The following is a 288,358-nucleotide window of genomic DNA, read 5'->3' as shown; positions in this document are numbered from 1 at the left end:
AACTCAAATAACCACTTGTTGCAACCGAGATCTGCAGAAGAGCATCTCTGAACGCTCGACACATCCAACCTTGAAGGAGACGAGCTACAGCAGCTGAAGACACACCAGTGACTGTCAGCTAAGAACAGGAAACTGAGGCTACAATTCACACTGGCTCACCAAGATTGGACAATTGAAGATTGGAAAAACATTGCTTAGCCTGATGAGTCTCAATTTCTGCTGCGACATTCAGACAGTAGGGTCAGAATTTGGTGTAAACAGCATGACAGCATGGATCCATCCTGCCTTGCATCAACGGTTCAGGCTGCTTGTGATGTAATGGTGTGAGGGTTATTTTCTTGGCACACTTTGGTGCCCTTAATACCAATAATTTAAACACCACAGTCTACCTGAGTATAGTCGCAGACCATGTCCATCCTCTGAGATGGCTACTTCCAGCAGGATAATGCACCATGTCACAAAGCTCAAATCATCTCAAACTGGTTTCTCGAACATGATAATGAGTTCACTAAACTCAAACGGCCTCCAGTCACCAGATCTCAATAGAGCACCTTTGTGATTTGGTGGAATGGGAGATTCACATCATGGACCTGCAGCAGGCCCACACGGAATCTGAGATTCCGTAGAAAACTCAGCGGAATTCCAGTGTCCCTCATTGGAGAATCATACACAATCGTCTGTGTGATTGTGAGGGCTAGTAGGCTGCACTTTTTTTTTTTTTTTTTTGTGAGAGAGTGATATTTTAAAATGTCTAAAAAAAATTTGACAACAGAGGAGTTAAGGAAATGTCACTTGTCTACAAAAAGTACTTATTTATAGCTATTAAAATGTGTTAATTTATTTACTTCAGTAGGTATTTCTTTATTTTGCTCTATTGTTGAATGATATGAAATTGTTTATTTAATGAATTGTCTACAATAAAATTGATAAATCAATATTTTCTCCATCTTTTAGTGGATGTAGCCTGCAATAAGAGAGATCTAAGCTTTGTTTAAAAAACATTAAACGTTGACATTCTATTTATTTGTAATGCTTTCAGCTCCAATATTTTTAGATCTTTTTAACACATTTAAAACCATTCCGCAGAATTTCTCAGATTTTTCAAAAATCCGTGCAGAAATCACAATAAAATTCCACCGATCCCGTGTGGCCCTGATCTGCAGCAACTGTGTGATGCTATTAAGCATGTGCCGATATCAATTTTTCATGTTGCGAATAATTGCTGAAGCTTTTATCCCGGTGTACGACATTATCACAATATTGAAATAAGTTGCAAAAAAAGTGTTGTCATAGCATAACGGCTTTAAGAACTGTTTTTTGTAATATAAATAACTTAATGTTTAAATACAATAATACAATGTACCAAAAATATATACAGCTCTGGAAAAAATTAAGAGACCACTTAACATTGAAAAATGAATGGACCCTTTTTTATCTTAGGTCCATTAAACAAGTTCTTTTGATTTTGATTTTAATGTTATTAAAAAGTAGGCTAACTAAGAAATTATTATTACTTAGAATAATTAATTCTTTATAAGTATTTTTCATTGCCAGTTTGGTAATAATGAATTAACATGTTAACTATGAAGTGTCTCAAAGTTTTACTGAACAATAACAAAAAAAATCAAAACATTTCTAATCATTTTGTAGTCCAGATTAAAACATAAAAATGTTTAAGTTTGACAATAAATAGCCTATTAAGTCTTTAAGTGTTAAGTATTTGGTGCAGTGATGAACAACATTTAGATTACAAAAAACAAATGGCTGTTTTAAAAAATTCACTAGCGAGGTTGCTTTTGTTTGCGGGGTTTCCGGGGTAACCACTGCATTCTCCAGTTCATCAGCGCCCTCTGCTGTCATTGAGCGGTACTTCATAATCACGTCTTCTTCACTTATTCATGTACTCATCTACATCTGAGCGCACGTCCCTTTGACGCAGAATACAGCGGTGTTGCGCATTTAAACGGTTGATGGGCAAAGTATTCTTTTATAATTTTTTTTAATAATTGTTAATAAATTATTATTTACGATATTTTGAAGTGCCCACGATAATATCGTGCATATTCATTATCGTGATTTATTACACTGCTCTGTGAAATACTTGATTCTGATTGGTCAATCGCGCATTCCAGCGGTATGTTATTTCCAGATAACAACCGCTCATCCGGGTAATACGAGTTATCTTGACCGGTACTACTTCTATGCTTAACGCTGGCGCCATCTTGTGGCTTAAACAGCCGTGGGTTACAATGGAAGACTTCAAGGCAGTTTTCCTTTATAAAGTTTTAAATATGGATATTTTTCTTACACAAACCCATCGATTCGAATCAGAAGGCTCTATTAACCCATCGGAGCCGTGTGGAGCACGTTATTTGACGGACAGCTGCCTTTTTTTATGGACTTCAAAAACAGCTAACGTTACAACTACTGCTTGGATTAACGTTAGCCTGGACTTTTTAAATATAACTCAGATTGTATTTGTCTGAAAGAAGAATGTCATATACACCTATAATGACTTGAGGGTAAGTAAATCATATTGGCTTGGTTTTATTTTTGGGTGAACTAACCCTTTCAGCATTCATTTTCAACATTTAGCAGCAATAGATAAAGGCTTACAGCAGTTTTGAACTGTTTTTCTTCGCGGAAGCTTTGCGTAAGAGCTAATAAAATATTTAATCTCAAGACAATATTTTGTGTCTAATTTATTTGAGACTACTATCCGTGTAATAAGCGGGATAATGTACACCCAGCCGGTTGTTATTGCAGAATAAACCCCTTCAGAGTGATGCAACCGATCACTCTGTCGGGGTTTATTCTGTGATAAACATATCGCATTACCGAAAATCGGCATGTCTAGATGCTATCACGTCAATATGAACCAAAATCTCTGAGGAATGTTTCCAATACCTTGATAAATCTTTAACACAAAGAATTAAGGCAGTTCTGAAGTCAAAAATGGTTCAACCTGGTGGCCACTTTATTAGGTACACCTTGCTAGCATCGGGTTTGACAACATTTGACTTTTGCCTTAATTCTTCTACTGTATACTTTGGTGATTTTACATTTGTACTTGGACAAGATTATTCAGAGTAAACAAGCTGAATGGCTGTTCACACAAAAAGCATTTTTGGATTTAAAAAGGCAAAAAAGTTGTAACTTGAGCACTACTTTTTTTTAGAACGGCGAGTCATGAGCAAGAGGCTGCAAAAGAAGCAGGTACAAGAGTCAAAGACGTCCGTGTAGTGTTGTTTACATAGAAAACAATGGAAAAGAAGTGGAGTGGAATAAAAAAACGAGTCATGTGTGAAGTCTTCCATCGACTCAACGTCAGCATTCAAAATGAAACGACTCAAAATCAGCATTCAAAAACCAATAAATACCATCTAGCAAAAACCTGAATGTGAACGGTGAGTCACCATGATGTTGTGGGGTTTATTGCCACGGCATTGCTACACGCTTGCTAATGTGTCCTGATTGTTTTTTAGTTGTTGCAATGTAGTTGCTATGGTGTTTAAAACGGCCTTGCTATTTAAATCTAACCATACAATGCCTACTACCGTTAACATTACCTAAAAATACTTGCAATATTTCGTGAACTCAACTTTCAGCACAAAAGTAAAACAAAAGTAAACAGTAAGTTTAAGTGTATGCATTTTTTTTGGACGATTTGTAACCTTACTCTTATAATGTGGAGAAAATAAACAGTGTAAATTCCACTGTAGTCATCTACGCACAAAGCCCTGGATTGTTTTGACCTTTCTGATGAAAAATCTGTTTTAAATAACTAATGAAAAAAATGTATCTTAAACTAAAAAATGTGGGTTTTTTTATCCTAATGTCAAAAAACAACAACCTTTAAGCTGCTAATATTAAATATTACATCTGAGCTGATGTGTGTGTAAATTTAGTTTAACATATATTATGGACTCAAGGAACCGCTACAAATCAGCTGCTCTATTAACATCAACCAAAGAAAACCCACACAGTTCAGACTCATCATTCAAGACAAACACTTCTTCAACTTGGTGCACTGGTGTAATTTCCGTGCTTTGTATACCAATTTGACTTTAAGTCCATTACATTTGCAACCTCTAATTCCCCGGCTGGGGTCTTTGGAAGCTCACACACAGCGAGTTTCCTGTACTGTAGGGTCGTGATAATAAAAGCAGTGCTCAGATGATACCGAATCTCAGAAACTGATTTCATACACGCAATTTTGCTGAATCAGAGAAATCGCAAACCTCATGCCAGCTTCCTCCTTGTGACTTGATGAGCGTGCAAACAACACGGAACCAACTCGTCGCACAAGCATGAGAACTTCTTTATAATGAGACACAAAAATAAAGAGTGCGGGAAGCAGACAGGCAGTGGGCTTATTCACAGAGACAGGAAACCCTGCCCTGCCTTAGTGACCACTTACTTATACACACACACACGCGCGCGCGCTCACACACACACACACACACACAAAAGTTTTAATGTTTTATGTGTGACAGGTATGGCGGCTAAAACAAAAACTTAAGATGTCAAGGAGGGGACAACATCGCAGGACGAAATGACCATATGCTTCCAAATGAACACATTTATTTAATACAAATCAATGATTACAAGAAATAACAAAAATAAATGTACTTTAATAATGCCTCCCCAATTCATGCATTACTCCATAATAAAGCATATTCCTTCCAAAACTGGCCATTGGAACAATTCACGTTTAAAGAACCAACTTCATCTTTTTGCAAGTTTGCACGCAACTAACCGTGTCAAATTTTAAATGAGTATTGTCACATTCTTGCAAGTGAAAATACCAGAATCAAACCAAATGCAACAGAGCGAGACACGTTTTTCAGAAGTCCCCCCTGTAGGCAATAACTTTATCCCTTAAAACTCATCTTTGATCATCTTCCTGTGTTCATGCCTTAAAATGGCTTGAATGTAACTCTACAACCTTTGATAAATTGTTTTAATGCGGATCAGTGAATATGCACATTAGCCCCGCCTCCATTGACTCATACATGCTCGTCTACAAGTTGAAGAATCAGAATGGTAATGCGTTTTCTGGATTACTTTCTAAAGCGTCGGACACATAAAATAATTCGTATGATTTCCATTTGCTTGATTACTTGTCAAACTGCTGATAATGTGTTGCTAATGTTACACAAACCATGTTCTCGTTTGCCATCTTAGAGTCAGACAGCTGCTTTCTAAAAATCAGCATCCTTAAAGAAACGCTTTGAACAAATCAATCGATATTGAACAGATTTATCTATATCGGAATCGAATCGGAAGCTTGAATAGAAAATATGTGCCAATGCTGTTGGACTACTGTAAGCTACTGTATGGAAGCTTGTTTCCGCCACATCATTAAAAAAAAAGTAATTGCGACATTTGCGACTTTTTACCAGAATTGCCTATGCCTGACGTGGTCATACTCAATTCTAGTCAGAATAGTCTGAAACTGCTCCATTGGGCTGTGATTATGGGGCATGTATCAACCCAACCAGGAAATACATCAATTGGATAGACCAACAACCAATCAGAGCAACGAAGCGACGCATTGTCAAAACGTTTTCTCCGCGGGTTGAAGCGACTATTATGTGATATATAGAAACATGAGTGCGAATTTTAGCAGACAACCTTGCCAAAATAACACACATTTTACCCCCCAAACATATTTCCCTCGGAGAACCCATAGAGAAAACTTGGCAACCCTGTCTGCACGTGCGCTGGAATAAACGATCTTAGCCGGTGTTGTAAAAAAATAAAATAATTTAATGATACACAGAGTACTTACCCAACATGATCATCATTTCTGAGAGAAATTGTGAAGGTGAATGCAGATACAAACAAGCTCTCTGTTTAAGATTTGAACAAATATAATCCAAGCCCCTTTGATGACGTGATGATTACGTTACTGTTGATCATCTGTCCGTCATCGTCTAAAGCCCGCCCTGATGATTTCATTGGTCCGAACAGTTTCTGTTTGGAGATAATTACTCCTCTATGGAGCGAGGCCAGACCGAACAGCCCGACCTAAAAATGTTGTGGGCGGGGCTAAGTTCGGCTGGCATCCAGGCTAGAATTTCCTAGAATGAAGTTGCAATTTTATGTTTTTTTTTCTTACAATTACACAAATATATCACGCAATTCTGACTTTATAACACGCAATTGCAAGTAATAAAGTCAAAATTGTAAGAAATAAACTCAATTCTGAGAAAAAAAGTCAGAATTACAAGATATACTCGCAATTGCGTGTTATAAAGTCAGAACTGTGAGATATAAGCTTGCAATTGTTAGAAATAAAGTCAGAATTGTGAGTTTATATCATGCAATTCTGACTCGCAATAGCAACTTTATATCACGAAGCGCAATTGTGATGTAAACTCATAGTTGAGAAAAGAAGTCGCAATTATCTTTTAAATCGATCTGTTCATTCAAAAGACATTTTCAAAAGCTGAGGTGATTTCTTTGTTTTATTTATTAGTTAGAATAGGTATAACTTAATATTGTAACTAATTGCAAAAGCCAAATAATTTATTAAATAATCGCAGAAAACACACTACTGACTTATAAAGACACTTTTTCTAATATTTGTTGAGTGATTATTTAGTCTACAGCTTTACAATAATGTCTAGCCTAATTGTGTTTTTTTTTTTACATGAAATCTTGATATTAATTGTGATTCTTTCAACAACAAATCATGTAATAAATTCGATTTGATTATTATTATTATTATTATTTTTTTTTTACAATTTAAGAAATCAACATGGAAGGAATGGCTTGCAAACAGCCAGAACAGCAGGATACAAAAAAAGAAGGGGCTCTTCGCTCTTGGGATTGTTTTCCCCTTTGCCGTATGTGTGCGTTCATGTCACATTTCCGGTGACCTAGCTGGCCAGGCTAACATGGTCCAGACATTGTTTATGCCCACCATTTCATGCACTCTCTCACACATTGTGCTCAGAAATGCAGAAATATATATATATATATATATATATATATATATATATATATATATATATATATATATATATATATATATATATATATATATATATATATATATATATATATATATATATCTTTTTACTTTTTTTTGTTTTTATTCACAGACAAGAAATAGTATAAATCATCATGTACTTGGAATATAAACAAACAATTAAAACAAAAACATACATAAAACAAGAGTTGGTCAATAAAATGGTAACGATATAAATAAAACTGTAAAAAAAAAAGAAGAAAAAAAAGAAATAAGGGGGGTGTTGCAATTTACCACTAGGCGCTATATCATATTTACCATGACCATTATTTTCAACTCACCACGTTTGCTATACTGTGGAATCCAGAAAAGCCAAAAATTTTCGCCATTTATCAAAATATATCAATCTTCCCATGCCGACTATAGGAGTTTTTCGAGGGCCGTCACCTGCCCTAAAAACTGCCACTCAAAAAATGGAGGCCTTGCGTAAGATTTCCAGCATTTCACAATCACACTCTAAAAATCAACACTTTTTTTCTCACAATTCTGTTTACATCTCACAATTTTGACTTACTATTTAGGTTGAACTAAAAAATTGCCAGCAGCCATATCACCCTGTAGCCCAAGACAGGTTTCCCACTGAAGCTAAGCAGGGCTGAGCCTGGTCAGTACCTGGATGGGAGACCAACTGGGAAAACTAGGTAGCTGCTGGTAGAGGTGTTAGTGAGGCCAGCAGGGGGCGCTCACCCTGTGGTCTTTGTGGGTCCTAATGCCCCAGTATAGTGATGGGGACACTATACTGTCAATGAGTGCCGTCCTTCGGATGAGACGTTAAACCGAGGTCCTGACTCTCTGTGGTCGTTAAAAATCCCATTCGATAAAGAGTAGGGGTGTAACCCCGGCATCCTGGCCAAATTTGCCCATTGGCCCCTGTCCATCATGGCCTCCTAATCATCCCCATATCCTGATTGGCCTAATCACTCTGTCTCCTCTCCACCAATCGGCTGGTGTGCGGTGGGCGTTCTGGCGCAATATGGCTGCCGTCGCATCATCCAGGTGGGTGCTGCACATTGGTGGTGGTTGAGGAGATTCCCCCCTTCTATATGTAAAGCGATTTGGGTGTCTAGAAAAGCGCTATATAAATGTAATGAATTATTATTATTATTGAACTTGCAGTGTGTTATGTATTTGTCATCCACAAGCAACGATTTTTTTGTGTGTATGTGTTGTTACTAACCATGTATATTTGTGTTATATTTTTGCTCTTTTAACATCTGGGCCAGGGGACTACAGATGAAAAATAGCCTTTTGGCTAATTCTGTCTTTTTTACTCATGTTTGTTCATGTGTTTTTATGAAATTGCATTGTCCCCTTACAAATAAAGTAATCTTAATCTGAATTGCAATTGTGAGTCAGAACTGAGTTGAGTCTTTTTTTACCTCATAACTGGACTTTATAACTTACAATTGCGAGTTTAAAAGTCAGAATTGCGAGTTGTAAACTCGTGAGATCAATGGTGAGATAAAAAGTCGCAATTAACTTTAAAAAAAAAATCTGTGGCAGAAACAAGCTTCCATGCAGCTCTATATCCACTGTGATTCAATTTTTTTTTAACATGACTTAAAGGCAGAGGGTCACAAATATGTATAAACTAGGACAGAGATCATTGGTCTGTGATAACTTTAAAATATAATCATGCACCTATATCCCAAAATACTGGAACTCTGAGCATTGCCATAAGACATGAAAAAGGTTGCCCTCCTCTCTCTGGCATCGCCAACGTTCAGGATTATCCTTAAAACCGTCTCTAAACCACAAAATATTACATTTTCTAATAGAATATAAGTGATGTTTGCCTGTGCAAAAGTCACAGACACAATGCTAGGTTGTTAGTAGGGTGTTCTGAGTAGTTTGCTTGTTGGCCCAAAAAAAATAAAAGTTCCCTAACCCATGTCTCTATGAACACATTCACTACACACATTTTACCAGCACAGTTCAGCACTGCAAGCGGAGAACGGATTCGAGAACAAGTCAAACTGAAACCATTCCTTACCATTAGTACAACCATTTGGTCCAATGGTGGAAAATTGTAATACCTGGGGCCGGATTCACAAAACATTCAGACCCACTTTATATTAGGTGGCCTTAAAGGTCCCATGGCATGGATTGTTTTATTATTTTATAATGTTTCCTGGGGTGTACTTATATTATTAGTGTGGTTTTTACATCAAAAAATGTCATAATTTAGAAATAAAAGGCATTTATTCTATACTGATATAAGCCCTCTGGCTTGAATGCTCTGTTTTAAGGGGCGTGTCTGCTGTGAGACTTCAGTGAAAACACCCACTGTTGTGATTGGCTGACATCTATGCATTTGAAATTTGATTACGTGCGGAGGGGGCGTGGTTTAGTGAGGCATGACCAGCTGCAGCGCTGCCAGTCCAGAGAGAGACGGAGAGCTGGGGAAAGATTGCTGAGAAAGTGTTACTGTACCGAGTTGTTGAGAGCGTGAGTTTATTTTGTTTGTATCTGAGAGCTCTGAATAAACACGAGTGAACTTTGCAAAGTTATTTCTCTCACAAAATGCTTTCACCGCAACTAACAACAAACACGACATCGACATGATACAGTACTACTAATTCCTGTTATGACGTCATATCAGGAAAGGTTTCCTTCCCATCCTCTGCTTCGCCCGCCCAGGGAGAACTCCAGATCGACTCGTCTGGGATGTAATTTTCTCAGAGGCAGAGAAAGACAGCCAGAACTCAGTTCACACTGATCAAAATTTCTAGTCACTTGGGGACAGTATTCAGGCTATAGGGGAACTCATATTAATGTTGAAAAACCTCATAAAATAAAATTGTCATGCCATGGGACCTGTAACCACTATGTACTTACATTTAAAATAATAATTATAATTACATAAAAAATATTTATAATAATAATTACATAAAAAAATTAAAAAAATAATAATAATAATATTGTGTACATACATGTTTTTTCATTACCTGCATGTAAATACATCCATGATTAATTTATGTAGTTACATTTATAATTGTATTTTATTTGATAGGGACAATGATCATTGATCAACAACAGGTTACTTGCTAATAATTACACTGCTGATCCATCCCTTACTCATAACTCTACCCTTAAACTGACCCACACCACCACACCTGACCCTAACTTTACCCTTAAACTGACCCACACCACCACACCTGACCCTAACTTTACCCTTAAACTGATCCACACCACCACACCTGTCCCTAACTTTACCCTTAAACTGACCCACACCACCACACCTGACCCTAACTTTACCCTTAAACTGACCCACACCACCACACCTGACCCTAACTTTACCCTTAAACTGACCCACACCACCACACCTGTCCCTAACTTTACCCTTAAACTTACCCACACCACCACACCTGACCCTAACTTTACCCTTAAACTGACCCACACCACCACACCTGACCCTAACTTTACCCTTAAACTGACCCACACCACCACACCTGACCCTAACTTTACCCTTAAACTTACCCACACCACCACACCTGACCCTAACTTTACCCTTAAACTTACCCACACCACCACACCTGACCCTAACTTTACCCTTAAACTTACCCACACCACCACACCTGACCCTAACTTTACCCTTAAACTTACCCACACCACCACACCTGACCCTAACTTTACCCTTAAACTTACCCACACCACCACACCTGACCATAACTTTACCCTTAAACTAACCCACACCACCACACCTGACCCTAACTTTACCCTTAAACTTACCCACACCACCACACCTGACCCTAACTTTACCCTTAAACTTACCCACACCACCACACCTGACCCTAACTTTACCCTTAAACTTACCCACACCACCACACCTGACCCTAACTTTACCCTTAAACTTACCCACACCACCACACCTGACCATAACTTTACCCTTAAACTAACCCACACCACCACACCTGACCCTAACTTTACCCTTAAACTTACCCACACCACCACACCTGAACCTAACTTTACCCTTAAACTAACCCACACCACCACACCTGACACTAACTTTACCCTTAAACTGACCCACACCACCACACCTGTCCCTAACTTTACCCTTAAACTGACCCACACCACCACACCTGACACTAACTTTACCCTTAAACTTACCTACACCACCACACCTGTCCCTAACTTTACCCTTAATCTAACCCATACCACCACACCTGTCCCTAACTTTACCCTTAAACTGACCCACACCACCACACCTGACCCTAACTTTACCCTTAAACTGACCCACACCACCACACCTGACCTAAACTTTACCCTTAAACTGACCCACACCACCACACCTGACCCTAACTTTACCCTTAAACTGACCCACACCACCACACCTGACCCTAACTTTACCCTTAAACTTACCCACACCACCACACCTGAACCTAACTTTACCCTTAAACTAACCCACACCACCACACCTGACCCTAACTTTACCCTTAAACTGACCCACACCACCACACCTGAGCCTAACTTTACCCTTAAACTGACCCACACCACCACACCTGACCCTAACTTTACTCTTAAACTTACCCACACCATCACACCTGACCCTAACTTTACCCCCTAAACTTACCCACACCACCACACCTGACCCTAACTTTACCCTTAAACTTACTCACACCACCACACCTGACCCTAACTTTACCCTTAAACTTACTCACACCACCACACCTGACCCTAACTTTACCCTTAAACTGACCCACACCACCACACCTGACCCTAACTTTACCCATATCCCACATCAATATCAGCAAACGTGTACAGCAATACAATATGAACATCAATAAGTACATTGTACTTATGTTTTGATGTAAGTACAAAGTACTTAAGGCCACCTAATATAGACCTAACATTCTTAATTCTTAAGACTGCGAGATGCATCCACCACCGCGAAGCCTTTTGACGTAATGAAATAAATGCCAAATACGATTTAAAAAATAAATAAATAAATAATCACATTTATATCAGGCAGCTCAGTAGAACCGTTTTCTTATGTTGCCACGGTTGCGATGACAGTAAAGGGGGTCGCACACCGGACGCGGAGCTCGGCGGCGCGCCGCGCAGCGTCTCAGGTATCGCACACCGGACGCGCACATTTTAAAAGGCTACGTTTATTATACATTTCCCCAAAATATGTTTAGACTTTATTCAAGCTGTTGAACTCAGAATGTAAAACAAATGTGTCTTGTAGCAAAGGTTGAAATCAGTATACCTTAACGATAATATACTTTTAATATAAAGCCTTGAAATGGCTCTCTGTGGCGTGGCAGGATTTAGAACAACTTCCTGAGTCGCCGCGGACAGGCGCCGAATGCCGCCACCGGTGTGCGTACACTCATTGAAAACAATGTGTTCGAATTTTAAAGACGTGGCGCGCCGCCGAGCTCCGCGTCCGGTGTGCGACCCCCTTTACTGTCATCGCAACCGTGGCAACATAAGAAAACGGTTACAGGCTACGTTACTATGGTCACTGTTGCTATGTTCAGACGCGCAGTCACGCATGAAGTGAAGAGACTGACGCCCGTTTCACACATACTCCGTCTGCAGTGCGTGTGCGGTGCATATTTTTTTCCGTACCCATGTTAACGGATGACAGCTTTCAAACTGCACGCGGATGCAGTCCGTCAGTCCGTTCCAGGAGCGTTGCGTCTGCAGCAGTGTACGGATCGTTTTCGTACCGAGTCTATTTTTTGCTTAAAACATGTACTGACGCGAAAATCTAGTCATTTCACCACAGATGCATATCATTTAAAATATACTCTTGTTTGAAAGTCAACGCATGGCTTTTTTTCTCAAGTAAAGCAACAAAACTGGCATTTAGGTAAAAAAAAAAAGGTGCCATAATGGATAGCACTCGTACTTTCTTGGAGGTGAAAAGCAAAGTTATTTTTGCCCTGCAGGATTTCTTTTAAAAGGGTGTAAAAACGAAAGAAAAGACGAGAGTCTTTTTGAATAGATTATTCTAAGTTTCTAATTTAAAATGTTTGTGATTTAAGGCTATAACCTATGTTTAAATGTTTTGCCACTTGTGTGAGCTAAATCTAAAGTATATAAATATGAATAAATGAATTTAATAAAATGTTGTTTAAATGTAGTAGGCTACGTAACCTGACTTCTACTAAAGAGTAAACAAAGAGAATTGGAATTCTGACGAGCCATGTTCAGTAAAAACTTTTGGATTTTAAATAAAAATAATGAATCAATGCTGTGTTTGTGGTATGCAACAGCGGATCAGTTGCGGACTGCAAACGCAGCATATGTGAAAGCACTACAGGGCTTACGGATCCTGCAACGCACACGCAACGCAACACGCACCGCACACGCACTGTAGACGGAGTATGTGTGAAACGGGCGTGAGAGCAGAAAACGGCGCACAAAAACAGAAGGTGAATCCGAAATCGTCCCCTAAACCCTCATTCAATATTCCCTTATTCACTATTCCCTACGTTAGTATTTGAGTCCACTATTACAGTTCACTTGAAGTCGGACAGCAGTTGTGTGTAGCTACATTGGCTGTACACTCGTTATTGCGGTGCAACATGTGATTGAATGAGTGCACTCAAACATGTCCACTGTGGTTTCGGACACCACTGCAAATGGCTGTCCCCTCAAATAATGCCCTTTTTAGAGTATAGGGGCGATCTTGGATTCAGCCATACACATTTTGAAGACACCTCAAAGGTAGGTCTGAGGTAAGGGCGCAGAAAATAAATGAGCCAATTTCTCCCACTGAAGTTCAGACAATGTACGCATTTTTTTTTTTTTTTGAAACTAGGAATTTTTATGCTTCCGTTACATCTCTAAGTTCAACTCAGCTCAGCCTTTTGAAATGTTATCTGAGGTTATTTACATTTTTTTCTGGATCTAAAGGAACAGTTGAAATATAGTATGAACTTTTCTTGCACTTTTTCATTTTTCCAACACTAGCTGTTTGTATTTCTGGAAGATATTGCTAATGATTTTTTACCCGTGCAATTTGAAGCACAGAGAGAGAGGGCAGTGTTGAAGATTATATACATAGGGCCCTATAATTTCCGTGATCACGGAATCGCGGAATTGGCATATTAACGCGGAATCTGCATATAAACGCGGAATCTGGTGTTAACGCAGATTTCCTCGGAATTTTACATATTTTGAATATATGTAAAAAACAATGAAAGTACGGCGAAGTTGGTCTCCACGGCTCTGCTTTCGGCAGCGGAAAAGTTAAGAAACTCGACGCTAACGGCGGTTTCACACTGCACGCGCAGGCGGCGCAGAAGCTTTGCGTATGGAGAGCGGGAGCCGCGTGCTCGTTGTGCTCAGGCAGCATTGGTCGTGCGCGCACCTGAACCGCGGCTCGTGTATTGCACAGACAGACAAATATTGTCCATTCTGTCAGATTTTCCGGTGTTCTGCTCGACCCCTGTCATCTCGTGCTTTGATTTATAATGGGCACATTAGGCAGCAATGCATATCTGCTGCAAATGCGACCGTTTTCCCCTCTGTTCCAAACATGCATTTAACATGCTGTAGCCTGGGTAGTTTACATGATAAGTAAAAAAAAAAAAAAAAAAAAAAACATGATAAGTAACCTTAAAGTTAAAATTAAGCATCTAGTTTTAATAATTTAAAGGGGCCTTTGAAGTTGGGGGAAAAACTTCTGGCAGTGTTGTGTTTTCGTGTATTTTTATTTTTCACAGCTCTGGATATAATGGTGATTGTTAAACACACAGAACAATTCACTAACATGATTTCATGGTTTCATGATTTCATTAATGTATTTTGCCGGAAAGTTTAAAGCTAATAACCATTAATATTTGAAGTACTTGAAGTGCAGTGTTATGCTGCATCATATTTGTCCTAAAAAGTAAATGTGATGTTTGTTACCTCAATAAATTTAAGGTCATTCCTATTTTTTGCTTTATGTTCTATTATATTAACATTAAAAGCACACTCTTTTTTCACCAAAATAACAGTAAAAGGTAAAAAAAAAACTGAATTGCCAAATATTTTAATGGAAAAAAAGGAATCTGCAAAAATTAAAACGGAAAAAACGGAATTTGCAAAAATTCAAACGGAAAAATGGAATTTGGGAAAAAATAAAACGGAATTTGGGAAAAAATAAAACGGATTTTATAGGGCCCTATATACATTTAGTTGGGTAAATTATACATGTGAATGAAGGTAAAATTATGTTATGAGATTTCTGTTTTGTTTTCTTTTTTAACCAGGGGGGTTTGCGTTCATTGATTGTTACTGTCTCAGTTCAGCAGAAAAAGCAGTTTACTTACTAGTAATGTTGAAATTAATGTATTTTCAGTGCAGATTTAGAGATGAAGGCATTTTTTCATTCATCATATTTTTTTCAGACATGGTTAGGCTACTTGTTAAATTTAGATATTTTGTACCTAAGCAACTTAAACAGAACAACCTCAAAATGAGATACATTTTGAGAAGGATTACCTATGTTTGCTTTAACAATATGAAAAGACATGTTTATCTATATGAGAACATATTTAATAGTCCGGACCTCGGCCGGTGAGGAGGGTTCATTTACTGGACCCCATGCAAATCTAGTTGAAGACCCCTGCTGTAGCCTATTAGAGGACTAAAGTAGGGAATAGTGAATGAGGGTTTAGGGGGCGATTTTGGATTCAGCCCTGGAGAACGACAGATGACGTCAAATGCTGAGATTTTCTTCACTAATCAGCGATTTGTAAACCATGCATGAAAAATGAGAAAATCTAGCCAAAATCAAATTTTTAAAAATCTTTTCTCTTTATTCCAATACAAATATGAAATTAAATTATCAGATGATACACGGACTGTGCTCTGTTTGACTTTTCTGACATCCTTTACTCTTCCCTGATGATGACCTCTGGCCTACTTTCTGTAAGATCTGAATTTCTGCGGTTTGAATTTGAGAATATTGAATTTGATGATCTGAATTTCTTCTTTATCTGAAATCTTGAATCTGTATTTTCAAGAACTGAATTTTTCCAGTATACACTCTAAAAAATCCAATTAATAAAATGTTGGAAGAGCAAAAAAATATATGTTGAACTAATTTTCTTACTTGTGCTTAGTTCAGAAGACTAATTATATTAAGTCTGCAGAAATATATTTGAAAAACATTAAATGAATTGATATATTCAAATCCAGTTAACCTTTAGAATTGCAAATGTTGACTGGACTAAAAAACGCAAATCCAGTCAACATTTTATAAAAGTAGGCTATATGGCCAACACAATATTTTACTATGGTAAATAGATTTTTGTTTGTGCTGTTGAAATGGGCTGTTGGAAACATATGATAAAATAGCCTATATCGGAACAATATTTGTGAAATTAGATGTATTTTCGATGTTTTGTTTATGATGGTATCTGCATTATAATGAGAAGATGGATCCTACAACACTTACATATTACATATTTAATATACATATATAATTATTTCATGAACATATGTAGTTAATTGTGGCATTTAATCTGCCTAATTTTAATGAATACGTACAAGAGCTTGTTTGACTACGCGGAGGGATCTGTATTGCTCGTTTGATTTCGCGGAAGCATCTCTGGAGTACTTTGATCCGCGGAGGGATTGAGATCAAAGGACTTCGCGAGGTTCACCAGAGAGGCAGTAGCAGCTATTTTGAGGATGCAGTTCACGCGTCAGGTAAGTGTTAATGATTAAACTGCAGACAAATATGTCGAACATATTAGGCTTGTGTGGATATTTAACGTTAGACGTGAAGTAAGAAGTAAATATATCCAAGGGAAATAGGGATTATTTAGGCCTAAGTGATGTCGAAGTCAAGTTCACTCCTCATCGAATAAATGATTTACGTTACGTTAATGTAACCATGTTTAAGTAATAATACATAATTTTGTTTTAAACTATAATACTATATAATGTAGTTTAGATTTAATCTCAGCTGTTGTGTGCTATTTTTGTGTCACACAAACGTTCTCTCATTAGCTATAGGCCAAGGTGCTGTGGTGATTTTTATACGTGCAAATTTACTGAAACATGTCAAAGTGTAACTTAATGTTGGCCAAATAATGTATGCTATTTAGGGTTACGTGGTTGTGTTGAAAGTGATTTTTTTTTCGCGTTCCAACTTTTGAAAATTGTCCCGTAAATTAAGGGAACAACATAACCTATGATAAAATGGTGCTCATTTCATCGTCCTCACAAGTGGGACGAATTCTAAACTTTAGTTTAGTCACACATGCAAGTAAATTCTTAATATTGATAAGATGTATAAAGGATATATATTTTTATTATTATTAATTTTTCTCTTTCTTTCTCCAACAGGGTGTGACCAAGATATCCATTGATGCTTTGTCGTTACAAAGTTTCTCATCCACGCCAGTCAGTTCTTCTTAAAGGGATATTTAACCCAAAAATGAAAATTATGTCATTTACCCTCATGTTGTTCCAAACCTGTATGAGTTTCTTTGTTCTGCTGAACACAAAATAAAATATTTGGAAGAATGTTTGTAACAAAGCAGATGGAGCAACCATTCACTACCATAGTAGGGGGAAAAATACTATGGTAGTAAATGGTTGCTAATCTGCTTTGTTACAAACATTCTTCCAAATATCTTATTTTGTGTTCAGCAGAACAAAGAAAATTCTACAGGATTTGAACAACATGAGGGCGAATAAATGAGGACAGAATTTTCATTTTTGGTGAACTATCCCTTTACCAGCTGAAACACTGACAAGTAGCAAGAATGCTCCACTGAATCTACTTTGACTGTGTGTGTATTTTCAAAACTAAAGGTGCATTAAAGATATTAAAGAAAAGTGACAAGGGCTTTGGTCATTTTTTTATTATTTAAAGAAATTTGAAATGAATTCTTATGAAAATGTATTGTTTGTATGCCAAATGTTATAAATGCAGATGATACAATGTGCTTTAATTTGTTTTTATCCTCACTATAACATGTTGTAACTAGTTCACCTGCAATTTCTAGTAACAATTAAAACCATTTCAAAATGAAACCCCTAATTAAAACGTTTTAGTTGAATTAATTATAAAAACAGCTTGAGTTAACGTACATTTTAAAGTTGAAGTCAAGTTTGAGCCAACTAAAAATTGTTAATTCAATTAACTTTAAAAATAATTGAGCAAACGTACATTTTAATGTTGAAGTCAAGATTGAGCCAATTAAAAAATATTAATTCAGGTAACAATTTCTAGAACAAAATTGACTGAACGTAAAAAATCTGTGGAACTAGTTACTAAATAATAATTAGTTGAAAGCACTAGAAATGTTTTACAGTATATTAATTCAGAACAAAATATTTGCTGTTTAAAATAAATGTCCATAATAAAATAAAAATCCGAAATGTCCTAAATAAAACAATTTCGCCTAAAAACATTTCAGATGTGTTCAATTTCAAATGTTCTATATTCAACATTTAAAAATTAAATTCAGAACTATGTAAAATGAGACATAATATTCAATTTTGTTAGATTACACTTGTCAATAATTTAGATTTATACAATTCAAATTCAGATCATTTTGTCATAGTTCTAGCTCCATACTTTCTAAATATGGCCATGAGCTGTGCTGAGGAACTTTTTGCTACAAACTGATCATTGTTCAAAAAATGTTGGGAAATTTCACAGGACCAAATGATTACTAATAGGCTTTCTGCAAAAACAAAACAAATTTAAAGAAGAAAAAAAGCATCCACTGACTTTCAAAGCTGCTACAGAAACTACTTTCGAGATGGAAATGTAGTGGAGTAAAAAGTACGATATTTGTCTTTCAAATGTATTAAAGTTAATGTAATATGTTTCCAGAAAAAAATAATACTTAATAAGTAAAGTACAGATACTCAAAAGGTGTACTTTTTTACTTAGATACTGTCCATCTGTACTGTCAACACATGTATTTCCATACAACAGCGAACCTGCTCGCGTGACATCACGTCCCATAAAGCTTTGCAGAGTTATAGACATGGTCACCAAGCACCAAAAAAACAACAAGCTTATTAAGCTGCGTTCATGCCATAACCATAATTACAAGATGGCAACCGGTGATGTTCTACCTGGAGCTGTTCACATCCTCAGACTCGAATTTATGCTTTTCTTTGTCAACTATCAAAACTGAAATTAATCTGCAGCCGTCAGGCAGTACAACTAAAATGTTTATGTTCATTATTACAAGCTTTGGGACAGTGTTATCAAAAGTACCGACCGTGATACCAAATTATGATACTGACATTTTAAAAATGTGACGCTTTGAGCGCTGTTGAGCGTAATCGTAAACACCTCTGACTGGCCATTGTGCTCACGCGTTCATCAAATATGTCTGTGATTGGCTACAACGACCAGCGCTTCACAAACATGGTGTAAAAATACATCAATGACGCTCTTCACAGAGCGCTTGCACAGATACACACAGAGTTAGGGCTGTGCGATATTGAAGAAAAATGCGATACCTTGTTAAATAATGCGATATTCGATACGCGATACGATATTGCAGTTAGATAATTCAATTACATTAAAAAAATTAAAAACTGAAAATGATACCCTTTATGTGTTTTACATTCTTTCTGTGAAAAGAAAGCGTCGCTACAACTTCTGAAAGTGACCAGCAGCATTTTAGCAAAAATGTATGTTGCAAATCTAACAATATAATTTAAACATCAACGTAAACAAACAAAAAATGTAATTGCAAATGTAATGCAGACATGAAACTGAACTGCAGGGATCACGTACTTTCAGCGAGGCGACTTGTGCATGTTTCGGTATGTGTGTGTGTCAGACAGCGCAAGACTGCAAGCTATTGTTTTTCACAAGTTATTGTGTTTAATAACTCTTTTTAACATCAAGCAAGTCACATAAGTAAAAGTCGTGTGCCCAGTCCATTCTCTCGCGATAATTTTGATATATTGCGCAGGCCTACACAGAGTGTTTGAATGTAGGCGTCTATCAGCCTACCGGTCCGCTGGTTGACGCCTGCTTGTGCTTTCAAACGCTCCTGCTCCCGCTTTCAAAACACTTTCAAACACTTCTGTGTTCTTTCAAACAGAGACTGTAAAAAAATATGGACATAGTGTCCGTGATGTTACCCATAGTATTCCAATAAGCCGTTCTGAAGCGTAAAGTAGAGACAACCTGGGCATCACCATCTTGCAAGCGAGTCATCGCATGTCACTCCCAGAAAATTGGCAAAGAGGCGGGATGTGGGCGGAGCTGAGGTGACGCAATGACTATAGACAGCGGATAAATGGCTATCCACCTGTCACTCAAAGTAACCACGCCCTTAATTATGCAGAACTTTAAGGCTTTATATAATGTAAACAAATGATTTATAAAAAAAAATCAGCCCCTCACAGTTGTCATGAAGGTCAAAATTACAACCCAGGCTCATTGGAAATACGTGACTCTGCCTAAATTTTTGCAACACCCGAAATATGTACCTGCACTTTTTGGGTGAAACGTCCACCGGAGGCACTAAGTGGTAATATTTTTTTCTCCGTTCCAGATGCGCAACATGACATCATGACTTCGCGTAAACATACACGTGCCAACCTGATCCCACAGAATGAATATTTATAGCCTCATTTTATATTTTGGAGCAACTAACTCCACTCCTACCCTAAACCGACCAACTCTCAACAATATAAAACACGTAACAGGCAAATGAATGTACAGTCACATGTATTTATTGCAAAAACTGACCAAAAAACTGTATAAAAGTATTAACTCATGTTGCATTCCAAGTCTTCTGAAGTCATACGATATCTTCACGTGAAGAACAGAGTTGATCTTAATGTTTTAGTCGTTGAAATGATGATCGCGCTCCTTTGCGAACAGAACACACATGCACTCGTTCATTCATTTTTCTAATTCAAATGATACACACAAGTTGAATGATGCGATCGTTCACGAGACACACGAGAGCCAATGGCATTTCACAATCGAAGCTGACGTAATGACGCAGTTGGTCACGAGACACACGACAGCCAATGCTGTCAAAGCTGACGTGACGTTTCTTCCGGCGGCAATATTAGAAATTTATTATTAATCTTTGTCAGATGGACTCAATGTTACTGATCGCTTTTGGGGATTTTCTTCACACAAATCAATCGTTTGGCCTCGGAGCACTTGGAATATTTGTACTTTCTGAATAAATTATGCATGCAGTCGTATTTGCCTGTTATCCTGTTTTTTCTAATACACAAATGGGTAGGTTTAGGGAAGGGTTTGAGTTACTCGTTCAATGTGTCTGAATATGTGTGTGTGTCCACAAGGAAAATGGATTTATAAACATACTAAATAGTTTTTTTTGAAAATTTTTTGGTAGGTTTAGGGGTAGGGGCAGTGTAGGGGGGTAGAATGAAACGGCGTCGATAAACACGCTAAAAAGCGATTATGCGTCTTGATAGCACGCCAAAATGGCATACGAATTGGCGTGTCATACATCCGCCATTTCAAGAGATCATTCTGGGAATGGAGAAAAAATATTACCACTTAGCGCCTCCGGTGGACGCTTCACCCAAAAAGTGCAGGTAAACGTACCTGGAGGTACATAATTAGGGTGTTGCAAAAATGTAGGCAGAGTCACATATTTCCAATGAGCCTGGGTTGCAAAATTAGCTGTAAAGGCCAAAACCACAATTTCTCCCAGGCTGTAAACATGTTTTTTTCTGCTGTAAAGTTGGGAATTTTAACATGGGGCTCAATGAGATTCTGCTCCCTTCTGGAGGCCAGTTAAGGAATTGCAGTTTACATTACTTCCGTATTGACTTCAACAGAGATTGTGGGAGGTTGCCGCTTGGTTGATCATTGTAGCCAATCACAGGCACATCCAATGAGCATGTGAGCACAATGGCCAGCCAGAGGTGTTTACGATTACAGCTCAACAGCGCTCAAAGCGTCACATTTTTAGCATTTCAGTATTCAGCATTTGGTATCGCAGTCAGTACTTTTGGGAGGGTGGGATCTATGCTTTCAAAGCTAGCTTTCTTTGAGCCTCTCCAAATGACCTACCCTACCTTTAAAGGTCCCGTTCTTTGCATGATTTCGAAGCTTTGATTATGTTTTCAGTGTGCAATATAACATGAGTTCATGTTTCGCATGTAAAAAAAAACAGTATTTTTTAACACAATTTACTTATCTGTACAGCGCTGTTTTCTCTGTCCTAAAAACGGCCTGATAATTTCCTTGTTCTATGAAGTCCCTCCTTCAGAAATACGTAACGAGTTCTGATTGGGCCAGCGCTTCCCGTGTTGTGATTGGACAGCAGCTTAGCGCACTTTGCCAGGAAAGGTCCCGCCTCTTACCATAACGAGGAGATGCATGCGCTGAATGCACGCTCTTCTCCACGCGGGAGAGCAACAAGACCACGCCCCCTATTTTGCGTGTTCTTGTTGGCGGAGGGTTAGTCAACAAACGGTTCTAGTGACGTCACTCCTGAAGGTGTAGTCCAAACCGGCCGTTCGCTGTAGGCTTTGAAAGGGAACTTCTGTATTGAACTTTGAGCTTTATAATTTTACAGGTATTGTTTATGCTCTAACAGCAACATTTCACACTAACTTTTGAAAGATGGAATTGCGAAGAACGGGACCTTTAATATTTCATATTCAACAAATAAGACATTAACTAAATGTTTGAATTTTCTTAAGATTTTCATGAATTCAGGCCCTGTTCCCTAATCAGATTCCTCTTTCCATGCCAGTTTTATAGTCCACCATGAAATGGTAATTCTGATTACTTAGAATTGAGTTGAGGTTCATAGCACAAACCTCCATAAAATTACGCACCAATTTTTTGAACAAACCCCTGATTCTAAGTGTGACCAATAGTGCTGGGGGGGGGGGGGGGGGGGGGGCTTTAGCACAGAGCACTAATTATACACTTTGTGGCAGGCGTTCCAAAGTGTGCCTTCAAATGAGCAAAAAACACATTTCGACACCTCGATAGCACTCAGTGATGTCTGTGCATCTGCAAGACAAATATTATGTGTCTCCAAACACACAATGACAGCATTCTTGACTCGACTGCAAGCAAGATACAATGAAACCTTGTAATTTTCCCTCCTGTCCTGTTTGCACAAGCCCATTCAATAGTGTTTTTTTCTCTCCCTGACACTAGCATGCACAAAAAAACAGACAGAAAACACACATTAAAGTGGCTGCACAACCTGAGGAGGCTGATCAAAAGGAAGTGCATGTACACACATGCACACACACACTCACAAGTAGCACGTTCCTTTGAGCATTTAAGGCTCCTTTGACCATATCGCGCAGTCACATCTCGACACACTGTTCCCCCAATGCAGGGGTGGGAGTTCAGGGGCCAGCGAGTGTGGGAACGGGGGATTCTTGAGATGAACGCATGATGCAACAGAACTGTTCTGCATGTGCACATGCTGGCATCAGTGCTTCTCTATGCTCTGTCATACATTTCAAAGATTTCTGAAGCGCTCTGAGATGTGTAATTTCGTATTTATATTGAGACGCTCAGAAAACCAAAACTGCACTTATGCATGTTATAAATATCACACCCACCCATGGTCAAAGTTTAACACTCGCCAAAGTCCACACGAGAGAGTACTAATGTAGAAATAACAATTAGTAAATATGACGCAATGCATGTTAATTTTGTTATTTATTTATCTGCTGCTTGACTCAGTCAGGTCTTTTGAAGGAAGCTGACTGAATCCGTTGTCAAAGGGACACAAATATATTTTAAAACATATTTTTTTGATGGCTGTAAAAAATATTTCCAGCAGGTTAATACAGCAGGCCAGGAGTGGTAAACAGTTTTGGACTAAAATATAAAAAGTACTAAATAATCAGCTAATAAAACGCATATTTACATTTTGCATGCAATTTTTTTTTGTCATGTTCACAAGGTAAAGCTAACCTATTTGTTTTGATTATTTCGGTTTAATCTAACCTATTTATATCTCAGATGAACCCATCTGTTAACAAAATAATACAACGTCAAAATAACAAAATCTGTGGTGGGTCCTACTGACTGTGTTAATAGATAATGCACAATTATAAAAAATAAATAAAGAATTATAATATATATTTATACATACATACATACATACATACATACATACATACACACACTAGTGCATTTAAAACAAATATTACTCAAAATAAATGTTCAACAAAAACTCTTATTAGTCATTTTCACCACTGCAAGAACAAAATCGGTGTATAAAAAGTCAAATTTACATTCCCAAATCAAACAACACAACCCAAGAACAGTCGCACACACTCAGCAGATGCTACCTGAACACTTTACGGTTTGTATTCAGCTGCAGGGCTATAACATCTGCCCGACATAAACATCACAAACTGATCCAGATGCCCAGATGATGAAAGCATATGTATGCAAACACATGTTCACGAGCGCACTTCACATGTGTATGCAAATGAGCGTGGCATATTATTATTAAAACACATCATAAACTAAAGTACAGGCAGGGTTTCCGGTCGCTTGTTCTAGATAATGAAAAGCACATCTGGAATAAACTCGTTTCTATACACTTGCCCATTTCACATGTGTATGCAAGTGAGCTCATGCCATATTATTAATAATAAAATACATCATAAACTAAAGTAGGCTAAAAACGGTTTGTATAAACGAGCCATATACAGTATGCAAATGAACTCGTGTTACATTATATATATATATATATATATATATATATATATATATATATATATATATATATATATAATTATTATTAATGTGTATGTTGTGTTACAAAAATTACGTAATAAACGGCCATAATTCGATGCCATTAGGATGCTTGTAAGCGGGTGTGAACGCATGAGCACGTGCAGTTTAATATGGTCAAATTAATATGGTCATAAGTTTTCTTTAATTGCAAATTTGAAATGACGCAAATTCTAAGAATACGTACGTAATTCACATATCTCTCGGCACGCGCTGTGAAACTGCGCGATCCCTTTAAACTTTTTTTTTTCTGCGCCTCGCGTGCAAGTGTCAAGTTTATTATAACTTTGCAATAAACTTTGAGAGGGGAGATAGCAGCCCATAACCTCAACAGCAAATATATGAACCTTTCATAATAATTACTGCGGTGTCATAACTGTCGGAGAGCAGAAACGGGAGACCCCCCCTCTCGAACTCTAACTCTGCGTTATCTGCACTGACCAAGAAACTTCTAGCCAGAAGTGTCGGGATATATATCACGAACAGTTCATAATCTGCAGAAGCCCTTTAAACATCTTAATTTACAACAAGAGAGCGCTTTGATATAGATTAAACATGACTTGCCTGCCAGCCGTGGTGTCCGTTACTTTCTCTGTCATGTTGGATGCGCGCAAGTCCTGCGTAAACTTTCAGGAAGGAAAAAAACTTTCCATGGACACTGCGACAACAAGCGACGAAAATCCTTGATGTGGCGACACACGGAGTTTCCGGCAAAATAAAAGCCCTATTCCGTGCGCTACCGCTAAATTCCAGACAGATCGGAATTGAGATTTTTCCCACTTCCTTCTAGGAAATAACGTCTGGCACGCCACTCAAAGTCGGACATTCGGAGTGTGAACTCGGGGTACATCGATCATCGATTAACACCGACCTCGGGCTCAGTAAGGCGCGTCATTTGACGTCACTCTCAAGCTGTTGGCATGTCCTGCTTCCAAACATAGATGATACAAATAGAAACCACATTAGAGGCGGCTATACCTAATCCATCCGCCATATTGGAACGGTCTGATTATTTTGCTAAACTAACACAAGCTAACACAACATTAAGGCGTTAACAAAAGTAAAAACATTAAAAGTAACATGGTAAAAAATAAGTAATATTGAGTAAATGCACTTATAAAATACCTGTGAAAGCTTATCAAATTTCTTTGGCATCAGTGACTTACTGTGAGTAACGACATGCTGACCTTTGCAAGATGGCGTGCTCGCCGACATGTCTGGAGTAGTTGAATGTGGATCTACGTAATATACATATCTATGTTTCCAATGAGCAGAAACGGAAAAACAAACTTAGACATTAGGCTTATGTAATATGCCTTCGGTTTATGTTGTTTTTACTCAGTTTTTGCCATTGTTGACACAAAAACACCATATGATCTCGTTGTGTGACCGTGGCGACATCATGTGGTAAAAGTGACGTCAGATTGCCTGGAACTCAGTGAGGTCTGAAGTGGGACAATTCATTTGCGATCTTCTCATGTTCAACCCAACCTCGTCTGGAACGCAGCATCAGACATTCATGTAGTTTTTGTAACCTTCTCATACACTTACATACTTACTTTAAATTATTTATAATATTCAAAAACAAGGAAATAATGTATAAAAGTGGTTTAATCTGAGAAACATTCAAGAGGTTCTTGATTGATCAAAATCTTGATATATGCATAGGGATAAGGCCAAGTGTGATAAAACTAATATAAAACAACAATAAAAATACAATAATAATAAAAAATACAATACAGATTTTTTTTTTTTAAATCACACAATTATACAAATCGTATACAGAATTACATGTATATGACGTAAACAGATATGCTATGTATAGTACAGTTCTGTGCATATAAAAACCCGTGAAAATACAGGTAAATATGAACTGTCAAATAGATTAATTACGATTAATTGCATCCTAAGTAAAACCTTGCATTTACATAATGTGTTTGTACTGTATATAATTATTATGTATATATAAACACACACACACACACACACACACACACACACACACACATATATATATATTTGCAAATATTTTTTAAATAGACAAATATAAATATTTGTAATTATATCGTGTATTTATGTATACATATTATACACAGTACACACACATATTATGTAAATGCAAACCTTTATTTTAGATGTGATTATTCGTTTTGACAGCCCTAATACACACACACAAAACAAAATGTTTAAAAAACGTTTTTTTGTTAAATAGCTGTTAGTATGTCACAAACATAGACAGTAAAAGAAATAGCTGTTAGTATGTCACATACGGTGCGATTATATAATGTATAACCTTATTTAATGTGCCACGTTGGGACTTTTATTTTGAAAATAGTCTCTAGCTAAGTGCTTTCTTGTTGCGTCACGATATATATTTTGTAGTTTCCTGTCAAATGTGTGCTGCTGTCCATTGAAAGCGTATTGCTAATGCTAGCTGTGAAAAATATAAAATTTTCACGTTATGAAAAAGTTCCACAGTAATAACAATCCCCTCAAAACTTAATCTTTACTTCCATGTAATTAAAAAGGCCACAAATGGCATATATAAATTTAAAAGTGTTTCATAGTTTATTTTTTATTATGCACATCGCTACAGAAAAAAACACTGAATTTTAATAACCATCCATCAAATAAAAATTAAATGCATCTCCACACACACATTTCTAACTATTGCAATGGCGCGATCAGTGAATGAACTCTTCAGTCTTTATGAAAATGAAAGCAAAGCGGAGCCACCGTGTGGCGATTGTGCGAGTTCACTGGTTGAAGGAAAAAAAAAACCTTTTAATACAAATCTTATATTGATGCTCATCTTTATTTGACATTAAACTTACATTCTCGTTTCCTTCAAATTAAATATTTTACCCAATGTAATTTCAGTGCCTGTTTTGACTCTGGTTATTGCAATGCAGCTTCAGCATCAAGTTAATACACAAGCTGTTATGACTAAAACCAGCATCTGTTGATTCCTATTTTATTGTGGAATCAAACACAGTGTTTAACATGAAATCTTAAGGCACTGCGGTAGGCCAGCTGAGGACCCTATTTAGTGTCCTAACTGCAGGCAACATCTCCAGATATGATTACAGGATTGCACACAATTTGTACCATTAAAAATGCATTACAAAAAAGCATACGTAAATTCGAGAGCTGTCTGTATAATGTATTAAATGTTGGTCACAGTATGATGACTATAATTGGTCAGTTTTAAATAGGCTAGGCAAAGCATTGCCATGCATATTGGCAAGCATGATAATATATAATTAAGTGCAGCAAAGCTTAGCCTAAAAATGAGTAACATTGTGTATTAGAGCTGCTAAGAAAAAAGATCCATTAACCGAAGATTACATGTTAGCTGGCTAGTTAAGATAGATCCATTGTCTCTTTTACATAATTTAAAGAAAGAAATCCTTTTGGCAATTATGTTTTTGGCAGGTTTGATTGTAGATCTCCTAAAATCCAGCATAAAAATCACCCCAAGAAGTTTGCTGTGTAATCACTCCTCAGGTTAGCTGTATTATTCTTGTGTGATACATCTGATCAATATTATTTTGTTACATGATATTGCAAAAAGATTACAAATGACCATAGACCAGCTTTGGCACTGTAATGTTTAACATTCGTGGTGTTTTTGATTCTGTAAACACAGATATTGTACCGCTATTGTTAAAAAAAAAAAATCAAGACTGACATTGTGAAAGATTATTCACAGTGTTATGCAAGTAAGACGTCAATTTAAAAAATATATTTATATATAAAATAAGATAAAAGGAAATGGCACGCCACTTCAACATGAGTTTCTAGGAAAATCCCAACATGAAGTTAAGTACGAGACTTTACAGGATTAGCTCATCTAAAAAAAGAAAATTCCCTCATCATTTACTCATTCTCATGTCTTTCCAAACCCATATCGCTTTCTTGCTTCCATGAATGCAGATGAAGACGTTTGGCAGAACATCCTGAATGCTATTTTTCACAATGTGGACTGGGACTGTCAAACTTTAAACAACACTATAAATGTGGTCTCTATTTTTCACTGTTAATCTCCAGACACATTGACATTTTTGACAAAATATGAGAAGCCATGTTTTACATCACAAAGCCAAACCTTGTGCTCATCTTAAAGTTATCATATAAACTGTTAAGATATTTTTATGATACTTTTATGGTGGTTTTTTGAACCTATTTATATGGAAAAGAGCACCGTAGACTCGTGTTTAAATTAATAATACAACAATATTTAATCATACTGATTTAACCACTTAAGCACTTATGTCATATTGGGTTCACAAATAATTGAAAAGAACAGCATCTAAATGTAATCATAATAATTTAGGTCTTGGTTGACAATGGCAAATAGGAAAAAAGTGTTTTTTCTTTTCCAAGTCTACACATAAAAAAAACCTGTCTGTCGGTCTCTAGTAATCAGTAATCATTATGGTTAGGCGATATACTAATATTGCAATGACTTTTCTGACGATGTGTAATGTCTTTCAGCACTGTGATTATTGCGATGACTTTTAATTGCCAAGTAAAAAGTGTATTCGTTTCTTAAAGACTGCCGTCCTTTTCTCGCAACTTGTAAGTACAGGAATGTTAAGATGATTTTAATAGCATTTCTGAATTGTAAGAATTGCATAAATGTGCATCAGTTCAAACCGTGTTCTAACAAATTCACCGATTTATTCAGATCAACCCCTTAACAGCTGAAGGAAGTGTAATGTTTTTCATGTTTTAGTCAAAATATATTTAGGTAAATGTTGTGGTTTATTTAGTCATATTGGTGCATATAATTTTTATTGGTGCATTTTTTTCCTAGCTTTGGTCGCTTTCTGGATTTAAAAAACAACAACAAACAAACTTGCTTTTTCAGTTTTGGAACATGACATGAGGGTGAGTAAACAATGACAGAATGTTCCTTTAAAATGGGCTTGGTCTTGTTTTATAAAATAAAAAGTGGACACGTGATTTTCCTTCTGATGCACTAGATTATTTCTTAAAGGGTTAGTTCAGCTAAAAAAGAAAATTCTGTCATTCATTTCTCACCCTCATGTCGTCCCAAATCTTTAAGACATCATCTTCAGGACACAAATGATATTTTTGATAAAATCTGAGAGCTTTCTGTCCCTCCATTGACAGCTACACACTTTGACACTTCAAACTGTTCATAAAGAGATAACAAAACTAATCAATATGAATCGGTTTAGTCCAAATTTTCTAAAGAGACTATCACTTTGTATGACAGATTGAATTTAGGCTTTTATTCACATACAAACATTCATCAATGCACACATTAATTGTGTTAAATGGAAGCTCAAACATGTTCACTTGAAATGCAAGAACCAATGAGGTTCATTCTTGTGTTAAGCAGCACGTTTGAGCTTCAGCGAGAACCAATGAGGTTCATTCTTGTGTTAAGCAGCACGTTTGAGCTTCAGCGAGAACCAATGAGGTTCATTCTTGTGTTAAGCAGCACGTTTGAGCTTCAGCGAGAACCAATGAGGTTCATTCTTGTGTTAAGCAGCACGTTTGAGCTTCAGCGAGAACCAATGAGGTTCATTCTTGTGTTAAGCAGCACGTTTGAGCTTCAGCGAGAACCAACGAGGTTTGTTCTTGTGTGTCAAGCAGGTTTAGCTGAGCTTCTGTTTATGTTTGCTTATTAATGTTTATATGTGAATAAAAGCCTAATTTAATCTCTTCATCATATAAACCGATCAAGTCTCTTCAGAAAATTTGGACTGAACTGCCCAGATCATATGGATTACTTTTAAGATCTCTGTGAAAAAGTGTCATTTATATAGCTGTAAATGGAAGGATAGAAATCTCAGATTTACTTTGTGTTGTGAACATCCTATGGGTTTGGAACGACATGATTAAAAAAAAGACAGAATTTTCATTTTCAGATGAACTAACTTTTTAAACCATGATTGTACTAAACAGAATGCGTATGGATGTATATTTTGAGTCTCTTGCCGATGTCCAGCTTCATTCATTGGCTCTGCAGCCATTCTATTCTTAGCTCAGCCACCTCTTTGCCGTACCAGTCATGTAGTTTGGAGAAGCAGCCTGTGCCGGGAGAAACAGGGCTCTCGAGCGACCCGCCATTGGTCTTCCTCCGTGGAGGCACCGGAGGTGGTCGGACGCCTTCTGCCCTCACGCTCCTGTCCCCGTCCCAGGCACAGCCCTCGCTGACACCGTTCGCTACACTGGTGTGTTTGCTCCAAGACACCCCGTTTTCTCTGCTAGACAGCCCCTCCTGCAAAGGCCCCGTTATGGCGGCGTTCTGTAGGGATGGGGTGGAGCTTTGGAGGCCTGCTTCTGCTCCCTGTACAAGTGTCTGGTGTTTCTTCGCCTTGCTCTTCGCTTGCAGCAATCTCGCTCCTTGTACCTCCTCCAGCTGTCTCTCCAGCTCCTTCACAACCAGCCGCATGTAGTCGAAACTGGCTCGTGACAAAGCCTTGACCCACGATTCCATAGCGGCCTGGCTCTCCGCAGCCATCTTGTAAATCCTCGCCTTGACGCAGTCAAATTTGACGGCAAAGGCAAACTCTTCGGATTCAGACTCGCAGAGCTCAACCGTACAGCCTTCCAGGACGATGACGCCAATCGGCTCTCGACTTTCCCTCTCCTCGAAGTAGAACAGCATGTTGCCCTTCAAAATAAACCAACGGCGATGGTACGCCGTGTTCCGTTCCCCTTTTTTAAAGAGGAAGCCTGTCTTGTCTGGAGGAGAGTTGCATGTGGCATAATGCGCCACGCACCTCTCATTCAACTTCATGATGGAGAGGACACCCGTCTTTGAAAAAGAAATTAATAAAAATTAGTTTACAGTTCACAGTTACAGTAAACAGAGATAGACTGATAATATCTAACTCAGCAATATTTAATAATACTGATTAAACCCAATTTTCTACTTGTCATATTGGATCAACAAATAAATCTAAAGAACAGCACCCTAGCATCTAAATATAATCATAATAATGTATGTTTTTATTTACAATGATGAATAGAAAAAGTAATAAAATAAAAAATGTGCTCTGCATATCAGTTATAGGCCAATGTATAATGTTATTCAACATTGATTATTGCGGTGACTTCACTTTTTATTTGGCTATTAGCTTTCTTATAGACTGTGAAATTGGATTTGTTTTGCAATCCAATATTACAAAAAATGCATGAAGAGTTGAGATTAAATTCTGTTGATTAGTTCAAACTGTGTTCCAATGAATCATTTCTAAACTGATTCAACAATTAAATTGGGTCAACATTTAGGGACAGATTTACTAAACATGGGAAAAAACTCCACAAAAGCGCCGCTGGGAGTGGAAATTTCTGCACGTGATCTACTGCTGACATGCAAATTGAAGAACACAGACGAAGCCGGATCATTTCGATAATACAAAACCAACATAACCAATCTAGGCGGTAAATAATGGTGCAAACACCAGTAAATTGACGAGCACAAACCTTTGTAAATCACCTTGCATGATTCATTTAAATATTCTCCTCCCATTAATTTAGCATCTGAAAGGGAAACTCCTACAAATGCATATGCAATAAGGTATCTTTAGTAAATCCTGAAAGTAGTTTCTTAACGGTAATGAGGGTTTGTGCTTTGATTAACAGTGCTTTGATTATTTTTTTAACTCGATTTTTACTGTTTTACTGTTTATCTTAAATCTACTAGGCTATAAAGACTTTGATTTCACAATGATGATTCCTATACAAACATAGATATAAAGAAATATATTAAACATTTTGAAAGAATGAAAACACACTATTGTTCAAAAGTTAGGGGTCTGTTTTTTAATGTTGCAGTAAAAACATTTTTGTAAAATTGTATACTGTTTTTTAATTTTCAGCATCATTACTCTTGTCTTCAGTGTCACATGACATGATCCTTCAGAAATCATTCTAATATGATGATTTGCTTCTAATGAAACATTTCTGATTATCAATGTCAAAAACAGATAGAGAAAGTCCAAAAGAACAGCATTTACTTGAAAAAAAAAACCTTTGTTAACATTCAATGTTTTAACAAATTTAATTAATCCTTGCTGAATACAAATATTAATTTCTTTAAAAAAAATTATACTGACCCCAAACTTTTGAACGGTAATAGACAAAAATTGACCGTTCTTTCAAAGCTCTTCTGCGAAGCCTTCACGTGTGGCCTGCTTCCAACCATCAATCAAAACAGCAGCACATGTAGCACATCTCCATCCCATTTCTGCAATAAAAAATATAGAAACACACACACACACACACACACACACACACACACACACACACACACACACACACACACACACACACACACACACACACACACACACTGAAGTCAACGACTGAGGTGTCATAAATACAGGAACATTACACTTCCATTACACATCTGACCTGGTTTAAAATGAGCAAATTCCTCTTTCTTAAAACAAGTGCCATACATAAATATCTGTGTGGGGGTGACTAAACTATACATTATTCAGACCTAGTGACAAAACCATGTGACAAATAAAGTAGAAAATATACATAATTCTTTCAAATATGACTTTTCCAGCCCTGGAAGTTATCAAATATCCTTGATATTTCCATGTTTTCCATGGATGTCATCTGATACCATCACTTTACCACGGTACTACCACAATACTTGTTATAAGGACAATACAAACATACCTTGGTATAAACTAAAAGTAGTTTGGATATTTACTGTTGTAAATACCAAAGTGCATCCATTAGCATTACCATTTGATATCTGGTGGTTTTATTACATTCTAAGATACATAAAAAAAGGAAACAAAAAGCACCCTGGTAGTATTGTGTTTCATGGTATTATCAACGGTGTTCTTGGAATTTTCTTTTAATATCATGCAAACACCATGATACATGTATTTCAATATCCTGATACACATCAAAATACCATGTTATTACCGCAATTACTGTACCACACAGTAAAAACAAATGGTGTTATTACACAAACAGCTAATAAAGCCAAGTACAAAAGTTTTACTGAGTCTTATACCAATGTGCTTACAAAAATACAACTGTTAAAGATATATACACTACATTACAAGTGAGCATCAAATTGCTGCAAAAATATACTGTAGGATCACATCTGCAACGCACACACATGCATTAACAACGACCAGGAAGGTGTTAGAAAAAGCTAATATAACATTATCAAACTCGTTTACACTCCTAAATTCAGGAAATCATCCATCACCATAAGCACAACATGTGGAAATGAAGTCAACACGACTTAATAATACTTACAGTCTTTGTCATTCGCGACTGAGCTCGAGCAGTTTGCTTGGCATTAAACTATCAAATGCAGCCTTGTAACTAGCGTAAAACTGTTAAAGCCGCGTTACAAAGATAGAGAAACTCATGAAGATAATATTTTCGAACATATACCGATGTTTAACTTGCCTTCTGAGTGTGTTATTGGACGCCAGCGGACAGCTTTCCTCCCTTCATTCTTTCTTTCTTTCCTGACTGGCGATCACGTGACTTTGCAGGAATCTCTCTAGTAACTGCAGCGCTGCACTGCGCGCGTTCGTGAGGACACAATAAACCATAAAGATCATAATGAGTCCCACGCGCTTCTCACATATTTAAACTTAAGTTTAAGCATGGGATACATGATAATATATAAATTCAGATTACATGCATTTCGTCTGATCATAAATCTGCTCTTTTTTGTACTGTGGTTACCAAGCCTGCTGAAAAAACAGCTAAAATCTAAGCTAGTTGACTAGGTTTAGTTGGTCTCACAAGCTAGAGGAGTTTTGACTTTTTTTTTCTGGTGACCAGGCTGGTCTTGGCTGATTAAGCTGCGAGACCATAAAACGGCGAAGCTTGGCCAGGCCGAAAAAACAGCTTACACCAGTTAAGACTATACAACTAGGCTGGTTTTAGCTGTTTTTCTTTTAGCAGGGAATTCAAAGCCGTTTTGCTACATATTCAAAGCAACACGGCATTAACATGATCTATTCTAGGGGGTGACTGGGACACCTTTTTGTCATTGAGATGCTGGAGGTACTGGAGACGTTTTTATAGGTGGTTTTGTGGTAATGCTGGTGTTTTGATATACTATTGTATTTGCAATAATTCAAAACCCATGACTGTGCAAACTGTACAAAGAATATGAGTAGAAGACCTACTGTGGTATATCTTTGCTATGCCAGAACTCAAAGGGTGTCAAACATATTCAATAAGCATAAACTGACAGAAAGTGGAAATAAAAATAAGCATTTTAGTAATTGATATCTGTAGATCTAGAAATATAATGTTATAAGATAAAACAGCCTTGCTTAGATTATTGTAGTCAAAGTAACTCTGTTTTGCCAAGGCAGACATTTGGAGGGTGCTTGGGCACAACGCACACATTAATATATCATCCATTCCTTTGGACTTTAGTGACTGAGTCAGTCAAACATTGATTCAATGTCACATAGAAGAAAAAAAAAAGATAGATATAGTAATGAAGGGGGGGATTCTGAAATCCACTGCCGCTTCAATATACCTGTATATATTCATATCCTAATTGACTTCATAATCAAAACCTTAATTAATATTTATCTTCCTATATTACCTGTATTATTATAATGATTCTATCCAGTTATGATTTTGTTTTAGTTTCTTGTTTTCTAAAGTGTGTATTTGGTCTCTGAGGAGTGACTGAGGGTCTGGCCTAGAGATGTGTGGATTTTGGAGGTATCACACACCCTTAACATGTCAGGAGTGCAGTAACAGGGTTTGCTCACTTAGCCCGGCTTCCAGATATGAAATATGGATTTGTCTTTCATTTAATTTATTATGTTTTATTTCTTTTATATTTCCTTTTACTGAAACACTAAAGACTCAAGATGAATATTGCCTGTACTATTGTGTGTCCCTCTCACTAAAAGAAAGCACATGTTATCAGTATGTTTTGGTAAGAACTGGAGCTTAATCAGCTCCAACCTTGGAGAGACTGTGTATCTGTGTATGTGCGCAATATTCTATGTTACAGATCAGAATGGTGTTCAATGGGCACCCTAAGAGATGAGTGGACTTGTTGTTCTGGGCAAGCTGGCGCCTGCTCCAGATCTGGAAGGTCACCACAGGCCTAATTCTGGGGTGAAAGCATCAACAAGTGACACGTCAGTGGAAACGTGCATCAGATTAACTGACTTGAGTGGAAATTTACCATGACTGTGCATTGTCTCTGAGCCAATCAGAACCATCCACATCGCAGTAATGACGTGGATAAGACCTTGAAAATGGTATAACTGTTGGGACAATTGTATGTACGATAGGGCGAGGCAACGAGACGGTGAGAGAGGGAGCGCGGCCTACGAACTCCTTGTGAGACTTGAAGCTGGCTTCTGCTTTTGAAACTGCAAACTATTCTTAAGTAAATTTTTCTTTTATTTAATTGCAATCCTGACTCTGTCTTCATTTCTTCACTACTGGTCCTGGGTCATAAGCTGTTAACCCCTAACAGTAATGATATAAAATAATACTACTCAGCCATTTAGAAAAATATTCAGAATAAGTAAAAACACTAAACACACATACTGTTACAGCAAAATCGATATTTATTATAGAAAATAAGAAAGAAGATGAAAGAAAAAGGTCTTAGTCCCCAATATATTACTATACATACAGTATCTTCTCTGCTTATGTAATGTACATGAAGGACACATACAGAGAGTTTGAATGAAAGACTGTTATTGAGTACTAAACGGTAAAAGAAGGTCATCTCAACACAAAACACTCACTCGCAGTATCACACATTTACACAGACATGCATTCTTGGTCTCTAAATACGTAGTGAAAATAAAAAACTCATCAGTAATAACAGAAATTGCCTCAGGCTCACTTCAGCAAAGGCTTCTGGGAAACTTTTAGTGGTTGCCCTTCTCAATGAACCGCGTCGACCTCATAGCTTTCCTACCACCAACATTCAACCGAAATCCCAGTGCTATTGGAGGACTCTTTAAACATCCTGCATAGCCAAACCTTTCAGCAGCCAAACAATAAAACGTCTCCTGCAAATTTGACGACAATTTCTGAAATACAGTAAACACAAACTACACAAAAGGAATGCTTTAGAAACAATGACAGAAATATTAGATTTTGATTACATCGTAGCACATCAAATCATTTTTTAGAATGTTTTTAAAGCAACACTCATTCACAAAATTTTACTAAAAGCATTAAATGACATTAAAGGAATGGTATAAAACATTAAAGTAGATTAAAAGAGAAAGAAAAATGTGCTTTGAATATCGTACATACATAATCCCCCATAACCATGTGCCTTTTAGCGAGATCGAAGATATGGATCTTTATAATATTGATATTATTGGTCCTGTACATCATCCTAAACCAGGCTAAATTCGTATAGAAAATGCAATCTCAGAATTGTATGCCAATATCACGGAGCTGTAGTGTTAAGTTGAAATGTAGTTTGTCTGGCTGTGATGCTGCAATAAAGCCAACGTGAAATGGCATTAACAACCCATTTTACTCCCATAATTTGACACTTGCTTGCAGAAAATGAAGGTGAAAAGAACATTTGACAAGAGCATTTTGGCCATATTTAAAACAAAATGCATCTTGTCCTTTTAAGAAACAAGTTATTACATTTTGACAAAATTAAAAGAAACAAACGAGCACTGATGATTCAATAACTATGAGACCAGAAGAGTGTTTGAAGAAGACAAACAGAGTCCATTCTGATTTCATGTTGATTAAAGTGGCCTGTTACAAGTTGGGGGAAAAACAGTGCAAACAATTGCACGTCAGTCCATTGTTGGCTCTATAACCCTCTCCCCTCTCCTCCGAAAGGGTTCTTTAATCTAACTATAACAGTAGTTCTGCTAGACCTAGGCAGAGCAAGTCTCCAACCCAGCTATATCCAAAGAACCTGTAAAAACATTCATATTCAGAGAGCAAAACAACACTTAATATCATAAGACACAGTAACTCCAGTGTGGGGGTAAATAAGGAACAAAAATAGGACAAAAATGAAAAGACAGCAGTGCTTCATGATACACGACCACAGTTTTGACAAATACGACATTCGTCCAGTTGGTTCTTTCTGCCTAGAATACACAGTAGGCTTAAGAGTCACTGTTGTTCTGGGAAAACAACAAACAGAAATAACATTTAAGATGAAGAAAAGAAGGATAATTGTACTCAAAGGAAATATTAACAACAAAAAGTACAAAAAAAATCTCAAGTGTCTATGGATTGGAAAGAAGCTCTTTGAGTCCCAATGGAGATGAATATATGAGCGAGTGAATAATGAATGAATGCCTTTTGTGAAATCTCATCATCTCTAGATGTCTCCTCCATTGGATTTCTGAACCTCTGATGACGCTACATTGTGGCTAAAACGTTACGTTTCTGCTCTACTTCCCTGACTGGCAAGCAGTCAGAGTACTCATGTAACAGTTCTCCTCCAGGTTGTTTCAGTAGAGCAGGAATCGGTCACGAATGGGGCGCAAAAGTTCGCAGGACCTGATACAATCTGTGAAAAGAGGGCCGGTCCGTGATGTCACGACTCCAGCAGCGCATCAACAGCTCGAACAAAGAGGATGGACAGAGTGGAGGGGCGGAGAGAAAGATCTAGGGGGAGAGAGAGAGAGAGTGAGTGAAAAGTAAGAAGGTCAGAAGTCTTTTTAGATGATACCATCAGAGAAATAATGTACTTCACCAGGGCTCCAGACTAACATTTGAGCACAGTCACTAAGTTCTTCAAATGGTGGCACCAGATAGCCTGAATGCCAGCCGAACTTAGCCACGCCCACAAAATATTTAGGTTGGGCAGTTCGGTCTGGCCTCACTCCATAGAGGAGTAATTATCTCAAAACAGAAACTGTTCGGAACAAAGAAATCATCAGGGTGGGCTTTAGACGATGACGGACAGATGATAAACAGTAACGTACTTGCACGTCATCAAAGGGGCTTGGATTATATTTGTTCTAATCCTAAATGGAGAGCTTGTTTGTATCTGCATTCACCTTCACAATTTCTCTCAAAAATGATGATCATGTTGGGTGAGTACTCTGTGTATCATTAAATTCTTTTATTTTTTTTTACAATACCGGCAAAGATTGTTTATTTCAGCGTGCATGCAGATAGGGTTGCCAAGTTTTTACAACAAAACCCGCCAACTACTAGCCCTAAACAATATAGCTTCTCGGGGGGTTCTCCGGGAAAAAAAAGGAGTTTGGGGGGTAACGTGTGTTATTTTGGCAAGGTTGCCTGCTAAAATTCACACTCATGGGTCTATATATCACATAATAGTCGTTTCAACCTACGGACATGGAAAACAATGCGCGGAAAAAAAACGCGGACTTGGCAACACAGTGCAGTTGAGCTCTGTTGACGTCACTTCGTTGCTCTGATTGGTTGTTGGTTTATCCAATTGAGGTCTTTCCTGGTTCGGTTGAACCATGCCCCATAATCACAGCCCAATGGAGCAGTTTCAGACTCATATTCTGACTAGAATTGAGTATGACTAAGTCAGGCATAGGCACGAGCACCTTACTGGGGATGGAGAATCAATGCACATTTGACAGTAAAGCATTGAGATTGAGTTTCCAATTGAGAAACCAATTTTTAAAAGGTAAAATTTTGGATATTCTACTCCTATTAAATGTACCATTATTCTTCTTTAGTGTCATAACGAACTGACCGACTGCTTCAGTAATTATAAAAAGACCACTCTTCTTTTAGCCTGACAAGCCAGACCCACATTAAGATGTTTGGTCTGGAAACTCACCATTTACAGGGCTCAATCCGAGGGGCGGGATAAAGGGTTGTCTTTTAAACTCCCTCTGCACGGCGTGCACACAATTGGATAGCGCTACAAGAACCAGAGCAACGAAGGTGAAGGAGCAGAGCTAGTTGATTAAACTTTCGCCATATCTGGTCGGCAAAACTCTGAACACATCTTCCCTTCTTAAGAATGACTTCAGTGCCGTTCTTTTCTCAGAGAAAAGCTTAACTCCAAGTCTTACAGAGTCACGGCCAAAGCTGATTCGAAAGACCGCCGTTCGCCAGCTTCTGTGTTTACTAGTAGCACGCAAGCGCAACTCGGCCGTCATCATGTTAAGCCCCGCCCATCGACTCTATACACGATGTGATTGGCCTGACCAGAGTTTGGTTTTTACAGCTCAGAAGGGTATTGAGAGTTCATAGACGATACTCGCGGCAGATAAGATTTGCTGCCGCTAGGGTGCGTCTAGATTTCTAGGCTACTCACTTGCTTTCTGTGTAATTCTTTGCAATTTAAAGAAGTTTTTGTTTTTCATGAGACTTTTCTTATTTCATACTTCAGTACAAAAGTGTCAGCCTTTAACCAAAAAAGTATTTCTAGATGATTTTATATTTTATAATAGGGATTTTAAAATATCTAAATATAAATTTAAAACCAAAACATGTGATTAGGGAGTGGAAGTGGCTAATTGGGAAATAAGTTATCCTCCGCTGCCATCTACTGGTTATAGTGGTAATTTCATATCTTATGGAACAAAAGTGTTTGTCACATGTTAGTTTGCGTATAACTTTTAGTTTTACAAATGGGTACATAGATGAAAAAATAAATAAATAAATAAATCAGCCTAATATTTTTTGTCATCACATTAAAAATTACATTTAAACTAGATAATATTTAGAGCTTTCAAAGTGCTGGAAAAGCACTTCATTCTCAAAAGGTTGTACGAACCCTGAAATAAATAGTCTAAAAGGATTTGAATATTTCTGCCACAGTACCATGGCTGCAGTTAGCTTTACTACATTAATCCTTGGTGATTTGTGGACTGAAAATCGTTCTTTAACTTCACCATGGAACAATGTTTCTCTTGGTTTCCACATCAGCGTTGTTCGATCTGATATCTGTGGTTTAAAACAGAGAATTCTGCACTCAATTTGAATGCTTCTCACTAGATCTGGAAGTAGCGATGTTATTATACCTGCGGAATTCAAGCGCTTTCTCACTCGATCTCCCTAACTGTGTCACATGATCAAGACAAATAATGCAATTTTGTTCCACTTTCGTTTTGTTTGCCATTTCTCATATGCAGCAGAAATGGCAGCCCTAATCAGTTACCAGTCTTACCAATGTGACTAAATTTAGTCGCGCCAGCAGGAAAAAAAGCTTGCAAGCAGTCTGGAGCCCTGTTCACGCAACAGTGTGCATTCAATCTCACTGTGGTTTGCAGGAGAAATCAATCACTTCAATTGAGATTCACTCACTTCAAATCACAACCGAAACCAAAGCCAATATGTGTACCTGTCTCCCCTGGTTTCTGAAAAACTCGCCGGTGTTCTCGATGACCTGTTCGTCAGACAGCAGGCTGTAGGGCTGCTCCTTACATAAAGTGAAGATCTCCCACAGAGTTACTCCAAATGCCCACACATCACTAGCTGTGGTGAACTTCCCCTAGAAAACACATGCATCCCATAATGCATCCAATACAAAGAAAGAACGCCACCGCTGACAAATGTCTCCACCCTATAGTTGCCAAAACGCATAGCTTTGGAACAATTCATACACTACCGTTCAAAAGTTTGCGCTCTGTTCATGTTTTTGAAAGAAGTATGCTCTTTACAACTTAGAAGAACGGTTATCCATTTTAATATGTTTTAAAGCTGAATTTCAGCATCATTACTCCAGTCTTCAGTGTCACATGATCCTCATTCAATCATACTAATATGATGATTTGCTGCTTAAGAAACATTTCTTCTTATTATTATTATACTGAAAAAAGTTGTGCTGCTTACATTTTTGTGGAAACAATACCTTTTTTTGGATTCTTTGATGAGTAAAAAAGGTTTGGTATCTTTAGGTTAGATGTTAAAAATGTCAATGTGAATGCTAAGCGAAGCAGGACTAAATGGTTCATTTTGTCTGAATAAAAAAACAAAAAACAAACAAGCGATCCAAACTTCCAAGTGTGAACACCCTTAAAAATGAAAATCTTACTGACCCCAAACTTTTGAACGGTACATGCATGCACCTTTGCTTTTATAAACGGCTTCTCTTTCCCTCACCAGTAGGATGCTCTCCCAGGCCATCCAGCGTATAGGAAGAACAGCACGCCCCTGTATACGATAGTAATCGCTACTGTACAAGTTTCTGCTCATGCCAAAATCAGAGATCTTTATGGTGAGATGGCGGTCCAGGAGGCAGTTCCGTGTGGCTAGATCACGATGCACAAAGTTCAGAGAAGCCAAGTACTTCATCCCAGAAGAGATCTGCACCGACATGTGCAACAAGTCAGCAATGCTGCAAAGAAACAGAAACACAAGAGTCAGAGATGCACAAGAGTTAGAGGCACTAAAACATGACTTTGAATCAGTATCAAATTCAACTGGTACCCCTTCTGAATGTGTGCAAATACAAAAGAGATTTGAAAGCTGTCAGAGTGAGGGACATTAGGGACTTTAAAGGAACACTCCACTATTCACTTTTTTGTCTGAAAATATGCTCATTTTCAGTTGAGTTTTACCGTTTTTGAATCCATTCAGCCGATTTCTGTATCTGCACTTTTAGCATAGCTTAGCACACATCATTGAATCATATTAGTCCATTAGCATCGCTCTCAAAAATGACCAAAGACTTGATTTTTTCAAAGATAATATTTTCCTATTTAAAACATGACTATTCTGTAGTTACAATGGCCCTCATTTATCAAAAGTGCGTACACCAAATTTCCAGCGTACACCTTGCGTACACCCAAACCCACGGTGACTTGAGATTTATCAATATGGACGTTGGCGTACGGCACGCTCAAATCCTACGCCAGCTCAGGAGGTGGTGTACGCACGTTTGAGTTAGTGCGAAAATGCGCAGAAAAACAATTCCTAACACCACAAAACGCACTGACAAGATATGCTATATGACCCACTGTTAAAAACCACAACAACAACATTTAGTGTTTATTTTTGTGCAACATGAACGTCAATGTTTAATTTGTGTGACTTTACCAAAGCGTTTGATCTGTAGGCATATGTATTCCTCCAGTCGCGAGCCTGTGCGCTTTATCTGACGTTTCAGGCCCGCCTGGCCCGGCAGCTGCGCACGGACTGGGACTAAAATAATTCAGACTGACAAAATAATAAAAATGGCCTTCTTCTTTTAAATAATAATAAAATCAATAAAAACGGCATTCTTCTTCTAAATAACAAGCGTCATTAAGAATAATAATCATAATAATAAGAAGAAGAATCTTACAAATTGTCATGTAATTATTAATGTGAATGAATCTTACTCCACAATACATCATCACTATTGTAGACCCCAATACATGTGCCATGATACGAAATTAAATGCTAATTGTTTCAAAACGTGCTGTAAAATAATGCATTGTGATGGTAATTTATCATCCAAACAGCTATTTAAACTGCTGGAGTGCGCGTCTCAACCCCCACACTAACAGTAGCTACTCGTAACTTGGGTCCATATTTTGTTTTTGTGAGCGCCTTTAATCCCACTCTTTAAACTCCCAAATAAAACAATTTCGGGGTTTTTTTCCACTTCCCTGGTGATGGTCTCGATGGGCGCGTCTCAATCATCTCAATAGTTCAGTAGTCAGAGCACTGATCAGGGAGTCAGCTCATTGACTTTTGTCCTAATCAGTGCCCTGACTAGTGAGATGATTGAGCGCGCCCGATCTCCACTTCGGAGAAGTTTCGTTTCTTTGCCGTCTTCTGTTTGTCCATGGCGTAAAATGAGGGCGTGGGAGAGGCGGAGACTTGAATATATAGGGGCGTGTTATTCTAATGACGATCGTTTTCAGCCGTGGGATTTATCAAGGGCAAGAATTGCGTACACCTGAATTGCAGAGGTGCGCACAGTTTCATAAATCCGGCGGTGAGAGGAGTGTAAGCATAATCTTACGCCAACATATACACCCGTTTCTACGCAAGATTGATAAATGAGGGCCATTGTGTACTAAGACCAACGTAAAATTAAAAGTTTAGATTTTTATACCGAAATAGATAGGAACTATTTTCTTATTCCTGCGTAGTAATCATGGAACTCTGAGGTCGTACCATGGGTTCAGTGGCGCAATATTACGCAGCACCTGAAAGTAGTCCTCAGATAGGTAACTTCCAATGCGACTGGCACTAAGTTTGTGTCAAATTATGTAGTGGATATAATGTACAGGTTTCAAAAACATTATAAAAAAAGGATATAATGTTGCAGGGCGAATTCAAATCGCTGGCAGATCAGGCTGGGTTTACCCAGTCTATGTTTTTGGGTGAACTATCCCTTTAAAGTACCTATTTTCAGCAAATTATAATTTTTTTAAATGTTTTTTTTTTTTCATATATAAAACTATATTCATACATATTAAACCGTTTTTTTGTGTGTCTTATACATTTATATTGATGTTTAGTTTTTTGAGTTTTCAAAAAATAACAGATCAAAATGACTTATCTCTATGTTATTATTACGCCTTGAAGACTGAAGAGGTCTTGGCTTCATTTAAACCCTGCAATCTGAAACATTTCCATCATAAACTGAGAGCTGACTTGAAACTTGAAGGTTAAGTTGAAGAATTCAAAGGTTAAGAATGTTAAGCTTGAATCTGACTTGTAGAATAGTGATATAGACCCCTGTCTGGAGATGAAAGGCTGTACGTGTCAGGGCTCTTCATAATGATGGACACACACCTGACAGACGGAATGTTGTTGGCGTGTGTGAGTGTGCTCTCCATCTCTCTCTGGGACAGGAACATGTTGAGGTCTCCGTTCTCCATGTACTCCGTCACCATGCAGAGTGGGTCTGAGCTCACGCACACGCACAGCAGCTGAATGATGTTTGGGTTGTTCAGACGCGACATGATCTTTATCTCCTTCAGGAAGTCATTTCTACACAGACAAAAGTCAGAAGTTATCATGGGATCAGGTGAAAGGCTAAAGACAAGCATCCATCACTAAATATTGATGTGAAAATAATACAGAACAGTGAAAATGACTGATGACTGTGTATTCTGAAATTATGTTAGGCAAACATGTTAGGCACACTTCGCTAGTAACATTTGGAGCCCTTTTGACTTCAGAACTGCCTTAACTCTTTGAGGCTAAGATTCAGCAAGGTGCTGGAAAAATTCCTCAGAGATTTTCATTCATATTGATATGATAGCATCACATAGTTGATGCAGATTTGTCTGCTGCACATCCATGATGCAAATCTCCCGCCACATCACAAAGGTGTTCTATTGGATTGAGATCAGGTGATTGTGGAGGCCGTTTGAGTTTAGTGAACTCATTCTTGTTCAAGAAACCAGTTTGAGATTATTTGAGCTTTGTGACATGGTGCATTATCCTGCTGGAAGTAGCCATCAGAAGATGGACATGGTCTGCAACAATGCTCAGGTAGACTGTGGCGTTTAAATGATGCTCAGGTGCCATTAAGAAAATGTCCCTTACACCATTACATCACAAGCAGCCTGAGCTGTAGATGCAAGGCAGGATGGATCCATGCTTTCATGTTGTTTAAACCAAATTCTGACCCTACTGTCTGAATGTTGCAGCAGAAATTGAGATTTATCAGGCCAGGCAACGTTTTTTCCAACCATTAATTGTCCAATCTTGGTGTAATTGTACCCTCTGTAGTTATGTAGCCACTGTAGTCTTCAGCTGCTGTAGCTCATCTGCTTCAAGGTTGGATGTGTCGAGCGTTCAGAGATGCTCTTCTGCAGATCTTGGTTGCAACAAGTGGTTATTTGAGTTACTGTTGCCTTTCTATCAGCTGGAACCAGTTTGTCCATGCTCCTCTGATCTCAGGCATCAACAAGGCATTTTCCTCCACAGAACTGCCGCTCACTGAATATGTAAACCCTAGAGATGGTTGTGCATGAAAATCCCAGTAGATCAGCAGTTTCTGATATACTCAGACCAGCCCGTCTGGCATAGACAATAATGCCATGTTCGAAGTCACTTAAATACCCGTTCTTCCCCATTCTGACGTTCACTTCAGCAGTTCGTCTTGTCTTTACCATGTCTACATGCTTAAACGCTGCCACACATCACAATTGCATAACTACCTCCAAACTTTTAAGCTGAACTTCACAGAAGTACTTAAGGCAGCCTCACTCCATTATGCAACTTCCCAAATCAAATGTTAGTGTTTTTGTGTGTTTTGTTGGTTTTAAACCTGGCATTGCTGGTGGCATCCGCTCGGAGTTGTTTAACTGCTACCAGCACCGGCCTGCCATCCTGCTCCGGTAACGGTGCACCCTCTCCCAGAAACTCTGCCAAACCCTCGGCCTCACACAAATGTACCTGAAAACAGCAGATGAGCAGATAAGAATATGAACACATGTGAACCATCATACTTAAACAGCGTGAGAACGAAAACACACTTGCATGGGCTCCACTAACCACACAAATACTATAAGGTTCCATTGTACTATCATGCTATACTTTGATTGATTTAGTGCAAAATGTTAATAAAACATACTATAACCACAGTAACAGGATATACACTACCATTCAGTTTGGGGTTCAATATGTTTTTCTAATACTTCAAATTAGCTAGGATGCATTAAATCGATCAAAAGTGACATTAAACATTTGTTACAAAAGATTTCACGAGTTTGTGTGCCCATTTAATCTCAGTGAAAGTGGTAAACAGATTTGGCTTGATGTCTGCTATAGAGGGGCTCGGAGAGGATATTCTACCCGAGCTCCGATTGCCCCCCTATTACAGGCAAAATTGAATGAATAAAATAATGAATGAATGAGTTATTTATATAGCACTTTCATATGTACTACTGTACACCCAAAGTGCTTTACACTCGTGTCAGGGATCTCTCCTCAGCCACCACCAGTGTGGTGAACAAAATTGTACAAAAGGAGGAGCAGGGGAGGAGGAGGGATGCTTCAGAAACTAAAAAGGCAAAGTGGTAAGCTGCTGGTTTTATACCTTGGTATTAATTGAAAGATTAGATGGGCGTACTCCTCCCGAAATGACGTTTATTAACTTCACTAATCAAAGAATCCTGAAAAAAATGTATCAGTTTCCACAAGAATATGAAGCCGCACCACTGAAGCAAATCATCCATTTAGATTACATTTTAAAATATACTAAAATAGAAAACAGCTATTTTAAATTGTAATAATATTTCACAATATTACAGTTTTTTGCTGTATTTTTTTAATGGCAGTATTGTGTATATCATATCACAATGGTATTATTATGGTGTCACCATAGTACAAGAAAGATGGTTAAATGAGCCAAAAAAGGTATTAGTAACACTACTGCAAAATAAATCCTTGGCTCTCACTCTAAATTTCCAAAGTTTTTCTTAATAAAGCCACACATAAGAGTCATGTATGGTCACTGATAACAGGGTTTTCTGGGAAACACGCAAAACATTAGGCATTGCAGCACTGTTTATATAAAACAAAGTGTAAACAAAGTGCAAAAAGATCCCAACTAACTCAGAATAAAAGACGAGTCTATGAAACAAAAGCTATAAAACCTCCTGCTGTGGTTTATCAAGACTCACCTCACCAAACTGGCCTTCTCCCAGTTTCTCTCTGAACAGCAGTCTCTCTCGAGGGAACTCGGCCACCGAGATGTCCTTGCGCGTCAGTGAATCTACGGTGAGGGCCGGAACAGCGTACATGTTGCTGCCAGTGACGCCCTGCAGGCTAATGATGTCCGTTTCAGCGTAGTGCGGGACGCTGCTCTGAAAGCACTGGTGTGGGGTGCACAGGGTAACGTCGGGTTCGGCATATCCTCCGCTACAGGCTATAGAGAGACAGAGACGTTAATATGTCAGTAATTGTCATTTATCATCAACCCATTGTTTTCTGTTTTTATTTGAATGGTAACACTTTACAATAAGGTCTCATTAGTTAATGCATTAAGTAACGTTAACAATGATCAGTACATTTTTTACAGTATCTTTGTTAAAGTTAGTTAAAAATACAAATGTGCATTGTTTGCTCATGTTAGTTCAAATCCATTTAAGTCCCCATAAAATCAAAATCATAAGCAAGGGTGCTCTAAAACATAACATTTGCATTTAGAAGATATAAGAATTCAAAATATAGAGTCTCACTTCTGCCAATATGGATCAATGATTTTGATAACATCACTCTGCACTTCAGCTTCTCATGAGATTTTCTGTCCAATCAAATGCTCTTTAAAATATAAAGCGTCCCTCCCCCTACACAGTGTTGCCACAGTTACTTTGAAAAAGTAATTGATTACTGATTACTCCTTTAAAAAGTAACTTAGTTACTTTACAGATTACTTTATTTTAAAAGTAACTAAGTAAGATTACACGTTACTTTATTAGTTACATTCAGCAGTTGCCAACAATACCCCTGCCGCCTCAACATAGAAAGGATAACCATTTTTGCCAACACTCACTTTATTGGAAGTGCATTTTTAACAGAACGTCAACAATGTATCTCCTGACATTTTAAGTTGAAATTAAAAAATATTTCCTGAAAAAATACTATCCCCAAAACGCAAGAAGAAAGCAAAAACAAAGATATATATATATATATATCATTTTTTACTAAGGAAAATTTGGATAAATTACTTTAATCTGATAACTGGTTTGAAAACTCATTACTGGAAAAAAGTAGTCAGATTAGAGTAACACGTTACTGGCATCACTGAATATTTATTGGACCCATCTACATTTTAAAGTGATATGGAGGATATCTCTATGGAGGTTAGAGATTAGGAGGAAACTGTTGCTATGCTGAGCTCAACGTCTTTGGTTGAGCTGTGATATAAACTAAATGCTATTGGCTATTTTAAAAAAAGTCTTCCTGGTTCAGTGGAAATTACGTCAACACTGAATTAAAATGCCCCTTTGTGCTTTTACAGATTTCATGTAGTGTCCTCTGCAAAGTTTCAAAAAATAAAAGTGCATGAAAAATTGAGTTATTGTACCCTTAAAGAAAGAACTGATTCTGAACTGCCTGAAACAAGTCATCAGCAATTACAGTCTTACTTGCTGCAGAAATCTATGTAGGTTTGTAATAAGTTCACATAATTCAAGCATCGGTTTTTCATTGGCTGTCTGCTAAAAACGTCTACTTTGACCCGCTCTCAAACACTGTAGTTGTAGCTGAGGCCTGGAAGAGTTTGGTTTGTGTTGTCGACATGTCGAGAAGATGCTATTTCCTGAGATTCGTTTTCTGACACATACTATAAGCGGTAGATCAGTCACAACAGACTGGGTCATCTGACCAATCAGAGCAGGGTGTGCTCTCGGAAAGGAGGGGTTTAGAGTGACTAAATTCTTTATCGAACTGTTTCAGCCACTGTGAGAAAAGAGGTGATGCTGCAATGTATATTATTCAATTTGATCTTGAATACATGTAAACCTATTGCTGGAGACCTCTAATTACAATTAAAATTGCACTACCTTTAATAAATGGGATTAATATTAACAAATGGAACCTTATTGTAAAGTGTAAACATTTTGGTAAATCCTTCATTTCATGCAGCTCTTTATTTATGTCACTCTATTTATTTTATTGATCATTGATTTGCAATATTTCAAATGCTGACAATCATGTTACTAAAGCCTTGTTGACGCTGAGTAAGAGAAAGAGGAAGAGCCAGAAAAAGGAAGAGAGGAAGAGACAGAAAAAGCAGAAGATGAGAAAAGAGGAAAATGTCAACTTCAGTCATTTTATTTCAGCCAAAACTTTGAGGTGACTGGGTGCAAGAAACTGCAGGGGGTCAAAAAAGGAACAAAGAAAAATCTAGCATCAATTCTTACCCTTGCAATGTCCGTCAGTCTGGTAACAAGGTCAGATGGAGTTCATAGACTGCGAGCAAAGGCTAAAGAACGCTAGACTAGAGGAGGAAGAAAGGGAAAAGTGCATCGGAAGGCAGCATGCAAAATGTTGAGGAAACGTGTCAATGAAACCTAGTTCATTTTGAATGGGTAAAAGATAGAACTGAGAGAAAGAACAAGAGGTTAGTTTCATGGAGAGGTATATTCAATACTGGAAGTCTTCACAGTAGCTCTGGTCCAAAACCTAGATGGCTACCGAGCTAGGCCTTATTATTAGGATTCAAAGTTGAGCTCCTGACATGAAGGCTGCTCCATTTGGCAACAAAAATATGCTTATAATTTTGTAATTTTGCATACATCCTAAACAATCTCAGACTGCACTGCAAAATTAACATTAACATCCAGTGATGCGAATGAGTCGTTTTCCTCACAGGTACCATTCAAAAGTTTGAAATAAGATTTGTTTTTTTAGTTTTTTTAAAAAGAAAATTTATATTTTGATTTAGCAAGGATGTATACAATTAATCAAAAGTAACCAAAAAAAAGTTACAAAAGATTACAATTTCAAATACTGTTCTTTTGTACTTTCTATTCACGAAAGAGTGATGAAAAAATATATCATGTTTTTAACAAAAAATATAAAACAATATATTTTCAACGTTGATAGTAAAGACGAAATGTTTCTTGGGCAGCAAATATTCGAATGATTTCTGAAGGATCATGTGACACTGAAGTAAGCATCGCAGGAATAAATTACATTTTGAAATAGAGTCAAATAGAAAAAAGTTATTTTAAACTAATAATATTTCTGCTTTCAAATAGATGCAGCTTTGGTGAGGACAGGAGACTTCTTTGAAAATCATTAAAAAAAATTATGACCTCAACATACTTTTTCATATTCTTATAACCATTGGCTTAAGGCAATAGTTTAATAATGTGCCTTAATGATATAATTTACATAAATCATTACATAATTCTCAGTGATTTAAACGATCAGTAGCCCATTTACAGATGAAAAATCGGGTTTGAGACAGAGCTAGTGTGTGTGTTTGTATGTAATGGATGGTACCAGAAGCCTCTGCGCTTTGAGACAGCTCTGGAAGTTTGTTCCTGAGCGCAGCGGGATCCTGATACTGGGGGTCCAGAAGGAAGATCCTCTCGTAAGGGGGGTCGATGGAGACGCGTGGGGGGACTGGAGGAGTCTGCAGGATTATAGTGTCACTGCTGGAGGACAAACGCACCGTCACCTCCTCCTCCAAAATACGCCTCGGAGCCTAAGAGAGAAATAGAGAGACTTTCTGTGTTACATGTTTTCCAAAAATAAAGCCACTCTGGGTCAAAAACTCTAGATAATTATTTCATTGTACAAGTCACATTTTTTATTACATGCAGAAATATTGTAGAATACTATAATCTGTCACTATAATTCAATACAAACAAGCACGCACACACACACACGCGCAAACACACACACATCTGGTTCACTATTTTTGTGGGGACTCTCCATAGGCGTAATGGATTTTATACCATACACACCGTATTTTCTATCCCCACACACTGCCCCTGCCCCTAAATCTATCCACCATAGGAAACATTCTGCATTTTTAATATTTTGATTTATAAGCATTTTGAAAAGTGGGGACCGCTGGCTGGTCCCCACAATGTAGGTGATCTCAGGATTTACTATAATATAAACAAGGGCACACATACACACACACACACACACACACACACACACACACACACACACACACACACACACACACACACACACACACACACACACACACACACACACACACACACACACACACACACACACACACCTTCTCAAGGACTTTGCACACATATTGGCACCACAGAATCAGGAAGATGATCACCACCAGCAGGAGAATAATAGTCACCAAACAGCCAATCAGAATCGATGTACTGCCCTCTTCAGGAGAGCCCGTCTTTGATGGTGTTGTCCGGTCCTCTGTCAAACACAGACGGTTTATTAAAGTTCAAGTGAAGTGTGTAGAACGCAAGTTAGTACAGTAGTTCTAGTTAGGTGTATTCATTTGAAGTCAACAGGAAATGGTGTACACAACCTATTTTACTTCCAAAATGTGACACATTTCCTCCATTTGTATTCGTTGGAACTGACTGCATCACGGAAAAAAATGGTTTCTATATGATTTGGTAGGACAAACATTTCATTTTCTATGAAATAACATGTATTAGGAAAGCAAATACTCAAATTTGATAAAGCCTTACCAGTTTTTTGTGTAGTTTCTGATACTTTGCTGTTGACTTCGTATGAAGGAGGGGTCAACACTGGAGGGCTCTGGGTAGGAAGCACATTAGTTGCTGCAATGGAAAATAATAAAACACAGGAAATCACTCAACCTCAAATTACACCCACTCTAAAATACATTTATCACTCTAAATGTGAATAAGCAATTGATCTCACTTGACTTCAAGACTTTGAGGGACGCATGCATTTCCAATAAGATGCTTTTGAAAGAAATGAATACTTTTATACATGAGGATGCATTAAAGTTACCAGTAAAGACAGCACAAATGTTTGCAACATTGATAATAAGAATAAATCATTCCTGAACAGCAAATCAGCATATCAGAATGATTTCTGAAGGATCATGTGACACTGAAGACTCCAGCTTTGATCACAGGGATAAATTACATTTTAAAATATATTAAAATAGAAAACAGATCTGAAATAATTTGTAATAATATTTCATAGAATTACTATTTTTACTGTATTTTTGATTAAATAAATGCAGCCTTGGTGAGCATAAAAGACATAAAAATATCTCCCTGACCCCAAATTTTTGAACGATAGTGTAAGAGGAAATTAAGAAATTGGGAATGATGATATGAAAAGCATTTCACAGTTCTGGCTGTATTTAATGAGGAAATACTGGGAATACCAGTGGGAGGGAGAAGTGAGCTGTTCTTATTCCATACCAGACTGAAATGAGATCTCGCTGAACATCATCCAAGTGTCAGCAAAGTAGAAGCGACAGCGCAGAGCCGTGGCCGATCTGTGCTTTAACGGGACGGTCACGTAACGAGCGCTTGGGTTCCGGTCGTCTAGAACGGTGTGAAACTCCACCGGCTCTGCTTCCCACTCAGAAATGAGATGCAATTTAAACACACAGGACACGGATGCGAAGATCTTCACACCCCGAGAGAACATGTTATTACTGTGAACCTGTTAAAAAGAGGATAAATAAGTATTATTAACATTTGAAGACTTTCTGTGTTCACTATAAATTGAGCTTCATTGTACTATAATCTGGACTATTTAAAGTTAACATGAATGACATGTAGAACTCATTTTTCTTTCATAAAGTGATACGTTTCAAGTGAAATGTGGACATTATGTTCAGTTTCCAGTCCCTTGTGGGCACCCAGTACTGTCTTTTTATTTTATTTGCTTAGAAATGAATGCTTTTAAGCAAGGATGCACTAAATTTATAATATATTTATGTTACAAAATTTCTCTCTTTCAAATAAATGCTGTTCTTTTAGACTTTCTATTCACCAAACAATCCTCATCTTTTTTTTATAATGCATAAAAATGTATAAATGCAGCATAAGAGACTTCTTTCAAAAACCTAAAATGAAAATGGATGGTTGTTTATACAAGTAAATCTTAAGTAAATACGATCAAATCTGATTTCATGCTGACTAAGCAACTAAAACAAAGTGACCAGGCTTCAGTAAACATATGATTTTTAGTATAAATTAAAATCATTACTTCAAGATTAAGCACCTAAACCACACGGTCTCAGGCACTGACATGATTATATACAGACACAAACAATGGCAAACAATCCAGCTCCAACATGTTATTATGTGTTATTATGTGAATGGCATATAATTAGTGCTACATTAAAGTTGTCATTCAATAAACACTTCAAAGTGCATCAAATTCAAATTATACAGATAACAGATGTAACCCAGATCACATGCACATGGTTAAATGAACATTTTGGGTTTGGTACAAGTTCTATCAACAGTGTTTCTGGCTGAATGTCAATTACAATATAAAATAATTATGGTCATAAATGAATAACATTGTCTCCATAGAATTTCAAGAGTATCACCACTAGATTTGTTAAATATTACACACTACTATTCAAAAGTTTGCGGTCAAGTAGTATTAAACATTTTTTTTTAAATTAACCCTCATCCTTATTTCCCTTCATACTTATGGTCTTCGGGGTCCATTTGGGGATGTATAAAAATATATATATTTTAATTCAAAATATATATCATTTTTTGTATTTACTTCTTAACTGTATATTTATGCTCTGTTTTGTTTACACACACACACACACACACACACACACACACACACACACACACACACACACACACACACACACACACACACACACACACACACACAGGAATAAATTACATTTTAAAATACATTCTAATAAAAAAATGGTTATTTTAAATTGTACTAATATTTCACAACATAACGATTTTTACTTGGTTGTTGATCAAATAAATTAAGCGTTCTTTCAATAACATTTTAAGACATTTTACCGTCTTTTAGACCATCTTTTAACATGAGACTACTGTGAAGAAAGTGCTTGCATCACACATAGAATATTTAACTTAACATTGATGTTTAAGTTAAACACATTTACTTTTGATATACAAGAATACCATAAAAGGACTTTTGCATAATCAGAGTTTCATTCACTTAGAAAAGTGGCTCAATTTAGATTGTATTCGATTGACACTAGTTTTAGTGAAATAATAAAGTGTATTTTACTAAATTATGAATTAAATTATGAATCAACAGTACAAGCTTTACACTCAGCTTTATAACACTGGTCCGGTTTACTTCCTTTAGAGCCTCACTGTAATGACTCTTCCTCCACTCTCACCTTCATAGAGGTGAAGTTTCGTTGTCTGTCAAACTGGAACTCCATCTCTACATATCCAGGGCCCAAGCTGTCGTTCCTCCAGCCAACGTAGTCATATCCGGGCCACAACCGGTACTGCCTTCTCTGTACAAAGTCATCATGACCAATCACACCATCCGTCAGCTGACCCAGCCCCCCAGACAGCTTCCTGTGGGAACAGAGACGGACAGGAAGCACTTAGCTTTGGGCGAGGAGTGATTAGCATTCATTCTAGAACTTAAATACAATCCTGATTGTTCTGCCACAGAATGACCATGAAAACTCCACAATTCCCAAGTTGGCTAGAGTCGGCAATTCAGGAAATGTGAAGAAACAGAAAACCTCCAAACTATGTATATATAGCCAATTTAAAAGGATAGTTCACTCATTGCATTTCTTGTGAAGCCGTGTTAAAACAATATGTATTGTGAAAAGCGCTTTACAAATAAATGCGAATTGAATTGAATCTGCATTTACGCATGTTGTTCCAAACCGGTTTTGACTTTCTTCAAATCATTCAACATTGAAATATTATAATTTTTTTGAATTATTATTATTTAAATGCAATCGACTGATATTAGATATTTGATTATACACATACTACTGATCAAATGTTTGGTGTAAGATTTTTAAAGGGGTGATGAATTGAGAAATCAGCTTTCCCTTGAGATTTCGATATATAAAAGGTCATGGTAATATAAGATTATCTTGAAGCTTGTTTCAGAGCTGAAAACGTCCTTGTTAGTAAAAGAAAAGCTTTCATAGACACCAGGCCCAGAAAACGAGGCTCTCAAATCAATGACGTATTAGAAGGGGGAAACGCTTGAAGCTGTGTGTGTAGCTGCTTCTGTAGCCCCGCCCACCGACTCGTGGAGCAAAACTGATCGCGTTACCGAGCAATAAACACACCGAAGAAAAGAGAAACGTTTGTAAACAAGAGACAGGCCGACAATGGATTCGCTTTTATATTGGAGTAGACAGGAATGGTGCAACCCACTTATATAGTATTGCATTTTATACAGATCGTACTGATTATGTGTATGTGACGTGTCTAACAGAGCATACCTTAGCATGCTGTCACAGGCTGGAGAATCATTTATTTGTTGGTTAATTGCGATTCGGGTTTAGACTCCCAGGGCTCACAAAGCCCAACGTCCCAGGGCTGTGTGTTTTCCAGACGGGCTACCAAAACATAAGCCCGTCGGCAGGCCGGTGAATCTTAAATAGTGAAATAACATTCATTTCTTGATCTCCGTTGTGTTTGAAGAGCGCACGTGCATGTGTGTGTGTGGTTCGTGCTTATATCCACCGATCGGGCGGGCCAAGTAATAAAATCGCGGGTAGATGAGAGTTAAATCATTGCGTTTGTTTGATAAAGACTGAGCCCTGCCAGAGAATTATTCCGGCCACTTTCAAAACAATCCCTCCCTTATGTGAACCGACAGGAGCAGAAGCTCATTAAATATGCAAATCTTATCCAATCCTAACCTTGGGCGTTTACTTCTAAGTTTTCAGAGTGGCACGCCCATCAAAACCCAGTGTTCAGGAGAGACCCTCAAAACTAGTGTAGAAAATAGCCTATTAGTTATGATGTTTTTGAATGTAAAAACCATGCAAACGTCATAAGTTGACCTCAGACAACAGTATATATATATATATATATATATATATATATATATATATATATATATATATATTAGGGATGCACGATATTGGATTTTTGCCGATATCCGATATGCCGATATTTTTCAGCTCATTTTGGCCGATGCCGATACCGATGCCGATATATGTTTATTTTTTCCCTTTGTTTGGAAACAACACCATTTTGAGCAAAAACTCAAGCAAAAAATGAAAAAAAAAATTTCATTCTGGTTTCAGATTTCTGAGGTATCCTTCTTGTTGAAGATAAATAAATGTTAATAAAGTTCTTTTTATGATAAGAGTATATTAAAAGCTCTGAAAATAACAATAATAAAGTCAGTAATTTTTCACCCCAGATGCAGCTGTAACCTAAATATTGTATTTTTGGATTTAACGTTTGTGCACATGAAGTGGGGGTGGCATGACATCCATTGATGCTGTCTTTTAATTCTACAATTATTGTAGAGGTCCTTTGATTATTTTTCATCATCCATTTCGTAAAATTTTATTACAGATTAATACACTGTATATAAAAGTATTTAATTTACAAGTGTCATGCTTGTGATTTATGACATCATTACTGATTTGTTTATTCAGAACAAGAAGTAACTTCAATTTATTTGTGTATTCTACTTTTCATTGTATTAGTGTAACAACAGCGTACCACTACATGTATAAATATATAGCGGTCTAGCGGGAGGGCACTAGGACCTGGAGAAGCTTCTGCTGCTATGGAGGCTGCCGCACGTGCTAGAGAGTGGGACTGGGGAGACGCGATTGGGCTTGTTTTGGGCTAGTTTTGTTGTGAAAACGTGGCAAATCTGCTGCTGACGGTCACGTCCTTCTGTACGTGCATTCAGAAATTCAAGGCAGCATTTAAAAACAGTCAATATAAATCACTGTACATGCAATGTATTTTCTTGTTTTCACTTGAAGAATGACTGCAGTGCTGACATGGTCTCATCTGTAGCACTCCTTGCACACGTGAGTTATTGCAGGCACATATCAACACGTTATCATATCGGCAAGGCATATCGGCATAATGTTTTCATATCGACCGATGCCGATTTTTACATTTTAAGCGTTTATCGGCCGATTCCGATGTCGTGCCGATAATATCGTGCATCCCTAATATATAATATATATATATATATATATATATAAAAAACAGTTCATGACACCTTTAATGTCTTTCAAGAAAGTCTATTCTGCTCACCAAGGCTGCAGTTATTTACAATTCCTTGTATGGACACTTCTGCCGGATAAGCGCGTGCACACGTCAACCAGAGCGAGAGCGCGCCCATCAACAAGCTTCATTCGGGTTACGGGAGCCGTCGGCAGCGCTGTCATTTTATTTTTAGACCAACAACGTCGCTAAAGAAGTCTGTTTCTGGTTTTGAGGTAAAGATAACCTTGTTCAGCTTCCCAAATAACCCAGCGTTAAGGAAACAGTGGGTGCAGTTTGTTTTGCCGGAGCAGCAACGGAGTTGTGCAAGTGTGTTTGTTTGCTCCTGGTCATAAGTCGAATCTGCAGTTGGTGAGTGAAACCGCATCAAATGTCTGTGTTTTGTTGGCAATCAGCGAGTAAGTGCATTCAATGTTTAGGCAATGTTTGCATTCAATGTTCAACACAAACGTTTAGGGAATCAAAAGTTATCCAGAGATAATGCCATGATGTATTGTGTGTGTGGCATAGGGGTGTTTGTGCTCGTGACTCTTTAGCTCCGCCCACTGCACGCCTCCACGAGCTCGGCTGTTTTCTGAAAGAATTGGTACTGAGTATTTGTCTTATGTATATGATAAAACTAAAGGCCCTTCGGAGATATGAAGGATGTAATACTACTCTAAAGGTACTTAAGATTAACATGAGAATTGACTATCAACTAATTTTCAAATGAATTTTTTTATTTATCTACTAATCATAACTAAAATTCTGTAGCCTTTAGATTAGACCTTCACCTGCGTTCCAGTGCCCCGTCGTATGTGGAGTCATTGAGAGGTGTGATGGGATAGCCAGGAGCCATCATGGTCTGGCCCTCTGGAGAGCTGTACGCCGTCAGGCCATCTGCACTCCAGGAGGAAGAGAAACAGAGAGGTCCCATACTTTAATATTGTTTTAGCTCCAGAATGTATTTACTCATTTCTCTTGGCTAACGTTTAATGCACTAGAGCATCTGAGTTCAAATGAAACTAACTTGCGACACTAGGGGGCAAATCTACACAGACCACAGCTGCTCGAATATGACTGCCAAAACGATCTGCTTCAGTCTGTAGCCCATATGTAACCAAGTATGAAACTGAATTAGCACGAGTCGCATGAGATCATGCATAACTCACATGTCAATAAGCCTGTGCTAAATCCGATTGTAATAATTTGTCAACATTTATAAATGTTGCCATTTGGCAGCTTAAAGGTAAATTCTGTCCTCATTTACTCACCCTCATGTCATTCCAAATCCATAAGACTTTCATTCATCTCCGGAATACGAATGAAGATATTTTTAATGAAATCTGAGAGTGTTCTGACCTATTGAAAGTCTATTCACCCCAGTTCAAAACTCAGATCGTAAAATAAAATAAATCCATATGAATGGAGCAGTTTAATACAAGTCTTCTACAGAGATTTATCGCTTTATATGATGAACAGATTTCCTTTATAGTTTTATTCACATATAAACATTGATCCACAAACTAATTCAAACATATCTTGACGATACTTTGATGTTTTGTTCTACGACATAAATTGCACACACCCATACCGATAACATGAATTTTGAGACAGCTATATTTATTTTTTAAAAACGTATGTTTTTAATAAGTAACTAGATAAGAATTTTGGGGTGTGAGTGTGTGCGGTTTATGTAGTAGATCAAAAAGTCAAAGTATCATCAAGTTATGTTTACCACAGGCTTTATTTTACTCATAAATTGAAAAACGTCTGAGCTAACCCTTTAATAGAAGGCACTGCTAAATGAAATGATTTGTAGTCGTTTCTAATAATTGTATAATATTAATTAAGAGTAATTGTCATGACTCACCCTGCCAGGCGCATCCAAACACCTCTACTCTCATACACACAGTGTGTACGGCATCGGTGACAGGAATCAACCGCAAGAACCGAGTGATGATGGGAGGATGGAGGTCTCTCACCACAGAGTCGTAGGTGTTTACATTGCCCATTATAATCTGATGTACAGAATAAATAAGTTAAACAATACCATACAAGATATTGTGGTATATATATTATGAAAAAATGCTGCATTCAAAAACGCATGCTCTGAAGTAAGTGTGCAGTATGAATGAAATTCGGATGTATTACATACGCTATGTTGTCACTGTCATGTGACGTCTGTTGCGTCACTTCACAGTCTTTCATTTACATACCCTTTCCTATGGCCTAATGGGATAGTTAAGTGTCCACTGGATGCACACTATTCATTATGTGGTATCCTTACATGTCAATATGTTTGGCATGGCTGAAACGCCATATTGACCAATCAGCATCCAGAATTGGAACTCGGTTTCTAATACAAAATGTTGCACTACATTAAACCGTGTTCAAACCAGGTCTACCGTGACAAATTTCCAGCAACAAGTAATGTTTCGGTCCACACCAAAACTGCACAACGACACACAACCACAGAAACTATGCAGCCAACATAATTAGGGCTCATCAGAAGCCAGATTCAAATGTGCTTTGCTTTCATGACATCATTTACACCCAAACATAAATGTATATTATAGACTTCCTTTATAGTACCTCCTTATAATAGCATATAAAATACACTCTTGTCTTTCCTACCTCGATGCCAATTCGGTTTCTCCAGGAGATCCAGCGGCGTCCATCGCGACTGTACTCCAGACGGTACTTGCGTGCATACTCGTTGCCGGAGTTGTGTGCATAGCGACCCTGCGTAGCAACCACGGTGAGGAAGATGAGCTGACGAAGGTCAAGCTGAAGATACTGAACATCTGAGGGCTGCAGTTGACCAGCAGGACACCATGCGCCGTCACCCTCCTCATGGTTTAACCTGATGCAAGTTAAAAACAGTCATTATCTTCTTCCAAAATGTGTTTCGTCTGCATGCTCTCAGATGCAAGTTATTTATTACATATGAACATTATAATTTACAGTAGCTTCTCCTACTTTTCTTAAAGGGTAAGTTCACCCAAAAATGAAAATTCAATTCAATTCAATTCAATTCAATAATTTATTGCCATGTCAACAAGTTGATAGGAATTTGTCTTGGTACAACTCTCAGACATAAAAAAAATTCTGTCATTAATTACTTTCCCTAATGTCGTTCAACACCCGTAAGACCTCCGTTCATCTTCAGAACACAAATTGAGATGTTTGTGTTGAACGATGGCTCAGACAGGCCTTCATTGACACCAACATCATTTCCACTCTCAAGACCCATAAAAGGCACTAAAGACGTCGTTACAAAGCCCATCTCACTACAGTGGCTTTACAATCATTTTATGAAGCAATGAGAATAGTTTTTGTGCGCAAAAGAAAAACCTAAATAATGACTTACATAGTAATGAAAGCTTAGAACCGTTATGAATCAGTGTATCGATTCATGACTCGGATCGCCAAAGTCATGTGATTTCAGCGAATCGTGAATCATGAATCGATACGCTGATTGATATCGGTTTGAATCTTTGTTTTGAAATCGGCCCATCACCTTATAAGTTGTCGCTTTATAAAATTATTGTAGAGCCACTGTAGTGATGGGCTTTGTAACGGCGTCTTTAGTGCCTTTTATGGGACTTGAGAGAGGAAATGACGTTGGTGTCAATGAAGGCCTGTCTGAGCCATCGGATTTCAACAAAATATCATAATTTGTGTTCTGAAGATGAGCGGAGGTCTTACGGGTGTTTAACGACATTAGGGTGAGTAATGAATGACAGAATTTTCATTTTTGGGTGAACTAACCCTTGAATGTAGCCTGAGGTGGTCATACTCAATTCTAGTCAGAATATGAGTCTGAAACTGCTCCATTGGGCTGTGATTATGGGGCGTGTTTCAACCGAACCAGGAAAGACCTCAATTGGATAAACCAACAACCAATCAGAACAAAGCAACGCATTGTCAAATGTCAACAGACAGAGCTCAACTGCACTGTGTTGCCAAGTTCGCGTTTTTTTCCGCGGGTAGAAGTGACTATTATGTGATATATAGACCCATGAGTGCGAATATTAGCAGGAAACTTTGCCAAAATAACACACATTTTACCCCTCAAACACCATTTTTTCCCCAGAGAACCCCCTGAGAAGCTATTGTTTAGGGCTAGAAGTTGGCAGGTTTTGTTGTAAAAACTTGGCAATCCTGTCTGCACGCACGCTGGAATAAACGATCTTTGCCGGTGTTGTCAAAAAAAATAATAATTTAATGATACACAGAGTACTTACCCAACATGATCATCATTTCTGAGAGAAATTGTATATGCATTCACCTTCACAAACAAGCTCTCCGTTTAGGATTCGAGTAAATATAATCCAAGCCCCTTTGATGACGTGCATGATTACGTTACTGTTGATCATTTGTCCGTCATCGTCTAAAGCCCGCCCTGATGATGTCATTGGTCCGAACAGTTTCTGTTCGGGGATAATCACTCCTCTATGGAGCGAGGCCAGACCGAACTGCCCAACCTAAACATTTTGTGGGCGGGGCTAAGTTCGGCTGGCATCCAGGCTACCTTTAATGATATTTAGCGCCAGTTTATCAGAATTTTGTTATCTTCAACTCACTGGATGAAAACGCTGCTTTATTTGGATATTTTATTCCCATTTTGCACACAAGTTAAATTCACAACTTTGGATGGAAACATAGCGAGTGGGGGCAATGTACAGTATGCTCATTTACACGCATCCAGATCGCTTTGCTAGATAAGACCCTATTTCTCGTCTGGGATCGCGCACAGCCTCTGAAACGGCACCGATTTGAACCTTCAACCATTGGTTGCCATTGAAGTCCATTATGTGGAGAAAACTCATGGAATGTTTTCCTCAAAAAACGAAGAAAAAAAAATTGACTGAAGAATGACAGACATGAACATCTTGGATGAGATGGGGGTGAGTAAATTATCCGAAAATGTTCATTTTGAAGTGAACTAATCATTTGAATCGCAGCCTGCACAATGTGCCAAACGCACTAAGCCATCTCGATTTTATTTTGAAATATCGTGCAGCCCTATCGACTACACCACTTCTGCACTTCAGTGTAGTCTGTCATATGTACGTTACCTTGAATACTGAGGGCCTGTGGTTTCATACCACTGGCTGGAGGCTGTGATGTCGTCGTTTTTGATCCTCCCGTCCTCCATACCGAGAGGATAACGACAGTGATCTGAAGGACACAATGAGAAAGTGAATGTTTTTGGTCCTGTCTTTACAGATGCATTTGTTTGTGCAGGTGAGCTTGTAACATTACCTGGGTCTATCTGGCCATTGATGTTCTTTAGTAAGATGGCTAGAAGCAGATAAAGCAGCATAGTGAGACCTCAGAGTCTGCCAACAGACCGGACCGCAGACTACATCTCTGAAGAACACGAAGAAACGTCAGTAATGTGACATCTACTCATTTTCCAGTCAATATACATGTCACGAGAAGTGAAAGAGAAAATACTGACTTCGACATGAAAGTAAAAAGTAATAAATAAAATTCCCCTTTTTACAGTCAATAAAAAAAAGTAAACAGACAACCTCTTGTAAACCAAAAAATCTTAAAAATGAAAAACAACATACCCATTCTTTAAATATACAATACCATTCAAAAGTTTGGTATATATATTTCAAAATGTTCCTGTTTTTACTGTATTTTTGATCAAATAAATGCAGGCAAATAATTGGCGAGGCGAGCATGAGACACCAATTTTAAAAGAATGATTGTGTTTTAACTGGTACACAATTTGCACTCGCTGTCTGATGTTGAAGACGACATGTTTAAACTCTGTCAGAGGACCGACTGTAAATGTGATACAAATGACACCCTGATGATCTCATGCAGGGTGCATCTGCACAGTCCTCTGGGTTTTCCAAGTCCTGTGGGAACCCACAGGTCATATTAGCATCACCGCTATGCTAACTATGCAAACTATGCCAGAGCAGATGTGGCCGGGAATGACTAAGAATTCCAGCTCATTCAGGCTGGGTTTCTCAATAATGATGAATAAAAGACGCTCTTTCTCAAAACACACAGTGTCATTGAGACTCTTATTATAAAAACAAGAATTGTTGAGACTGCACATAAAATGTGAACAATGTTTAATTGCAAGCAGTTACTCATGCATGCCATATTGTTGAGCATTTTATGAATAAAAGCTGGCTTGATTAAACTTTTTTTAACCTCCAAGCACTCTCATGTCTGTGGGGGGAAATAATAACAATTTTTATTATGTGCGATAGTCTCAAATTTTCATGTTTTGTCTGCATATCATGTGCATAAAATGGCCATTTTATTCTATCCAGGTTTCCATCCAAAACTTTTGTATAAACCTTATAAATTTTTTTTTTTTACATATTAAAGAATTAATAATAAGTAGCATTAGTAGTCTTAAATTAAAAGGTTAGTTCACCCAACAAATTAAAGTTCTGTCGTTCCAAACCTGTAAGACTTCAGTTCATCTTCAGAACACAAATTAAGATAATTTTATAAAATCTGAGCAGGTTCTGTAGGAATGCAAGCCAAGAAATCTAGATGCACCCTAGCAACAACAAATGTAATTTGCAACCAGGGTCGTCTAGCAACTCTCTGTTGGCTTGCGAGCTTGAAAAACCAAACTCTGGTCAGGCCAATCACATCGTGTGTAGAGTCAGTGGGGGGGATTAATATAATGACGACAGTTGTGACGGGTTTGCATGAAATCCCTGCTACTTCCCTGCTAACAATGAACGCCACTGAAGACATTCTTAAAAAAGGAAGATGTGTTTTGAGTTTTGCCAACTGTATACGGCAAAACTTTAATCTATCAACTAGCTCTGCTGGTGGGAAAACGCATGGGATTTAGCCACAACTTGCTTGTGATTGTTGTCTCAACTGATAGCACTCTAGTTTATTGTAGTGCTATCTTATTGCGTGCACAGGGAATTTAAAAGAAAAACGTTTATCCCGCCTCTCGGATTGAGCCCTGCCAATGGTGTGTTCCCAAACCCAACATCTTGATGTGGGTCTGGCTTGTCAGGCTATAGTGATGCACCAATATGACATTTTTGGCCGATGAAAAGCTGTTAACCGACATTGGCCAATAAATCTAAAACCAAATTTGTATATACTTATCGAGAGCCTGATAATAAAAACAAAAGTCTCACCATTAATGAGATAGTTCACTTTGAAATTAAATTTTGATATGTTTTAGCTTACCTCATGGGCATCTGAGATGTAGGAGTATTTGTTTCCCCAGTAGTTTCAATTTTGATCATTTTAGGTCAAACCGTTCTTGTCTGTGCCTCACATAATGCAGGTCTATGGTCACCACCTCAAAGAGCATACACAGAGAAGTCCAAATTAAACAATCCCCCATCGTAAGTACACACTGATGGCCTAAGGAAAACAAACAGTGTTTGTATCGTTTTTACCTCTTGTACACCACTACGTCCGACTGATCCGAGGGCGCGCGTGCGTGTTTCCTGCGGTGTACAAGAGGTAAAAACGATATAAATACTGTTCGTTTTCTCACACAAACCGCTCGTTTCGTGTCTTAGGCCATCAGTGTGTACTTACGATGGGGGATTGTTTAATTTGGATTTCCCTGTGTTTGCTCTTTGAGGTGGTGACCATAGACCTGCATTGTGAGGCACAGACAAGAACGATTTGACCTAAAATGATCAAAATTGAAACTACTGGGGAAACATATACTCCTACATCTCAGATGCCCATGAGGTAAGCTAAAACATATCAAAATTTAATTTCAAAGTGAACTATCCCTTCAAAAGCCATGTCGAAGGCTTTTTGAAGTGGTAGTTGCATAGCTGTCAATGGAGGGGCCAGAAAACTCTCATATTTCATCAAAAAGATGAACAAAAGTCTTATGGGTTTGGAAAGACGTTTGAATTGGAACCACTTTGAAACATGCTTAACACCAACATGGCAAATCCTAACAATCATCCTAGCACTGAGTGTTTTGCATAGGCCAACACCACTCACACTTGCCTCAGAATCAGGTTTACAGGCATTTATGTTATAATGTTTAAATGAAACATTATAACCAAAGAGACTTGCAAGAACCCAAACATATTACGAAATCCTTGTTCTGCAGCCCAAAGCCTAACAAAACTGTCATCCGAAGCCTGAGCCAGACAGGACCACTCTTCTCCGGAGCCGGGGTCCTAAGGGCCCCTCTGATAGCAGTGAGTATCAGCGCTGGAAAGACTGAGATAAATGTTAGTGTTGTTGTTAGGACAGACAGCGTGCACTTCATGTTTGAAACTGTGTTGACTGCAGTGCGATTACTGTGGAGGGTCTCTCTCTTTTCCCCAAACCTCAGACCACAGGAATGTGTCTGATTTCATGACTGCATCACGCCCCAGCCATTACCCCAGAGACAATTACACACAAACCATCATCAGCCATTACTTACAACTATGACAAGTTCAGTGAGTTTGGACGTTACGAAACAACATCACAGACAGACGATCATGGCTGATTATTTAGATTATTTGTGCTATATAGATTGTGCTGTTAATTATTTAAAGGGGGGGTGAAATGCTGTTTCATGCATACTGAGCTTTTTACACTGTTAAAGACTTGGATTCCCATCCTAAACATAGACAAAGTTTCAAAAACTAATGTTGGACGTTTGATGGAGTATTTCTGTGTTAAAAATACTCCTTCCGGTTTCTCACAAGTTTCGGAGAGTTTTTTTCGAGTATGGGTGGGCTTGACGTTAATAGATCGGAAGGTCCTTGTATGGGCCATACGGGCTCTTCTCCCGGTAGGGTGCGCGCGCGCGTGACTAGAGCGAGAGAGGAAATGCACGCCTGTAAACACTGCTCTCAGGTGCAGATCCAGTCGAACCAGGCGCCGCGCTCCACTTTATTCCTATGGGTGACTTCAACGCTTCAGCACAGCATTCCGGGAAGGCAGCGCTGCATTTGACCCGATTTGAACGCAGAAATGACGGGAAGCTTCACAACATCGCTTCAGTCGCGTTGCAAAGTGGATCTCCACCGTTCACTGCTGTCAGGACTTCACCAAATCATAACAAAGAAGTGTGTTTTTGACGGAGCGGTCCCAGCGATAAGGGTTCGGTCCTGCTTTGGAAGCAGCCGGTGAGTAAAACTGCTTCAAATGTCTGTGCTGTTGGCTATCGTCGCGTGGGTAAACATCTGTAAACGACACGATCGCGTGCTTCGTCATTCAAATGCGCTAACGGACTCTATTGTTGTTCTATGCACACTAGTCTGACCTGCAAAACCGTTTTGCTTGCTACTGCTAAGGTTTAATCACATACAATAGTTCATAAACCGAATCATGTCCTCATAAACTGCGAGTAAAGACACACAAATGTTGACAGGCCACTAAATACAGTCCATACCACAGAGACGGACGTCCTGTGTTGCTGTTTCTCCTGTTCAATTTATTTCAGCCTCCGAATGATTCTGGATCATTATCTGTGATAGCCATGGGTTTCTCCAAGCTTGAGGACGTCACCGCTTTGTTCGCGATTGTCATTCTTTAGCTCCGCCCACACGATACGCCTCCAGGCGCTTGGTTTTTTCCGGAAAAACTCGGTACAGCCCATATTTCTTTTATAAATTTAATAAAACTAAAGACTTTTCGGAGATATGAAGGATGCAATACTACTCTATAGGTACTCAAGATTGACATGAGATTGACTGAAACTGAGTGTTTCACCCCCCCCCCCCTTAATTCTAAGGGGTCAGGTATATAGTGACCCCCATTAAGCATTATCATCTTACATGTTGTATGTAATATACACTGCTGTTTAAAACTTTTTCGGCGAAAGCCACTACTCACACCTACTCACTACTCACACTACTGGAATGTTTTACCAGATGATATAAAGGTGCACATCTACTTGACCTCTAAAACAAAATGAGGAACTTTAAAATAGCATAATAGGGGTACTTGGTTTCGATCATTACAGCCTCTAAACACAATCGTGATGTGTAAAGATTCATGTGTTTATCGTACATGTGTTGATGAGAATACCCCATGAGCCATTACATAATTTGCAAGAACGGAACATATTTTATCCCACTTGTTACAGTGGAAAAACAAACTAAAAAAACATGTACACACATAATCAAACAAAAACTTCTGGAGTGCAAATTAAACATTTTGAGAAAAAAAATTCTGTGATATTTTATTGCTATTGCATGATAGGGGGCTGCAGATATAAAGTACATACTAAAGGAAGAAGAGATAGAGAGATAGAAGGAGGATGGAGGTTGCAGATGGTTTATGTAATGTTTGGCTCATGTAAAAGCCTGTCCAGTACCGGGATTCCAGCCTTCTTGCTCATCTTTCTAAGGGGCCTCATGTGACCGACTGGGAAACACAGCAAAGCAACAAAACATTAACAGCACTAACAGACCCTTAGCTAACAGGGAGAATCTAAAAAACATAATAGAAAAAAAATACATAAAAGACCATCTATTTTCTTTAAATTCAGCATAAATTAAAGGAAGCAAGATGAAACTACCATGATGTGTGAATGGTTTAAAATTTTCATGATATATTAGGGTTACCACAATTACTTTGACCCAAAACTTCAGTAGTCAATACCATTATTATCAGTGAAATTTCACAATTCTCCAAGCCAATTTTAATACCACAGCAAAAATGTATATGCTACTAACACATTCCTTTATTGGGGTTTTTCAGTATAGCTTTATTTAATGCCATGTCAGCATCTGTGGCTATCTCTATGGCAAAAACTGAATTACAAAAATACAAGAGCTACATATAAAAAAAAAAAAAAAAAGTGAAAATCAAGCAAACAGAAAGGATAAAACAATTACTAACTACACGATTTTTTTAGCATAATACAAATTCAAAAATCTTTTCTGGAAAAATCTTAATACACAAGACCTTTATTGAGATTTGTTTGATATTAACTCTATTAAATCGTGTCAATGAATTACCTTGCTTTAATTAGTATCAACTTGAAACAAAAGTAACAGTACTTTTAACACCACAATATGTCAAAATAACCCAATTTTTATAAAAGAAAATGACCCAAAATGCAGCATACGATCCTGCTAACACATTGTTTTTTTCCATGTTGAAACTGCATAATACATGATCCTAAATTTAAGATTTAAGCTTTAAGCTGAAGTTGACTAAGAAACCATTTACTTATCAGGTAACTTTTTCACTTATCATTTACTTATATGATGTAGAAAAACTGAAAAACCATCTCCAATATAATCAGTGAATTATTTCCAACTTTTTTATTTTTCAGTAGGCAATTCGTACAGTAAAATCTGTGAATTAAGCTACATTATCTTGCATTTGCACAGCACCTTTCCTGAAATAGACGTACAGTATCTACAAAGTGCCGCAAACAACGAACAGGCTGTTTCACGAGAGAAAGTCTAACCTATACCCAAATTCCAGACTCTTACAACTAGCATGTACATGCATGCATGCTGACAAACATGTGAACCTCTGCAAGCATGCAAGAACGTGTTTGCCCAACTGAGCTACAATTAACCGAGAGAAACTTGAACTCGTTCTATTCACTCTCATCTACACAACATGTTTGTCACAGATACACATGCATCACTCTCACATTCCTTCATCCTGGTGTTAGGGAACTGTAGTACAGTTCACTCAATGGCCTCTGACAAGTCTTACTGCCAAACATCTCAAATTATGCAACACAATAAACAATGTGCAGAGCAAAACCAAGAAAGAGTCGCTGGCAGCTCACCAGAGAGATAGAGCGAGAGACTGCACAAAACCACAGCCAGAACCGACATCAATGTTGTAAATAATCTCATTCAACAGTCAGTTAGTCAGGTTAGATAGACCTCAAATGTACTTCAAATACACCACACAGGGGGAATAAAACAGGATACTGAAAAACTAAGAGGCACAATGTATCCAAAACCATGCTGTTGTCTTAAGGTCAAACTTACTGTGGCCACACAATTGCAGTTGAAGACAGCAATTGTCCTTAACCTATTCAGGAGTTCATGCTAAGACCTTTATATTTTCAAAGCATGAAAAGAACCCGTAGGAAAGAGGAAAAAACGCAAATAAGATCTCTTGAATATGGCAAGCAAACATAGATTTGAATGTTTAAAAATTACTCCGAATTATCTGAATGCATGAACTGATAAAACATATACTTTAAATTAGAGTTCTCGCAGTTTAACGATTACGTTACTTCCGAAGTCATGCGTCACGCCATTTACATTTTTTTTCATAAGTTGAATATGGGAGCCGGTCTGGCGGAAACATGATATTTTACTTTATTACGTGTTATAATAGATATTTTTCTTACACAAACCTACACAAGGCCTTTATTAACACCCCAGAACCATGTGGAGTACTTTTATAATGGATGGATGCACTTTTTGGGCTTCAAACCTTGGGCTCCCATTCACTGCCATTATAAAGCTTGGATTAGCCAGGACATTTTTTTCATATACAGTGGGAAAGTAAGTATTTGTAAACACCCTGCTCTTTTACAACTTCTCCCATTTAGAAATCATGGGCGGGTCTGAAATGGTCATCGTAGGTGCATGTCCACTGTAAGAGACATATAAAAAAAAAAAAACAGAAATCACAATATATTATTTTTTAACAATTTATTTGTATGATACAGCTGCAAATAAGTATTTGAACACCTGTCTATCAGCTAGAATTCTGACCCTCAAAGACCTGTGAGTCTGCCTTTAAAAAGTCCAACTCCACTCCATTTATTATCCTAAATTAGATGCACCTGTTTGAGGTTGTTAGCTGCATAAAGACACCTGTCCACCCCATACAATCAGTAAGAATCCAACTACTAACATGGCCAAGACCAAAGAGCTGTCCAAGGACACTAGAGACAAAATTGTACACCTCCACAAGGCTGGAAAGGGCTACGGGGAAATTGCCAAGCAGCTTGGTGAAAAAAGGTCCACTGTTGGAGCAATCATTAGAAAATGGAAGAAGCTAAACATGACTGTCAATCTTCCTCGGACTGGGGCTCCATGCAAGATCTCACCTCGTGGGGTCTCAATGATCCTAAGAAAGGTGAGAAATCTGCCCAGAACCACACCACGGGAGGAGCTGGTCAATGACCTGAAAAGAGCTGGGACCACCGTTTCCAAGGTTACTGTTAGTAATACACTAAGAAGTCATGGTTTAAAATCATGCATGGCACGGAAGGTTCCCCTGCTTAAACCAGCACATGTCCAGGCCCGTCTTAAGTTTGCCAATGACCATTTGGATGATCCAGAGGAGTCATGGGAGAAAGTAATGTGGTCAGATGAGACCAAAATATAACTTTTTGGTCATAATTCCACTAAACGTGTTTGGAGAAAGAAGAATGATGAGTGCCATCCAAGAACACCATCCCTATTGTGAAGCATGGAGGTTGGTAGCATCATGCTTTGGGGTGTTTTACTGCACATGGGACAGGGCGACTGTACTGTATTAAGGAGAGGATGACCAGGGCCATGTATTGCGAGATTTTGGGGAACAACCTCCTTCCCTCAGTTAGAGCATTGAAGATGGGTCAATGTATTTCCATGTTTTTGAAAGAAGCCTCTTATGTTCACCATGGCATTTATTTGATCAAAAATACAGTAAGAATTATGAAATATTATCACAATTTCAAATAGCTGTTTTCTAGTAATTACTCTAGTCGTCACATGATCCTCATTCAATCATTGTAGAAGCCTAAATGCAATTAATACATTATTTTATTTTACATAGTTAAATAGTAATTTACCTTATTCATTTATGTGGAGGAAATTGAAAGGGATATTTACATTAGGTTGATGCAGTTAATATTTACAGTAATGCAAGGAGTTAATTGGGTAATTATCTAAAATGTGTGTGTATAATTTAGAGTGCATTTATAATACATTAGTGATATTTGAGGAATATAGGACCGTTTTGGCATTTTTACCTTTAAACGCATGTACCTTTAAGGCTCTCGCGAGAATGGTGAGAAAAGAGGGGGGAAAAAAAGGTTTTTTTTCCGTGATCGGAGTCAGGCAAGGAGAGAGTGGAGCCTCACATTTTTTTTACTTTTTCTCTCTCTCGTTAATTAATCATTTTATTTTTTGTAATGTTCTTGTGATTATGGTTTTGTTGCTAATCGAATAAAAAGATACATTTTCACACAAGTGGTTCTGTGGATTTATTGATGTGGATTTGGACGAAGAGAGTGGACAAAGCGTCAAGCTAGGGCTTCATTCAGTGGAAACCTACAATCATTATAATATGATGATTTGCGGTTTAAGGTTTAAGATATTTCTTATTATTATCAAGGTTGAAAACAGTTGTGCTGCTTAATATTTTTTTGTGGAAACCATAATAAAAAAATGCAGGATGCTTTGATGTAGAGTATTGTCTCTATTAGTGAATAAGGCATCTCTGTGCTTCATTACATCTTTGAGACTTAAATATCACTCAACCGCTCTCATTAAATTCATATTGGCTCTATAAAACAAACACACCCTCTCTTGGATCCCTATTATGACATAACCAAAGCCCTTTCTTGGTCAACCCCAAAATGGCTTCAGAAATCGAATTATTGCTGATAGTATCAAGCGTTAAGGTCTGCAGTAACTTTCAGAGATAAACACTGAGCAAAGAGCCTGATAATGAGACACAGACAGAAACAAGAGATGTGAGCATGAGCAAATTTATGAGAATTTACGCTCAAGGCATTTTTCATTTGTTAGGCAACATCTAACCTCTGCTCTGGCACACAACACTTTCTTGCATCACAGGAGAAAGAAAAACAGTACATGAGGCACTTAATAAAAAGCACAGAGGAAATCGCTGTGATAACAGCTTTCTGAAGATTAAACTCAGAGATGAAAGTTATCGTTAATAAACATCAATAACCTGTCACCTCACATGCAATGAATTTCAATCAAAGAGCTTTCACTTTTTAAAGCCGCAACATATCAATCCATCTCCGATTCTGCAATCCAAAGAGCTGTGCTGTTCTTGTACTTTTATCAAAGTTTATAATACATTCCTGTTAATACACTGGGGCACACTTCGTCACACTTACTCTATAGTGAATATTTCTCATATTTCTTAAAATCAGTTCAATAGCAGGGCATATTTTAAGGTGTTGTCGCAAATGGAACCTGACACTAAACAGCTTGTTTTAGGCTTTTCTGCACAATTTCAACAGTAAAACATTTATAAAAAAGCACAGAGATTTGACTCTCGGTTTAAAGAGTTAGTAATAGAGAGCAACAGTCGGGTTGCGGTAAAAACTGCATTCATTTTCTTCATAAGGAAATACATATTAAACAATAAACTTTAGAGCTCTACTATGAGGTTGTTAATCGATGATATTGACTAGGGAAGCACGATACCGATACCAGAACTCGGGTGTCAGTCCAATACTGTGCTCAAGTACTCGTACTCGTATTTGTAAAACTACCCCGATACAACCTCACCCAATAGCACTTTAACGCACCTTCGGACGCGGAGCTGCGCAGAGAGTTCGCCGTGCACACCGCCAAGTGAAAAGGGGTCTCGCACTTTCAACGTGCACGACTGCGATGACTTTATTTTTTATTTTTGGCGGCGAGTGGGCAATAAACCAAGTTTGAACCTCTCGTCACGCAGATACCTCTCGGTAGTAAGTAGTGTTGAAAGTGAAAGTCTGTTTAGTAAGCATGTGCGAACCGTTTGAAAGAAAACTATGAATAGTCAATTGCCAACCTTAATGCCGCTAAAAATAAATTCATTGCATGCGAATGCTTACATTGCATTTTGATCACTGTATTAAACTTGAACGTTCACTGAAGCAACATCAGCCATTATTATAGACATTCAAATCAACAGCGTTCTCAACAGAGTCAATGGACAAAGGACTAATACGTCAAACCTAACAGCCTATCATAAACAGATTTCCTCAAATAAAAGTTAGTCCACAATGAACCACGGCATTTACTTTTTCATTACCATGGCCACTTGTTGAAACTACTTGCTTGTCCAAGATGAATGCACTTCTCGTGTATGAAAAGTAGCTGCACACATGACAGACGGCAAAATCTCAAAAAGCTTTTCGTTAATTGTTATATTAGTTTGACATAACATGTAAGAAAACAGAAAAGTTTTACTGGTATGTAAGCTTTCACAATCCACCCTCACCTTCGTGGAAATTTATCTGAAGCCGTCGCAAGCGTCAGAGAAAACCAATACATGCAAAGCCCGAGGTAAAATTAAATGATTTTGTTTTGCTGTAGACTGTACACTTTTCAGAATAATATATTAATTTCAAGATATAACATTAACACGACGGTGATTTAAACATAGCCATTGTTAAAAAAATAAATAAAAATTGTATATATATATATATATAGCGATGCAGCAACAATACAGTTAGTCCACGGTTCAATACATACCTCGGTTTTAACCACAGTTTTTCGATTCGTTATCATTTTTGCTATTCTATTCTTAGGCGACAGGAACAGAAGAAATGTTAGAAAATTAGAAATGTTTTTAATGCAATACTCTTTCTTTATTTTACTTTAAAGACTTGCAAACCCTTACTTAAACTTAAAACTACTTCGACTAAAAAGTCCCGGCTGAAACATCCTCCCTCACATCTCCCCCTCCCCCCCTTGACAGAAATTAGAGAGTGAGGGAGAGATGTGAGGGAGGATGTTTCAGGATGGGCTTAGTGGGCTAAGCTAAATGCTATCAGATCATCGCAGCGCGTCAGAGAGATTAAGTGAGACGAGAGAGGTATGTATCAACTCATTTTAGTTAAGGGAATATCATAGTTTAATATGAAAAAGTGGTGAATCCCTTTAAAGGTGCACTATGCAACTTTCCGTCCACTGGAGGGCGCCTATTCAAAACAAATGCGTAGTTTGATGACGCAAAGTGTGAGCGCATCATCTTGGGAGATGTGGTCTTCTCATTACAGCCGGTGGAAAATAGGACTCGGGCAGAAATCAAGTTCATGCATGCGGTTATTAACGTTACTGTAGTGTAAAGCAGAGCAGGACCGAGTGTTGTGGACCTGAGCACAGCTGCTGGAGCGATTGTTAAACAAATACCCGCCTCGTGAATACCGAGACTTTTATTATGACGGGACGGGACACAGTTGCCAGGCGCCTGCACTGATCCGCTCTTCCGGTTATGATTTTGAGGTAATGCAGCTCTGTTTATCATATTAGATACATTTAAGTGTGTTTAAAATGATGTTATGACGTTACTCCGTGTGTTCACTTGTTCACACTACTAAGAGTAAAGCGCTCCTGCCAAATAAAAGCCGAAACCGAGGGTAGCGCAGATATGACGCAATTGACAGACGACTCCCTGAAACGTCCCCGTCCTTAGTTAAAATAGCAATTTTCTCACAATTTACAAATAGTTGGAAACATCTGGGATATTGTAGGTACTCAACTGAACAAAATATATAACACCAGCCTAGTGGTTTTTGTGATATTTTACTGCAAAAATACAACATAGTGAACCTTTAATGGAATAATGGAAATGAATCCGTAACCAGTGCCGCTGAAAAAGGAAGAGGGCGCTAATGCACTCTAAAGAGCAACAATTGAGTTATGGAATTAAAAACTCCATTAAGAAATTGATTTTGAATCATAACTTATAAAGCTTTAAAGATGAACCTATTGTGAGATATACGGTTGTTAATCCATGGTATTTGCTTCAGCTGTCTGTATTTTTATAATAATCACATTTAACAGTGGAATTCCTGGTGAAAACTACATGGTGCTGTAGAGAAAAATTACATAAATTAGAGAAAAAGCAATACACTCCAAAATAGCTCTTTAGCTCCCCTCACTCCAAAGATGCACTGCAAAGGACATAATCGACTCATCTCTAAAAATATATTGTTTTATAGGCTACATATAAATAACATTAGTAAGTGAGTAGTTTAATGTTTCTCCATCATATTCAGTTCATTCATCCATCTATTAGGCCTATTAAAGTAATCCACACGGCTACAAGGGGGTTAATAAAGATATTTTACTTTATAATGTGTTAAATATGGATATTTTCTTACAAAAATCCACCGATTTGCTTCAGAAGACTTTTACTAACCCCCCCAGAGTCGTATGGATTACTTTTATAATGGATGGATGCACTCTTTTGCCCTTCAAATTTTCAAAAAACTTCAAATCAAAGTTTGTAAGTGTTGTGATTAACCTCATAGTTGATTGACTTGGTTAATGGCAAATAACTCAGGACTATATTAAAATCCATTTGGGATAAAATACTTCAGGAATCAGTTCCGCTGAAAAAAGGGGGCGAGAACTGTCGCACTCCATTTAACAGCTCGGACTGATTCAGTCTGATTCGTGACCGAATCGTTCAGAGCTATTTTTTTCACGGTCTAATGGTTCAGACCGGTTTATTTGTGAACTGACTCAGATCCGAATCGGAAAAACGATTCTTTTAAGAATCGGACATCCCTCGTGCAGAATCCATAAACATTTAACAGATCTTTCTAGAGGTAGTCATGTTACCGGCGATCATTTATAAAAGGTAAAAATTAGACATGCGCATTGCGGCCTGGTTTATAAAGCTGATCGTCAAGGAGACAAATGAAACACAAAGCGGCAACTTACAGAAATAAACCCATCAAGACAATACAGTGAAATAACAGCCACAAAACATTTCACCACATAACGTTACCCATCAAACATCAAAAAGGACCATGTGCTGATGTGGATGATATTGTCAATTCAAAACTTTTCACACAATCGACTGTAAATGAAAGAGATGCATGGTCTTTAAAAAAAAGTGTCCAAAGATGACAAAACAACGTTTCAAGTATCTATGAATCAGCTCGAGTTCATCAACAACAACACGTCCATCTGTCTGAACGCAAGAGTGTTTCTCAATCGCAACAAAAGAGTCCCGAAAAAAATCAACAACTTCAGTTTGTCTTCAGAAAGTTTTCTATCTTTCGCTGTAAAATGTCAGATTACCTGTTTTCGGGATCCTGACAATCGTTTCACCGAAGTCACATCCGAAAGTCAGCACGCCATTACAGATGTCGAGGCATTGTGTTCAACAGTTTATGTTCTTCAACACTGTTACAATGCATCGGAAGATCTGCTGCAGGGGAAGAAAAAAAAACGGTTCAATGTGATTTTTACATCACATCCCTCTTCCGGCCACTTGAAGGAGAGCAATGAATGCGACACTGAACAAATGAATGAATACACTAGAACAGAAATATTATATTATATTATATTATATTATATTATATTATATTATATTATATTATATTATATTATATTATATTATATTATATTATATTATATTATATTATATTATATTATATTACTATATTATATTATATTATATTATATTATATTATATTATATTATATTATATTATAGCCTATTATATTATAGCCTATTATATTATATTATATTATATTATGGCCTATTATATTATAGCCTATTATATTATATTATATTATATTATATTATATTATAGCCTATTATATTATAGCCTATTATATTATAGCCTATTATATTATATTATAGCCTATTATATTATATTGTATTATATTATATTATATTATATTATATTATATTATATTATAGCCTATTATATTATAGCCTATTATATTATATTATATTAGCCTATAGTATAAAAATAAGTAACTAAGTAACAGTAACACAGTAAAACACAAGGCAGCTGTATATTATATTATATTATATTATATTATATTATATTATATTATATTATATTATATGAATTATATTGTATTGTATTGTATTATATTATATTATATTATATTATATTATATTATGTTATGTTATGTTATGTTATGTTATGTTATGTTATGTTACATTACATTACATTACATTACATTACATTACATTATATTATATTATATTATGTAGGCTAACTGTCCAAAGCAAGGTTATTAGAGTTAGTAAAACTATAATTCGTTATTTCAATTAACAAAAATAATAAAATTATTTTTCTTAATTGAAATAAAGCTTATAAAAAATATAAATATTAGATAAAAACTTAAATGAAAATGAGAAATTAAAAATATATAAAAAATAACAGTAGCTATAGTAATAAATAATAAAGTTAACCTAAATAGTAATATAAAAACAAAACTAATACAAAGTTTTACTAATGCAAAAATATAAAAAATTAAACAACACCAAAAAAATAAAAAAAATAAAAGCAAATTCAACATAATATAAATTAGCCTATAATTCTCTATACAATATACTTAAATATAATAATAATAATAATAAAAATAATAATAATAATAATAACAATAATAATAATAATAATAATAATAATAATAATAATAATAATAATAATAATAATAATAATAATAACAATAATAATAATAATAACAATAATAATAATAATAATGTTTTATTTATAAAGCACCTTTCCCAAGCCCAATGCCGCTGTACAGGGAGATATTGAATTAAACATGGCATAAACATAGCATAAATGAATTAAACATGCATGTAAATAAAGATCCATACGTAAGACCATACATTATACACAGGCACAGCCTAGATACCTACATACTGTACATACATACACATACATGCATACATACAGACATACAGTCCCGGTGCTCCCTATACATTGTGTAAGGCCAAATGATTTTTTTTTTTACATTCGATTACTTTATTCAATATACATTCCTATTGCCTATTGTATTTGCCCCATTGTTTGTAATTTTGTTGTTTTTTAATTGTATTACTTTTTGAACTCACATTTTTTTGTTGACATTGAAACTGCTCTGAAAGAACAGATCAAATGGGTTGGGGGTCATTGTGGGGTTTTTATTAACACAGACACTACAGCAGTCGAGACATGAAGTTATCAAAGCATGAACTAGAGTTTTATTGTCTTTGTGGCTGAGAGCAGTCATTATAAAGACAAAATTACGAAGGTGGCAAAATGCAGTCTTGGAAATAGTTATATGAGATATCAATGTAAGTGAGGAGTTAAATAACTAATAGAGCTACATCAATTGAAAAACTCAGTTCCGATTTAAAAAAAAAAAAAAAAGGATGGTGGACCAAATACATTAACCTCGGTTTTATCATTATTACATTTCAGAAAGTCAGGTCACCAAAATCTGATCTCAGCAAGTCAAGAGGAAGAGCAGAAACAGAGCAAGCAGATGTGGAAATTTGCAACAGCATAACAATGATAGCAAAAACATGAAAATGTTTAAATATTGAAAAGAAGAGAGGTCCAAGAACGGAGCCTTGAGTGACACACTGAGACTAAGAGAATAAGTGGAATAGACGTATACGTGAGATAAAACGTAAACCATGAAAGAGCACTAACCATAATGCATATAACTAAAAGATGATAAACAATTATGTTATGGGATACAGTGTCAAAAGCTGCTGTTAAATCAAGCATGGTGGGAACAGACGAGAAGAGAAAGTCATTGGTCATTTTTAGTGTAGTGCAGTTTCAGTGCTATGGCCTGATCGAAAACCAGACAGGGATCAAGAAGATTGTCAATCGAAAGATGAGATTGTAGATGAGAATCAACAACTTTTTTGAGCAGTTTAGAAACAAAAGATTTAGAAGACAAAAGACACACACACACACACACACACACACACACACACACACACACACACACACACACACACACACACACACACACACACACACACACACACACACACACACACACACACACACACACACACACACACACACACACACACACACACACACACACACACACACAATTAGGTCACTAACAGAAGATGGGGTGGTGAGAGTAAAGATGACAACATGCTTTATGGGTTGAGATGGAGACCAGTTAGAAGAAACTTTTGATGAAAATGTTTTATGAATAGATTTGAATGTACTCTGAGCATTATGTGAGTATTATATTTATATTATTTATTTATTTAATCAACACAAAAATATTTTATTTTAGATAGTTACTGCAGTTGCTCCTTTGGTCCAACAGGGGACAGCACAGACTCATTTTTTGGTCTCTCTGACAGCGGAGACTCAGCTGTTTCGGCACATTCCTGAAGAGATGTCTCCATTTTTTTGCATTTAGTAAGAAGTGATACAGCAGGGCTTACTGGCAGTTTGAGGAAATATGATGAAAGCACACACTGGGAAGTCACAGGAAGGAGATTCCAACTAATGTCAACAAAACATTGTTTTATTATTAAAACCGTTTTACATTCTATAATGCAGTCTTTTGTTTATATATATATATATATATATATATATATATATATATATATATATATATATATATATATATATATATATATATACTCACATAAAGGATTATTAGGAACACCAGACTAATACTGTGTTTAACCCCCTTTCGCCTTCAGAACTTCCTTAATTCTACATGACATTGATTTAACAAGGTGCTGAAAGCTTTCTTTAGAAATGTTGGCCCATATTGATAGGATAGCATCTTGCAGTTGATGGAGATTTGTGGGATGCACATCCAGGGCATGAAGTTCCCGTTCCACCACATCCCAAAGATGCTCTATTGGGTTGAGATCTGGTGACTGTGGGGGTCATTTAATACCGTGAACTCTTTGTCATGTAAAGAAACCAATTTGAAATGATTCAAACTTTGTGACACGGTGCATTATCCTGCTGGAAGTAGCCATCATAGGATGGATACATGGTGGTCATAAAGGGATGGACATGGTCAGAAACAATGCTCAGGTAGGCCGTGGCATTTAAACGATGCCAATTATCACTAAGGGGCCTAAAGTGTAACAAGAAAACATCCCCCACACCATTACACCACCACCACCAGCCTGCACAGTGATAACAAGGCATGATGGATCCATGTTCTCATTCTGTTTATGCCGAATTCTGACTCTACCATCTGAATGTCTCATCAGAAATCGAGACTCATCAGACCAGGCAACATTTTTCCAACTGTCCATTTTTGGTGAGCTTGTGCAAATTGTAGCCTCTTCTTCCTATTTGTAGTGGAGATGAGTGGTACCCGGTGGGGTCTTCTGCTGTTGTAGCCCATCTGCCTCAAGGTTGTGTGTGTTGTGGCTTCACAAATGCTTTGCTGCATACCTCGGTTGTAACGAGGGGTTATTTCAGTCAAAGTTGCTCTTCTATCAGCTTGAATCAGTCGGCCCATTTTCCTCTGACTTCTAGCATCAAGGCATTTTTGCCCACAGGACTGCTGCATACTGGATGTTTTTCCCTTTTCACACCATTCATTGTAAACCCTGGAAATGGTTGTGTGTGAAAATCCCAGTATCTGAGCAGATTGTGGAATACTCAGACCGGCCCGTCTGGCACCAACAACCATGCCACGCTCAAAATTGCTTAAATCCCCTTTCTTTCAAACTTTGACAATTCAGTTTGGAGTTCAGGAGATTGTCTTGACCAGGACCACACCCCTAAATGCATTGAAGCAACTGCCATATAATTGGTTGATTAGATAATTGAATTAATGAGAAATTGAACAGGTGTTCCTAATAATCTTTTAGGTGAGTATAATTTCCACAAAAATAACAGTTATAATGGTTAAATTTCGAAAGCAGAAAATTATTGTTGACTATGGAATATAAAGTGGATATGGAAAGTATTCAGACCCCCTTAAAGGTTTCACACTTTGTTATATTGCAGCCATTTGCTAAAATTTCTCATTAATGTACACATAGCACCCCATATTGACAGAAAAACACAGAATTGTTGACATTTTTTGCAGATTTATTAAAAAAGAAAAACTGATATCACAAGTATGATATGTCCCTTTGCTGTGACACTCATATATGTAACTCAGGTGCTGTCCATTTCATCTGATCATCCTTGAGATGGTTCTTTTTTTATTGACTTGATTTATTGAGTCCAGCTGTTTTTTTTTAATCATACTGATTGGCCTTGATTAGGAAAGCCACAAACCTATCTATATAAGACCTTACAGCTCACAGTACATGTCAGAGCAAATGAAAATTATGAGGTCAAAGGAACTGCCCGAAGAGCTCAGAGACAGAATTGTGGCAAGACACTTATCTGGCCAAGGTTACAAAAAAATTCTGCTGCACTTAAAAGTTCCTAAGGGCACAATGGCCTCCTTACTCCTTAAATGGAAGACGTTTGGGAAGACCAGAACCCTTCCTAGAGCTGTCCATCTGGCCAAACTGAGCTACTGGGGGAGAAGAACCTTGGTGAGAGAGGTAAAGAGGAACCCGAAGATTACTCTGGATGAGCTCCAGATGTGCAGTCGGGAGATGGGAGAAAGTTGTAGAAAGTCAACTATCACTGCAGCCCTCCACTAGTCGGGGCTTTATGGCAAAGTGGCCCGACGGAAGCCTCTCCTCAGTGCAAGTCACATGAAAGTTTGCTAAAAAACACCTGAAGGACTCCAAGATGGTTAGAAATAAGATTCTCTGGTCTGATGAGACCAAGATAGAACTTTTTGGCATTAATCCTAAGCGGTATGTGTGGAGAAAAATATAACCTGTCCTATAAAGTCCCAACAGTGAAGCATGGTGGTGGCAGCATCATGCTGTGGGGGTGTTTTTCAGCTGCAGGGACAGGACGACTGGTTGCAATCGAGGGAAAGATGAATGCGGCCAAGTAAAGGGATATCCTGGACAAAAACCTTCTCCAGAGAGCTCAAGACTTCATTCTGGGCTGAAGCTTCACCTTGAATGCGGCCATCAGTCTTTCAGATGAGACGTTAAACTGACGCTTATCTATTTTCTAGAAATACCTGATATTAACCTGACTTTTAATGAATTAATTGGTCTTAGAAATAGCTCATATGAAAAGCTAAAACCCTCCCAAATGATGTTTAATGCACTGAAATAAATAATTTTCATAGAAAAAATACTTATCATTTAATCAAGACAGAAAGGTCAAATTTTGGCAAGACAAAAGTTGTCGCCTATACAGAAATTGAACAAATTTACTGCAAATACAAAAATATGTCAGCAAATTAAGTTGTGGTGCTGTGAGATCCAAATGTAATATCTTGTATGACTTCCATGAGCTTGAAGGACTGCATCCATCCTAATAAAAGGATTCATACAATTTATTGATGAAGTCATCAGGAATAGCTAAGAAAGCAGTCTTGCATGCCTCCCAGAGTTCATCAATATTCTTTGGTTTCGTCTTTAATGCGTCCTCTTTCATCCTACCCCACATTTGCTCAATGATGTTCATGTCTGGTGACTGGGCTGGCCAATGCTGGAGCATCTTGATCTTCTTCGCCTTGAGGAACTTTGATGTGGAGATGGAAGTATGCGATGGAGCACCGTCCTGCTGCAGAATTTGGCCTCTTTTAGGGTTGGGAATATAAGAGGTAGCTAAGATTTCTTGGTATTTTAGACTATTGATGTTGCCTTCCACCCTGCAGATCTCTCGCACACCCTCATACTGGATGAAACCCCACACCATAATTTTTCCGCCACCAAACTTCACTGTTTTCTGGGTGAATCTCGGATCCATTATGGCTCCAGTAGGTCTCCTGCAATATTTGCGGCGACTGTGGTGTAATTTAACAGAAGATTCATCTGAAAAATCCACCTTCTGCCACTTTTCCAGCGTCCATCCTTTTAGCAGGCTGTGGGCCTTGGCAAATGCCACACGGTTTTTCAATTGTCTTTTGTTTGGTGCTGGCTTCTGGGCACTGATTCGACCATGGAGGCCATTTCGAGACAGAATCCGACAAACTGTTCTGGTTGACACAGGGACTTCAGGTGACCAGGTCTCGTGGAGCTCTGCTGCAGTGGAAAATGGTCTGGCCTTGGATTTTCGAGCCAACAAACGGTCCTCTCGAGCAGTTGTCTTGCGGGGTCTGCCTGACCTGGGCTTGTCAAAAACGTCTCCAGTCTCTTCAAATCTTTTTTTTATCCTCTCTACTTGACGCTGAGACACATTGAAGGTGTCTGCCACATCAGCAGTGGATCTGGTCTTCAGCCTCTTGATAATCAAAACTTTAGTCTCAGGGTGAATCTTAGGCATGTTTGCAGAGGTCTAGTTGCAGTTGATGTGAAGGTCTAGCGTACTGGGGTTCTTTTTATACACACTTGAGACCTAATCGATCCATTATTAGTCACAGGTGAAGCTCATATGACAAGGTGACAACACTTATGTCTTTGCAAAAATTGACTCAATGGGCTTTACCAAGCTGTGAATATTAGAATACTTTTTGAAAGTTTAGTTTTTCACAGAAACATTATCACAAAAGCTGGTGGGATTAAAATGAGCCATTTCTTGTAAAAAAATCTTGATTAGAAATATATTTCAGCGGCACTTTAGGTCAATTTGTACACAAGCGACAAGACTTTTGTCAGGGTCTGTAAATAATGAGGAAAGGGTCTGAATACTTAGGACCATGCCATATTTCAGTTTTTCTTTTTTTAATAAATCTGTAAAAATGTCAACAATTTTGTGTTTTTCTGTCAATAATGAGAAAAAAAATAACAAATGATTTTAGCAAATGGTTGCAATATAACAGAGTGAAAAATTTAAGGGGTCTGAATACTTTCCATACCCACTGTATGTTTCATATATGTAGGCTATATGAAATATGCTGACCCTGATCTGAATTCTGACTTAGGATGCAGCCTGAATCAGAAATCATTTGTTGGCCAGAGAAGAACTGCGCCCCCTGGGCCAAACTGAGTTTTTTTTTTTCTTCCTTCCATTCTGTTATCTGATGGAGTTCTGGTTCCTTGCACCTCCCCGGTCACCTCTGGCGTGCTCAGTTGAGGGCACTTAATATTCAACAATATTATTGATCTGAATGTACTGGCGATGTTGTATGAGAACTAGACTGAGCTGGACGATGACATCATTTTAATATTTGATGATCTTTAGAACGGATCTGAATTAACACTGACTTCAGCTGAACAACAGCACAAATAAGTCATGTTCCTGTAATTACCGCAAAGCTGCTTTGAAACAATAATGTATAAAGCGCTTTATAAATAAAGGGGACTTTATGTTTCATATGCATAGGCTAGTCAACTAGTCATTATGGCAACAAAAAATATTGAATTGAATATAAATTTCCAGACATACACTGAGTTGTAATGTTTTCACAGCCTGACTGGCAAAATCTATCACACTAAAAACATTACAGCTGACAGGAAGTGCTTTGTCATTCTGATATAGCCTAGGCTATTCTGACCTCTTCATCCTCAGAGCAACCGGTCATGAGTGGCTTGGACCAACACATGTGAAAGTGATGAAGTATTTGGGAAAGGCCTCTATTAAACAACACTTGGATGATGTAACATAATTTCCTTTCTTCCGCTGGCTGCGTGAGGGAGAGTGAAGCAGAGGAAATGAGCACTCGGACGGAGCATGTGATAAATAGCTAGAGGAAATAGCCTACTGAGCTGTTGATCCCGAAGAGAAAGTTTGGAAAACACGTTGCGGTTTGAGCAGGGATTGTCCACTTGTTGATTCACAATTTGAAAAATTATTTGTGAGGTTTCAATTTGAACTTGGAAAGTAAATGTTTATTGACACATATCCAAAAGACATGTTCACACCATTAATGTTCAATAACTATAACAATGACTATCAGTGTCCAGTCCAAACCAGTTTAAACATGTTGTTCTGTTTATTATAATCGCATGCTGCAGTTTTATTGTCTGCTGCTTTAAATGCTCGAGCTCATTAAAGCAATGGATTCTGATTGGTTGTCATTGTTTATACCAATCATCAACTGGATAAATAGTTCTAAAACTGATTTCATTGGTATCGTTTATCTGTGTCGTTATCGTTTTAGTTGTGGTATGGACTTATTTCATGCTATTATATTTATACTGTTATTGTTATAGTTATCGTATAGTAATTCTTGGTGTAAACTGGTCTTTATTTGCACATGAAAAAGACCCATTTGTGGTCATGTTGTAAGACTTTAATAGCTAAACAGGAGAACGATCATAGAACCCAAAACAATTCATGACTAAATGAATACTAATAAAATTATTTGGCAAAATATTATTTAGTTTATTTGTTCATTTGCTTTTTTGTTTACAAAACTGATGTATATAGTACGGGATCAAAGTGGTGTTGATGGGCAAGTCGTTTAATGCCAGAGTAATGGCTGAATAAAAAACTAAAGAATAATCAAGATTAAAGGGATAGTTCACCCAAAAATTAAAATGAGCTCATTTACTCACCCTCAAGCCACCCCAGGTGTATATGAGATTCTTCTTTTTGTCGAATACAATCATAGTTATATTAAAAATGTCCTGGCTCTTCCAAGCTTTATAATGGCAGGGAATTGTTGCTTCGTTTTTGAAGTCCATACTAGTGCATCTATCCATCATATAACTGCTCTACATGGCTCCAGGGGGTTAATAAAGGCCTTCTGAAGCGAAGTGGCACATTTGTGTAAGAAAAATAAGTAAATTATCTAGCTTCTGCCAGATCAGAAAAAAAACGTAACTGGTGTGCAATGTCGTCAGAAAGTAGCATAAGCATTTTGAACTGCGAGAGGCACTAAACTTTTTCCGTAATTTGAATACCTAAGGTGCTTTGCCTCAAAAGGCCTTTATTAACCCCCCGGAGCCATGCGGAGCAGTTATATGATGGATAAATGCACATTTATGGACTTCAAAAATGGAGCAACAATGTGCTGCCATTATAAAGCTTGGAAGAGCCAGAACATTTTTGGGATTTTATTCGTCTGAAAGAAGAATGTCATACACACCTAGGATGACTTGAGGGACATGAAAGGGGAATTTTCATGGGTGAACTATCCCTTTAAGTCTAATTCAAGGCAGAGGTTTGAAAGATAGTGAGAACAATAGAACGCTAATGGCAGAAAGCCTTTTATACCTTTCACCTTTTAATAAAACCTTTTTATTTTGGGTATGTCATTTATGCCCCCACTAAAACGGAGGCTTTAAATGTGATAAATCAAGTCAATAAAAAAAAGAAATCAAGGCAAATTTTTACATTTATATTTTTATAATTACATTTAAATACATACTAATATGTTTACACCCCTTTCATGAAGTTTTACTCCACTGTAAAAATGTTTTGTTGGTTTTTGTTGGTTTAACTTAAAAAAGTAAGTAACCTGGTTGCCTTAAAATTTTGAGTTTATTGAAATTAAAAATTTGAGTTGATACAATGAAGGATATTGGTTTAATAAATAGAAACTCAAAATATTATTGTATCTGAACCACATAATTTTTTTTTTATAAATCGTTCCTATTTGGCATGTTTCACTGCATCATCACAAATAAAACACACACAATTACCCAATATGCTTACAAAATCTTTTAATAATATTTTAATAAAGGTTGTGGAATCTCAAAAAATGTTCATTGTATTAACTCAAAATTTTAATTTCAATTAACTCAAAATTTTAAGGCAACCAGGTAACTTTTTTTCGAAATAATTTTTTACAGTGTAGTAGTCAAACATTCCATGATTATCACAATGCAATAACTTTACTCAGGAATAGTTTCTCTAATAGTTTATATGGATATAATGTATTTTACTGCTATGGGAATGGTTGGTAACAGCACTTGTGCAACAGAGGGTGGAGAGGTGAGATGTCCCGCAGGTGTAAGCATCTCCTTACAGTTCAGTTTACACCATTAACTGGTAAGCCCCTTTCGCTCATGTTCTGAAGAAATGAATATAACATGATCCAATCATCCTATATTTAGCCTGACAGTTTCAGTCCGTCGCCAGACATCTGGAATGCATTGTCACAGTGATCTGCAGTTCCTGGAGTTTGATCTTTACTCTCTTCTAGGTACCAGATTGTTTATTTTAAAGATCAAGATGAGATATGGAAGGTGTGATTATAAAGACTGTGTAAATGTGCAACTCAAGGTAAATGTCTTTTATGAAAAACTAGTTTGAGATAAAATACTTTTTAAAGTCTTTTCTCAAATGATCTTTACCTGCTCATAATAGAAGGCGTAAGAAACATTAATGCACATATCATGTTATTCTACTTTGTGACTTAATATTTAAATGAAAATGACTCATTCTAAAATGCGAAAAGGACTGATGATTATTTATGGTTTTATATATATATTATTTTAAATAATCAGCAAATGCAATTTATACAGTCAGTGACTTGAATAACTATTATAAACATAATGTTTATTAGTAGATTAAAATGTTTATTTTGAATTTGTTATGAGGCCTAAAGTTTACCTAGTTGGTGTAAAGATAATAATAAATATTAATAATAATTACTAAAATAAAAAACTCATTTTTCAAGGTTTAGTGTGATGAATAACATTCCAATGTGTCAATAACGTTACGTACTACAAAGTTAAAGAATTGTAACAATTTAGAAAATCAATTTTTGAAATTTGTGAATCGATGTGAATGGGTGAAAGATTTTCTGGGGAAATCGATTTTTTTTCCAGCCCTGTGTACTATTATCAATAACTATAATTATCTATAACGATTACGAATATTATAAATAATACAGTAAATGATCAAAGTCAACGTAGTGTTACAGGGTCATTGGAAGTCATCTAACATTAAATGTTAGATGACTTCCAATGACCCTGTAACACTACGTTGACTTTGATCATTTACTGTATTATTTATAATATTCGTATATGATGTAAATATACGATGTAATATATATGATGTAAATTTTACATCATACCATTACATCATAAAGGAAATGACATCACAATACAATATAGTTGTATTTTTTAGTTTTATCTTTAGTTGTATTTATCTATATTTGTATGTTTTTGGTTTCATCTGACAAAAGCGACAAATAAAAGTTGTTTTACTCGACAAAGTGATCACAACGACACCATTATGACAGATATTCGACGTAGGTTATATGTCTTGGCTCTGTGTTTTGAGTCCCATGGCAACAGTCCTGACAGGGCCATGAGAATACAGTATCTGATAATCCATGACTGTCATGGGTGTAGGAGGTAAGGAGTTTTCCTCTGTGCCACCCACTCAGATGCCGTTCTCTCTTCTAGATCTCTCTTTCTTACATAGACACACAGCTTCTATGGGTTCAGACATGCCCAGGGAGCTCAGCTGCTGGTTGAAGCTAGCACCTGGAAATATCCCGGTAGGATATACAGGATATGCATCTGCCAAACCAGTTTATTCCAGCTCTGCCTCCAGCCAATGGAGGAAGATGCCATGAGTGTATTCTGTGTAATTAGTGCAAGTCCGGAAACATATATTGGGTGTGGGGGTGGGAGGGGGGGTTTCCATTGTAAATTATTAAAGGATTACAAGGGATTTAACAGGATATATTCAATTCCAAACGGTGGAATTTAATAATGAAAAAAAAAGTTGACTAGTTTGCATCATTGGATTTCTGTAATTCGCTGAATATTTCTATCGTACAGCAGTCAGATATTAAATGTCTAGCTACCTGCATCTTACCACACACTCTTTCACTGTTAAAACTAAAGATTCCCCCCTTCCATGTAAAGCACTTTGAGGACCCAGAAAAGTGGGATCTTTGTCACCCTCGATAGCCGCTTTCACACAGCAATAGGCTACCGGTAAATTACTGTAAAATTACAGAATGACTTTTCCGGTAAATACACAAATATGCTGTTCACACAAACAACACTGTTCTGGCTTTGTACCGGTGAGAGACCATTCACACATCAGCAGCAAAATACCCCAAATATACTATCCTTTCAATTTGACAACATCTTTTTGAGTGACGCGTATGATCAAACAGAACATGTGTGTGCTCTTAAAGACACAAGACGTGCATGAAAGTATACAGCTGTAGAGCTGCAGTCTTGATGAATGGAAAAGAAAGCTGAAGATGCTGAAAGACGTGCCGCAATGGTCAAATATGTTCATTTAGAACAACTATTAAAAACTTTACTGTAAACAGCGCGGAGTTATCACGTCATCTTTATAATGATTGGCCCAAAGCTGCCTTCTTACAATTTCACGAATATACCATCTTCATTCCGCGATCACACAGAGCACATTACCGGTAATTTACTGGTAATGCTACAATCAGGGGCGTAGTTTATTGGGGGGGGGGAGGGGGGGGGTAACCCCCCCCCAATATTCAAGTCCATCAGTTACAACCCCCCCAATATTTCAACATGAAAATCATAGTAGATCAAATGAAAAATATGTATGTAATTTTGTTTCTAATCAAATATGACTGTCAGTCTTCTAGTAACACAGAAACTGGCGAACGGTGGCGGTCTTTCGAATCAGCTTTGACCGCGACTCTGGAAGACTTGGAGTTAAGCTTTCCTCTGAGAAAAGAACAAAGAGCGGCACTGAAGTCATTCTTAAAAAGGGAAGATGTGTTCTGAGTTTAGCCGACCGGATACAGCGAATGTTTAATCAGTCAGCGAGCTCCCCTTCACCGTCGTTGCTCTGGTTGGTTGTGGCGCTATCCTATCACGTGCAGAGGGAGTTTGAAAGACAACCGTTTATCCCGCCCCTCGGACTGAGCTGTCTATGGTGAGTTTCCAGAACAAACATCTTGATGTGGGTCTGGCTTGTCAGGCTAATATTTCCCTCGAATCTGTTAAAAAAACATGTTAAGAGATTATAGACCTCGTAATCATATGAAAATTGTGTTTAAGCACTCATAAAATTCTAACATAGTAGAGATTATAAAAAGAAAGAAATTAGGCTAAGTATTAAACGCCAGTAAGCGGCAGCGATTCACTGTTTAAATGAGTGAGCCACTAAAATCGTTCATTCATCCAATTCGTTCAAAAGTCAGATTGATTTAGGAAGAAAACAAACACCGATGTTAATACTTTTGTCAGTGATAATTACAGACACTATTGAAAAATGAACAAGAAAAACAGACAGCTGTTTTGGTAACTTTTACTGATAGTTATAAGTAGGCTACATTGAAATGGATGAGCTAAATATATGATGTCATGTGTTGTTAGATGTTACACAATATTCATACCTCATTCTCAGTAGGCTATACAAGCTTAATTTTTTTGCATCCCTCTCTGACCAGCAATTATAGTCCGCTGTGTAGCGCTTCTCTTCATTTTTGGCGCTAACGTTTGCTCTCCCATTCAAACCCCACTCCTGTTTATTTGGTGAAAGTGCGACTCGCTGGTTGGGCGTTACCAATCGGTTCAATGGAGGGGGAGTATTTTTGTCTGATTTATTATAACACTAGTTACTAGAAGCACGCAAACGCAACTCGGCCGTCGTCATTATGGCCCCGCCCGCCGACTCTATCCTACCTACACGATGTGATTGGGCCGTCTAGATTCTGAGGAATACAGCTCAGATAGAAATTGAGAGTTGCTAGACCACACTTGCGGGCAAATTAAATTTGCTGCCGCTAGGGTGCGTCTAGATTTCTAGGCTAGGTAAATATACCAGCAGGGTAGAAAAGTCAGCAGAGGGAGAGGAGCAGGTGATCAGGTAAAGAAAAACAGCAGATTTGTAAAGTTAGGATATATATATATATTAGGATATATATATATATATATATATTATATATATATGTGTGTATATATATATATATATATATATATATATATATATATATAGAGAGAGAGAGAGAGAGAGAGAGAGAGAGAGAGAGAGAGAGAGAGAGAGAGAGAGAGAGAAATTATCCAATAACAATACACAAAAAAAGATATATATATAAAAAACACGCAGCACAACAATGTTCAACCCCCCCCCCCCATGTTCAAACCAAATCTACGCCCTTGGCTACAATTAATAGTAACAGATCATGTGTGAAACAGGTCATGTGTGAATAAAACAGTTACCAGTAGGCTAATTTACCAGTAAAGACTGCATGTGTGAAAGGGGCTAATGTAATAATTACAGCCCTGGATCCAGTCCTTCACATGGCAGTTGACAGATAGTTCTGAATGAACCCTAAACATCCATCAAACACAGAACACACAAGCAAACTCCAGTAACATCCTAGAAACCACAGATAACACCCAGAAAATCATGGCATTGTTACATTTTCTTCAGAAAATCTAGTGCTGGCTCTGCCTTGTAGGCCATTTTTTATCCCTTGTCGTTTGCTTATTTTTCTGTTTAAATATCTTTCTGGCCTTTATTGAGATAGGAAGCTGTCAGGAAGTAAAGTGGGGTAAAGAACAGAGGAACTCAAGCCAAAACAATTTTCAAGCCAAAAGTTTTCTTGTTCTCTCACATTCCGAAAAAAAAAACTTCTCATTTCGATAAGATATTTTTCCCCCATCTGTGAAGGAATGTGAGAGAACAAGAAATCTTTTGGCTTGAAAATTGTTTTGCCATGTTTTGTGATAAACATATGTAATATTTCACACCTTTGTGTGTGTATGTGTGTGTATGTGTGTGTGTGAGAGAGAGAGAGAGAGAGAGAGAGAGAGAGAGAGAGAGAGAGAGAGAGAGAGAGAGAGAGAGAGAGAGAGAGAGAGAGAGAGAGAGAGAGAGAGAGAGAGAGAGAGACAGACAGAAGTGAATGAAAGCATGAGAGAAATTCTCACACACACCTTTCACGGATGATTTCTGTCTATTATGGTACACCTGAAACTCAGGTTGTGGTTGTACCTTTAGTCTCAGTGGTTTTACAACACTAAAAGGATAATGACACAAAGAATTATGAAATTGTAGGCAGAGTAAGATGCAAAATCATGATTACATCAGTTTCCTTCCTGTGGGCTCTCCGATCTGATTAAAGCCAAACTTAATAAATGCAATCATGGGACTCGCCCCATTCTTTCTTAAGTTTGTCATGTCATAATTGTCATTCATCCACAATGATTTCACTCATTCAGTTCATAGATTATTCACATTCCATTCACCATGCTTTGTGAACAGATTCTTATCAGTTTCTCCAGTTTTCTAATTCTTTCATTTCTAACAATAGTAACATTCATAATAACTGTGTATTTTATCAGGTTAAAAGGTTATTTGCAGTTGACTCCAAATGCTATTTTTTTTAACCTTTTTAGCACAAAAGGTTCGTTGGAGTTGACTCAACTCCAAGGAACCTTTTATGCTGAAAAGGTTCTATATAGAACCTTTTAGGCATTCCAAATACGTAGCGCCGATAGAACCTTTTCTTCTAAGTGTGTACAGTAACAGTTTGCTGAAAATTCTACATTCCATTAGCATGAAATCATATTCTCACCCTTCTCCTTAAAGGGCCATCTTCTTCAAACCCCAGAGTTATTTCAATAATGCCATACATGCATCTGAAAATACCATTAGTATGCAGGTACAAATTACAAAACCAGATCATGCATTAATAGCACAATTCATATGGCAGCAACTTTAGGAAAAGTAACAGAAATAATAGTCAATCAATTATAAGAAATAATAGTCAATCAAAATTACTCATAATAACCTCACATATAAAAAGTCAAAATTATGGCCTAAAAAGTCGATACTGCAACATAATATCGAAATTATGACTTTAAAGTCATAATTATGAGATTAAAATGGAAATTCTGACATAATTTAACGTTTTAAGTAGCCTAATTATTTTGACATTATGCCATGAATTGACTTTGTCATAATTGTCTCTTACTATGTCCTAAATTTAAAAATTATGACTTAAAAGTCATTATTATGAGATAAAAAGTCAAAATTATAACATAAAAAGTCATAATTATTGGCTAAAATGTTTTATAATTTAAAATTTTAATCTCATAATTATGACCTTAAAATTCAACATTATGTCACAAGTTCTCTTTTTTAGCCCATTATTATGACTTGTGCCATATTTTTGAATTACTGTGAACATTTTTACAACATTTATATCAACAATTGACTGGGATTTAAAAACAACATTATATTCACTAACAGACTATGACCATACTGTTTGAAAAGAATGCTGGCATACTCCCTACAAGACGATCTGAGAGCATTATTCACTGAAATAATAGATTTATGAGTGTGAAGGACATTTATTTGATTAAGTTAACACACCCATTCCTGTGATTATATTCATGAACCATGACTGGCTAAAACGGCTTTATAGCAAAAATAGCAAAAATCAAGCAACAGTAGAGTCCATCATGATGAACTATTTTGACTTAAAATTATACAAAAGTATTATTATAATTGTATAATTGTGCCACACATTTAATAAGATTAAGTCTTAACTGTATTAATTAATGCGCTATTTTTAATAGTAATGTGTCACAATATGTGTGAAACCAATTTGAAATGATTCAAGCTTTGTGACATGGTGCATTATCCTGCTGGAATTAGCCATCAGAGGATGGGTACATGGTAGTCATAAAGGGATGGACATGGTCAGAAACAGTGCTCAGGTAGGCCGTGGCATTTAAACGATGCCCAATTGACACTAAGGGGCCTAAAGTGTGGCAAGAAAACATCCCCCACACCATTACACCACCACCACCAGCCTGCACAGTGATAACAAGGCATGATGGATCCATGTTCTCATTCTGTTTACGCCAAATTCTGACTCTACCATCTGAATGTCTCAACAGAAATCGAGAATCTTCAGACCAGGCAACATTTTTCCAGTCTTCAACTGTCCCATTTTGGTGAGATTGTGCAAATTGTAGCCTCTTTTTCCTGTTTGTAGTGGAGATGAGTGGTACCCGTTGGGGTCTTCTGCTGTTGTAGCCCATCCGCCTCAGTCGGCTCCTCTGACTTCTAGCATCAAGGCATTTTCACCCACAGGACTGCTGCATACTGGATGTTTTTCCCTTTTCACACCATTCTTTGTAAACCCTAGAAATGGATGTGCATGAAAATCCCAGTAACTGAGTATTTGTGTTATTTAACATATTAAAGTATTGCAGGTTTTTGATTCTAAATTTGCATTTCACAGTTTTTATTCATTCTGACGAATACTGAATACGTTTTTGTGCAGGTGAGATGAGTAAATGCCTGCTCACATTACAATAATCATTATGTTTACACAGCCCACACAACGCCTCTGCACTCACGATTTCTCTCAACAATGAGGGCTGTGTTCAACAAACTTCCGTATTCTGTAAAAACAGGCCTCATCGTTTCCGCTTTAGGTCTTTTGTATGTGCTTCCTTAAACATAGAGCCATTTCATAGAGCCTCCTTTAAAGGAGCATGCAAACATGAGTGCAACCAATGTTCATTGCACATGCAGACTGATATCTAAATGCGTTTTATTTTTTCTTCTTCCCACGAAACATTAGATATATAAATCGAATAAAACAGCAACAATAAAAAGAACTAGCTAAGTTAGCTGATTACCTTAAAAGTCCATAGATATCGCCGTCAGTTCATACTGCTGTTAACACGCAAGCGGATGCAATGGGACCTGTTTTCCTGTTTGTACAAGTGATGTCTGGAATAAAACCTATAAAAAAAGAACACATTCTTGCAAACTGTAAATTGAGAAAATGTCACAGCGCCTCAGTGGGTAGCACTGTTGCCTCACAGCAAGTAGGTCCCTGGTTCGAGACTTGGCTCAACTAGGTGTATGTAGTTTGCATGTTTTCCCTGTGTCTGCATGGGTTTCCCCCAGGCGCTCTGGTTTCCTCCACAATCCAAAGGTCAATGGGTGATTCTAAATTGTCTGCAGGTGTGAATGTGTCCGTGTGTGAGCCATATAATAGACATGACATCCCCACCTGTGGCCCAAGCCTGCTGGGTTAGGCGACCCTAATAAGGATAAAGTGGTTTAGATAATGAATGGATGAAGAAGATTTAAAACTGCATTGTAAACTCTTGAAAGAACATGATTTACTTTGCCAGAGTTTGTTTATGCACTCCAAAGTATCTCTGCACTCTCAAGGTAGAGCCGAGGTCTGATCGGACACACAGGAAATTACACTTTTCATCAAAGTTGAAGCCAAACACGTGCTATACTTCAAGAACACCTCTGGCCTTTCTACAGCCTTAGTGTGAGCATTTAGGTGCGTGTCAAGGTACGATCTGGATTTTTGTATTCTTTCTTTGATCAAGCCCTGACAGGCTGAACACACCTTGTCCATGTGAGGAATTCTCCTTTTTCTTTACAGTTTTTTTCTCTCATTCTGTGGCTAAGCGCTCCGGTTTCAGGCCGATAGGCGGGATTCAGTCAGAGCATGTGATGTCACCTGACTCACGGCTCTGGAATGCCAGCTCATAATAGAGAGAGAGAGAGAGCGAGAGAGAGAGAGCGAGAGAGAGAGAGAGAGAGAGAGAGAGAGAGAGAGAGAGAGAGAGAGAGAGAGAGAGAGAGAGAGAGAGAGAGAGAGAGAGAGAGAGAGAGAGAGGCGGCAGGAAAAAAGAGAAGGAAAACCAGGAGGTTTGCGTGCACAGGGAGAGTGTGTGTTTGGTGTGGGGGAGTTCAAACATAAACCATATCGTGTATTTGAATTTGTGCCTGTGGAAAGTAAGCGGTTTATTATGTGGACTGGAGAGGAAGTGTATCGGGGAATCTCCCACAAGGCTTCCTCGTGAGCTGCTGGCCACAACTTCCGACAGGTCACATAAACACAAATATGAATGATGACATATAAGTTCCGATGCAAAAGCCTCTTTGAACCTCTTCGGTCAAAAACAAGATAAAGATACTGAGTCAATGCTCTCCGCATATAGTATAAGTTCATCAAAAACTTTCACTTCAAACCCACTAAATCCCAGCCTCAGCCCATTCAGAAGTACAGGTACTTAGGTAGAAATCTATACGTGGAGGCCTGACAAAATGCTTATTTTAAAGAAAAACAGACAGATTAGAGGTTTTTTTGTCTGAATTCTTAATATGTACAACCCTTATAAAGCATGAGATCTTAAGAAGCAACTTTAAAATAATACAATAATTAAAGTAATATTCCAGACAACGCAGAGCACATGTGCAACCAGTCCTACTCGACCCGCTCTGTGCAGGATTCTAACTGGGGTCTCCGGTGTGGGAGGCTGGAGCTAAAAAGGAGGCTAAAGGCCGCAGCCTCTTGCACACATCTTGAGTCCGGGGGAGTAATGTTTGCATGCACAGCTCCTACTGGCCTACGTACGTTACACTCACCCCCCTAAACCTCACTCCCACCCGGGTCACGGCACCAAATGTAACTGGTCCTATTCAACCCGCCCCGGGAGGGATTCAAACTGGGGTCTCCGCCATGGGAGGCGGGTGCGCTAACAAGGAAGCTAAAGACACTAGCGTCAGTCACTAGCACACCTCTTGAGGCCATTGGAGTGAGGTTTACACACACACAGTTCTGTACTAGCCGTCTGTTACACATGCACTGTGTAATATTTGTTAAAGGGATAGTTAACCCATAATTCACTCACCCTTAAGCCAGGTGTATATTACTTTCTTTTTTTTAGACGAACACAAACAGAGTTATATTAAAAATAAATACCCTGGCTCCTAATGGCAGTGGATGGTAAAAGAGATTTTGAAGGTCATAAAAGCACATCCAGCCATTATTTAAGTATTCCACAAGGCTCCGGGTGAATCAATAAAGGCCTTCTGAAGTGAATTGATGCCTTTTTATAAGAAAAATACCTATCCTAGAATGGAAAAAAGACGGGCAACACTCCTTCACTATTCTAGTGGAGAAAAGTGAAGCACATTTTGCTTGCAGTTTTCAATGTTTGAAAATGGCGCTGACATCTTGGGAGCCGTGCTGATTTGGGACCCGAGTCTGAGCAGTATAGAGGCAGGAAAAAATAACTGGCAGACTTAACTTGTCGGTAATTTGTGATCCGATGCATGACTTAGGCTGTAGCAGTATACTGCCCGAAGCTAGTTATTTTAGGCTATAAAGATTTAAATATACACTGTAAAAAATTATTTAGAAAAAAGTTACCTGGTTACCTTAAAATTTTGAGTTCATTGAAATTAAAATTTTGAGTTAATACAATGAACATTTTTTGAGATTTGACAACCTTTATTAAAAGATTATTGAAAGATTTTGTAAGCATATTGGGTAATTATGTATGTGTTATTTCTGATGACACAGTGAAACATGCCAAATTGTGCTATTTTCATGATTTATGACATTTTTTATGTGGTTCAGATACAAAAATATTTTGAGTTTCTATTTATTAAACTAATTTCCTTCATTGTATCAACTCAAATTTTTAATTTCAATAAACTCAAAATTTTAAGGCAACCAGGTTACTTACTTTTTTAAGTTAAACCAACAAAAACCACCACAATTTTTTTACAGTGTAGATATTTTTCCTTTATTTACCTTTCTTTTATTAATCTTTATTAACCCCCGGAGCAGTATAGAATATATTTACATTGCGTAAATATGCTTTGACCTTCAAAATTTCATTTACCTTTCACTGCCATTATAAAGCTGGAAAGAGCCAGGATATTTTTTAATATAACTCAGATTATGTTTGTGTGAAATAAGAAAGTCATCATGAGGTAAATTTCATTTTTGGGTCAACTATGCCTTTAGTATTGACCGCCAAACTAAATGTCCATTTAACAACCAAACAAATGAATTAGACAGAATCAGAGAACACAGTTTGTAGATTCTCTAAATTGTTTCACTGTAAAAACAATAATAGGGAATTATGGTGAAAATCTATATAATTACATTTAATGTCTATTAATTTAAATGATTTACAGTATAAGTATATGTGCTTTAAATATGTCTGAGAAAACAATCATAAAACATACAGCCATATAAATGATATATGCCATAGCTGTTAAATATTATAAAATGTTATTTTACAATACACATACAGTGTACCACATTTACTATTTATTATTTTAATATTCTTATAGTATTGCAATTTTTGCAGAGAAGATTGTAATAGTCAGGCTGATGAAAAACTGGCAGAATAATGACTATTTATGATATGATAATTTCCCTGATTTATTTACACTTTAATATCCTTCTCTAATTTGCATTGGATTGGAAAAAACTCTGTATTTCCTCTTAAAATCACTCATTGTGTAATCTTTTAGAATGTGCCAGTGCCATGTTTTGTAAAAAAATACTTTCTAAATTGTGACATATTTGGTTGTTTCTTTAAGAAGCAATTTATGCCTGATCTGACCCCTTTACAATCCCAATCAATAGTGTAAGCTAATGAAGTCATATTAAATTATCATTTGATCTTACACACACATCTGAATATGCTCGTGTAATTAGAGTGAAGAACAACACAAGCATTATTGTGATCATTGTAACTTTATTCATTAAATGAACATCATGGTGCCTAATACATTTTCATCTTTATACTTCTCATAAATGATATTATTATGTATTAATGGTGTTAATATTACAATGGTCATCTCTTGAACTTGAACAATAAAAGTAGTTAAGTATTTCTGTTTTAATATTTCAATAAAATCCTCAGTTTTTTATAAAGAGCCATATCAGTATAATTGTTCATGCATTTATACGTGTACTGTACACATGTCATAAATATTTTCCCATATTTCTTTTTTGAGAATTGTACTTTCAGAGGTGGCACAGAGAAATCAATATTTTCTCATTATAGGAGAAGACAATGAAAAAAGGAAAGATTTGCAGATGCAAATGTCAGTTTATTTTCACAAGGCAATAAGACATAAATACGTCAATAACAATTAAAAATGATAAATAACATTAAATAGACATTAAATAAATAGCTACAGCAAATAATTCTTCATGTAACACATAAAATGATCAATGTGAGATTCAAGTATGTCTGCGATCTGCAGCGTTCAGCAACACAAATGGTCATTGAGACACTCTCATTAGTTTAGACATATAACAGGTCTACTTGTGAGGCTACAAGGTTCATCTATACACTTTCAAGTGAAACATTTTCAAGTAAATCTAAACGAGCCATTCAAGTTTCATTCCATTATAAGTTTGTTCATCATCAAGTCCTGTCTCCATCTCTCAGTGGAGTCCAGCGGGACCAGATGACTTCTCCAGGCACCACAGGAGCCTATTTCTCTTCTCCAAGAAGGTTCAAAGTCATTGACTTGTCTTGGTTAGTCCACAGACTTGATTCTGAGTTCATTCAGTTCTCTGAGCCGAATCTATGATACACGGGGTAGAGAAGGGCCACCACATATCCATTCCTTCGGCTCTGCTGGTAGAGAGTGGCAAAGTCCTCCTCCAAGCTTGAGCTCGGGCATGTAGTGTTCAGAAGCCAAGAGCTCTCCTTCTTCTCCTCGCTGCTGGACTGGATGAAGTCCTCAGGAAACTCGCCCATCATCTGTCTGGCTTGCTCCTCAGCAGACTGGAAAGGGAGAACATTGTACGCTGTGGCATCGGTGAAGGTCGTTGCTTCACTCTGCGTTGTCTCAACGGATCCCTCCTCCGTGTAGATCTGCAAGAAAACCACCAGGCACAGGGCGAGCAGCCAGCGTTTGGCTGGGCTCTTCTCGGCCGGTGGCAGATATTTGCGCACTTTGGAGGGATACATGACGCGGGTGTTTCTCTTGCGCGGGCGCGGCGGAGCAGCTCCGCGGTGATGGAACGCCTGCTGCGGCTCCGGGATCCGCTCGAAAGTGAAGATCTCCGGCTCGGTGTTGCGCTGCATCGTTGGTCTGAAATCGAACTGCGACTGCGGCTGGAAGAAAGTGTTTCTCGGTAGTGAGAGGACCAGGCTGTCTGATCTGCTGTACATTGTCAGTTCAGGTCAGTTCCAGGAGCTATGCGTTATTTGCTCTGTCTTTGCTGGTTCTCAAAAGTGACTTCTCTAACTTCAGCGTGAGGTTTTATACTGTATATTTTGCTTTTAAGAGACGCCCATAGAAATGGCCACACCCTTCACTCAAGACGGAAAATACATGGTTTTAACGTCCCACGTTTTACCTTAAGATGAGTTCATCGTATGACAACTGCTTCTCGAGGGAGCCAAAGTAGCCTACATGCCTGACTTCAGGTTTTTCAGTAAAAAAAAACATTATAGCCTATAAAATTATACACTTTTAAATTTCCTTTTTAAGTTTAAAAAAAAAAAAAGGCTATATTTTGTTCCACAAATTAATGTTTTATTTATTTGTCTATTTATTTAAAATATTAATTCTTAAAATAAGTAGACTGTCGACTTCTAATATATTATTGATTTATAAACGTCTGTTAAATGTATGTCGAGGTATTTCATTTGATAATGTCATTTGACACCATACCTCAAATCTAGGCTAGGATATGTGTTATCTAAATGTAAGTGATCCACAAATAATGTCAGTTTTGTTACGTTTTCTCCACGTAAGCGGGAAAATGGTTAGGGTGAATGCAGGTAAAGTGGGCCACCTTTTGTTATACGTGTAATTTAGTCCTAGATGTTTCTTTTCTTTTGGGCTACGTTTTAAGGTCTATAATATTTCAGTTTGAATGAGGTTGAAATAATGCACTCATGACAAATGTATTTTGTCAATTTATCAAAAATCATCCTATATTTTAATTAAAACATGATTTATTAACACATGATCAACAACATATTTAACAAACCCAAGCCTATAGGCTATGAGTAGAATTCATCAGTTCACTCATGTTCAGAAATCAGAATATGAATGAAAATGAACTACATAATAAAAATGCAAAGAACATACAAAAACAAATAGGCTAACACAATCTGAATAAGAGGAACATTTAAAAAGGTTACCATATTGTAAAAGTTTTTTTTTCTTAAACTGTGTCCAATTTGTAAAGTTTAATACACAGTATATTTTGCTCCTCTCATTCTTTCTTCACTCAATGCGTTGCTTATTTTCTGGTCTTTCTTTCCTTTCTTCCATACTTGAATTTCCTGATGGTACACTTATTCATGTTTTCTAAAAAAAAGATTATACCAACTAGAGAATAACCAGTGAATGTCAATTTATTTAATGGATTTGAGTATAAAAACCGAAGGTTAAAGGTCACCCACTTTACCTGAGTCTCACTGGCCCACTTTAACACATTCAGCCAAAATGGGCCAGCAATATTAAAACACCTTACAAGAAAACAAACACATTTTAAACATTTCATCATTCGCCTTCCTCTTCTGGCGAACACTTTTGCTCACTATTAGCTTATTTATTTATTCAGTGAAAATTCAGATCACATTTCTATTTGAACTTTAATAGAAAGTTATTATACTAAACTATAGGTTACTATTAGTATAGGTTGTTTCCTTTTGGGGGAAGAAAGAATATCCTTTCTTGAAGTAATTACCTCTCATTCAGTATAATTATTATAAAATTAGCAGCATGTACCACAGCATTTTAATATATTTTTTAAATACTAGCATTTTCTGAAACACAGACAGAAATAAACAACTGATACGGTACTAATAAGAAATAAGGTTTATATGTAGAATGACTCTTTATATAAACCTTATTAGTACAGTGAGTTGTCAAGTAGAATTAATACCCCCCCCCCCCCTAATAAAACAAAGTACATTTTAAAAGAAAATAGTATTTCAATCTTTGTACTTCAAAATTGCTGGTTTAAAGGGAGAGTTCGCCCTTAAATTTAAATTCAGTCATTGTGTACTCACCATGAAGTTATTTTAAACCTGTATGAGATTCTTTGTTCTGTGGGACACAAAAGAAGATATTTTGAAGAATGTGGCAACCGGACAGTTTCTGGTCCCCATTGACTACCATATAGGCCTATAGTTTTTTTTTTCATACCATGAAAGTCAATGGGGACCGGAAACTGTTTGGTTGCCACATTCGTCCAAAAATCTTCTTTTGTGTTCCACAGAACAAAGAAAGTCATACAGGTTTAAAATAACACGAGGGTGAGTAAATGATGACAAAAGTTTAATTCTTGGGTGAACTAGCCTATATCTTTAGGTCAATGTGTCACTTGCTGTTTCTCTGTAATTAAGGAATTTACTAGCAGTAGGACTATTCTTACAAAAAACGTTTTAATGTAGAATCACGTTAGTGACTTATTCGCCACAGCTTGAAATAGATGCATGCGTTTACAGTAATATGTTTGATGCAATGATGAGTCAATACTTAAGATTTAATAAGATTTTGCCCAGTAGGCTTTTGAATAAATTTTCTCTGCCTAATTTACATTTTTCACTACCGTGTCTCGTTTCCGAAGTACTGATTTCAGCAGTGACACATTGTAATTTCTTGTGCGAGCTTGATCAAAACCCTAATGAAATCTTAAAGGAATAGTTCACCCAAAAATGAAAACTTTGTTATAGTTTACTCACCCTCATGTTTTTCCAAACCTGTGCGTTTCTTTCTTCTCCTTTTCTGACAGTCCATCGACCTTCCCCAAAAAACGATGGAAGTCAGAACTATGAACTATGGAAGCCATCAACTGAAAAAACAAACAAACAAACAAACAAACAAACAAACAAACAAACAAACAAACAAACAAACAAACAAACAAAACAAACAAACAAACAAACAAACAGAAAAGACTTCTTTTGAAACTCATAAAGGTTTGGAACACCAGGGTGAGTAAATGATGACAGAATTTTCATTTTTTTGGGTGAACTATCCGTTTAAGACTTATCTTAGATGAGAAAAGGAACACTGTTAAAAAAAAAAGTTGAGAAAACTTAAAAGCTTAAGGCAACCAGCTGTAGAACATTTTTGAGTTGAGTTTTGGTCAATAGTTGTACAAACTTCGTTTGAGTCATCTCAACTTTTTTCATGTTAAATAGTTGAATAAACTTTAAAAGCTGAATTTGTCATGCAATACATAAGTTAGACTTTTTACAGTGAAGGTTTTGGTCAAACTCTCATTGTTTAGTCTAGAACTTACCTTCCTTTTGGGATCTCAGGAAAACCGAGCTAGTTCAGACAATTTTGAAATTTGAAATTTAAATTAAAAATTTTAGTTAATACGATGAACATTTTTGAGAATTGATAACCATTATTCAAATATTATTAAAAGATTTTGTAAGCATATTGGGTAATTGTGTGTGTTTTATTTGTGATGACGCAGTGAAACATGCCAAATTGCGCTACTTTCAGGATTTATCAAATTTTTTATGTGGTTCAAATACAATAATATTTTGAGTTTCTATTTATTAAACTAATTTCCCTCATTGTATCAACTCAAATTTTTAATTTCAATAAACTCAAAATTTTAAGGCAACCAGGTTACTTACTTTTTAAGTTAAACAAATAATATTTTTTTTTACAGTGATTTGGTTATGGGTCACTTGAGATGCACTACACTGTAAAAAAATATTGTTGGTTTAACTTAAAAAGTAAGTAACCTGTTTGCCTTAAAATTTTGAGTTTATTAAAATAAAAAATTTGAGTTCATACAATGAGGGAAATTAGTTTAATAATTAGAAACTCAAAATATTATTGTATCTGAACCACATAAAATGTTTGATAAATCATGAAAATAACACAATTTGGCATGTTTCACTGCGTCATCAGAAATAAAACACACACAACTACCAAATATGCTTACAAAATCTTTTAATAATAAGTTATTAAAGGTTGTCGATTCACAAAAATGTTCATTGTAATAATAATAATAATAATTTGTTACATTTATATAGCGCTTTTCTAGGTACTCAAAGCGCTTTACATAGAAGGGGGAATCTCCTCAACCACCACCAGTGTGCAGCACCCACCTGGATGATGCGACGGCAGCCATATTGTGCCAGAACGCTCACCACACACCAGCTGATTGGTGGAGAGGAGACCGAGTGATGAAGCCAATCAGGAGAGGGGGATGATTAGGAGGCCGTGAAGGACAGGGGCCAATGGGCAAATTTGGCCAGGATGCCGGGGTTACACCCCTACTCTTTTTCGAAGGACATCCAGGACCTCAGTTTAACGTCTCATCTGAAAGACAGATTGTATTAACTCAAATTTTTAATTTCAAAGAACTCCAAATTTTAAGGCAACCAGGTTACTTATTTTTTAAAAATTTTGTTTTACAGTGTACAACATGGTAGATTGTTAAGACTACAAATGGACTAATTCCCCCTTGTGTCAGATTCTTCATAATATGAATGAGCGCTTTCGTCCAATCAAACGGCATCACCGGCATTTCTCACCCTCTGTGGTTTATGGGTTTTCTCTGTGAGTACGAGCGGTGGAATGTCTGCTGCGGGTGAAGCCTCAGGTCTGGAATCCCTGCCTCAGGCCTGGCATGTTTACTTTAGGAAGGGCTCCATGTGCTTTGCGTCACCTAACTAAAATTAACGCTCAAGCACACACAGGTATGAGAGTGAATTCGCTCGTGGGTGTTAACGTTGAGCGGTATGACTTATGGTTTCAGTGGTGTGGAGCAATGCAGCTTGGTATGTGGTGACACTGACATTGTGCTTGCTCCTTCAAGCCAAACGTTTCTGATCTTAAAGCATGCATTTCGTTATTAAAATAGATTAGAGTTATTTTGTTATCGCTAAACGGGGGGATCAACAGCATTACGGCTGCATCAGTCACTGTGAACTAATGGAGACTTATCTGGAGCTCTGATGGATGACACGGGGCTAAAGGTGCACCGGGGTAAAGGCTCCTTTGATTTTATTCTCCTCTAAACCACTAGATAGCACAAAAACTTGCTGCAGCACTTCCGTAAACTTCCGCTTTACAAGATGCACGTGGAAATTTGACTGATCCTTAGCGCTAATTTGATCTAATATTTGATGGGGTTTTTTAAGTAGCAAATGAGAATTGCTCAAATTATTGAATAGATTTTGAGACAATTGGTCATCTTAATGATTTTCAGTTTCTTTCACGCTAATTAAAAAATATGTTTTTAAATAACAGAAGAATATGTAAATTATACCGCCCCTATAATTTGCTGTTAGGATAAAAAGCACAATAATATGTATAATAATATTATATTTATTGTTACTACTGTAAAGCTATATTAAATTATTATGGTATCTCCTTCAATATCTTTACTTTTTGTTTCTGTATTTTCAAAACATATTTATACATTACCATATTTTAATGACAGCATAGAAAATAATAAAAAGAAAATAGTTCAAACTTTGCCAAAGTGATTTTTTTTAACAAGTATTAACTTTTTGAATAAGTATTAACAGTATTAACATTATTTTAACTTTTGTATAAACTTTTTTTTTTGTTGCCCCATGCTGGTGAGCCTCTTACCCCATATATATATTTATAAGATTTTTTAATAAAACCATTTTTTTTGATGATTTATTTTTCATTTGTTCCTTTGAAGCTGCTGTCCATAACGTTTTCTGTGTTCAAGATTTACAAAATTATATGAGAATTTGCAATATGAATCCTTTTTCCAAACCATGTTTTTGCCTTACCCTGAATCATTGTGGTACACTTATAATAAGTGTTTAAATTGGGATTATTTCAGGACTATTTCAGGCCAGACTATTCAGATATTATTTCAGTCTTATATCTGTTATTTAGAGGTGCCCAAGAAGGAAAAATTGAATTAACCTTGCCATAGTGAAATAATAAGAGTTCAGTACATGGACATCACATACTCTCAAACACCATTGCCTCCTCCTTCATATGTAAATCCAGGGTATTCTCACAAAAATGCGTATAAATAGTACGAGTGTGCAATGTCGTGGAATGTATACGCTAAAACTCATTTTGGCGTGTCTATGGCACGCTGTTTTTCGCGTGCATATGAAACGCATTTTATGGCGTATTATACATACGAACCCCTCACCCCACTACCCTAACCTACCCAAGCGCGTGTCATATATATGCCCCACCACCCTAAACCTACCCAAGCGCGTGTCATATATATGCCCCACTACCCTAAACCTACCCAAGCGCGTGTCATATATATGCCCCACTACCCTAAACCTACCCAAGCGCGTGTCATACGCCATAAAGTGCGTATCATATGCACGCGAAAAACAGCGTATCATATGCACGCCAAAATGAGTTTTGGCGTATACATTCCACGACATTGCACACTCGTACTATTTATACGCATTTATGTGTGATTGGGTTGGTAAATCTCATAAATCAAAAACACCACGGAAAAATAAGTGATTCTCAACATAAACCCAACCGTGATGCAAGCGTTGGAGATCATTTATATGCACGCCCCCAACATTTGCATCTGTCCAAACATGTTCATTTTCAGGAGGAACTGACGAAGCCGAATGGACACATGTAATGTTCCAGGCTGTGCAGGAGACTTTTCTACCCTTCCCACAGATAAAAAATGTCAACAGTCATGGATGAGGTTTATTATAATCAGATATCACAACAATTGAATTCAAGATCGTTCGTTGTTCGGCCCATTTCAAGCAAGCTTCGCTCAGCGTCTTAAACTGAAGAAAGGGGCAATTACAACTGTATTCGTGCAAGCAGTAAGTAGTGATTAATCCACTTATTGACTGTTTAAACAATTTCTGATTAAACTGAAAGTTTATTTGAGAGACAGCATTGTCTAGATAACGCAAGATGCTAGTACAGTAACAACAGGAAACACCAAGTACCATACAAAACTAAATAGTGTGTCTAATGATTTTAATGAGTTAATATTATTTTGTTTTACAAAATACAACTGTAGATACGTTGCTTAGATCGTTCACTCGATCCTTCTAGCAAACGTCACCTTTTCCACCATATAAGTTAAAATGACAGTCATTTGACAAGGCTATTCATTTTGTAAAAATATATATTTATATTTTTGAGATCTTAAGTATGATGTTTTTGCATGCTTGTATTAAGAGTACATCACAGTCACTGCATGGCCTACATTGTGACTAATGTTATATAAACATGCAATATTGTTGACGAAAAAAGACGAGTCATCACTGGTTTTGGTTTGGGAAAGAAGATCGTTCATGCGATTGCCAAATTTCAGTAATTTAAATCCCTCAAACAGAGCTTTTCTGTGAAAAGAACATGTATGCTATCCGGTGTTTTACCTAAACATGTCCAATCTGGCAACCATATGCACTCGAGCTCTCTCTGTCGCGTGGATGATCTGAAAACACAAATAAACAAGTAGGCTGCATTTCAGCAATCTCCATTTGAGATGTTCTGCTTAAAGTGTCATACAGTCGGTCTGTGTTCTGTCAGGAATGTGTTCTGTCAGAACTGCTGTGAGCTGCTGAAATAAGCCAATCAGAGCGGAGCTCAACATTAATTCATGACCCTTCCAAATAAGGCAAAAACAGAACATTACATCCTAGAGACAGTTTATAGGGTTGTAAATGGACCTGTAAAACTGTATCTGGACATTTTTTGCCACATACCCTCTATGTAGATCAAAGAACAATTTAACATATTGTTTCAACTCATTCTAGGGCACCTTTATGTAACAGCTGAGATGTCCTTTAATGCTGATCTAACAGCAGAAGATGCGAGCCGCGGTTTAAATCCCAGTCGCGCAGGTGGTGTGTGTTGTCACACTGCGTTACATGAGCCCCAATTAGAACTATGATATTATATTCTATACTTTTATGAATTCTTTTGAGAAACCACGAGAAAATGATAAAATGGTAAATCATTGAGAGTTAATGTTCAAAAATAATTATTATTCTGTTTTTAACTGCTGTATAGTTGTAGATTTGCGATGTGTTTGTTGTCAAAAAAATAAAAAAGTGTGTATTTTTAATGATAAAAAAATGCCATTTTATTTCAAAAAGTTAATAATTGTATTTTATTGACAAAATATGGTGGTTTGTTTTGGATATTTTTTGTTGTTGATTATATCAGATAACATTTTAAGCTGTCATTTGCTCATGTTTTGCGCCCCTCACATGTTACAATGTACCCCACAATGGGGCATGTTGCCACATTTCACTTCCATTCTTTCGGGGTAAATCAAGAAAAAAAAGTATGCACTGTATTATTGAAACAAAAATGAGCACTTACTGTAATGAATAGCACACTTAGATTTACACTGTAAAATAGAAGCAGCAAATTGATGTATCTACATTTGAGGAATATTCCTCAATCATCATTTCATCACTGCATTAAGTTTTGCCTTCAACAGTAAAATTGATTTGATCATAAAACTAGCATTATCATCTTAATTAGACATATTATTGGGAGACATAGAGTGACAACTGATATATATCTGCATTTCATGTAAATAGTCTGATAACATTACAATATTTGGGCCTCTGAATAAAACTGAGGTGTTTTTTTCCTCCTTGAGTCTGAACTACATATTCTCCTACTGTATATCAGAATCACAAAAGTCCAAATAGCCTATGATACTCAGCAAAAACACGCAAACGTTCATGTCAGGCTTTAAAGGGGTTAATCTGGTCTGAGGATTCTCAGTAACAGAAGGGAAAAGTTCTCATGAGCGTGTTTGAATGAGCTTGTGTTTTTGCAACGGCAACAGATGCAACCTGACAGGCAGAACATTGTGCATCAGAGTTCTTGGGTTGTTAGCGAGATGTGGGTCATTGTTCGCGGATAATTCTCATTATAGTGTTTCATTCATGCCAAGTGTCTACGTGCTGATTATCATGACAGTTGAACGTCATGTATCTGCAGTGCCGCTCATTAAAGAAAGGGGGCGGACTGTTTCACTTTCAGACAGTGCTTGTATTTACAGTAGGGTGAATTCAAGGTGATTGGGACACTTTTTGCCATTTTTGATGACTTGAAAAAGGTGTCCCAATCCCCCTGAATTCACCCTACATCAATGTGACATTTATCCTACAAGTTGTTTATTGATTTGGCAGAGGATTGTTTTGCAAGCAGACTATAAGTACATTGTGCTTATTTTTTGATGTAAGTACATAGTAGTTCAGGCCACCTAATATAGAGTGGGGCCAATTAACCCTAGTTTGTGCTCTGGGGTCTATATGACCCCAAAGCACTTTTCTTTAGTTAAAAAAAATGGTTCCCTTTATCTCAGTGGAATAAAACTTTGTGACTTTTCCTAAGTTATCTATCTGTACATGCACAAAAAAACTGGGCTTGATTCGGTTGTTCTAAAGGCATGTAAAAAAATTTGTCACACTCAGGAGCTTTGGGGTCAATATGACCCCACATTGAAATGAATGGGAAAATCGAAAAAAATTTGTTTTTTATTTTTCATTTCTCAAAAAAAATATATAAATCCAGAATAAATCTGAAAATTTCCATACCACAATGAAGCCCTGGTACTAGAGCACAAATGTAAAGTGGAACGAACATGATCACTTGCACACACACATGCTCACGCACACAAACACACATAAACAAACACACAGGAGTGACTCCAATTGAAAGCATTTTTTTTAGAAATTGACAAATAAAATCAATAATTCCAGAAAAAAATCTGAAAATTTCTACACAGAAATGAAGGCCTGGTACTAGAGCAAAAATGCAATGTAGAAAAGACATGCTCACTCAAACACACACACACACAAACACACACACACACACACACACACATACATACATACTAACAGGAATGACTGCCATAGCCAAATAAAATCAGCCACAAATGCAGAACAAAGATAAAAGGGGTGAGACCTAATGCGCACACACACACACACACACACACACACACACACACACACACACACACACACACACACACACACACACACACACACACACACACACACACACACACGCACGCCCGCGCACATGTGCACGCATACACGCACATGCGTACTGAGGCACCACCCACATGCGCACTGGCGCATCACGCACGTGCGCCTATGCGCACGCGCACATGGGCACGCGCGCGCACACACACAGAGAGAGAGAGACAAAGAGAGAGAGAGAGAGAGAGAGAGAGAGAGAGACAAAGAGAGAGAGAGAGAGAGCATCTATGGAATTTGTCAAATGAAATCAGCAACAAATGTGAGTACCTGAGTGAATCAGTGAGACCTAATGCATACACACACACACACACACACACACACACACACACACACACACACACACACACACACACACACACACACACACACACACACACACACGCAGAGAGAGCAAGGGGGAGATGAAAGGAAACTGACCCGTTCAACTTTGAGAAAGTTTACTCTGAGATCTAAGAGCTGCAACTTTGTTTTGAAAGCAAAGTAATTGTTCCCATAACATATATTCCCATACAAAAGAGGGCCAGAGCATGGACTGATTTTTGTTCATGATACATGTTCATTCACAACATTCTGAACTGCTTTTTTACCATGTGAATTATGTAATAATTTTTGTAGCTAGTTATTGCTTTTATGGTCAGTGTTCAGAATTTGATTATCAAAAAATTATATTGTTATTCAATGTTCATTCTTCACTCCAGGTCATTTATGCATATTGCTGCTGGTTTTTTTATATATATATTATTCAATTAATATCTTCAAAATTCTAAAGTTAATAATTTTTTTCCACATTTGGTTCATTAAAATAAATAATATTCAACTACAATCCGATTCTAAGTCTTGTACTTTAGGTGTTTCTTATGTGGCGATTTATGTGGTATTTTGTTAAAACAGACATTTCAAAACTTATCAAAAACTACCAAAATTCTACTATTTGAAGGAATATTTATTTTTTTATGTCTTGTATAATGTTTATACATGTATAAATTCACAAAATGTATAACAAAAGTTATGATATGAGCAGTTGGCCACATCCAGTAAAATGAATGGATCTCTATTGCCCCCTATGGACAAAACAATTTCTTTCTTAAATTGTAATTCCTTCAAGTTTGTCTTTGACCAACAGATGGCAGAATTGTACAGCTAACACCTATATCAATATCCAGAAACAAATTCATTTTAATTTAGATCATGATTTAAGTATTTTTTTCATAAAAAATTGATATTTCACACGCAAGCTAATGGTATAAATGAGGATTTGTGTGGTAAATAGGTACAAAAGTACTTTGAATATCCAAAAACACAGCATTACTGTATAGATGAGAAGTGAACAAAAAAAATAATATATTATATGTAATATTAAAAATGTATATTTTTTTTACAATCACTCTTTACATTTTGGGGTCATATAGACCCCAAATGCACTGAGTGTAAACAGGAAACTAAGGACATATTAGGGTTAAACTAGTGAAATATCTACTTTTAGCTATTTCAATGACAGCTACAATTCAATGACTTCAAGGCACATGGGGTTTCTCCATGAGCTCAAAAAAAGGATGGGAGTGTGTGATGTTAACGAAAGCTTTTTCTGACATGTCAAACTTACAGTGTTAAAACTGACCCCATGTTACAACCCGCCACTGTCTCCCCTATTAGGATAGGGTGAATTCAGGGTGATTGGGATACTTTTTGCCATTGAGATGACTTGCACTTAAAAAAAAGACTTGTTGAATTTACTTAAAAAATATATGTGAAGTGGTTGCACATATTGAGCATTTTTTTACAAATAAAGATTTAGTTATATGAACAAAAGAAATTCAAGTAAAGCCGACACAATTTCTTTGAGTAAATACAAACCATTTGAATTGGTCACTGTTACATAATATTTATGTGCTGTTTACTTAATAATTTTATGTTAAATGTATAAAAGTTTATTATGTAAGGTGAACACATTTATCAATTTAATTTGATTTTGTAACTTTTAAATAACAACAAGCATATTTTCAGAAATAAAATTCAAAAATAACCGATTGGACAAAATATCCAATGAATTTGCAAATAAGTACCCACAGCCTAAATACACGCACCACTCTTCTGCATAATCGTAACCACAAAATTAAAAACTCCTCAATGTCCAACATAACTGAACATTATACACTAACACAAACCAACAACATCTTCCCCTTTACTGAAAAACATAAAATAACACTTTAATCCATACATTTTCTCTAGCGCAGTCCCTTGCAAAGCATGCTGGGAACTACAGATCCACTGCCCAGTTATGTCAGCACAGATATTTCATGTAGTTTTAACACAAATGAATTAAGTAAACTTCAGTTTTAAATATATAAGGCTGATTGAACGCGAACATGTCTAATTTTGACACAACTTCATTTAATTAAGTAAAGTAAACATCATTTAAATATTTCTTATCTATGAAGGGCCTGAATAATTTTTTTGAGTGTGGGAAAAGTGTCCCAATCAACCTGAATTCAGCCTAAATGACACAAAGATGCAAAATATAGCACACTATGTTTCTAAAACCTTAATTGCATCTATTTATAGTTTGGAATGCATCCTCTTGTGTGGGAACAACAATGCCTGACCTTTCCTAAACAATTCAATCGTCAAAATAGGTGTAAGAGACTGGCACACACAGCGTCATATGGATTAAGGCAATGCGTCTAATGTTTCTGAACAATTCAAGCGGCCTACATATTTCAATGCCATCAGCTCAAGTCTGCAATTCAAGACGAGGGTGGATCAAGCACTTACGTAATTGGCAAACACATTCATTCAGTGGCTTTCGGTGCTTTCAAGGTGCTCATTTTTGTGTTTTGTCTGGGTATCAAACCTGCGATCTTACACTCTCAGAAAAAAAAAGGTACAGTTCTGTCACTGGGACGGTACCTATAAGGTACAAAAGTGAAAAGGTACATCTTTGTACCTTACTCACCCCCAAATGGTACATATTAGTACTTTAAGAGTGCGTATTAGTTCCGTAAAGGTACATATCAGTACTTTAAGAGTGCGTATTAGTTCCGTAAAGGTACATATCAGTACTTTAAGAGTGCGTATTAGTACCATAAAGGTACATATCAGTACTTTAAGAGTGCGTATTAGTTCCGTAAAGGTACATATCAGTACTTTAAGAGTGCGTATTAGTTCCGTAAAGGTACATATCAGTACTTTAAGGGTGCGTATTAGTTCCGTAAAGGTACTTTAAGGGTGCGTATTAGTACCATAAAGGTACATATCAGTACTTTAAGAGTGCGTATTAGTTCCATAAAGGTACATATCAGTACTTTAAGAGTGCGTATTAGTTCCGTAAAGGTACATATCAGTACTTTAAGAGTGCGTATTAGTTCCGTAAAGGTACATATCAGTACTTTAAGGGTGCGTATTAGTACCATAAAGGTACATATCAGTACTTTAAGAGTGCGTATTAGTTCCGTAAAGGTACATATCAGTACTTTAAGAGTGCGTATTAGTTCCGTAAAGGTACATATCAGTACTTTAAGAGTGCGTATTAGTTCCGTAAAGGTACATATCAGTACTTTAAGGGTGCGTATTAGTTCCATAAAGGTACATATCAGTACTTTAAGAGTGCGTATTAGTTCCGTAAAGGTACATATCAGTACTTTAAGAGTGCGTATTAGTTCCATAAAGGTACATATCAGTACTTTAAGAGTGCGTATTAGTTCCGTAAAGGTACATATCAGTACTTTAAGAGTGCGTATTAGTTCCATAAAGGTACATATCAGTACTTTAAGAGTGCGTATTAGTACCATAAAGGTACATATCAGTACTTTAAGAGTGCGTATTAGTTCCATAAAGGTACATATCAGTACTTTAAGAGTGCGTATTAGTACCATAAAGGTACATATCAGTACTTTAAGAGTGCGTATTAGTTCCGTAAAGGTACATATCAGTACTTTAAGAGTGCGTATTAGTACCATAAAGGTACATATCAGTACTTTAAGAGTGCGTATTAGTTCCGTAAAGGTACATATCAGTACTTTAAGAGTGCATATTAGTACCATAAAGGTACATATCAGTACTTTAAGAGTGCGTATTAGTTCCGTAAAGGTACATATCAGTACTTTAAGAGTGCGTATTAGTTCCGTAAAGGTACATATCAGTACTTTAAGGGTGCGTATTAGTTCCATAAAGGTACATATCAGTACTTTAAGAGTGCGTATTAGTTCCGTAAAGGTACATATCAGTACTTTAAGAGTGCGTATTAGTTCCATAAAGGTACATATCAGTACTTTAAGAGTGCGTATTAGTTCCGTAAAGGTACATATCAGTACTTTAAGAGTGCGTATTAGTTCCATAAAGGTACATATCAGTACTTTAAGAGTGCGTATTAGTACCATAAAGGTACATATCAGTACTTTAAGAGTGCGTATTAGTTCCATAAAGGTACATATCAGTACTTTAAGAGTGCGTATTAGTACCATAAAGGTACATATCAGTACTTTAAGAGTGCGTATTAGTTCCGTAAAGGTACATATCAGTACTTTAAGAGTGCGTATTAGTACCATAAAGGTACATATCAGTACTTTAAGAGTGCGTATTAGTTCCGTAAAGGTACATATCAGTACTTTAAGAGTGCATATTAGTACCATAAAGGTACATATCAGTACTTTAAGAGTGCGTATTAGTTCCGTAAAGGTACATATCAGTACTTTAAGAGTGCGTATTAGTTCCGTAAAGGTACATATCAGTACTTTAAGAGTGCGTATTAGTACCATAAAGGTACATATCAGTACTTTAAGAGTGCGTATTAGTTCCGTAGAGGTACATATCAGTACTTTAAGAGTGCGTATTAGTACCATAAAGGTACATATCAGTACTTTAAGAGTGCGTATTAGTTCCGTAAAGGTACATATCAGTACTTTAAGAGTGAGTATTAGTTCCGTAAAGGTACATATCAGTACTTTAAGAGTGCGTATTAGTTCCGTAAAGGTACATATCAGTACTTTAAGAGTGCGTATTAGTTCCGTAAAGGTACATATCAGTACTTTAAGGGTGCGTATTAGTTCCGTAAAGGTACATCAGTACTTTAAGAGTGCGTATTAGTTCCATAAAGGTACATATCAGTACTTTAAGAGTGCATATTAGTACCATAAAGGTACATAGTAGAACCTTAAAGGTACATATTAGTACCTTTTTGGTTTTGTACCTTAGGCTACCGCCCCAGTGACAGAAATGTACCTTTTTTCTGACAGTGTAGTGTCTACCAGTTCATTTGCAGGATCACTTTCATCTGTTTCCGAAAATACTGCCGGTAAATTAATGACTTTAAATCATAAACTATTCTAAAAGTGTATGCTATCGATAAGCTCAGAACTTATGGATGGTTGGCATTGAAAGCCTTATTATCACATTATCACTTTTCTCTGTAAGGAAATGAACAAATATTTCAGGAATTGGACTGTGACATTCTGTAGAAAACAACCATTATATGTCATGGACCAAATGACTAATTGTTGTGAGGCACAAATAAATCAAAGCATTGACAGATCTTCGGTCTGAAATCACTGATGGTGATGGTGGTGGTGATGAGCCGATGTAATACACCATACCTGGTTCATGAGAGAAAGCATGAGATCATTGCAGGTCAGGATCTGTTTCTCTTGGCTATAAGGTACGCTAAAAAAACACACGTACACATTTTAATCGTCATCCTCAGCAGGTGTAACATTTTGTCGTTGTAATTTTTAGACAGGTGTTCTTGGTTCATGGTGTTGTCACAATGATGTAATGCTGACTGATGGGTTTCAGGGAAGGTAATGTGCAATTGAGTTTAAATCAATTGAATTGAATTAAAATTTAATATGTATTATTTACACCACACACACACACACACACACACACACACACACACACACACACACACACACACACACACACACACACACACACACACACACACACACACACACACACACACACACACACACACACACACACACACACACACACACGCACGCACACAATAACTTTAGATAAAAAAGTTAACATATTTAAACATTTGTAATATAAAAATGTAAATATAGTTAGATTTCATGGAGAATTCAGTGAGCTGTGCAGATTCCCACAGTCAGACCGCGGTCTCATCTGAATGACACAGTGACAGTCATCATGAACACAGAAGTCATAATGTATTAGCTCAGATAGGAAGGGCAGGTACATTTAATGAGGATCTTGTCATTAAAATAGATCCCATTCATCACACGGGAACTCAGATTGTGTGTCTTTTTACGGAAGATAGAAAAAGTATGTGTTTGTGTTTGGGGTGTCATTGTGTCATTCTGATGAGATGATGTCTGTATGGCACAACTGTCTGAATCTAGTCATAGTGCTGTCGGGGTAGTGATACTATAATAGCAATGCTAAGGCTGTGTGTGTGTGTGTGTGTGTGTGTGTGAGTGTGTGTGTGTGTGTGTGTGTGTGTGTGTGTGGGGGGGGGGGGGTTAATGGGATGATTTATATAAAAGTGTTTGTAAATAATAAAATGGTGGTAAACTGTCATTATCACCTGCCATTACACATGCCTGCACAATGTGTTCTTCTATTAGACGTTTAGAGTTCATTTTGAACTTTTTTTTGTATGGTTTATGGATGGATGGATGGATGGATGGACAGACGGATGGATGACTAGATAGATAGATCAACAGATGGACGGATAGATAGGTTGATGGATGAACGGATAGATGGATGGATGGATGGAAGGATGGATGAACGGATGGCTGGATGGATGGATGGATGGATGGATGAACGGATGGATGGATGGATGGATGGATGGATGGATGGATGGATGGATGGATGGATGGATGGATGGATGGATGAACAGATGGCTGGATGGATGAACGGATGGATGGATGGATGGATGGATGGATGGATGGATGGATGGATGGATGGACGGATGAACGCATGGATGGATGGACAGACAGAGAGAGATGTATGACAAACAGACTTCCATGGACTAATATTTTCTCCCAGAAAGGTTTTACTTTAAAATTAAATAGGCACTCACAAAGAAAACACTCACTAAGAAATATATAATTTACATATTTATTTGATTAATTATGCATATTGATGGTGGTTATATACAGTATTATACAGTGGTTTTTAAATAGACAAAGGAAGACTCAACACATCCAGACATTTTACATCATCACACAATCAGTTTTCCACCGTTTTTTACCCTTATGAATATCCCCTGGAAACACGTTCAATCGCACACACAGTATTACACATTTTTTGCCGTCAATGACAGAAGCATTCCCAGACACACACACAGCCGAGTCTCAGGTCTGCAGGGTGTTTAGTGTAGTGTGTGTGTGTTTTTTTTCACTCTATGAATCATCACTTTCCCCTGCTGACGTACATGCATATCAGGTTACAGTCGGGGTCTCCAGCGCAACCATTGCATGGCCACGTTTCAGTAAACGCGGGAAATCCAGACCAGACTAGACCAGTTCGTTCAGTCCGGCTGCTCGTTTATGCAGGAGGGCCCCTTCTGTCTCCCCCGTCTCAAGCCAAGTGCGGATGGAAAAGCTCATTCAGCGAATAGACTAATCCCTGCAGCCCACCGTACAGGAAGCACAGCTCAGCATGTGCGTTCGCATTCACATACTGCTGTTGCATTTGGCACCAGTCTCAGAAACAGCTCCTCATTTCCCAGCACAATTCGCATGACTGCTCAATGCCCCGACACTGAGCCACGTCTGCCTCCGAGGTCCCCTGCGTGAAGCGGTTCTCATCGTCCTGGGCCTGCGGTCTGTCTGGGACGCCCTGGGTGTCACACAGGCCTTCCTCCATGTAGATTTGGAGGAAGAGCAGAGCAGAAAGCAGGAACAGCCAACGTCTGGCAGGATCCGTCTCCTCTTTTGGCACGATCTTCCTCAGTCCTGGAGGGTAAAGGACCCGTCGAGCACGAGGCCTCTGAGGTTTTAGGGAGATCGAAGGCGACGTCGATGCCTTTTCTCCATCTCCAAACCTTTCCACGGCAGAACGAGGATGTTGTTTCGAGCACATCTTTGGAGTTTTGTCTCGACTCTTCTCTCAGTGTCCTTTTGCTTTGAGTTTTTTCAACAAACCGGTTGTTTTTCACACTGGTTACTGTCTATTCTTTCTCCTCTGCTTGTTTTGTCTTTTTATACATGTACTTTGAATGGGTGTAACCTGTACACCTGAGATTTATGGGCCCGCCTAGTGTGCGGTTGATTGGTTCCTTGGGTTATTTTTAGAGGTGCACATGTCTGTTTACCCTTACGACCTCCGACAAGGAAAGCCCTCATGCTCCGTGACATGCCTCGCATACTTGCTCACAATTTCTTTGGTTGATTTTATTGCAACACACAATAGACTAATAAAGCATGTTGGTTCACATGCTGATTAATATCACAATATCGCAGCATTTTTGTGGCTTTTCAAATTAGTGTTTTTTCAAGAACGCCTTGGCTTGCTACCCTAAGGGGACAAACACATTCTATACACACCGTCTATGAAAAAGTTAGTCTCTGCTATTTTAAAGATCATGAACTAAGTTGAGTTCTGTGCTGAAACAAAATGTGCAACAGCCAGGTGGGGTCAAGCACAGCATGCTTCATTTCCTTTTTAATTAAATAGTACTTCTTCAAGCAGTGTCCTACAGTGTGGCATGATATAACCTAAATAAATAATGTGTGTGTATACAGATATATGTGGTTTATGAGGACACAAATGTGTATAATGACATGGGTATTACAACATAATACCTTGTAAACCAAATAGCTCAAAAAACAAAACAAAAAGAAATTCAGACTGCTTTGTGTGAGGGGTAGGTTTAAGGGTAGGGGATAGACTACACACTCAAAAAAATAAAATAAAAAAATAAAATAGTACTGTGGCTATCACTGGGGTGGGTAAGGGTATATATATATTTGTACTTCTAAGTAGAGGAAAACAATGGTATAATTGTACCCTAAGGTCCAACTATGTACCTTTAAAGGTACAGTTATACATTTTGTTCCCCAAGGAACAAAATTGCACCGCCACTGTACACTGTATTTTTGTGGCAACCGTTCTTCTAACCCTAGATGCAGATGAAGTGTGTAGCTGATGCCCCTCTTGAAGGAAATCAAAGTTACCTGGTTGCCTTAAAATTTTGAGTTCATTGAAATTAAAATTTTGAGTTAATTCAATGAACATTTTTTGAGATTCAACAACCTTTATTAAAATATTATTAAAATATTTTATAAGCATATTGGGTAATTGTGTGTGTTTTATTTCTGATGATGCAGTGAAACATGCCAAATAGTGCTCTTTTCATGATTTATCACATTTTTTATGTGGTTCAGATACAAAAATATTTTGAGTTTCTAATTATTAAACACATTTCCTTCATTGTATCAACTCAATTTTTTTATTTCAATAAACTTAAAAGTAAGGCAACCAGGTTACTTACTTTTTTAAGTTAAACAACAAAAATCAACATTTTTTTTTACAGTGTGTGTGTTTTATTTCTGATGACGCAGTGAAACATGCCAAATTGCGCTATTTTCATGATTTATCCAAAAATTTTATGTGGTTCAAATACAATAATATAATACTTACTTTTTTTAAGTTAAACCAACACATTTTTTTTTTACACACTGTAAAAAATTATTTAGAAAAAAAGTTACCTGGTTGCCTTAAAATTTTGAGTTCATTGAAATTAAAATTTTGAGTTAATACAATGAAATATTTTTGAGATTCGACAGCCTTTATTAAAAGATTATTAAAAGATTTTGTAAGGATGTTGGATAATAATGTGTGTGTTATTTCTGATGACGCAGTGAAACATGCCAAATTGTGCTATTTTCATGATTTATCATATTTTTATGTGGTTCAGATACAAAAATATTTTGAGTTTCTCTTTATTAAACTAATTTCCTTCATTGTATCAACTCAAATTTTTAATTTCAATAAACTCAAAATTTTAAGGCAACCAGGTTACTTACTTTTTTAAGTTAAACCAACAAAAAACACCACAAATTTTTTACAGTGCAGTGTATCAAAAGGGTGCATCAGTTTCTAGTCTCTTGAGCTCCAGCACATCCCAAAGATTTTCATTGAATTTAAGATCTGAGCAGCCGATTCATGTGTGAAAAATGATTCTTCATGCTCTCTCACAACCATTCTTTAACCATTTGAGCTGATGAATCTTGAGATTTTCCTACAAATGAAAAGCTACGCACTACATAAATAAGGGTTAGAGGAATTGTTGCCAAACATATAACATGCTAGAAACACAATTACTGCAATAATAATCCAATCATTGACTCATCGTAGCATTTGCCTATTTAAATCCAAACACGACTTTTTGTGTGCGTGAGATTTTAATGTTTTTGAAAGATGTTGCTTATTGTCACGATTCACCAGTATGAGTGCCTGTGAGTGCAAACTCCAGACTGTCACTCCATCACAGACTACATTACCCATAATGCTTTGCCCAGGACTCATTAGCACTCACTGTTTACACCTGTCTCTCATCACCTCATTACCTCTACCTATATATTCCGCGGTCACTCAGTCATTCATTGCGAAGTCTTGTTTTATTCACGGTATTTCTGAGCGGTTTCCCTGGTGTCTTGTCTCTCAGTTTCTTTGGAATTCTTGCCTGTGTCCCGGATTACCCTTTTGCCTCTGTCCCTTGTTTTGTTTGCCTGATTGGACTGCCTACCTGTGTATGACCTTTTGCCTTTTCTCTGACTACGATTGTGGATTACCCTTTCAATAAACACTGTAGTTGGATGTCTCAGAGCGGCACGTCACAGAAGACTTCGCCGTGAATGACAGAGATAACCAGGCTTGTATAGGCTGAGGAAAACAGCATAATGAGAAACAGGTGTAAACAGTGAGCGCTAATGAGTCCGGGCAAAGGATTATGGGTAATGTAGATAGAGTGACAGTCTGGGGTTGAGTGCCCTCTCATGGTAGTCATGGGCACTCACACTGGTGAATCGTGACACTTATGTTCACCATGACTGCATTTATTTGATTAAAAGTAAAGTATATTACATTATTATTCCTGTGATCTAAGCTGAATGTGCAGCATCATTACTCCAGTCTTCAGTGTCACATGATCCTTCAGAAATCATTCAGATATGATGATTTGCTGCTCATGAAAGATTTCTGATTATCAGTGTTGAAAACAGTGTGATAATTTGATGAATAGAAAGTTTAAAATAACAGCATTTATCTATCAGAAATCTTTTGCGAAAATTTCATAGTTTTAATGTCACTTGATCAATTTAATTAATTGCTGAATTCATTTTTCTTTTAAAATAAAATCATACTGACCCCAAGCAGTATTGCATAATTCCAATAAATCTATAGTTTTTTTGTTGTAGTTTTTTACCTTTTAGTATTTGAATCCATCTGGTGATGTGAAAGGGATGTCATGAGAAGAAACAGTATCCACATGTGCTACTGTTTCTATTTGTGATAAGTGATAAGAAGACATTTCTCAGAAAATGTTATTCAAGGTCCCAAGTGATAATGTTACCAGGCTCTAAATGGTAGTGAGCAGCCTGAGGCACAACGAAAGCAGACAGAAAATCATGGGCGTTTCTGAGATGTCAGCGGGACACCTGAAGCAGAACGTTCTGTCTCTTCATTCCACACAGAATTATAGATGCCATCAAAGAACTCCTCTTGGATGCTCATTTGTTCTTCTGTTGCTAAGGAACTTTGACAATTAAATCATGTCTTTATGGTTTCTAATATTAAACTCAATTAGAAATAAAAAAACCACTCCTACGCAAAAGCTTGCAGATCGCATTGATGACTTGTGTGGAGTCACAGATTATAGACTCTTTAAACTTTACAACCGTCCTTATAATAATCACTCCCACACATTAAAAACCATCCGAAATGTGCAATTAGTGTTTTCCAGGATGTAGTTTCTGTGTGAGTGATGGGGTCACGTCAGCGTTTAGATGATGCCGTATAGTTGTGAATGATTTCCACTTCGTGACCGGCTGTTTGGGGAGGCGTAGTGTTTATATAGCAGCAGTCGCATCACTCTTAAATGAACTTGCACATAGGTCAAATTAATACAAACTTTAAAGTCGTAAAAACATGTAGGATCTCTCTAGAGATGGATGTACAAAACTACCCAACCTCAAAAATAATATATATTAAACAGTCTACAGTTATGATATGCGTTACAATACTTGGCAGGTTTTATCTGGCCAGATGGATTTTGAACCCACTATGATGTTGGCAGAGGAAGACCTTATCTGACTTTTTCTTCCAAAGTGGGTAAAAAATATTTAGGTCTGGTTATTGTGCAGGCCATGTGAGATGTTCAACTTCCCGTTCATGTTCATCAAACCATTCTGTCACGAGTCTTGCTGTGTGTATTGCTGCATTATTATTCTGGTAGATGACAACCCCTTTAGGATGCAATGTTTGAAACATTAGGTGCACATGGTCCTCCAGAATGGTTCGCTAGTCCTAGTAGTCACAGTAGGGAATGCCATGATATTACAGCCCAAACGTCACTGATCCATCGCCGTGCTTCACTCTGGGCAGCAACAGTTGAGCCTCTTTGGGGATTCTCCATTACCCGTAACCCCCACGGATGTGGGAAAGACAGTGATGGTGGACTCATCAGAGAACAATACATGTTTCACATTCTACACAGTTGTCTCCACAGTCCAAGATTTGCACTGTTGGCACCAATAAAACCGACATTTGCTTTGGCTACAGCATCCAGACCATGAATATTGACTCTGTGGAGCTCCTGACTAACAGTTTTGGTGGAAACAGGAGAGTCGAGGTGCACATTCAATTCGGAAGTGAGTTGGGCAGCTGTGCTTTTATGTTTTATGAATACAGTCAGGGTTAATACCTGGACACCCCTTTCCGACAGCTTCCTCTTGCGTCCACAGTTACCCCTGTTTGATGGGGTTCGTCCTTCGTGGAGGTAAGCCCACATTACCCTGATCCCATAGCTGTCGATACACCACAAAGGCTTGCTGTCCTAGGCACAGAAGAGCCAGCGAGACATGAACTGTGTTTTGTCTTCCATTCTTGTGTTTGAACTGCATATTTTATGTAAAGCTGCGATATTGCTCTCCTAATTCAACCTTCAAACTCTCACTAATGGAACGTAAAATCAGTGAAGATCAGCGCATATATAGCTGTGAAACCCCCAACACTACTTTGCCAGTGTTTCAGATTAAGTGTCCAATGATATGTATAATTTGTAATTTAAAAAGAAAACATATCATATTCAGAATGAACTTCTTAAGCTCAAACTGTGGTATTGGTGTGTCAAGAAGCTGGTCTTATAAACAGACTGTTGTTTATAAACAGAATGAGTTTGGTTCAAGATCAGTCACAAAACATACTACTAGATGTTTACATCGTCTTTGAACAAGTAAGTGGTGCTAGCCCAGGCAAAACCCCACTGGTGGTGTTGTTTGTGGTTGTCAAGACATTGCTTCACAGTTGCTAAGGTGCTCTTAGCAGTTTTTCGTGTGTTGCTATGCGGTTCTGGGTGGTTGCCTCATGGCCCAACTTTAAAGAGCCCATCCCTACTTCTCTATGGCTGCGTTTACATTGCAAGTCTAAATGCAATGATCTGATCTTTTGACCATTTTTAGGCCTGCCCGTTTATATTCACTTTAGACGCAACTGGTATCCGATATCTGTGTTTACATTAATTCCCATCTAAAATGATTGTCGTGATCGCTTTACTAAGCATATGGTAAACCCTCTGGTTTTGAATGGCAATGCTGTTAATATAATTAATGTCAGGTGGCCATGATTATTTGCCCATATGGCAAAAACTGACCGAACGGATATGATGCTATTTAAAGCGATTTAAAGGCCCACTGAAATCAAAATTTAAGTTTTTTAGCTTTCAGTATGACTGTGTTAGCCTTAAAGTTATGAAAAAGCTGAAATGTTCCAAAACAATGACAATATTTGCATTTAGGAGATATAAGCATTCAAAATTTACAGTCTCTCACTTCCGTTAAAACGAACCTCAGATTTTGATGACATCATCGCAGACTTCACCTTCTCATCAAATCTTCTGTCCAATCAAAATGCTCTCTAGAATCTAAAGCCCGCCCCCTACACTGCTGAAGCTGCGGCTGAAATTGGCATAGACAGTAAAAGAAATGGACAGAGCTATCCCATTGACGTCAACGGCGGAATGTGATGTCAGTATAGGAGCACTCACTTCCTGATGGCTGAGCGAACTGCGCAGGCTCAGACTGAGCTTGACGACGTAGATGTGACGTGAGCCTCCTGTCTGACAGCTGTAGGTCTTCTAATAGTTGTGGAAAGTGAAAGCTGAATCACGTTGTTTAAATATTTTCTCCCGTTGCTTTTGGCTCACTATGGACTTCTCCCCATTCTTCTCCCTTGACTTTATCAGACTTTATGTCTCCACGTCCCCCCGACTGTCTCATAGACAGTAAAAGATTGCCTGCGAGCGTCTCCTCAGGTCTATACGGTAATTTCTCAACTGTGCGACAGGGTCGCGTTGGTTATGACGCAATCGTTAGCCTATTTTTACAAAAACAGCTTCTACGGGGCGATAGTGTAAGATACAAGGTAATGGAGCCTTTTATGCATTGTCGTGTTTCTTTAGAAATAAAAAAGGGACAAATGGAGTCTTTAAATGCATCAGATGTAAAGTTATTCACTGTCAAAGTGACTCAAAAATGAATGGGGGTCAATGGGATGCTAACAGCAGGTGATGGCTTGGTTAGCAATGTAAGCCCCTAGGGGTGGAACCAAGCCTGCAGTCTCCCTCTCATTCACTGAAGCTTTCGCGCCTCGATCGCCCCCCGGTGACCGGTCCCAGTATAGCCGCCCCTCTGTGATTTCTAATGGACGCGAGGCAAACTAAATAATAAAATTACACTTCAAAATTTTTCCCCCAAAGTTAGTTTATGTCACTGAAGGCAGTTATCATCACGATGATTTCATTTCAGGTGTTCGTTTTAAAAATAAGTTTAGTTTGAGTTAGTTGTTTGATGCTATAAAAATGGGGGGTGTGACGTCATGATTGACAGCTGAGACTGACGGCTTCTCTGAGTGAAGTTGTCACTGAGGCACTAACGGACTTTTTTCGAAATTTTTGGGAGCAGATTAGAGCTTTAGCTTTAATTTCTACATTTCCATAACTGTTTATTTCACACCAACATAATTAATTGTTCTGCATCTGCGAGAGTGTGGGCGGGCTTTTGATATTGCGACTGTACTTCCTGCTCTACTTCCTGCGCTCTACTGCGCAACTCCGGTCCCGAAATCGCTACTGCGCAGACTCGGTCCCAAGATGTCAGCGCCGTGCAAGGCCGCCTGAAAGCTTCAAATATGGCAAGCGGAAACGGATGATGTCGAGTCGTCCATATTTTTTTACGGTCTATGGGTGGAACGCTTTCCGAGTGCTAGATTACCCCCTTGGAAATTGGTCAGTTGTTAAAACACATTTATTAATTTCGACATGGTGAAAGGCACATAGCACACTATATATGCAATAGGAAACGATTCAGTGTAAATATGCTCCCATTTGAGGCGAATGAAGTCTGTTTTCACGTTAGTTTCACGCACCGCAGCAATGCACACACACACACACACACACACACACACACACACACACACACACACACACACACACACACACACACACACACACACACACACACACACACACACACACACACACACACACACACACACACACACATACACACACACACACACACACACACACACACACACACACACACTGCGACTACAGACACGAAAGCGCAGCGCGGATCATATGCGTGAGGAGTCGGCGCAGACAATAAACATATCGGACCCATTTGAATTCTGTACAGAATGCTGCATTCCTAAGCGATATGGAGGAGATTATGATGATAAACAGTGTTAGAGGAAACTGGCTTTACCAAACAGAAAGGTCCGCTCTAGTCAAACTGTATATTAACGAAACGCTATTGGCTGTTTCAAAAAAGGGGAGGAGCTGCTAACAGCTGAAGCCGTTTCACGGGAAATCACGTCAACACACTGAAAAAGCTACAACTCGATGAGAAATATAATATATTTTATTTATAAAACTCACTGGCAGAGGTTGAAAACCAGCTCCTGAATATTTCTGTGTTAAATTTATTTTCTTTATGAAGTTCCCACCTCAATAAAAAAGCTGTAAGCACACAGGCACATCTGCTTCATAACATTATAAAACATTATAAAAACTATATTTGCGCAAACATCACACTTGCCTTGTGGTGGCTTGGAACACCAAAGAATTGGATAGACATGTTTAGATGTAGGTCGAATGTCCAGATATTGGGAAGGGTTCTGATTTAAAACCACATTTGGAAGTGGCTCAGATCGGATGCGGATCTCAAGCTGTTTTTTGTGTTTATACATTTACAACAAATTCCGGTCAGATGTGAGTCATAAATCAGATTTGTTGTGCCAGCGTACATGCAGCCTATGTGAAATTCAGGTTTCTAAATATGGCTAGGACCCTTTTTTAGTGTCAGTACACTAAAAAATAAAAGCCATAGAACAGGCGTGTCCTGCTCCTGGATGGTCGATGTCCTGCAGAGTTTAGCTCAAACCCCAATTAAACACACCTGAATCAACTAATCAAGGTCTTACTAGAAACCTCAAGGCAGGCTTGTTGAGGCATGTTGGAGCTCAATTCTCCCCAGAACGGAGTTTGGACATAGCCTGGTGCTACCAAACTCTCGTACTCTGGCCACTCTCCATAGACAAGCGTTAACTTCCTTGAAGGTGGATACTCTGCCCAAAGCCACTCTGGATCTGCCATAACTAACATTTGGTCGTGACGTGTGTCACGTGCGCAACACAATGTCATCTCAGCCACTTCCTCTTAAAATTTAAAAGTAAAAATTTTATCTAAGAAAACCAGAGAATATACCGAAATCCCAGACAGAGTACTGAAGGAAAATGAAAATTGAGTGAAAGTATGTTGGAGGACGGAGCCAGGCTAGTTTGGTCTCCCCTGCTATAGAAGAACAATTTTTGGTTACTCAGGCCCTGTTTACACCTGGTATTAAGATGCGTTTTGGTCGATCGGATCACAAGTAGATGCAGGAGATATTCCCATTCACACCTGGTGTTTATATCCATCTCTGTTGTCCTCTTTGAGCCACTTATGTCTTGATTTCTTAGATTTTTTTATTTTGGCGCTATTTTTTTCTCTAAATAGTGTTGATATGGCAACTAAGTTAATAAATGATTAAATAAGTTTCATCATTCTGGCATGTATGGAAAGTGTTAAATCATACGTGTTACAACTGTGCCCAGCGCATCGATTCACTGATTCATAACTGTAATCATAAACATTGTTTTGAAATCGCTTCGCCACTGTAGTGAGATTGTGGGCTTTGTAACGCTGTCTTTAGTGCCTTTATGGGTCTTGAGAGAGGAAACTCTGACATTGGTGTCAATGAAGGCCTTTCTGAGCCATCGGATTTCAACAAAATATCTTCATTTGTGTTCCGAAGATAAACGGAGGTCTTACGGGTGTTGAACGACATTAGGGTAAGTAATTATTGACATAATTTTCATTTTTGGGTGAACTAACCCAATAGGTGTAAAGAACCTTTCAGTGAACAATTCTTAAAATAACCACAAACCAATATTAGTGTGAAGAAAATTTTAAAAATCTAAATAGTTTTTCTGATATAAATAACCCTTTGTGGAATGGAAATGTTGCATGGGTGTTAAAGGTTCTTCATGGAACCACTTAATAACCTTTATTTTTGGCGTATGTGGCACTTTTTTCACCTACTTTATAGTCTGGCAGATGAAAATCAAATCCACCTCACAAATCAATCACTTCTACAGCAATGTTACAAAATAAAAAATCACTGAGAAATTATAATAGTGACGCTTGCCTTAGGAAAACGATAGAGTTCATTCTAAGTGTATGCCAGGAAACTGATTTAATATCCAAACCCGAGGTCAAATTGATGTTAGAAAGCCTGTGATTTATGTCGCTCTGAGTGAAACTATGTCTCCAAATAAAATCAGGAGTTCCATTTCATTTATTTCATTTTATTTTCAGAGGAGGAGTGTGTTTTCGGTTCCTGATTTAATAGGAAGTTTTGTAAGTTCTTATCAGGGTTGCTCCACTAAGTTTCCAGTGATGCAATCCCCTATTTTTTAACAACTTTGTATTTATCAAATCAAATTAATAAAGCTATAAATGTGCAAATCTATTGTAATGCCTAAGAGTAGTGGTGGAGCAATGGAAAGTTCTGGTGCGTTGAAAGATACTGTTGCAGTAAAATTGCTGGCAGCTATACAAAGTTAGTCTTGCGTTGGGCTGAACCACAAAACGGAGGAATGTACTGGCCTTGGTCTCCACATTTTTTCGGAAATTAACTCTTTGTTAACAGTAGCTGCATGCAATGCTGAGATCAGCACATAATCAAACCTTCTTCATGCTTGACCCATTACATTTGAACTTTTTCTTCTTCTCCTTAAGTGACATAAAATAAATGCTTTTTGTGTGTGTGTGTGTGTGTGTGTGTGTGTGTGTGTGTGTGTGTGTGTGTGTGTGTGTGTGTGTGTGTGTGTGTGTGTGCGAACTCTAACTTCACTACATTGCTCTTTTCAGTACTGTATTGCTTGTGTGTGTGAGGAATGGAAATTTGACCCCTCCAGCACTCCAGTGCCCTTTTCCACCCTTGTAACTATTTTAAATTACATTGATTTACCAGAAAGTTCAAAGCACATAATTAAACTGTCTGTTAATGCATCTGTCAAGATTATGCATGTCTCAACAAATGTTACTGATATTATTAAACCTCCCTAGTCCCTATGGCACGTGCTTTATTTGCAATAAGATGATAAAGTGTGCAGTAATAAAAGTAAACAGAATGAGCAGAATTAGAGCAGGATATTATGACAAAAACATGTATACTAGATATACACAGTATACATTAAAAAAATATTTCAATATATTTAAAAAAAAAAAACATGTGAAGAGTTTGCACAAATGAATCGTTCAAAGAGTTATGAATCAATTTATTGGATCAAATTGACTGAACAGACAGAATCATGAATTGTAGATTTTGTTTTAAAGCCCATGTTAGTTTTGAAATATATTTAGTATGTATTTTAACCCCGGGTTAATGCAGTGCCATAGATGGTTAAATACAACAAAATAAAATGATGAATACAAATAAATGATGAAAAGTGTGAATTATGAAATAAATCAGGATTGCTTTAAAATTAATTTATAATTTTAAGTGGAGAAAACTTTTCTAGTGTAACTAGTTCTAACTAGTTCTAACTAACTAACTAACTAACTAACTAACTAACTAACTAACTCACTAACTAACTAACTCACTAACTAACTAACTCACTAACTAACTAACTAACTAACTATTTTGCTACACAAGTAAAATGTATCTTGATTTTTTTTTTAAATTCTGGAAAAGAAGACAAATATACTGAGGAAGAGCATCTCCCCCCCCCCCCCCCCCCCCCCCAATGTGAATATCTAAATACATTTCTTTTTCTATAGTAGAGTCAAAAATACTCATATTTCATTGCCTGTTCACCAAATGGAAGGCATTTCGCATGGAAAGTGTGTGCATGTGTGGTGATCGCGTGACATCCATTTTTCGGCCGTGTCTCGATGTGATTAAAAGTGAATCTTGTTATGTTCAACATTCTCAGACAGAGGGCTGTAGGCAGGTTTGGGGTGTGTAATTGGGGTTTAAAATTATTTGTGGCGGTAACCAGGGTTCTGTCTCGCACACATGTACACACAAGGGTGAAATTAAGATCAACCTGCCAAAAACAACAGAGGAAACAAACCCAAACCACAAGTGAAAACAGCAGCACACCACCAAACACCAATATACATGTTTTTGTGCAAACAGTGCATTTATAGCTCTTATATTTGATATGCACATATGCATATATACACTCACAGTCCACTTTATTATTATACACCTTGCTAATACTGGGTTGGACCCCTTTTTAGTCCATATTGATTTTACTCCCGTATCCGAAAAGGATAACATTGTCATTATCGTTCGGTCAATATGAAAGTGTGATCATTTCCTTAAACAATATAAATGTTGGTTCCCCTTTTTACACACAGCTGCACAATAACTTCATCAATAATGGTCCCAAGGTATGATTGCATAGTCTCGATAGTCTGACCTCTAATCAAAGTAGCTTCATTTATATGACTCTCCTCGTGTTTGCAGTTGAAATATAATGATGCATTTAAAAGGTAATGGCCAAACGTGTCATTACAAAAGTTCAACTGACAGCGGACATTCGTGAGGAGATTTTAAAAAGAGAAATGGAGCATATATAATAATAATAATAATAATAATAATAATAATAATAATAATAATAATTATTATTATTATTATTTTATATATATATATATATATATATATATATATATATATATATATATATATATATATATATATATATATATATATATATATATATATATATATATATATATATATATATATATATGTGTGTGTGTGTGTGTGTGTGTGTGTGTGTGTGTGTGTGTGTGTGTGTGTGTGTTTTGGCAAGATGTATTAGGATTTATTAGGAATGAAATTTATAAAGATTGTGTATAGTATTGGAAGGATTTGGTACTAGGCTTTGTCGATTATGATCAATCTAAAAAAGGTCAATTTTTTGTAATTAATTTGATCTTGTTACTTGCTAAATTCCACATTCATAAATCCGAATATCTAAATACTAAGCCTCTCTTTATTCTTTTTGTGAAAGAACTTGAAAAATACCTATTTTCAATTAAAATTTCTGAGAACAAAAAAGCCATAAAAACATTATCTGTTTGCAAACAATTTCCTTTTTTCAGTGTCATGTAATTCTTATAATTTATCAATATGTTTAATTTATATTATCCCCCCAGTTATTTTTTATTTCTTCTTATTGTTTATCTTTTTTTATCCTGCTATTGTTTCTTTTGTTGTTGTTGTTATAATTTGTGTATTGTTCTGAGAATCAATAAAAAAAATAAAATAAAAAAAAACACTTCTCCCACAAGGTTACTAGTGAAGCACTGATATAGTCGTTTATTTTACTTTTCTGTGTTGTGATTCATCACAATTCATTTTAAAACTCAAGGTAATTTCATTTAAAAAAGGCAACATTTGTGACATAATGTTGATTAGCAACAAAAATACTCTTCATTCATCCCTTAAATGATAAATACTGTAAGGCACACTTAACTATGACAGTAAGTAAATATTGAAATACATAAGACACAATGTGATGAAGTGTGCTTACCTGGTCTCTGTGGAGTTATATCCAACTTTCAACTTGGTGATGCAATGCCGCTACAGCTGCTAATTGCTAAACTTTTAGCAAATACATATAAATTTACCAAAAAGCTGTTTACATGGAACAAACTCCGCCCACAGGAATTACATCAGTAACATGTGACCAGAAGTTCATCCGCTGGGAAAATAGTGCCACCTCATAAGGATTTATACGAAAGCCCCAAAGGCCATGCATGCATAGATTTTTTCCCCCCTTATTTTTCTCGTAATATCAACATAATCTCAACATCAATTTAACATTCTCACAAGAAAAAAGAAAGAAAAAACAAAACTATAAAGTTCATAATTTCTCTAGTCATCAATCAATCAATTAACTATAGCGCTTTTACAATGACGATTGTTTCAAAGCAGCTTCAGTGTTAAACAAAACAATATTTCAACAAAATTTGATTTGGCTGTACAGTCGTTCTGGAGAAAACAGTGATGTTATCAGCTTATCATGGTCATGATTTTAAGGGTCATCAACATTATTTTCTAATTTGATAAATCCCTAACATATTTCTGTTACTTTACTAAGAAAAACTTCACAGAGAGACTTTGAATTAAAAAAGTTTTATTTGTCACTACAGCTAAACATGAATTTTACAGCTGCGTAATCAAGGGGACAAAATAAAGTGATAGTGACTTTGTCGTCATGTAGGTTTTACATTTTACCCTCACTTTTACTTACTAAACTAAAAAAGTAAGTCCTGTCTTCCCAATAAAAGAGCCAATTGTAATACATTTGTAGTGATGGTAAAGATGAATATTCAGCATCATTACTCCAGTCTCCAGTGTCACATGATCCTTCTAAAACCATTGTAAGTAGATTTTTATCAATGTTGAAAACATATTTTTGTGGAAACTTCTTTCAGAATTCTTTGATGAATAGAAAGTAAAAAAAAACAACAACACGTATTGATATAGAAGTCTTTTGTAGCATTATAAATGTCTTTGTTGTCACTTTTGATCACTTCTTTACTGTCCTGAATGGTAATGTATTTGAAATGTAAGTTTGGCTGTAAATGTAAGTCTGTATTTGCGTAACTGAAAGATATCTCTTAAAGCAGGTTAACTTTTCCCACTACTTGTTTGCATCCAGTTTTTGCGTACTGTCTTCCAGCCACTCTGTGATAGGCCAGTTCATCCGCCAGTCTCTCTACATGACTGAGTTCAGGGTAGAACCCTTCCAGGGTCATTTCCTCTAGAAAGCATTGTATGATGTGTTCCCGCTCCAGCAGGGAAAGAGGTATAAGCTCGATTGCTGGCTCCATCCATAGAGGATGGATGAGAGACAGGGCCAGTCGGAGTGGTTTATGGGCTCCGGCGGTGGATGCGTTTTGAAGAATGTGAGCTGTGATCTCCCTTTGCCCCAGACTGCTGAGGAAAATATAAACCACGTTGATAAACTCATTCGTCTGATCTGACTGAAGAAAGTTCTGCAAGGTGTCCAGCAGCAGAGGCGACATTAGTTCTACCTCATCCAGAATGATGAAGGGAATCTGCTCATCTTCTTCGGCTAGAGTCACTACCTCAGTTATACGGCGAGCCAGTGTGGAGGCGCAGTGCTGCGCTGCTTCCTGTTGGGGGCAGCGGTGTTTGGATGAATAATGCACCACTAGCTTGTCGTCTACCACGGATCGGAAGTGCCGTACAAGCAGGCGACCCAGGTGGCTCTTCCCGACACCAGACGCACCGTGCACAGACAGGGCGAGGGGGTGCTGGTGGGCATAAGTGGACAGGTAATCGTTCAGCTGGCCCATCAGCTCCTCTAGAGCCTCCGTCTGGCCAAACAACTCCCTGTGCAACGCCCTCTCCAAACCCTCAAGATCATACTTCACAACATGGTCGTCCAGATTCTCAATGGCGTTGTAGACCTGGGAGAACAGGAACAAATTAAAAAAAGGGAATGGGAAGCCACATTTAACCCCATGCCAGTCACCGTCCTGCTAGCGGGATGCTTGGCACAATTTTTTTATTGCTTTCTTTCATTTAACATATTTTAGTAATCATCATTAGGTATCAGTCGAAAGCTTACAAACTCAAAATTTCACCTGTGAAAACCATTTTGAAATTGGACGTTACTTGACCACGTAAACGCTTTTCTCTAAATTCTGTTACTGGGCTCCTCCCCTAGTGGGCGGTGTCAGGTTTCATATTGCAAAATGTATGTTAACTACTTTATAAACAAAACCTTTTCTAATCTTGACAAAACACATATCGTCGGAAAGGTCTCAAGATTCTATATTTGGTGACTGTTTTGTGATAGAAGTGATACTTGGACAGAAATGTATTCATTTGTTACAAGAGAATGCATGTGTGACACCTGGTAGATATTTTTTTTGTATAGTGCCGACAAAAAAAAAAAAGTTTGTAAACTTACATTTTTGTGATATAATATTTGGAACACAACTTGGTTAGACAAATGGCTTTGATTATATTGTAGTGAATATGACATACATAATTCACCCTTGTTGTTAAATATGGCTCTATATATTGCTGAGTATTAACACAGTACTTTATCCTTAATAACTGTTCAGGGATCGCGGTCCCTTTAAGATGTTCTAATGGGTGTTGACGTATCACTTAGGTTAACACCCTCTGGAGGAAGTGTTGTGTACAGAGCCCCGCACATGACATGCAAGAAAAAAAGGTAAATCGTGCGCATGTTTTACATTTTTTTTTAACGAAATTACGAAACGAAATTTACTATTTCGTTCCCTTGATTTATACATTTATAAAAAATGTAAAATTAGTAAAATGTGCACATGATTTAGCAAATCGAGGGAACGAATTAGTAAAATGTGCGCACGATTTAGCAAATCGAGGGAACGAAATAGTAAAATGTGTGCACGATTTAGCAAATCGAGGGAACGAAATAGTAAAATGTGCACGCGATTTAGCAAATCGAGGGAGCGAATTAGTAAAATGTGCGCACGATTTAGCAAATCGAGGGAACGAAATAGTAAAATGTGTGCACGATTTAGCAAATCGAGGGAACGAAATAGTAAAATGTGCACGCGATTTAGCAAATCGAGGGAACGAATTAGTAAAATGTGCGCGCGATTTAGCAAATCGAGGGAACGAAATAGTAAAATGTGCGCACGATTTAGCAAATCGAAGGGAACGAATTAGTAAAATGTGCGCACGATTTAGCAAATCGAAGGAACAAAATAGTAAAATGTGCGCACGATTTAGCAAATCAAAGGGAACGAATTAGTAAAATGTGTGCACGATTTAGCAAATCGAGGGAACGAATTAGTAAAATGTGTGCATGATTTATCAAATCGAGGGAAGAACTTAGTAAAATGTGCGCACGATTTAGCAAATCGAGGGAAAGAATTAGCAAAATGTGCACGCGATTTAGCAAATCGAGGGAACGAATTAGTAAAATGTGCGCGCGATTTAGCAAATCGAGGGAACGAAATAGTAAAATGTACATGCGATTTAGCAAATCGAGGGAACGAATTAGTAAAATGTGCGCGCGATTTAGCAAATCGAGGGAACGAAATAGTAAAATGTGCGCACGATTTAGCAAATCGAAGGGAACGAATTAGTAAAATGTGCGCACGATTTAGCAAATCGAAGGAACAAAATAGTAAAATGTGCGCACGATTTAGCAAATCAAAGGGAACGAATTAGTAAAATGTGTGCACGATTTAGCAAATCGAGGGAACGAATTAGTAAAATGTGTGCACGATTTAGCAAATCGAGGGAACGAATTAGTAAAATGTGTGCACGATTTAGCAAATCGAGGGAACGAATTAGTAAAATGTGCGCACGATTTAGCAAATCAAGGGAACGAATTAGTAAAATGCGAGCACTATTTAGCAAATCGAGGGAACGTAATAGTAAAATGTGCGCACGATTTAGCAAATCGAGGGAACAAATTAGTAAAATGCGCACACAATTTAGCAAATCGAGGGAACGAAATAGTAAAATGTGCACACGATTTAGCAAATCGAGGGAACGAAATAGTAAAATGTGCGCACGATTTAGCAAATCGAGGGAACGAATTAGTAAAATGTGCACACGATTTAGCAAATCGAGGGAAATAATTAGTAAAATGTGCGCACGATTTAGCAAATCGAGGGAACAAATTAGTAAAATGTGCGCACGATTTAGCAAATCGAGGGAACAAAATAGTAAAATGCGCACACGATTTAGCAAATTGAGGGAACGAAATAGTAAAATGCGCACATGATTTAGCAAATCGAGGGAACAAAATAGTAAAATGCGCACACGATTTAGCAAATTGAGGGAACGAAATAGTAAAATGCGCACACGATTTAGCAAATCGAGGGAACAAAATAGTAAAATGTGCCCACGATTTAGCAAATCGAGGGAACGAAATAGTAAAATGTGCATGCGATTTAGCAAATCGAGGGAACGAATTAGTAAAATGTGCGCGCGATTTAGCAAATCGAGGGAACAAAATAGTAAAATGTGCGCACGATTTAGCAAATCAAGGGAACGAATTAGTCAAATGCGAGCACTATTTAGCAAATCCAAATCGAGGGAACGAAATAGTAAAATGTGCGCACGATTTAGCAAATCAAGGGAACGAATTAGTCAAATGCGAGCACTATTTAGCAAATCGAGGGAACGTAATAGTAAAATGTGCGCACGATTTAGCAAATCGAGGGAACGAATTAGTAAAATGCGCACACGATTTAGCAAATCGAGGGAACGAAATAGTAAAATGTGTGCACGATTTAGCAAATCAAGGGAACGAAATAGTAAAATGTGCGCACGATTTAGCAAATTGAGGGAACGAAATAGTAAAATGTGTGCACGATTTAGCAAATCAAGGGAACGAAATAGTAAAATGTGTGCACGATTTAGCAAATCGAGGGAACGAAATAGTAAAATGTGCACACGATTTAGCAAATTGAGGGAACGAAATAGTAAAATGTGCACACGATTTAGCAAATCGAGGGAACGAAATAGTAAAATGTGCACACGATTTAGCAAATCGAGGGAACGAAATAGTAAAATGTGCGCGCGATTTAGCAAATCAAGGGAACGAATTAGTAAAATGTGCGCGCGATTTAGCAAATCGAGGGAACAAAATAGTAAAATGTGCGCACGATTTAGCAAATCGAGGGAACGAAATAGTAAAATGCACACACGATTTAGCAAATCGAGGGAACGAAATAGTAAAATGTGCACACGATTTAGCAAATCGAGGGAACGAAATAGTAAAATGTGCGCACGATTTAGCAAATCAAGGGAACGAATTAGTAAAATGCAAGCACTATTTAACAAATCGAGGGAACGAAATAGTAAAATGTGCGCAAGATTTAGCAAATCGAGGGAACGAATTAGTAAAATGCGCACACGATTTAGCAAATCGAGGGAACGAAATAGTAAAATGCGCACACGATTTAGCAAATCGTGTATTAAAATAATCTGTACAAGTTTTTCATATTTCCATTTAAGTACGTTCACCAATAATCTGCCAAGTATTTTCTTTAAAACAAGACCAAACTTTATTCCAAAGCATCGTTGATTTACAACCATTTAAGTTTGGATAGTGCATTTTCACACCTATTCTCAAAAGGGGGATTAATAAATCTTTGGCTATTCTTTATTTCAATGGTCAACTATAAGTAAGTTTGCAACTACATGTCAGATATGTAACTCTCATTAGATTTAAATGTGTGCGTGTTTTCCATTCATTGGTTTTTTAATTCTGGCACAAAAGAAATGACACCCAAGGGAAAGAACAGGCAGAATTACCTGTACGAAGACGATCACGCTAAAGAGCACCAGGAAAGGTTTCGCTCGGCTGCGCTCTCTCTTTGGCTTGAACATCAGAGTGTCGTTAGGGAACAGCACGCGGGACTTCCTTCGCTTGGACTTTCTGGTTTGGGGGCTCTTAGGATGCAAACTCCCATCGGAGACAGCTGAGTTAGTGCCATGAGGCAACCTGACTGAATTAGATCTCTTTAGGTACTTTTTCTTAATTCGCATCATGGCTTTCAGCTGTGGGGAGAATATAGATGTGCTTTGCCCAACTTCCTTCTCCTCATCTCCTCTCTCCTTTTCCACTTGAACATCCATTGAAACCCCTTCACAGTCCACCAGCGGTCTGGAATACTGAGAGTAACAAACATAATCAAATATGTGCATTAATTCACTTGGTAAATGCTTTAATCCGAATCTTACACTGCCTTCATTGAGTGTGTTCACACTTGTAGTTCGGTTCGCTTGTTTTGTTTAGTCCAGACCAAAACGTAAAGATAATGAACCTAAAGATACTAAACCGAAAGGCATGAGGAAATGTTCACAACCTGATTGGATGCTTTTATGACATATTTCGAGACAGAACTGAACATCCAAAACAAAGCTGTGTTCTGGGCTAAACGAGTTCACTGTAAGTGCGTAGCTAGATATAGCTACATACAGCTGAAAACTCTTGGAAGAACTTATAAATTGTGTAAAGGAGTCAAAACGGCGCAGGAATCTTTCCATCACAGACAAACGAAGATCTGCTGCAAGGAGATGTGGTTCTGATATCTGAACCCAACTGTGATAGGCAACATCACGACTATGATGAGAAAAAACAGGTATGCTGTCCTTTTTAAGCATCTTGTGGCATCATGTCCTGTTTTGGTTTGTTTTCTTGTCTTTGGTCCGTTCATATTTCATTCAAACCTCTCCAGAGTTTGTTTGGAAGCAGACCAAGAGTATGTAGTATGAGTATTGTATTGATCAACAGTTGATCTAAAGGAAATATAAAAGCATACACACTAAAAAAAGGGTTTAGGATTTACTTTGAAACAATTTTCACTCAGAAATTCAGAAAAATACAGGAATAAAACAAATAAAGCAAATAAAGGAACAGCAAGTAAAACAGAATTACACTTGATATTTTTAAGTAGAAAAACTTAAAGATACTAATAATTTGTTTGATTTACAACTTTATAAAAGTCATCAAATGAGGTGTGTTCAGTGGTGAACGTGATTTCACCGTTTGAAGAACAACATGTTCAACCAATCAGATTTGAGGGACAGTTTATGTCAAGTTTAGGCTTACAACTAGGGTTAGGCGCTTCTACATCAGTGTTAATCACCTATCATTTCCCTTAGGGATAACTTATGGTTAGGGTTAGGTTTAGGGATATGACTACATTTTCGGACAGGAATGTTGTTGCAAGATCAACAAAATATGCTGAATCGGGAACATGTCTTACTTGGCAAATTCACAAAGACCATGTTTCATATACCACTAGCCCATGCAGTTCTGCTACAGGTAGTTAGCGTGACTGGTTTTGAACAGTCTAACATTTCGCTGTGTCTTGACAAAAGCGTGATAATTAGAGGTAATTAAGATTGGGAGGCTGAATTTGGCAGCAATAAATGTGTATGTGTGTGTGTTTGGATGTAAATAGAAAAGCATGAACCTCATGCAAGGAAATTATAAGGTAAGAAAACTGATTCTAAAGAGAATTTGACCCCAAATACACCTAACTTCTTTTTTTAAAGTTTAAATAGCATCTCAAATGGATTTCACATTTTGTGGCTTTTCAAGGTCACTGAGAAAGTTCTCATATTAAATTATGCTCATATTAAAAGCACCTTTCTGATACCTGATTGCTCATGCATAGTTTCTGTGTATTGTCAGAAGATATGAAAAATGTATATTTTTGCATATAACTTTGGAACAGTTTGGACCAAAATCCAGAAATTTGTTTCTTCCGACTTGATTAGGACATTTTAGGCGTCAGGGATTTTGAATTTAGTTGTAAAATGCTATATTTAACAAACACATTTGTGCATCATTAGGAAACTCATTAAGTGTCTTCGGCAGCTCACCCTGAAGTCTCTGGGCTGTGCTACCTTGTGGTCAAGAATTATAATGAAATGTAAAAATAAATGCTAATAATAACTTTTGATTAAGTTTGCCTATTGTAAAATGGTAAATGGACTGCATTTATATAGCGCTTTTATCCAAAGCGCTTTACATTTTTGCCTCACATTCACCCATTCATACACCGACGGCGATGTCAGCCATGTAAGGCACCATCTAGCTCGTCGGGAGCAGCTGGGGTTTGGTGTCTTGCTCATGGACACTTCGACACTTGGTCAGGTGGAACCGGGGATTGAACCACCAACCTTTCGGTTTGTAGACAACCTACATGAACCACTGAGCCACTGCCGCCCCAGAAAATATTGTAATGAAACAGAGAGTGGCTGGACTTTGAAGATTCCTTGGGTTATGCCAAAGACAAAGATACTAATTTTGATCGATCTAACAGTCAAGCCATTTTGCAGAATGCAGCGGCGCGGCTTCTTTGTGGGAAGCGTAAGCACGAGTCTATTACACCAGTTTTGATTTCATTGCACTGGCTCCCAGTCAAATATAGAATTAATTTTATAATGTTATTGTTTGTTTATAAATCTCTTCATAATTAGGCTTGCCTAAGAGTACATATCTGACTTCTACATCCTTATACTCAATCAAGAGCACTTAGATCATCTGATGTTAGGTTATTGCGAGTCCCAAGGGCACGTCTCAAAAACTGAGGCGATCGTGATTTTTCTGTTATTGGCCCTAAGCTGTGGAATAGTCTCCCAAATTATATTCGAGCTGCATTCAACTTTGTCCATTTTTAAGTCTACTCTTAAAACGTATTACTTCGCCCGTGCATTTAATATTCGGTGACTTGCTATGCAATGGTCGTTTATTTTAATGCACTTCATCTATTACATTATGTGTTTGTTGATTGTCTTGTTTTTGTGGTATTGTTGACTGTTCTGTTTTTGTGTGCTCTGTGCAGAACTTTGGTAGACTTCGTTTTTTTAAATGTGCTATATAATTAAACTTTGTATTGTATTGTATTGTATTTTGTCTTTCTTAAAAAACTACTTTTTCAAATTCCTTGACCAAATTCCAACCAATTTTCAGTTACTTCAGCGATTAACATTTGGCTTTGTACCAGTAGAAACCCTGGAGTATTTGATTGTTTGATGACTGAAATTGGCAGCCTGCAGTCCAGATCTCTCACCCATAGAAAACATTTGGAGCATCATAAAGAGGAAGATGCGACAAAGAAGACCTAAGACAGTTGAGTAACAAGAAGCCTTTATTAGACAAGAATGGGACAACATTCCTATTCCTAAACTTGAGCAACTCCTCCGTCCCCAGACATTTGCAGACTGTTATAAAAAGAAGAGGAGATGCCACACAGTGAGATCTTTGAGATGTAGATGCCATAAAATTTAAAATTAATGTATTTTTTCCTTAAAATTCTACATTTTTTCAGTTTAAACATTCGATATGCCATCTATGTTGCCATGTTGTATTGTGAATAAAATATTAATATTTAAAACCTCCACATCATTGCATTCTGTTTTTATTCACAATTTGTACAGTGTCCCAACTTTTTTGGAAACAGGTTTGTATATATATAGACTTGGCAAACCACATGGCAACCAATCAGAGCACCCTAATACAATGAGCTAAAGCTACTCAAAACCTCTTAGCTACTGCACAACCACACCCTGTAAATCACCAACAACACACACACCCGGGTTACAGACAAGGCTTAAGCTAGTCCTGGACTACTAGCACTGATATATCTTAAAATATGTATGTACTATTGTTTTGTCTTAAGCTGCACACCAGTCATTTTTTTCTATGGTAAGTTTATAAAAGTTACTTAAATGTCCTAATTGAACTAATACCTAATCCTAGTTTAGCATAAGCCCTGTCTGTGAAACCGGGCCTTGTCATGGTGGCATCTTTTGCATGAGCAACACCACTCACATTTTGTAATAAAAAGTGTACTTACATAAGAAAGTACAGGGTAATATAAGGTAACTAAATGGGTTAAGGTTAGGTTTAGGTTCACAGTTATTACCTATTGTAATTACTCAGTAGGCTAAATTTAGGTTGGTTTGGACATGTTTTCAAAGTCATCTCAATGGCAGAAAGTGTCCCAATCACCCTGGTTTCCCTCTACATAGTATGTGCATACAGAACAGGCCTGTGAAATAAAGTGCTATGTATATCTAATCACATTTTGTTAAGAAAATGTAATCTAGTTTCTGTTACTCAAGATTCATGCAGGGAATGCCCACATGTGTTTCTCACTAAAGTTTTCGACACAGTGTGTGTATTATCCTGAGCACAATCACATAAGCTCCACATGTACAGGCAGAGGAAGAGAGAGAGGGATGTGTTGTCATACACTATGTGTGTGATGACTTCACCATTTTGCATAAGTGCACACACACACAGCTGTTTTGCATTACAACAAATTCACCAAGAGGAAGTTGATGTATATATATATTATATGATATAATGCCCCCAAAAATTATTAGAATGATTACTTAAAACTATAAAAGTTTGGTGAATAAAAGTTCAACTGAAGTGGAGATTTTGTGGCTCATTGAATAGATAAGATCTGCGCTCAGATGCATGCACGGGTGAATCTGCTATCTATATCTTAAGGCAAGACAAAACAGGCAAAAACATTGTCTTTTCATGTACTTTTAAAGTACCCCTATTATGCTATTTTAAAGTTTCCTCATTTTGTTTTGGAGGTCTTCTAGGTTGACATGCATCTCACTGTAAAATTATTATTGTTTTAAATAAGATACCTGGTTGCCTTAATTTTTTTTAATTCATTGAAATTAAAAAATTGAGTTAATACAATGAACATTTTTGAGAATCAACAACCTTTATTCAAATATTATTAAAACATTTTGTAAGCATATTAGCTAATTGTGTGTGTTTTATTTCTGATGACGCAGTGAAACATGCCAAATAGCGCTATTTTCATGATTTATCAAATTTGTTATGGGGTTCAGATACAATAATATTTTGAGTTTCTATTTATTAAACGAATTTCCTTAATTGTATCAACTCAAATTTTTTATTTCAATAAACTCAAAATTTTAAGGCAACCAGGTTACTTACTTTTTTAAGTTAAACCAACTTTTTTTTTTTACAGTGCAATTGAAAAATCATTTATATTTCATAATATAGGCATATATTGCAGCTTCACCTTTTTCTCACAGTGTCTGCAACAGTTTGATAAAGGATTCCTCTGATTGGTCAGATGATCCAGTCTGTTGTGATTGGTCTACCGCTTACAACATGTGTCAGAAACTAAACGTCCATTACCATATCTGTATTTAAGCTTCAGATCTTCCTCATCACTCATATACTAAGTGATATGAACAGTAACGATGGCGTTGCTTTTACCAGATCAATATGAGCGCACGTCCTCATCCTTTAGAAGTGCTGCAAAGTGGAGTGTCTCAATATGTCGACAACAAGAACCCGACTCTTCCAGTCTTTCAGTTAAAACTACATTGTTTGAGGGCGGGTCAAAGGAGTTGTTGTTAGCTGGCAGCCAATTAAAACGATAAACTGGAATTATGCAAATTTGTTACAAAGTAGATTTAAGCAGGAAGTGAGACTGGAATTACTGACAACTCGTTTCAGGCGGTTCAGAAACCGTTATATCTTTTGAGACTCTATTCATTGTGCACTTTGCGCTTTGCAGAACTTACATTCACAAAAGCGATATTACACACTACATGAAAGGTAATATCTAAATGAAAAAGCATAATAGGGGCACTTTAATGGATTTGGCCTTTTCATATCCGTTTTTACATTTTATCATACTTTTTCTATATCGTCTGTAGATTTAAATTACCATACATATCTTTAAAGGCAATTTTCTCAACATAAAAAATATGGAAGCTTCAGCTTAAATTCTGCCAGGAAGACTTAATCACTTCGTCACTTATTAACCTAATCTCTGTCCAATCACGTCTTCATATTTTCTGTATAAAGGTCGTACTTACACATGTTTGAGTTCGCAGATGCCGATGCGACAATAACCTCCATCCTCCCCACCACCACCAGGATGGTTCCGTCCATACCTCCAAAGGGGGGTCGGATGCGCCCCTGCCTTAATCTTCAGGCAGGAATATGCTGATCCGCTACCCTCGGATTATAAACTATGGACGGGGCCTATGCCAAAACTTTATTATGCTTGCTGGGCTGTCAATAAATGTACCCTTCATTCATCATTCTATCTCCCAAGTCTTTCTGGTAGAAATATATTGTTTTTGATCAGAAATATATTGTTTTTGAATCAGAAATCTCCACTTCAGCAGCACATACATACTCCAAACTTTACAAATTTACTCCTATCAATATTCTGAAGGTTTTTACCAAGGGGTTTGTTAATATAATTTGCCTGATTTAAACATTTTGTTCCTAAAACACTTTGAATGTTTTTTTTCTTCTGGCTGTTGGCAGTGTTTTCTGATATAAGGAGTGATAAATTTATCAGGAAATACTGAAAATTACTTTATCAACCCCCGAAAGGAAATTACAGTGTTACAGCAGCAGAAACTCAAGCGCACACAAACCAATTAAGTCAAATCAAATCTAAAAGTACACTTTTGCAAAATCCGTTGACTCAGAGAAGTTGACAAAATGAAACAAACAATTTGACCCTGGCTTCATTCAAGGTTCAGATTTCTGTTCTGGAAATTTATGCAAATTAGAGCACATTTAATTATACACTGCCTCATTTGTACATGAACGTAACCTTTCAAGAAAAAAAAAAAATGCAATTCTTCATGTAATAAATGGGGAAGTATGGTGATATCCACCCCCCCCCCCCCCATTCAGACATTTTTAAGAGCAATTTGAGTGACCAAATAATCTGAAGCCACTGTAGATACATTTATGAAAACATAACTGTATAATTCCATCTTTTTAAAGGGATGGTTGGAAAATGGTGTTTGTGTGCACACAGCTATGTGAGGGCAGTTATGCAAACCTCACCATGCAAATGGTTGTGTTACAGACGCACTAATGTAAAAAACTGAATATGAAGACAGCAAATTGTCTAGAAATGGAGATTACAAAAACATGTTATGGTTGTCTTTTTTTGTCAACATCAGGGTCAGATGCCTGAGCTTGCCTGATTGTATGGATATGAAATACAAAATGGGCCTTTACCTTGCATGGATGAGTCTGGTATCAACTGCAGCGATGTCACTGTGATAAAGAGAAATGTGTGACAGATAAGTTTCTTGGAAAAAACTAATAAAAAAACACAAAAACAAGAAGATGAGACAGAAAACCGAGACTGTTACCTTCAAAGCTGCATGAGGCGTCTACTTGCTCCCTTGGTGTTGGTTCTTGTCCTCAAAGATGGTGATTTTGACGATGGTGATAATATATAATGTTCCAAACACACATGCACACCTTTCGACTACCTTCTCACTCCTATTTCCATCAAACCATCTCTGTGTTTGAGCTCCACCCTCTCGTTCCACTGTCACTTCACGTCTCTCTTTCTATTTTCCTTTCCTTGTACCACGAACCACAAACAATAGCCGGTGTAATTGAACAACTGATCAAGGAAAAAGTCACAATGCAGTTCATATAGAAAATAGAAACATGCCTCTTGTGCAGTAGAACGTAAATACATATAGCAGACTCCCCAGACCAATGTTCAATCTTAAATCGAGCTTGGTCTGGTAAAAGCAGACAATCGCTTTGCTTCAGAAGGTCTGTATTAACCCCCTGGAGCCGTATGGACTTCCTTTATGATTGATGGTTGTGCTTTTTTGGGCTTCAAAATTTAAGGTTCCATTCACTCCCATTATAAAGCTTGGAAGAGCCAGGATATTCAATATAATTCCTTGTTCTGTTTGGCAGAGAGTGTGTAAATTATGGGATTTTTGGGTGAACCCTTTAAGGCCCCCAAAATAAGTCTTATTTTTTAATTTGAAAAATAATATTCCTAATATATAAGGAATGTTATAGCTGTATTCTTAAACAATGTTAATCACAAAATATAGCTGATACTAATATGCCATTTATGACTTCTAATCAAAATCTCTTATCCATGTAAAGCATGCCATATGAAGTAATAGTCCCTTCAGGCAAAATGTTAACAAAAATTTTGTATATTATATTTGATACTTCAGGCTTTTTTGAGCTAATATAGTGAGAATATAGAGCTCATATTTGAAGAGGGAAAATACCTCAGTTTTATTCAGAGTCCCAAGCTATAGTAAAAACATGTAATTGAGTACAGTTGCTGCTATTTATATGGCCTGATAGCTTGTAATGTAAATAAATGAGATCTTTATTTTCAGTATGCCAGATATATATTGCCAAAAGTATTCCAAATCATTGAATTCAGGTGCGATCCCTTCTATGGCCAAATGTGTATCAAATCAAGCACCTAGACATTCAGATGCTACAAACATTTGTGAAAGAATGGCTCGCTCTCAGGAGCAACCAACAAAATGCAATGCCAGTCAAAAGTAAATGACCCTTTTATAACCCTATAATCTTGAATGAATGTATTTATAGAACAAATACAGTATATTAATTAAGATGGATGACTTTCAATTTTGGGTGGATGGATGGACAGACTAACAAACAAACAAATAAGATGCCACCGTGCTTGAGGAATTACCCATCTCTACACCACTGACGTATTTCTACATTGTTCACAAATGATCTAAATAACATTTACATAACTGATCTGGGTGGAACAGAAAGTGGTATTATATTTGATTATTTGCAGTCTAATTCACTAATTATTCAATTAAGGTAGTTTTGCTGGTGGAGCAACATTCCTCACAAATAAATAATGAACAGTAGACTCTTCAGGTCAAAGTGACGGAAACAGACCACAAATTTAACCTTGAAAGTTCATATTCTTGATATTTCAGCTTTTGCCACAAAGTTCGTCATCTGTGTCTGCTTTTACATAAAAGTGAATGACCAATTGCGTCACAATCTTGAGCGGACAATGAGTTTCTGTTTCCATATAAATATTAAAAAATGCCAGTGGTGCACTTTTGGGATTTGCATATCTGACTTAATTGCAAAACATATATATATTTTGTGTCATACAGTAGGAACAGCACTGTGTGATTTAACCCATAAACAAAATACTTAAATAATTAGACAACAATTAAAACATAACGTATTGATATTAACAATGTATTGATATTAACAATAAGTTAAATTGATATATAATATTAAGCAGATTATTGGTCAAATATAAGTGATATGTTTACTAGAGAGTGTTTCCTGTCCATGCCTTGACATGCCGTTTCGTCAGAGGAAGGGGACTGATGCCGATTACTCATGTGGAGGAGCCATCAGGAGAGCACACTGCACGTGGGAGGAGAGATGGTGAGTAACGCTGCTTGTTTGTAAATGATGATGGCCTTGACCTCTGAGAGACAAGAGCGACTCTTTCATCTGCCTGAAAGAGCGGGGATATTTACAACATGGTGGGAGGAAGCTTGTTTTCTATGCTATTTCCATACACCAAAGAATATGTCTTTGTTTCTGCTGGAGCAGGGACTGTCCACTTTTCCAGAAGATTCAGGGATTTCATTTTTTCTTCAATAGTCTTCAATAAAGTGTTCTAAAACAATTATCGGTAACACTTCACAATAAGGTTCATTAGTTAGCTACATTAATAACATGAACTAAGAATGAACTGCACTTATAAAGCATTTATTTATCTTTGTTAATGCTAGTTTCAACATTTACTAATGTATTATTAAAATCTTAACAGTAATGCACTAGTTAATGCACTGTGTGAACTAACATGAACAAACCATAAACAGCTGTATTTAAATTAACTAATTAAAAAAAAAGATTAATGCTGAACAGAGGTGTTGTTCATAGTTAGTTCATGTTAACTTATGCATGAACTAATGTTAACTAATACAACCTTATTGTAAAGTGTTAGCTAATAACCATACAGTTCTGAGTTAACTGCACCACTCCAAACGTTGACACTAAAGACTGGAGTAATGATGCTGATAAATTTAGCAATGACATCACTGGAATAAATCGTATTTAAAAATAGCCAAACACTAAGCTGAAATTGCAAATATAATATTTCACAATATTACTGTTTTACTTATGATGACATCTGGGCATAAGAGACTTCTATCAAAAACAAACATTTCTGAACCAGGATTTTTTTGTGAATCAGGTGTGTGTATGCATGTGTGTTATCTTAAAGCTTAGGTTAAAGGTCCACTATGTAACTTTTTCCCCTCTAGCATGTAAAAAACTAAACTGTGTGCATTTTGCAGACAAACAATGTTTTGGTTGTGCTTTGGCTGCAGTTTATCTGGCAACCTCGAGTCAGGGGGAGGGGGGGGGGAGAGGGAATATTGATTGCAGTACCAGTTTAGGCCACAATCGTACATACACTTCCTTTAAGAGATTTGATTAGTTTAGATGGAAAGGATCTCAAGCTGACTAGCTGAAGTCGTTACTGTGCTCATTACAATTTTTCTCAATCGATTTGACACATTTCCTAAACTCAGGCCGCTGTTCTCAAAACAGCTAACACAGTAATCTGAACACTTTGTGATTGTCCTACACAGGTAGTTCATTTTCCTTCGTTTCATGCAAAATACAAATCACACGCATCATTTTATCACAACACTGCAAGAATTCCCAATGTTTTCACAGTAGTTCACAGCCAACAAAAACTTTAATATAGCAGAGAAACACACACACACACACACACACACACACACACACACACACACACACACACACACAACAATTGCAGCTCTCTTTTTTGGTTTGACAAAAATTACAATAATTTGTGCACTATTTTTACAAACAAATAAACTGTTATGCATTCAATTCTCAGTTCCACTTGGATTATTCTCAATTAGCCGAATTCTCAATTGGGGCCAAACAACAGAGACGGATCTCACGAAAATGCGTATAAATAGTACGAGTTTGCAATCTCGTGGAATGTATACGCCAAAATGAGTTTTGGCGTGCTTATGGTACGCGTTTTTTTGCGTGCATATGATACGCACTTTATGGCGTATTATACATACGAACCCCCCACCCCACCACCCTAAACCTACCCAAAAGCGTGTCATATGCATGGCATAAAGTGCGTCTCATATGCACGCGAAAAAACGCGTACCATACGCACGCCAAAACTCATTTTGGCGTATACATTCCACGAGATTGCAAACTCGTACTATTTATACGCATGACCATGAGATCGTGTTGAACAACACAGAAATGCTTCTATATTTTTCCTCAATGAATTGTAGTTGTAAAATTTCGGGTAAACATTCTGGTATAATGTCCACTTTCACCATTCAGCACTGGTGCAAGAGTGATTTGAGCCCCTTTTCAGGGTGGTGTTCCTTCAAGCATATTATCCTCTTGGAGACGGAAAGTAAATGATTGCAACACTCACAACCAAGTAATAAATAGCACTTAATAACTTGTTACATTTATAAAGTGCTTTTCTGGGTACTCAAAGCTCTTTACATTTGGAAGGGGGAATCTCCTCAACCACCACCAATGTGCAGCAGCCATATTGTGCCAGAACGCCCACCACACACCGGGTTATGGTGGAGAGGAGACGGAGTGATGAACCAATCTTATATGGGGATTATTAGGAGGCCATGATGGACAGGGGCCAGTGGGCAAATTTGGCCAGGACGCCGGGGTTACACTCCTACTCTTTTTCGAAGGACATCCTGGGATATTTATTGACCACAGACAGTCAGGGCCTTTGTTTAACGTCTCGTGCTTGGTGCTTGTTACAGTACAGTGTCCCCATCACTATACTGGGGTGTTAGGACCCACACAGACCGAGGGTTAGCACCCCTTGTTGACCTCACTAACTCCTCTACCAGGAGCAACCTAGTTTTCCCAGTTTCCCAGGAGGTCTCCCATCCAGTTTCTGACTCAACCCTGCTTAGATTGGAAACCAGTTATGGGCTACAGCGTGATATGGCTGCTGGTCTTCTTCAAGCGATGGAAGAGGCCTGTGGAGAAGTTCAGGCAAAAGGATGGACCCAACATTCATGGCTTTTCCCACATGATGCACAACTCTGGAAAATATATGCTGTGATGTTGATGAAATTCTTTGATTTAAATGAGAGGCAAGATCTATAAAGTTCATCGATTCAATAATTGCAGTACATTTATTTATTATATAGTTTTTTAGGTGAAAACTTATCGTAATAAAACTAAACTCAAAGAACTTCGAAGAACACGATTAAAGAACTTGAAAAACATGCACCTTCATTGATGTATTTGTGTGCTAAATCTCTTATCAAATCAACAACACACTAATAGTTTTGATGTTACTATTTATTTTTGATGAATGCATTAGGATAAACTTCATTATGCAGTGAATACTGAACTGTTTGTGTTGGATAAGTGTGTTTAGTTTGCCATATAAATTGTTTTGAGAGCAACTACATTAATTTGGAGAAATGTGTTAAATTGACTGAGAAAGCTGTAATAGACACGATACTTCCTTGACAATAAATTCCAGCACAGCGCTACGACTGAATGAGCCTTCACAAGAGATAATGATTTACAATGAAGTCTGTTAGAGAGCTACATACTGTATCTTAAAATATGCTACTGCCATTAAAAAGTTGCTTTAATGTCCTAATTTAACTAAGGCCTAATCCTGGCTTAATCTGAGCCCGGTCTGTGAAACCAGGCCTTTATGGTGTGCCACAGATACAAAAAAAACTCATACAGTACAAAAACTCACACACGCAGACTCAGCACGACCTCCACAAAAACAAAGATAAGGAACAGACAAAACACTTGCCAGTTCACATGAAGGATACACATAACCAGCCAACACTAGTTGGGTACTACACACACACACACACACACACACACACACACACACACACACACACACACACACACAATTATTTAGTCAAAATCTCTTTCTAAACCAGTAACAAAAGCACTTAGTTCACATGCTGTACACAATAGGAATAGTAACACAAATATGACTGATATAATCTGGTCTGACCACAATCTTTCTACGTTTAAACATTATCTGACGTACATTAGCATTAGCTTCGACAATACTAAGGCAGAGATGTGTCACATGAGTGCGGCATGCATTATGACATCACTGCTCGCCCAACTGTCTGGAAGAAACTGTGGTGATCAGTCTAACCCAACATTTACCTTAGTACAGCACATTAAAATAAAATCATCTCACAGTACAATCAAACCGTCTCTAGGGCAGAACTGGTAATGTCTGTTGATATCTGATCTAAATCCACACAGCAACCAGCACATCTTATAATCAGTCCAGGTTGTAACATTTATTTTGAAGACCAGATTTGTCTAGTTAGCCGTATTTTTTAACATGAACATATAATTTTTCAAATCAAACATAATGCACTGTTAAAGGCTATTTTTATTTATTTACCAACTTTAACAAAGGTGGCTAATAATAGAAACGCAGTATTGCTCATTGTTAGTTTATGTTAGCTAATGTTAACAAAAGTGACCTTATCAAGTCTTTGTGCTCATGCAGTGTGCTATTTTTAGACATTTTGCATAGCATACCGATGTATTGATTTCAAAATTCTGAAAAAGTCCAGATTGTTTAGTGCAAGTATCACTTTACTTCCGTCTAAACTTCTTCATCATATCCTTTTTGCTGCAGTCACAGAAATTACACAGAATTTTATTTCCCCATTTCTGAGGTTTCGAGAGTTGGACGGCACAGTACACTCACTCATATTATCAGTGGTTTGTTTGGTTTTGTCAACCCTACAAGGCAAGCGAGTTGGGCAGCGTGACGAGCTCTGGTACTTTTCCATTGCGTAGGCCCCTCATCATTACTGGAGTGCGGTGAAACTCGGGTCAGATTGGTGAATGAACTCTGGCGAGAAGTCGCCATCTGGTGGACGTGCGGGGTAGTGGCGGCTCGCTACCAGACTTAAAATAGGGAAGAGCGGGGCATGCTTTTTGACTTGACTTAAAGTGTTTATTTTTTTCACATTGATTTTCCGCATGTCTAGTACAGTTATTTGGTTTTGTTTCATTAAAGGTGCAGTATGATTTTTGCAGTAAAATACCCAAAACGCACAGAGTAACGTCATAACATCAATTTAAACAGACTTAAATGTATCTAATATGATAAACAGAGCTGCATTACCTCAGAGGCATGACCGGAAAAGTGGACATGGCTCCGACTGTGTCTCTTCATAATAAAAGTCCCGTTCCTCACGAGCTGAGTGTTGCGTAACAATCGCTCCAGGCCTTGCTCAGCTCCTCAACACTCGGTCATGCTCTGCTTCATACTATAGTAATATTAATAACCGCATCTATGAACATGGTTTCTGTCTAAGTCATATCCCAATTCTTCCCCACTGGCTGTGAGGTGAAGACCATTATTTAAAATCATTTTAAATAAAATAATGGCATTTTTTTTTATATAATTAAAAATAAACAAATTTTTGAGTTTGACAACAAACACATCACTAAACACTGGGAGTTCAAAACATTCAAAGCAGCATCAAATAACTATATCAACTGTAAAGATATAAGATTAAAATAATATCATAATATCAGATTTGTCTTATTTTAAAATAAACACAAAAAACAGAGATGAAAAATAAACGTAAGTCAGAAATTTAGCTATGGTTAAATAAATGTTCAGTGATATCTCCCAAAGATTTTTAAAATTTTGCTGCAATTTTTTTCTCGAAATAATGTTGATGTAGCAAGTAGCAACTAGTAAATACACAAAGTTTCGTCATGCATGGTGGAAAATTTTAAAGTGATGTTAAAACACATTATTTTGAAGGCCTGATTGTGTTTGTGAGGTGCACTTTAATATGTTCATGCTTCGTTTTTAATTTTTTTTTCATATAATTTACCTTTATTCTACACTGCTCTGTCCCTTCTTGTAAAAACGGTATGGTTTCCGGTTTTTATGAATCCAGTCCCTCAGAAATACGCAATGGGCTCAGATTGGTTAGCTGGCCCAGCTGTGTTCTGATTTGCTAACCGCCTAGTTCACATGTTTGATGATCTGTAAGTTATCACGGGCTGTGGGCGGGGCGGCGCCATTTCAGGGAGTCGGAGCCTGCTGGATTTACACAAGGGGGTAATCTAGCGCTCGGAAAGCGTTCCACCCCTAGGGGCTGCCATTTGCTAACCAAGCCATCACCTGCTGTTAGCATCCCATTGACTCCCATTCATTTTTGAGTCACCTTGACAGTGAATAACTTTACATCTGAGACGTTTAAAGACTCCATTTGTCTATTGTTTATTTCTAAAGAAACACGACAATGCATAAAAGGCTCCATTACCTTGTATCTTACACTATCGCCCCGCAGAAGCTGTTTTTGTAAAAATAGGCTAACGATTGCGTCATAACCAACGCGACTCTGTCGCACAGTTGAGAAATTACCGTATAGACCTGAGGAGACGCTCGCAGGCAATCTTTTACTGTCTATGAGACAGTCGGGGTGACGTGGAGACATAAAGTCTGATAAAGTCAAGGGAGAAGAATGGGGAGAAGCCCATAGTGAGCCAAAAGCAACGGGAGAAAATATTTAAACAACGTGATTCAGCTTTCACTTTCTACAACTACTAGAAGACCTACAGCTGTCCGACAGGAGGCTCACGTCACATCTACGTCCTCAAGCTCAGTCTGAGCCTGCGCAGTACTCTCAGCCATCAGGAAGTGAGTGCCCCTAGGTTGACTTCATTATTTAGCTGTTGACGTCAATGGGGTCGCTGTGTCCATTTCTTTTACTGTCTATGGATTTACAACACAAGATCATCCACTTCACCTTCACGTGACATTTTTTGATTGTGTAATGTAATTTAATTGTATGAAACCTAAAATAAAGTCAGTCACTCACTCACTCACTCACTCACTCACTCACTCACTCAGCCAATGTGGTAAAGCAGATTTAACATTTTCGAATTTGGCAGTTGATCGCTGAATGTTTTAATCGTACGCTTTAATCGTAAAGATGAAATTCTCAAGGTTATTCTCTTATGCATAATTTTTTTAAATTATTTTTATAACTGTTTTAGTTTACCTTTGCTCTTTTCTTTGGTTATCATCATTTTATTATTTTTACTTCTCTTTACATTGTATTCTTTTTCTTATGCATTTTTTATCCCTATTTTAATTCCTTTCTATAAAGCACTTTGAATTGCCATTGTGTATGAAATGTGCTAGTTAAATAAACTTGCCTTGCCTTGCTGCAGGGACCAGCATAGAATGTGATCATATTGTTAATTTTATGTTTTTAGCATTGTAAAACATTACATTTAACTTTACATTTTTTTAAAACATAAAACATTAATTTTATGTTTTAATTTTTTTTTAAAAATGTATTTAGTTATTTTTATGTTTTTAGTATGCTGCATGGACCAGCATAGAATGTGATCATACATGTCAAAGGGTTAACAAACTGGTTTGCAGAGGCAAACAGCATTGTCATTTATTTACTTCCTTGCTAAAAACATAAAATTAACAATACAAACTACTACAGGAAAACACACAAAAGAAAAATACATCATATGGCCCGTAAACAGCTTCTGATTTTAAAGTTGCAACTGCTCCATCTTTCAGGACAAGCTGTTGTGCTAATCCTGCTTTGAACTCGCGACGACTGTGAGCTTTAAAGGGTTAGTTCACCCAAAAATGAAAATGATTTCATTAACTCACCCTCATGTTGTTGGACACCTGTAATAGCTTCGTTCATCTTAGGAACACAAATGAAGATATTTTTGTTGAAAGCTGATGGCTGAGAAAGGCTTCAGAAAGGCCTCCATTGGCATTCAGTACATTCCCACTCACAAGACCCATAAAGGCACTAAACACAACGATACAAAGTCCATCTCACTACAGTGGCTGTACAATAATTTTACAATGCGATGAAAATAGCTATTGTGCACACAAAAATCTAAAAAACGACTTTATCCACCAAGTTATTGACGTGAACTCAACGCATGCGCGAGAATATGATGCAGATCCGCCTTTCAGATTCATGACCCGGAAGAGGAGGAGCGCCGCTACCGCGTGAGTTCACGTCTGAGACCTACACGGAAGACAATAACTTGGCGGATAAAGTAATTATTTCGATTTTTTTTTGCACACAAGGACTATTTTCGTCGCATTAATAATAATAATAATAATAATGTGTTCGATTTATATAGCGCTTTTCAAGGCACTCAAAGCGCGTTGTAAAATTATTGTACAGCCACTGTAGTGAGATGGACTTTGTATCGACGTGTTTAGTGCCTTTATGGGTCTTGTGAGTGGGAATGTACTGAATGCCATTAGAGGCCTTTCTGAAGCCTTTCTCAGCCATCAGCTTAAAATGAAAATATCTTCATTTGTGTTCAGAAGATGAACGAAGGTGTTACGGGTGTCCAACGACATGAGGGTGAGTCATTAATTAAATAATTTTCATTTTTGGGGGAACTAACCCTTTAATTCCTACATAAAATGTGCAGCACAGAGAGCGAGATTTAAATTTTAACCATTGATCCCTAACTCCCCCGTCCCTAGGAAGGCTGAACAAAGTAGACCTACAATCCATTACAGCGTTTCGTCGGCATTGCAAAATGGCTTCCCCCTCCCCTTATTTAATATTCTCGGAGGAGGGGTTTATGTAAATATTGAACCCGCTGATGTCAGCGAGTCTGGAGGAAAAGGCTGTAGTACCTACCGGTCGTTTGCTGTTTTCCTTAGAAATTGATCTCTTTAAAAGCAAATGTCTCTCTTTTTTTTTTTAACTTTGAATGTTGTAACTTTGCAGATGTTGTTTATGCTCAAACAGCAACATTACGCACTAGCTAAAGTTAGAAAAGTGAAATGGTGTTTAACCACCCCTTTAAACCATGGCTTTCATCCAACACCTGGAAAATGTTGCCTTCAGAGGACACCTTTCAAGGTAGGAAAGCATCAAGCCACGTCCAAATCTAATGTTTGCTTCCCTTCCTGCCTCCTTAGATAAACTACCTCCATCGTATTGATTTTTTTAAGGCAGCACAGATTTATCCTTCGCTGCCTTTGATATCCCACAATCCTGTGCTTTCCGTTCTGTGACAGTTAAGCTGGGAAAAATAGATGGTATCCAAAAGTTGTGTTTGAGGGTCAGTTTGTGTGTAAATGTACATTTTTTACAAACGCTTTTCACTTCTGATGTAATTTCTAGTGAGAAATGAATAATGTTGTAATTAAATATTTGTTTAGTTCTCACCAAAGCTCTCTCTATTTTGCTGTAGATCATTAAACAGTTACGCTGCCTTAGAAGTCTGTCCGAAATTAGTTTTGTGATGTGCCTTCATGCATAAAATACTGCCTTACAAGCCAATGTCTGATAAGGCAGCGAGGCAACGAGTCAGCTGCTTAGGTTTTCTGACGCAACCCATGTGTTACTTACAACCAACGCGTTAGGTTGTGCCCCGCGCTCCCCGATTAATTTTTCTACATGACTCTTTTATACATGAAACTTTGCTAATGCAATCGCTAATCGAGACAGTATGAGAGAATGTGACTTTATAGCTGTGCTGGTGTGTGAAATAGAAATAATCAACATTGTAAACATGCATTTGTAATACGACCAATCATGTAGAGTAATAAGACAAGTTGTGTACCAAATGATGAAGGCTACTATACACTGCTTAACATTACACCAGACATAACATTATGCTGAAATGATTGCCTCTTCATCAAGGCACCTGTTTTTTTTTTTTTTACAGGGCTCTGTCACTTCGGTCTAGATTACTCTTGGTTTTGTGACAGAGCCCTGACACTCCTGTATTGTTTGTCTTGTGTCCTGTCTTCAGAGTTGTTTTGTGTTTGGAGTGTGGTGTTCAAATCCCGGCACATCAGTCTAGTCTGGTTTCGGTTTTGTGTCGGGGCTTGGACATTCATGCTCTGAGTGTTTGTCTTTTTGTTGTGAGTGCACGGGATGAGCATTCGCTCGTTCTCGTGCGTCTTGTGTGAGCGTGCAATTCGAGTTCGCTCAGCTGTACACTCTTCTGTATGTGCTTTCATGTTGTCGTGTTTTGTGTGAACATGCAGCTTATGAGTTCTCATTAGCTGCATGTTCATGTCACGTTTGGTGTGAGCACATGGCTGTCATGTTTCTTTGTGCCATGTGCTCTCGGCTATTGTCTAACTCCGCCCACCTTGTTTCCTGATTATTGGTTTATTTGCCTCACCTGTCTTCCCTCCCCTTGTGTTTGCAGTCCCTTGAACGTAGTTCATGTTTCCCTGCTCGTCGTCAAGCCAAGCCAAGTCTTGTTCTTGTTTTTCCCACTCAGGGTAGTTTTTGTTTATCTTGTTTTATTTTATTTAATAAAGCCCATTCCACCTGCAAATTGAGTCTTCGCTCCTTTCCTTTCACCCAACCTTGACAATATTAGGCAGCAAGTGAACATTTTTATGGAAGTAAAATAATGCCAAATGTTTTTGAAACAAAAAAGCTTGTTGAATTCCGTAGCCTGATGGCCAAAACTGAGAGACTCAGGAGGAGTTTCTTCCCACAGGCCATCAGACTCCTGAACGCTGTCACTTAACTACATGTGACTTCACCTCACTCAGTACTAACAAACTCACATACTGATATTGCACTGCACTTTATTCTTGTGTTCATGTAACTACTCATTATAATGCTGTTTGCACATTACACTCCTGCACTTCTGTTATCCACGTATTTATTTTTAATCCAGTCTCCAGTTTACTTTATCTCACTTATTTTATTCCACATCTCTTATTTCATTTACTGGATTTATTCATAATTCTACATATGTATATATATATAGCACCTTTATCCTATTCCTATTTTATCCTATCCCTATTTTATAATTTATTGTGCTTTTTTTGTTAATTGTTATTTGCTGTCCATGGAGCGGACCTGTTTACATTTCACTGCCGGTTGTATTCTGTATAACTGTGTATGTGACAAATAAAACTCTTGAACTTGAACTTGAATTGCACTACTTGGAAAAAATATGCATTGCATTAATCATGCTTGCATTTAAATGAATTTTATTTTGAGGGCTTGCATTTTCATGGGCTCAGTTTCCACTCAGTTTCAGTCGATCTCATGTCAGTCTTTAGTTTTAGTAGAGCCTATTTATAAAAGTAAGATATGCTGAGTCTTTCCGAAAAAAAACTAAACGAGCGGCTGGAGGCGTATCCTGTGGGCAGAGCTAAAGCGCCACAAGTGCGCGCAGCTATTCCGTTGAGAGCGTTTAAAAGCTGTGACTCACACCCAAAATCTGCGGAAACATGTAAAATTACACTCAATCCCACCCTGAAATTCAAGCCCTGTAACACCAACAAAATGAATCCGGAACAAATGAAACGAGTGAGTGAGGGGAGGCAGGTTTGTCTGCAGAGCGAGAAATTAAAACTGCTTAACATTTGAAAATTAGTATTGGAATATTCAGTATCGATATGTTTGAGAAAATCAATATTTTTGACAACACTGTATTGCACTTAGTTTATTATTTCATATGCCTTTTTAAAATACTACAACTAAAAATTGAGATTAATGGGAATAAAAAAGTTATAATATATCATAACATACATTTTAAAATATAACATACATTTTAAAACATATATTATCAAAAAAACATGTTGGACATGCAGTACAATAGTCAGTACCATGGCCCTACCATATGATATTTTGTAAGGTTACCATGCAGAGTGCCTCCTGAAAATCAGAATAAAAAAATAAAAAAACAAGTAACTAAAAGTATCATATGGTATATTGTAAAGTAGGCCACCACAGTATTGGATATGAATAAAAAGACACAAGGTGACAGTGTTTTGTACAGGCCTGCTATCGAAATACCTTGATAGCTTCCCAGTACTTTTTTCACAACCACAGTCCTTCTTAGCTGTCAAATATAGCAGTAGACATCCACGATGAGAGGGACAGGTTGATTTGTATATGCAAACATTCAAAAATATGCTCATCATCTTGCTTGTTTGTAGTTTAATGCTGCCGTTTTGACGCAGCTGCAGTCAGTGCCTGTGGTAATCTAAGTACTTTTTTTATTACTGATGATGAAGATGATCACGATGATGAGAATAACCGTGATTATGGCCACCGAGCTCATGATAAAAGCTTTGCACAGCGGCGTCCGCAGGATGGTGATCAGCACAGACCTCTCTCCGGCTGAGCTGTGCTCCCCCCCATCGCCTGCTGGGTTCCCGACGTCCAGACTTTGGCTGACGGTCTGAGCCGGGGCAGAGCTGGGCACTCTCTTCACCTGCAGTTTGCCTTTGCTTCGGTTAAAACGGATGCTGTAGACGTGCTGCATGGCAGCCGGGAGGTAGGACAGCACCGTGGAGTCATTCGCGAGCTTGGGAAGACCCAAGTCTGGTAACGGGGTGTAGGCACGGCACAGCGGGCACTGGATGGTGTTGGGTTGGGTGGACTTCACGTTCATCCGCGCAAGACACTCCAGGCAGAAGGTGTGCTTGCATTCGAGTACTTTAGGGGTGTTGAAGATGTTGTTGAACTGGCAGAAACAGATGGCGCACTCCAGATCGGGCGGCTCGCCGTCATCCGAGTCGTCTGGTTTGTAGGGGTCACGGAGGTAGTTCGGGTCGGACTCCATGACGGAGGGGAACGTGAGGGAGAGGGAAGTCAAAGGGCATCTTCAACGTCCATGGCGATGTGGCAAGTCTACAACAGTACAACAGATTTTTTAAATTCATTTTTTGTGTGCTATTATTTTTAACCACCACTCATAGGAAATAAATAGATCAATACATGACATGAAATAAAAAAAATATACCCGACTCTGTGAATATTTACTTATGTTCCTTTTATGTTAGTCGATTTTGATAAAAACGCCTGCCAAATGCAAAAATGTAAAATCAAATCAAATAAAACAAAACAATTAAAAAAAACTGGCATTGCACACTATAAATATTGTAGGCTCTTTGACAAATTGCTTTTGTTTTGCTATTGGTAGCTGCTTTTTATAAAAGCCTCTGCAAAATTAAATTAAATTATTTTTTTTCCAAAATAAAACAAAACAATAAAACCTGGCATTGTACATTATGTCTTTCTTTGGATAAAAGTGCCTCCCAAATGCATAAATGTAAAAAAAAGAAATTAAAAAAGATGTAAAAAAACAAAAAAGAAAGAAAGGCATTGTATGATTATTGTTGGCTTTTGACGCATTGCTTATGATCTTTGATTGGTAGTTGCTTTGGATAAAATCATCTGCAAAATGCAAAATATATATATTTGAATATTGTTGGTTCTGTGTTGAATTGCTTATGTTTCTCTATTATAAGTATTCTATTGTTGTGGATAAAAGCATCAGCTAAATGCATACATGTTAAAATAATCAAATTAAATACAATTTGTGAGATTTATGAGCCCATATGGTAATCCTGTGTTTTGTATGCAGGTGTGCCTGATTCCACATCATTTTTTTTAACTAGCCTGGCTAGCAACAAACTGTCGTGCTCAACCAGCTTGAGTAAAAATAACATGCGCTGCTTGACCAAATTTGTTCTCTTGACTTCAGGTTGCTCCAGAAGGATCCTCCGTGTCCCCAATCTAAAACTTTACAGAGAGCGTAGTACAATTGGAAAACAGACTTGTTTGTCATTCTACCCACGCAGTTGACCTGTTCTCAATAACAGATTTGCCTTGGAAATTATTATAGGTTTTCATCAAAGAACGGCTCAAAATATGCAAAGCAGCAGAAGGGTGTCCCATTACTGATGCCCAAAATGCAGATAGAAAGGATTGGGTTACTTCATTAGAGGTCCATTTAGCCTCAAATGATCATAGTTTACATTTATTATGCAGTATAGTCAAATATGATGCTTTTAAATTAGGCATTTGCCTACCATTTCTTTCTTATTCTACAGACATACAAGATTTGAGATGATTGCTGCACAGTGTAAAACATAGAAAGCAGAAATGTTTTTGTCTTAGTTTGATGTGCACATGCTCAAACAGACACGACACATTTTTGAGATATGTTTCCGTCTGCAGGCAACCAGTGGAGACACAGGGCTCACAACTGATCTAAAGTATCCAGATAGAAATGTTTTGCCCATATCCAGATAGAAATGTTTTGCCCATTCTCAAAGTGCCCAAGCAACATCGCTCAGCAGCATTGCTGAAAAAGAGTTGCCCCATGCATCATCAACTTAAGGCCTGGTTTCACAGACAGGGCTTAGACTAAGCCAGGATTAGGCTTTAGTTCAATTAGGACAATTAAGTAGCTTTTATAAACATGCCTTAAAAATAAAAAAATAAAAAGAAAAGATCATTACTGGTGTGCATCTTGAGATAAAACAATGGCACTGACACATTTTAAGATATGCCAGTGCAAGATGCTTTTAGTTAAAACAACTCAAAAATGCATTTTAGTCTGGGACTATAAAGTGATACCCATGAAAAGACCTTCGTTCATCTTCGGAACACAAATTAAGATATTTGATGAAATCTGAGAGCACTCTGACCCCCGATAGACCGCAATGTAATCACCACTTTTAAGGCCCAGAAAGGTATATGACCAGAATACATTTTGTGCAAAAAAAACAAACAAACAAATGTAACGACTTCATCATTCTCCTACACTATTCACATAGTAAACACGGTACAGCGCTTCCAGGTTGTACTCAGAACGCCGGCTCATTATTGGCCGACGCTGTTCACGTGAGCATGATGCTGACACAAGAGCTGGCCAATAACGAGGCAGCGTAGAACCTGGAAACGCTGCACTGTGTTTGCTAAGTGAACATTGTAGGAACAAATTAAGTAATTTTTTTGCACACCAAAAGTATTCTATCGCTTCATAACATTAAGGTTGAAACACTATAGTCACATGGACGATTGTAACAATGCCTTTAAAGCTGCCGTAAGGAGTTAAGAAAACATCAACATAGCCTAAAAACTTGAACAAGCACAGCTCACGGGTCACTCCCCCTTGCTCTCTGCTGCGCTACAGCCCTCCCTCCACAGCTCCTCCCCCATCACAACGGAGCCGGCCGTGAACGCGCAGGGCCACCGATGACGGCGGATAAACAGTTACGGCACATTCACTGGGACGGACGAAACATCAACAATATGATTTACATTGACCATGGCCTGCCCATACTTTGACTACAAAGTTGATCCTCAAAATATTACGTATTTTGCAACACATGTAATGTAACTTTATGACACTGCACTATTTCTATAAATAATAAATAGCTAGTAAAATAATATAACGGTGACTAACATTACAGTATGCAAGTAATTATTCTATCAATATGTAATGCTAAATAAGGTTTGCTAGTACATTATTTCAGCAACATAACAAGCCAGTGAATTATTAGGTTTTAATAGTTGCTTTGCATAGTGCGTGATATTTTATCTGTATGTTTTGCGGCTAGAGTTTTGGCACTCAGTCAATGGGCTCCGACGAGTATTTCACATCCACAGCGGCTTCGAGGAGCTAAAATAATAACTTATCTTAGTTGTGTAGTTCTTAAAAAATGAAACAAATCAAGCAGGGATGCTTACTTGTCAAGCAGAAATCTGGCTAACTCTGCATTGGTTTTTAATCCTTTCAGGACACGTAACGTATAGCTCCCTCCACTGTGGAAAAGCCACTCCGATATTTACCCTTGTTTTATTTCAGGCTTTATCTAATTCTTTCTTTTTGTCTTTATCATCATCGTCATCTGTCTTTTTCCGTTTACCCCTCTTTATTTTATGAGCAGGTGCCACTCGAGGAATTGGCAGTTTAGATTATTTGTCCGCCATAAGCAAAGCTACGGCACACCAGTAATCTTGAATCTGAACACCTGAACGCGCTGTGCATGAGAGCGCACAAGCTTGATTGACACAGCTAAGACACAGACACTCCTCCTGGCTCTGATTGGTTGTTTCTTACCGGGAGCGGTGTATTTCTGCAAATGGCAATAGGACCACTGGGAGGAGCCAGAGGAGCTTAATTTTTGCACAGATTATCTGTCTCATATTCTACTGTCATGACAATGACAGGTTTAACAAATATGTAATTTTTTTTTTTTTTTTTTTTTTACAAAAGTTACCTACTGCAGATTTAATACCTTTCTGGACTTTGAAAAAGTTGCAATGATGTTGCGGTCTATAGATGGCTCAGAAACCATCCGGATTTCATCAGTTAATTCGTAATTTGTATCCCAAAGATGAACGAAGGTCTTATGGGGGTTGAAACAACATGATGGTTAGTAATTAAAGGGACAATATGTAAGATTTTTTGGATTAAAATATCTGAAAACCACTAGAGCAATGTTATATCTTTCGTTGACTTGTGTACTTACATTATCCCAAAATGTTTCCAAGAATGTTTAAAACTAGAGAATTGAGCCATTTTAACCAACATGGACCGTGTCCATGCATCGCCTACCAATGAAATCATATCCTCTTTACCCTCGATTTCCTGTTTTATTTTGTATGGAACCATGGAAACACCAAAGATGTTTTATTATGTGTGTATTATGCATTATGTTATTATGTATTATATTTATTAGATGCATTATGTGTTTTATTAAACAGGTGAGCAACTGTCTGAATACATTCATCAACAGAAAACGAATCATTGTTATATAGCTCAGCAGTTAGTCTTATTGTTTAAATCTTGTTTTCTTGATTTACTTTGAGTACCATGCCTAATATTGATCTAGTTTACTGCAGTGTGCAACAAGTGTCTCATAGTAGCAGCCGAGAGAACACAGAGTAGCATTATAACATAGACCAAACTTTCAACACACTCGAATGTATCTAATATGATAAGACAGCACTGCGTTACCCCACATGAGCGAAAGAAGCCAAAGCGCTTGTATGCGGCAGAAAAAAAATCAAACAGTGAAATCAAGCTATGCCTTTGTATTGAATAAGTGACCTCTAGCGGCTAAAAATGACATATTGTGGCTTTAATGACAGAATTTTTATTTGATCTAAAGCCTGGTTCAAACTTCATATGTTGAACATCTGATTTCAGAACATAAGATGCATAACACATTTGTAGCACAAGTATGATAGCATGATCTCATTTAACCACCACAGACATTGCATTTGAATGGTTAATTAATGAACTACTTGCTTTGAGCCGTATTTTTGGCTTGACATTTATCAAAACCACTCTTATGTGTTAATATCACCAGTTCTACTTGGTATAAAGACAGCAGATATAAAAACACACAGTAACACTTTATGTTGATGGTCCCTTCATTCTGTTAACGATAAGCAACTTTGCAAATACATGTCAACTAACGAGCTTAATATCTGCTAATACATGCTTCCCAAAAGAGACTCCCCTAACTATAAGTAACTTTGCAAGTATGTGTCAACTTATTCAAACCTTACCCCTACCCAACAATGTGATGAGAGTTAGAAGACATGTAGGTGCATATAGAATGTTGGGACCATCAAAATAAAGTAAAACCAAATACAAAAATATATTACATATGTAGAAGCACAATAACTCACTCATCTTCTGTAAATACGTCTCTTCTTTTTGTGCCCTGGAAGTCGAGGCTGCAGTTTGCGTCTTTGTTGCCTTTCAGAGAGAATACGATGCGTTGGTGTTTCTGTCTTTCTCTCTTTGGACATCTACCACAGTTTCCCTGAAATGTTTTACATAGAAAAACAAAAAAACAAAACACCAAGTGTCTCTCTACCACTTTTTTTGCTCAGCTTTCTTTCTTAGTCTCTCTCTCTACCACTGTGTTATAAAGAATGGCAGCATTTGAATACTGGAGCATAAGGCAGGAGGAAATGCAGAGCGTGTAGTCAAATATGGCCGGCAGGCAGATCGGCAGTGTAAACTCTACAACCCTGACCTGAAAGACACAGAAACAAAGAGGGAATAGGGAATACACACCTGATCTAAAGCCTGAAGTGAAGATACCTCCATACTTCACAGAAGAGCCTATTTTTTAAAATAACCTTTAAAAAAGGGGTGACAGTAAAATTATTAATGGTATTTCAAAAGAACATGTTGGCACGTGTTTAAAAGTACAGTGATTGTACCATTAGTATTTTACAAATAATAATTATTATAAAAATGGGTTACACTTTATTTTAAGGCATCATTGCTACAGTGTAATTATATATTTAAGTACTGAGTAATATTAAGAACATGTAGCCTACTTACTATTAGGTTAGGGTAGGATTAGGGTTAGTTAGTTGGTTGGTTGCATGTAATTATGCATAATTTACCGTTATTACTATGGTAAGTACATGTAACAAGGACACTGTCCTGCCAAAAAAAGTCACTGTTTGGATTTAAATAGTGAATGGTTGGATCATTATTGCAGTGATTATTGTAATTCTGGAAACAGTTCTTACCCTAACTGATGGAGTGTGTAGCTTTTCATTTTTTTTAAAGGTGCACTATGTAGGATTTTTGCAGTAAAATATCCAAAAACAAACAGGCCAGTGTAATATATTTTCTTCAGTTGAGTTCTTACAATATCCCAAACGTTTCCAACTATTTGCAAATTGTGCGAAAATTAAATTCTTAACCAAGGAGCCGGGATTTCTGGAGGGAGTCGTCTGTCAGTGGCGCATATCTGTGTTACCCTCGGTTTCCGGTTTTATTCTGCAGAAGCGCTTTACTCTTAGCAGTGTGAACAAGTTTCACAGCAGTCACTGAGCAAATGCACAGAGTAACGTCATAACATCATTTTAAACACACTTAAATGTATCTAATATGATAAACAGAGCTGCGTTACCTCATACTCATGACCGGAAAAGAAGAAATGGTGCGCGACTGTCTCGTCATAATAAAAGTCCCGCTGCTCGTGAGGTGCGTGTTTCCATAATAATCGCTCCAGAGGCCGTGCTCAGCTCCTCAACACTCGGTCCTGCTCTGCTTCACACTACAGTAACGTTAATAACCGTATCCATGAACATGATTTCTGCCCGAGTCCTTTCCCGATTCTTTTCCACCGGCTGTCAGGTGAAGACCATGTCCCAAGATTCTGAGCTCAAACTTGGCATCATCAAACTGCACCTTTGTTTTGAATAGGCGCTCTCTAGCGGTTGGAATAGTTACATAGAGCAGCTTTAAACAACCATGTAGGAAGACACATCATGGCCATATTCCAAGTCAAGATGACAATGTCAAGATTCATCAGCTCAAACGGTTAAAGAATGGATGTGAGGGAGCATGAAGAATCATTTTTCACACATGAATTGGCTCCTCTGAGTCCAGACCTTAAATTCATTGAAAGTCTTTGGGATGTGCTGGAGGAGACTTTACAGAGTGCTGGACTCTTGCATGGCCAATACAAGATCTTGAACAAACATTGATGCACCTCTTTGATGGAAACAAATGTTGTGATGGTATTTCCATCAAGAGGTGATGCTAAATTTTTGGTAGTAGCATTAATAGTGTACAGAATAGAATGAGGAAACATTCAACAGATGTCTCCTGCCTTGCCCTACGACTAAAGCCGATTTTCCATTGTCGGGCCAAACGGTTCTTGAAATGGAAGAACCATTTCCATTCCAAGTGGATCTTGGGAACGTAAGGTTCCAGTTGTGTTTCCACTCGAGCCTGGTATGGCACGATTACAAACCGTTCTCAGCCCGGAATTCTCTGCACGGTTGTCTTTGCTGAACTGTGCTGGTAGAATCGTCACCATACAGGATTGGTCACTTGTCCGTTGCCTGGCTACCTTTCTCTGTAGCTGGCCTAGAGCTCTATTTGAGAAAACACAAATAAATAATAAAATTAAAATAAATATCTGATCATTCTCCATAATGCGGCCGTTATTTACATCTCATATCATCAGTAAACCATTGTGTTACCAAGTTAACGACTGACACTTTTGTATTACATTCCAAAGAGTGGAATGTAATACAATTTTCTAGCCTGGCTCTGCCCTCCTACGTACTTCCGCTCAATTTTCATTTTCCTTCAGTACTACGTCTGGGACTGCTGTGTAGTCTTAGGTTTTCTCCGAACAAATTTTTACCGGTCCAATCAGCGAACAGGGGGAGTGGCTGAGAACGATGACGTTGATGTCGAGCGCTAGTTTGAGATGTAGTTCAGTAATGGCGGCTGAGAAAGATGCAAACTAAACCATTCATTGCATTGTGGCACCGCTGCCGAATTTCCAGAAGTTAAAGCCCCGAGTAATAACAGTCTTTGCTGGGGTTTGTTGGTGGCCCTCCAAGAGGGTAAATTCAAGAAAAGTTTGATTTTCCAGATCGCTTCGTTAGTGATGAAGGAGTTGGCTGAAGCTATTTGGACGGTAACTGTTTCTCGTGGGGTCGGAAGGTATTGCCATCATTTAAGTTACAGGGACTGGTCAGTTATTTTATTGCCGTCCGTCTCACACCACCCGCGTAAAAATCCCCGGCCGAGTTACCTACTGCTTTTGACAAATGCAAGGTCGTGTTGATTTAATAGCTGTCCGAATCCACATCTCTGAGTTTTCAACAATATATCACTTCAAAATTCACTGTTTGTAATCATTTTTGACCACTGCAGAACACCATACGGTTGCTTTGCTGTTATTTGGATGGATTTCTAGACTTGTATTTCCTTAAAATGCTGGCAAGTATTTACAAGAGCAATATATTTCATCACCGCTCAAACTAATTAAAATAGAAACACTTAAACATTTGAATTGGTCCGTTATTTATAGTAGCATTTATTATCATACCAAGCATATGACATTTTATTTACAGCATACAATGATGTTACGGACCACGTGAGCGCCGCGTTCCCGATCACAAAACTCTCCTCTCCACCGTGGCGTGAATAAATCACAATCCGAATGCACGAGTTTTAGGTTTTATCCTATAGTTTTATTACTGAGGTAGCATGCACATGTGCACTTTTATTTTGTCGGATTTGTGTGAAACAGGAAGGGCATATTCCCTCATGATATTTGACACAAAGTGATGAGCTTTGACCCATCTTTGCTTACAAAGACAGAGATGCTCCCTTTACACCCACTCACGATACCCTCATCTATTACCAGTTCACCTATACTTATCATAGGCTGTTTCGAAAGAGTTTAACTTTTAAAGCTTTTCACTTTTATTTTGCATCTGTCCAAACTTTTGTGGAATGTGAAGCAGCCATTAAAAAAAATATATATATATATATATATTTACAAAATACAAGTTGTTTAGTGAAAACATTGGAAATCTTGTCTTTGTCAGTTAAATAAAGTTGAAAGAGAATTAACAAATTGTTACTTTTGTTAATTGTTAATAAATGTACTGCACTTGGGTCAGAAGTTGACTAAACTTAAATTAAAAATAAATAAATAAATAAGTACGGAAACCTGTTGTCTTAAAATTATTCATAACCCATGCGTGATTGAAAAAAAATTAATTATGTGAACTTGACAATTCCACATAACTTACTTTTTAAAATTACGCATGGTTTATTGACTTTTCCTCATATTTTTATGTCAACTGATCATTTTTTACAGTGTAGATAACAGACTAGTATTATATATTTTGAGCTGTTAATAAATACCATTGTACGATCTTGTGATATGGTTCTTATTTCACTCATATTTCATGAACAGCAAAGATCAAGCCACACGTATTATTCCACAGTTTCCATGTCATGTTGTGTCTGTATGCAAACAAAGAGCCAAAAAAGGATTCTCCTCATTGAACTGAAATAATTTATCACGTAACGTGCAAATACATTAACATTTCCTTCAAAATGATATCTCAACACCACAGAATTTACATAATAGTCAAATAAACACATCAGTGTAACCTTCACATCCTTCTGTATCATTAAAACAACATTACACAGTCCACGACTTTCCGCTGTTTGTTCTTATACTCCTAATGTTAGATGGTGGCTGAAAAATGTTTTTGGACACTTGAATGAATGTCACTGTATTAGACAACACACAGTCACAGCCTGTTATTTTACACTACATCAAATGAAATAATAAATAAAATATACCTCAGTTTATAGGTGATACCCCCCAAAAAAGCTCTACACTCTTAAAATTCACTACCAATTTGGGCTTCTTTTCCGTGAACAGTTTTTAAAAGAATCATAGTTTAGTTTAAATACATTTGAAAAATCTAAGGAACCTTGTTCTGATACAAAGAGCCTTTTGTGCATTTGAGAGATTACCTAAATGTCAAAGGTTTTTTATGGAACCATAGATGTCTATGAAGAACCTTTATTTTTAAGAGCAACATTTATTTGATATTTTGGATCTAAGGCAATGACATTCAGGCAGTTTTAAGTGTGAATTAAGTGTAAAAATACTTTGGGGACACTGTGCATTATTAAGAAATGAAAGAAAACATAAAACAAAAACTCTTTGGTTGAAAAAGTTTCGAAAGTTTTTCATTTTTAAACATATTGAATCAACACTGCCGATGTTGGCAAGACAGTATTAGCTGAAAAAAGCGGCAACATTCTTTTTATTTTAAAACTAATAGTAAAGAAAAATACATATTAAAAACAACAACAAAAAACAGATTGCATCACTGATTTTCATTCTTCATTGTCTGGCCACTCTCTGAAAGAATATTGAGATGTTTTTGTATTTAATTCTCTAAATGGTCACATCATCTCATAACCGACTTCAGGAAACTGAATGTTTACATAAATGTGTGTATGCAAACTCTAGCAGCTTCTCTGTGAAAAACAATTCAGTTTCTGCCTCATGCCAAACCCTGAGTCTGTGAATGTGTGTGTGTGTATATGAGAGAGAGCCTGAGATTTTTATATCCTTTTACGCTACATTCTGCATGAGTTTGGCAGTGAACCATTTTGACCCATTAGCCACTACCTAGTGCAAATAAAAGCTCTCCAACAGGGGTGTAAAAGTACAGAGAAATTTTACTCAAGGTCAAGGCTTGTTTTTTTTTTAAGGTAATACACTGCCCGGCCAATACAAGATCTTGAAAACTGATGGACCTCTTGATGGAAATAACTTCACATTTGTTTCCATCAAGAGGTGCATCAATTTTTGGTCAAGATCTTGTAATGAGTCCAGCGCTCTGTAAAGTCTCCTCCAGCACATCCCAAAGACTTTCAATGAATTTCAGGTCTGGACTCAGAGGAGCCAATTCATGTGTGAAAAATTATTCTTCATGCTCCCTCACATCCATTCTTTAACCGTTTGAGCTGATGAATCTTGACATTTTCATATTGGAACATGACCATGATTCATCTTCCTCCATCAAAAAGGGTTAAAGGAACTGTTGTCAGAAATAAAACTAGCTAGAAAAATAATAATTAAGGCTGAGTACACACAGTACTCAGTTAAAACAAACTGTATATTCTGAAACCCATCTCAAGTGATGTTGGCATATCTTATTTTAGTTAATCCCGCCTATAAATAATCCAAACGGACTAGTCAGATGTTGTTGTGGTCAATCACATTTAACAATTAAATGGATTTGGATGTTTCAAATAAACGTTTTTTATATATATATTCAACAAAATGATTTGTTAGCTCAATAAGCCAAAAAAAAAAAAAAATAATAAAAAGGGAAGACTTTCTGAAAATTGGCTTTTGGAAAGATTTAAACCATGATAATGCAAATGTTTGTATTTTGATGCGCTACATTTAAATGATTTTTGCATGTATTCCATTTCAAAAGAAGTCTAAGTACTATAGATATATGTCCTAAAATAATACTTCAAGTAAAATGACTCCAGTACTTTACACCCCTGGCCTCCAATAACATATTCAGCAGCAAAGCAGAAGTTGGGTGGCATTTTATTGCCAGTATTTTTTTTACACAATAACACACATAAACACACACAACAGCACCTATCTTATCTCATGGTTGTATCTGGAAATGGAGAAAAATTCCCCATACAGTAATTCATTCCTGCAGGTAGGGAGTTTTTCAGCCACCTAGTCTCTTTCCTTTAGGGAAGTTTTGTCATGTGCTAATGGTACATGTAGTCATGTGATCATAAACTACATGGGCAAAAACATGCAGACAATGTTGGAATATGAAAGCAGGGATTTGTTCCCATTTAGAAACTGGCAGATTGCACGCTCCTGCTAGTAATATGTGTAGCTGAAATGTCCAAGTTGTTAAGAATAGGGTGTCCACATACTTTTGTCAACGTAGTGTACTTTTTAATGCCCAGGAGTTCCAGTTATTAAAGTTGTTCGTTTTCCAGGTGGTCCAGATGGACGTCAGAAGCGAGCCACTTCAGCGAGGCTGGGCACTGTTCCCTGATCCAGATGCAGGTGGTGCAGTCCTGTGTTAAAACTGGCACACAGGAGACTGCTGGAGTCACACGGAGCCAGAGACACCAAAGGCCCTGAACCGTCCAGCGTTAATGTGTACAAACATGCTGAAGAGAGAATATGGAGGACACAAGAATCAAACCATGTGGATTTAAAGCTAATATGGCAAAAAAAAATTTTTAAACTATTTGTTTCTGAAAGGAATACGTAAACTATGGGCCAGATTTACTAATCAGGGAAATTAGCGAAAGAGTGCAATTCCAAAAAAGCGCAGATGAGAGTGGAAAGTTCTGCGCTTGATCCACTGATGACAAATTAGCGTCCGGTTTAAGAAATGCTTTTTTTGGCTGTAAATAACGGCGCAAATCCTAAAACATTGACTAGCGTAAACCTTAGCAAATCAACTTGCATGATTCATTTAAATCAGGGGTCTTCAACTAAAATTGCTTGGGGTCCAGTAAATAAACCTTCCTCACTGGCCGAGGTCCGGACAATTATATACCTAAAACATGAATTGATGTCTTTTTGCCAGACTAAAGAAATTAGTGTAGATTAAAAAAAAAAAGTGTCTTTATTGAACAAAATATAGTATGTTCTTATATAGATAAACATGCCTTTTCATATTGTAAGAGCAATAGTTAATCCTTTGATAAATGTATCTCATTTTGAGGTTGTTCTGTTTAAGTTGCATACAAAATATCTAATTCAACCAGTAGCCATGTCTGACAAAAAATGATGAATGAAAAAATGCCTTCATCTCTAAATCTGTACTGAAAATACATTAATTTCAACATTACTAGCCACTAAAGTGCTTTTTCTGCTGAACTGATAAACAGTAACAATCAATGAACACAAACTCTCCTGGTTAAAAAACAAAACAGAAATCTCTTATATATATATATAACAGAAATAATTTTATGTTCATTCACATGTATAGTCTCTACCTAACTAAATGTAGGCTATCTTCAGCACAGCTCTCTCTGTGCTTCAAATTGCAATGGTAAAAAATCATTAGAAATATTATCCAGAAACACAAACAGGTAAAAATAAAGTGCCACCAGTGTTGGAAAAATAAAAAAAAGGCAAGAAACATTTTATCTCTTTAGTTCAACTGTTCCTTTAAATCCAGAAAAACGTAAATAACCTGAAATAACGTTTCGAAAGGCTGAGCTGAGAAAGACGGAATGGTGTGCAAACTCACCCGTTAACATGGGAGCCGAAATAAAAACGGACACGCCACGAGCTGCATGATTTATTAAATGTATATTATATTTCCCTCAAATCATCCATGTACATACATACTTATTTCACCCTGTGCTAAGGTACACCCATCGTACAGTTCTTCTGTCAGAAGTCGATTCAAAACTGAGCTCGCGCATATGTGTGCGTCTGGTGTGAGATACCTGAGACGCACGCGGAGCTGAGCTTCGCGTCTGGTGTGTGCGACCCCTTTAACTGTCAACGCAACCGTGGCAGCATAGGAAAAAACGGTTCTACTGAGCTGCCTGATATAAATGTGATTATTTGTTTTATTTTTTAATTTTTTAAATCGCATTTGGCATTTAGTTATTTCATTACGTCAAAAGGCTTCGTGGTCCGGATGGATGCATCTCGCGGTCCGGATCCGGACCGGAGTCCGCCAGTTGGCGACCCCTGATTTAAATACTCGCTTTTGATCAATTTAATGCATCATTTCTGAATTAAAGTATCAATTTCTTTCAAATAAACAAAATAACTAGCTAATGTATTGTAATTATGTACATGTAATTTATTACTTTAAACTATACACAAATCCGGAGAAACACGGAAGTAAAGCAGCGCCGCCATTACTGCGTGCCTTGCTGCTAAGGACTTAGAGCAGCGCGTACACTAAAACACTTCTCAAATGAGGTTAATAGCTGAACAATGACTGGATTCTCTCCTCATGTCATGTTATAATAGCCTACCTTTTTTTCCTTATAAATTATTTTTTTTTTTTTTATGAATGCATAATATTATTATTATTATTTTCTCCTGTTTATATTAAGCTGCTCCCTCAGGTTATATCTTTTCTGTATCCTTTTTCGAGTGAAGTTGATTTTATGCAATGATATTTGTTTGTAAATCCTGATACTTTCAATAATAATACAAAAAATAATTAAATAAATAAACAGCAGCGCGCGGCAGTAATGCACGCTGCGCTGTGAATGATAAAGGATAAAATGAACGTAAAGAAAACCACTAAAAGACAGAAAATAATTCAAACATACGTGCCCATTACAAAGGGACTTAGTCACAATTAGACAAATATGAAACGATCAGTTACGAGAAATATGGCCTTATTAAATCAGCACGTAAACTTGCGTGACCTACCGATGTGCTCATGCATGTGTTCACAAGATGCAAATAAATAGCCACGACCAGTTGTAGCAATAGAATAGCCTACATGTTCCTACAGGTATAAGATTATTTTATTAATCATGGCATGCGATGAGCGTCAGAACCATACAGGGCATGCGTTCCGGATGGATTGGCCAGATACTGCATCCTACCATCACAGATCAGCCGCTGCGTATGAATCAATGGTGTCGTGAGGTTTTCAGGCAGTGAACTCGTACCATGTCAGTAACAATAGAGACAGCTACAAAGTTAAATTAGTGTAATTGTGACTTAAAGTCCCTTTGTAACGGACACGTATGTTTTAATTATTTTCTGTCTTTAAGTGGTTTTCTTTACGTTCATTTGATCCTTTATCATTTACAGCGCGTCGTGCATTACGTTACTGCCGCGCGCTGCTCTAAGTGCAGCATAAGAGAGTCCTCATAACTGTTTGTTATTTCATGTTCTTAAAACGTGTTTGTGTAAAACAATTCTGTGATCACGGAAATCAGGACCTAATATTAGCAATACAGCCCATGATGACAGTGTTCAGTTTTATTGCTGTCTTACATTACATTTGGCAGATGCATTTTTACATTAATACAGCCTGTTGTCAATAAATTACCTTTATCTGTAAGTGTTGGCCACTGCCTGACATCTTCTACCCAATGTTCCCTTTCACCAGACATTTTATTTAATGTGCAGGATCTGTTTTCATTGAAATGTCATTAGAGGACACCGGCAAGTGTCACACCGTCACGCACCTCACAGGCACGCAGTAATGGAGGCAGACAAGATGGCAGCGCCCATAAAGTTCGCGGCGGATGTGTGTATAGGCCCTATTTTAATGATCTGGTCTGAAGCGCATGGCGCAGGTGCACTTTGGGTGTGTCCGAATCCACTTTTGCTAGTTTAATGATGGAAAAACTAGTTTGTTCCCCAGGCTCATGGTCCGAAAAGGTTGTACTTATAGTCTCTTAATGAGTCATGGGTGTGTTTTGGGCGTAAGGCAATAAACCAATCAGAGTCTCATCTCCCATTCCCTTTAAAAGCCAGTTGCTAAAACCAGTAGCAAATTCGATATTTACATGGCAGAATTTGTGAGTGGAAAGACTGAATGCTTTTCTACTGAGAGGAATCCTTTTATTTTTAATATTTAAAATGTTTGTGCGTCCTTGTGTGTGTAATAAGCAAAGTGTACAAATATGCACCCGCCTATAGGCGCATATTACTAACACACCCTTTAAATAACACAAAAAATACAGCATTTTCACTTGCCTCAAAATAGCAACACACAATGCGCCTTAACACACCTGGTTTTCAGACCAGCACTGCCATGGGCGAACAGATGGGCGTGAGTGCATTTGTTATTTAAACAATGTGGCACTGGATGTGAAAATGATAACTGTGTCAGGCTGAAACAAGCAAAAAAACACTTGGCGTATAATAGGGCCCTATATATTTATGTATACTATATCATTTTTGTTTGCATTTCTAAGCTAAGTAATGTGGCATGTATTTACATATTTATATTATTTATTTAAATATACGCCATCCAAAAGAGATGGGTTTCTCCTAGCCTAGAAATCTAGACGCACCCTAGCGGCAGCAAATTGAATCTGCCCGCAAGTGTCGTCTAGCAACTACCTTCTGAGCTGTATTCCCCTAACTCTTGCCGGACCAATCACATTGTGTATAGAGTCAGTGGGCGGGGCCATAATGACGACGACCGAGTTGCGTTTGCGTGCTTCTAGTAAACACAGAAACTGGCGAACGGCGGTCTTTCGAATCAGCTTTGACCGCGATTCTGGAAGACTTGGAGTTAAGCTTTTCTCTGAGAAAAGAACGGCACTGAAGTCATTCTTAAAAAGGGAAGATGTGTTCGGAGTTTTGCTGACTGGATAGGGCGAATGTTTAATCTATCAACAAGCTCTGCTTCACCTTTGTTGCTCTGGTTGGTTGTAGCGCTATCCTATCACGTGCAGAGGGAGTTTGAAAGACAACCGTTTATCCGCCCCTCGGATTGAGCCCTGTCAATGGTGAGTTTCCAGACCAAACATCTTGATGTGGGTCTGGCTTGTCAGGCTAGGTTTCTCCAGCTGAGTAACTTAACAGTTTTTTGACTTGTCTTCCAAAAACATGAAGCTAATCCTCGTGTTTAAAAAAACAGAATACAAGTGCATATGTGTGCCTGTTACCTGCAGTGTTTTGATCCCATATTTTTACGGAGCTGTCATACGATGACGACGCCACAAGGGCAGGACACCCAGGACGGGGAGGCACAAACACGCAGCACGCTGTGCTCTGCAGGTGTCCTCTGTATTCGGCCACCTTACAGCCGGGCTGTCTGAGGTCCCACAGCTATACACAAGCAGAAACACACAAACATATAAATTTATGCACAGCTGTGTCCTGGCAGTATCCGTACACACACTCACCGTGGCCTCGCAACCTTGCCCACTGAAACCGTTGCTGGACGACAGCAGGTGGTAACAGTTGGAGCTAATGTCACAGTGTGTCTGAATGTACTGCTTTGCCGGAAATGTGTTAGTCACCTGCCAGGTACGACTATCCCACACCCTGAGACAGACAATACAATCAAAGCACTAACAAAGTCAAGTTGTCAAGTTCATTTTTGTTATACACATTTTTTCAAAGAAGCTTTACATTAAAATAAAGATAGTCGTATTTAACAGATTAGAGCTGTGCAACAATATATGGTTACACTTTACTTTGACGGTCCACTTTAGGCATCATCAATGTCAACTAACTCTCATACCCTAAGAAGACAGTTAGTGTTAGGATTAGTAGGATAAGCTGACATGTAGTTGCAAAGAGTTACTTATATTCAGTAGAGTGAGCAATCAAGCTGCTGAGATTTGCTATATATTTATATATCATGTTACATGAGCATAGTGAAAAATCATTATAAAGTATTTAATAATCTTATTTATGTTCATTTCAACATTTACTAACACATTAAAATCAAAAGTTGTTTCCATTAATATTGTTTAATGAACATGAACTAGCAATGAACAGTTATATTTTAATAATGAACAAATATTTAAAATACTGTATCCAGTGATTTGCTCATTGTTTGTTCATTTTAGATATTTTAGATTACACAAAGTTGACTAATGGGACCTTATTGTAAATGAACAGATGCATTTTTTAATGAACAGTTACGTGAACTAAGATTAAAAAATGCGGTAACAAAATAATTGCTCATTATTAGTTAATTTTAGTGAATGCACTAATGTTAACTAAAGGGACCTTATGTAATGTAAACTATATCATCACACTGTGTTTATTTTTGTTCCCCAAAAATAAACAATGTGTTTTCATCATCCAATGATATAGTTTACATTTTACGCTGATAAACGATCACGTAGCTTGTCATTTGTTTAGCAATTATTTCCAGAGAAACAGATCTCTGCAAACAATGACTGCACACCAACGTAATGGATCATTTAACATATCACGATCTTCTGACCTGATAGTTTTGTCTTCTGAGGTTTGGACAATAGATGAGCTTCCTGGTACCCAGCACACATGGGTCACCTGAAACAGAGGGCAACAGGATAAGACACATTCATATTCAAAGACTAACAATAAAAATCATGCCCAAGTAAGAAATAATTGACATTGAGTGTTGAATTATTAGACAATTAATGTACATGTGGTAATGTGTTCATGAAGTGGTTTCCTTGTCTCAAGACTTGTTCAGATGTTTTATTGAAAGACATTTGCCTGGTTTTTGTCCTTAAAAAAGCTCTTGTGTAGGAATAATTTCTTACGCATCTCATCCCAAACCTTCACTGCTAATACCAAAATGTCATTTTAGAGCTAGTAACAAAGGCTTGAGCCATTGACATGCAGATTAAAGCAGTTATTAGAGAGAGTTTGATAAATGAATTACCTGCATCTGTGTCTCTCAATAGTGTTCGAAAGTAGCGTCTCTACTAATAGCCAAGCTGTAAGTTTAACTGCTTCAAAAACAGCAACGTTACTACCTCGCTTGTCACTACTGAGAAACATCATTGACGTCACTGTATCTATTTTATTGATTAAGTTGCAGGGCAGCACTGACAACAAGTTTCTGTGCATGTAAATGTTTCCGTCAGTATGTATATGCTGAATGTGTACGTAAGAGAGCGAGAGAGAGAGAGCGGAAGAGAGAGAGCGTACGTTCAAGTGTCCATGACATAACATAATTCTGTTGGGAAAACATGACAAATAGCTTGTTATTTGTAATCTACTGCTGCTTGGTCAGTGTCTGTGGGTTTTGGTTCATTTGCTGTGGAAGTCTGTAAGAAACTTTGCAAATGCTGAAATCATTTGGTGAAGTGATATGGAACTGTACAGTAGTGCAGTCAAAACCTGCCTGGAACTACTTTACCTGTGCGTTAACTGGAAAATAATTTCACACCGTAGAACATTCGTCAACCAATCAGAATCAAATATTCAACAGCCCCATAGTATAAATAATAGCTTGTACAAGCACAAGAATCTTAGAACATAAAAATGTGTCAATTTCTAAAAACTGTCTTTTCTAACCAGGTTACGTGAGATGGTGTTTGTCTGCAGACATTCTCCCGACTCAATGTCCCAGAGGCGCATGGAGTTATCCCGAGAGCCCGTGCACAGCTTTGTGCCATCTAAAAGAAATAAATAAATAAAAAACACATTACAGTATCGTGTTTGAGATTTTGTGCATGTTGCATGTTATCGTTTGAGCGTTTGTTCACCTGGGCTGACCACTACCCCATTAACTACGAGTTCATGGCCACAAAACTCCTGGACGGGTTCTGTATCTCGACCCAAATCCCACATCAGCACCGACTTATCCCGGGATGCACTGAAGATTAATGAACTTCCTTTAAAACAACACAACTAAAGGAAAAAAGAGAGATTTATATTGTACACAAATATACATATATGTGTGTGTGTGTGTGTATATATATATATATATATATATATATATATATATATATATACACACACACACACGCATACACATTACTATTCGTAATGTTTTTGAAAGAAGTTTCTTCTGCTCATCAAACCTGCATTTATTTAATCAAAAATACATTTTTTTTTATATTGTGATATATTATTACAATTTTTAAAAATTGGTTTTCAATTTATTATACTTTAAATTATAATTTATTCTGTGATGCAAAGCTACTTTTTTTTTTTCATAACCTGTGATACTTTTTTTGTGATACTTTGATGACTAAAAACTAAAAAAAAAAAAAAAAAAAAAAAAAAAGAAAAAAAAGAGGAAATTGTTTTAAAAATATAAATCTTTTGTAACAACAATATACACTACTGGTCAGTAATTTGGGGTCATTCATTTTTTTTTCCATTCTTTTTTTTAAATAAATCAATAATTTTATTTAGCAAGGATGTGTTAAATTGATAAAAATTGATAGTAAAGGAGATTTATATTATTTGAAAATATGTTTTTATTTTGAATAAATGCAGTTCTTTTGAACCTTTTATTCATCAAATATATTAGGCAGCAGAACTGTTTCCAACACTCATAATAAATCAGAATATTAGAATGATTTCTGAAGGATCATGATCACTGAAGACTGGAGGAATGATCCTGAAAATTCAGCTTTGCATAATTAAATGATAATTTAAAGTATAATAAATTGAAAACCAAATATTTTAAATAGTAATAATATATCACAATATTAAAAAAAAAATCAGTATTTTTGATCAAATAAATGCTAGCTTGATGAGCAGAAGAAACTTCTTTCAAAAACATTACAAATAGTAATGTGTCCAAACTTTTGGCCTGTATATGTATGTATATATATATATATATATATATATATATATATATATATATATATATATATATATATATATATATATATATATATATATATATATATATATATATATATAATATATATATATATATATATATATATATATATATATATATATAACCAGTTTGCTTGTTCTTTGCTTCATCACTGTGTGCAAAATATATAAAAGGTACACTACGTAACTTTTGTTCAAAATTAACAATCCATCATCAATCCTTGTTCCAAAACTTGTTTTTGTCTTAGCCTTATTCACTATGTTCTTTTAGAAATAGTTTGAATGAAAATTGCATGAAATTGCGTACATACTATACGTCACTATGTCATATCAGTAAATAGAGAAAAGTTAGATGTGTGTCTACGGCTACTTTGATGTGTGACTGGTGTGGATGTTGCATAGGCTAGTTGTCACAACGAGCGAGAACGGTTGACATGGAGCAGCTTAACCTCCAACCTCTGAGGGAATCACTCGTTTTAAAAAAGTGCTGAACAGAGGAGTTTCTTGCAAAATGAGAATGTGACAGAGCTTGTAATAAAACAAGAATCAACATTGGTGTGGCTTTTCTGAGATAGTAATTTATTACTCAACAGGTGAGTAAGGTATTTTAATGAACACATAAACTGCCATATGTAGCTCTCTAACAGAGTTCATTGTAAAGCATTATCTATTGTGAAGGCTCATTTCATTATGGTTGTTGAAGCACTGTGCTGGAATTCATTTTCAAGGAAGTACCGTGTCTATTAATGGGTAAAGCTACATGAACGTCTTCAGCTAGTCAGCTTGAGATCTTTTCCATCTAAACTGTCCGTCTCTAATAAGCCTAGTAATGAGTGTTTTATGAGCAGTAGGATAAACTATTACTCACACAGAGACGAAGCACAACCAAAACTATTTTTATATGCAAAATGCATTCAGTTTTTTTTAACTGCTAGAAGGCCAAAATTTACATAGTGTGTATAAAGTGTAACCTTGTTTATTTTTGTTCCACCAATAAAAATTGTTTCAAAACAAGTCAAAGCAGGATCCGACATTGCTCGTTGAATCTAATTAGAAAGACTTACTGTAGTTTTATTACCTTTGTAATCTCTCTGCTATGGCCCGGGAATGATTTACACAGTTTTCCAGCCTTCCAGTCATAGACAACAACAGCCTGACCACAAAACAACACAAATCACAATAAAATGCATATTTCAATCAAACATTGAACAAGATGTTATTATGACTATTGCCAGTTTATATAAAGCCTTAAATGTGGATATTGTGATTCATATTTGCGCCAAACTGCAAAAGTAGCTAGATTTTCATGCTTGCATGTTGTGTGATGTTTATATGATGTCCATAGTGGCTTATGCATGTTGCTATAGTGGTTGCTAGGTGGCTGCTTCCCAGTTTTAACACACCCCAGGTAAAAATACTTAGGAATGTACCAGCACATCTCTTGTCAATGAGCAGTATGATTTGAAGAATCATTCATGTCTATTTTACAAACAGTGAGGGACGAGTTACATGCCAAATAGAATGTGTACAACTCAACTCATTACTGCATTATAAACATATATACACACATACAATATATTCAAATGTATATATTTTAAAATTTTCAGCATCGCTACTCCAGTCTAACATTATAAAATGTCTTTACTGTCACTTCTGATCAATTTAAAGGAATAGTTCTCCCAAAAATTAAACCCCAAGGGCACGATGTAGGTGTGTTTTTTTCTTCAGTAGAACACAAATGAAGACATTACTTCCGCAGATTAAGGTAAAATACTGGCGCGATCATATATATATATATATATATACAGTCTTGTTCAAAATAATCGCAGTACAATGTGACTAACCAGAATAATCAAGGTTTTTAGTATATTTTTTATTGCTACGTGGCAAACAAGTTACCAGTAGGTTCAATAGATTGTCAGAAAACAAACAAGACCCAGCATTAATGATATGCACGCTCTTAAGGCTGTGCAATTGGGCAATTAGTTGAAAGGGGTGTGTTCAAAAAAATAGCAGTGTCTACCGTTGACTGTACAAACTCAAGACTATTTTGTACAAACATTTTTTCTTCTGGGATTTAGCAATCCTGTGAATCACTAAACTAATATTTAGTTGTATGACCACAGTTTTTTAAAACTGCTTGACATCTGTGTGGCATGGAGTCAACCAACTTGTGGCACCTCTCAGCTGTTATTCCACTCCATGATTCTTTAACAACATTCCACAATTCATTCACATTTCTTGGTTTTGCTTCCGAAACAGCATTTTTGATATCACCCCACAAGTTCTCAATTGGATTAAGGTCTGGAGATTGGGCTGGCCACTCCATAACATTAATTTGGTTGGTTTGGAACCAAGACTTTGCCCGTTTACTAGTGTGTTTTGGGTCATTGTCTTGTTGAAACAACCATTTCAAGGGCATGTCCTCTTCAGCATAGGGCAACATGACCTCTTCAAGTATTTTAACATATGCAAACTGATCCATGATCCCTGGTATGCGATAAATAGGCCCAACACCATAGTAGGAGAAACATGCCCATATCATGATGCTTGCACCTCCATGCTTCACTGTCTTCACTGCGTACTGTGGCTTGAATTCAGAGTTTGGGGGTAGTCTCACAAACTGCCTGTGGCCCTTGGACCCAAAAAGAACAATTTTACTCTCATCAGTCCACAAAATGTTCCTCCATTTCTCTTTAGGCCAGTTGATGTGTTCTTTGGCAAATTGTAACCTCTTCTGCACATGCCTTTTTTTTTAACAGAGGGACTTTGCGGGGGATTCTTGAAAATAGATTAGCTTCACACAGACGTCTTCTAACTGTCACAGTACTTACAGGTAACTCCAGACTGTCTTTGATCATCCTGGAGGTGATCATTGGCTGAGCCTTTGCCATTCTGGTTATTCTTCTATCCATTTTGATGGTTGTCTTCTGTTTTCTTCCACGTCTCTCTGGTTTTGCTCTCCATTTTAAGGCATTGGAGATCATTTTAGCTGAACAGCCTATCATTTTTTGCACCTCTTTATAGGTTTTCCCCTCTCTAATCAACTTTTTAATCAAAGTACGCCGTTCTTCGGAACAATGTCTTGAACGACCCATTTTCCTCAGCTTTCAAATGCATGTTCAACAAGTGTTGGCTTCATCCTTAAATAGGGGCCACCTGATTCACACCTGTTTCTTCACAAAATTGATGACCTCAGTGATTGAATGCCACACTGCTATTTTTTTGAACACACCCCTTTCAACTACTTCAACTAATTGCCCAATTGCACAGCCTTAAGAGCGTGCATATCATGAATGCTGGGTCTCATTTGTTTTCTGAGAATCTACTGAACCTACTGGTAACTTGTTTGCCACGTATCAATAAAAAATATACTAAAAACCTTGATTATTCTGGTTAGTCACATTGTACTGCTATTATTTTGAACAAGACTGTATATATATATGGATCGGTCGAATGAGGATCTATGTAAATGTTTCTATGATCGATTTTGACCTTCTTCGGCTGAAGTAATGGGGCTGGGGAATATTAGATGAGATTCATCTGATATGAGGTAAAAAAAATAAATACTGTTGGGTTTCTTGCAGAAACTGATTGTTTCGTGTCTTAAGACTTCAGTGTGTCGCCACGAGCCACAGGGTATCAATCAATCAATCAATCAGTTTTATTTATATAGCGCTTTTACAATGACGATTGTTTCAAAGCAGCTTCAGTGTTAAACAGGACAATATTTCAACACAATTTGATTTGGCAGTACAGTCATTCTGGAGAAAACAGTGATGTTATCAGCTCATTTCCATTTATCATATAGCGACAATGTTGGCAGATCAGTATTATAGTTTATAGAATTAAATAAGAACTAATTAATTAATTTTATTTGTATATTTAGTTGAATAACTTGGATTATAAATTTAATCACAGTGTCATCAGTGCTCAGTGTCCCCAACTGAGCAAGCCAAGCCAAAGGCGACAGTGGCAAGGAACCAAAACTCCACCAGGGCATGATGGAGAAAAATAAACCTTGGGAGAAACCAGACTCAGTCGGGGTGCCAGTTCTCCTCTGGCCTATCCGGTTGTTAAGGCTGACGTCACACGTCAGCGCTTCCGGGTCCAAACACTCTATCTTATACCACATGAAAAACTACACACGGTGCTAATATACACACACAATGTGGTGTAAGACTACAAAAAAGTTATAATAATAACCTTATTCTCCATACAAAATTACAGATGGCCAGACAGTGATTAATCTTTTATAAATCGTTAAAATATTAATGTATGTGACGCTGTGACCATAGAGACTGTTGTGACTAGGGATGGGTACCGAAAACCGGTATTAAACGGGCCCCGGGGCTGAATTTTGAAAGACCGTTGTATCGATAAGCTTTGACGTTATCGGTTCTGCTGTCGGTACTTTTGAAAATACACGTGACGAGAGAGAGAGAGAGAGAGAGAGAGAGAGAGAGAGAGAGAGAGAGAGAGAGAGAGAGAGAGAGAGAGAGAGAGAGAGAGCTCCGCAAACGACAGCCGAGGACAGAACCAAACATTCAAACATAGCCTGGTTACACTTTAGATCTGTGATAGTCTGCTTTTATTTTAGATTTTGTCTTCCAAAGATTATAATAATAATATTTATGTCTAGCCCAACTTGATTCCCTTTGCAGCAGTAGCCTACGCTGTCATTTCTCCATAAAACTCAAACGTAATGACAGAATCAGCATGATCAGTGATTGTTGTAAAATACAGTCTAGCCACTGTTGGTAAATTGTGGGACGCGTTTAATAATAAAAAGAGCGATTAAATGCACAAAAATGTGCGCAAGAGATTGTTCCCAAGTCGACGCGCGCGCTCCGAAACAGCCGCAACGAGACGAGCAAATTACACTTTCGGTTTCATACTCGCGTCTAAACGATCAAATGTACACAAACATCTATGTCAAAATGACCGGCTTGGAGAGTCTCTTAAACACAACACAGTTTGTGTCTAAAATGGACGTAGTTATTATGGATATAGTCGGGACTCGGGAGAAAGTGTAGTGCATCTGCCTATTATCAGTCGCCTATAGATCTGCACATCTGTCTTAAAGAGGCAGTGGTGTAAATAAACATGCTGATGAATAACTGCGAATTAAACAACCAAATGCAAAGAGAAAATCCCTCACAGCTCTTGCATGAATAACTTCAGCTTTAATAAGCATTAATTTGGCTATTTATGATGAACAGTGTTATTTTACATTTGATTAGTAGAATTCTTCCTGAAATGAAAGCACTGCATGTGTAGGCTGTGTATTTTTGTTAATTGTGTGTGTGTGTGTGTGTGTGTGTGTGTGTGTGTATGTATGTATGTATGTATGTATATATATATATATATATATATATATATATATATATATGTATATATATATATATATATATATATATATATATATATATATATATATATATATATATATATATATAATCTCAAAAAGTACCGATAAGAATACCGTTAAAGTACCGGACCGATAAGCAGTATCGGTAAGAGTAGTAATACCGTTAAAACCTTAACGATACCCATCCCTAGTTGTGACTGTAAGTATTTAAAATGTTTAACTTTTTTAAACGTTTGATGTTTAATATGAATAAACAGCGCTCATAAACGTGAGTCAATGGCATTCTCAAGTGAAACGAGTTGAGGCTTGGACCCAGAAACGGCGTTCCTTACGTCATGACTTAACAAGCGGATTATTAAACAGTGTATAATTATTATTCGGGCAACCTTACAGGTCAGAAATCATATTAGATCGGAATATTCAAACTTTCTGGGTATCACCCAAGAGACGGGTTTATTTAGGATGGTCGATTACACTAGAGTTAGCCTAGAAATCTAGACGCACCCTAGCGGCAGCAAATTTAATCTGCCCGCAAGTGTCGTCTAGGAACTCTCAATACCCTTCTGAGCTGTATTCCCCTCACTCTTGTCGGGCCAATCACATCGTGTATAGAGTCGGTGGGCGGGGCCATAATGACGACGGCCGAGTTGCGTTTGCGTGCTTCTAGTAAACACAGAAACTGGAGAACGGCGGTCTTTCGAATCAGCTTTGACCGCGACTCTGGAAGACTTGGAGTTAAGCCTTTCTCTGAGAAAAGAACAAAGAACGGCACTGAAGTCATTCTTAAAAAGGGAAGATGTGTTCTGAGTTTTGCAGACCGGATACGGTGAATGTTTAATCTGTCAGCAAGCTCTGCTTCACCTTCGTTGCTCTGGTTGGTTGTAGCGCTATCCTATCGCGTGCAGAGGGAATTTGAAAGACAACCGTTTATCCCGCCCCTCGGATTGAGCCCTGTCAATGGTGAGTTTCCAGACCAAACATCTTGATGTGGGTCTGGCTTGTCAGGCTACACTAGAGTATGAATACTTGAAAGATCGGAGTTATTGCACCGGAGACGGGTTTATTAAGGATGACGTGCCGGTGAGACAAATTAATATAGATTCGTATGTCTGTGTGTTTTTTACTCTCATAGTAACTCTCATTGAAATACAATCCATTGACATGCATTATACGAGCTACGGATGGAGTTAAAAATCTTCATTTGTGTTCTACTGAAGAAACAAACACATTTACATCTTGGATGCCCTGAGGGGAAACAGATACAATTTTTTAATTTTGGGTGAACTATCCCTTGTGTCCTCATTTTTTAAAAATAAAATAAAAATCTTTTTGAACCCAACATTTTCAATAGTAGTTATATTTCAATGAAAGATTGATTTGCCACATTCTTTTATTAATTATTTATGTGTGAACAAAGAATGTGGTGACATGAAGCTATAGCACAATGTAGGAAATTGAGACGTCAGGGAAAACAGTAAAACAGTTATGCAGACAGTCTTAATGTCATTATACAAATATATTTGACCACAGACCATGCTTGCTGCCTTTGACCATGCTGCTTTTGATCAATCAGAATCACGTATTCCACAGAGCTGTAATATTCAAGATTTAAAAAGGTGTTCACGTTACTATGAGCAATAAAGCACTGTTAATAATGCTTTACAAAAATACAGAAGTCCATTGAGACCATAACATGTTTACGTAATTTATGCAATGATAGTAACTAAAGAGTTTACAGTAAATTAGTTAGTTAATTAAGGGTTAGTTAATTTACACCACCGTTATTTTAGAATTAATTACATATTATTATAGTACTTATTCATTCATTTTTCAGATCAAATTTTATTTAGTTTTAATAACTGTTAAAATGTCTTATTGTTGTAATTTTGATTTCAGTTTTAGTAATTAAGTACTTACACTTTCAGTTATTAACTTTCTCTAAAAACATACATTTTCATTATCTCAAAGTTTTGTTTTTTAAATTGTCATCTAATATTTATATATTTGATTTGATTTCAGCTAACAATATTGCTTCAGAATAAATTATATTTACAACACATGCACAAAAACTTTTTAAAGTGAATGACTGATTTACTAGTCTGAAGGACAAGCACATGAACATGCTTAATGTTGAGCCCTGGAAACAATAACTTTATATATGGCGCACTGTGTGTTTGTGTTTCATTTTTTTGTATTTAATTTAATTTTGTTTGGGCAAGAATTTCATTATTTTACTCAGAGAAAAATGCGGAATTATGCAACAGGCATTATACAGCACAGTGCCTTCACAGAGTTGACCTATTTCGTGCTATAGCCGATATGCCAATGATTGTAAATGGATTAAAAAAAATTGGCCAGTACATATGGGCAGACGGTAAATCTCTACAATTTGTAAAAGTTTACTTTACAATAAAACTGATTACACGAATGATTCACTTTGTTTTATAATTAACACTACTGTATAATTTAACTTTGAAAAGAATTCGATTCAGTTTTAACTTTATTATCAGTCGGCAACAATAACCAACAGGGCAAAGCAAAGGGTCATTTGTTTTTGCATTTCCTTCGGGCGCTGAAGCAATTACTTCACCTTTGACATCCAATGCCGCAACATCTGTTAAACTCAACCCCCCCCCCCCCCCCCCCCTTCCCATTCAATGCTTCTCCAGCTCACCTGGTCATGCCCCCCTGACACGCACAGGTCAGAGGTCAGGCTGACGACACAGTTGATGGCACCTGTGTGAGCGGGTTCATACTGCACTACCTGGGGCACAAGTGCATTCTCCGCACCCTCTTTGACCCTGTCAAGGGGATAACAACAACAGAGCCTCAGTGACCATAACCTCATCACAAGCATCTGTCAAATCGTTATTGCTCATCATATCTCACTTGTAAAGGTCTGAGCGCCGCCGGAACTTGCTCTGTAGTTTGCCCATGTTTGTATGGGTGCCCGATCACCTGATATCAGGAGGCCTTTCTCATCTCACCACGTTGCAAGCCATCTACAGACTCTTTCGGGATCTGAGAGAATTACAGTCGTTGTTTTTTTTTTACACATTGAAGAAGACATCAGTCCCTGGCAACCTCACAAGGGAGCTATTAGCTGCCAAGAACAGATGCTGATGTTGTCTCTAGCATAAGCTGGTAATCAGTTATGTACTGGGTTCAGTTATGTATGGGCACAGCTTGCTTCTGAGAGCTACAGGAAGACAGGGAGGGCGACCTGAATCCTATTAAGTGCATTAGTTCCTCATCGCATTAGGTAACAAGAAAGATGCAATATGGCAATATTTGACCAAACCAAAATCTCCAGTAGACATCTTCTGCAGTAAACATTCATATGCAATTAACCAGCTAAATAAATGCAGACATTCCCATATAGGTATATAGGCTAAAGCTAGGTGCCAGTGCAAGATGCATTTCCTCTTTGAAGGCAAACCAGCAAGCACTGCATGACATACATGCAACATGTCTGGCTTTTAACCCATGCATCTACTATTGAACTACATTAGACACCGGTAACGTAAAGACTTATTTTAAATTCGGTGAAGTTCGCGACAACAAAACAAAACAAAACTTACTGTCCCAAGCCTTACGACGCTAAGCCGGGTCTGCCAGTCAGTGTGCCAGTGTTATTGTGAACGTCTCGCATGTGTGTGTGATGCAGGAGCTTTCTGAAAGAACGCGAACAAAAGATTTATCGCGCATCTTGATCCGTTTCGGCTCTAAATCTTCCGCGGCTCCTCGCGCACAGCTTCTCCATGGCGTGAGAGACGCTTTCGCTGTTACCAGGCGCACGGAGGAGATCACGTGACGTGTGCACACAGGGGGCGGGGTGACATGGGCTTCAGGTCACATGGATTTTCTGAATCAAATAATTGCAAAAAACTATTATTAATTTATATACAACAAAGCAAACAACAACAACAACAACAACAATAATAATAATAATAATAATAATAATAAAAAGCAGAAATTGAAACTTAACCAAATATACTAATTTGATCAAAACAAAAAACCTACTACATCCATATATATGCACAACTATTAATCTATATACAAAACAAAACAGACAATAAAAAAAACAGAAAACGTAACTAAACAAAAATATACTAAATTAAACTAAACAAAAATATTACATTATAATATTTATCCAAATGAATATTATTATAATTATAATTAATATAATTATAATTATAATTATAATTATTATTATTATTATTATTATTATTATTATTATTAATAATAATAATAATAATAATAATAATAATAATAATAATAATAATAATAATAATTTTCAACAGTGGAAATAGTTACGAAATGCCTTCTACATTCATATATATGCACAAACTATTAATTTATATAAAATAAACAGAAAACGTAATAAAACATCCTAAATTAAACATATTATATTTATAATTATTATAATAAATTATAATATTAATCCAAATTATTATTAATATTAGGCTATTGATTTTCAACAGTAGAAACAGTAACGAAACGCCTACTACATCCATATATACGCACAAACTATTACTTTATATACAACACAACAAACAATACAATAAACAGAAAATGAAACTAAACAAAAAAATACTAAATTAAACGACACAAAAATATAACTGCATTATAATATTAACTCAAATTAATATTAGTATTATTATTATTGATTTGAGAAAAATACAAAACGCCCACTACATGTATGTTGATAATGTCATGTAATGGATTACAATCAACCAATCAGCTGTTAGATTTAAGTAGCCTATACACCATTAGATAATACCAATTTAGGTCAACCAATGCTTCATTTTGTTCAGTCTGTGGTGTAAAAGGTTGCATTAACAATTATAGAAAAGAAAAAAAGAAAAGAAAAAAGAACAAAAATATAAGCAAAACATGCTCAGCTCAAAGTGTCTGAATATTTTTGGTCCAAAATCTATAAAAAATAAATAAATAAAAAATCCTATTTTACTGGCAGTTCAGTGTATGAAGAATATTTGTGTATAATATGTCACAGATTACTTTATTTTGCTATCCTCACTTACATAAATTATTATATCTGGTGTCTGAATAATTTTTTGGTTTGAGTGTATATATGCACAAACTAATAATTTAAATACAACACAAATAATAGGCTACAATAAACAGCAAAAACTAAAACTTAACAAAAATATACTAAATTAAACAACAAAAATATTATTAGTATTATCATTATCATTACTATCATTATATTCAACATGGGGAAGCAGTTACACAACTACAGCCATATGCATTACAATGGGACATAAATATCTTGTAGAAATATCATATAACTATTACATAATTGTTTTAAAAACAAAAACGTTACAGTTTTTCTTTAAAAAAAAAAAAAGTAATCATAAAAGTCAGTGCAAAGCCAATGTTTAGGCACATAATATCTGTAAATGTCATATTAAAATATAAATCTGACTAATTTTTCATCATGATCCATGAATCAATTGAATTAAAATCCATTGTTAGGTGTTCACAGCTTATGACCCAGGACCAGTAGTGAAGAAATGAAGACAGAGTCAGGATTGCAATTAATCAAAAGAAAAATTTACTTAGAATAGTTTGCAGTTTCAAAAGCAGAAGCCAGCTTCAAGTCTCACAAGGAGTTCGTAGGCCGCGCTCCCTCTCTCCCCGTCTCGTTGCCTCCCCCTATCGTTTTGTCCCAACAGTTATACCGTTTTCAAGGTCTATCCACGTCATTCTGATTGGCTCAGATAAAATACAATGTAAGCAACTTTCAGATAGGAGCACAAATCGCCAAACTAGGCAGACAAGTTGTCGCCCCATAACCAGAATTACATCACAGTGACCTCATAGGCCACCGAAAAGCGTCTTCAAGTCTGGTGTTTTCTGCAGAAATGTCCATCTCCAACATTCGGCCTGCACAGATCTGGTACACACACACACAAACTCCAGAGAATACTGGTTTCCTCCAAGGTTGAGAACATCTTAACTTATTATAAACAAAACATTTCTCCAAAGCATGCTGATAACGTGTGCTTTCTCGCAGTGAGAGGAACAGACAATAGTACAGGCAATATTCATCTTGAGTCTTTAGTGTTTCAGTAAAAGGAAATATAAAATGAATAAAAATATAATAAATTAAATGAAAGACAAATCCATATTTCATCTCAGGAAGCCGGGCTAAGTGACCAAACCCTGTTACTGCACTCCTGACATGTTAGGGGTGTGTGATACCTCAACAATCTAAACACACAAGTGTTGCAAGTGTTTAGTGACATCACACATCTCTAGGCCAGACCCTCAGTCACTCCTCAGAGACCAAATACACACTTTAGAAAAGAAGAAACTAAAAGCAAAATCATAACTGGAAAGAATCATTATAATAATATAGGATAAGTTTTGATTTTATATATATATATATATATATATATATATATATATATATATATATATATATATATATATATATATATATATATATATATATATATATATATATATATATATATATATATATATATGTATGTATACGGTATATACATTTATGCTGCTTGATTTGAAGAGGATCTAAACCAGGCCAGTGGTTAGGCATTAGGAGCTTGTAAGATTTGAGTTTGGTGAGGCAACACAACATTTCCATCTGTCACAGGCCTTTTAGATAATCATTTATTGACCGATATAACATAAGCCTATACCATGCAGATTTTATATGAAATGTATGCGTAGTCTTTAAATGCACACTTGATTAAAATGATGACACTGTATGGTCAGAGCCTTCCAAACTGGTTGAGTTTAATGAATCAGAAAGAGGCTTATGGGCTCTGCAGGTCACTTGACTGAAAAAGCAACAATGTGCTCTTTGTGATCAAAGGCCAAACAACACAATGCTTGATATGGTTGAATAAATGTTTCTTCTCACATATAAGAGCCAGCTAGCATGAAATCGTTCATTAGTCACCATTATAAATAACCATCAGAGGGACAGTCCAACTGTAATCTGACATGCAGAGTTCTGAACTTGCACCTCAGGTTGATCCAGTGGTGGTCAACTGAGCTTATGATTGCACTAATGATACACACACACAGACCTACCGCCCCTTCAAAGTTAATCTTTGCAGTGATACCTAGAAGGCACGATGGAATAAACTCCTTCTTTCGCACTCTAAAGTTGATATTAATGAATGAACTTAAAATGAATGAGCCAGAAGAGTCTGCGACTTTAAGAAGAAAGGTAAGCTTTCATTTGAATTTTGATTTTACGGTCCACTAGGGCTCTCGGTGCATTATCCACCGTGCATTATAGGACTGAGTGTGGAAAAGGAATTGACAAAAATATCCCAAAGACGTCCTACAGAGCTTCTCTGCGCTCTAAAGGGAATTTCATCCTGAATCAACTATCAACTCATGCATTTTTCACTATTCATGCTCCGAACAACAGCATGATTGTATTTTTGCTAGTATATCTGTTATGCACCTCATCTAGAGCAGTTCTGTCCTAGGACGAGTTCACATTTAGAGACACTCTGAATCCGTGATTAGGAGACGTCTGGAATATTAAGTGAGATGTTAAAATATTTTGGACGACTTTCAAAAATGGGCAAAGAAAATAGAGAGCTTAAGGAATATCAACCTTTACTTAAAGACTTCAAAGAACCCGTTCAACAAATAAAGGTATGCTTAGAATTATTTTTCATTTTTGAAAGACTTTATTATTATAAAAAATAATTATATTATATTTTTTATATTATAAATTATATTTAAATTAGATTAAAGAATATATAGATTATATTTAAATATTATAAAAATAGTTTTATTATTATTATATTAAGATTATTATTAAAAATACTCAGTACTAGCAGGTTATAGTATTCAGCTCTAGTTATAATGCACAGTGATGGACATTTTTTCCCTCTCTTTGTAGCACTGAGATTTTCTTTAAAATGTAAAGTGCTTAATAAATAAAATGTATTATTATTATTATTATGAAGTTGACTTGCATTTTGGATTCATTTTTTATTTTTAGATTATTGTATATGTGTTGTATTTTTGCATATGCATATATATGGTAACACTTTGCAATGTTCATTTAATGTCTTAATGTTAATTTCCACATTTACCAATTCATATTTGTTAACATTATTTAATGTACCGTGAACTGACATGAACAATTAGATTAATCAATACTTTAACAATGTTAGATGAAACATTAATGCTATTACAAATGAGACCTTATTGTAAAGTGTTCCCATATATATTTTTTTATTTGCAATGCTGCAGTTTTCCTCACTCTAATAGCTATTTTAAATATTACTTATTAAGAGCAAGTTTAGATCAAAATCACTTCTAAAACACACACGCACAGAGACAGAGTATATAATAATAATAAATATAATTTTCCCTTTAATTGATGCTGCTTGCAATTATTGTGGCCTTATTTTAACAACGATAATGTCTTATTATTATTTGATGAGGAGTCTAAACTAGGCCAGTGGTTAGGCATTAGGAGCTTGTAAGATTTGAGTTTGGTGAGGCAACACAACATTTCCATTTATTACAAGCATTTTAGATAATCATTTATCTGTCACGTAAAACTTAAAGAAAACTAAAGTGCGAGGACTCAAGTGCAGAAATTAATGATTTATTTATAAAAAGAAACATAAATACAAAACCCACAAGGGGGCAAAAAACAAACTATAAATAACAGAACACAACTTAAACATACCAGAAAGGAATCACGGAGAAGCCGGGAGATGTAGACATTACAGCGATCCGACAAAGACTGACAAACACAAGGAGCTTATAAAGGGAACAAATCAAGAAAGGAATCAGGGAACACAGGTGGAGCAAATGAAACCAATTGTCAGATAACGGGGGGGGGGGGGGGGGGGGATCAGACATTCTCAACATAAAACCCACATGTGCACACAAGACAGGACAGGCATGTGACATTACCCCCTCCTTAAGGAGCGGCTACCAGACACTTCACTAGGGACTGAAGGGAGGCACAGGAGGGACAGACCAGGGAGGCATGGGAGGGACAGACCAGGGAGGCACGGGAGGGACAGACCAGGGAGGCACAGGAGAGACAGACCAGGGAGGCACGGGAGGGACAGACCAGGGAGGCACAGGAGGGACAGACCAGGGAGGCATGGGAGGGACAGACCAGGAAGGCACGGGAGGGACAGACCAGGGAGGCACGGGAGGGACAGACCAGGGAGGCACGGGAGGGACAGACCAGGGAGGCACGGGAGGGACAGACCAGGGAGGCACGGGAGGGACGGGAGGGACAGACCAGGGAGGCATGGGTGGGACGGACCAGGGAGGCATGGGTGGGACGGACCAGGGAGGCATGGGAGGGACAGACCAGGGAGGCACGGGAGGGACAGGAGGAACGGACCAGGGACGGACCAGGGAGGGACAGGAAGGACGGACCAGGGAGGGACGGGAGGAACAGACCAGGGAGGGACAGACCAGGGCGGGGCGGGTGGGACAGGGGAAACAGACGTGGAAAGAACAGACAAGGGAGGGGTCAACAAGGGAGGAATGGGGAAAACAAAAAGTTCAGGAGGCCATGGTGGCTTGCAGAGCTCAGACGCCCAGGGTGCGGGCAGAGCAGGACGCCTGCGTAGCACATCCGGCACAGAGTCCACCAAAACTGGGACCGGCAAAGAGTCCACTGGAATTGGGACAACCGGAACACGATCCACCGGAACACGGTCCACCGGCACTGGGACTACCGGCACACGATCCACTGGAACTGGGACCACCGGAACACGATCCACCGGAACTGGGACCACCGGTACACGATCCACCGGAACTGGGACCACCGGTACACAATCCACCGGAACTGGGGACCACTGGAACAGGGACCACCGGAACTGGGTCCACCGGAAGTGGGACCACTAGAGCAGGAAACACCGGAACAGAGTTCACCGGAACTAGATCCACCGGAGCATAATCCACTGGTACCGAGTCCACCGGGACATGGTCCACTGGAAGTGGGCCCATCGGAACATAATCCACTGGGACTGAGATAGAAGTAGCCTTCCTTCTCTTCCTCCTCCTAGAGACCACCGGAACTGGGTCCACCGGAACACGGAGCACCAGACTCGGGACCTCTGGGTAGGTGGTGGATGTGGTGCCATTCTTCCTCCTCCCTCTCCCAAAAGGTCTCTTTGGAGGACTGGGGACTTGGCAGTCTGTGGGGAAAATTGGGGCAGGCCCAAGAGGTGGAAGACCACCTCTCCAGGGCACTCCTCCACCATCACGATCATACACATACCACACAAAATGCCAAATCTCCCATCTCCCAGGCGATGATTGGCTCATTAAGGCGGGTGTTAAAAATGTCCTTGAGCTCTGCCTGACTGATGTTGAGCCCCTCCGCTGCAAACTGGAACTGGTAAGCAAACTCCTTTATGCTAGCTCCCTCCTACCGGAGGGAAAGGAGTCTGCTGTGTTGCTCTTCTCCTGATGCAGCGGAAGGGCATGGAGATGGGAATAGGAAGCTGCCCATTCTGTTGAGTCCTCTGAAGGTCGGATCGGGGGGGATTAAACATTCTCAACATAAAACCCACATGTGCACACAAGACGGGACAGGCATGTGACATTATCGACCGATATAAAGCCTATCAACTACCATGCATTTTATGTCAAATATACTGTAGGCCTAGACTTTGAATGCATATGTTTAAAATGATGACACTGAAGGCAAAATCTGAACATGCCTTTTGTGTTAATAACTACAGGTTCCCAGTAAGTCCCTTCTTCTGGCTGTCTGGGCGGCTGGCATTGGTGGAACCTTTCAGTATGGGTACAATATATCTATCATAAATGCACCTACCAAGGTAAGAAATGTGTGAGCTTGTGCATCAAGTCCTTGATTATTGATTATTCTTTTTGTGTTAAGTGTAAAGCAGACTTGTCTATAACCTACAATAAAAAGTTAAGTTGTCAAGTTAAGTCAAAGTCAAAGACAGTAGTGTGTATGTGTGTGTATGAGTTATGATTGTAGTAGCTCATCAGTCACATGAAAACTGTAGTTAGTTAATATATTACGTGAATATGGATTTTGGTCTCTGTCACATTTTTGCTAAAAATCCAAAACCTACATTTGGGCTTTTTCACTTTTTAATTGTTAACCCAGGGCCAAGTTTAACCATGTTTCACAATGTTCACAGATTAGCAATTGATGTTTTGAGACTCTTCTGTGAAACTGTGAAAATATTGTGATTGTCCATGTTACTAATATCCAAGTTAAAGACAGGGTAGAGGGGCGTGTTTTGGTTGTCGATTTTAAATATCAGCAGTATAGTGTTTCTCAGAAATTGCTTAAATGCACCCTTTCCTTTCATGTAAGACAGTATTTATTCCTTTCGCTTGTGTGTTTTCTATCAGTCTATACAGAACTTCATTAATCAGACATGGACAGAGCGCTACAACGCTGAAATCTCCACACAGATGCTCACTCTCCTCTGGTCCACTATAGTGTCCATATTCACTCTTGGTGGACTCGTAGGAGCATCCGTTGGGGGAACTCTGGCCATTAGATTTGGAAGGTGAACAGAAGACAAAAATACTGTAGAATGTGAACCAAATTAAGTTTTTAAGGCTTTGATATTAATTTTCCTATCTTTTTTTCAGGAAAGGGACACTATTGTTTAACAACACCTTTGCTCTGTTGGCTGCTTTCTTCTTGGGCTTGAGTTATCCTACTAGCACTTTTGAGCTTTTAATCATTGGACGCTTCCTGACAGGAGTAAACGCAGGTATCTCAAGGTTTAAAGCACATTTAATTATTCAAGGTTGATCTTTTTATTTTATTTAATCAACATTAATATTATACACTATATAATTAAACATTTTTAAAACTTTTATTAAGCAAGGATTAAGATTATGTTGGTGCCTTTATGATACATTGCATGTGTTTTTCATCATTTACATGTATCTTCTAAATGACTAAACAAGAATAAACAAGAAACTTTTTTAATTAAATAAGTTGCAAAACAATATGAGAATATGTTTGTGATCCTATAACTGACATCTCATTTGAATGTCAGGTATCGCAATATGTGTGCAGCCTCTGTATATTGGAGAGATCGCACCAAGAGCTCTGCGTGGAGCCATGGCCATGGGAACTTCCATCTTCATCACCGGGGGGATCTTAACAGGACAAGTGATTGGTCTCAAGTAAGAAACAAGGGCAATAACACAACAAAAAGAATAACAGGATACAGAACGGTTTAGCATAAGAGGTTGACTGTCTATCACACAATTAGCACTTTAGGGCATAAAGCGATCGTAAAACTAATCTATATGAATTGAGCAGTTTACTCCAAATTTTCTGAAGAAAACACACAGAAATGTATCTTGTTGGTTCTTGCTGAAGCTCAAACATGCTGCGTAACACGAGAATGAACCTCATTGGTTCTTGAGAAGCTCTTACGTGCTGCGTAACATGAGAATGATCCTCATTGGTTCTTGCTGAAGCTCATACATGCTGCGTAACACGAGAATGAACCTCATTGTTTTTTTATTGAAGTTTAAACGTGCTGCGTAACACGAGAATGAACCTCATTGGTTCTTGCTGAAGCTCATACGTGCTGCGTAACACGAGAATGATCCTCATTGGTTCTTGCTGAAGCTCATACGTGCTGCGTAACACGAGAATGATCCTCATTGGTTCTTGCTGAAGCTCATATGTGCTGCGTAACATGAGAATGATCCTCATTGGTTCTTGCTGAAGCTCATACGTGCTGCGTAACACAAGAATGATCCTCATTGGTTCTTGCTGAAGCTCATATGTGCTGCGTAACACGAGAATGATCCTCATTGGTTCTTGCTGAAGCTCATATGTGCTGCGTAACACAAGAATGATCCTCATTGGTTCTTGCTGAAGCTCATATGTGCTGCGTAACACAAGAATGATCCTCATTGGTTCTTGCTGAAGCTCATATGTGCTGCGTAACATGAGAATGATCCTCATTGGTTCTCGCTGAAGCTCAAACGTGCTGCGTAACACGAGAATGAACCTCATTGGTTTTTATTGAAGCTCATATGTGTTGCGTAACACGAGAATGATCCTCATTGGTTTTTATTGAAGCTCATATGTGCTGCGTAACACGAGAATGATCCTCATTGGTTCTTGCTGAAGCTCATACGTGCTGCGTAACACGAGAATGAACCTCATTGGTTTTTTATTGAAGTTTAAACGTGCTGCGTAACACGAGAATGAACCTCATTGGTTCTTGAGGAAGCTCAAACGTGCTGCGTAACACGAGAATGAACCTCATTGGTTTTTTATTGAAGTTTAAACGTGCTGCGTAACACGAGAATGAACCTCATTGGTTCTTGAGGAAGCTCAAACGTGCTGCATAACACGAGAATGATCCTCATTGGTTCTTGCTGAAGCTCATACGTGCTGCGTAACACGAGAATGATCCTCATTGGTTCTTGCTGAAGCTCATACGTGCTGCGTAACACGAGAATGAACCTCATTGGTTTTTTATTGAAGTTTAAACGTGCTGCGTAACACGAGAATGAACCTCATTGGTTCTTGAGGAAGCTCAAACGTGCTGCGTAACACGAGAATGAACCTCATTGGTTCTTGAGGAAGCTCAAACGTGCTGCGTAACACGAGAATGAACCAACAATTTCAAAATAACAAACTTTGAGAACAAACTTTTTAATTTCAAAATAAATAAACTAAACTTAAGTAAACCGCGGGCAGCCCCTCACGGACGACTGCCCACACACACACACACATAACGTGGGCAGCCCCTCACGGACGACTGCCCGCACACACACAACAAAACGGAAACAAAACATAACATAAAATCCAGGCCTGGTCCTCTCTCGTCTTCCACTGTCTTTGCTCCTCCCTTTATACTCCCATCACTCCGCCATGGTAAGACGAGACAGGTGTGTCGTGCACGTGTCTTGCACCGGCACGCTCTCACGGTTCCTCGCCTCGCTGCTTGCCGCACTGCGTAACACGAGAATGAACCTCATTGGTTCTCGCTGAAGCTCAAACGTGCTGCATAACACGAGAATGAACCTCATTGGTTCTTGCTGAAGCTCAAACGTGCTGCGTAACACGAGAATGAACCTCATTGGTTCTTGCTGAAGCTCAAACGTGCTGCGTAACACGAGAATGAACCTCATTGGTTCTTGCTGAAGCTCAAACGTGCTGCGTAACACGAGAATGAACCTCATTGGTTCTCGCTGAAGCTCAAACGTGCTGCGTAACACGAGAATGAACCTCATTGGTTCTCGCTGAAGCTCAAACGTGCTGCGTAACACGAGAATGAACCTCATTGGTTCTCGCTGAAGCTCAAACGTGCTGCGTAACACGAGAATGAACCTCATTGGTTCTCGCTGAAGCTCAAACGTGCTGCATAACACGAGAATGAACCTCATTGGTTCTTGCTGAAGCTCAAACGTGCTGCGTAACACGAGAATGAAGCTCATTGGTTCTCGCACATCAAGCAGACATGCAATCTTTGACTACAACAATCTCTGACTTTATACTGCCACATGCCAAAGTGGATGCAGCATCACATAAAGGCAAATATTGTCATTTACATAAAATACCCCAGGTGTTTTTGTCACCGATTATTAATTTATTCCTCAACTCAAAATGTCTGATATAAAGAGGTTTAACAAGATCAAGTGGCATAAAAATAGCCTTATGTACACTTAAGACTGAAGAAAAATTCAGCTTTTCATATTTAAAACAGTTAAATATTTTAGTTTTTACCTTATTTAAGTAAATACATTTTTTAACCAGAAGTGTAGCATAAAAAAGATTCCTCTTCACTAAATTGACATGAAGTAAAGGTTAAGTGGATTGAATATTTGCTAATGATCTCTCTCTCTCTCTCTCTCTCTCTCTCTCTCTCTCTCTCTCTCTCTCTCTCTCTCTCTCTCTCTCTCTCTCTCTCTCTCTCTCTCTCAGTGAGTTGTTAGGTAAGGAGGAGTACTGGCCCATACTCTTGTCCACCATCTGTATTCCAGCCATAATGCAGCTTCTGATTCTGCCCTGGTTCCCTGAGAGCCCTCGCTACCTGTTCATCGACCGTGGAGATGATGTCGCCAGCACAAAGGGTACGGTTGCACAATATTGTTAAAATAAAGAAGGTGTTAGTGCTAATGGCATGTGGCTGGTTTGGATGTAACCATGAATATACATTTTTTACTTCTTGTCAAAGGTAGTGATAAAGAGCTCAACATATTTGTCCTTAGTTGTCTCTGCTTTCCTCTAAAATAAACATACTTTTTATAGAATCAGCGATTCATGTGATAATTCAGAAATGCTGCCTGGTAAGATTGCATTAAACTGAACTTTTTTTAAACGAATGAATGGATGAAGATATAGTAGATCATCAAAAACCAGGTAAACAAACCACAAAATCAGCATGGAAGATTTCACGCCAGGAAATGACTGGTCAAAAATGTCTGTTTCCTGCATGTTTTTAATCTGTTTTTAATGTCTTGCTAGCAAGCAAGGTCACAAGACACATTTTAACGCATGATTCCATTGAAGTGAAGATAATGTTCTCATCTCAGCCGTGTATTACTAAAACTCAAAACATTTAAAGACTGAAGCGAAAAATCTCATTGACATGATCACTCTTGAGCAGATGTCGTGATGTGAGAACTCTGAACTGCAGGACGATAAATCCGACCAGCTGAGCCGTAACCAACAACAGAAGCGAGGAGAAGAGAATCTCGTGAGTAAAGGAATGTTATGCCCTTTGCCACTTTCTTTCAGCGCTAATGTGGTTCCATGGGCCGGAAAAGTACCATGGAGAGAAGGAGGACATAGAAAGAGAGAGGGACAGCGCGGTCGGCATTAAACCTAAGAAGCCCTGGGAGCTTTTTAAAGACAGAAGTCTTCGCTGGCAGCTACTGACCCTCTTCGTGATTCATACGTCCCAGCAACTCAACGGCATCAATGCGGTGTGTATCTCACACAGACTCCCAGAAACAATAACTTCATTAATGGCTTGAAATATAAAACGATTAGCCTTGACTGCTAAATATGTGCACTATTAAAACAAAAATAACACACTCTTCCTCCAAAATGGCATGTGACCAGCCTGCTGTGGATTAAACCCTGATCTTTTCTTAAAGCAAATGATTATAAAAGAGAGAAAAAATGAAATAGTTTAGATTTCATCTTTGCGGCTGTGACATTTATCTCAGCTCATATAATGGGCATGAAATTGATTTTGCACACATATACACACTTTTTTTGGAATGTCATGTGAGATAGTCAAATCTGAACCATGCACAGTAGGCCCAAAACATTATTTAGACACTTAAGCACTATTAGAGATAGAGAAGAGCACAAATGTACATTTCAGAAACTGTTTTTTTAGGTTTCAGTTGAATTTGTGCATCACGTGAAAAAAGCGAGAATATGGATGCACATGAATTAATAAAGCTGTATTTGCTCCAAATTTGGTTTTCGGTATGGCTGTAGTAAAGGCTGTCCCTAATATCACAGCCTTATGTCCACTTTAACACATCCTCTGTGGCGGCCCTGAAAAAGTGACATGAAATGGGCTGATGGTACAATACACTCAGAAAAAAAGGTGCAGTGCTGTCACACTGGGGCGGTACCGTATGGTACAAAAGTGAAAAAGTACATCTTTTGTACCTTACTCACCCCTAAAGGTACATATCAGTACTTTAAGAGTGCGCATTAGTACCTTTTCAGGTTTGTACTTTAAGATATTGCCCCAGTGACAGCAATGTACCTTTTCTCTGACAGTGTGTTTAACCATTTTTGACCAACACCAGTGTAAAATTTTAAAACTCACCAAAAAAACTTCCAAAGAAGTAGTTCCCAAAATGTTACCCTGTGAGTAAAGTTAGTAAGTCCAATGCAGAGGTGGACAAAGTACACAACTTCATTACTTGAGTAAAAGTAACAGTAGGTCCAATATTACTCCGTTACAAGTTAAAGTTGTAAAAACTGATTTTATTATCGTTGTATAAATGCACATTATGCCACCATAGTTTAAGCCAGTCAGTGATGCTCCATCTGAAATACTAGCATACGACTAACTTAAACTAATTTAAATACTTGTATAAAAGTTTCAAAGTCCTATACAAAGCGCTGTCCCTTTAAGGCTGAATGCACGGATCATATACACTGATACACATCTGATATTCTCCAACTGTTTACCTTCACTTGAGACATAATTAACTTTGTTTATGTGAATACTCGCCAAAATGAACAATCTGACATCCGTTTTCTTACATTTTGCTATAAATTATAAATCCATGTTCAAAAAATGCTGGGAAATCATTGAACATCACATGACCCAAGAGTGATTCCTGAAAAGCGTTCTGCAAAAACCCAAACACCTTTTAAAGAAGAAAAAAATCATCCACTGATTTTTCAAAGCTGCTACCAAAACAACTTTCGACCTCGATAGAAATGTAGAGGAGTAAAAAGTATGATATTTGTCTTTGAAATGTAGTGAAGTTAAAGTCATAATTTGCCAGAAAAAAAATAATACTCAAGTAAAGTAGAGATACTCAAAAAGTGCACTTACTCTAAGTACAGTACTCAAGTAAATGTACTTAGTTACTGTCCACTTCGGGTCCAATGTGATAACTTTCACTAGCTAACTCCAGGTCAAAATGACCCAACCTGAGGGTTAAAACCGTATCAAATTCATGGGATTAACTTGAAAATGAAATTTCCTATTTAAAAATGACTGGATTTTTCCTGTGAAAATGTATTGTCATTGTTTAACGTCACATATATAGAGCTGTGCTATTGTGTCCATGTGACCCCAGTTGATAGAGGTTTCTCTCCCTTCAGATTTATTTCTATGCAGACTACGTGTTCACCCAGGCTGGGATTCCAGCTGAAAAGATTCCGTACGCTACAGTGGGAACCGGAGCTTGTGAGTGCATCACTGCGCTGACGTGTGTAAGTCTGGGATTTGTATACCAGCTCAAAGTCGTTGTTAATCTTAGAAAGCATTATTTGGCATAATATAGTTGGGCATATGCCTGTTGATCCAGAGACATGTCCCACAAATCACATATAGTGCTGATCTGACAAACTGTGCTTTAGCCTTTAGAATGAGTTGAATGAAGATTTTAGAACGTTACACATATGCACAAGATGGTAAAGGTGTTTCTCACACAGGAGTTTGTGTGTGTGTGTGTGTGTGTGTGTGTTTCAGGGTCTTCTGATTGAGTCTTTGGGAAGAAGAGCTCTGATTATCGGTGGATACTCTCTCATGAGCCTGTGTTGTGTCTGTTTCACCATCGCACTGACTTTTCAGGTTAATAGTGACCTGATCATTTATAAGAAATTCTCTGTGCTTATAATTTACTTTCAAATATATTGATGTTTTTCTCAATATATTTATTTTCACAATCAATATTTTTTATTACAGTCTTAAAAATAATGGCTCTAAAGGGGGCTTTTGAAGCAATGATACAGAAGAATTTTTCTTTTGGTGAAAAGTTGTAAAAGACCTAAAGAGCATTTGAATTATCTAACTCTCCGGTTGTACTCTCACCACGACAAGTGGGATTAAGTATGTATATCTATCCATCCATCCATCCATCCATCCATCCATCCATCCATCCATCCATCCATCCATCCATCCATCCTTCCAACCATCCTTCCATCCATCCATCCATCCATCCATCCATCCATCCATCCATCCATCCATCCATCCATCCACCCACCCATCCATCCATCCATCCATCCATCCATCCATCCTAATTTCCCCCAAACTGATTGCTCATCCCATATCCCTTTTAAGGGTACTACCCCAGTGACGAACTGTTATACCCCAATTCTTGCACATTTATTTTGAGAGGTTAAAGACTGCATCCGCCTCGTGAGGTTTACTTGCACAGCTTTTACTGGCCTCCGTTACATACTGACCCGTTTGTGCAGTGCAACCAATGCCAATAAAGAACCTTTATTGTTTTAAAGTGTATCAAATGTCTCAATAAACTATTGAATAAACTGTTTGTCATACAGTATGAGGTTACGTAGTGTTGAAAAATGGCATAAAGTTTGTTATTTGTTTTAAACATTTGAATGCATGATTTAATTGAATGTTTTCAATTGAAGTTTGTAGTTTGAAGTTTGAAATTTGAAGCTTTTTACAATACATATTGTGTAAAGCAATTTTTTGATGTGTGTTTGTTGTTTCCCCCTTTACAGGACTCCAGCCCTTGGGTTCCCTACCTTAGTATGATCTGTGTTTTTGCCTTCATCCTCAGTTTTGGCCTTGGACCAGGTGAATGAGTAAAAATAGAAAGAAAGCAAAGACAGAAAATTACATATGCATAACTCTGTCTACATTACTGACGTATTATGGTGCGTTGACACGCTAGTTTGATCAGTGATATCTGTGCTTTGTGCTGTAGGTGGTGTGACCAACATTTTAACTACAGAGCTGTTTACCCAAACCGATCGGCCTGCTGCATACATGATTAGCGGCTCTATCAATTGGACTTCTTTCTTCTTAATCGGCATGATCTTCCCATTTATTGTGGTATATACAAATGCCTTTTTCATCTGTTTTAGAGAAGTGCATATTTTATCTCCCCTTCTGACACAGGGCTAGATGACTGGGGCAGGTTTACAAAAATATACACGGTGTATTAAATACTAAAAAGCTTTTATAATTCAGAATTTCACAAATTTGTCCAAGATACTTTTTAATAATAGATATTTAAAAAGTGAACTGAAAGGCTGTATCTTTTAACAATGTTACATTTTTCTTTATCCCCCTCAGAATGGCCTAAAACAGTACTGCTTCCTTGTTTTCCTCGTTATCTGTTGCTTGGTGGCCACGTACATCTTCTTTGTGGTCCCAGAGACCAAGAACAAGACATTTCTGGAGATTCAGAATGAGTTTCGCTCTAGAAAGAAGCTCACTGCTGCCAATGGTACCGAGGGCCCTCTACTGTCCACACCAATGTAAAACACACAATACATTTACAATGCACTGTATTTTAATAGACCATTTGTTATAAAGTCAGTGAATTTGCATGCATAAAATGTGACAAAAACGCATGAAAATGTGAGAGCAGCAAATATCTGAAATAAAGATACTTATCTTGAACAAGTAGCCTAATACTGTACTATATAGTATAGGGATTTGTAAGCATGTGATCAGTTATTCACACACAGACTGCAATAAATCATGTGCCTTCAAAATGAATACTGTCTTTTACATCAATGAGAGTCACATGATGAGGGACTTTCAATAGCATTAGTACATATTGGGTGTTTTAAGAAAATTAATATGAAAAAATATTAACTATTTAGAATCAGTGCAGGCTACTTGTATGATACATGTTTATGCAGTTACTTTTATCTCGAATTTTTGTAAAATGGATCCATATTATGGCCTTAAGCAAGAAACATACATCTCATGAAATCACGGAATGGTTCATGCTTGAAATTATTTGAATGCCAACTATAATAGACAATAAAGGAAATGTTTTCACAAGACATAATGCTTTGTATTTTTTCTCCCCACAGTCAGTTATATTTTATTCTCAACATTCTTAAAGTTTGCAGATATTTTACAGACTCTAAAAATCACAATAATTTACTTCATTTTAATGTCAACAAAAATATGTTTTCACAGATGAAAAAACAAATTTTTTTTTAGTCTGGGATGTATTATCCGTAAAAATATTTAACTTTATTTTATTTATAACAATAATAGTCAATATAGTTTAATTAAAAGTCTCGCAGTGTCATTTTACAGACGTATATTGTTCCACGTGGTATCTGTTACTTTTCTCAACGCTGATAAAGATTGACCAAACACTGTCGTTTACAATTACTTTTTAATTGATCTTATTTTATAGAGATTATAGGAGGCTAATGCAATTTTAATAATTAAACGTAATATATTTAAAATAATATATTATTTAGTGTACAAACCATAGACTTTAAAACATAAACAAACGTATCAAATGAGACACCGTTCTCGGTTGTTATGATGCGTTTGTGAGCCACCATCCGCCCCCTGCAGGAAGACACATTTGTATAATTTTCTTTAAGCAGCTTGTGATTGGACCATCGACCAGTAACGTTTGGCAGAGCAGGATTACGTGTTGTTTCTCTCACTACATTACAAGGGGACACAGTACACTTGCAGTTGACTATGGCTGGCAGACAGGCAGTGAAAGCTTATTTAGATCTCATGTCGCAGCCATGCAGGGCTGTGCTAATATTCCTGAAACACAACAAAATCCCACATACGGTGGAACACATTGCGATACGGAAAGGTGAGCAGCACTACTGTGAGGAATCTGTTCAGTGGAGGCTGCGCAATGCATTTGTAAAGTCCAACTGGCTTGAATCCAAGCCTGTGCAAAGGTTATCCTGCCGATTTATATAGTCCTGCATTTATTTCAGAACGTTGTATACATTTAATGTTAACTTAATTCACTGAACTTTATTCTACATTAACCATTCACAACTTTAATGTCATTAACCATGAAAACTGTAGGGCAGCAGAAAACACCTGAGTTCACCAAACTCAACCCCATGCAGAAAGTGCCAGTGCTGGAGGACAATGGATTTGTTCTGACTGAGAGGTAAAGAGAGTGTAGTAAGAAAAAAAATTGCATTTGGAAGTTTAAAATTGAAATTATTATTGCTATTAGTAGCAGTAGTTTGAATTAATGTATTTTATTGTAAATCTACCCTATTATTTATCGTCTTCTGTCGCAGTGACGCCATATTGAAGTATCTGGCGACAACCTATGATGTCCCTGATCACTGGTACCCCAAACTGCCAGAGAAGAGAGCGCGAGTGGATGAATACACAGCCTGGCATCACGCAAACACACGTTTACATGCTGCCACAATCTTCTGGCAGGAGGTAATAAAAAAAGTATACACACAAAGTTATGTCATTAAACTCTAGAGCTGCCACACTCTAGGCAAGGGGTCCCCAGGATCGGTCCTGGAGGGCCGCTGTCCTGCAGAGTTTAGCTCCAACCCAATCAAACACACCTGAAACAGCTAATCAATGTCTTACTAGGTCCTTTAAATGCATTGATTAGCTGTTTCATGTGTGTTTGATTGGGGTTGGAGCTAAACTCTGCAGGACAGCGGCCCTCCAGGGCCGGATTTGGGGACCCCTGCTCTAGACTGATAGGTCTTCAACTCATTCTGCTTGCAATCACATCGTTCTTTATATGGCACAGCTGGTTAGTTCCTGCTGAATCAGTAGCCAATGATCTTGCTGCTCAACTTTCAAATATTTGGTCAGCATTTTCTGTAGCAGTTGCAGTGGCTTTCAGAAACCCTCCACCTTCCCAAGCTCCACCTGTATAGATCTGCTACTCATGTACGCTTTATATATGGCAGTAGCATGTCTTACCTGCTCACAGAAGCGTATCGTGTATGTATTAGAGTGCGGATCGGGCCGCATTTTTCTGTCCGAGCCCGGCCCGTGTCCGACAGAGCAGTAACCGAACCCGACCCGAGCCCGACAGGCATTAAAATATTTATGTCCGAGCCCGACCCGAGCCCGACAGTTAAAATAATTTTTTCCCCCTCATATACTAATGACACCTACGTTTGTTTGTGTGGAAAGCCCGCTTTTATTAAGCAACGCGCATCAGCTCGCGCATGGGGCATCAAACGTTACACAGAGCCCAATCAAATAGCCAACTGAAATTAAATGAACAAAGGTCTGCTAAAAATGGCCCAAGCTAACAGAACAAAACATTAACGTAACACAATTGAAATGCTTATTGAAATGAAAGTCATCTTACCAATTTTATCAAACTGTATGGTTCCTAAACTGCAACATGGGATCTATTTACATAATCTATCCATCAAAGTTTAGGCTAATCGAGGTTTTATGCAGAAAAAGGATTGCATCAACTGTGGATGGCTTCAAGGGTGTCCTGCTGCCAGCAGCGCTGAAGTTGCGCTCACTGGAATGACAAGGATGCCGCGGGCAATATGCACGCATGTGTTGCGCGTTGTTGTCAAGGCGGCATAAACAAATTTCCGCATGCAGGAAGACGGATGTTAGAGTAATATTTTACATTTATTTGAATCACAAAAACAAACCATTGCATCAAGTTAAACAGGCCCATTGGCTACTTACATAATAAGCAGTTTTAAATTTAAAAGGTTCAATGCCTTATCGCACTGATGTGACCGAGCCCGACCCGAACGTCATTTCTAAATATCTGTCCGAACCCGGCCCGACCTGTCGGGTACCGTCGGAACCCATCGGGCTCGGGTCGGGTATCCATCCTCTAGTATGTATTAGCATTATAAAGTCCCTCACTAATTCTGCAGCAGCAATAATCAGATCAATAACGGATCTATTCCACCATGACCAAACATATCAACATTTTCATATCCATTACCATGCAAACACTTAGAGAGTGTTTATGACGACATCATATTCATTGAGAAACTACATTGAATATTTTTTCTTTTAAAAACATTTAACCTAGGGGTGGACGATATGACCAAAATCTTATAATCACGATATTAATCATTTTATTTATTGCTTTAAATAAGGTTTGTATGATATAAACATCTAATATTGAAATTTCTGAAGAAGTAACAAGTCAGTGATAAAACAGGAACAAAGGAAATAACTACAAGCACTAGGAAAAAAGAAAAGAAAAATACTACAACAGAACAAAGCATATTTATCAGACGTGTCACTTTAAGAGTGAATGCACTAATCTAATATACTGATACACATGCGCTTTCTTTCTCAACTATTTACGTTCACTTATGAGGAAACTCGCAAAGACAGGCATTTTGACCTATGAGAGTGTGTATTGACTGTTCAAGCCCAGTAAGGCACTAAGATCAGTACTCTCATGCTGTATGATCAGCATCTTGTATGTGCGCATGTTTCAGGTGTGTGTGCTCAAAAACACTCACTCAGACAGCGTGTGCATGTACCGAAATAAGTCATCTTTCGCTGCTTATTGAATGTATTGAATGTTTTAAAATCAAAGCAAGGCTTAAAAACGCATTCAAACCATAAGCTTTTGAGACGGCACAGAACGGAATGCAATTTCTACCAGTTAGTCGTGCTTATGGTAAATCGCCCACCCCTGATTTAACCTAATTTACCTTTTATCCTTTAAACCATTTCATTCTGGCAGACTTCACAGGTTTTGTATTCCTGTACAGGTTTTAATGCCTCTCATGACAGGACAGCCAACAAATCCGGCGAAGCTCGAAAAGGCGCTATCAGACCTGGACGGCACGCTAGACAAGCTGGAAAACATGTTTCTGAAGAGACAGGCCTACCTATGCGGTGATGACATCTCATTGGCTGACTTGTTAGCAGTTTGTGAGCTCATGCAGGTACAGTAAAAACAGCTGCTAAACATTGTAAATAATGACGTAGCGAATAGTGATCAAGTTACTGCTATTAGTAAACCATCTAATTTTAAGCTTTTAAAGTCAGCATGAAATGTAAGTTGCAATCTTTTTTTCCACATTGTGATATATATCAAAGGGAAACAGCTTCTCGAACAAGGACAAATATAGGGCGGGACTTGGTTTTGTCTATTGGGAATTTATTGGCTTGTTAGATGGTTGTGGTTTACTATTGGTTGATCTCATGTGAGTGGACAGGTTGTCCCTCCCTCACGCCAGTAAACACCTCATCAGAAAGGAGATGCAAGAGGGAGGGGAAAATGTTTTGATTAAAGATTATGAATTAAACAAATGATGTGCACAGAGATTATTTATAATGAACACTGCTACATTCCTTAAAAAAACAAAACAAAACATTAATAGCCAAATTAAATTACTGCTTTAGTTGATTGCTTTCAGAGTCTATTATGTATGAAGAACCACAAGTGTCACTGAAATAGTTATAAAGCATTTAAATAAAGAATTTCCAAATAAGTAATAAAGCATTAATTAATAACTAATTGTACAATAAAGTACAACATAGCCATACTGGGAGTGCAGAATTATTAAGCAAATTAGTATTTTGACCACATCATCCTCGTTATGCATGTTGTCTTACTCCAAGCTGTATAGGCTGGAAAGCCTACTACCAATTAAGCATATTAGGTGATGTGCATCTCTGTAATGAGAAGGGGTGTGGTCTAATGACATCAACATCCTATATCAGGTGTGCATAATTATTAGGCAACTTCCTTTCCTTTGGCAAAATGGGTCAAAAGAAGGACTTGACAGGCTCAGAAAAGTCAAAAATAGTGAGATATATTGCAGAGGGATGCAGCAGTCTTAAAATAGCCAAGCTTCTGAAGCGTGATCATCGAACAATCAAGCGTTTCATTCAAAATAGTCAACAGGGTCGCAAGAAGTGTGTGGAAAAACCAAGGCGCAAAATAACTGCCCGTGAACTGAGAAAAGTCAAGCGTGCAGCTGCCAAGATGCCACTTGCCACCAGTTTGGCCATATTTCAGAGCTGCAACATCACTGGTGTGCCCAAAAGCACAAGGTGTGCAATACTCAGAGACATGGCCAAGGTAAGAAAGGCAGATAGTCGACCACCACTGAACAAGACACACAAGCTGAAACGTCAAGACTGGGCCAAGAAATATCTCAAGACTGATTTTTCTAAGGTTTTATGGACTGATGAAATGAGTGAGTCTTGATGGGCCAGATGGATGGGCCCCGTGGCTGGATTGGTAAAGGGCAGAGAGCTCCAGTCCGACTCAGACGCCAGCAAGGTGGAGGTGGAGTACTGGTTTGGGCTGGTATCATCAAAGATGAGCTTGTGGGGCCTTTTCGGGTTGAGGATGGAGTCAAGCTCAACTCCCAGTCCTACTGCCAGTTTCTGGAAGACACCTTCTTCAAGCAGTGGTACAGGAAGAAGTCTGCATCCTTCAAGAAAAACATGATTTTCATGCAGGACAATGCTCCATCACAGGCGTCCAAGTACTCCACAGCGTGGCTGGCAAGAAAGGGTATAAAAGAAGAAAATCTAATGATATGGCCTCCTTGTTCACCTGATCTGAACCCCATTGAGAACCTGTGGTCCATCATCAAATGTGTGATTTACAAGGAGGGAAAACAGTACACCTCTCTGAACAGTGTCTGGGAGGCTGTGGTTGCTGCTGCACGCAATGTTGATGGTGAACAGATCAAAACACTGACAGAATCCATGGATGGCAGGCTTTTGAGTGTCCTTGCAAAGAAAGGTGGCTATACTGGTCACTGATTTGTTTTTGTTTGGTTTTTGAATGTCAGAAATGTATATTTGTGAATGTTGAGATGTTATATTGGTTTCACTGGTAAAAATAAATAATTGAAATGGGTATAAATTTGTTTTTTGTTAAGTTGCCTAATAATTATGCACAGTAATAGTCACCTGCACACACAGATATCCCCCTAAAATAGCTAAAACTAAAAACTAAAACTTTCAAAAATATTCAGCTTTGATATTAATGAGTTTGTGTTCATTGAGAACATGGTTGTTGTTCAATAATAAAATTAATCCTCAAAAATACAACTTGCCTAATAATTCTGCACTCCCTGTACATATTCAATTTGGTTACAAATTAATGTTTTTATATAAAAAATAAACTAAATTACAATTTGATATTTAAATAGGCTATAAAAAGATAAATATATCAAATATATAAATCTATCAATAATAGTTTGAAAAAACAAACAAAAACAGACTCAATATTTACTATTTCTGAGACACTTGTGGTCCTCCATAGTAATGCAGCATTCATTAAGACGAAAATCAATATTATATATGTAAGAACATGAATACTCGCAAAGAGTGCCTACAATCTTTGATATGATTTGATTGTCTCTTTCAGCCCCTCGGTAGCGGAAGGGACGTTCTGAAGAACAGACCCAAACTGCTGACCTGGAGGAGTCGGGTCCAGTCCGCGCTCTCGGACTCCTTTGATGACGCTCACGCCATTGTCTACCGCTTAAGAGAGAAGTTCACAGCTAAACTGTGAAAAATCAAGTCTCTATTCAAAGCAATTAATTCTATACGATTGATATATTTCACAAACTATTCCGTCTATATGATTAACATATGTGGTTTGAAGTGAGGCATATACTATGTAGCATGGTTTGCTAAATGAATAAATCTAATGGTTTGTGATCATTTAATACAAAATATTATAATCGAAGGAGAAGAAATTGTAAAAACATTTTATTGTTGACAGGAAATGGTTCAAATATGTATTTACAAGAGTGAATAATTGTGAACATCAAGAATTATCTTTGTGCCTTACCTTTCTGTACTGAAAATGCCTAATTAAAACTGTATCAGTTAATAAACTTAAAGTTGCACATCTTATTCACTCATGACAAACTGCAGAAAAGGCACCGTGCTGTAATTACCGTAATGATTCTGAACTTTAAAAGCCTTCATATGCTTGTAGAACTTGTAATTACAATGCGTAAACTCTATATTCTCTGAGAGCTACGGCTTATACCACCTGACCATTGCGTTCGATTCGACGCGGCGCTGTGCAGACTGGTCACTATCATAACAAACATTGGCAGCCCACAGGGGTGTGATCTCTCAGTCCCATCCTCTATACACTGTTCACACATGACTGTGTCCCACAATGACAACATCATCCTAAAGAACGCTAAAACCGTAGTGATAAGACACATCACTACAGGAGAGAGGTGGCCAGTCTTGTAACATGGTGTGAGGACAACAACCTTACCTTCAACACAAACAAGACAAGAGATGATAGTGGATATGAGGAAAAAGAGAACTCATCAGCCACTGCTTATCCGAGAGCTTGAAGTAGAGAGGGTGAGTAGTTTTAAATATCTGGGGGTGCACATCAGTGAGGACCTTACCGTGATGCTCAATACCACAGCTGGTTAAAAAGGGACAACAGCTGTAGGCTGTACTTTCTGAGGAGACCCGAGGAAGTCGACTAAGATCCTCAACTACAGCTACAGCTGTGTTGTGGAGAGTGTCTTGACCAGCTGCATCTCTGTGCGCTATGGAAACACTACTGTGAGGGACCGCAAACGTCTGCGGAGAATTGTGAAAACTTCTGAGAGGGATCAGAACTTCATTACCTTCTCTGCAGGCCATCTACCATTACAGAGTCAACAGGAGAGCTGCCTCCATGCTTAAGGTTGACTGATAGACAACTACTGTGTAAGTGTTTGTAACTTTTCTCATTTTTGATTGTTTGTTCATTTGTTGTTGGATAAGTGTGTCTGTGTGGTGCAGTGGTGTGTATTAGTAGTTTTGGTGTATTCTGGTGGTGTGTGTGGGAGTTAGCATTTGTTAAGTTAGCATTTGTTTGGTCTTTGCCACGTTGGGAGTCAGTTTGTTGGGGGCGTGGCCAGCGAGGTATTAAAAGCCTCGTGTGTTTGTTAGCAGCTGGTTAGAGGTGAAGCATTGATTGACTGATAGACAACTACTGTGTAAGTGTTTGTAACTTTTCTCATTTTTGATTGTTTGTTCATTTGTTGTTGGATAAGTGTGTCTGTGTGGTGCAGTGGTGTGTATTAGTAGTTTTGGTGTATTCTGGTGGTGTGTGTGGGAGTTAGCATTTGTTGAGTTAGCATTTGTTTGGTCTTTGCCACGTTGGGAGTCAGTTTGTTGGGGGCGTTCCCAGCTGCTTTCAATAACGATACTCAAGTGAGTATAAATAGCGTGATAGTCCGCGGCAGCGGAAGCGGCAGTGTGAAGCCCTCCTTGTGTGAAGACCGACGAGTGTAAAGACTTCAACTCTTCCCTGTGCAAGACCGACGAGTGTAAAGACTTCAACTCTTCCCTGTGCAAGACCGAGTGTAAAGACTTCAACTCTTCCCTGTGCAACTCCTCTCGAGCAAGGACCTCGACAAGCCACTTGAGTATCATCTTCCTTTCATTATTTGTGTTCGGCTCTTTTCTAATTCCGATCTGGCCTTTTCTCTGATCTGTATTCACCATGTGCTTCCAAATCTCAACTATAACTACTAGCACTCGTAATTCACGCTCTGTACGCATGAGACGCCGCAATCCTAATAATTTGCGCTATATCCTAACATCCTCTGCTACTTTACTCTCTATTCCAATTGGTCTCTGGAATTGTCAGTCTGCTGTAAACAAAGCAGACTTCATTTCATCTATTGGGACTCATTCTCAGCTCAGCCTCATGGCCCTAACTGAGACCTGGATCAAACCAGAGGACACTGCCACTCCTGCAGCCCTTTCAACCAATTTAACTTTTTCACACACTCCTCGGCCTATTGGGAGGGGTGGGGGTACTGGTTTGCTTATCTCAAATGATTGGAAATTTGATCCATTACCATCTCTACCGGCCAGTTCATTTGAATCGCACTCAATCACTGTTACTCACCCTGTTAAAATCCATGTGGTAGTGGTCTATCGTCCTCCAGGTCACCTCGGTAACTTTGTGGAGGAGTTGGATGTGTTACTTTCTAACTTCCCTGAGGATGGCACTCCACTGATTCTGCTTGGTGACTTCAACATCCATCTTGATAAACACCTAGCTGCAGACTTCAGCACTCTACTGACTTCATTTGACCTTAAGTTAGTATCTACTACGGCTACTCACAGATCAGGTAACCAATTAGACCTTGTATACACACGCAACTGCTCCACGGACAACACTTTAGTTACTCCATTACACACCTCAGACCACTTTCTCATCACTCTTAACCTCATACTGACTCCTGATACAACACGCACTCCTACACAGATCACCTTTCGGCGTAATCTACGCTCCCTCTCTCCCTCTCGCCTATCCACTATGGTATCATCTTCACTCCCTCCACCTGCTCAGTTCTCAGCACTGGACACTAACAGTGCTACCAACACTCTTTGCTCCACTCTAACATCCTCCTTAGACAGTTTTTGCCCCCTCTCATCCAGACCAGCCCGCCCCACCCCATCTGCCCCCTGGCTGTCTGATGTTCTCCGTGAACATCGCTCTGGACTCAGGGCGGCAGAGAGGAAATGGCGGAAATCTAAAAACTATACTGACCTTACCTTGTATCAGTCGCTTCTCTCTTCTTTCTCTACAAATGTCTCCACTGCTAAAACAACATACTACCACAACAAAATCAACAAATGCTCTGACTCTCGCAAACTCTTTAAAACATTCTCCTCTCTCCTTTGTCCTCCTCCTCCCCCTCCTTCATCAACTCTTACAGCTGATGACTTTGCATCATTTTTTACAAACAAAACATCCCTCATCAGCAAACAGTTCTCCTCATCACAAACTGACAAGCACATCTCAACAACTAACACGAACACGCTTCCATCCTTCTCTCCGCTCTCCGAGGCAGATATTTCTAAACTCATCATTTCCAATCACCCTACTACCTGTCCACTTGATCCTATACCCACTCACCTCCTTCAGGCCATTTCTTCTTCAATCACTCCTGCACTCACTCACATTGTCAACACTTCTCTTCATACGGGAACCTTTCCCACAGCATTTAAGCAGGCTCGGGTAACCCCACTGCTTAAGAAACCCTCTCTGAATCCAGCACTTTTAGAAAACTACCGACCGGTATCCCTTCTGCCTTTCATTGCAAAGACCCTTGAGCGAGTTGTGTTCAATCAACTCTCTATGTTTCTTGAAAGGGACAACCTCCTAGACAACAACCAATCCGGCTTCAAAAGCGGCCATTCGACTGAGACTGCCTTGCTCTCGGTAACTGAGGCACTGAGACTGGCAAAAGCAGCTTCCAAATCCTCAGTGCTCATTCTGCTGGATCTGTCTGCTGCTTTTGACACAGTTAACCACCAGATCCTCCTGTCAACACTTAAGAAGACGGGGATCTCAGGAACTGCTCTCCAGTGGTTCAGGTCTTACCTCTCTGGTAGGTCCTACAGGGTGTCATGGAGAGGTGAAGTGTCTAAGTCACATCATCTAGCTACTGGGGTTCCCCAGGGCTCAGTCCTTGGACCACTTCTCTTCTCCATCTACATGTCATCATTAGGTTCCGTCATTCAGAAACATGGCTTTTCCTATCACTGCTATGCTGATGACACTCAACTCTACTTCTCATTTCAACCAGATGATCCTACAGTCAGTGTTCGTATCGCTGCCTGTCTGACAGACATTTCTGACTGGATGAAAGAGCATCATCTTAAACTCAATCTTGCAAAGACAGAATTACTTGTTTTCTCAACCAACCCAGCACTTCATCAAAATTTCTCCATTCAGCTTGGTTCATCGACCATAACTCCATCAAGGACAGCCAGGAACCTTGGAGTTGTGATTGATGACCAGTTAAACTTCACTGACCACATTACTGCAACAGCCCGGTCCTGCAGATTTGCTTTATACAACATTAGAAAGATTAGACCCTTCCTATCAGAACAGGCTGCACAACTCCTGGTTCAAGCTCTTGTTCTCTCCAGACTGGATTATTGTAATGCTCTTCTGGCTGGGCTTCCAGCATGCACTATCAAACCCTTGCAGCTGATCCAGAATGCAGCGGCGAGAGTGGTCTTTAATGAGCCGAAGAAAACGCATGTTACGCCTCTCTTCATCAAACTGCACTGGTTGCCAATGGCTGCTCGCATCAAATTCAAGGCTCTAGTTCTCGCCTACAAAACAACCACTGGTTCTGCACCATTATACCTAAACTCAATTGTTCAGACTTACACACCCTCCAGAAGCTTGCGTTCTGCGAATGAGCGGCGCCTCGTGGTTCCTTCCCAAAGAGGCATGAAATCGCTCTCACTGACATTTTCCTGGACCGTTCCCACCTGGTGGAATGACCTGCCCATCTCAATTCGTGCTGCCGAGTCTGTAGCCATTTTTAAAAAACATCTTAAGACACATCTTTTCCAATTGCACTTTTCCTATTGCACTTGACCAATACAGAATAGCACTTACTGATCATATCTACGTCTCTCATCCGGATTTGTGCCTTCAGGCGGGTATGTTACATAGTTATCATAGCTACCAAAACCCAGTGTTCTGTATTTTGCGTACGTGAGTTTTTGCTGTCGATGGCTATTGCTGCGCGTTTAGCTAGAATGCCATACAAAACCAACCCATTGGGCCACTGAATCCGCATTAACGACAACAGTTGGGGCATCAGCCTTAGTCCTAATGGGTTGTTATCTTAGCTATCCAAATCCAGTGTTCTGTATTTTCCGTACGTGAGTATTTGTTGTAGCTGGCTATAAAAAAAAAAAAAAAAAAAAAAAGAAGAAAAATTTGTGTACTCTGCTAATTAATTGAGATTTCTTACAGCTCTTACAGGTTGTTGGCTTTGTTTGTTTCGTTGCTACTATTGCTCTACCCTTTTTTTGTAAGTCGCTTTGGATAAAAGCGTCTGCTAAATGATTAAATGTAAATGTAAATGTTAAATGTTAAGGAGCACCATCCTTCTACCCTCGGGACGGAGGTGTGTGAAATACAGGACTTCTAGATTAAGGAACTCCTTTTACCCCTCAGCTATCAGATTAGTCTCATCTATTACATAGAATAGTTGGGACTAATTGCTGCATCAATTTAATAATAATAAATAATACATCTTATTTTTTTGCTCTTTACATTTGGAACAAATCTCAAAGTGTTACAGTTAAGATAATTAAAAAATGTGATTTAATATTTAAAAGTCATAAGTTCTCCTAAAAAGCAATGTTTTAAGTCCTTTTTTTCAACAGTCTTAAGAGCTTGAGGTGCCCTCAGATGGTCAGGTAGGGCATTCCAAATCCGAGGAGCAGCAGAACAGAAAGCCTGATTGCCCACATTGCTGTGCTTAGTCTTGGGCAGATGGAGGCGGTTTGAGTTTGTTGAACGAAGTGATCGAGCTGTAGTTGAAGGTGTGAGTAGTTCTTTCAAATTTGCACATCTGTTAAAGTGTTAGTTCACCCAAAAATGAAATTGATGTCATTAATGACTCACCCTAATGTCGTTCCACACTCGTAAGAGCTCCGTTCATCTTCAGAGCACAGTTTAGGATATTTTAGATTTAGTCCGACAGCGTATCTAAGTGTATGCACACTATACTGTCCATGTCCAGAAAGGGAATAAAAACATCATCAAAGTAGTCCATATGTGGCATCAGTTAGTTAATTAGAATCTCTTGAAGCATTAAAAATACATTTGGGTCCAAAAATAAAAACTATGACTTTATTCAGCAGTCTTCTCTTCCACGTTTGTTTTCAAACCTCGAATAAAGATTCAAACGGTCATGAATCAGTGAATCGATCAATCATGAATCAATAAGCTGATTCATGACCATTTGCACAGAATGAATTTCGTTTCCTCACTGCATATGGCAATAAACGCTTTGACTTTTGTTTATGTTTTATAAGCAATTAAGTACTATATCTTATATGCCGATAGTCATATTATTTAAATGGTGCAAATATTAAAACTTGTCTAGTAGGCCATTAGGCAAATAGACCAAATAAGTTTAGAAGATTGGTGGTTACCAATATAAAATTTGTTTGTGAACCTTGCACAGCAAATGAGATGCAATTGAATCTAATCTACATCACTCCAGTCACTGACATTTAAAGGTGCACTATGTAGTATTTTTGCATCCAAAAACCACTAGGCCGGTGTTATATATTTTGTTCAGTTGAGTACCTACAATATCCCAGATGTTTCCAACTATTTGTAAATTGTGAGAAATTTTTTTTTTTCACTAAGGACCGGGACGTTTCAGCATAGCGTTTGAGGAAATCACCTGCCAATTGTGTCATATCTGCGCTACCCTCGGTTTCGTGCAAGATGTGTCTTAAATTCCACCAAATATCAGGATGTCCCAGCTAGTACTAGACAGTTGGCATGTACACCATGTATAAACAGCGAGTGGGAGGGAGTTCTTTTCAGTGGAATTAAGAAGATTTCTATATTTTCTGGGGGTCTGTTTTTTTTATTTATTTCGTAGATGTGATTTCCTGCATTATGGTGCGTTTGAGGCCATTTCCCTTGCCTATACCAATAAAAGAACTCAAACCAGTCAATATCAATAGTCTCATAAAAAAGTCAATATTAATTTAACTGCCATCAACAGTTTCACAGGTAATGATAATGAACAAGTTGCATGTTTATTATGCTCCGTGTCCAGATAAAAAAAAAGTAATGATTAAAAAATGTTTGTAAAACTTTAAGAAACCATTTTTAAAACATCTAGAAACATTACATAGATAGACAGACCAAATATTCCTAACACTTTGTTAAGAGTTACTAGTTGGTTTGTAAACTGTCTATAAACATGATCTGGATGGTTATTATAAAGTTGCAACAGATGACTATAATACCTGTTAAATAGTTAATAAACAGTACCAGTAAAACATGTGGGTTGTTGTCCTGATACTGTACTTCAACATGCAACAGTGTAAAAATTGCCACACAGAATAAAGTAACTGTTCAAGATCCATTAGTAACTTATAAAAATAATGTCATATTTGCATAAATTGTTACTACCCTATATCCTGACACTAGCACATTAAGATAAGCTATGAAAAAAATCATGTTCCTATGCCTCTTTCTGGTTAAATAATGTTTATAATAATAGTTAATATAGCATGCTATATTAACTATTCCAAGTTATTTATGCATAGCATAAAAATAGTTAGTATAGCATGCTAACTTATGCCACTTTCATCAAGACCTATTACAAAGCTATAGCAATTTTATGTCATTAAATACGATAAACAGTTATTCTGGAACAGATCTGCGTCTTCCTTATCCCGTTAAAAAACATATTACAGTATGTAACGTTAACCATATTCCGTCCGTTCGAAAAAAATTGCACTAACTGTTCGTTATAAGCAGCATTTGCCGTCAGGCAGGTAGCTAACATAAACATAATTTTGCTAGCCTACCTGCTGCAAAATTACAAATTTTTTGTACAAATAGATCTTTTATATAGTGTAATTTATCACTTACCACTATCTTGTTTTTTCCTCTTTTTTCTTTTCTGGCTTCCTAAAGCATAATTCCGCTTCATGGTTGAGGAGGTTTTGTATTTTGCCGGCAGCAGAGATCGCGTGGTTGGGTGGCTGCTGTCAGCGACGACTGAGAGGGCCCGCTTGAGGGGGATTCCGATAACAGTGTCATTGCACTTTACTGCATTGACTATCAAAGGGTCTGCTCAAGCAGTTTGTCGTTGCATTTTATTCTTAAAGGGGGGGTGAAACACTTAGTTTCAGTCAATCTCATGTCAATCTTGAGTACCTATAGAGTAGTATTGCATCCTTCATATCGCCGAAAAGTCTTTAGTTTTTCCGGAAAAAAACGAGCGCCTGGAGGCGTATCGTTTGGGCGGAGCTAAAGAATGACGATCGCGAACAAAGCGGTGATGTCCTTAAGCGTGGAGAAACCCATCGCTATCTCAGCTAATACAGATAATGATCCACAATCAAATCTGAGGCTGAAATAAATTGAACAGGAGAAACGGCAACATCAGGATGTCCGTCTCTGTGGTATGTACTGTATTTAGGGGACTTTGTGTGTCTTTACGCGCAGTTTATTAGGACATGATTCGGTTTATGGACTATTGTATGTGACTAGACCTTAGAGGTAGCAAGCAAAACGGTTTTGCACATCAGAGTCAGACTAGTGTAACGTTATACAGAACAACAATGGAGTAACCGTTAGCGTATTTGAATGACGAAGCACGCGATCGTATCGTTTACTGATGTTTACTCATGCGACGGTAGCCAATAGCAGAGACATTTGAAGTTTATTTACTCACCGGCTGCTTCCAAAGCAGGACCGAACTTTATCGCTGGGACCGCTCCGTCAAAAACACACTTCTTTGGTATGATTTGGTGATGTCCTGTGACAGCAGTGACCGTGGAAATCCACTTTGCGACGCGACTGAAGCGATGCCTTGAAGCTTCCCGTCATTTCTGTGTTCAAATCGGTTCAAATGCAGCGCTGCCTTCCCGGAATGCTGTGCTGAAGCGTTGAAGTCGCTCGACGTCACCCATAGGAATGAAGTGGAGCGCGGCGCGCGACATAAGTGTTCACGGACGACTGGATCTGCACCTGAGAGACTGTTTACAGCGTGCATTTCCTCTCTCCCTCTAGTTACGCGCGTGCGCACCCTACCGGGAGAAGAGCCCGTACAGCCCATACAAGGACCTTCCGATCTATTTAACGTCAAGTAGACCCATACTCGAAAAAAACTCTCCGAAACTTGTGAGAAACCGGAAGGAGTATTTTTAACACAGAAATACTCCATCAAACGTCCAACATTAGTTTTTGAAACTTTGTCTATGTTTAGGATGGGAATCCAAGTCTTTAAAGGTGTAAAAAGCTCAGTATGCATGAAACAGCATTTCACCCCCCCTTTAACCTAGCCAGACCAGCTCGGGGCCCCAAGCAATTGCTTGACTTTCACTTTTCGGACGGGTACCCGAATATGGAAGTGAATGAAGCTTTGCGATTTTTTTTTTTTTGTATCTAGGCCTACGTGAAATTCTGCATCCATTGTACGATTTTTTTTTTCCACCTCGGAAGGGCAACGTGAGTCGAGAAGGGCATATGGGCAGTTGCCCAGGCAACCTGAGCAACCCCCTGTCCCTGCTTCAGTCTCATTTTTGGGACGCCAAATTAATAAACTAAATTAATTGTGACAAGTTAAAGCTATACTATGTAACTTTTCCGTCTGCTAGAGGGCGCCTATTTAAAACAAAGGTATTATTTGATGATGCCAGGTTTGAGCTCAGAATCTGCCAGTGGACCCTCACAGCTGGTGGAAAAGAATCGGGATAGGACTCGGGCAGAAATCATGTTCATGGATTCGGTTATTAATATTACTGTAGTAAAGCAGAGCAGGATGAGTGTTGAGGAGCTGAGCAAGGCCGCTGGAGCGACTGTTACGCAAACACACAGCTGGAGCAGCGGGACTTTTATTATGACGGGACACACTCGCTATTTCCACTTTTCCGGTCATGAGTATGAGGTAACGCAGCTCTATCAGATACATTTAAGTGTGTTTAAAGTTATGTTATGACGTTTAGCGGCTGCTGTGACACTCGTTCACACTGCTAAGAGTAAAGCGCTTCTGCAGAATAAAACCAGAAACCGACGGTAACGCAGATATGACGCCACTGACAGGCGACTCCCTCAGATGTCCCGGCTCCTTGGTTAAAATAGCAATTTTCTCATAATTTACAAATAGTTGGGAACATTTGGGATATTGTAAGAACTCAACTGAACAAAATATATAACATTGGCCTGGTGGTTTTTGGATATTTTACTGCAAAAATCCTACATAGTGGGAATTTAAAGGTAATAACTACTCAGAAATTCAGAAGTAGAAAATGTAAAATTTTATTGTTGACAGGAAATGGTACAAATATGTATTTACAAGAGCAGTACAGTGTCAGACACGTTTAGGATGAAATTGATCACAGGAAATAAAAGTGTGTGAAATTCAAGGCCCAGGTTTCCTCTTGGATGACGGTTCACCCTCTCCTTCTTGTGCCTTGCGTTTCTGTAATTAAAATGTCTAATTAAAATCACATTCAGTTTATATTAACAAATTTAGCTCTGCAATGTATTTTGATTGGAACTTCACCTTCGTAAGAATAAATCAATTTGTTTCTCAAAATTTTTAACTTGTATCTTTAAGCCCCCCAGCAGTCATTTATTTTATCCCTTAAAACTCCTTTTTGATCACCATAAAGATATATTAAAACGTCCCCCCCAGTGAATATCTTAAAGGGTTACTTCAGCGATTAGCATATGGCTTTGTATCAGCAGAAACCCTGGAGTATATTCAAATGATTACGCTTTCCTCCCTCATATCCCCCTGAGACGAGAGATTTATGCATTTTATTTCTGGAAAAATTCCTCCTATGATGCAAATTGACAATATTTGCATCATAGGAGGAATGTTTGGCCAAAGGCTAAAGACTACGGCCAGCAGAGGGAGCCATTTCCGCATGTTTTAAACCTGCGCATGGGGGATGGAGATCACACTCAGAGCTCAGCTCAGCTACAGGCACTCGGAGCTATGGTGAGCAATGTAAGTCTTTTAACTTCTCAAATTAATTTCTATGAAAGTTAAGCTTGTAAAGGCATGAACTAAAACGCGCCAGACTGAACTTGCGTTGTGAATGTATGCCGCGAGTGTAGTCACGATTACCTCAGCTCTCATCACGAGAGCTCATCAGCTGAGAGCTTATCTGACTCCTGCAGTTAGTGCTCAGTGCTGTGATACTCGCCCGGTGACTCACTCATTATATTGAACAGACACGTTCAGTTTTTAATTGTAGTGTCTTCTCTAACTCAGTCACAGTAATCCAGTAGCGGTGGCTTTGGGAGTGGCCTCACAGGGCAGCGAAGCATTCTGGGAATTGTAGTCTTTCATCCCCATGAGACAAAAATAAATTTTCTGTCTTTTCTCAGTCTAGAAGGCCCTAAATTCAAAAATAATTTCACATTTCTACTACATTGATGATCCAGTTTAAATACAGGTTCATCTTCCCAGCGCTGAAGAACCCCTTTAAATAGCTTGAATGTAACCCTTGCTTCATTTAGTATATGCAGACCAAGAATATGCAAATTAGCCCACTCGTCAACTTTACTCAAGTTACTGTGGTAAACTTTGCAGAATGGTATCGCTCTTTACAATGCATAACGGTAATTAATAAGATTAGGCTTTTGCTTGACTACGTTATCAAACAACCTTTAATGTGTTGCTAATGTTAAACAAACTATATTCCTGTTCGCCATCCGAGAAAGACATAGCTCATCATAACATCGTAATATACATCATTCACCCGCTATATTGCTTAATATACATGAAAAAGAGATAACCTGGCTTCTCTTGAGACTCACCTGCTTCAGAGCGGTCATAGTTAATGATATGCTAAAGCCCACCCACCTGGTGACAGGATTGGTTGTAAGGTAGTTTGTGACCTAAGAAACACCAGCGATTTTTAAACCGCGTTTTTGAGACTGTCTTTGAGAAATGTATTTACATATGGTTTGTCTTAAAGCATGTTAAAAACACACCATAGACATATATAAACAACAATAAAAACTCCTCTTTGATAATCACAACATTTTAAAATGTGTTCCTATAAAAGTAATTTTTTCATGCCTTAAAATAGCTTGAATGTAACTCTACACCCTTGTTTCATATACATAGATTCATGAATATGCAAATTAGCCCCACCTCCAGTCCCACCAACTCAGTCTACCTGATCCACTCGGTCAACTGTAGTAAACTCTACATTATGGCAAGTGCAATTTTAGTTTAATTCAGCCATATATAAACCAGAAACTGATTCCGAAGAAGAGGAAAAAACGAATTATACAAGCAGGCCTGTTCTACGGGGGTGCTAAGCACCTTCAAACAAAAGAAAGAACACCCTCAATTGATACATTAATGATTACATTTTTGCAAAACAGATGAGGTAAATAATTCTGTGTGTATTTGTGTTTGAGCTGTGGAGAAAGTCTAATGTTTTTTTATTTACAATGTGTTTTTGCATTGGTGAGCAATGTAGCCAATCACTGTCATGTTTGTTGATCTCTTGAACGCAGTGGCCAATCAGGGATGTTTCATTCAGTCAAAATCCATTCATCTGAGTTTTCATTCAGCGCTAAGCACAGTTCTCTCATTAATGAAGTGTAGGCACAATGTAACTAAGAGATTCATTGTGCAGTGTCGACAAATTATTGATTATAACGTAACTGTGTGAGATCATGAACTGAGACTACAATTTTAGTGGGTGTAAAAGGAGCCGTCTGTGTTTGCTTTCTACGCTATATTCAAATATTTAAATAAAAGTTACAGTAAATTAATATGATTAGCCTTTTGCTTAAATGCATTATTAAACAGCTAATAATGTGTTGATAATCTTATATTAAAGCTACACTGTGTAACTTTTTTAGTTTATTCTTAGCTAAAACACTTAGTTCTTTCAAAAATATATGTGCTCATTAATGTATATTTACTTCTTTCAAGTAATAAAGTATTCTCGTAAGTAGGGATGGGTATCGTTAAGATTTTAACGGTATTACTACTCTTACCGATACTGCTTATCGGTCCGGTACTTTAACGGTAGTCTTATCGGTACTTTTTGAGATTTTATATATATATATATATATATATATATATATGTATGTGTGTGTGTGTGTGTATATACGTGTATATATATACACACACACACACACACACACACACACACACACACACACACACACACACACACACACACACACACACACAAAATTAACAAAAATAAACATTATATAGGCCTACACAGTGCTTTCATTTCAGGAAGAATTCTAGTAAAATAACACTGCATAGTTTATCATAAATAGCCAAAATAATGCTTATTAAAGCTGAAGTTATTAATTCAAGAGCTGTGAGTGATTTTCTCTTTACATTTGGTTGTTTAATTCGTAGTAATTCGTCAGCATGTTTATTTACACCGCTGCCTCTTTAAGACAGATGTGCAGCTCTATAGGCGACTAATAATAGGCAGATGCACTACACTTTCTCCTGACTATATCCATATAACTACGTCCATTTTAGACACAAACTAAAACTGTTAAACTGTTGTGTTTAAGAAACTCTCCAAGCCGGTCATTTTGACATAGATGTTTGTGTACATTTGATCGTTTAGACGCGAGTGTGAAACCGAAAGTGTAAATTGCTCGTCTCGTTGCGGGCTGTTTCGGAGCGCGTGCCGACTTTGGAACAACCTCTTGCGCACATTGTTGTGCTTTTAATCGCTCTTTTTATTATTAAACGCGTCCCACACTTTTTCCAACAGTAGCTAGACTGTATTTTACAACCATCACTGATCGTGCTGATTCTGTCATTGCGTTTGAGTTTTATGGAGAAATAACATCGTATGCTAGGCCTACTGCTGCAAAGGGAATTACATAAGTTGCGCTAGACACATTATTATTTTAATCTTTGGAAGCCAAAATCTTAAAAAAAAAAAATCACAGATCTAAAGTGTAACCAGGCTATGTTTGACTGCTTAGTTCTGTCCCCTCTCTCTCTCTCTCTCTCTCTCTCTCTCGTCACGTGTATTTTCAAAAGTACCGACAGCAGAACCGATATTGTCCGAGCTTATCGATACAATGGTCTTTTAAAATTCAACCCCGGGGCCCATTTAATACCGGTTTTCGGTACCCATCCCTACTCGTAAGTTTATAATATGCCAAATACATACGGCTGAGGGGTTCGAATGCCGGTCGCCATTTTGCCCCTCCATTTTGAAAGTACATTAGCCAAAGAGGGACATAGCCGTAAATTCAAGCTTCGCCTTTCGCGTTTTAACACTCGATGGCACCGTGTCAAATGTGAAGAGGGGGATTGCCATGTTAATCTTGGACTAAATCGGCCACCGTAGGAGTTAAAACGAAATCAGAATTGAGAGGAACAGAAACTATTATTCACTGGATGGTCATATACCTTTACACCGCTAGATGGGGGAAAATATCACACAGTGTAGCTTTAATAAATGTTAGGAAAACCTTTAAACTGTCTTTGGCACACTGCAGTTTTAAGGATAAAATACTCCTGAAATGTGTTGACTGACTTACACATGGTTTGTATTAAAGTACATTAAAAACAACACATAGCATAACAACATTAAAAACTTTTTACCAGTTTAAAAAAAGAAAAACAAATCCAAGAGCTCAAAAGTTGTTTTTTTGTTGTACCTTGGATGTTTCAGGACGCCTCGGACGGTTTTCAGGAAGCACCGGTTGGTTTTCAGGAAGCACCGGTTGGTTTTCCGGACGCACCGGTTGGTTTTCAGGAAGCACCGGTTGGTTTTCAGGACGCACCGGTTGGTTTTCAGGACGCACAGGTGGGTTTTCAGGACGCCTCAGACGGTTCTCAGGATGCCTCGGTTGGTTTTCAGGACGCCTAGGACGATTGTCAGGACGCCTCGGTTGGTTTTCAGGACGCCTCGGTTGGTTTTCAGGGGGCACTGGATGGTTTTCAGGGTTCATCAGTTGGTTTGCAGTGCTTCTCATCTCATCATCCTGTTATACAGACATTAGAATGATCGTTTTAAATTGCAAAACACTTTTTTTATTGTATTTAAAATCAACCACATTTTAAATATTTCAGGGTATATACAGCAATCCTTAAGTTAAATTTACTACTTTTTAATACCTTTTTTACTACCTTCAGAATATTTTTTAAAACCATCACGACACTGAATTGCAAGTGTTAATCAGCGACCTATTATTTACACAGATTTTGACATATATAACACAAAAAAGAATAGATTTAGAATCGACACCAGGAGGAAATCTGTATTAAGTTATCATTCAGACAGTAAAATATATCTCAACATTCACAAAGGTTGGTTAAGGAGAAGCATTACTGCACACACATCTGATTTCAATTAATAATTGGTAATTCAGCAATTCAATTATTTCGTTTTTTTTTTTTCCAACAACAAAACCTGAGCCAAATATTACATTTCTATAACTGTGATAAGTTGTTTAATTTAACAAAATACTAAAAACTAGTTCTGTCAATCGATTAAAAACTTTGACTAGATTAAATCACACATTTTTTCTGTGATTAATCACAATAAAAAAAAAATGTTTTTGTACGTTTTTAATATATTTTTTAATATAATAATTTCACAGTTAATCAAATTAAAGTAGAAACAACATAAAGACAGTATATTTTAAATACTTGTTTAAATGGCATCTTTTTATGAATGAAGGTCAGTATTACTGATATTAATACAGCTACTGTTTTTTTTTTATACATTCATTACATTTTTTAACAGTTTTTAATTTAAGTTAACTTAAAACAATGCTAACATAAACCCATAATATGTTTACTCCTGCCCTTCCTGTTTTAACAGTTAGAAAATATACAGACATTTTATAAAGTTATATGCAATCTGCACTGCATAAACTATAAATGAAATAGTTAATCCTTATTAAAGCTACAAAAGTTATTTAGTCAAGAGCAGCGAGTACTTTTCTCTGTTCCCTTTGTTCTTTAACTTTACTGACAGGAAGCTTTATCGGCTGCTGTCCCTTTAAGAGCAGACAGACACGCGGATCTCACTGTCTATGTCTACCGTCTATGGATCGCGCCTCATTCTCTCACAACTCTTTTGGTTCATTTTAGACTTTATATAAATCATTTAAGATTGCTCTTATGAGGATAGTCGTTGAAGATATGCCTTGAAGCAAGTCTAAAATAAACCGTAAGCCGGCCACTTCTGTTGAGCGCGCAGTGTTCGGAGATGCTGAACGACCACTGAATATGACGTCAGCATCAAACATACGTTGAGACGGAGACGAAAGATCTTTGATTATGTGCCCAGATATGCTAAAGCCCATTTTTAAACGAACTAACGCGAACGCAGATAGAATTTCAATCAGAATAGGACACCTGATAGTCTGAAAAAATAATACCTAATTTGAAAAAAATAATACCTCTGAGACCACATTTAACACTTTTAATGGCCTTAAATTTGACAATTTTGATTTATCAGTTTTTAATACTTTTTAAAACCCCGCGGACACCCTGTATTTAAAGGTTGACAACTTTTGGTACTAGTTAAATAAGGGTTTCACTAAAATATTGCTAGTAAATTTCACAAATAATTACAAAGATGCAAGTAACTGAGTTAAACAAATTTGAAGTAGAAAGACTGAATCTTTTATTTACAACCTTGATTTAAATAAATAAATAAAATAACAGTGGAATTTTAACAGTAGTTGGTGTTTTTTTTAGCACGTACATTCAACCACGGATGTTCCAGTGCTTCTTCAACACTCAGACGCTTTTGAGGATCAACAACCAGGAGCTTCTTGATCAAATCTTTGGCTGAAATATAAAGTTAGTACATCATTTATATTGTTAAGTTTGAATATGTCTAACAATATCAAATTACATAATATACACACTATATAACTATAACTATCAAGTTTTTAGAAGAGAGCAAAGACATTACCTTCGTTTGAAACCTTCTTCCACTGAGATGGGATGAAGCGATAATGGCCATTGATGATCTGCTCACGCACAGACATGGTGGAGCACTCGGTGTTAAAGGGAGGATAACCGCCCAAACTATGATAAGATCGATACACACAATTTTAGAAATAAATATAATACATATTCATACAAGTTCAGATTATGTGCATAAAATATTATTGTAGAGGGTTTCTACATGTTTCGTTTTCTGGCTATCACCAGACCAAGCTCAATTTAAGATTGAACATTGGTCTGGGGAGTCTGCTCTGTATTTTCTACTGCACAAGAGGTGTGATCAACGGGCAACGACCAATCGCTTCTCTATCTGTCATGTGTTACACCTGCCAATAGCGGACCAGGTGTCATAATTTCTCTAAGTGAACCCAAACTTTTATTTTTACGGTTTGTTGTGAAGATCTTTCAGTTTCAGTGTGTGTTTGATGGTAGTTTTTCTCAAGTGAAATGGTGAAAAGCTTGAGAAGTGAGCAGCTCTGGAGATGAAGTTCATATCTTATCGTTTGTTGAGAGGGCAGACGCTGAAAACACAGCAAGTCAGATGTGTGCGAGTTTGTGTATCAGATGAAACTGTGCCGTTCATTCACACAGAATTCACTTATTAGCGACATGCACTGATTGGCTCTTATCGTGTTTATTGGCTATATTTATGATCCGTTAACTTTAAGATAACTACGTTTTAGAAAGACGAGCAAATGATGAAAATTATATTTCATTTTTTGGTGAACTACTCCTTTAAGTTCTTTCAAACTAATGCAGGACCCAGCTGATTCATATTTAATCTCCACTAACCAGATGAACAGCAGGACCCCCAAGCTCCAATAATCTACTGCTTTTGTATATCCTACAGTCGCAGCGTGTGTGAACACCTCCGGGGCGAGATATGTGGGTGTCCCACAGAGCGTCTTCATCAGAGAGGATTCCTCCAAAATCTTGGACTGATTAAAATCCGTAATCTGCAAAGCATTGAGAAAATGCATGTGTTGAGAGAGACAATTATCTCAGGTTCAGGAGTGTTTCTGTGCATCCTGTTTTAACTACAAATACAAAGGCTTGGCTGGATCTCTGAACCGCCACAGTTAAAGGGGAAGCGATGTCAGGAACTGGTAAATGCACCTTAATCAAACAGATGTCGTCATGTGAAGCCAGCAGCACATTCTCAGGTTTGAGATCTCGATGAATGATCCCGTTATTGTGGAGATACTGGGGAATGAAATGGAACATTTGTTATTTTTCTCTGCTCCAGCTGGTTTCCTAGTGTAGCTTTCTAATAAACCTGGCATTGTACACAGTGGATACTGTTGGCTCTGTGACTAATTGTTTATGTTCCTCTACTGTAAGTTGTTTTGAATAAAAGCGCCTGCTAAGTGCATTAAAGTTATGTAATGAGATGTAAAACATCTTAAAAAGCCAGATAGCCACACTCAACTCGCTAGTTACACAGCATCAGTTTTTGGGCAATATATGCAAATTTTAAATAAAATACACCAGTATTTACTGATGTTAGATATTTAAGATTTACAATACTTTTGCCATCATCATTTAAAAAAAAGAAATAGCAACAGAGGAGTTAAAAAGTTTTTTGCTTTTAAAGGAAAAAAACTTCATTATGGTTCAATATTGGTTTTAAATATAATTTTTTTCCTATAGTGGATTTTATAATTGGATTATTTATACATCTTTATCATGTAACAGACATTCATACATTTATTTCATTCATTTTTTGGTTAAACCACTTTTTTTTAAACCAAATAGCATAGAGTTCTTATAATAAAAATAACAGTATTTATCAATAATCAGCCACAAATGAAAATAATTAATATTTCAACCAGAATTTGTAGAGCTCGTGACCCTTAAACATTAAAAAGTTCAAAAGTTTGGGGTCAGTAAGATTTTCTTTTTATAGAAATTAATATTTTTATACAGCAAGGATGCATTAAATTGATCAAAAGTTATTAAGAAATGTTCCAAAATATGATCGACAGCTCCAGCGATTATAAAGGGACCTTTTTTTTGATCGCTTGCTCTATATAATTTAATCACAATTTAAATAACAGATTATTTCCATGCTACTAAAAGAAGCCATGTGAAGTTGATCATTTAGTCACTGGCTTGATTTACTGACTCATAAACAGCAATAAACGCTTTTGAGAATGAAATTGCGAGATGATGCCACCCTTTTTCTTAGAAATGAAAATCAAATCCCCATCGCAATTAATGTTATAGAAGAGTTTTCTAAAGCATCTGGTGTCTATTTAAATGTAAAGAAGTGTGAACTTATGACAGTTAAAGAATGTTCTGTGGCGTCTTATTGTAATATTCCAGTTAAAACAGAAGTAAAATACCTAGGAATTATCGTAAATAAGAATCAGCAAAATAGAAGTTTATTAAATTTTAATCCTGTTATTCAAAATACCCAAAAGAAGTTAAACCAATGGCTTTCAAGAGATTTATCGTTAAGAGGGAGAGTTTTAATTTGCAAAGCAGAAGGTATATCTCGGGTAACTTATACATCTATGGCTCTTCATGTTGATAATAAAATATCAAAAGAGATTGATAAGATGCTCTTTAATTTTGTTTGGAAAAATAGGATACATTATATAAGGAAAACTATTTTAATGAACTCATATGAAAATGGTGGCCTTAACTTCCTAGACTTTACTACATTAAACAATACATTTAAAGTTAACTGGATCAGACAATTTGTTAAATATCCAGCCTCCATTTGGAATATGATTCCCTTTCATATTTTATCCAACTTAGGTGGCATACATTTCTTTCTTGTTTGTAATTTTGATATCAACAAAATACCGGTGAAGCTTTCAGCATTTCATCGTCAAGCTTTTCTTGCATGGAATCTGATTTTCAAACAACTTCTCACCACACCATTACATTATTTGGAATAATAAGGATATTTTATATAAACAAAAGTCTATTTTCTACAAAAATTGGTTTCATAATAATATTGTCTTGGTAGATCAGCTGTTTAACTCTGATGGCCTTCTTTTTACATATGAAGAATTCATCAAAAAGGTGAATATTCCTATAACACCAAAGGAATTTTCTTCTGTTTTTGGTGCAATCTCTTCTAAAATATGTATGTTGTATAAACAACAAAAAAGAGTAAATTTTCAGCAACCTCCATGCCTCTCACCAAACCATTCACCTGTAGGTAAAATATGTTTCTCCTATAATAATTATAATAGATCAATAAGAGCACTATTCCAAAATTATATTGTGTCAAAACCAAATGTAATTGCATATTGGAATCGATTTATAAGTAATGTGGATTGGAAAAAAGTCTGGCTTCTGCCTAATAGGTATCTATTAACAAATAAGGTTAAAGAAGTGTATTTTAAGCTTCTCCACAAAATCTACCCAGCTAAACATTATTTAATTAAATTTAAAAAAGATATAGATGTAAGTTGTAGTTTTTGCATGCAGAAACCGGAAACAGCTGTTCATTTATTTTGGCACTGCCCTTATGTGTCTTTTTTTTGGCAAAATGTACTTGATTTTATTGTTGAAAATGTTGATGGAAATTTTATTTTACAATGGAAAGATGTTCTTTTAGGCATTTTTGTAAACTCCAAAGATAAACAGGTTTGCACTTATTTTATAAATTTTATTATGTTAATGGCCAAATTCCATATCCACAAATGTAAATTTTCAGGTAAAAAACCATGTTTTATAGCATTTAAAAATGAAGTGAACTATTATATGGAATCTATATTACCCTCAAAGAAACAAAAAGCTATAAGAATTTTGCAAGCATGTAAACTTTTTAATGTATTCCTGTAATTTTTTTATATCCCCCTAGCATTCCAAATGCCTTTTCTGTTATGGTAATTGGATTGTGTTTCTGTTCTGTTAAATGTTCAATAAAAAAAAAAAGAAAAGAAAAAAAGAATGAAATTGCGAAAGAATCCACAGTGAAATGTACTGATCAAACAAATAAAGCTCAACTGAGACACTCATATAGTTGAGAAAAAACAACCACTTTCCTAACAATAGGATTGATTGGAAGGTAATGATATTTTTAGTCCAGGGATCCTGTATCGGCCCTTCTCTCTCTTATCTCACTAACTTGCCAGTGAGCGGGCCGAAATGTGATGATGTTGAAGTTGATCTGATTCTGCAGAGGCCGACTTTCATCACACTATTAAGTCATATCACGTTTTTATAGTACAATGACCTCCTACATGTTAAATATCAAGGAAAAGTTATTTTCTCAATTCATGACTTCTTCAAAAAATTTAATAAAAATCACACTGTCCCCAAATGTTTTAATGGTAGAGAAGTTGCCATTTGACCCTCTGGTGCTGCAAAGTTATCTTTACGATTTCTACATGGGTCAGTTGACTGATTTGACCATCTATGGATATGCAATACATGTTCAAGCTTTGTCCATTTTTTTTTAGAGATTGGTGCTATTTGAAGCATATTCTATAAAGACGTACCTCCACAGCCCTGAGCATCTGATAAAAATAGAGTTTAGCGATTTCTTCCTCCAGTTGTTTCTTGGCCTTGATCCTCCCAAACAGCTCTCCTCCTTCAATACTATACACAGCACAGAGATAATTAAAATAAAAGAATGTTTTAGCCGTCATGCTTAATTACAAATTGTGAAGGACTTGTACAGGGTTATACTGCAACTGTATAAAGTACAGTGATATGTGGTGTTTAAGAACAGACCATCTCTTAATAAATCATGTACTCATGCAAGAAAACAAAAATGATTATTAAGCAAGACGATTAACCTTAAGGTCTTGCGACTTTATATCTCACAAATCTTTTTTTGTGTTGGCGATTTTTGCCTTTATTATGATCGGGTAGTATGGAGCGGACAGGAAGCGAGGCAAGAGAGAGAAAGAGGAGGATGAGATTGGGAAAGGTCTGCGAGCCCAGGATTTGGGCAACATATCTCACTGACGTCTGATTTTTCTCAGAATTGCAAGTTTTACAATCAGATTTATAACTTGCAATTGTATCTCCAAACTCTGAGGAAAAGAAACCTGAATTGTGACATATAAACTTGCAATTACACTTGCAAATTCACAATTGTGAAATTCATAAACTTGGAATTATGAGGAAAAAGCCAGAATTGGGAGATCTAAATTTAGAATTGTAAGATTTTTTGAGAGTCAGAGATGTGAGATAAACAGTCGCAATGACTTTTTAACATTTGTTATTCTGTGCCAGAAACGGGCTTCCTTAAACAGGTAAGTATTACAAAAGTATTACCCTCTCTAGTAACTCACGTCAAACTATTTTTTTTAAAGTATCTATGAATAAAATACAGGTAGGTTTACCTGTGAGTTCATATCCCTAACTATTCCATAATAAAACACCACAATGACTTACTACTCCAAAACAATGTAGTAGGAATCTTCTGTCTGGTAGAAATCTTCTGTCTTGATCAGGCACGGCTGCAGCGGGAGAACATTAATGAGACACAAACGAGATCTTCCATCAATAGCTCTTTTAAAATTTAAAGTTAAAAGACTCATTCATGACTTACATGATCAATTTTCTTTAAAATTTCAATTTCCCGTTCGGCATTCCGTGTGGCCGTCTGCGAAATGCAAACAGAACATTTTAATGCCAATCAGGTATAAGTAAACTTAAACATAATAGTGTACAGCCAAAATCTTAAGCCATCCTTTTAATCATGGTTACACATCACCTAATAGTTGAAACGGGATTACTGATTTTACTGCTTTTTTTTTTTTTTTACAGATAAATTGATTATAAATCCAGCATGATAAGTGTAAGAGACTGTCTCATACACACACATACACACACACACACACACACACACACACACACACACACACACACACACACACACACACACACACACACACACACACACACACACACACACACACACACACACACCAGGGTATATGCAGGAATCCTGAAGTTAATTTCAAGACCTTTTTAAGACTTTTTAAAGACCTTCTCAAAATATTTTAAGACCTCATCGCACCAAGTTCTAATCGGCAACAAACCTTTAATAAACAGTTGTAGTCGAATGTAGACTTAAAATCTCCACCGTAGGCCAATTTTGTATCATTTACATTGCATATCTGTTTCGCGACGTATGGAGGGCGACACATTACCTAACTGCACATTTAGCAAAATACATGACGTCACCCGTAGACAGCGCTCGCCAGGGATGGAAATTAACTTTTTTCAAAGTCTTCCACTCAATGTTTTTACCAGCCACTTTTTTGTTTTTAACTGACAATATGTAACTGCATGTGAAAATTAATACTACAAGCTCTACAATACTTAAGCAGTTTATTTAATCTCAAGTCTCAATGAAATACTGACATTTTCACGATGATTTGTGGTCTTTTATGGCTTCCAGTTTTATGGTTTTTAGTCCCAACAATGAAACTATTCATTCTGGCATCTTTGAAGCGTGTTGACAACATACTGAGCAGAACATTGTCAGTAGGGATGCACCGAAATCAAAATTCTTGGCCAAAACCAAAAAAGAAGAAACCAAAGCCGAAAACCGAAGAAAAAAAAAATTCAAACTAAAATGTTTAACTCGACCTCACTCATGTGTACATTAAATAATAATGCACAGGCCTACTGGCCTGCAGAAAGGATTGAATAAAGTAATCAAATGTAAAATAACTGCATATTTAACTGTTTATATGAAAGATTAATCCTTATTAAACTTACAAAAGCTATTCAATCAAGAGCATTGTTTAATGTCAAACTAAATATAAGGACATCACTCAGGCAGCAGTAAAGGCTACTGCGCCTTTAAGACCTGATGCAGGGATATGCTCGTCTTTCTCTTAAGGCATATTCAGACTGTCTGCTAGGATACTCATCAAGATGGACATGTTGACATACTTCTTGTGTGAGTTTGTCCGTTTTAACCGCAAGACTTGAAAGAGAACTCAATATTTGCGCGCTGTGAGACGAGCGCGCGCTCTCGGGTGATGCACAGCGTCAGATCTTCTCTCAGCGCGCACGAGTCTCACAGCGCGTCTTCACGCGAGTGATGACGGAGAAAACGACTGGTTATATGCGCACATACGGCAGCACTCGCATGCATTGAACAAAGTTTACAAAGAGGTGAAACAGCTCGGTAGGTGAAGCGAGTTTACCCGTCACAACTCAAAATCAGCCGCATTTGGCTGGTGGCGGTGCTAATTTCCACCTCTGCCGCGCGCGCTCCGAGCCGATCTCAGACTGAGCGCCCCGTTGTTTTTTAATACTTATGGGGATGAAAATAAATATATTCATAAATACTTTTTGGAGTCAAACTCTTTTGGCAAAGCTCGAACAAAATACTTTCAAAATTTAAGACTTTATAAAGCCGTGATAAGACTTTTTAATACTTTATAAGGGTCTTAATTTTCCCAAAATTGATTTATCACCTTTTAAGACTTTTCAAGACCCCGCGGATACCCTGCACACACTTTTTGTGAAATGTGGGGTCATCCCATAGGCGTAATGGTTTTTATACTGTACAAACCGTATTTTCTATCCCCCTACACTGCACCTGCCCCTAAACCTACCATCACAGGAAAAATTCAGCATTTTTACTTTATCAAAAAAACTGTATGATTTATAAGCCTTTTGAAAAGTGGGGACATGGGTAATGTCCTCATATTTCACCCTCTTCTTGTAATACCCGTGTCATAACCATGTCATTATACACATTTGTGTCCTGATATTTCACAAAAACAAGCACACCCACACACACACACACACACACACACACACACACACACACACACACACACACACACACACACAATAAAATGAAATTTAGTGATGCTAATATCACCCAGTACTAAACCTTTCAATGTGGACTATAAGGCATTAAATTATTATAAACATTTAAGTTTCTGTACAATTACTCTGAAACGATGTGTATTGTGAGAAGCACTCTTCAAATGTTCACTTGAAATCACAGTTAAAAATAAATACATTCGGTTCTTACCCCTATCGACAGGAAGTCATTTTTGTTTATAGTTTTCAGTGCAACTTTTTTGCAGGTGTCTTTCTCAATGGCGAGCTTCACTTCACCACAGACGCCTCTGTCAGAAAACACAAATCGATTGACATTCAGATTGACATAAACCTGATATTGGCCACATAAAAAAACTAAGACGTATGTGACCTAAAGAAATAAATCAAAACTGAACAGAACACTAAGGCTTGCAGAGGTTTTCTTAACCACAAAAAACAAACATAGGCAAAACAGTATTGGCAGGAAACTGCGGTTTTATTTCCTATTCTGGTATTAGTCACAATGTCTGCTAAGAACATAAATGCAATACAGGGTGTGTTCTCACACTTGTAGTTCGGTTCGCTTGGTTTGGACCAAAAAATAAAACAACATTTAGTCCTAGTCCGCTTAGAGTTCACATTGGCAGTTTAACACCGAAACTAAAGATATTGAACCTAAAGGGATAGAGATATGTTCAGAACCTAAATGGTCGGACTTTGTGACATACATTTCGAGACAGAACTCACTGAACATCAAAAACAAAGCTGTGTTCTGGGCTAAATGCGCTTGTTGTGTGTGCACAGCTACATATGATGGTATTTTGTCAGAAGAACTGACAATGATGTAAAAATGTGTACATTGAATGCAATGTAAGTCGCTTTGGATAAAAGCGTCTGCCAAAATGCATAAATGTAAAATGCATAAATGTATTTTGACCAGATGAGAACCGTGAAGAGCTTATAAAATGTGCAAAGTAGTCAAAACAGCAGCACGAATCCCTCCGTCATATACAAACAAAGACCTGCTGTGACTGAGCAGACGCGGTTCTGATGCCTGCCGGACTGTGATGGGCAACATCTCGACTATGACAAGAAAAAACAGGTACGCTTGAGCATTCTGTCCTTTTTAGGGTCCCATCCTGTGGCATTATGTCCTGTTTTTGTTTTGTTTACATGTCTTTGGGCTATGTTGCATTCATATTTAATTCAAACCACACCAGAGTTCGTTTGGAAGCGAACTGAGACCCAGTTGCGAATGGCAGTGTTAACACTTGTAGTTCGGTTTGTTTGTTCCTGACCAAAAAATAAAAACAAAACATATAGTCCTGGTCCGCTTAGCGTTCACACTGGCATTTTTAAAGGAACACTCCACTTTTTTAGAATATAGGCTCATTTTCCAAGTCCCTTACGGCCGTTTCACACCGCAAGCGTGAGCAGCGCGTATTTTTTTCGACGCCCATGTTAATCAATGAGTGTCTTCACACTGGGAGCAGGAGCAGCGCGTGAGCAGCAGTGAAGCGGGGGTTTCAGCTGCGAGCCTATTTTTGCTGCGCTGCTGACGCTTCTGACGCTCAATTAAAGTGAAAGCACACTTTTAAAGGACAAAATAAATGTAATTTCACACAAAAAGTGCCTACAATGCACACAGGAAGCACGTGTAGTGTTTTGAACAATAACTGGAGTATGTCAGAAAAGAAAACGAAAAATAAAAAATATCTCTGGAAGATTTTAGCAATTTAAACTTGTTTTAATTATTCAGTTTGGGTGAAAGTATTATAAAAAGTAAAGTAAACTAGCCAGAAAATATAATAAACTTTCGTTTAGTTTAGTATTTAAAAGTCAGATAGGTATAGGCTCTAGCATTGTGGGAGCCGCTGCTGTGACGCTGCACCAACGCTTCCAGTGTGAATACTCTCGCGCGTCTGCAGCTGCAGTCACGGTGTAGTTAGGTTCTCTGTTAAAAATGCCCGTGTGAACGCTAAGCGGACCAGGACTATTATGTTTTGTTTTTGTTTTTTGGTCCGGACCAAACGAACCAAACTAACCGAACTACAAGTGTGAACACACCCTCAGAGTTATATTCAGGAGTCACGCTGAAGTGCTGCTCACGCTTGCGGTGTGAAACAGGCGTTAGAGTTAAACAGTTGAGTTTTACCATTTTTGAATCCATTCAGCCGATCTCTGTATCTGGCGGCAGCACTTTTAGCATAGCTTAGCACATATCATTGAATCGGATTAGACCTATAGCATCTCGCTCAAAAATGACCAAAGACTTTATTTTTTCAAAGATAATATTTTTCCTATTTAAAACTTGACTCTTCTGTAGTTACATCGTGTACTAAGACCAACGTAAAAAGAAAAGTTTTGATTTTTAGACCGATTATAGATAGGAACTATTCTCTCATTTCTGCGTAATAAACAGGGAACTTTGCTGCCGTACCATGGGTGTAGCAGTGCAGTGATATCACGCAAAAAATAGTTCCTAGCTATATCGGTCTAAGAAAAAATCCCAACTTTTCATTTTCCAATGGTCTTAGTACACAATGTAACTACAGAAGAGTCAGAAGAGAGAGAAAATATAGTGAAAGTCTTTGGTGGTCATTTTTGAGCACGATGCTAACGGTCTAATCCAATTCAATGATGTATGCTAAGCTATGCTAAAAGTGCTACCGCCAGATACAGAGATTGGCTGAAAGGATTCAAAAACGGTAAAACTCAACTGTTTAACTCTAAGGGACTTTGAAAATAAGCTTATTTTCAAAAAAAAAGTGGAGTGTTCCCTTTAACAGCGAACCTATAGTTACTGGACCAAAGGCATAGGGATATGGTCACAACCTGATTGGTCGGCTTTTATGACGTATATTTCGCGACAGAGCTTGCTTACCAAACATTCAAAACAATGCTGTGTGCTGGATTAAATACGATTATTTTATGCGTGTCGAGCCACGAACGCTGTGCTAAGTGAGCTGGTCGATAGGAATTAAGTTTGTGAAATCTAATTACATGGATATTTATTTATTTCTTTCTTTCTTTCTTCTCTGCTTTCTTCCAGAAACAATGGACCATATGAGATTCCAAGTCACAGTTCATCACTTAGCACAGCGTTCGTGGCTTGACTTGTCGAGACCAAGACTCGTTTTCCAAGATCGCGCCTGACTGTAAACGCGTAATGGACTGTCTTTATAAAGTATACTGCTTATATTAAACTGTTTGTACACTTACAAGTTTCTCAATGCTTCGGTTTGCATGTAGGGACCCTCATTATGCTACCGTGTTAGTGTGAGGCTATTTTGAGCCTTGTTAGTGGTATTAACTAGCGATTTAATTTCACTTACTCTGTGCCCCATAGACAAGCGTTATAAGCTAATCTGTTTTTAGAGATAAAAATCTTTACATTCGATTTTCATGAAAACGCATCCCAGAGAAAGATCTACTCGGTAACCATGTGTTAATTACCCCTAGGTTCATTTTTCACCGGAGTTGTCCTTTAAGAGTAACAAATATCACCAAATAAAATCAGTACATGATATTTCAAAGGGTTTTGAAAATAAAGTTCACTTACGTTCCAATCTTTCGTGCAATATGATATTTTCTGCTGAACTCTAAAGGAAGGTTTGGTTGATCGTCCCCCATCTTATCTATGAACATAAAAACTGTGCAAAGAAAAAAAATGAAACAGCCAGAGTTTTAGACCTTGACAGTCTCTGGTCACTACATGCTTTCATTGTGTACACAACCCTAACCTATGTGAATGATCACTTTAATAAACTCCTCAAGAAATGACACCAAAAAGATGAACCTTGATGTTTTTGTTCTGCAAGGGCAATAACTGAGTTATTGCTAAGAATTCGCTGCTTTCCCTGTCCTAACTTTTCATCGTCCACCCACGTGCCGTTACCGCTGAGGTCCTCGAGGTAGACCAGACTCTCATCCTAAAACAGCAGAAAAGTAAAATAATGTGTAGTTATTTATGTTGTGCTGACTGACACCCGACTCCATCGCAGAAATGCATTATTCCCAGTGAGCTATGATTCATGTCTTCGGCAAGTGAAACGGTCCCATAACAGGGAGGTTACAGAGATATAAAGCAACAATATTTAGTAATTTAAAGTAATATTTGACTCAATTGGCCTCCAAAACTGGGTAGATTACTTACAAATTGTAGTCCATTACTGAACACAATTTACATGATGAAACCTGTAGTTAGTAAGATTATATTACATTACACATTTTAGGAAATATAATCTGGTTTCTTTTAGATTACGTTTAGAATATGTTTGATTTAGCGTGTTCATCACATTTGAATGGGATAATCTTTTACCATAATGATATAAAAATACAAAAAAAAATCATAAAGAAAACAACAAGAAGTGCATTAAAGATTACATAATGTCATGGCAAGTTAATGAAAAGGTAAGTTATAAATATTTATTATGGTCCCACTTTATATAAGGTGGCCTTAACTACTATGCATTTACATCAGAAATAAGCACAATGTATATTGCAAAACACTTTTGCTGATATTGAGGTGGATACGGGTAAAGTCAGGGTCAGGTGTGGTGGTGTGGGTAAGTTTAAGGGTAAAGTTAGGGTCAGGTGTGGTGGTGTGGGTAAGTTTAAGGGTAAAGTCAGGGTCAGGTGTGGTGGTGTGGGTAAGTTTAAGAGTAAAGTTAGGGTCAGGTGTGGTGGTGTGGGTAAGTTTAAGAGTAAAGTTAGGGTCAGGTGTGGTGGTGTGGGTAAGTTTAAGGGTAAAGTTAGGGTCAGGTGTGGTGGTGTGGGTAAGTTTAAGGGTAAAGTTAGGGTCAGGTGTGGTGGTGTGGGTAAGTTTAAGGGTAAAGTTAGGGACAGGTGTGGTGGTGTGGGTAAGTTTAAGGGTAAAGTCAGGGTCAGGTGTGGTGGTGTGGGTAAGTTTAAGAGTAAAGTTAGGGTCAGGTGTGGTGGTGTGGGTAAGTTTAAGGGTAAAGTTAGGGTCAGGTGTGGTGGTGTGGGTAAGTTTAAGGGTAAAGTTAGGGTCAGGTGTGGTGGTGTGGGTAAGTTTAAGGGTAAAGTTAGGGACAGGTGTGGTGGTGTGGGTTAGTTTAAGTGTAAAGTTAGGGTCAGGTGTGGTGGTGTGGGTAAGTTTAAGGGTAAAGTTAGGGTCAGGTGTGGTGGTGTGGGTAAGTTTAAGGGTAAAGTTAGGGTCAGGTGTGGTGGTGTGGGTAAGTTTAAGGGTAAAGTTAGGGTCAGGTGTGGTGGTGTGGGTAAGTTTAAGGGTAAAGTTAGGGACAGGTGTGGTGGTGTGGGTTAGTTTAAGGGTAAAGTTAGGGTCAGGTGTGGTGGTGTGGGTAAGTTTAAGGGTAAAGTTAGGGTCAGGTGTGGTGGTGTGGGTAAGTTTAAGGGTAAAGTTAGGGTCAGGTGTGGTGGTGTGGGTAAGTTTAAGGGTAAAGTTAGGGTCAGGTGTGGTGGTGTGGGTAAGTTTAAGGGTAAAGTCAGGGTCAGGTGTGGTGGTGTGGGTAAGTTTAAGAGTAAAGTTAGGGACAGGTGTGGTGGTATGGGTTAGTTTAAGGGTAAAGTTAGGGTCAGGTGTGGTGGTGTGGGTAAGTTTAAGAGTAATGTTAGGGTCAGGTGTGGTGGTGTGGGTAAGTTTAAGAGTAATGTTAGGGTCAGGTGTGGTGGTGTGGGTCAGTTTAAGGGTAAAGTTAGGGTCAGGTGTGGTGGTGTGGGTCAGTTTAAGGGTAAAGTTAGGGTCAGGTGTGGTGGTGTGGGTAAGTTTAAGAGTAATGTTAGGGTCAGGTGTGGTGGTGTGGGTCAGTTTAAGGGTAAAGTTAGGGTCAGGTGTGGTGGTATGGGTTAGTTTAAGGGTAAAGTTAGGGTCAGGTGTGGTGGTGTGGGTTAGTTTAAGGGTAAAGTTAGGGTCAGGTGTGGTGGTGTGGGTAAGTTTAAGAGTAATGTTAGGGTCAGGTGTGGTGGTGTGGGTCAGTTTAAGGGTAAAGTTAGGGACAGGTGTGGTGGTGTGGGTAAGTTTAAGGGTAAAGTTAGGGACAGGTGTGGTGGTGTGGGTAAGTTTAAGGGTAAAGTTAGAGACGGGTGTGGTGGTGTGGGTAAGTTTAAGGGTAAAGTTAGGGACAGGTGTGGTGGTGTGGGTAAGTTTAAGGGTAAAGTTAGGGACAGGTGTGGTGGTGTGGGTAAGTTTAAGGGTAAAGTTAGAGACGGGTGTGGTGGTGTGGGTAAGTTTAAGGGTAAAGTTAGGGTCAGGTGTGGTGATGTGGGTAAGTTTAAGGGTAAAGTTAGGGACAGGTGTGGTGGTGTGGGTAAGTTTAAGGGTAAAGTTAGGGACAGGTGTGGTGGTGTGGGTAAGTTTAAGGGTAAAGTTAGGGTCAGGTGTGGTGGTGTGGGTAAGTTTAAGGGTAAAGTTAGGGTCAGGTGTGGTGGTGTGAGTAAGTTTAAGAGTAAAGTTAGGGACAGGTGTGGTGGTGTGGGTTAGTTTAAGGGTAAAGTTAGGGTCAGGTGTGGTGGTGTGGGTTAGTTTAAGGGTAAAGTTAGGGTCAGGTGTGGTGGTGTGGGTAAGTTTAAGGGTAAAGTTAGGGACAGGTGTGGTGGTGTGGGTAAGTTTAAGGGTAAAGTTAGGGACAGGTGTGGTGGTGTGGGTAAGTTTAAGGGTAAAGTTAGGGTCAGGTGTGGTGGTGTGGGTTAGTTTAAGGGTAAAGTTAGGGACAGGTGTGGTGGTGTGGGTAAGTTTAAGGGTAAAGTTAGGGTCAGGTGTGGTGGTGTGGGTAAGTTTAAGGGTAAAGTTAGGGTCAGGTGTGGTGGTGTGGGTAAGTTTAAGGGTAAAGTTAGGGTCAGGTGTGGTGGTGTGGGTTAGTTTAAGGGTAAAGTTAGGGTCAGGTGTGGTGGTGTGGGTAAGTTTAAGGGTAAAGTTAGGGATAGGTGTGGTGGTGTGAGTAAGTTTAAGAGTAAAGTTAGGGTCAGGTGTGGTGGTGTGGGTTAGTTTAAGGGTAAAGTTAGGGTCAGGTGTGGTGGTGTGGGTAAGTTTAAGGGTAAAGTTAGGGATAGGTGTGGTGGTGTGAGTAAGTTTAAGAGTAAAGTTAGGGACAGGTGGGGTGGTGTGGGTAAGTTTAAGGGTAAAGTTAGGGATAGGTGTGGTGGTGTGAGTAAGTTTAAGAGTAAAGTTAGGGTCAGGTGTGGTGGTGTGGGTTAGTTTAAGGGTAAAGTTAGGGTCAGGTGTGGTGGTGTGGGTAAGTTTAAGGGTAAAGTTAGGGTCAGGTGTGGTGGTGTGGGTAAGTTTAAGGGTAAAGTTAGGGATAGGTGTGGTGGTGTGAGTAAGTTTAAGAGTAAAGTTAGGGATAGGTGTGGTGGTGTGGGTAAGTTTAAGAGTCAATTATCAAATTCTGTCAATAAATTTATGAAAAAAAGTTAAATAGCGTCTTAGTGTTGGTATTACCTTAAAAATCCTAAAGTGTTTCTTGCTGTATGTGCTGTAATGTGTTGACTCCCTTAAAATGGAGTTGAAGAAAGTATAATCACATCCTCTATCCCTTCCAAAGCTATACTCGTTCTCTGTACAATCTGGAAAACATAAAAAAAGAAACCATATTCAGTTGTTTTTGGTCACAAACTATTTACATTCCATTTTACAAATTGAAATAAAGATTAAATTAAATATAAATAACTGATGAAAAACAAACAAAACAAACTGAAAATAAAAATGTCACCTTGGCAACTAATTGAAATAAGTTAGTAAATAACTTAAAGGTTGGATTAGCCAGGACATTTTTAAATATAACTCTGAGGGTGCGTTCATACTTGTAGTTCGGTTAGTTTGGTTCGTTTGGTCCGGACCAAAAAACAAAAACAAAACATAATAGTCCTGGTCCGCTTAGCGTTCACACGGGCATTTTTAACAGAGAACCTAAAGTTACCGAACCAAAGGCACAGGGAGATGCTCACAACCTGATTGGTCGGTTTATATGACTTAAGAGCTGCTTACCGAACATTCAAAACAATACTGTGTGCGGATTACACGCGGGCATTTTATGCGTGTACATATGGCATTATTTTTTACCAGAGAACTCATGAAGAGCTCATAAAATGCTCAAAACATCCAAAACAACGCTGTGTGCTGGATTAAACGCGGTCATTTTATGCGTGTACATGTGGCATTATTTTTACCCGCTGAGAACTCATGAAGAGCTCATAAACTGTTCAAAACATTCAAAACAGCATCAGGATTTCCTCCGTTGTGCAGAAAAGAGACGGCCGTTCTGTCGTCTGTACCTGCTAATAATGGGTAACACAGGTCCTTTGATGATAAGAACCAGGTATGCTTTTTGTGTGTTTTTTCTAGCATTTTTGAAACATGCTCGTCTGACCAAATATACATTAGGCACTTCCTCGTTTCTCCACATTTGGATACACCGATCTTTCCGCGTCGTCAAATCAGCTGACTATGCGTCGCATCTTGTGACATTACGTCCGGTTTTTGGTTCGTTTACATGTCTTTGGTCCGTGTTGCGTTCATATGTCAATCGAACCGCACCCGAGTTCGTTTGGAAGCGAATCGAGACCCATCTTTTTAGCGGTCTCGGTCCGCTTGTTTGGTGCGCACCAGGGTTCGGATGGCAGCGTTCACATATGTTCAAGTGAACCGCACTAAACAAGCAATCGCACCAGGGTTCATTTTAATCGAACCAAACATGACAAGTGTGAACACACCCTGATTGTATTCGTCTGAAAGAAGAATCTCATATACACCCAAGATTAAATAATTGAGTAATTTCAATTTATTGCAATTCTGAGACAAAAAAAAAATCAAAATTAAAATGTGAGAAATAAACTTGCAATAGCAAGAAAAACAAACAAACAAAAAAAGTTGCAATCACTGTGGCAGAAAAAACTAAAACTAGTGGTGTCAATCAATAAAAAAGTGTAACTTTTTTAGTTTATTCTTAGCTAAAAACACTTAGTTCTTTAAAAAATGTATATTTACTTCTTTCAAGTAATAAAGTATTCTAGTAAGTTTATAATATGCCATTGAAAATACATACGGGTGAGGGGTTCGAATGCTGGTCGCCATGTTGCCCCTCCATCTTGAAAGTACATTAGCCAAAGAGGGACATACCCTTAAATTCAAGCTTCGCTTTTCACGTTTTAACACTCGATGGCAGTCATGAACTAGGTTGAACTGGAAGCAATGTAATCTTGGACTAAATAGGCCACCGTAGGAGTTAAAACGAAATCGGAATTGAGAGGAAAAGAAACTAATATTTGCTGGATGGTCATATACCTTTACACCGCTAGATGGGGGAAAATATCACACAGTGTAGCTTTAAAATATGAAAAAAAAAAAAAAGCGAGACAGAATCCAGAGAAGAAAGTCAGTTTACATCTTACCTTTACACATTTATAGCGTGCAGTTGCAAAATATAGACTCACAATAGTGAGAGAAAAAAAAGTCAGATTTGTAAGATAAAAAGTTGCAATTCTTTGGCGGGAACAAAAAGCTTCCTTAGTTAATGATACCACTCCTGATCTCCTCAAAAACACTTAAGATAAACGAAATAATCAAAACTAAAATTAAATGTGACACTTTAAAATTCATGTTTGCTCACTCCACAGTGGTCACATTATTCTGTTTCTTCAAGTGAGGAAGACGATACACTTAACTGAGCACATTGAATCCATTGACCAGGGGAATGATCCGACCCCACACCAGAGGCTGGGCTTCCTCCTGATCTTCAGGAATAGACTGGAGTTCTTGTACAGGTAACGTATCCACAGAACTTAGAGTTCCCGATCCCGAGGAAGAGCCCTGGCTTGACGATGTTGGGCCGGATGAGGAGCTAGATCCAGGTTGGGATTGGGTTTGTGACTGGCTCTGGGATTGGGATTGACCACTGGGTCCAGCTTCATCAGACATGATAATGTTTCACTCTGGAAGAACAGATAGGTAACTTAACAGGTCTTAAACTCAAATGAATTGTAGGATTAAAGGCCAAAACTTGTATGTTATATTGGTGTTGAATTTCTTGCCGTTTGTGAATTGAAAAGTACGTTTAAAAGAATGACATGAGCACAAACAATTTCTGACAATTAAATATTTTTATCCAAGCATAAAAATCTCTAAAGAAATTGGCATTATTTTTTCAGGCCTAGAATTATGTTTTAAAAATGTCCAGCCCAGGTTGCCTATATGTGCACTCTATACAGTAAACACTTTTTGAACATATCCAATTCATTTTGCAGTGTTTCATGGCTTGAGAAGGTTTTTTTGTCTTATATTTTGTTTTATTTACTAGTTTTAACAGTTCAAACAAAAAATATCAAACAAATTGATATTTTATCCTACACTAATCACATGTACTGGAGGACTTTTAATGTGTTTAATGCATTATATACATTTTCAATTGCACATTTTTGCAATAACCCTTACACAAAACCCAAAAGTGAAAGTGCACATTTTACAAGCGACACTTTCAATGAGCACTTAAAAAATAAATTCCAAATTAAATTGCTCTGCAAATATTCTCTCATACATTGCATTTTTCTTTATATTTAAAGTATAACAACCATTATTTCTCCTAGAATGCATGAGTGTACCCTGGGATTTTATCAAGGCGAAATGATTGAGACATTATTGACAGAAGAGCATTAATGATGTGCTTTGAAGGAAATTAGCTGCTTTTACATCATGAACTTTCAAAGTTCAATTTCTGCAAGTGTTTAGGTCGAACTAATTTCATGCACCACCGACACTAATGCAATAAAATGAAACTTGGCAAGGAAACAAAATGATGAGACAAGTAAATAAATCGAAACAAGTGACTTTAGTTACTTTTGCTGGTTTAAAAGTGCATCGTTTTATGACAGAGCTGGCGCACGAGCGAAAGAGGAAAAGGACTGTTGCTTATTTTCAGCAAAAATATTCCTTGATAGAGCATCCGCATGTCCGTCAGCGTCAGGTCATCTAATTGTGTTTTTTCATTTCTTATCGTAATGCATACCTTAATCAAGTCCTCTTATTAAAAGTATCAAAGGTGCAGAAGTGGGTTAGGAAGGCCGCGTGAGCTTCTCATCAAATCTGCCGGGAAAAGCCACTCGTTTCCATCCATGAACTTCCCATAACATAATTCATCCAATCAGAAACGAGAGTGGAGGCTCACGGGAAATGTAGTTTATAAAACACGCCAACGTTCCCTTTGATTAAAATAAAGAACACATACGAGAGTAGTAATTCAGAATAGATACAATTCAGAAAGATAAATGCAAATATAATTCAGATTACATAACATTTACGAAGATTATATATATATATATATATATATATATATATATATATATATATATATATATATATATATATATATATATATATATATATATATATATATATATATATATATATATATATATATAAACAAGATATAATTGTCCGTCGTAAAACACAATTCTCAAATATTTTTCAGAAAAAGTTGTGTGACTTACTATATTTTTAATGTGGTAGGGAACGTTAATCTTTGATACTGAGTTGTCATAAAATTCCAGATCCTGTCTCATTCTAGTAGATCTCATGTTTCACTAACTACGAACAAATAACTATAGCACAATAAAGCAAATAAATGCGACGAAATGTTTTAAAAGGTCAAACTTTTATTTTGAAAAATGATTGCTGTTCATGACAGGAAGTATCGCAATCATATTTTATAAGCCCGGTTTCTTTCTGTGGTTTAATCATGATAACTCTATTCAGGCTCCGATTTTTGTTTACGTCTTCCGGATTAAATCACGCACACAGATGTATATCAGACGGGCAACGTCTCAACCTTGTGTTGTATCCGTATTTCTCTTCAGAACGAGCGGTCAGCTCTTACAGTAAAGACAGTAAGGGTGTTTCTCTCTGTAAAGCAGTTAAAGGACACTTGAGTCAGAAGTCATTCAGCACTGTTACTGTTACACTCAACAGAATCTGCTGGAACTGCGGATTTTCTGCTGAATTATTTTTCTGTTCCTCCTGTAATGTGATCCAGCCTGCTGATGACAAGACTAATTATTTTGACCTCTTGAAGTGGTGAGTTAACTTTGTTACAATACATTGTAATGCACTTATGGAGTCATGGTTGTTTTTTTTATCTGCCTTCTTGGTCCTGAGCTTCCAAAAAGTTACTTTTTTTATTATAATTTTTACTTTCATTCCTCAAAATCCATTTTGTGTGTGTGTGTGTGTGTGTGTGTGTGTGTGTGTGTGTGTGTGTGTGTGTGTGTGTGTGTGTGTGTGTACATATAATGTACAGTAGGCTACTGGTCAAAAGTTTGGACTTATTATTGTCTCTTATGGTCATCAAGTCTGCATTTATTTGCTCAAAAATATATAGAAGAAAACCCTGTAATATTTGAAATATTATAATTTAAAATAATGGTTTTCTACTTTAATATACTTAAAAACATTTATTTTTGTGATGCAAATATGAATTTTCAAAATCAGACCCTTCTAATTATTCTAATATGCTGATGTATTATCAGTGTTGGAAATAGTTGTGCTGCTTAATATTTTTTGGAACTTTTTACTGAGTAACTTATTTATAATAGAAATATTTTCTAACTATATATATATATATATATATATATATATATATATATATATATATATATATATATATATATATATATATATATATATATATATATATATATATATAAATATATATATATATTAATCAATTTAACATATCTTTGCTGAATAAAAGTTCTTTCTTTTTTTTTAAAAAAGGAAAAAAAAACAGACCCAGCCTTTTGAAGGTAGTGTATATTGTTACAAAAGACTTATTTTTTAAATAAATGTTTTTTTTTCTACAACTTTTTATTCACCAAAGAATCTTGAAAAAAGTATTACAGGTTAAAAAAAAAAAAATAAGCAGCACAACTGTTTTCTAACATTAATAATAAATCCTCATATTAGACTGATTTCTGAAGGAATGAACAACGAAGGAATGAGTAATGATGCTGTAAATTCAGCTTTGATCACAGGAATAAATTATGTTTTTAATATATTAAAATAGACAAACATTATTTTAAACAGTAATAATATTTTGTCTGTATTTTTGGTCTGCTTGATGAGCATGAGACTTTCAAAAACATTAAAAATATTGATGGTTTCCCAACCTTTGACCGATGCTGTATATGATGTAGTAGTTGATCATTATACTGATTCAGAACTGTACGGATACAGATCTTGGTTGCAGAAAGAAATGTTTTAGAGCTTATGTTTAGATGTGAAATATCTTTGTATTTCAAATTCTTTATAGTTCACATCCTGTCATATATGTTAATGAACATGTGTGTGTTTCCTCAGTGAAAAAACATTTTCTTTGGACTCCCAAAAACTTCAGAAAAGATACTTGGAGCTGCAAAGATCTCTCCATCCTGACAACTTTGGCCAGAAATCATTGGTAATGGACTACATTATACAAAATGTGCTATATACAGAACTTAGCAAAAAAAAATAAAGAGTTAAAGAGAATATATATATATATATATATATATATATATATATATATATATATATATATATATATATATATATATATATATATATATATATATATATATATATATATATATATATATATATATATTAGGGGTGTAACGGTTCACAAAATTCACGGTTCGGTTGGATACGATACACTGGTGTCACGGTTCGGTACGTTACGGTTCGGTATGTTTTAGATACAGCAAAAAGAAAAAATTGGCAGATAAATTACCTTTTTTTATTATTTTTTTATTAAAACTAGCAAAGTATGATTTTTTTAAATTTTTTACATTGAACAATGATGGAGCTATACTTTACCCATCTTCTATGTAGTTACAGGAATTACTTTACATTAGCGTGTGCGGTGCGTGTTGCGTTGCGTGTGCGTTGCAGGAGCCCCACACCCTGTAGTGCTTTCACATATGCTGCGTTTGCAGTCGTAACTGATCCGCTGTTGCACACCACAAACACAGCATTGATTCATTATTTTTTATTTAAAATCCAAAAGTTTTTACTGAACATGCCTCGTCAGAATTCCAATTCTCTTTGTTTACTCTTTAATAGAAGTCAGGTTACGTAGCCTACTACATTTAAACAACATTTATTAAATTCATTTATTCATATTTATATACTTTAGATTTAGCTCACACAAGTGGCAAAACATTTAAACATAGGTTATAGCCTTAAATCACAAACATTTTAAATTAGAAACTTACAATAGTCTATTCAAAAACAACCGACTCTCGTCTTTTCTTTCGTTTTTAAACCCTTTTAAAAGAAATCCTGCAGGTCGAAAAGAACTTTGCTTTTCACCTCCAAGAAAGTACGAGTGCTCTCCATTATGGCACTTTTTTTGACCTAAATGCCAGGTAAGGTGTCGTTTTGTTGCTTTACTTGAGAAAAAAAGCCATGTCTTGACTTTGAAACAAGAGTATATTTTAAATGATATGCATCTGTGGTGAAATTACTAGATTTTCGCGTCAGTACATGTTTATTTAAATGCGAACAATGTTCTATCACTTTAGTGCAGCAACGCAGCGCAGCAAAAAATAGACTCGGTACGAAAACGATCCGTGCACTGCTGCAGACACAACGCTCCTGGAACGGACTGACGGACAGCATCCGCGTGCAGTGTGAAAGCTGTCATCCGTTAACATGGGTACGGAAAAAAATACGCACCGCACACGCGCTGCAAACGGAGTATGTGTGAAACGGGCGTTAGGTCTCATATCCGTGGCTATAAATGGACCACTCGCTGCGGTGATTTTGCCATTTGAATAAGTTGGAAATGTCTGTCTAAATGCTGCGGGGATAGTTTGTGGGATAGTTTGTGGCTGTTTCTCCTTTTTATCGTCTTGTTGTCGGCGTAAATGAGTTGATTGACATGACATGAATTATTCCCGCTGCTGTACCATCAGCAAATGCGACATACCGTTGTTTTTTAATCCATCACTCTTGCCAACACCATCATAGCTTACAGAGAATCCAAAGTTCACCCAAACACCAGACCTGTTGGTTATTGGAGGATCTTCTATTTCTGGTTTGTTAAACGCAATAGCCATTTTGCCACGAGCATTCAGCGCGTAGCCTACTGAGTAAGCGAGCACCTGACTGAGCAGCCTAAAGCATATTTGGTGTTTTTTTTTCTTTAACTTCGGCGGTGTCAGGGGCATTGGCTGTTATGACGTTTTGGTTATTGGGCTACCTTGTTGAACGCATATTATTATATTTCACACACTTTTTTATTTTCCAAATCTAATTAATTAGTCCAAGAACCAATACGATTTAATACGAATACGCGTATTGTTACACCCCTAATATATATATATATGTGTGTGTGTGACTTGTGCCACATTAGACCTTCTAGTCGAGATATCCTTCGATGTCCTCATGCGTCGACGAGCCTTGGGTGACCACTGATTGGTGGTTTGTCCCTCCTTAGACCACTGTTGATACATTTTCACATTTCATCGAGAGTAACCCAGAAGTCTTGTTGTTTCAGAAATGCTCTGACCCAATTGCCTTGCCAATGCCATTACAATATGGCCCTTGTCAAAGTCAATCAGATCTTTATTCTTGGCCAACATTTTAATTACGAGAACTTACTTGTAATGGATTGTTTGCTAACCATCCAATCTATCCAGACCTTAAAGGCCCACTGAAGTGCCTTGAAATGCGCAGCATTATTCAAGGTGTTGAGACAGGGCGGGACATATCGAACAGCCCCTCCCCTTTTTAAAATAACCTGTAGCATTTTGTTTATATCACAGCTCAGCCAGAGACGTTGAGCTCAGTAAAGTAGCAGTTTCCTCTTAATCTCTAACCATTTCTCCTCATAATCTCCATATCGCTTTAAAATATGGCGTTCTGTGTAGAATTCAAATGGGTCTGATCCAGTTTCTGGTCTGCTGATTCACGCAAAAGATCCGCTCTGTGCTATCATGTTTCCGAACCGGAGCTGCGGCAAGCAAATGTGAAACCAGACATCATTCGTTACAATGGAAAGCATATTTACACTGTTTGAATTGTTCCTTCTCCTCTATACAGTGGACTAAGTGCCATTCACCATGTAGAAAATAGTAAATTTGTGACCAAGTGACCAATTTCAGCCATAGCTTCAGTGTCTATTTATAATGTAGTGGGCAGGGATTCAGAATCTAGAGATCATTTGATTGGACAGAAAATCTGATGAGAAGCTGAAGTGCAGAGTCAAATTCAGTATCATTGATTCATATTGGTGGAAATGAGAGACTGTAGGTTTTGAATGCTTATATCTTATAAATGTGAAAATGTCATTGTTTTGGAGTACACTAGCTTATAGATAGCCTTAAGCCTAAAAGACAAAAAAACTTCAATTTTGAATTTACGGGGACTTTAACTTATGGCATTGTTAAGAGAGGATCAATGAAATTTGCTTCACCTGTGACTGGTCATAATGTTTTGGCTCATCAGTGTTTGTATATATCATATACACATGCATTAAAAATTTTAGGGGCAGTAAGATTTTTTTGTTAAAAGAAATTAATACTTGATTCAGGAAGGTAAACATTTAATTGATCAAAAGTGGCAACAAGTGTCCTCAAAGTTGATGTGTTAAAAGCAGGAACAACTAGCAAGCGTAAAGATTTTAGCGAGTTTGACAAGGGCCACATTATGATGGCTAGATGACTGGGTCAGAGCATCTCAAACTGAAGCTCTTTTGGTGTGTTCCTGGTCCGCAGTGGTCAGTATCTATCAAATGTGCTCCAAAGAAGGAACACTAGTGAACCGACGACAGGGTCATGGCTCATTGATGCACGTGGGGAGTGAAGGCTGGCCCGTGTGGTCCGATCAAACAGACGAGCTACTGTTGCTCTAATTGCTCAAGAAGTTAATGTTACTTCTGATAGAAAGGTGTCAGAATACACAGGGCATCGCAGTTTGTTGCGAATGTGGCTGCATAGCCACAGACCAGCCCATGCTTACCCCCGTCCACTGCCGAATGTGACAACAGTGGGCACGTGCGCATCAAAACTGGACCACGAAGAAATGGAAGGAGGTGGCCTGGTCTGATGAATCAAGTTTTCTTTTATATCACGTGGATGGCAGGGTGCCAGACCACCTACCTAAGCATTGTTTCAGACCAACTATTTCTTGGACAAGTTTGAGGAGCACAGGTGTTAGTTTGAGGGGTTAAATTCCCTAGATCTCAATCCAATTGAGCATCTGTGTCATGTGCTGAACAAACAAGTCCGATCCATGGAGGACACACCTCGCAAGTCACAGGACTTAAAGGACCTGCTGCTAACATCTTGGGGCCAGATACCACAATGTAAAAACAACTTGCATTTCAAATAATATATCTTAATATTTGCATCGTATTTGCAAATCTTAATGGTTTTAAAACAGAAATGTGATTAACCTTCTAAACCTTTTCTTTTGAAACTTTACCTGCACATTCTCAGTAACTAATGTCCAGGCGTATTTAGATGCTCAGGTAAAAGGAATACAGCATATCATTGTTCATATAAGGCAGCAGACATTATTTTAGTGAATGATTCATGCTTCGTGTGTCCATTTGGGTCTCCTGACAGCAACAGCAAGCCAGATGTTGGTTCTCCAGGCTTTGGCAACTCTGACAGCTGAAAATGTTTCTCCTCTGCAAAGCATTTCTTTCGTTTCTCACCTCTTATTTCACCTGACGCCTCCCATCACAGCTCAGACCCTCTGCGTCTGCCCACACAGCGATATCCTTCAGGGAAAAAACCCACACACAATTATCAGCATTGCTGGGGTTTCGTTTTTTGACAATTCTCCTCATTCCCAAGAGGAAATCCTTACCACAAACAAAGAACATGTCATGATATCTTAAAATGAATGTGACGACAGCACATAATTATATAACAATTGGAAAAGTTAGAAAACTTGGGCAGAGTACGAATAGGTTTTTGTACCACACTACCTTTGTTACTCCATAAAATCACAATATTGTTTAGGTTGCTTTATACTTTGGTGCTTTGTGTATTTGTGCCTTTAGGGGCTGTTGAAATTGTTTTTGTAGCTCGTAAGAAGAATGACTTTAATTTGGAATGACTTTGTGGTCTGATCCTATTTACAGAAAGAGCAGGATTATTCAGAAGAACAATCAGCACTGGTGAACAAAGCCTATAGAACGCTGCAGAAACCTCTGAGTCGGGCCGTCTACATGGCAAGTATTTTTATCGAGTAAATATTTGTTGTGTATATGCCATCCGAAGGTCATATATACTGGGCCAAAAAAATATTTGGACGTGGATATTTGAAATTGGATATAATCATTTCAAAGGAAGAACCCAAGCATACTTTTCAAAGAAATTATTTCACGTAAATATTTTTTTTAATGATCAAGCAATGGATGTATTGTTAATATTAATATATTGTGACACTTTGTGTTTGTGAATTGTTTATATACTCTATAGTTAATATATAATCTGTATAATTTATATATAATCAATATAATTTTTCAGTAATTCACCCAAAACTCGGTTAAAAAGATTCATAGAGAGATCGCAGAAGGAATCTATTTCAATTGAACAGTTTAATACAAGTCTTCTAAAAAGACATGATCAATTTATATGATAAACAGATTAAATTTTGTGCTTTTATTCACATACTGTATAAACATTGATCAGCGAACATTTATAGAGCACTCAAATATGGTAAATAGAAGCTCAACTGTACTTGCTTGATGTGCTATGCAAGAACCAATGAGGTTCATTCTCATGTTACGCAGCTCGTTTAAACTTCCGCAAGAACCAATGAGGTTCATTCTTGTGTTATGCAGCACAATTGAGCTTCTGCAAGAACCAATGAGCCTCATTCTCATGTGTCAAGCAAGTACGGTTGAGCTTCTATTTGCCATATTTGAGTGATCTATGGCTGAATCTGAAATCTCATACTCAGCATCATTGCTGGCACTGGGGCGGTACCCTAAGGTACAAAACCGAAAAGGTACTAATATGCACCTTTAAGGTACTACTACTTTGTATATTTAAGGTACTTATATGCACTCTTAAAGGGTTAGTTCACCCAAAAATGAAATTTATGTAATTAATGACTCACCCTAATGTCGTTCCACACCCAGACCTCCGTTCATCTTCACCGAATTTAGCCCCGCCCACAACATTTTTAGGTCGGGCGGTTCGGTCTGGCATCGCTCCATAGAGGAGTAATTATCCCCGAACAGAAATTGTTCGGATCAATGAAATCATCAGGGCGGGCTTTAGACGATGACGGACAGATGATCAACAGTAACGTAATCATGCACATCATCAAAGGGGCTTGGATTATATTTACTCGAATCTTAAACGGAGAGCTTGTTTGTATCTGCATTCACCTTCACAATTTCTCTCAAAAATGATGATCATGTTGGGTAAGTACTCTGTGTATCATTAAATTCTTTTATTTTTTTACAACACCGGCTAAGATCGTTTATTCCAGCGCGTGTGCAGACAGGGTTGCCAAGTTTTTACAACAAAATCCGCCAACTACTAGCCCTAAACAATAGCTTCTCGGGGGGTTCTCCGGGGGAAAAATGGTGTTTGGGGGGTAACGTGTGTTATTTTGGCAAGGTTGCCTGCTAAAATTCACACTCATGGGTCTATATATCACATAATAGTCGCTTCAACCCTTGGACATATAAAACAACTGCGGAAAAAAACGCGGACTTGGCAACACATTAGTTGAGCTCTGTTGACATTTGACAATGCGTCGCTTCGTTGCTCTGATTGGTTGTTGGTTTATCCAATTGATGACTTTCCTGGTTCGGTTGAAACACGCCCCATAATCACAGCCCAATGGAGCAGTTTCAGACTCATATTCTGACTAGAATTGAGTATGACCACGTCAGGCTATCAAAAACTATGATTTTATTCAGCATTGTCTTCTCTGCCGTGTTCCTCCAAAAAGATTCAAACGGTTCATGAATCAGTGAATCGATCAATGATTCGGATCGCCAATGTCACATGATTTCTGCAGTTCGGATTGCATCAAACTGCCATATACAATAATATCTTAAACTGTGTTCCGATGAAGAACCAAGGTCTTACGGGTGTGGAACGACATTAGGGTGAGTCATTAATGACATCAATTTCATTTTTGGGTGAACTAACCCTTTAAAGTACTGATATGTACCTTTTTAAGGTACTAACATGTACCATGACATTTGTACCTTAGGGTACCGCCCCAGTGACAGCACTGTACCTTTTTTTCTGTGAGTGTATAGTTATTCCGTACATAAACACACATATAGTTAATTACATATTGTAGGCAAAAAACAGTATGCGTCCAAATTCACAGTACTCATTGAAGAGAATGTAAAAAGTACCCGGATGACCTACTTCTTCTGGTGAGATTCTGAAATGTGCATACGATGAACACTTTCCTATCCCACGAGGCCACGGGAGGGGATTTATGAATGACAGTGAAGCGAGCAACTGACGCTGGAAGGTCATGTGAAAATGACAACATGGCGAATGTAGTATCTCTGGTTTGCATTCATACTATGTAGAACATATGGTTACGCTCACAAAGTACTTATGGACAAAGCGTAACTTGCACGACGTATGATGTCGGACATAGCGTAAGCGTTTTGAACTGCGAGAGGCTTTAAACTTTCTATGTAAGTTGAATACAGAAGGCGGTGTGGCGGTAGATAGATATTTTACTTAATAAAGCTTTAAATATGGGTATTTTATTTACACAAACCAATCGATTCACTTCAAAAGGCCTTTATTAACCCCCCAGAGCTTGTTGGAGTACGTTTATAATGGATGGATGCACTTTTTTAGGCTGCCATTCACTGCAAAATATAAAGCTTGGATTAGCCAGGACATTTTTTTTTATATAACTCCGATTGCATTCGTCTGAAGGAAGGATGTCATATACACCTAGAATACACCCTTTAAAGCATCATGGCAGAGCATTAAAGTCGACTAGTTTGTGCAAGCCCTACTATGATCATGTTTAAATGTGTATGAAAGCCTAAATTAAATCTGTTCATCAAATAAAGCAATCGTGTCTCTTCAGAAGACTTGGATTAAACCGCATATGGATTCAGTTTTATGAACGTCATCAGAGTTTTGGATGAATAGACTTTAGACTTTTAATTTGTGTTCCGAGATGAATGAAAGTCTTACGGGTTTGGAATGACATGAGGGTGAGTAAATGATGAAGGAATTTTTCATTTTTGCCTGAACTAACCCAAACACATTCTGTGACAACTTCATAGATAAACGGTTTCCATACTTTTCTGTGTATATTTCACAGAGAAAAGGGAATTTATTTGATCAGTGTTCGCTCTCTGCTTGGTAGTTTCTATGACTATTGAATGTTACATTGTGGTCTGTTATGACTGCTGCTATTTGAGAAGCGCTTTACCCTCCATAACCTGCATGTTCTGCTCTAGCTGGAGCTGCAAGGGGTTTTGCTGGAAGAGGGTACGGACGCCACCGCGGATCCCGCGGTTCTCCGAGAAGTCATGGAGATTAACGAGAGCCTCGCAGAGACGCGGAGCCAAGACGAGGTCAATGCTATCGGGCAGTCGGTGCGAGGTGTGTAGGCCAGATAGAAAAGCTCCAACCGGAAGTGATTTGTTGAAATATTGCTCTGCGCCCACTCATGTCACTTGCAGCTTGTTTATTTGACCTTTTGCAGCCCTAGATTCATTCCATCAGAAAGTTCAAGGTTCTGTGGTTTTATGTGTGTGATTTCACTGCTTAAACATTGTGGCTGTGGGGTTTATTTGTGAAAGGATGGTAGCACTTCAGCTGTTTTCATACTGTATTTTACTTTCTTTCACCAGAGAAACTGAAAGACTTGACTGAACAGATGAATTCATCCCTAAACAAAGGTATTTTTCACTCTCCCAAATTTGACAGAAATACACAATCGAGGCCTTTTGCACGCACATTTCCATGGCATGCGAGTGGAAAATAGCTGTTTTTGTGTTTGCCTCACGAGCCTCTTTTTCACAGGGGATCTGCTGACCGCCAAAGGGCTTCTGGCCCGCATGAAGTACTTTACAAATATAGAGGAACAGGTAAAAGACCGAATCGCAGAGGGGTGCTGAGGGAAAACTACTGTAAACAATTTGCAATTGTAATCCGTTTGACACAGCTCGGTGAGAGATTTCAGGCTTGTACTCTGACGTTTTTATAGTAATATTTATTGTTATTAGTACAAATATGTTGGATTATTGTTGGTAACTGAATAAAGTACATATATTTTAATCTTCTGTCGAAAAGAATGTTTTTGTGTTAGCAACAATTTTTTTAATACATTGGGTAAGAAGTTAGGGTAACTTTATTTTTAGGTGACAAAGTTACACGTTAATACATGTACTTAATATAGTAATAATAGTAAATTATGCTTGATTCAAGTAACTAACCCTAAACACTATCCATCGCTAAAGTCAGTACATGCAGTTAATACATTTTTTTCATTACTTAATTGAGTAGGTACAATGTAACTGTCACTTTACTACATGTAACATGTAACAAGGACACTAAAATAAAGTGGGTTACACTTTATTTTAAGGTGACGTAGTTACACGTTACTGCATGTACTTACTATTGTAGTAATAGTAAATTATGAATACATACAAGTAAACTAACCCTAAATCAAACCCTAAACACAATCCATCTCTATAGGAAGTACATGTAGTTATTTCATATTTGTATTACTTATTTGAGTTAGTACAATGAAGCTGTCACTTTACTACATGTAATGTGTAACAAACCCTAAAATAAAGAAGGTTGCACTTGTACTGTAGTTACACATTACTTCATGTACTTATTATAGTAGCAACAGTAAATTATGCATAATTACAAGTAAATAACCCTAAACCAAACCTTAACCGTAACTCTATAGTAGGTACATGTAGTTAATTAATATTTTTATTACTTACTAGAGTAAGTACAATGTAACTGTAACTTTACAACATGTAACATGTAACAAAGACACTAAAATTAAGTGTAACGCATTGTACTTTAGTTTTTTTGTTACACGTTTCTGTATGTACTTTCTATAATAATCACAGTATATTTTTCAGAATTTCAAGTAACTAACCATAAACCAAACTGTAGTTAGTTAATATTAGTATCACTAATAATTAAAATGCAACTGTCACCTTACAACATGTTTAACAGACACTAAAATAAAATAGGTTTAAATTGGGGTGTGGTTAAGGTTAGCTGCATGCAATTATGCACACTTTATAGTCATTACTATAGTAACTACATGTAAGATGTGTAACAAAGACACTGTGAAATAAAGTGTTAGTGCAAACTCTGCTAATAACACTTGCAAAAATTATCTTAGATGAGATAAAGAATGTGTTCCAGAAAGAATGTGTAACTTCCCTTAGACAAAACTTCTTTGTTCAGCGTCAAACTGTGATTGGCTGATGCCATGCTTACGGTATTTGGGTCTGGTCTTTTGGGAGAAGAGAGAAAACAGGAAACCCGTGAAATGATGAAACTCTGCAGTTATAAAACAAAACTGTGCAAGACAAGAAGATTCATTTAGCTCAGTCTCCGTTTAAATCTTTAATGCTACTACTAGACTCGCAATCTCTGTGGTGTGCTTTGTGATAAATGCGTCTTATTTCTCTCTAATGTGGGCTGATTCATTAAATTGTAATTGGAGCTGAATTTGTGCTAGATGATGACATTACTCCGGACACACAGCCTGACATCAGTCCGTTATTAGATAGCGCTTCGACAGAATTTCTTTATTGCGCCAGTTTGTACAGTCGCTTATGGTGTGGTATGAATTAAATTACATCCTAACACACTTATGGATGCAGGATTTATGAATGTGTGTGTTTGTTTGAAAGGCAGCGTCAGGGAAGGAGATTCAAGGTGTGCAGGCGGGAACTGACAATGCTATCTTTGAGCTGTAGGGGGAAGCATGTCACCTCACTATGGAGGATGTAGGTAGGCCGAAAACATCACAAGGGGTGTCAGTTATGTTTATGAAATGCTTGTTCTTAAGCATGAATTTTCCTCTTCTAATGAAAAGTATCGCTTGAGTAGATTTTAAGTTACTGTATTCCAACACCTTCAATTAAATATGTATAGAATGTGTGGTTTTCAGTTCCCTTAAGATGGAAAATCAGTTACAAATCTTATTAGTTGTGTTTCATTAGTTGTGTTCTCTAAGGAACACCCTGTATCTCTATCGCTTACACTAAGGGTTTCATGGTATGGGCATGAATGTTAACTCAAATCATGTGGCTTTTTGAGAAATTATTTTCTAACAGATTGTACTTATAAATTTCACAAAATAGTTGAAAAAAATCCCTCAAACATAAACTTTTTACAGAAATACACGAAAAATGCAGTTGTCACATTACTCTATGAATGAAAAACTATAAATGATTTACCATTGCATTGTATGTAATTTTATGATAAAATACTGTCAAATGTATAGTTTTACGAATTAATTATCATATAATTTATAGTAAAAAAGGAATATAAGTATAAAGGGACATTCCCAGAAGTCCTTACCTGACCCCCACCACACCTGTCTCTAACTTTACCTTTAAACTTAGCCACACCACCACACCTGACCCTAACTTTACCCTTAAACTGACCCACACCACCACACCTGACCCTAACTTTACCCTTAAACTGACCCACACCACCACACCTGACCCTAACTTTACCCTTAAACTGACCCACACCACCACACCTGACCCTAATTTTACTCTTAAACTTACCCACACCACCACACCTGACCCTAACTTTACCCTTAAACTGACCCACACCACCACACCTGACCCTAACTTTACCCTTAAACTGACCCACACCACCACACCTGACCCTAACTTTACCCTTAAACTTACCCACACCACCACACCTGACCCTAACTTTACCCTTAAACTTACCCACACCACCACACCTGACCCTAACTTTACCCTTAAACTTACCCACACCACCACACCTGACCCTAACTTTACCCTTAAACTGACCCACACCACCACACCTGACACCAACTTTACCCTTAAACTTACCCACACCACCACACCTGACCCTAACTTTACCCTTAAACTGACCCACACCACCACACCTGACACCAACTTTACCCTTAAACTTACCCACACCACCACACCTGACCCTAACTTTACCCTTAAACTGACCCACACCACCACACCTGACACCAACTTTACCTTTAAACTTAGCCACACCACCACACCTGACCCTAACTTTACCCTTAAACTGACCCACACCACCACACCTGACCCTAACTTTACCCTTAAACTGACCCACACCACCACACCTGACCCTAACTTTACCCTTAAACTGACCCACACCACCACACCTGACCCTAATTTTACTCTTAAACTTACCCACACCACCACACCTGACCCTAACTTTACCCTTAAACTGACCCACACCACCACACCTGACCCTAACTTTACCCTTAAACTGACCCACACCACCACACCTGACCCTAACTTTACCCTTAAACTTACCCACACCACCACACCTGACCCTAACTTTACCCTTAAACTTACCCACACCACCACACCTGACCCTAACTTTACCCTTAAACTTACCCACACCACCACACCTGACCCTAACTTTACCCTTAAACTTACCCACACCACCACACCTGACCCTAACTTTACCCTTAAACTGACCCACACCACCACACCTGACACCAACTTTACCCTTAAACTTACCCACACCACCACACCTGACCCTAACTTTACCCTTAAACTGACCCACACCACCACACCTGACACCAACTTTACCCTTAAACTTACCCACACCACCACACCTGACCCTAACTTTACCCTTAAACTGACCCACACCACCACACCTGTCCCTAACTTTACCCTTAAACTAACCCACACCACCACACCTGTCCCTAACTTTACCCTTAAACTTACCCACACCACCACACCTGTCCCTAACTTTACCCTTAAACTTACCCACACCTGTCCCTAACTTTACCCTTAAACTTACCCACACCACCACACCTGTCCCTAACTTTGCCCTTAAACTGATCCACACCACCACACTTGACCCTAACTTCACCCTTAAACTTACCCACACCACCACACCTGACCCTAACTTTACCCTTAAACTGACCCACACCACCACATCTGACCCTAACTTTACCCTTAAACTGACCCACACCACCACACCTGTCCCTAACTTTGCCCTTAAACTGATCCACACCACCACACTTGACCCTAACTTCACCCTTAAACTGACCCACACCACCACACCTGACCCTAACTTTACCCTTAAACTTACCCACACCTGTCCCTAACTTTACCCTTAAACTTACCCACACCACCACACCTGTCCCTAACTTTACCCTTAAACTGAACCACACAACCACACCTGACACTAACTTTACCCGTATTCACATTTTGCAAAAAAAATATGAGCACAACATTGTACTTATTTTTTGTTGTAAGGTAATAGTAGGTAAGGCCACCTAATATAAAGAATGACCAATTATGAGCTAAACAATATCTCAATTGTAACTTGTCAAAACTGTGAGATAAAAATGAATAATTATCCGATAAAAAACAATTGACATCAGTTTCAGATTTATTTCATAACTTACTTTTTATATCAAATTTCAATTTAGTGTGTCATCATTTTTACTTTAAAAGTTTTTTTTCAGCGTAGAGGCAAAGGCTTAGGAATAGGCTATTATGATTTTAAGATAGATGTCACCTAGCAAATAGTCAGAACTCCTTAGCAACTGCTTAGAAATGCCCTGGCAACAACCTTAGCAAAGTGACAGCATAATTTGCAAATGCAAGAACCAATGAATGTTTTTAGTGTTACAAATGAAGCCAGTATAGCAAACAAAGATCACGATGACTTTGCGGTTTTGAACCCAGCTTTTCTAAGCTGGTACTGTAGAAAGGATCATAATTTAAAGTGAAAGTCCAGCTGCATCATCAACTCAAAGGCAAAGAAACAAGGACAGGAAATTCATTGGAGGTTCGAAAAACAGCTTAGACATGCCAGTTTGCATTTAATCTTTAGTTTAAGCCCATGTAACGCCACTGGAGGCTTGCCCTGTCGATGTCCAGCTGAAAACAGGACTCGAATCCCTTGTTTATTAAGTCAAGAACGACAGTGGCACGTTTTTAAGTCTTCCACGCAGCAGACGCCATTTCCTTAATACATGAGAATTAAACCACAGACAGAGAGAAAGAGAAGAGGGAGGAAATGTGGCAATCTGATTATTATTCATCCCGTAATCGGAAGGCATCTCCAGCCCTGCCGAATTAATGGGAAAACATGATCGACCAGTTCTGAAGCCACTGCTGTCTCCACGTTGTCTTTGAAATTGGTTTGAAAGGAAAAAAGGACGTGTGAAAAATGGATGGTGGGCAGGGAAGAGAAAAACAAGTTAAACCTACTGTGGCAGGGAAATTGGGTTGGATAGTATGTGGGGAAAACAGGCAAGGATTCATGTTCTCCAATGAGGGTAAGTTTAATTGGTGTTAAAGGTGAAGTGTGTTTACTAGTGTCAATTAAATAAAGTCGCAAAATTAATGGCAGGTTTTCTGAGAATTCCCTGTCTGCCTTTGCTTTGCCAAACAGCGCGAAACACACACCACTGGCTGCTGTTTTTGGACTGGTAGGATGTTTTAAATGCACCACAGAGTCATAGGCCAGATTTTCTAAATCAAATTAGCGTGAGAGCGCAATTCCAAAAGGAGCGCAGGTTGAGAGTGGAAAGTTCTGCGCGTGATCTACTGATGACAAGCAAATTGAACACAGACGCCGCCGAATCATTTCCATAATGACCAACATTGCGGGAGGGAAGGAGGAGGAGTAATGACATAGTTACATTACAAGGAGGAGCAAAAATTAGAGTGATTTAATAAATGCTTTTTTATTCTGTAAATAATCCCGCAAATACGAATAAATTGACAACTGCAAATCTTGCATGATTCATTTAAAGGGATAGTTCACCCAAAAAAAATGTTATTACCCCGTGATTTACTCACCCTCAAGTCATCCTAGGTGTATATAAGATTGTTCTTTTAGATGAACACAATCAGAGTTATATTAAAAATGTGCTGGCTCTTCCAAGCTTTATAATGGCATTTACTTGATGGGTTGTTTTTGAAGTCAATAAAAGTGCATCTATCCATCATATAACGGCTCCAACTCTTTCACGGCATGCATGACAGACGGAAGCTAGTTACTTTAGTCTTTAAATGTTTAAATATAGTTTTCTTGCACAAACGCATCGCTTCGCTTCAGAAGGCCTTTATTACAGCTAGAAAAAAACCCTCTGTCCATGCCTTTTCAGTGCTTATTTCTCACTGCGTGTCGTAGTAAATCCTGACGGTAGTTTTAAAAAAAAGAGGGTTTGTGCTGGTGCAAGCTGTTAGTAAATCTGGCCCTCAGTATTTACAATTTTATGCAGAAAGTAGGCTAATTTAAAATTGAAAACAAAACATGCACATTTTTTGGATTATCCAAAAAAATATCCAAAAACCACTAAAACAAACTGTAAGGCCGCCCAAATCGTCCCAATGGAGGCTAACGATCGGCGGGTGAAGTTCGCTGCGCGTTCGTCTTTTCAGCGGGGAAAAGGGGGTTTTATTCCAATTCCTCGTTATCTGACTCCATTTAATGATAATTTAGAATTTGGGTTAGAATGCCAATTTGTTATTTGGTCATTCATTTTTAATAGTTTAAGTACACATTTAATTATTCCGTTTAACCCATTGTTGAAATTATACCCAACCGGAATAATTCCAGAGCAAGTCAGAATCCATCAAAGTGTAACAATTTATTTAACAGTCAGGTAAATGTATAAAGCCAATTACATAGTCAATTCAAAGGTAATCCATATATAACATCAAATAGTCTGAAGTAAAGAATGAAATGTATACCTGACTTCTGAAATCTACATAATGCTGGCTATCTCGAGACATCCAGCATTACGGGCTGACCGGTTTAAAGTGTCAAGCCCTGAGCTCTTTGTAACATTTCCTTAAATACCCAGAAACAAATGCACAAACTCTTTCAAATGTTAACACAAGCTCACAATGGGAATTTGCATTGATCAAGACTTGTATTGATGCAAAGGCCAAATGGCTGAAAGCCACACCCACCAAACTAAGACAAGATATCTTTAAACTCTTAAAACATTGATTATCTTTTGGTTAACTTCTGTGGAGTTGAGATATTTGTACCAGTCGCACTGAGACATTTCAAACGATATCAAACACATATGATACTCGATCGTGTGGATTGACATTGTAATATAGAGATTCTGGATGCATTTTCAGTGATCTCAGCATGAGAGAGGGAAGGAATTGGGGGAGAGGGAGTCAATAGGGAAAGATGTAGATTAGCTGATAGTGAGGTGAGACTTGCGTCTCCAGTGGTGTGTGAGGGACAGTTCAGATGTTAATTTCCTTATTTTCTCAGAGAGTCTTTGTTCTTCATTCAGACATTTCGGCATATACTAGTTTTTTCAGTCTTACAGTTCCACCTCTTGATCCCAATGGGTCAAACTCTGGTGGTCCTATGGGATCACTGTTAGACGTTGGTTAGACGTTGGTTCAATCCTTGAGATGAAGAAATTGTCTTAGCAGCTGCAGAGCCCTTCGGAAGGCTCTTTGTTCACCTGCAGGACACCGTCTCGCCAGGTTTGTGTAGCTTGAGTTTCAGCTGGTGGGTGAATGTGTTCAGGTGTTCTACCTGTGGTTCAGCACAGCATGTTCATAGAGTCAGTCTCGGACCTTGGTGAATGTTCAGTTAACATGTCACTTCTTCATGGGGAAGCTTCTGCTTCTGCACCTTCCCGATAATCTGACTCTCCTTGTGTAATCCTCACACCTCCAATGGTGTGGTTCACTGGGTAGATTTCAATGGGTGGAAGGCTTCTCCGTAGTTGACACCTGAAAAGAGTCTTAATGTCCACTTAACGACTGAACACTGATGAACTTAAAGCCATAGAGAAATGCATAAGAACATACAATGCAAGAAAACAAAAATAAAAAACAATGTGGGTTCACGTCAGCAGTGCGATTGGTACACCTTCTCTCAAGTGTTTTTTTAAGGTCATAATTGGTGGGGTGGATTAAATATATTTAATCACCTAATTCTTCACTATCACTGGGATAAAGTGAGAGTGGAATTTTAGTATTCTTGGTCTGAATTACTTAAAGAAATGCAGCAAAAAGTCAGTGCAGTTTATATATTAAAATAAATGATATGCATATAATAATAGCATCAATAATATTCAATCACAATTATGAAGATATACATATATATATAATAACCACTGTGTTTGTTCAGGAATCTTCCAATGCAATTAAGGCAGATCTAAATATGTTTAGTCATTCAATAATGGAGATTGTGTATTCCTTGTCACAGTGTGTGTGTGTGTGTGTGTGTGTGTGTGTGAGTGTGTGAGTGTGAGTGTGAGTGTGAGTGTGAGTGTGTGAGTGAGTGTGTGTGTGTGTGAGTGTGAGTGTGAGTGTGTGTGAGTGCAGCAGGCAGGCTACATCAAAATCGATTACAGGATCAAATTTTAATTTTTGTAAATTGATTTAAGTGCTCACACTTCAGCTTTATCTACTTTGATAATATTTCTGTTATAAGTGATGTGTTGACAAATCAGGGGCCCTCTGACTTTCCAACCACATCAATAACAATCAGAAAGTTTAAAAAATTTGAATTTCCATAGCAGGTCTGTCTTTCTGCTTTAGAATTTGCCTCATCAATTTGTGATTAGCCTTGCACATGTGTAATACAGTGTTTTCCCATGAGGATGTTGTGAATAGCGTTTGCTATGTGTGTCTTTGTGATACTGTCATCATGTGACCAACTCTACTATCCTGTGTGTGTGAAGCTATTTGGATCTGTTGTTGTGAAAAGATGGACAATAGATCTTTAGTGAGGTAATACTTTTGGACTCTATGCCATCTTTTATGTGTAGTGTACAACCTGGATAGATTTGATCTGTTTCAGGTGATATGAGGGTGTAGTGAAGGAGGTGTGTGTTCTGTGTGGAGATGGGTGGAGTCTTATCAATAACAATCTGTGTTGCAAAATTTAGTTCCAGTGCTACACTGGGAGGTATACATTTTGTGAAGTGTGAATGACCCCATTAAGTGTTTTCGCACCCATCTCCATCATTCCAGGTTGTTCTGACAATTCCATTGTTCTGGCTCTAATGGGGGTGTTAGCCCCATCCTGGTGTCCATCCTCCAAGGAATTGCAATTGTCAATCTGAGACAGAAATAATGCAAAGAGAATCACAGTTAATTCTGACATTATCAACAGCTTCACAGTCAGGTTTGGACTTATTTGAATGGCACTATTATGCCTGTTGCAATTTTCATCCTGGCTGTCACATGAAACAGAGTTTCATCGGCCAGGTCTAAGTTGTTGCTGTTGTTTTAGTACAGTGTGTGACACCTTAAAGCTGTTCTTACAGTCAAGCCTTCACAGTCTGCTGTGAGCATTAGAAACCCCAGTTCTGCTGGAGAATTTTTTCTGGATTAATCAGAGCTTTTATCGCTCATACTGTCATGAATTCCGATGGGTTGGTTCCCATGGCTTTATTTCCAGTTGCTCTCTTTACAGTCAGATCTGTGGGCAGAAATTGATTCACCTGTTTTGGTGTTGTCTGCTTTGAATTTTGTTTTACGGTGTCACACACACATATGATTATTTGAGGTCTCTGTGACCTGTAAAAAAATTGAGGTACTTCGGTGGTGAAGGGTGAATTGGTTTGCTATTATCAGTGCCACACATATAGCTGTGTTCTTGTAAAGGCAAAAGATAACAGCACAACCCCTCCCTTTTGGCACTGGGAATTAAACCAATGCAACACAAGATTAAAATCCAATACATTTCTTTATGCATTACCTCAATATTTCACCTGACTCCATAAACTAAAAGGTTTCCAAAGATTTTTAATAGTTTATACATTTGAGTACGTGTTTGATTAATCTATTTAACTCTTTTCTCTTATTGGACTTGTTTATTCGGTTCTCATCGTCGCTTAGGGTCCTCGCACTGGCCATTTATTATGCGGGCCCACGATCACAAACTCGCCAGTCTTAGTCATGTAGACAGAGGTAATTGACTATACTATTTAGAGGGTTGCCCACATGCTCACTCATTCTAAAAGTATTTTGTTTAGTCCCCATAGACTGTGTACACTTAAATTAAAGCAATGTTATCTCTAGTCAGAGGTCACGACCACTACTATAGCTATAAGTCGACCGATACTTTCTCTAATAGTTTTGGTATGATCGTGCCATGATTTCCCATGTACACTTAGCTAGAGTAACTTTACTTTAAACAGAGGTAAGGCTCACCCTATTTAGGTTGGTCGAGCAACATTGTTGTCCTAAACGGAAATTCCCTTTTTAGCCTTCACAATCTAAGTACACTTGAACTAATGCTAAGCGTTAGACGGAGCTCTAAAATCTCAGTTGGCGTGCCCCAATGCTCCACTCAAAAGTAGTTTTAGTCCGTTTCTAACCTGACGCAGATTTGCGGTAACGAATGGATACAACGTAATCTACTAAAGTCCATAATTTCAGATTAAATTAGAATGAAATCAAATGTAACAATCCATAAATAATTTGATCTTTTTCCTAATGCCCTGCTTGGCAATTATAATACAATGTATATTATGTTTTGATTTATAATACAATTATATTATATTAAAAACAATATAAATTAAATAATATTATTTCTGGTTCCTGAAGAGTCTGTGGAACAGCTCATTTGTGTTCTTTTCTTCAAAAGGCAATCATTGCTGCACCATCATGTTCACCACGTGCACAACAATGGTCAGGCTTAAAGCCAATGGGCGACTCTGTTGTTGTTAACACTGAAGGAACATGCTGAGTGCATCACCAAATCTCTGTTTGAATTCTGAAGTTTCAGATTGCATCGCGTCAATACATTTGAATATGAAAAAGACTGTGGTTCAGGCTGATGCAAGCACATTCACTCATCTTTTGAGATTACAAATGCCTATTTGCTTGATTTAGTCTATTTAAAGACTAATCTGCATGGCGGCACAATGGTAATTTTAACTGTATTTACAAAATGTGATAGATTTAGTTTGTTACTTATTGGGCGAAATGCTCCCATTGAACAGGGAGAGAAAGTCTGTTCTCCGAGTGGGCGTGGTACGCCCCGTGGGCTCGCTGAGCCACTCAGAACATTAACATGCGGTTTCTTAACAAAAATACAGTAACAACATCACTATTATTCTGTATATCAGTCTCTTAGATTTAAATTCTTACCACCTCTTAATCATTTCTAGTCACGAGTAATTTGCTGCGTAGCAATAATATTTATAGCCGATCAAACAAAAAGTTTTCCTAACTTTACATGTTACATATGCATCAGCCTGTTTTCCTACTTTGCTTTTCATAAACAAATATAAACATTGCTATTTATCAAATCACAAATGTATTCCAGTTGTTTACATACTTAGAGTTCTCATTCTATTGTTTGCTCGTTCTCACCGTGCGTTCCTAGTTTGTTGCAACAAAGCTAATAAAACAATGGAGAAAGCATTTAGCTGATTTAAAAAACGTTCTAATTTGGAACTCTACGCCGACAAGGAAATATTTTAAAATTCATAACACGAGTTTCAATTCCTCTACTGCGCTGTCGCTATCATGTCCCTGATATGTGATTGTATCTAAATTCTTAAACCCCACCGGATTGCGGTTCCGGTCTAACATTGGGTATTCCGACCCATTCTATTAACGTGTCTATATGGGATGCGTCTGTTTTTCCCTAAACATTTCTAAAAAAGCAAAAAGAATTTGACTTACCAGAACAGCTGAAGAAAGAGAAGTTCAAACCTCTTGTTGATTTTAAAATCGAATACTTCGCTGAAAAGACGTTGCTCGTAAGAGAGTTGCAACATCACGGAGGCTGGTCACCATTTTGTAGGGCCGCCCAGATCGTCCCAATGGAGGCTAACGATCGGCGGGTGAAGTTCGCTGCGCGTTCGTCTTTTCAGCGGGGAAAAGGGGGTTTTATTCCAATTCCTCGTTATCTGACTCCATTTAATGATAATTTAGAATTTGGGTTAGAATGCCAATTTGTTATTTGGTCATTCATTTTTAATAGTTTAAGTACACATTTAATTATTCCGTTTAACCCATTGTTGAAATTATACCCAACCGGAATAATTCCAGAGCAAGTCAGAATCCATCAAAGTGTAACAATTTATTTAACAGTCAGGTAAATGTATAAAGCCAATTACATAGTCAATTCAAAGGTAATCCATATATAACATCAAATAGTCTGAAGTAAAGAATGAAATGTATACCTGACTTCTGAAAACTACATAATGCTGGCTATCTCGAGACATCCAGCATTACGGGCTGACCGGTTTAAAGTGTCAAGCCCTGAGCTCTTTGTAACATTTCCTTAAATACCCAGAAACAAATGCACAAACTCTTTCAAATGTTAACACAAGCTCACAATGGGAATTTGCATTGATCAAGACTTGTATTGATGCAAAGGCCAAATGGCTGAAAGCCACACCCACCAAACTAAGACAAGATATCTTTAAACTCTTAAAACATTGATTATCTTTTGGTTAACTTCTGTGGAGTTGAGATATTTGTACCAGTCGCACTGAGACATTTCAAACGATATCAAACACATATGATACTCGATCGTGTGGATTGACATTGTAATATAGAGATTCTGGATGCATTTTCAGTGATCTCAGCATGAGAGAGGGAAGGAATTGGGGGAGAGGGAGTCAATAGGGAAAGATGTAGATTAGCTGATAGTGAGGTGAGACTTGCGTCTCCAGTGGTGTGTGAGGGACAGTTCAGATGTTAATTTCCTTATTTTCTCAGAGAGTCTTTGTTCTTCATTCAGACATTTCGGCATATACTAGTTTTTTCAGTCTTACAAAACTTTTATTGACTTGTGTACTTACATTATCGCAGCCCCTTGAACTGACACGCCTATACAGTGATCCGTCACATCACATTAAAGAGCGTCAAAATGGCATTTATTTGAGTTTCGTGATGAAATGGAGAGAATACTTTATACACTCACCTAAAGGATTATTAAGAACACCATACTAATACTGTGTTTGACCCACTTTCGCCTCCAGAACTAACTTAATTCTACGTGGCATTGATTCAACAAGGTGCTGAAAGCTTTCTTTAGAAATGTTGGTCCATATTGATAGGAAAGCATCTTGCAGTTGATGGAGATTTGAGGGATGCACATCGAGGGCACGAAGCTCCCGTTCCACCACATCCCAAAGATGCTCTATTGGGTTGAGATCTGGTGACTGTGGCGGCCATTTTGGTACAGTGAACTCATTGTCATGTAAAGAAACCAATTTGAAATGATTCAAGCTTTGTGACATGGTGCAATATCCATCAGAGGAAAATAGTGGTCATAAAGGAATGGACATGTTCAGAAACAGTGCTCAGGTAGGCCGTGGCATTTAAATGATGCTTAATTGGCACTAAGGGGTCTAAAGTGTGCCAAGAAAACATCCCCCACACCATTACACCACCACCACCAGCCTGCACAGTGGTAACAGGGCATGAAGGATTAATGCATTAATAAGAAATTGAACAGGTGTTCCTAATAATCCTTTAGTTGAGTGTATGTTTCTGTGGGAACTGGGAATTTAGATTGAAGTATGTTCCGTGCGTAAAACAAGCCTACTGTAAAGTACACACGTGCACCGTACCGGAAGTACTGCACCGAAACAGTTCAATACGAATACGTGTACCGTTACACCCCTAATAAAGTGCTATATAAACAATCGTGACGTGACTACTGGAGTGCCGGATTGCAGAGCTCATGCAAACATTCACATTGCTATGATCAGATGCTTTCTTCACTACTGTTTTCTCACTGCTGTCGTTTTTGTAATGCGTTTATTTTATTGAAAGGAAAGCATGCAGCACATATTCATATCTACATATCTAAACGCTGCTCTCAGTAGCATGGGCAGCATCAGCTCACATATTTCAAACTTCTTTTTACCCCAAAGCAAAGTCAGTATATTGGTGCCTTTAAGAACGCAGCACAGTTGGACCAGAGCACTGCATTAATGCTTCTGACCTTAGAGAGTATTACCCTAAGGACAGTTTAACACATTTTACCATATCTAAATCCATTCCCCAGATTTTCTCCCTCAATCAGTGCAGAAAATGTAAGAAAAATTGTGTGGATTCCCTCTGGGCATGCTCATATATCATTGTTAGCTTTCAGTGCCACTTTTTATCAAGTTCTTTTTTGTGTGATTGAGCTGTGTGTGGCTCCATCATCACTGTGTTCTCTAGAGTGCATAACCCAAATATACCAGTATTAATAATTGAGCTTAGAGTATAAGACATGAGCATTGTGGGTTGTTTGTGTGCAGTGTTCAAATATATGCACCCTTTATACGATTACTCATCTATAAAGGACCTTCCATGTAACCTTACAAAATGCTAATGAGATATTTACCCTCAGCAGTGTTTAACTCGTGCTCTTTGATGCTCTTCATTTAGTCATTAATACTGCATGCAGATCTGCTATTTTAACCCTTCCCCAAACAGTTTGAATCAAGATGAATGTACAGAAAACCAACAACATATGATTCACTAGTCATCTTCCGCTTCCATATTACGGTAAATCCAGATAGTGCTCCAGAAATTACATAGTTTTTTTTTTCTTTACAGTTTTGTCATGCATATTATCAATACTGAAATGTTGAGTAAAAAGATCCACAGTTTATTATTTAAATAGTAAAGTGGCCTTAATTTTGTATGCTGTTATGCTTAAAACAATAAATATGAATAAATTATTAATATTATATTTTAAAGCTACACTGTGTGATATTTCCCCCCATCTAGCGGTGTAAAGGTATATGACCATCCAGTGAATAATAGTTTCTGTTCCTCTCAATTTCGATTTCGTTTCAACTCCTACGGTGGCCGATTTAGTCATGGCTTCCAGTTCGACCTCTTCGGTGAGTGTTGCTTCAAGTGATGAGGTTACTTTTGAAAACTATTATAATTTGCAGTTATTTAATTTACCAAATGATCTATGAACAAATTAATCTACGTAAAATGAATAATAGTTTTATGTTTTCATTATTTTTTTACCATTTCATTGCTAACATCAGCTATCAGGTTCCCAGACGAATGCGAGCTAATCTTAGTAAAGTAACTTTTATCAGTGCTATCGTTATTCTGTATATTGTACAACATCACTAGCGTAAGGCAAACACATTATAATGCAATTAAAATATTAATCTCATGTTATCCGTCATAGAACACGGATATATGTTATAAGGTAAACAATACTTTTTCATCATTGACGCGAGGAACACTATCCTAGACGTCGTTCTAGTGTTATGCACAGCACACCATGATATAATTAGCCAAGTAACAATAAAACTTCCAATATACACAAATAGGCTGAATTAATATTAACGTTACCTGTCGAGAAGAAAGCAGGCAACGTCGGCGTTCTTTTTAAAATCGTTGCTCCTCATGAGCTCTTTCCATCTTGGAAAGGCCACTCCAATATTTACTTTTGTCTTGTTGATTTGCCTGTCGCGTTGCCGTCTTAATTCTCTTTTCCGCTTCCTTGGCGACTCTGATACATATCCCGCAATGTTACTAGGTCCCCGACCTGGGTCGAATTCGGTAATCAATTCCGGGACGTGGTTGCTTTCACACAGAAGGCGACCCGGCAATGTTCCGGGAACATTGCGGGTCCGACGTGCAGTTAGAAAGGGGCTTAAGAGTGATCCTCCCTCATCATATAGCAGCCTCAAGCAATCCCCCTCTTCACATTCGACACTGTGCCATCGAGTGTAAAAACGCGAAAAGCGAAGCTTGAATTTACGGGTATGTCCCTCTTTGGCAAATGTACTTTCAAGATGGAGGAGCAACATGGCGACCGCCATCCGAACCCTCAACACGTATGTATTTTCAATGGTATATTATAAAATTATGAGAATACTTTATTACTTGAAAGAAGTAAATATACATTAATGAGCACATATATTTTTGAAAGAACTAAGTGATTTTAGCTAAGAATAAACTAAAAAAGTTACACAGTGTAGCTTTAAATAAAATATATATTTTATAATATATTCAAAATACACATGTATATATTAGTATTATTAATATTGTAGTACAGTAATGATAATCTAATGACAATAAGGGAATTACAAAAACCAAACAAAATAAAAAAGAAAGCTGTTTTACATGAAAATGATGTTTTACTGGAATGAGAATCTAATGATTATCCCTATTGAAAAACAAAAAAAGGTAAGCAAAACATCCTTCATTTTTGTTGAATCTCGGTGACAATGTTGCTTAATTTTTATGGAAATAATAGCAAATACATTTTCTTGAATTAAAATCAATCTCTTCTTGTTTCTTTATGAGATTGGGATAAAACAGCTGCAGAAACACGAGTTGAAACGGTCATGGTTATAAGGATTTGGTTATTTTTATTTATGTTTATGAAATGGAATAGGATAGAGCACTAGCAAACTGTTTTAAATATACTGTTGCACTCATTAACTTCAAAAGACAACAGCCCCGCATCCAGAGTCATCTCATGAGAAGAGATTTCTTTTTTTGTCTTTAAAATTAAAATACAATCATAACCAGAATTGTTCAAGCAGAGAAATGGGAAGCACAGAGCTGTTCAATCTTTGTGAATAATATTCCTGCTGCTCCCTCACGTCACCCCGGCACATCTCTGAGCTTTTGAAATGAGAATCGCGGGGAGGATTTCTGGGGAAATGTTGCTTAAGCAACGTCTGCAGCAGGGGTTAGAGAGCCGGTGCTGGGTAGGTTAGTTATTATAGACGGCATGACTCAGGAAGCATCGTTTCATATTTGACATTCCAGTTGAGTCCTCCAACAGTGTGTAATCGCTTCAAAAACACGCATCATTAAGAAGCCTGCCAATTACTTACCTGGACACAACATGTCTCATTTGTAAGCACAAAATCATAGCAGATTACTGCTTGCTTATGTGGAGCGATACCAGAGAGGGAAAAAAGAAGATACGCAAGGCATGCTTGTTTGTGACTCAGCCAGTCTTCCATTTCATGCTTCATCTCTACAAAGAAAAGATACATACATAATTTCATTTTGCAGAGATATTTCCTGCCATCTTATTGGCTGCGTTCACACAGTCAGTTGTATTTATTAAAATGTTTGTTCACATAAAAAAATCTTTTGATTTACTCACTCTCATGTGGTTCCAAAACCACATGACTTTATTTCCTACTTTGAATCAAAGAATATGATATTTTAATGATAGTTCTTTTTTATTTTTTTTATGAATTATGTACTCTATTTCTAGCCTGACAAGCCAGACCCACATCCAGATGTTTGGTCTGGAAACTCACCATAGACAGGGCTCAATCCGAGGGGCGGGATAAACGGTTGTCTTTCAAACTCCCTCTGCACGCGATAGGATAGCGCTACACCAACCGGAGCAACGAAGGTGAAGGGGAGCTCGCTGACTGATTAAACATTCGCCGTATCCGGTCGGCTAAACTCCGAACACATCTTCCCTTTTTAAGAATGACTTCAGTGCCGCTCTTTGTTCTTTTCTCAGAGAAAAGCTTAACTCCAAGTCTTCCGGAGGCGCGGGCAGAGCTGATTCGAAAGACCGCCGCCGTTCACCAGTTTCTGTGTTACTAGAAGCACGCAAACGCAACTCGGCCGTCGTCATTATGGCCCCGCCCGCCGACTCTATACACGATGTGATTGGGCCGTCCAGATTCTGAGGAATACAGCTCAGATAGGAATTGAGAGTTGCTAGACCACACTTGCGGGCAAATTAAATTTGCTGCCGCTAGGGTGCGTCTAGATTTCTAGGCTACTCTATTTCTACAACAAAGTCAAATTTTGATCATGAATTTAAGGCAGTCACTTTGGTATGGGTAACCATTTGAGCAAACAGTGGTCCTGGAACAACATTTCCATCAGAACTGAGGGACAAGTTTACAGTTTAAGTCACATTTAGGCTTGTAATCAGGGTTAGGTGAGTCTACATCCGTGTTATTCATCATTTCCCTCTGATTCTTGTTATGGTTAGGGTTAGGTTGAGGTTAGTCTCAGCTGCACACGGACCGTTAGCTGAACGCCTCCGTCAAAAACACACTTCTTTGGTATGATTTGGTGAAGTCCTGACAGCAGTGACTTGCTGTGCTGAAGCGTTGAAGTCGCTTGATGTCACCCATAGGAATATAGTGGAGCGCGGCACAAAGTGTTTATGGGCGTGCATTTCCTCTCTCGCTGTAGTCATGCGCGCGCACCCTACCGGGAGAAGAGCCCGTACGGCCCATACAAGGACCTTCTGCTCTATTAAAGTCAAGCCGAGCCATCCTCGAAAAAAACTCTCCGAAACTTGTGAGAAACCGGAAGGAGTATTTTTAACACAGAAATACTCCATCAAACGTCCAACATTAGTTTTTGAAACTTTGTCTATGTTTAGGATGGGAATCCAAGTCTTTAACAGTGTAAAAAGCTCAGTATGCATGAAACAGCATTTCACCCCCCCTTTAATACTTTGTAGAAAAGCCTTTGTTGGTGATTACAGCTTCTAGACGCCTCTTGTATGGAGAGACCAGTCGTCTGCATTGCTCAGGAGTGATTCTGGCGCATTCTTCCACACAAATGCTCTTTAAATCTTGAAGGTTCCTTCGGCCTCTTTTATGAACTTTGATGTTCAGTTCTCTCCATAGATTTTCTATGGGATTTAGGTCAGGTGATTGACTGGGCCATTCAAGCAACTTGATTTTCTTTCTCTGAAACCACTTCATTGTTTCCTTGGCCTTGTGTTTGGGATCATTGTCTTGCTGAAATGTCCACCCTCTTTTCATTTTCAGTTTTCTGGTAGATGGCAGCAGATTTTTATCCAGAATGTCCTGGTACATTTCTCCATTCATCCTGCCTTTAATAATATGAAGTCTGCCAGTTTCCCTTGCTGAAAAGCAGCCCCAAACCATGAGGCATCCACCCCCAAACTGAACTGTTGGTGTGGTGTTCTTGGGGTGGTGGCCAGTGCCATTTCTTCTCCAAACACGGTGTGTAGAATGACTGCCAAAAAGTTCAAATTCATCTGACCATACTAGTCTCCCAATAATCCACAGGCTTCTCCAAATGCTCTTTCGCGAATTTTAACCGAGCCTCAACATGCTTTTTGTTCAGCAATGGAGTCTTGCATGGTGAGCGTGCATGGATGCCATGGCGGTTCAGTGCATTGCTTATAGTTCTCTTTGAAACAACAGTACCTGCTGATGCAAGGTCTTCCTGAAGTTCTGCCCGAGTGGTTCATGGCTCTTGGAGAACTCTCCTGATTATTATATTCCAGGGCGGATTTTTGTTGGGAAACTCGGAGGAGAGACGCACACTTCGATTAAACTGGATAAACACATGCAGCATCTTAATTAAGAAAACGAAACGAAATAAATGAATGAATAAATCAAGCCTTCTGCCTGCTCTCGCCGCCTCACATTTCTCACATTTATGTCCTCCACAGGCTGGATTAATGGACATTATGCCAGGGAGCATTTACTACTTTTAAAAAATGTGCGGGTCGGGTAACGTTACAATATTAAACATTTTGCGGCCTGATTTGCAGGCTGGTTAGCTGAAAACGTTGATCGGGTCCAGGTTGTTTATACAATGACCCGCGCATCACTGGTGTGTGCGTGTGTGTGTGTGTGCATTTGTGTGCGTGCGTGCGTGTGTGTGTGTGTGTATTAATGGCATTAACTTTTTTTAGAAATATTTTTCAATTGTAATAATTTTACAGTTACACTCTAAAAAATTCTGAGTTAAAAACAACCCAGTATTGGGTCAAATATGGACTAACCCAGCAGTTGGGTTGTTTTAACCCAGCGATTAGGTTGTCTTAAGCACATATTTAACCCAACTGCAGGATTTAAACAACCCAATCGCTGGATTAAAACAACCCAGCATTTTTTTGAGTGTACTCATCAAATATCTGTTGTAATGGCATCTTTTTTGAATGGTCATGTTTTTTAAAACATTATTAATGTTTTATATATAAACATTATTAACTTTCAATATTACAGTATAATCGAAAGCTAGCAATTTAAACAGTGAAGAGGGTTAAAAAATAACTTTGTCTTTACAAATGAGGCCTGATGTTTAAACTTTGCGTTTGCACAAAATGTGCAACAAAAACTGCATATGCCATTTCTCTCACACGCATTGGGGTTTTACTGGGGTAATATGGTGTATTTTTCATACATTTTTTATATAACTTGCATTATTTCCAATTTGGAAATTGAATGACAGATTGTTTAGTGTGAATTTTTGTTTTTTATGTTAGACAGTATGTTTTACTAAAATATTGCAAACCTACTTATCGGTGTTTACAAAATATTACAATATTAAAAACATCCTTTAAATACACTTTTATTGCTATGGTCAGTGAATAACGTTAAAGGGATACTTCAGCACTTTTTCATATTAAACTGTTATTCGCTTAACTAAAACTAGAGTTGATACATACCTCTCTCGTCTCAGTGCGTGCTCTTAATCTCTCTGACGCGCGGTGATGATCTGATAGCATTTAGCTTAGTCCACTAAGCCCAGTTCATTCACTATGGAACCAAACAGAGATCAAGTTAGAAGCGACCAAACACCTCCACGTTTTCCCTATTTAAATACAGTTACACGAGTAGTTGAACGATCAAGTATGTTGACATAAAATAAAACATTATAAAACGTCTGTAAGGGAAGATGTTTCAGCCGGGACTTTTTACTGTGCCTAGTCGAAGTACTCTCAGAAGTGCTATATTCCGCCATACATTAAAGTTCTCCTTTTTACTCCGCTTAGAAAAGCGGCACGTTTTATTTTATGTCACCATACTTGATCGTTCGTGTAACTGTATTTAAATAGGGGAAACGTGGAGGTGTTTGATCGCTTCTAACTTGATCTCTGTTTGGTACCATAGTGAATGAACTGGGCTTAGTGGGCTAAGCTAAATGCTATCAGATCATCACCGCGCGTCAGAGAGATTAAGTGAGACGAGAGAGGTATGTAACAACTCGTCTTAGTTAAGGGAATACCATAGTTTAATATGAAAAAGCGCTAAAGTATCCCTTTAATGGTTCAAGATCCTCTTAAAGGTAAAGTTAACCCAGAAATAAAAATTTCTAGTTGTTCTGAACACAAAAATATGGGAAAAACATGGAAGTCAGTGTGGCCCATCAACTGTTTGGTTACATACATTCTTCAAAATATCTTCTTTTGTGTTCAGCAGAAGAAAGGCACTCTTGAGGGTGAGTAAATGATGACAGAATTTACATTTTTGCGTGAACTATCCCTTTAATATCTTAGAATGATGTTTTTCTCAAGTTATGATTTTACTGATAATCAAGACAGATACTGATAACACATTTTATTCATGAGGCCCCTGGAGTTTCTCATAATTGATACCACGAGACAGAGCAATTTCAAAGCAACACATTTGCTTGTCCACCATATCAATCTCCAAAAAGAGGTTTACGATATCTGTAATATTTCCAGGAAAAGTATCAGATAGCTGAAAGCGCGACAGAAAAGCTCTCCCTCTCAGCAGGGATCATAGCCCAGGGGGACGCTGCTCTAGATTTTAATTAAAGGTTGGCAGGGCATCAAACCTCAAGGAGTATCGGAAGGATCAGAGAGAATAGCGATGATTAGTTATTCTTTTGAAAATATAGGAGATATTGTACCGGGTTTTAAGGGGAAATCTTTGAAAGCCAACAGACAGGTTTTGGAGGAAAAAAAGAAGAAGCACAAAATACGATACCCAACAGTCTCTAATGTTATCAAACATTGATGGGTAATGCATTGATAAGGCATATTCATGTTACGTTAGCGGAGTAAATTAAGTCCTCTAATTCTATTTGCCCACTGTAATAGACCGAATATCTTTTATAGAGATCTCATTGAGCATTCTGCTCAGACCGTGAGATCAGGCTTTGAGGAAATCCACCCGTAAACTCTGAATATATTGCCCACTAGAGTTTTACTCAAGCTTTTCAAAACTTTGAGTTACTCTGTAGCCTGCAACAACAAAGCATTATGGCCTTGAAAAAAAGGAGGTTTCATTTTTGAGTGTATTACATAAAGCTTTAGTGGTTTCAGAGCATGGTACATGGATTCATTTTAAGATCAGAGTCAAAAAAAAAGTGCAACAACTGCTTTTTAAAACGAACTCTTCTGCACTATTGCACTCAGAACTAACCAAAAGAAACAGAAACGGCAATCCTAGTGTGTCTGGATTGCTGTTTCTGTATATCCAACTGAAAACCTTCATTTTTTTGGTTAAAGCTGAGTGTGTGTGTGACACACACACACACACACACACACACACACACACACACACACACACACACACACACACACACACACACACACACACACACACACACACACACACACACACACACACACACATAATTATTATACACAGTACACAAACATATTATGTAAACAAACTTTTATTTTGGATGCGATTAATCGCGATTAATTGATTTGACAGCACTAATTATTATAATATTTTTTTTCTTTATTTTCAAACTTTATTTTGTAGTTACATATTACAATAGTGCTTTTTCTGTTTTCTTTTTATTTAGTTATATTATATAGTAATATATTTATTGTTAATTTATGTTATATATTTATAATATTTATATATTAATATATAGTAATCTATTTATTATTGTATTATGTTTCTTAAATTTTATTTTACATTTATTTTCTTATTTAGTTTTTAGTTAGTAATATTTATTATTATTGATATTGTTTTTCGTACTATTGTAATAGTAATTATTTTTTTCTTAACTATTTTACAGTTGAATATTTAAGTATTTTTTGCTGATTTTGTTTTTATTTAGTAATATTATATATATATATATAAATAATAATAATTATTATTATTTAACAACCATATTGATATATAATCACAACATTTTTCTAACTGAGCCAACATGAGCCACTGCTGTTTTTATTTAGTAATATTTTATATTTATTTAGTAATAATAATAATTATTATTTAATAGCCATATTGATATATAATCACAACATTTTTCAAAATTGTGCAGCCCTATAAACAAACACAGCAAACCTTTATCATAAACTATTTCATAAAAATGCATTTTTCCTAATCAGTAATGATTATTAACGCAGGAAACTGAATGAGTTACTACTGTGCTTATAATGACATGATGCTTATGCCAAACTACCTGTATCCCGGCCGGCCACTGCATCTCATCTTCGAGCATCTCTTCAAACACTGAAATCAGCCAAATGACTCTGGGGGGTCCAGGCTTCAACCCTGAGTATTAGCCTTTGAATAAACAATTACCGAAGTGCGACCGCCGCGGTCTTTCCGGGCGACGATGGCGCGATAATGATGCCCCAAGCTTTTGTGCCATTTCCTTGTAGTTCAACAGCATCGCAACCTCTCTGGCAATCCCTGTTTCCATGCCAACCACATCCTCCGTCCGCCTGCATGCAACTCCACAGAACAATAAACACAAAAAAGGCTGATTATGGATTTCATAGCCATCACACCTGTATTGATTCTGTTTGTCCTTTGATGTGATGGAAGATGATAATGCACGGAGTATCGGACATGAGGTCCTCCGTGCGCGTCTCTGTGAGTCCTATTGAAGCTTTGATGCAGTATCCTGACAGCTGTAGTGACCGCCGCATTGATCGACTCATTAACAGGAGGTAATACATTTGCTTTCCTTTGTGAAGCCATTTCTCTTTATGTCTCCACTTCCTCCATTTTCCTTTTCACACACACCGAGACCCGGAGAATATGATCATATCAGACCTACCTCGTGTCAGGGCCTCTGGTTAGTATTGAGCGGAAGCATTACACGGTTGAGAGGAGGCGGCAGAGTACGGGAAAAAATAAAACCTTCGGCTTTCCTTCAGCCTTATTGCAGTTATTGCGTTTGACAGGACAGTGACCACATAACTCAATCTTGTCAACACTCAAATTGAAGGCCCTGAAGGAGTATGTGTTGCTTTTGACCTGTGTTGTCCATGGCTTCTGACTTATGAAATGGTACAAGTCCAACCTGAAGGCATGCTTCAGAAGTTTATTTCTTTTTCTCGACTGCCACTCAATCCAATCCGTAGACGGATACAGACCTTTATAATATATGATCTTGGGTTTTTAGAGTCTCGCTAATCATTACTGATGTGCAAATTTGATCTCTCATTATGAGCGTGGCAGAAAAGGCCCGTTCTGCTGCATCTGTGATTCGGCATGCTTATGCTTCATTTGATGCCTGACCACTGAATGAGAAGAAAGATCTGAGCCGCACAGACTGGGACAGCCTAGCTCTCATCATCTGCTTTTAAAGTAGTTCACCTAAAACTGAAAGCATTCATGCAACTTTATTTCATTGTTTTATGTACTTGGAGATTGTTTTAAAAGAGAAGATCCGAAATGGATGATCATTTATTTTGTCCACCTCCTAAAAAAATTTAATTAAAAAAACATAACGGTAATATTGTCAGATAAACAAAGAGTCCTTTAACCCTTTAAGCCCTGAAGGCATTTTTAGAGTTGCTTTTCTCTGAGTTACATATGTTAAAGTAAAGACTCATAACTCCAAAACTACAGGTACATGTAACATTAATGTATCATACAGTTAACAATAATATTATTAGTGGGACACCCCTCCAAATAATTTAATTTACGGTTTCCAATCACTTCCATGGCCAAAGGTCTATAAAATCAAACACCTAGGCATTCAGATGCTTCTACAAACATTTGTGAAAGAATGGGTCGCTCTCAGGAGCTCAGTGAATTCAAGCGTGGTACAGTGATAGGCTGCCTCCTGTGCAATAAGTCCATTCATGAAACTACTAAATATTCCACGGTCAACTGTTAGTGGTATTATAATAAAGTGGAAGCAATTGGGAACAACAGCAACTTGAAGTGGTAGGCCATGTAAAATCACAGAATGGGGTAAGCGCATTCTGAGGCACAGTGCGCAGAAGTCACCAACTTTCTACAAAGTCAATAGTTACACACTTCCAAACTTTGAGTGTCCTTCAGATCAGCTCTAGAACAGTGCATAGAGAAGTTCATAGAATGGGTTTCCTCAGCCAAGCAGCTCATCCAAGCCTTACATCACCAAGCGTAAGTACAGTGTAGTAAAACATTCCTCCACTGGACTCTTGAGCAGTAGAGACGTGTTCTCTGCAGTGACGAATCATACTTCTCTGTCTGGAAATCCGATTGGATGAGTCTGGGTTCGGCAGTTGCCAGGAGAACGGTACTTGCCTGACTGCTCCAAGTGTAAAGTTTGGTGGAGGGGGGATTATGGCGTGGGGTTGTTTTTCAGGGGTTGAGCTTGGCCCCTAGTTCCAGTGAAAGGAACTCTTAATGATTCAGCACAGCAAGACATTTTGAAACATTTCATGCTCCCAACTTTGTGGGAACAGTTTGAGGATAGCCCCTTCCTGTTCCAATATGACTGCACACCAGTGCACAAAGCAGCGGTTCATAAAGACATGGATGAGCAAGTTTGTTTTGAAGGAACTGAACTGACCTGCACAGAGTCCTGACCTCAACTCGATAGAACACCTTTGGGATGAATTAGAGCAGAGACTGTGAGCCCAACGTGATCTCATGAAAATACGTGAGTATTTTTACGTAAAGTGTGATTCTACTACACGTACATTTACTAACGTTTTCACACACAATAAAACGTACAATACTGACTTATTAACAGCACTAAAATGTACAATATTGACGTATTGACAGCACTAAAATGTAAATTATCTACGTATCCAAGTGTGTACGTGTAAGTTACCAGGCTCCCATAAATCGTGGCATTAATATTGTTTATTTTATATCCAATAGTCACGTCAATACATGTTTTCAGTCACATTTATTAAATGCATTTTACTAAGTTAATCAACCTAATATAAAATAACATTTTGCTCTCGTGACTTCTGCTACAAACTCATTTCGGATGACTATAATGTTAAAAGAAGACTGAATTTTAAAACCGTCAGATGAATAACATTCTTGCCAACCATTTTGTAGTATTCAGCTTGCTGTTTGCTGTGAGACATAAAAAGGCATTTTTTCCTATTCAGCAACTGGCGATCACAAGATCAACTCACAAAACACAACACTTTATTCGTTTGCTGTAATCCAAATCGTTGGAATCCATATGTTTGCGAAAAACAAATCCAAATTGAGCCCGGTGATCTTCATCTCCATTAGTCTTCATCTCCTCTCAGTAGCGCGACGGTAAACATCAAATCTCGCGCTCGTTAAGAATTCAAATTTAAAAAACGCGCCCTCATGAAGCGTTACGACATGATTTACGGCAGTGGCATCGAACGCTCATTGGCTCTCGCCTGCTTCGTCACAGATTTTGACAAGCCGTGTGTGATGGATTGGGGCTGAGTCTCAGTCAGGTTAGTTTGTTTGTGTATTCTATTTTAATTTAAATCAGTTTTTTGTTTGCAGTAAGGAAATAAAACTCACAACAATATTATTTTGGGTTTAATAAACTTTATTTAAACTTTCGTTTGGAGTTAAGTGCGCACACTCTTTAACGAGTAGTTGGAGTTTATTCTTACCCTTCTTTTGTTTGTCTGTTTTGTTATGGCTGAGTCCCGTGAGCTGGTGCGCAGTCTAAAGGGGTTCGGGCGGAAACACTGGACATATATATACTGTTCCGGCCCGTAATCTAGCTGCACCATTCCTGGTTCTGCCTGGGGGGAGGACTCCAAGAACTCTTCCTCTTGTTTTGATATATATATAGGAAGTAAATGCATAAAATGGAGTAATGTGACGAAGTGTTATGTAATGTATTTGTTTCCAGTTTTGTTTGATGTTTTCATATGTTTGTATTTTGTGTAATGGCCATTATTTGTGTATCTGTTTTCCCCTTTTGGTGTTAATTGGTGCTGGCCACCAATGTATAAAGGTATGTCTGGTGTTTGTAAGTGTTAGTGTTGTTCTGTGAGGGAACGGGTCCTGTAGTTCTTAGACCTCTGTTGTATTTCTTTTTAGAGGCAGATACAGAGACTTATGTTTATTGTATAAGTTGTTTGTTTGGTTGTTTTTTTCTCTTATATTTTGGTTTAGCCCAGTTAGGTTAACATTTGCTTTGTATTTTGTTAATCCTATTCTGTTGCAATAAACCCCTAAACGCTAGTATTAGCCTGCTGCCTCCATGTTCTTTATCCGTTTACTGGCCACATCTATTACAATTGGTGGCAGCGGCGGGATGTGCCAGTAGGGGGCAGCAGTAAGTTGGTTTCCCCTCTCCTTTCATTGGACAAAATGGGGCCGAAGAAAGCCGTGAAGGGCGACGAGATGGCCGTATCCGCAACGGGAGGTGTTGAGGCTGAAGTTCCGCTAGTTTTAGGTGACTCACAGAATGTTACCGTAGAGGAGTTACGAGACATGTTCCGGGCACATATGAAAATGCAGCAAGATAGAGATGAACGACTAGACCAGGAAACTGCACGGCAAGAGAATAGATGGAAGGCTTTGCAACATCAGTTCAGGCAGCTTCAGGATGAAGTGCACACAAGAACGACACCAATTTCTCCCCCGGGTCTTCAGTACACCCCTTTGAATCAAGAGAGTGAGCAGGGAGATGTGCGGGGGTCGTCAGCCATTGGGAGTCAAGTTGTAGAACAGGCAAGGGCTATGACTGAACCACGTCTACAGCCACTTAATGAGGACGATGACGTGGAGCATTTCCTTACTACCTTCGAGCGGATGGCCACAGCATGTCGCTGGCCGAGAACGGATTGGGCCGTGAGGTTAGTACCGCTGCTTACTGGCAAAGCTCGTAGTGCTTATGTGAACATGGATATTAATGAATCTCTTGTCTATGATTGTGTGAAATCAGCAGTTCTAAAGAAATATGACATTAACCCAGAGACCTATCGTTTGAGGTTTCGGTCTGCAGATGTTGGAGCTGATGAGACCCCTAAGGAGCTCTATGTGCGTCTTAAGGACACTTTTAACAAGTGGGTTCAGCCCCAGGATCGGAGTAAGGAGGAAGTTACGGAGGTAATCATTATGGAGCAATATCTCCGTGTGCTTGCCCCAGAGCTGCAAACATGGGTTAAGGAGCATAACCCGGATTCGGCGGCAAAGGCTGCAGAACTGGCAGATGTGTTTGTTGCAGCACGACGAAGAGGTCAACCCTGGACTTACAACCAATGGAAAGCATTCAAAGACCCCAAGCGACCCAGTAAGAGATCTGTATCACCAATGAAGACGAATGCAGTGGCAGGTAAGTCTGTGGGTGATAATGGTGGTCTTATTAGTGGGAACCCAAGATTTAACACCAAGGTTATTGTGTGCTATCAGTGTGGGCAGGAGGGACATACTAAGCCTAGGTGCCCTAACAAGCCGTCCACGCATGCAAATCTCTGTGGGGTACCTAGACCTGAAGAACCTACTTGTAGGGTGAATGTTTCTTTGCATCATGTGACTGTGTGTTTGAATGGGCAGGAAGTGAGTGCTTTAGTGGATACTGGGAGTATGCAGACACTGGTCAAGTCGGAATTAGTTCCAGCCCATCTGTGGAAACACACATCTCCGGTTGCGATTAAGTGTGTTCATGGTGATGAAAGGTATTATCCTACAGCTGATGTTTATGTGACTGTGCAGGGACAGACTTATCTGCTGGAAGTGGGCCTATCACCTGAGTTGCCTTATCCGATGGTTCTGGGTCAGGATCTTCCGGTTTTATGTGATCTCCTTCCTTTGCAGGCTTGTAATGCAGCTGTGACACGGGCCATGGCTAAGACTAGTGAGGAGGAGGTAGGAGTACTTGGGTCCTTACCTTTTTTTGAGGCAGACCTTGAAGGAAAGCCAGGAAAGTCTCGGAAGTCCCGGAGTCAGAGGAAGTGTGAAAAGTTTCGACGGGTTGTGGTGAGTGAAAGGGAGTCTGCCCCTGAGAATACTTTGGGATATAAAGTACCTCGAGACATAGTACAGTTGCAGAAACATGACGACACAATTGGTCCCCTGTACAAGTTGGTAGAGAAGGGAACACTGGCTGGACAGGCAGAGGTGAGAGTCAGTCAGGGAATTTTTTTTTCCTGCAAGGGTGTTTTGTTTCGGAAACGTAGTTCAGAGCATCAGTTGGTAGTCCCCAGGGAGGGTAGAGAACTAGTCCTTTCTTTGGGTCATTCGGTACCTTGGTCAGGTCATTTAGGTAGGCATAAGACAACTGCACGTATCCTTCGGCACTTTTATTGGCCAGGCATGAGAAGGGACATAGCTGTCTACTGTAGAACTTGTCCGCAATGTCAACAGACCTCCCTGAGGGTTCCTCCTAGAGCACCTCTTGAGCCTCTCCCCATTATTGGGGTACCCTTTGATCAGTTGGGCATGGATATTGTAGGACCCTTAGAGAAGACCAAGGCAGGCAACCGTTACATGTTGGTCGTTACAGACTACGCCACAAAATATCCTGAAGTTTTCCCCCTCAAATCCATCAAGGCGAGAGTAGTAGCATGTTCCCTCATACAATTATTCTCCAGAGTGGGGTTTCCTAAAGCTATTCTTACAGACCAAGGGTCTAACTTTATGTCAGAACTGTTGAAACAGGTGTATAAACTATTGGGTATAAAAGGAATAAGAACCACCCCGTATCACCCACAGACTGATGGCTTAACCGAACGCTTTAACCAAACGCTGAAACAAATGCTGCGCAAGTTTGTCACAGACAAAAGTGATGACTGGGATCAGTGGCTCCCATATCTGCTTTTTGCCTACAGGGAAGTTCCCCAGATCTCAACTGGATTTTCCCCGTTTGAATTATTGTATGGACGGGAGGTCCGGGGACCGTTGATGCTGTTGAAGGACATGTGGAATGGGGAACAAGACTGTGTAAGTCACACTAATGTTGTTGACTATGTTGTTCAGATGCGGGAGAAGCTGGAAGCCATGAGTGTGTTGGCCCATGAGCATATGGCAGAGGCACAGAAACGACAAAAGACCTGGTATGACCAGAAAGCCAGAACACGGAACTTTGAGCCAGGCAATCAGGTATTGGTGATGCTGCCCACTGATGCGAGCAGGTTAACTGCCAAATGGCGTGGTCCGTTTGAAGTGGTGAGGAAGTTAGGGCCGGTTACATATGAAGTTGCCACCCCTGGTCAGAAGCGTTCGAAGTGGACTTTACATGTTAACCTACTCAAAGAGTGGTTTGCTAGACCAAGGGATGCAGCAGGGGTGTTCCTGATCCGGAAGGTAGAAGATGAGGAAGAGGTGGAGGCTCAGTATCTACCAGTTCCATCTCCTTCTAGTCTATCCCTGAGTCACCTGACCCAAAGTCAACAGTTTGAAATCCAAAGACTGTGTGATTCCCAAGTGTTCCAGAAGAGGCCGGGCCATACCAGCTTAGTTGAGCATGATATTGTGCTTCGAGAAGGAGCGAGTCCAAAACGCCTGAGCTATAGAATACCCGAGCGCCTCTTGGAAGCTTTGCGCAAGGAGTTAGATGAAATGCTAGCCATGGACATTGTGGAACCCTCAAGAAGTGAGTGGTGCAGCCCAGTGGTGTTGGTGCCCAAAAAGGATGGCAGCCTACGGTTTTGCATTGACTTTAGGTATCTTAACTCAGTGTCAAAGTTTGATTCTTATCCGACCCCAAGAATCGATGACCTCATTGACCGTTTGGGTAAAGCCAACTATTTAACCACTATAGACTTGGCTAAAGGTTACTGGCAGGTCCCGTTGAGTGCAAGGTCCCGGGAACTCACGGCATTCCGGACCCCCTGGGGTCTTTATCATTTTTGCAAGATGCCCTTTGGCCTTCATGGGGCTGCTGCAACTTTCCAGCGGCTCATTGATCAGGTACTTGCTGGTTTGACTGACTTTACAGCTGCTTACTTGGACGACATTGTTGTTTACAGTTCAACTTGGGAAGAGCATCTGCAGCATATGGAAGTGGTTATTAACCAGATTCGATCGGCTGGGCTCACCATCAATCCTTCCAAGTGTTCCATCGCCAGGGCAGAGACTGAGTACTTGGGGTATGTGATTGGCCGTGGGGTTATGAGACCTCAAGTTCAA

At 37.8% G+C, this 288,358-nt stretch overlaps 11 protein-coding genes across 16 annotated transcripts in view; 3 read left to right on the top strand and 8 right to left on the bottom strand.

Annotated features, from left to right (window-relative positions):
- sh2b3 (SH2B adaptor protein 3) overlaps window positions 1-25,534 on the bottom strand; it is a 78,184-nt gene extending 52,650 nt beyond the window's left edge. Inside the window, exon 1 of one of the 2 annotated variants that reach the window (XM_067439550.1) lies at window positions 25,311-25,534. The gene's annotated coding sequence lies outside the window, so the exon portion shown is untranslated. The remainder of the gene's footprint in view (window positions 1-25,310) is intronic. The other variant, XM_067439551.1, reaches the window with a different exon arrangement.
- A 2,705-nt stretch (window positions 25,535-28,239) lies between these two features.
- Window positions 28,240-34,258, bottom strand: pheta1 (PH domain containing endocytic trafficking adaptor 1). 2 transcript variants are annotated; one of them, XM_067439532.1, is made up of 3 exons: window positions 34,173-34,258; window positions 32,846-32,976; window positions 28,240-31,544 (listed from the first exon to the last, which is right to left on the bottom strand). In XM_067439532.1, exon 3 carries the CDS (start codon window positions 31,522-31,524, stop codon window positions 30,736-30,738), a length of 789 nt encoding a protein of 262 aa, XP_067295633.1. In that variant the 5' UTR covers window positions 31,525-31,544; window positions 32,846-32,976; window positions 34,173-34,258; the 3' UTR covers window positions 28,240-30,735. The 2 variants fall into 2 exon arrangements, with proteins under 2 accessions (XP_067295633.1, XP_067295634.1); XM_067439533.1 differs by having other exon boundaries at window positions 32,881-32,976.
- A 2,049-nt stretch (window positions 34,259-36,307) lies between these two features.
- Window positions 36,308-76,353, bottom strand: ddr2l (discoidin domain receptor family, member 2, like). 2 transcript variants are annotated; one of them, XM_067439530.1, is made up of 17 exons: window positions 76,222-76,353; window positions 62,531-62,638; window positions 62,344-62,446; window positions 59,897-60,125; window positions 59,133-59,280; window positions 58,054-58,159; window positions 54,436-54,622; window positions 52,496-52,742; window positions 51,785-51,877; window positions 51,355-51,503; window positions 50,598-50,802; window positions 47,267-47,511; window positions 45,910-46,037; window positions 44,424-44,621; window positions 41,796-42,030; window positions 41,035-41,184; window positions 36,308-38,363 (listed from the first exon to the last, which is right to left on the bottom strand). In XM_067439530.1, exons 2-17 carry the CDS (start codon window positions 62,589-62,591, stop codon window positions 38,226-38,228), a joined length of 2,622 nt encoding a protein of 873 aa, XP_067295631.1. In that variant the 5' UTR covers window positions 62,592-62,638; window positions 76,222-76,353; the 3' UTR covers window positions 36,308-38,225. The 2 variants fall into 2 exon arrangements, with proteins under 2 accessions (XP_067295631.1, XP_067295632.1); XM_067439531.1 differs by having other exon boundaries at window positions 62,531-62,569; window positions 76,222-76,327.
- A 21,947-nt stretch (window positions 76,354-98,300) lies between these two features.
- On the bottom strand, window positions 98,301-99,823 carry ier3 (immediate early response 3). Its single transcript, XM_067440286.1, has one exon. The coding sequence runs from the start codon at window positions 99,739-99,741 to the stop codon at window positions 99,130-99,132; it is 612 nt and encodes a 203-aa protein (XP_067296387.1). The 5' UTR covers window positions 99,742-99,823; the 3' UTR covers window positions 98,301-99,129.
- Window positions 99,824-131,723: 31,900 nt separating this feature from the next.
- tor4ab (torsin family 4, member Ab) lies at window positions 131,724-150,928 on the bottom strand. Of its 3 annotated transcripts, XM_067440284.1 has the most exons (4): window positions 144,057-144,268; window positions 143,920-143,958; window positions 136,665-137,024; window positions 131,724-132,799 (listed from the first exon to the last, which is right to left on the bottom strand). In XM_067440284.1, the coding sequence occupies exons 3-4, from the start codon at window positions 136,986-136,988 to the stop codon at window positions 131,984-131,986; spliced, it is 1,140 nt and encodes a 379-aa protein (XP_067296385.1). In that variant the 5' UTR covers window positions 136,989-137,024; window positions 143,920-143,958; window positions 144,057-144,268; the 3' UTR covers window positions 131,724-131,983. The 3 variants fall into 3 exon arrangements, with proteins under 3 accessions (XP_067296385.1, XP_067296386.1, XP_067296384.1); XM_067440285.1 differs by lacking the exons at window positions 143,920-143,958; window positions 144,057-144,268 and adding an exon at window positions 150,920-150,928; XM_067440283.1 differs by lacking the exons at window positions 143,920-143,958; window positions 144,057-144,268 and having other exon boundaries at window positions 136,665-137,292.
- A 6,329-nt stretch (window positions 150,929-157,257) lies between these two features.
- Window positions 157,258-163,632, bottom strand: LOC137072068 (RING finger protein 223). The gene is made up of 2 exons (XM_067440282.1): window positions 163,245-163,632; window positions 157,258-158,441 (listed from the first exon to the last, which is right to left on the bottom strand). Exon 2 carries the CDS (start codon window positions 158,371-158,373, stop codon window positions 157,792-157,794), a length of 582 nt encoding a protein of 193 aa, XP_067296383.1. The 5' UTR covers window positions 158,374-158,441; window positions 163,245-163,632; the 3' UTR covers window positions 157,258-157,791.
- Window positions 163,633-167,399: 3,767 nt separating this feature from the next.
- Window positions 167,400-187,335, bottom strand: wdr31 (WD repeat domain 31). Its single transcript, XM_067439529.1, has 10 exons — window positions 187,121-187,335; window positions 186,429-186,560; window positions 186,214-186,340; window positions 179,247-179,321; window positions 177,079-177,223; window positions 176,888-176,988; window positions 175,824-175,891; window positions 174,769-174,910; window positions 174,529-174,691; window positions 167,400-170,079 (listed from the first exon to the last, which is right to left on the bottom strand). The coding sequence occupies exons 2-10, from the start codon at window positions 186,473-186,475 to the stop codon at window positions 169,919-169,921; spliced, it is 1,029 nt and encodes a 342-aa protein (XP_067295630.1). The 5' UTR covers window positions 186,476-186,560; window positions 187,121-187,335; the 3' UTR covers window positions 167,400-169,918.
- Window positions 187,336-190,656: 3,321 nt separating this feature from the next.
- Window positions 190,657-204,035, top strand: slc2a11b (solute carrier family 2 member 11b). Its single transcript, XM_067440280.1, has 13 exons — window positions 190,657-190,764; window positions 194,282-194,380; window positions 194,931-195,091; window positions 195,177-195,301; window positions 195,593-195,722; window positions 198,490-198,638; window positions 199,306-199,493; window positions 201,373-201,483; window positions 201,743-201,844; window positions 202,744-202,819; window positions 202,950-203,077; window positions 203,321-203,610; window positions 203,669-204,035. The coding sequence occupies exons 1-12, from the start codon at window positions 190,711-190,713 to the stop codon at window positions 203,507-203,509; spliced, it is 1,512 nt and encodes a 503-aa protein (XP_067296381.1). The 5' UTR covers window positions 190,657-190,710; the 3' UTR covers window positions 203,510-203,610; window positions 203,669-204,035.
- A 575-nt stretch (window positions 204,036-204,610) lies between these two features.
- Window positions 204,611-210,844, top strand: gstt2 (glutathione S-transferase theta 2). The gene is made up of 5 exons (XM_067440279.1): window positions 204,611-204,830; window positions 205,055-205,142; window positions 205,279-205,429; window positions 207,727-207,903; window positions 210,351-210,844. The coding sequence occupies exons 1-5, from the start codon at window positions 204,707-204,709 to the stop codon at window positions 210,495-210,497; spliced, it is 687 nt and encodes a 228-aa protein (XP_067296380.1). The 5' UTR covers window positions 204,611-204,706; the 3' UTR covers window positions 210,498-210,844.
- A 9,933-nt stretch (window positions 210,845-220,777) lies between these two features.
- On the bottom strand, window positions 220,778-246,351 carry chek2 (checkpoint kinase 2). The gene is made up of 15 exons (XM_067439526.1): window positions 246,207-246,351; window positions 244,870-245,136; window positions 242,648-242,772; window positions 239,027-239,159; window positions 238,790-238,880; window positions 235,439-235,535; window positions 232,985-233,038; window positions 232,828-232,892; window positions 231,924-232,023; window positions 228,580-228,666; window positions 228,256-228,419; window positions 227,429-227,544; window positions 227,216-227,301; window positions 225,156-225,482; window positions 220,778-220,956 (listed from the first exon to the last, which is right to left on the bottom strand). The coding sequence occupies exons 2-15, from the start codon at window positions 245,120-245,122 to the stop codon at window positions 220,897-220,899; spliced, it is 1,758 nt and encodes a 585-aa protein (XP_067295627.1). The 5' UTR covers window positions 245,123-245,136; window positions 246,207-246,351; the 3' UTR covers window positions 220,778-220,896.
- Window positions 246,352-246,887: 536 nt separating this feature from the next.
- hscb (HscB mitochondrial iron-sulfur cluster cochaperone) lies at window positions 246,888-257,795 on the top strand. The gene is made up of 6 exons (XM_067439527.1): window positions 246,888-247,270; window positions 248,552-248,648; window positions 253,326-253,415; window positions 256,653-256,797; window positions 257,049-257,096; window positions 257,221-257,795. The coding sequence occupies exons 1-6, from the start codon at window positions 246,936-246,938 to the stop codon at window positions 257,313-257,315; spliced, it is 810 nt and encodes a 269-aa protein (XP_067295628.1). The 5' UTR covers window positions 246,888-246,935; the 3' UTR covers window positions 257,316-257,795.
- The last annotated feature ends 30,563 nt before the right edge of the window (window positions 257,796-288,358 follow it).

This window comes from Pseudorasbora parva, chromosome 3 (assembly GCF_024679245.1).
Source record: "Pseudorasbora parva isolate DD20220531a chromosome 3, ASM2467924v1, whole genome shotgun sequence".
In the NCBI taxonomy this organism is placed as follows: domain Eukaryota; kingdom Metazoa; phylum Chordata; class Actinopteri; order Cypriniformes; family Gobionidae; genus Pseudorasbora; species Pseudorasbora parva.
The sequence above is the reverse complement of the archived record's forward strand: the minus strand, read 5'-3'. Positions and strand labels throughout refer to the sequence as shown.

Excerpts from the sequence above, each read along its gene's own strand:
- pheta1 (XM_067439532.1), bottom strand. The coding sequence starts at position 31,524 with ATGAAGTTGAATGAGAGGTGCGTGGCGCATTATGCCACATGCAACTCT.
- ddr2l (XM_067439530.1), bottom strand. The coding sequence starts at position 62,591 with ATGCTGCTTTATCTGCTTCTAGCCATCTTACTAAAGAACATCAATGGC. Across the intron at positions 59,281-59,896 it reads GAAACCGAATTGGCATCGAG|ATTATAATGGGCAATGTAAA; the intron begins GTAGGAAAGACA and ends TCTGTACATCAG. Across the intron at positions 58,160-59,132 it reads GTTTGGATGCGCCTGGCAGG|ATGGCCTGACGGCGTACAGC; the intron begins GTGAGTCATGAC and ends CCTGGAGTGCAG.
- ier3 (XM_067440286.1), bottom strand. The coding sequence starts at position 99,741 with ATGTACAGCAGATCAGACAGCCTGGTCCTCTCACTACCGAGAAACACT.
- tor4ab (XM_067440283.1), bottom strand. The coding sequence starts at position 137,057 with ATGCACATATTTGATTATGTTTGTTACTCTCAGTATTCCAGACCGCTG. Across the intron at positions 132,800-136,664 it reads GCGTGATCGTCTTCGTACAG|GTCTACAACGCCATTGAGAA; the intron begins GTAATTCTGCCT and ends CTGTTCTCCCAG.
- LOC137072068 (XM_067440282.1), bottom strand. The coding sequence starts at position 158,373 with ATGGAGTCCGACCCGAACTACCTCCGTGACCCCTACAAACCAGACGAC.
- wdr31 (XM_067439529.1), bottom strand. The coding sequence starts at position 186,475 with ATGGGCAAACTACAGAGCAAGTTCCGGCGGCGCTCAGACCTTTACAA. Across the intron at positions 179,322-186,213 it reads TGTCAGGGGGGCATGACCAG|GCTGTTGTTGTCTATGACTG; the intron begins GTGAGCTGGAGA and ends TTTTGTGGTCAG. Across the intron at positions 176,989-177,078 it reads TGGGGTAGTGGTCAGCCCAG|ATGGCACAAAGCTGTGCACG; the intron begins GTGAACAAACGC and ends TATTTCTTTTAG.
- slc2a11b (XM_067440280.1), top strand. The coding sequence starts at position 190,711 with ATGAATGAACTTAAAATGAATGAGCCAGAAGAGTCTGCGACTTTAAGA. Across the intron at positions 201,484-201,742 it reads GCATCACTGCGCTGACGTGT|GGTCTTCTGATTGAGTCTTT; the intron begins GTAAGTCTGGGA and ends TGTGTGTTTCAG. Across the intron at positions 202,820-202,949 it reads CAGTTTTGGCCTTGGACCAG|GTGGTGTGACCAACATTTTA; the intron begins GTGAATGAGTAA and ends TTTGTGCTGTAG.
- gstt2 (XM_067440279.1), top strand. The coding sequence starts at position 204,707 with ATGGCTGGCAGACAGGCAGTGAAAGCTTATTTAGATCTCATGTCGCAG. Across the intron at positions 204,831-205,054 it reads ACACATTGCGATACGGAAAG|GGCAGCAGAAAACACCTGAG; the intron begins GTGAGCAGCACT and ends TGAAAACTGTAG. Across the intron at positions 205,430-207,726 it reads CCACAATCTTCTGGCAGGAG|GTTTTAATGCCTCTCATGAC; the intron begins GTAATAAAAAAA and ends ATTCCTGTACAG.
- chek2 (XM_067439526.1), bottom strand. The coding sequence starts at position 245,122 with ATGTCTGATGAAGCTGGACCCAGTGGTCAATCCCAATCCCAGAGCCAG. Across the intron at positions 239,160-242,647 it reads AACACTTTAGGATTTTTAAG|GATGAGAGTCTGGTCTACCT; the intron begins GTAATACCAACA and ends CTGCTGTTTTAG. Across the intron at positions 227,302-227,428 it reads GAAGAAGGTTTCAAACGAAG|CCAAAGATTTGATCAAGAAG; the intron begins GTAATGTCTTTG and ends TTTATATTTCAG.
- hscb (XM_067439527.1), top strand. The coding sequence starts at position 246,936 with ATGATAACTCTATTCAGGCTCCGATTTTTGTTTACGTCTTCCGGATTA. Across the intron at positions 256,798-257,048 it reads TATCGGGCAGTCGGTGCGAG|AGAAACTGAAAGACTTGACT; the intron begins GTGTGTAGGCCA and ends TTCTTTCACCAG. Across the intron at positions 257,097-257,220 it reads GAATTCATCCCTAAACAAAG|GGGATCTGCTGACCGCCAAA; the intron begins GTATTTTTCACT and ends TCTTTTTCACAG.